General features: G+C 40.1%; 4 protein-coding genes across 5 annotated transcripts; 3 read left to right on the top strand and 1 right to left on the bottom strand.

Moving 5' to 3' along the window:
* The first annotated feature begins 63,541 nt into the window (after window positions 1-63,541).
* LOC115788094 (uncharacterized) lies at window positions 63,542-76,274 on the top strand. Of its 2 annotated transcripts, none has more exons than XM_030740997.1 (6): window positions 63,542-63,660; window positions 63,958-65,121; window positions 65,843-66,157; window positions 66,887-67,004; window positions 67,720-67,830; window positions 75,575-76,274. In XM_030740997.1, the coding sequence occupies exons 1-6, from the start codon at window positions 63,612-63,614 to the stop codon at window positions 75,747-75,749; spliced, it is 1,932 nt and encodes a 643-aa protein (XP_030596857.1). In that variant the 5' UTR covers window positions 63,542-63,611; the 3' UTR covers window positions 75,750-76,274. The 2 variants fall into 2 exon arrangements, with proteins under 2 accessions (XP_030596857.1, XP_030596865.1); XM_030741005.1 differs by lacking the exon at window positions 75,575-76,274 and adding an exon at window positions 72,945-73,000.
* Window positions 76,275-77,926: 1,652 nt separating this feature from the next.
* On the top strand, window positions 77,927-83,788 carry LOC115781514 (5,6-dihydroxyindole-2-carboxylic acid oxidase). The gene is given in 10 exon segments (XM_075074374.1): window positions 77,927-77,947; window positions 77,950-77,990; window positions 78,875-79,230; window positions 79,495-79,603; window positions 80,409-80,622; window positions 81,009-81,213; window positions 82,478-82,645; window positions 82,967-83,146; window positions 83,227-83,373; window positions 83,457-83,788. Coding segments are annotated over 10 exon segments (1,647 nt in total). The 3' UTR covers window positions 83,663-83,788.
* A 3,093-nt stretch (window positions 83,789-86,881) lies between these two features.
* LOC115781011 (multiple PDZ domain protein) lies at window positions 86,882-142,681 on the bottom strand. The gene is made up of 44 exons (XM_030730502.1): window positions 142,415-142,681; window positions 141,607-141,691; window positions 140,776-140,942; window positions 139,354-139,569; window positions 138,998-139,066; window positions 138,692-138,814; window positions 138,368-138,451; window positions 138,080-138,187; window positions 137,266-137,368; window positions 137,054-137,145; window positions 136,722-136,935; window positions 134,806-134,880; window positions 134,147-134,226; window positions 133,780-133,926; window positions 130,854-131,039; window positions 130,518-130,679; window positions 129,827-130,036; window positions 127,711-127,872; window positions 124,041-124,164; window positions 121,906-122,104; window positions 108,912-109,202; window positions 106,803-106,985; window positions 106,173-106,350; window positions 104,834-104,944; window positions 104,420-104,485; window positions 103,866-103,937; window positions 103,221-103,320; window positions 101,997-102,205; window positions 101,483-101,574; window positions 101,271-101,400; window positions 100,290-100,382; window positions 99,722-99,796; window positions 99,283-99,630; window positions 98,964-99,047; window positions 97,634-97,827; window positions 96,624-96,771; window positions 96,459-96,530; window positions 96,153-96,249; window positions 95,966-96,006; window positions 95,496-95,618; window positions 94,679-94,783; window positions 92,568-92,671; window positions 92,281-92,404; window positions 86,882-88,499 (listed from the first exon to the last, which is right to left on the bottom strand). Exons 2-44 carry the CDS (start codon window positions 141,617-141,619, stop codon window positions 88,353-88,355), a joined length of 5,721 nt encoding a protein of 1,906 aa, XP_030586362.1. The 5' UTR covers window positions 141,620-141,691; window positions 142,415-142,681; the 3' UTR covers window positions 86,882-88,352.
* A 1,442-nt stretch (window positions 142,682-144,123) lies between these two features.
* Window positions 144,124-263,826, top strand: adgrl3.1 (adhesion G protein-coupled receptor L3.1). Its single transcript, XM_030727286.1, has 25 exons — window positions 144,124-144,735; window positions 177,866-178,035; window positions 182,859-183,072; window positions 199,660-199,769; window positions 206,347-206,361; window positions 207,469-208,257; window positions 221,022-221,435; window positions 221,781-221,884; window positions 222,710-222,895; window positions 224,466-224,504; window positions 231,397-231,580; window positions 235,486-235,608; window positions 235,782-235,987; window positions 237,994-238,170; window positions 239,122-239,331; window positions 242,891-243,111; window positions 245,736-245,802; window positions 246,918-247,009; window positions 251,251-251,419; window positions 252,831-253,010; window positions 254,213-254,306; window positions 257,712-257,840; window positions 258,510-258,527; window positions 260,618-260,920; window positions 261,448-263,826. Exons 1-25 carry the CDS (start codon window positions 144,686-144,688, stop codon window positions 262,089-262,091), a joined length of 4,908 nt encoding a protein of 1,635 aa, XP_030583146.1. The 5' UTR covers window positions 144,124-144,685; the 3' UTR covers window positions 262,092-263,826.
* Window positions 263,827-288,358: the final 24,532 nt, after the last annotated feature.

The following is a 288,358-nucleotide window of genomic DNA, read 5'->3' as shown; positions in this document are numbered from 1 at the left end:
ACAGGATCTTTTCTCACTAAAACTACTGAAAATAAAGTGCTCTGCTACTGGAAAGAGGTACGAATGCTTAACTGTAAAAGAGTTGCAGTACACCCACCTTTACCTGATATGTTTTACTTTACCAAATAAAAGCAGGTGCAGCAGATTCATATAACACAACAAATGTCAGGTACTCAGATTATTTATAAGTATATTTATAAATTCACCAGATAACAGGAAATTGACCCTTTTTTCTTTTGACTCATCTACATAATTTTACTCCTAACTGCTTTGTTTGTTTGCTCACACCAAGCCTGCTGGCTGTGGCTGGCTCTGAGCGCTAAATTAGCTTTAGCCACTTTGCCTTTGTTGCTTCTTTAAAATGTTCATGTTCAGCTGGGCGATGGGTGATTTTGCTGCCTGATTAGGCTTGTTGTTGCCAACGATTTCGTGGTGGTCCCTCCATGTATTACTTTGGTGAACTTTGTGTCTTCACTGAGCGAGGAGCTTCCACACTAACTACATGTCAGCGTATGGCTGTGAGTGTGTGCGTGACTATTTGCCTTATGTGAGGCTGACCTTCCAGGGTCAGGGCAGAGAGCGCTAGAAATTGGCTGATCCTGGTCCCAGGCCAGTCGATTGGTGCATCTCTAGTATTCTGACTACTTTACTTTTTTCTTTTTATCAACATTGTCTGGCCCTTACAGGTCTGCATTCCAGCCAGTTTTTGTTGCTATCACTTGTTAATTATACTTACTTTTCCTATTCATCCTACCTGAGGTTGGTGTCCTTTTACCAGCACTCCACATAACAGTGACATTGCAGATATTACACCTTTTATACCCAAACACAAGGTCAAACCCAGCTGTATGGCACTGTAGCACATTTAATTTTCTTTTGAAAGTATTGTGAGTCTGCTGATATTATTACAGAACATTGCACCCTGAAAGTAATAAGTTTGAGATTTACTAAAGCTGAAACCTGTAGTCTACAAATAAACAACAATATTGGCATTGCCTTTTAAAAACTGTAAGACATTTTATTTCGTTTTTGTTGTTTTGTTTTTTGCGCTTGTTGATTTGCAGACAGATTCAGATTCAGTTGTAAGACACCGCAGAAGAGGATTTACCGTGTTTTATTATACTTTGTATACAGCATTGCCAAACAGCATTCATTATATGTTGATTTAAAACTATTTATTGGCTAATAGAAGGGTGCAAATATATCACACGTGCTATAAAATCCCTATGGAACATGTAATACTGGCTGCTGATTCTGTTCTGTACATTTACAGAGCATGGCTATACCAGATGAGTGCAGTGGGAGTGCTACCCAGAGTGTCTCTTTGTTATCTTAACACAATTTCATTGTGTTTCAGTGAGCAGAATACTGAGCCAAATAAATTTTGAGGACGCAGACTGTTCCGTGATACACACTGTGCCAAGTGCTGATGGCACGCTGTGTTTTATGGGTAGAAAATCAGACGAAGAAAAGTACTGAACAAGAAAAGGAAAACATGAAATGAGACACTCTTACCTTAAGAAGCACTTCAGCACTTCAAACTGCAAAGAAAAAGGAGTGAAACAGGGGAGAGACAGAGGGGAGAGGGAGGGACAAGAGGGTACGAGAGAAAAAAGACAAAATTAGATTACCATAGGGTGCAACAACTTTCCACTTTACAAGAGAACATCTGAGATAAAACTACAGACAATTTGAAGAGGTGATTTCATTTCCCAAGCGGTGCTGTTGTGCATTTGTCTGCAATTTCATTCCCTTGTCTTCGACAACACATTCAAGTATTTATATTGAAAAATCATTCTTCTAATGGGCACTTAAAGGGGGATTTCAACAATTCCCAAGGTTCAAATACCTACAAGTCCAGTGCCATTCATTTGGAAATTTAAACTTCTCAAAGATATTTGTGGATGAACAAACACAATTACCTCTTGAGTTCAGTTTAGAGTGTTTTTCTTTTTTTTTAATGATGTCACTTAATCAATCTGTTACATTAATTGATTGTGTCTGATTAAAAAAACAATAAAATCACTGTGATCTTAATGGGGAAAAAAAATGCTTTAAATCGTGAGCAGATGTGCTTTGACAGCTTTGACTAAAAAATGTGGAGAAGATTTAAAAGAGGAAACAAAGTGAAACCATTTCTGCTGCTCCAAATGCCACTCCTAAAAAGTAAGAGTAAAAGAGGCTGTTCTTAAATATGCTTTTGATGGGAACTGTTTGAATTTGAACAGAATTTAAACAAAGAAATAGAAAGATATTCTAGAAATTGTGAGGCATTCTAAATGTAAAAAAATATTCTTCTGCTCCTTCTTCTGCAACTCTAAACAATATCAAACCTGAGTATAAAGCACAAAGTACTACTTTGCTGTGTATTCTTCTTCTCTGTTATCCCTTGCCAACTACTGACTTTCCGTACTTCACACTGTCATATTCTCCTGGCTGCAATACATGCAGCTTTGGAAAGAGATAGCACACACATTTGCACTGCTAAAACATGGTGACATGCCTTAAAAAAATAAGAAATAAACAAAGAGTGACCAAGAAAATTGCTTCCTAATTAAAAAAAACTGTAACAAGCAACTGCTAAAGTTAGAAATGCTGACATAGATATTATAAAGGTTTGCCAAACTTGATAAATCACATGTTCTTGCATTTTACCTGAGCTCTCCAGACTGGTTCTGTAACAGTTACTAAAATAGAATCCAGGTACAATTTTATTCAGTTTAATATGAAGAAAACTTGTAGAATGAATAGTTGGAACAACCATACAACGAAGTACAACTCCAAGAAGTCACTGAAGTCCAGATGGAGATTGAAAAGACAAGGTAAAATAAAGTTTCCAATACCTTTATTATATTGTTAAGACTTATATGCACACATGGTCACTTTGTTAGGTACACCTGTTCACCTGCTTGTTAATATAATTACCTAATCACCCAATCACATGGCAACACCTCAGTGCATTTAGATATGCAGATGACCAAGACGACCTGGTGAAGTACAAACTGAGCATCAGAATTGGTAAGAAAGGTGATTTAAGAAACCTTGCATGCGGCATGGTTATTGGTGCCAGATCAGCTGGTCTGAATATTTCAGAAACTGCTGATCTACTGGGATTTTCCCACACAATCATCTCTAGGCTTTACAGAGAATGGTCAGAAAAAGAGAAAATATCCAGCAGCTTCTCTGTGAAAATGTCTTGCTGTTGCCAGAGATCAGAGGAAAATAACCAGATTGTGTCAAACTTGTAGGAATGCAACACTAACGCAAATAACCACAACCAAGGTATGCAGAAGAGCATCTCTGATGCATAACACATTCTAAGCAGCCACTCCTGTCAGCTAAGAACAGGAACTTGAGACTTCAATTCACACAAACTCACCAAAATTGGACAATAGAATACTGGAAAAATGCTGCCTGGACTGATGAGTCTTGATTTCTGTTGCAATATTTAGATAGTAGTATCAGAAACCAACAACATGAAAGCACGGCTCCATCCTGTCCTGTATCAATGGTTCAGGCTGCTGCTGCTGATGTAATGGTGTTGGGGATATTTTCTTTCCACACTTTGTGCTCCTTAGTACCAGCTGGGCACCTTTTAAATGCCACAGCCTACCTGATTACCTGATCTCTTTATGACCAGCGTGTACCCAGCTTCTGATGGCATGACAATGCCACACTGTACTCATATGGCCATAATGCTATCATGTCAATGTGAGCCAAAATCTTTTCCAACACCTTTCTGAGTCTATGCCACAAAAAAGTTCTGAAGGCAAAAGGGGATCTTAAATGGTGTACCTAAAACAACATAAAACCCAATTATGGCTGAAACATAAACCATAACAAATTGTTCTTATAGTTACATACTGCAAATTTCATTTTTGTTTTGGAAATCTGATTTTATCTTGAATGCTCACCAATGAAACAAAGTTAGCAAATCAAAAGCACCGGTACTAAGAACACTGACAAACTACACATATACATGTGTGACTTGCATGCAATGGTGCAGCCTGTAATTAACCTAAGACTTAGCTACATGACTCTATATCCATATAATTTAAAATCAATCTTACCAATGAGTGCTTGCAGACATTTAAACCTACACACGCACACACACACACACACACTTACGATCAGAGTGTTTCATTAGTGAGGAGCAGATAGATAACTCTCCCTAAGGAGACATTGACCAAGGGGCGATTGATCTACTGAGCTAAGCCATTCTGTGTGTGTGTGTGTGTGTGTGTGTGTGTGTGTGTGTGTGTGTGTGTGTGTGTGAGAGCGTGAGCGGAAAGTGGCCTACTGATGGAGTCTTTAAGCTGTTAGAGTAAGCACAGTAAATCTAATCCAGTTGTGTTTAATGGAAAGAGAAAGAAACAGTCTGTTGACATGTTCATTAGGACCAATTACTCTGTCCAATCACTGCCATATCACTCACTCAGCAGAGAGAGTAGAGACACAAAGAGAGAGAGCATCAGCAATATTTATGTCTTGGCAGACTACCATGATAAAGATTGATAGTACTTGAATGATAAATAAAAAAAATATTTATTCCACTTACTGAGTAACAACATGGTGCATTTTGAGGCATCTAATTTAATTTGATCCCATTCAAGTCTGGCAGGGTCCTGAAGTGTAAATCAATCTGGCTAAAACTGGAATCACTAAATTATACAGCCTTATTGATGATTCAATAAAACTAGTTGGGCTCAGAGGTTGTATCATGACTTATGCTAATGATACAGTGTCACAACCATATTTCCCATAACAAGTTCATCGTGAACACTAACAACCACAGATGAAAACAAGAAAATGCTGTTGCTGGTCACACATCATGGGCTTGAGTGTGTGTGTTTATGTGCATGTGTGCGTGAAAGAGCTTGAATGGTTTCCATCTACATGTGGGGGACTTGTAATTAGCTTTCCAGCTTGTTCTCTTACATTGGATGTGAAGGTAATTGGCGCTTTTGGACACTCACTCTCAATCTCTGTCAATGCAAGTGTGCGCGTGTGAATGTGTGTGTCAGTGTACGCGCACGCTGTAGTGTCTAAATGCTGGAGGATGGCCAAACCATTACTGTGTGCTCAGCCTGCTCTAAAGCAGCTTGTGATTCATTAGTAATGAGTCCATTTGCAAACTAAATGAGTGTCTGAGTGTCCAAACGGCGACGTGTGCAATGATTGTGTCCACTTCATCTAGTCAACACCGCGCTACTATTTTGTAGTAAAACACACTACTGTACATTCAGAAGTATGTTGCAGTGTTTCTGTCTCTGAGTGTGTGTGTGTGTTTATTCAGCCAGGATAAGAAGCTCATGTGGAGATAATGAAGTCAGTCAGTTGTGCCATTAATTACTGTTTTACACCTGCATGTCTCAGCTAATTAGACATGCTGACATACACACATGCTGTATACACATACGTTCTCTTGTTTTCATAAACACACACACACACACACACACACACACACACACACACACACACACACACACACACACACACACACACACACACAATAGAATTACACATGTCTGAGTGCTCACAAAACACATATCTTGTAACACTCAGACTCCAGCACAAACTTCTAGACAAGTTTTTTTTTTCTTCTTTTTTTCGCCGACAAGTCAAAAATACATTCTCATTTTCACTTTCTGGAAGGTGAGATGGCACTGCTAAACACAGCATGGTTTGGGGATCTCTCCCCCCCTCCCTCCCTCCTTTAGTCTCACATACAAACACATCTCTGTACACCTCCGTCTCCCTTTCTCACTCTGTCATTCTCTCGTCCTCACACTCTTCCTTCCTGCAAGCATCCAGTTCCCACTGTCTCTCGGTACACTGTATAGTCTGTTCTCTTCTTCGCTTACATGAGACACACAATCTTCCAGTCTTTAAACTTCATTTCAGTGTGTGTGTGTGTGTGAGACATAGTGTGTGTCTGTGTGTCTCTCGCCTCCTAGCCCATTTCCTCAACAAAGGCCACAGCTGCTGCCGGTTTGCTGAATAAAAGATGACAGAGCCATAATATCAGGAGATTACCAGCTAACGAAACAATGATTTTGTCCAATTTAAATAGTGACATCAGTTGCATCACAACCACTTTGCATGTCAACTGTGATATGATAATGTTTGCTACCAAATGAAAACAGCTTCATCTGCACACAGAGACTCCCTGATTCCATCTCCTCCTTTTGTTCTCTCACTTCCAATCTCACTCTCTCTCTCTCTCCCCACACATTTACTCTGGCTCTCTGGCACACACACGTACACACACACACACACACACACACACCCTCTCAGCGCGAAGAGCATATGGCTATTTCTCTCCTCTTTGAAGGGTTGCTTTGAAGCTATGGCACCCGTATCGATTGGCGCTCAGATGAGCTCGCTTCACCAGAGCCCTGCGATTATCTGTCGCTTTATTTCAAACAGAACGCAAGAGAGGGAGGCTTACACACCCATCACTCACTCACACTCTCACAGTCAGTTATACACTCATACATGTAGCGCACACACACACCCACAAACACATGCACACACACAAACGGGGATAATGAGATGAGCTTACAAGCTGAACCCCGATACTTAAGGCAAGCTATGCTTCAGAACTGACGAGTGGAGAATGTTAAGACAGTGAGGACATAGTGAGAGAAAAAGACTATAAAGTCTGGCAAAGTGATGAAACTTAAGGGAAAAAAATTTCCTCCTACGGCTCTGATTAAAAAAAAACAAAAAAAACCCTCTTTTTTCCATAGGCATTATGTAAATCAGTTTGTCAAAATGAGCATTTACTAGAGCGCGGACAATGTGAAAAGATTGCGCTCAGCGTCAATATTTAAAGCTGATTGTCAACTTTTACTTTTTTTAAAACAATAACTGGACAAAACAGAACAAAAGAAAAAAACACACACACAACTGAGGTCCCCGTGGTCTGCTTTTAAAGTCTGTGGGGATTATACAAAGAGGGAATTTCTGCTACATCCCTATGGGAGTAAGACAGGGAGTGAGCCAGGGTGATATGAAATGTTAATGGTCTGCCCAGGGCAGCAGAACTTCATAAAAGACTTGATTTAGAAACTTCAGTGGCTTTCAGGAACAATGAAAATTGTTGCAGCACACAGACAGAAATACCCACACACAACTGTGGCTCAGGACATAGAGCCGGTTGTTGACCAGCTGGAAGGTTGGTGGTCCAATACCTTGCTCCTCTAGTTTGCTGCTGAAGATACTGAATCCCGAGTTTCCATTGGATGCATCCACTGGAGCGTTAAAAGTGCTTAGGTATAGAAAAAATGTGTGAATGGGCGAATGAGGCTTGTGACTGCTCAAATAGAGCTGAAAAGTATCATTCTATACATCTATACACTTATACGTACCAATAATAATTTGATTATAACATGGGACTACACTATGTAGTTGTTAATAAATATTTGAGTGTGAAGTTAAAGTAAAAATCCTCACACCAATCCTCACACTCACACAGACAGCATCCAGCCGAGTCCTTTCATACCAGCTCACTCTGACATCCCACTTGATATCATGGATTTTCTGTAAAAATATTCTTGAATTCTATCATATTCAAGGGACCATCCAAAATCCCATATTTTATGCATGATTTTGCAAACAGTTTAACAAACCATAAGACGTAAGAATATCCTTTAAGCACACCAACCAACTTTACACAGCAAGCCTGCGTCATTTCATTTTGTTCACATTCTTCATAGCAAATGTCTTTTTCTTTCTTTCTTTTTTTTAATGTCTTTTTTGCACCCATCAGATTCTCTCAGATTAAATTTTTCATTTCAAACATTTCACCCATTACCAGCAGATGGTTAACTGTCACAGCATATCTGCCCAGGCACACTTAACAGAGTGGACATCACATGCAGCTGTTTTGTACCAAACACAGTTTTCTGTCTGCGACACTTTATGTCAAACTGGGGCAGAGTATGGATACTGTATTTGGAAAAATGGCAAAAATAATGAAGTGACTGATTAGGCCACAAAACACTTTCTACCTGTCTGGATATGCAGAGCATGATGTGCATGTTTAAATTTCTAAGCATCTGAATGTTTGTGTGTGTGTGTGTGTGTGTTTGCGCGTGTGTGCAAAAACAAAGGAGTTCTCGAGAGGGGGATGTCTGGGTGAGTACGTTTATTAGCTGAGGTGGAAGGTTTATGTGCATAAGTGCACCTCCGAGAAGCTGAAAAAATGAAAATGTGTGTGTGTTTGTGAGTGTGTGTATGTATGCGAGCCAGAGACAGAGGGAGGGAACTTGTGTGTGTGTGTGTTTGTGTGTGTGTGTGTGTGCGCGCGTGTGCGTGTGTGTATTTGTATACTCGTTAGGTTGGTATCCAACCATTGCTATCAGCAGTAATCTTGACTCAGCATCAATAATGACCCCATTAGTCACAAACCCCTACTGGTGCACACTCGTACACACAAACTTAAACACACACATATACAGACTGCCAGATGGACACCTCCTTCATTACTGTTTGTGCGTACAGTATGTGCATGTAAATCATATGTGGCATTTTCTAAAAGGACACGAAGGCTCTACAGACAGAAAATGCAATGTATAACACTTGGTTCATCTCAATTTTATCCATTAACCAAAACTGCTTGAGCAAATCAGTCGTGTTCGCACCATCGACAATGCCACTGCACAGATTAAAAAAACGTGTTATGTCATTTCAGTAGAGTTATGTCAGTGAATTTCGACGAGGTTGGAAGTTTGTGGTAAAACTTATGCAAGATTAGGTTTTAAGTCATCACTTCTCATTTAAATTCACCTTGAATCTGTTTTGATTGTGTTTGTTGAAATCTATAGCTGTGTGCATTTCACATTAAATATGCATACATTTTTCCTTTGTTTTGATAATATCTTTTGATATGTTTTTAATTATATGCGCACACAAAAAAGAAGTTTCCATTTGACTTTCACACTGTAAGAAAGGACTTACTCAAGAAAAGGACAAAAAAGAAAAACAACCTCAGTGTGCTTAGAAGGACACACAGAATCATATTCAAATGTACAGCAGTTTCACCTTGTTTGACACCTTGTTATCTTCCCCGTATTAGAAGACATGACAGTGTGTGCATGCGTCTGTGTGAGCAGCTAAAGTGCAATTTCATGCACATTAATAGAATTTCCGTTTTATGACATTGTGTGTGGTTTTGCGTAGATAGAACGAGAGGATGATAATGTGAGCGGGAGCGAGGCAGAAAAAATGGAAGGGAAGAGTGGGAAGCTGTAAAATGATCTTAAATATTAAAACACAAATAGAGCATGCCTAAATACACACACGCATTCTTATGTGAAAGATCTAGTGAAAAGCAGCATTGCTGACAGTGTAAAGGTCAGGGGTCATATGTCAAAAGTTAAGGCCCAGTCAGCAAGACTGAACCTCGCAGGAGACCTCACCTCTGCCAGACCTCCGACTGCATGCATAAGTGTGTGCACACTGTAAGTGTATGTGTGCAAGTCATTGTCATACATATGCACATTTACATCATATTTTCCACCAGGAACAGATGTGTGCGCCAATCACAAAGCTCACAGTAGGTACGTAATCCTTCCTTTATATGTCGTGTGTGCGCATGACCCCATGCCCTACATCCTGACAGGAAGAGCCAGCAGGCTACGTGGGGAATGTTGGACCCTGAGGTGTCAATCACAGATTTAGATTGACAGACGAGTTAGCTAGCGCCGCTCTCACATTCACCCACACAATCTCCCTCTCAGGACTGCACTCTGTCACTCTCTCAGGCTGTCTTTCACTCCCTCTTCCTGTCTCTGTCTCCTCTCCGTCTCTTCGACTCTCCTTGTCTCTCTTTTTTTTTTTGTCTGTCTCACAGTCCTTGTCTGTACACTCACATGCTGTTTTTCAGTTTGTGACCCCCCCCCCCCCCCCCCCCCCCCCCCCGCGCCCTTACACCACCACCACCACCATTCGCAGTCACTGTCTGTCTCTCAGCTTGCCTCTCCTCTTTTTCCTCTGACAGATGGGTGCCTCAAAGCATTTCTGCTTCTGTTTTCTCTCTATTGCAATGCATGTCCCCTCTTTGGTTTTCTAGTTTTCTCCAAAGCACATGATGGTGGTCATTCATGCGTGCACATATTTGTGATGAATGTGTGTCAAACATCTGTCTCTTTAAATGTGGCTTCATGACTGTTATTGTTTGGCTGTCTCTGGGAAAAAAAAAAAAGGCATTTTAGACTTCTTATTGTGAAATACATGCATGCCACTTATGGTAATAGCTAAACAATGGAAGAAAATAACATGCATGTTATCATTTTAGAAAGTAAAAATAAATGTTCAACTGAATTTTACATGTTACAATTTAGAAAATAAGATGTTAAAATGCAACCCCAAATATAATCATTGCTTAATAAGTAATGCTATTTGTTCAGGTATCCAAATTGGTGCTGGATTAAACCTCCTCATATGTGGATGCCAAGCTTGGTTTGAGGTTCTTTTGGGTAATGTGTTTATAAGTGGAGTCAAATATAACATCTAGTGCATCTGTAACTATTATTCCACAGTTTTAAAGAAAGTTATCTGGATCTACACCAAAATTTAATGGATTCCCTGTTTGGCTTATCCTCCACCTCTCTAAGCCATTTTTATGAAATACAGAGTGATAGTTTTTGCATAAACAGATAAACAGTAACAATCATACCAGTGCCTCTGCACAGGAATTAAAATAACAACAAGGGCACTCAGAGAGAGATCCAAGGCCAATGTCCTGCTTCCCAATGTTCAAGTAAATGATTTGGAGATGCCCCAAACGTTAATGAGTTCTTCAGTGCCCGTGTTCCACCTCTCCACCAAGACTGTGAAATTTGGCCCTGTAGTTTTTGCTTATCCTGCTGACAGACAGGCAAACAGAACTGAACACTCTCTTGCATTGGAGAAGGAATAAAAGAGCAAGCAAGTCATAATCTTAAGGCATTGTGCTTTCAACCACTTCTCAGAAAGCAGTGCTGAGCTAACGCAGCTCTTGAGAGGACATCAAAAAAGTACAAGTCCTTGAGTTCCACGGACTATTAGAGAACTATATTACCCAAGATAGAAATATGGATAACTATACAATATTGTATAACTCAGTACTGTCTAGTCTTTATATACAACTGAGATCTGAAGAATTAGTGTACATTCTACCAAATCAAATCTGCCACAGAACAAAATAAGTTAATTATTACTGACTGCTCTCATTCCTGGAAAAATAGCTCTCAGTGGAAGCTGAAGCATTCTAAAGATGACATAGAGGTTCAAGACTGTGCAGAAACTGTACTCACTGACAGACTAAATTAGTGCAAACCTCACTCAAAGTCAGTGAACACACTTTACAATAAATGCATCCAGGTGTGATCGCAGATTAAGCCACCTGAAAACACAACTGGTAGCACTGATGCTCAAATAATCATGTGTTTCTAATGTACTGAAGATTCAGACCTACAGAGTGCTGTACTGTATGATCTGTAAAACTGTTGCATTGAGCTTTATAATAATTTTACTGCTTATCTCCATAAGCATCTAGAAAGAGCATTTTTTTTTTTTTTTTACCTTTGCAGAGTTGTAAAATCCTTCCTCAAAGGAGAATAAATTGCCTGCATTGTTGTATAATCAAGTGTCAGTGTTGACTCCCTTGTTTGCATCTCATTTTCTCACCAGTATCTGTAACCACTCACCCATTCCAATGCAGCCCATTGTGTTGTTATGCTGTAGGGTTATTTTTGGACTTGCAGGATAAGTTGCATTATCTGAGCAATTTCTTAACACACCTATTATACATTTATAAATCCCAAAAATATAATTACAGTATGTTTAACAGAACTGATGTGGCATCCCTTGTGTTTCAGCTCAGGTGAGTAAAATGCCAGTATTTATGTTACTTAACGCCGATTAGCAGGCATCTGTGACTGTGTGATGAACCTGTACAGCCTCCGGATGAAACATACTAACCAAGCTGGCTAGTGTAATGTTATGACTAAGCACTGTAGCTTTTAACACATATGATCACTGCTGGCTTCAAAAAAAAAAAAAAAGAAAATGTGAAAATGCTCAAACTGAGAACACAAAAACCTGTAGGTGATGTCATCTTTAAAATAAAATGTATGATGCAATGTAGGAAGGCTGAGGCTGGTTCATCTTGTTACTCCTGATCTTCTTAAATCAAGTTATAATGCTAGAATTACAGGCTATCTACTGATAGCATCAGTAGATAGTCCTCATACGTACAGTAGGAGTATTGCATGTTTATGTGCATGTTTCTGTTTTTCATTTAAAGATGTATGTGTTTCCTCTTGGGGGCTATTAGAGCATGTGAATATTCTATTAGTGGGTTAAACACACTCACAGTGACCCTTTAGCCTCTGCTTTTGCCGCTCACAAGGCCAACAGGGCTTGACTGTTGAGAGAGTTGATTTTAAATACAAATGAGAGTTGGGGAAATCTTTATATTTATCAAGGAACACAAATTGGTTTCTGGTCAGCGAGTGAATGCATGTTTCACCTCAAACTGACTGAATGAAAATCCTTTGTACCTCTGTGTCTGCATGTGCTAATGTTTAGGTGGCAAAGTCAGAAAAGGAGGGAAAGTAAGAGAGAAATGGCGTTCCGTTATATCTGAGCACAGAGCCGATCTGTCAAACTATATTCAGAGACTCTTTTAAAAAACATAGTGTAGCCTCTCTTTCTATTCTATACTCTGTTCACATTTTTCTTATTCTATCTCATTCTATGCTCCCCTGCATAATCTTCTCTGTCTCATCCTTTTCTTTGCCGTCATCCTCTGATTCCATTTCCCTCCCCTCTCGGCCTTCTTCATCTCCCTGTGTACTGCTCTATCTTCCATCTGCTCCCCCCACCCCCCCCACGACCCCCCCCCCCCCACCCCATCACCACCACCACACCCCACTCCCCCCCCCCCCCCCCCCCCCCCGTCATCGCTTTCCTTTCGTCTCGACACCTGACAGAGAGAGGATCCAGCAGTAAATCTCCTAAAGCACAGTCATCCACCATTGTTCACACCACAAAGCTGTAGAGGTAGAGAGAGAGTGAAGAAAGACAGTGAGATGGGCGAGGGAGACATTGAACGCTAGTTTGTTGAGAAGGAGAACAAAAGATACAAGATAACAAAAAGACAAACAGACACAAAATGGCCTGAGACGCAGGCGGTGGTGAGGGGGAAACAGACACTGATGGAAGTGCTAAAAGAGTGATGGAAGGGAAGAGACAGTGCGGGAGGGAGATAGAGACGTAAGCTTTCACATACTGTAACTCACACAGAGCAGACAGTAGTCCATCCACACACACACACACACACACACACACACACACACACACACACACACACACACACACACACACACAGTGTGGCAGTTAGCAGTATGATTAAAATTCCCTTTGGGTCAAAAGACATTCTTCCTGCCCTAGCAGAGAGGAATGTCTTGGGCTAAGCTCATTGGGTGAAAAGCTCAAACTTATGGAGGACCACCACTCAGCTCTTGATGATTCACTTGAAGCTGTGTGCCTGTGCATGTATGTGTCAGCATGTACAGATTTGTGTACATGCATCTTTTGCGTGTGTGCTTTAATTTGTGTTTACGCACACAAATCTGTCCTTGTGCATGAGTCTACACTTGCGTTCATTGTTGTGTACTTGAGACTGTCTGTGTGTGTGTGTGTGTGTGTGTGAGAGAGAGAGAGAGAGAGAGAGACAGAGAGAGACAGCGGGCTGGGCAGAGTGTCCATAGCCGGTGGTTTATGGCTGCTGAGGTCTGATTACATTGGTGTGACTGGAGGGGTGAGCAGACTGGTAGTTCTATCTGTCTTCTGTGTGGCTGACTGAACAGACATACAGCGAATGGAGGCGACTCAGCCAGAGACACTTGGCCTGCCTCCCAGAGAGCTCGCAGAGTTACAGCCACATAATGGATTCACACAAGAAAACACATCTGATTCATACTAGATTTGCAGGTTCTGTGTCTGCCGTTGAATTAATTATTATAATATAATAATTTAATTTAATATAATTATTTAAGTTGAAAGTGTAGAACCATAATGAATGCGGAGTTTGTCAAAGTTTTTCTTTCACACATGTGAATTCATATATTCCTGCATTCAAATAATTGCCTTTTCTCTAATGCTTTTCACTTGAATGTGTCCAGTAGTCTCCAAAAATCAAGATTGGGGTCAAGGGAGAGAAAATGTTTTTATATCATAATAATTCATCATTCTGCACTTACCTGAGTGTGTTAGCAGGCAGCCAGCATTACCAGAAGCAGATAACCCCTGATTTATGACACTGAATCGTACGAACAAGACCTGAATATGTTTACTGGTGAATAAAATTTCATAAGTCAGTTCTATGGACAAGCACACGATATAAATCTAACAAGCAAATGAAATCTTTGCTCTTCTGCACAGTATTAAGCCCCCAAAACATCTATTCTATTCTATATAATACTGGCCTGTCATGGATATATGACCATTAATGCAACAAAAATCTTTGTATGTTTAGTCTAATGATCATTTTACCTAACAATCTGCAAGCTATTTACTTAAACAGTTTAAATGCATAAAACCAGCAAATAATTCCTTTGAAGAAGATAGAGCTAGGACACACAGACAAATGTGTCACTAACTCACTAAAAGTCCAAAATTCTGCCAAACAAATTCACCCCTACTTTTCTTACTTACTTATACTTTTTTTTTTTTTTTTTTTACATTTTTTTCCACAGAAATTTCCTTTTTTGCTCTCACTACGTTCAGTATATCATTTTTAATTAACAGCCAAATTCTTGTGCCAGCAACTGCTTAAGTAAGCACTTCTGTAGCAACCTGTATTACTGAGTCAACGCTCTGAGCCTCCGCTCTTCTTTTAAGTCTTGTGTTAGATTTCGGACTGAGTTTGGTTCACTTTCCTTTGGAGCAGGCTGAATGTTAAATTCAGTGCAGTTAAATTTTAGCTAGGAAAAAAAAAAAAGAAAAAGGCTGAAAAATTTTCAGGATTGCAGTGAGCCAAGTTAAGCTGTATTAAGGACTACTGAAACAAAATGTTGGCAAGGCTGTACAGGTACCTGGAACATTCTGACTTTGATTTTAATTATGCTTTAGAGTACTGATGTGAGAGCGGTTAGTTGGGTATGTGGTCTGTTTTAACTTCACTTGAAATAAAGGCAAGAAGTTGAAATTCACTGCTATTGGCTTCTTTTAAATCTTTAACACATTAGTCTGACCATCATTGCATCCCAGTTGTCGTAAATCTATTCCTCCTTATTAAATAAACAAGATTTAAAAATGTATCACTTGTTTCACACAAACTCTCTAATTGGTGTTATTCTTAAAAAAACAACCTTCTATTCTATTCTATTCTATTCTATTCTATTCTATTCTATTCTATTCTATTCTAAAGTCAATTCAAATCAATTTGGTCCAAAGAGTCTGATCTTTATATAGAATGAGGTAGAGTTTTGAGGTGGCCTTGCTTAATGATACCCATGGTGGATTTATGTAATACACAGAGGGATAAGGCAGAGGTAGCATGCTTTATCTTGTGACTCTAAGTGTGCACTAGTAGGGAGACTGCTGAGAGAGGTAGAAGTGACAGAAAGAGGAGAGAGGAGTTGGTAGAGATTGCACGGGGGGTGGGGGGGGGTGGGAGCAGAAGGCTAGATGTTGTTACATTCATTGAAAAGCAGCTAAAACCTTCTGTGCTCTGGAACTTTGAAGAAGAGCGAGGAGAAAGGACAGAGATTGGGCCAATAGATGGGGTGAGAAGGTGAGAAATGAGAAGGGAAAAGAAAGAAAATAAACAGACACGAAACCAAGAGCAATTGAGAGGGGGGGTGAAAGGTGGAAAGATGGACAGTGATGTATAGGTGTGCCGGGAGCTGGAACGCAGCGCGGGTTTACTCCCAAGCGTGCGCGATGTATGGAATTAGAAAGAACAATGTGACGTAAAGTGATGAGGGAGACTCGGATGCCTGATGTTGTTTCTGTTCACTTCCACTGCATTGGAAGGGAACACCTTCTACTAGTGTGTTTGTGTTTGACAGAGCGAGAGAAAAAAAAGACAAGTAGGCAGCAAAGGAGAGTAATAAAAGGAAGATAATGAGAAGGGAAATTTGTGTGTGTGTGTGTGTGCATGCGTTTGCGCGTGCTAATGTGCAATTGCATGTGCACGTGTGTATAACTGATTGTGTATATTTGATTTTATGTGAATTCTAAATGTGGATGAAAACCAAGGCTTTAGGATTTTAATCAGCCCCATCTGAACGCTTTATGGCGAGTCTGAAAAGCTTTCATGTAGAGTTTCTCTCATGCGCACACACACACATACACGTAGGCACACACAAACACACATAGCATTCCCTCATGCCTTCTGTTCTAAATTTACACCTAACGCGAGCAGGAGAATGGGGGAAGAGGAGAAGCAAGGTAAGGGAGTGAAGAAAGAGAGCGGAGGAAGAGTGGTGGACAAAAAGAAGTATGGGGGAGGGAAAAGGCCATGAGTGAAGAGAAAGTGCACAGGAGAGGCAAAAGAAGTGCAGACAGAAATAAGGAAGAAGCAAATCTAAAAGGAGAGCAGGAGAAAAAAAAAAGGAAAGGAGAGGAGAGGAGCCAAATTTGATTTAGACAGCGGCCAGGAGACACGGAGAAAGGGAGGGATGGAGAAGTTCGATAGACTGGGGGAGAGAGAGGAAGGGAGAAGGACAGCGGTATATTAGTCAAGGTGTCCAGTCTATGTATTGCCTGCTGTGCAATACCACCCCTCTGATTTACTCTGCCGGGTGACTGATGAGAGGGAGGAAGAGAAGGAGGGATACAGAGATGAAGGGATGAGAGTGGAGGGAGGTCTCGCAACGAGCGTTTAGGCCAAATTAACGGCACCTCATAAATTAGACTAACAGCCAAATCGGAGGGGCTGGATGGGAGGGGCTGGGTGTGTGCGTGTATGTGTGTGTGTGTGTGTGTGTGTGTGCGCGCGCAAGTGTGTTTCTGTATACACAACTAAGTATGCTTTGTGCATGTATAGTATGTGAATGATGACATGTCAAGAGGGAACAATTTGAACCAGTGCAAACAGATTACTCTGATAAAGCAGTGATATCCAGCCGCTTACTCATGCAAACACAATCTTCCCTTGATTACTGCACACACTGAAGCCTTTTCTCCTGCACGGTGCACTCATAAACTGAAACACTGTTACACATTGAGGATGCTGCATTTAAGTTGCCCACCTTTTCCACTAATGCTATACTTTCATCATAAAGCAGAATTAATGCGAGACAAATTTGACTATATCTAAACCAAATTAGTTGGAAAACATGAATTAAGTTTTAATATTAATATAGCAAGAAAAGGTTAAACATAAACTAAACTCAGTGCCCATGCAAAATGTTCACAGATGAATAAATCTGTCAAATGTTCCCCTTTTCATTTCATCTAACACCCTCTAACACCTTTGCTCCTGGCAGCTATGGAATAAGTAATGTTTTCAAAGGCTTGTTTAGGCACTTGGTTAAAATCAGAGAAAAGTCGTGGCCTGGGTTAGATGTTGAAATAGCAAATGGAAAACTAGAAGATTTCTTTTTTCAGTTATTTTTTAACCAAAATCACAATCATCATTAACCAAGTAGCCTAGCAGCTTAAATATTATATAATACATAGCCTTAAAAACTCCAGTTCTATGTCCTGTCATCTCAAGAATGTTACACTCCAACATTGTTATGAATCCAGTGACTCAAATAAAGACAATAGATACATTTGGTCATTTTCAAAGCAGTCAGAAGTATATTTTGTTTTGGGTGACAGGGATTAAAGTATGGGGATGTTCAGCTTATACAAGGCTTGGTACAATTTTTACCCCCTATTAGATAACATATTTTTTTCTGTTGCCTTTCAAACTACACGCAGCATAAATCCTACCTCATATACGTTATTTATGTCACACCCTTTACATTCTAAAGAAATGTTAACTCTGTCAGAAGTGCACGCACTTGCCGATCGTTGTGTGATTACAGCAGTGCTGGACAGAGTGAGATACTAATACAAAAACACACACAAACACACACTTATGTGCACACACTAACCCACCCACACACCAATCTTTGCAGTGTAGAGTTGATGTTCAGAGTGATTAAAGTGGCATGCTTCTGAGTGTGTCACCTGGGTGCTGCTGTATCTTAAATCAGGACAGTGGGGCTCAGATTGGGTATTGACTGGCCCACAGAAGTCTCCATCCATCACGCTGAGAAACGATAGCACCGAGGCCGCCCTGATGTAGCCATATACCACTGATGTTGCTCACTGGCTGGCTAAGGTGACGTAAGGTTAGGGTTATGGCACAGATCTTTATTTATACTGCGTGGTGGGCAGGCAGAGAAGCGAAGCTCACGGCCAGATGCGGACTGACAGGCAACACGTCCGCCGTCAGGATATGGATAAACACACATTCACAAGCTAACACGAAGGCAAGCGTACCTGTGACAAGCGCAGCCTGACAAACACATGCTTAGACATGCAGCAGTTATACGAGATAAGGCTTCCTATTCCGTCTCTGTCCTGTTGTCTCTCACTCTCAGCGATACAAACAGGCGCGCACAGGCGAGCGCGCGCGCACACACACGCTCAGACGTACCTCTCTGTCTTGAGGGTCTGAGCAGCATCTTTTGACTGTGTGCCTAATGATAATAAATGAGCCATCATGGGTGGGGAGGGAGGCACTAAGTCATCCCCTTCATCGACAGGAGGAAGACTGGGAGCCCCAAGGTCACCCCACTGTCAGCATCACTCTCCCTAATGACTTCTCTCACTCCAGCACACACACACATCCATGTGCACATCCATGTGCACATACATCTGCACGCGCAAAGTGTCACAAAGTGCACCCTACCATGTTCACAGTTATAGGCCGCACACATACACATGTGCATACATAGAGACATCCACACACCAGAGACCACTTGGAAAGGCCTGGTTCCCGTTTCTCTTTAGCCTAAGACAGACCGTATTTTTCTTAAAGCACCTCTGTCTCCTAAAAACGACATTCCCATGCAACTTCACAGCACCATCATTTACACTTTGAGGAAACACTATCTCTTAGATAGATACAAGTCTTGGATACCGTTTTAAGTAGTGTTATAGTAGTATAAGTAGCCATTTAGCTGGGTTAAATATTGCACTATCACCGAGGAGATGAAGGCTATATGAGGCTTTTATTTTGAAAATCTTGTTTTCAGCTTCTTGCTTTCAGTTGGGTCTAAATCTGGTTTTACTTAAACACGTTTAATGTTTTGATACTAGGCTTACCTGTGGCCTTGTGTCACAGGTGGGTGAATCACTTCAGCCAGCGAATATATGTTTAAGAAGAGTCCCACGAGTTTTTAAAGGCGTGAAAGTTCATATAGTCACAAAAAAAAGTTAGATTAGAACATTTCTGAGAAGTCAGAAAAGGTCAGCTGAATTTGTAATGTCAAAATATGTATTAGTTTTGTTTTTTTACTATTTGGTTAATCACCTTACCACCCCCCCCCCCACCCCCCCACCCCCCACCCCGTCCCCCGAGATTTATATTCTGACCTTTCAGATTGTGAAGCCCCAGGCTGCAAAACACTCCTCTAATTTCTACAATTTCTTAATAATGTACAAGTTTCCTAATGGTGGAAAAAAAACTCACTATAAACCATTAATATTTAACTTTCTTTTCCTACTCAAAAATGATTTTAACAATCTATCAGTCCACTACCATGTTAAGTGAACCATACTGTACCACTGCCCTCATCGTGCAATGTGTACAGAATATCACCAACTAGCTTCCCCCTTTAGCAAAACAGCGCCCGATCAGATCAGGAAAGAGGAAGACAAGCACTGGATAACTGAAACATGTCTTTATAACCTTCCTGACCCTCCTGACTTCCATCCCTCTCCCTAATGAGCTGCCATGCACTGTCATCTCTCACAGGCACAGATCAGAATTCAAATCCATAGAGGGTGGCCAAGTGAATTCTTCCAGCCAAAAGAGACAAACTAAAGCATTCCAAAACAGTGAATGTTATTAGTACTGAACTAAAAATGTAAGTTTGTGGGAGAGATGAGACATCAATAGACACAATGAAGAAATGAATAGGTAGGTATAACGCCTTTACTTTTAACCGTGGGAATTTTTTTCTCACACACACACACACACACACACACATGCACGCACGCACGCACGCATGTGTACACGTACATGCATGGGCACACGCTTACATACGATGCAAGTTTAGACTGGAGCTGTAGAAAGCTAATTTGCACCACACTGAAATGCATCTCAATTAAAGAGAAACACATCGAGGTGCCAGGGGAGGAGAGAGATGTGAGAGAACGGGAGGGAGGATTGGGGTGTGAAACAGATAGTGTGCGAGAGTATGAGAGTAATAGAAGGCTGGGTGGGGGTGGGGGGGGTGGGTGCTCAACTGGCAAGGGAAGAAGAGAGGGAGAGAAAAACAGAGGGAGAGAGAGTATTTTCATCTCCCTCTCTTGGAAAAACATCTCATTTTGGGATGAATCAGATTTAGAAAGGGTGTTAGGAGGTTCAGGCGCAGCTAAAATCCTAACTAACTTCAGCCTCGTTATCACCACCTCTTTGGTTTGGTGCCAGCACGCCAGGGCTGTCCCTGCAAAAACTGTGTGTGTCCGTGTGAGCATGACTGTGTTTGTACTCAGATATTTTTAAGCCCAAGGCCACGTTCTGTTTGACAGAATGGGTGGAGGATAAGTAAAAGACACAATGAGGTTTTACCTAAGTATGTAGGCAAATGTGACTGCAGGCCTGCATCAGTGAGTTCTTGGTGTTAAACTCTTCAGTCCTCATTGTCATATTTGTCCATGCTGAAAATTAGATAAGTACATTTGAGTGTGCATGTGCTGTTATGTGTGATTTAGTAAGTGTGCATCTGAGAGAACAAACAACATCCGGAGGAAAGAAAAAAAAACATACCCAATCTGTCACATGGAAAAATCAGAATTTGCTTTGTATGCCTCTACCATTTTTCATGGGATGTCATGTTCTTAAAACTGTGGCAGTGCTCTCAACCCACCATCTTAATAACAATGCCAAATACAAGCAGAGACGTTTTTTCCTGCTGTCAAGATACTTAACTTGACTATTCCTTTAACCTGGCGTTTGTCTCTGCTCAAAGACACTGCAAATTGCACATATCTCAAAATGAAAAGCATTAAGGGAAATGAGGGCCTCTTAATCGTCTTCTTTTTAAAGAAGTAGCGCCTGACTCCTGACTGCATTACCGTAACACCATGATTTAATATACCTGCCTTCTTCAGCATTAGTGATAATCAGATGGCCATCATCATAGCTGTCATTAAGAGGAACCACAACAGGACTGTCATCATCATCATCATCATCATCATCTTGACTGCCATCAGCGGCAGCATATCAGAACATCATCTGAGAGTACATCTCATTTTCACCCGACGAAAAAAAAAAACTGATGGGGGTTATAAAGGCTAAATGTTTGGCTCGTTGCATGATTGCCTGTCCACGTCTACAGTGAGGTTCAAAATCTCTGCTGAAACATCTGTGTGAATCCCAGAACTGAAACTCATCTAAACAGAGTGCAGGAGGCAAATTGAGAAGGTATGACAGAGGACACTTTCCTACTGAAATGAAATTTCTTTGATACATTATTACTGTTATCATAAATGTAGCTAGACAACATGAAACAAATTCTGATTATTAAATATCCTGAGCCCACCGACTGGCGGAAAAACATCCCTTCCTGCGTTTCCACCTCGGCTTTTTGGCCAGTGCAGCATAAGTGCAGCGAACCCCAACACTTTCCACTCATGTCACCTGAGTTATAAGTTGCCTTCATATGTGTTTAAATCTATGCTCCTGCTTGGTCAATCCTCTTAGCCTCTCCTTGTTTATGCTTGCAGGTTGTATAGCTAAAATAAGCAGTGGCCTTCTTTCGTATAAACCTCATGCTGGTGACAAGCATGTCAAAGCCAAAGGAACCAACTGTGTTTCAGTTAAGACTCTGACAGCTAAATATATAAATATATTAGCAAAAAGGAAAAACTGCTTACATGGGTTTTCCTTTTTCCTTCAATACTTTGAGTTAGCATAATCTCCCTCTCTCCCCCTTCCCTCTGTCCCTCTTTTCTTTATGCTCACTTATTCTTTCCTTGCACACACATGACTGAGCAGATCCGGAGCACACAAACAGCCACTAAGACACACACACACGCACATACACACATACCAGGACACACACATTCTAGGGTGTATGCTTCACAATGACAGACCCATACTGTACTTGGACAATAAAACACATCAGACAGACTCAGACAACCTCTGAAGGCACTTTGTCTTGTCTTCCTGTGTCTTTATGGCCTCTCAATCTGGCCTCGATGACACCGCTTATGAGCCTTTAAGCAGCCCTCTGTTGTGCATGGCCTGACAGATAGAGTTGTCATTACATTAAGTAGGGACTCTCTATTAGTGCAAATGGTGGCACATAACCAGATAATCGGCTGTGGACAGCAAGTGTGGCTATGTGGGAGGTGAGATGCTAACGGATGGTGTGTGGGAGAGTAATGTTTTATGTTGGAGGAAGTGTGATATTTCCATTATAGACAAGCTTAATTGATAAACAGGACAATAAAAGCAGAAAATGGCCCCATAGATTTGTGCCTACAGCACAGGCAGTTGTACTGTAGGATGTCACTATATATAATGGGTAGTAATGGCACTGACAATAATAGCATATTAAGTAGAGGCTTTAGAACACTATCAGATAATGTCATCATTGTAGAGAAATAAAAGACTAATAAAATCCCCCTCATAAAAGGAGGGGAGCAGCGCTTTCCCTGAGGGATCCCTGTATTTCTTTCTTCTCACACTCCTCACTCATCTCACCTAATCTCTCCCCCACTCCCTCACCCCGGCCGGCTGTATTATACTCTCACCACCCTCCGTGAGTGGAATACTGACACTACTTCTAATTGTCACAAATAGCCACGTTTAATTCCCATGCATAATAAGCGAGAAGTTAAAATGTAAAAGAGAGCAGCGGAGGAGCTGCGCTGCACACGCTCGTTTTCTGCTTTTGGCACATAGACAATTCATAAAAGACTTCTTGAAGTATCTGATGGTGATTATTATTATTTTTTTTTTTTTAAGTACACACTCCCGATTTGGATCATTACAGCAAATCAGAAAGAGCACTTTGGGATGTTTTCCGTACAAACGAAAAAAAAAAAAAAAAAAATCAAACAACTATTTCGCCCAAAGTGTACTCACCACAATATCCAGATCAGCGCACGGTGTACGGAGAATCCCGAGGAGTTTCCTCTGTCTTTCTTCACCCCAAGTTGAAGACAGCGATCAGATGCGGTCCCACAGTCCCGACTGAACTGCAAAGAGAAAAGGTAAGATCACATTGACAAAAAAGCACGTCAGCCAGATTCTCACATCCCGGGCGGCAATCGAGGTCAATCCCCCCCGTACCCACCCGAAAAGTACATCAATAATTACACACGTATAGCTTTGTAATCCGGTGCTGTACCTCTTAAATGAGGCGGGATGACCACCAGAGAGTAAAAGAGACCGTTAAAGGACCGGGAAAGGCAGCGGCTGTCAGATTTGACTTCAAACTGATGCTGACGATGCGCACAGAGATAAGCTCCGGAGGGGAGAGAGAGCGAGAGAGAGAGCGAGAGAGAGAGAGAGAGAGAGAGAGAGCGAGAGAGAGAGAGAGAGAGCGAGAGAGAGAGAGAGAGAGAGAGCGACAGAGCGAGAGAGAGAGAGAGAGACAGAGCGAGAGAGAGAGAGAGAGAGAGAGAGAGAGAGAGAGAGAGCGACAGAGCGAGAGAGAGAGAGAGCGACAGAGCGAGAGAGAGAGAGAGAGAGAGAGAGAGAGAGAGAGAGACGAGCCCACGGAAGTGAATTAAAAAATTCACCACTTGAAAGTTTCTCTGGTAGGTCGAGATATGAACACAGATCATCTTTACTCTAGAAAATATATCACAGGAGCTGATTGAAGGTCTTAAAACATTATTCCCAATTCCGCTCAGGCATGTTTAGGATTGCAATAAAATGCTACAAGAATAAAATAGTAATAATAATAGTCAATATGCACGCTCTAACCACATGGGGCTGTTGGTCTTGCCAAACACACAGACACGCGCGCACGCACGCACGCACGCACGCACGCACGCACACACACACACACACACACACACACACACACACACACACACACACACACACACACACACACACACAGATTAGCAATAATTATGCAGCTTGCCAGTTATTTCCCTTACACAGAAAGTCTGACTTGAGAAAAAAAGAGAGAGGTAACAAGTAACATGTTCTACAAGGAACAAATGTTTCTTTAGAGAAATCTGTGACTTTCTGTCTAAAGGCTAAACCCATTGTACCTCAGGTGATGAAAGCCTCAATGTCAACTGCAGCACCTGCAGTGTTTATCAGCCACATAACAGTTGTGAAAACACAAATCTAAGTCTTCTCACCTGTTATGGATAAATGTGTCCAATCATTAAAAAAAAAAAAAAAGTAAAAAAACAAAACAAAAACAAAGCACAAATGGACTGTTTCAGATATTTACATATGTGAAAAAGAAAATACACCCGCTTTCATTTCTAAGGTTTTACCTATCAGGATACAATAGGGAAAAATCATCTGGACCTTACCAGGTTATTACACATTGCCATTATTTATTCAACAAGAACTGAGCCAAAATGCAGAAGCAGTGTCTGAACAAACAAAGTGCACTCTGTGATTTAGTAGCTTGCAGAACCACCTTTAGCAGCAATAACTTGAAGCAAATGCTCTTCTTTACAACGTTGCCTCCATTCACTGAGGTTTGTGGGCATTTGTTGCACAGCTCCCTCAAGGTCCTGCCGCAGCATTTCAATTGGGCTGAGGTTTGGACTTTGACTGGCCCATCCCTACACCTTGATTCTTTTTCAGCTATTCTGTCATCAATTTGCTGCTGTTCTTGGTCTCATTATCCTGTTATATGAAACATTTTTGGACAGATTTTTGCTGTCGAGAGTTTGTGGTCAACTCAGTGGCTGCACAGTGTCCAGGTCCTGTGGCTGCAAAATAAGGCCAAATCATCAACCTTCCACCACTGTGTCCTCATAGCTCGAGAGTTGGGATGAGGTGTTTGTGCTGATATGCTGTGTTTGGTTTTAGTAGTCTTGTGGTTTGTTCAGATGCAGGTTTGCAGTCCTAAGCCATACTGCCAAGTTCTTTTTAGAGAGAAGAGGCTTTCAAACAGGCTATACTTGTTCAACCTTTTTCTTATTGTACTGTCATGAACATTTAGCTGAGGCCTGTAGAGTCTGAGATGTAACTCTTCGGTTTTCGCAGTTTCTCTGAGCATTTCACGGTCTGACCTCGGGGGTGAATTTGCTGGGATGTCCATCCCTGAGAAGATTGGCAGCTGTCTTGAATGTTTTCAATTTGTGGCTAATCTTTCTCACAGTAGAATGGTGGACTTTGGAAACTGTTTGGAAATGGCCTTCCCAGATTGATGAGCGGCAACACTTTCTAAGATCATTGCTGATGTCGTTCCTCAGCACTGTGTTAACACACTTTCATGTTCCAGAGCAGCAAACTGCCCAAACTTTTATAGAAGCAGTCACACTTGCTGATGATTGGTTCAGACGATCTGCTATTTACCCTCTTAATTCCAACAGAATCAGTAAAGGATGGACTAAGTGTTTCACACACCGCTCCTGCATTTTGGCTTAATTTTCATTAAATAAATAATGACACAGTGTAATATGTCATGAGCTGTTGTTCATTTGAGGTTGTATTTACCCACTTCTAAGATCTGCTGAGGACCTGATGACTTTTAATCATGCTCGGACATGTAAAAACTTAGAATTGAAAGAGGGTGTACTTTCTTCCTCACGTGAATGAGACAAAAATTGTCTCCACATTTGCCACGGAGGAAATCCTATGTGTACATTACAAAGACACAAACCCAAACACATGGTACCACATCCACAATGTATATCAAACGCCAAATCAACACCTGAAAGCTTTCACACAAGCTTAAGTGGTTACTTCTAAAAAATGCCCCGTGTGAAAACATCTGATAGTCTCCACTTTCATGCCATGATAAACATTCTTGAAGCTCTGAAAAGCTAAACCATCAGAACAGAATGGGTTTCATTTATCTGATGGTCATCTCCACCACACAGGTGACACTTTATATCCCCCTTCAGGCTTGACAGTTGTTCCACAGCCAAAGGCAGGATCCCAAGAGAACAAAAAGATCTTTGTACTGTAGTCAGAAAGTGCAGAACTATTACAGGGGTATAACAATGATAGCAGGATGTAAAAGCTACAAAAAATATGTGTAGGTGTATTATTTCATTTTCAAACTGATTCTTTTTTGGTGTGAGACAACAGTACCAACCACTGCTATATATTTTATTGGACTAGCAGTATTTTTTATTTGACTTTTGTATTACACTTTCATATAAAACTGTGCCTGCAGATGATTTGTCTCCTGAATATTCTTTTTCTTTCTTTTTTTTTAAGCACAGTGTTGAATGCACTGTGACAGCTGCTACTCACAGTAGTAGAGTGGTAATGTAAATAAGGAACCAGATGAAAAAAAAAAAAAAAAAAAAAAACAGAAGTAGGAGAGGGAGAGGAAGGAGAGAAAATGGATGGAACAAGAAAAAGAAAAAGAGTTGAGTTCAAGATGAGATCCATGACCCTCTCATGCTACTTTTCCTGTCTAAAGAAAGAATGGGAGAGGAGAAACGAGGAGGAGGAGAATTATTCCAAGTGCTGATTCTTGTTCTTTTCATATCTCATTCCTGACTCACCACTTCATCTGTCCACCTACCCCAGCTCTCGTTTCCTGTTTCTCTCTCTCTGTTGATTCTGTGTGCCTCTCTACCACTCTCTCTCTCTCTCTCTTGCGCTCTCTCATCTGTCCTTCCTTCCTTGCGTTCTTACTCTCTTACAAGGAGCATCACTTGTTTGTTCATGCACCCAAATGTCTGCAACATCCTGTTCTCTATTTACAGAGCATGTGGGATGAAATTTGTGTGTGTGTGTGTGTGTGTGTGTGTGTGTGCGTGCACATGTGTGTTTGAGTATGTGCGAGTCAGCTTTGCACTTGTGTAACTCTCTGTATTCTTGTGTTTATGTTCAGTATGTGGATTCATTGTCCTTTTTTTCTTTTTGTGTGATATGTTCAAAATTGTTTAATATTGATGAATATAATATTAATATTTGGCTTAACAGTATGATCCATCCATCCATAGATACATCCATCCATCCATAGATACATACATACATACATCCATAGATACATAGATCCAGAGGCAATATCACCAACACTAATAATACAGTATTTAATCCAATTAATTTCAATTTGCTTCCATTATTCCAGCTTGGTTCAGTTCATTTCAATTCAGTGGTGCTTTATGGGTCATTCGACATTCCCCAGGTTCTGGCATGTTGATACATACATACATACAAGAAGATAAGGATCCCTGGAAGTATTTAGAATTTTGAGATGCCGTTAAGCTCTTTGAAATCTGAAGTTACAGTTGAACTTGTTAAAGAAAATGTTCTTTGGGCAGGAACTGTATCTGTGTCTCCACTTTACCTGTCTGACATTGACATATTTCTATTGGTTGTCATGATGTTTTGTGTCATGGCTTTGCTATTGCCAAATTGTGCTCACCGAGCCTACACTTGTTCAGGAGCTGTCTCTGCTCCTGTCTTTGCCTTTTTTTCATCTTGGGCAGCAGAGAGATGTTCTTCCAATTTATAATGTCTCATAGGGCCAGATAACATTCGAATGTGCTTTGACTCTCAGTTTCTTCTTCCCAATATTCCAGTTACAGTATTTTTTCTTTTTTATATTACATTGTAATTTGGTTTCATTCTGATTGGTGTTTGGAAAGCAGTGTTGTTGAGATGAGTCAGAATGTGTATGAGAGGAGGAGAAAGAGCCGAGATAAGGGACTCTTCTGGGCTCAGCTCTTGGGTTTGGAGGGCTTTTGAATGAGATGTGTGTATAAGGTGATTAAAATATTTGAGTGCTCTCTGTTGAATGAAAATTGTCACTGTATATCGGCATAGTTCTGCTTCTTTATGTTTTTTGCATTGTAACGTACTATAAGCAGGAGTGTAAAAATTATGAAGTCCTCTGTTAACTGTAATTAGAGCTCTTTGGGCTCTAATTACATGAAATGTTAATTACATGAAACTTTACAAAGTTAAAAGTATTTACTTCTATCTTTGTAGTATTAAAATAGTAATGAGCGTTAAGATAGCATTGAGATATACTTACTATAGATGGATCAAAGAGTCAGCTGATTGATTTCATACTTGGTCAATCATCTTCATTTCTCCTTGAAAAGACTCACAGCTGAAGTCACATAGAAGGGCAGAAGTGCACATTAAAAGCTTTTACTTTCTGGATTTAGAGTTTAAGACTCCTTCTTTTCCTTGATAAAGCTGTGCTGGATTCAGAGCGGTTTATTTAAGACACTCTGGGACTCAACACTTCAGTAGATTTAGGTCTAAACCTGGATTTCAAGGTGAAGACTCTTATTGCTATGCACCTACTGTTACACCACTATCCATCTGTCCATCTCCATTCTCTTTCATGAAATACCAAAATAATAAGTGGTAATTCTTTGCCCATGTTTCAGGCTGAGTTGGGTATGCATTGAGTTTGTATGTGCAATATTTTCTGTATAAAATAGGACAAGGGAGATTTCATCTTTTAGGTTACATAAATCGGAATGTACATTTTGTACATTCAGAACCCTCTTAAAACTATTTAATCTGCTTAATGAAGAATATTCTGTTATAGATTGTTTTTTTGTCTTATAAAGTAGCACAAATAGGGTCAAAATATCAATTTTCTCTACAATACCTTTGAATAGGACTCATTGGAAGACTATTAAAGCTGTATAGAGGCAAACTCCCCATCCCTCTGCCTTAATTATCCATCCCCTGGGCTGTCATCATTAAGGCAGCCAGACACTGGGACATATTTGGCATTATATTTTTAATGCTACAACAACCGGCTCAGCAAAAACCCACCACAGATTATTCACAGTGTGTGTCTTGGCTCGGCTCCATATACTGTGACACATTATTATACTTTATTCCCCTTCTCTTCCTTCTTCTTTTTCTTCCCTCCTCATCTCCTCCCCGTTCTCTAAATTCACCTCCTCCCTTCCTCCTTCCTCCTTCCTCCATCTTCCCTTTCCCTCTTCAGATGCTTTTCTTGTCCTCTATGGAATCGAAAAGGAAAGAACAAAGCCTCGTCATACATGTTCTGTCGATTCGCTTACAACGTCTGTATTGCTGTGTGCGTGTATCTGTGCTGCACGAGTGGGGCTGACGGTGCATTGTATGTGTGCCAGTTGTTTGTGTACCTCTCTGTGTGCAGCAGGAAATTCAAAAACTAGGCCATATCGACCACCCAGGGGTTTGAAAGCTCAGGGGGTACCAAAGCAACATGGTTTAAGTAAGAAAAAAATGTTTCAAACGCCATAAAAGGGGAAAAGAGACAACACGTGCACATTCTCACGCACGCAAGCAAATATACATACACACACAGAGACGGGCACCCCTCCCATCTGATAAACCTCTGGCTTATGTTGCATTCACAGTAACATCAAGCATATAGTCGCACACATATATGGAAAAAAATCCCCTTCATCCAGAAAAGCACCCGTATACATTTATACGTTACTCTTTCAGCTTACACTGGTGGCCGACCATTTTTTTGTATAGATTAGGGTTTCTCCTGTTGACAGCCTTTGAAGAATAAGCAGCAGATCCTGTCACTATTGATCCAATTCAGAGTGTAATGGATATGAATGGGCCCGAGCCTTTTGTGGCTGGATGGGTTAAAGTACAAAGTTTTAGTTGTGTGTTTTGCAAAAGTTTTCTAGGTATAAAATTCTTTTTTTTTTTTTTTTTTTTTTTTTTGGCATTTATTATTTTTCAGATATGAAACATTTGCTGGCAGGAAATTTTGCTTTGCCAAACATTTAACCTCTCAGACAGCTAGTCCAAACCTGTATCCGCAGAGGTTGTTAATGTGTAAGAAGGTGAAGTGGGGGTGAGTTTTAAGAATATCTCTAGATGAATCTGAAAATCAATAATGCCATTAATATAAACCCGCATCCTGCTCTGCCACTACAGTTCATCACCTCCCAACTGCAACTCCATTTAGATATTGATTATGTCATTTCATCGTTGACCTTAAGACCTTAGTTACTGAGTCAGCAGAAAAATAGAAGCTTATTGTGACCTCAAATTGTAAGGTCAAATCAATCTGTTGGATGTAGAGGATTAAAGTAAATATTTATGATACCTTCTTTCAACAGACGATGTGGAGGTAGCAGCTTAACATCATAAGAAATCTTGAAGATTATAGACTATACATCCTTTTCATGGAAATAATTGATGCTGCTTCAAAGGCAGAGGTGGCTAAACCAAAAATTAATCAGATTTATAGTATTTTGTTTTCTGTGTACTGAAATTTACTGCAAAGAAATTGATTAACGAATACAAAAACACTCAGTTTTCCTGTTTTTTATTTTAACCTTACAGACTGTTTGGGCCAAATTTGACCCATTTTGACATTTGACAGCAGTAAAAAACATACCTTTATCCTTTTAGCCTGAAGTTTGGTGACGTTTCCTAAAGTCTTGAAACTGAAACTGTAGATGTCACGTCTGTGTGTATTTTTTATGGGACAGTGGTGCCAGAGTTCATAGGGGGACCTTGACACTATCACGAGAGTTGCCTGCGTTCCCACTGTATTTGCCCAAGTTTCCGCAAAGACAGGCACCTGCTAGTCTCTGAAACAGAGAAATAGTAAAACAGCATATGAGTGATCATATGTGGCGTATATAGGGAACAGATGTCATACAGAGGTCAGAGGGTGCCTGAAAGCACCTGAAATGTAACAAAAAAAAATTCTAAAAATAAACACATCAGAATTAATTCATTCTAAGATAACTGATATTAGAACAGTAATAAAAAGAGGCATTGGGGAGGGTCATAAGCTTATAATTTCACCTGAGCTGCCATTTCAGTGTGTGTGGAAAACATGTGCAAGCCCCATACATGCAAGGTTCACCTTTGCTTTGAATGCACAGACTAGATTGAAAGAATTTTTTTTTAATGTTTTGTATTTTAAGTGTAAATTCATGCTGAAATAATATTGATAATTATAGATGGTAGTTATGAGGATTTCTTAATGATACAGAAGTGAGGAGCGTGATTAATCCTTGTAGTGGTTATACGCAGCATATCACAACTCCCAACAGTTCCCGAATTTTCTTGGCATTTTTACTTTCAATAAAATATATTTAAATCACTGTGGCTGTTATGTTTACATGCCTTCAGTAAAACAGGACATGATATTGTGTTATATTAGATGCTTTTCCTTCAAAAACCAGTGTTGTAAACCCCAGAAAAATATACTTGCCCTACACTCTGAAACATTAATTACAGATTATTCAGAGTGGAGGTTTCAGCTGGCCTTTTATCCAGAGGAGTGTTGACTAAATGGGAAGCAGGTGCGCAGGTTAAAGTAGGACAGCCCCGCCCAAGGGTGGAACATCAGGCCAGGGCCCTGGCCTGATGTTCCACCTGAGAGCAAAAGGGAGAGCGAGAGAGAAAAAAAAAAATTGGCATGAGGGAGGAAAAAGAGCAGGGCCTGCTGGAACCATGACAGTCAGTGGTGTCCCACAAAACAGACACCCAGGCAGAGATTTTATGTGTTATAGTAAGAAGATGACCAATTAGTTCAAAACAAAAAGATGCAGCTTTAGCAATGACAGGATGATGTTGTGTATACAAATTATGCCTCCCTCTTGCTAGTAGTTTTTATTTATCTTTTATTCTAATTGGTAAACAGATCATCAAATATATCACTATAAAATGTTAATTTATTACAGGCCATGTAATACAGGTGCAATCTTCAACAAATATGCAATTGGTTAAAGCTATTCATCCCCTCGATGAACATCCGGGAGATCTTCCCAAAATTAGGCAGGTGGTTTTAATGTTGTGGGTGGCATCTGTTTGAGTTCCAGAGATAAAACTCAGAGCAGTATAATAACGAGAGTAAAGTTTTAGCTAATCCTGTGCTATTTGGCTTCAAGATTAGTTGGTAGCTAGCTAGTTGATGCTAACAATGTGACGCAGTGCTTTCTTGAAAATTAGAAGTCCACCTCAGCGCTGAGGCATTTTTCCACTGCTTTGTTGTGTGTGTGTCTTGACTTGAGGTCACAACACAAATGAAACTGACAGACATGTCACAAGTCATGACTGACAGGTGTAAATAATACATTTCATCAGCTGCTTCAGTTCCATGGTCCTAGTACAGAGATTTATCACAGCAGACATTTTGACTTGTCACAGCAGGAAAAGCGCGGGTGGAATTAATAACACTACTGCTGACTCAGTTCCATTAAGTATTGCAGTAAGGCATGGCAGTAAACCAGCATGCATGAATGCAGGATCTTCCTTAAGTAAACTGCTGTAAAATACACCTGCACCTCTTCTGCTATGACATGTTAACATGTCTTCAGTGGGGGAAAAAGCTGGCACAGTGTCACATTGTCCTGACTTCCTGGGAGTCATCCAAAGAATGTTTTTAATGTAACTGTTTCCACCTGCTTCTCTCATCATAATATCCTGTGGTACTAAATGTAAGCTTTCATGGTGTTTTTGAGTGCCTGATGATTTATTTATTTAGTTAGTTTTTTACTTTTCCAGCTCGTGCATAGTAGACAAAATGTGATGTATATGTACTGTAGTGAAAGGTTATGGTGTGAAGGTCAGATTCTTCTTTGTACCAGTGGACAGGGTATGTGGCGGCTTTCAGACCAATAAGAGTTTTGCTGCCACAGTTTCTCCATACCTTGACCCTCCTACCTTCATAGGAATCATTAATTAGAATTTGTGGGCAATAAATATAAAAAATTTGGAATTGTGTAGGCTTTAAAAATGCTCTCTTTGTTGAGCGTTGAGTGTCCTGGTTTTGAGTGCCAACAACAGGCCTCTCTAACATCCTTTCTAACTTCTAAAACTGTTCAGCAACAGTTGACCCACTATCAGTATTACGAATATAATGAATTTGTTCTCTCCATTGATGTGAACACGTTTTCTGAGCGTTAACCAATTGCATATTTGTAGAAGATTGCACCTGTACAGGACATGGCGTGGAATAAAGCATTTAATCGAGATATTTTTATCTTTGTGGTAATTAAAAAAAAAAAAAACACACACACACACAAATACAACTACTTGATGAAGCACAAACTTATTCTGTCACCTTTTACTTAAAATTGCATTCTCATGGCCCATTCATCACATACTATCCTCTTCAGGAACCTTCTCTCACCATTTTAAATCAAGGCCCTTAGAGTCATTTTCTGATGCACCAAGACACCACTTTAGCATAATTTTCTGACATGAGGAAGAATATCAACCTAAAAAACTTTTTCTATTGCTGTAGTTTAAGCACTAAAACTAAGTGGTTAAAGACTGACTAGGCTCTCGGCCTGTGTGACTGAAGCCTAAGCTATTTTATGCAAATCAGGAACATTTTTCCCATGTATGTTTACAGCCATATGGGTAAATGGTTTGACTGAAAAAGAAAAAAAATCATAAATACTGTATTTTATTTACTGTTAGTTGAAAATTGTAACTACTACTACTACTACTACTACTCAGAATAAAGTGAAAATAGTCACAATGCCATTTAAGTAATTTCATATTTGAAGAGTTAAAAGTATTTCTACCAGCACTGCGCTCATGCATTCTAGGCCATTACCCGAGATCAATTTCCACACCTGCCATGGTGTTGAAACCAAGTGTATGTTTTGCAACATATTGAGATAGGTGTTCCATCTGGCTCACTGACCCATGCCAAATTATGAAAATGTGACATGAAACTGTATAAACAAGTCCAGAAAGAGTGTTCAATTTTTGTTTTGTTTTGTTTTGTTTTTGGTGTTTTTTTTTTTTTACAGAAGCAAACCATCATATAAAAATGGAAAGGAGGAAAAAATATGTGCAGTAGAGGGAGCGCTTTAGAGCCTGTCTCTGTGGTTTAAGATGTTATGCATTAATTCTCTAAGGGGCCTTGAGGTCCCAGTTTCCAATGTTAATTGATATCCCCATTAAAGAGATAAGTAGGCTTGGGGAAAAGAAGAGAGCCAGAGAGCAGAGAAGTTACTGCAAGGTGTAGTAGAAAAGAGAAGGGAGAGGAAGAGGAAGATGAGAAAGAAGATGACAGGATGTTTAGGGGAAAAAGAGAGGGCAGGGAAAACAATGCACCAGTCAGCTGCTGGGAGATGACCCCGGACAATTAGTTCTGGCAATGGCTGTGCAAGTGTCCAATAAATGAATAATACTTTGCATTGTGAGCTTAAGCGTCTCTGTATGTGAGAAAGTGAGAGTGACATAAAGAAGAGACCGGAAAAAAGAATGCGCTTATTGGCTGACAGAGCTGCTCTCACCTAGTTCGGGATGAGTCACAGTTCGCAGAGCTGTTAATTACGCCAACGGCTGAATCAAAACTCGGGGAATGAGAGCAGCTGTCTGCGCATTTACATATCACAGCCTACAAGGAGTGGAAAGGAAGGAGGGATGAAAGATAGAGAACAGAGGAAGGTAGAGAGAGACAGTGGAAGATGGAAGGGGAATTGATTCAGAGATAGAAAAGGAGGACTAAAAAGACTCAAAAAGAAAATGAAAGGTAAAGAATCAGGACAGGGAGGAAGGTAGCTGAAGGAAGTGTGAGATGGAAAGAAAGAGTGACAGAACTGACTTGATTAGAGAAAAATGCAGCGACGATCGCTTCATCTGCATTACCCGTCGTGGGATCTTGTTATTATTTTTGTCTTTGAGTCTTACCCTCTAAATTTCTTGTTTTTGCATGATGAACTCACACTGGACTTGTTTTTTTTTTTTTTTTTTAAAGAACCTAAACATTGTTTTTGACTAGAACTGCTGTAACTGAATAAGAACAAGCTTTTAGCATACACCTGGCATATAGTTTCCAGAGTGTTGCCAAAGATCTCCATTTCGTTAGTAACTACATTTGTTTTATTCATTTTGCTTCTTTTTCCACTACATTCGTAAAACTGACAGCCTTAAGGCCAGCGCTGACCAGAATAAGACTTGCTTTGATTTCAAAGTCACAAACAAGGCAAGCCATTAGCATACAGCTGCCAACAGGCCAGCCTGCAGCTGCACTTAAAGCCTTTAGTTTCCTTCCAAAAATAAAGCAACAAAACAACGCAAGAAACACAAAACCAAGTGACTGCTTTGCATTGCTTTACCTCTTGAATACCAAATACATAGCCTAATACAAATGAACTGGGCATGTGGTATTAATACGTACATCTACATGCCTACAAGCAATGTACTGCGACCGTCACATATGAATTACTAACACTAGCAAAAAATAGGATTTAAACAAAATGTATAACCATGAAAATATGTTTTATTTCTATTATTTATTAGTAATAAAGGTTGAAAATGTTTAGCATATAGAGAGTAATATTTATTGTCAATTAAATCAAATGAACTGGTTCCTTTATTCCTACACAATACAGACATGATGATAAACAATATGAAAATCCTACTGATGGTTTTGTTTATATTGGTTTGAAGCTACAGCTCACACTCCATAAAAATGTGGCATGATACTTTCTGGCTCATGGTGCATAGCGTGACATATGGCTTATTGGTATGCTTGAAATTCTGTATGTTGCTTACAAGAGTAAAATACACTGTGTTGCCACATACAGAACTGGAGCTTTCATGGAAGGATGAAAGGAAATAAAGACCAAAATGAAATGATGAAGAAGGGGAAAGGCAAGTAGATGACATTGTGGTATTTCCCGTCTTTTCAAGGAGAACTGTGAGTCAATGACAGCAGTTGTAATTTGGCGCCGGGAACACAGATTTAATTGACATGATTTCCAGCTCAAATTTAAAATGCCATCCCTGGAAACACTTCACTATCAAGTTTATCATCTGCTTTCATCAAAGAGACTAGGTCACTGCTTTTTGGCCACGGTGTTTACTGGACGTGAGGGGAAGGCAGATGAGGGAGTTGTGTCAATCACAAAGACTTCGTTCATGACAAGCAGGTGGCTGTGGTGGTGGTGGTGGTGGAGGGGTGTGAGCAGGGTCTGGAGTGAACAGTCTCTCTCAGTCTTAGTCATCAGAACCTGCACTCAGCTGAGTTGCAGAGAAAGAACGGGGCAGCGCTCCATATTAGCAGACCAGTGGCTTTGAAACTTGATATTTTCTTCATGTGACAACAGATTTGGAGTAGCATCTTTTCCTGAGCTTGTAACAACATAATCAAACACTATCATAACTGTCATTATGGACCTATGTCTAAACATCTATAAACCTTTAGCACAGAGACAGAAGTGAATTTGCATCAGCCTTTTATAAGAAGCAAAGCTCATATGTAATACGCATTATAAAAACATGTCATCATACATAAATGGCAGAATTGGCTGATTGCTAATGACTCTTCAAATGACATTCATGGTTATTTACAGAAACAACACCTCTAGTGAGGTAGAGGGTATGGTGGCATTATTCTATATGCAATAAATTTCTTAAATTGATATATGGTTTAAGATTTAAGTGTTTGCATAATCAAATGATCAGGTGTGAACTAATTGCTCATAGAGCTAACACAACACAAACATGATTCACCCAGTTTTAAAACCCATAGATACTGCTCCCTGTCCTTGAGTGAAAAACCAAACAAGGCTCAAGTTGTAGAAACATTCAAATGCAAAATGAGCAAATAAGACAGTCAAAAAAAGAATCTTAACCACTGAAGCAGAGACACAGAGGTGCAGCAGTATTTGGAGTACATAACAGATAATGGGTAAATGTCATTACAAACATTAACATGCATGTGATTTACATTTATGTTACAATCAGCTATAGAGCAAATATTACGATATACACACAAAAAAATCAGACCATAGTCGAAATAACCAGGAGTTAAAGTGGGCCCCTTTTTCCATCCCTGTCACGTGTTCATTGATGCAGTAAAGCTGCAGTCACTGTACTTTTTAAAAAAAAAAAGAAGTGGCATATAATTTCAAATGCTCAGTATCAAATATCAGCAAACACAAACTGTGCATTGTGCGGCTTGGAACACAATATCTCTAGCTAGCTACTGTAAATGTTGAGTAACTGTATTTTCCAGAATAAGATTAATAAGATAATGCTTCAAAATAACTCCCCAAATAAGGACTTGATTCTGGAAGGACATAATTTTGCATTCAAGCTAATTACAGTAGTTTTATACTAGCTAAAGGCTGGAAAGCAGCCCATGTAGCATCTGCTTATGTAGAATGTAGCTAACTAAATCCACAGAGAGCAGTAAACCTGAGAACCAGCAGCTGCACAGGTCATCTTATCACAGCCTGTCCACAAAGAAACCAAATCTACTAAAGCTCATGATGAAAATAATTGTGTGACTTATTTCTAATTACATAATTTCCTCCAACTGCACTGCTACACCAGAATCTTGGGTTCTCCCACCTGCCAAATCCCTCTTTAACCCCTGAAAACATAATAAGCATAATATGTAACACACATAATGAGCTTGAATTACACTCTTCAGTCAAGTTGCTGGTAGATATTTAAACATTTTCTAAATCAGTCTGTGTGGTTTTAGAGTGATAATGTCTGTAATAGTTGAGTAAGAAAAAGAAAGAGCAGCGTCGGTCAGACATAATAGGAATACCCCCAAAATACACTGTCTAAATCACAAATATGTAACCTTATACCCACTAGTCAAGCTAAAAATCTGTTTAAGGAAGTCACTGCAGTTTTGCATGTATGTACAGAGACAGCATGCAAATCTTTAAGTCTGATGTGTTACTGGCACAGAGAGTCACAAGTTTTCATAATGACATATTCAAATTTTTCACAATTCATCATGCAGTTGGCGATTAGCATTAATGTGATGTGCTATGCATGAAACTCCACTAGCATCAATTTGACACACAAACTTGCATGTTACAACCAGTTTACCATGGCAGTTTACCAGACCTTTGTAGGAACAGAATAGCATGGGTAATGCCTGCAAGGAACGTGAAGCTGTAGCACACATTCAGAACAGCAGTAAAAATTTGGAAATTCATGAAATCTTTTAAAATTATGGCAATTATCAATGAGCCATAAGTAATAATGATTGAGATTGTTACTATCAAGATTATCTGAAAAGCCTTCCGTTTCATGTTGTTCATCCCCTTTTCCTGCCTGATCCCTTCTCCTGGACCAGGCTGCTTGAGAACCACAAGAGTACAAACACAACAGTAAAGCTGGATCACATAGCACATTGCCATCTGCACTATGACAATGTAGTAAAACCCCAAAGACACAAATACACTGCTCAAGCAAGAAACCAATGTCAAAACGCAGATTATCCCAGACAAGAACACTTTGTACCTCAGTGGCTTAAACCGTAAGTAAACCACAGGTTTAACTGTTGCTAGATAGCACTCCACACAAATCAGCGTCAGGAGATACGGACGGCCAGTGAGTGCAAATCCCGTTAAAAGTTTTTTAGCGATTGTCAAATATATGTCTGGAAAAATGTAGTCAAATATTACTAAAGTATCATGAAGGCAGGTGATAAGTTCAAAAACAGTTTTTTTGAATGTGTAAAACTCCGATGTGATCCAGCCTTTTGATATTATCAGGTGCAGAATGTAGATAATGACAGGGAGTCGGATGATCATGCTGGCTATGTTGAATATTACTGTTGGATCGTTTTTAGGAGCAGTGAAAAGCTGTTTCCAAGAGCAGTGTTGTTCATCCTGAAGGTCTGTGGCCAAAAACGTCAAAGATATAGTTACATGTGCTTTTGTTGGATGTTTTTGTACAGTTGTAGATATTAATCACTTTGCTCTTTCACAAATTCTAAATGCATCTTAATTTTTTCTATGTACTCATTTTAATGACTGTTTTGCATTGATGTCTAACTGAAACTGCATAGGCTATGCTTGTACACAAGTTGATATTGAAGCCTGAAGACTTAAAAAAATGATTTTTTAATTTGAGTTACATAAAGAATTGATATTCAGATATTTTCACTACTAAGTAGCATGCATTTTCCCTGTTAAATGCAGTACGATAACAACAAATTTAAAACTATTTATTCGATTTTTTGAAAATTGAAATGCCAAACCTGTAGCGATGATACCTTATTCTTCTTGAGCATATGCACTTGTGCTTTCTGTGCTCAAAATTTCCACAATAAATGCAGTTTACACAGCTAATGTTATGCAAATATATTGCATGGTGCACAGACCAACACCGAGATAATATTCTTGTCACTCTGTGGCTAAAGTCATGGTACCAAGCTACGGCTGCCATACTCTTACTCTCTTTTGTCTCATTCTAAACAAAGCTACCCAGATAAAAATTACTCTCATTCAACAAGCTGGAACAAAATCAAACTAGATGTCCGCTGGGTTATACAAGTCACCGAAAAGTTATTCCTGTGCTTAAAATGAAATAATCAGAACCAAACAGCCAGTTTGGTTCATGCTATTTTCCTTGTCATTGCTCTTCACAGTTAGTTACTGGACACCAGCTCATAGGGACCAAAAACCAACACCCTGTGATTACAGCTATTTCCAGTTGCTCTCTGATTGAATTTTTAAAGAGGACTTCTTTGACTCCATGTCCTGCATCTGTCCAGACATGTAGAAAATATATGTGAAATGCTTGGTGGTAAGAGAAGAAAATCCTTCTGATCAACCAGGATTACTCACCATATTTTCATCATACTGTATGTTTGGGTCTACCAGTCCTACCCATCTCTGACTTCAGCCAGCCTATGGCTACCAAGGACTTCCAAGATATTATTCTATAGTTGAATCATATCAGGGCTGGAAGAAACACATTTGTCATAAAAAGTAAATAAAACACTGTTCCACAAAAAGCTTCAGAAAATTGCTATGGGAGAGTGTTTCCTACAGCTGTTCTATCCTGAAATCGTATTTTTTTGTGGCTGGCATAAAGGAGAAACCTGTGAGAGCAGTGAAGTCTTCACTGCTTGCAACTGAAAAGAGGGGATACTCAGGTTTAATGCACAGCAGAAATGATGAGACAGACGCAGCTGTAGTAAATGGGCTGACAGGAGGTGCGCTTCAGTAGCCAACGCTGCATAGACTAGCTGTCAAATATCACACATCTGACACCAAATCCACACAATAATTCTATGTAGATATACAAAACCAACACATATACCTTGCTTATTCTTAATAAATGATCAACACCATGCACATATTGAAATCAGTAATTCTACATTATAAGTGTTCCAACTCACAGTTGCTATAGATGTGGTGCAAAATCTGTAAGAATTAGTCTGTGACAGTTTAGATTAACATGAGGATCTATCTATCTATCTATCTATCTATCTATCTATCTATCTATCTATCTATCTATCTATCTATCTATCTATCTATCTATCTATCTATCTATCTATCTATCTATCTATCTATCTATCTATCTATCTATCTATCTATCTATCTATCTATCTATCTATCTATCTATCTATCTATCTATCTATCTATCTATCTATGTCTGTCTGTCTGTCATGCAGATTCCTGAAGAACCTTTGTAATGCAAGTAATGACATAACTGTAATGTGATTACTGAATTTAGTTACACTTAGTTCATGTTACATTACTGCATTACTGAGAAATGTAATGTCATTACAGTAATGTGTTACTTTGGAACGTGTTACACCCAACACTGCACCTGTGTATATGAATTTCATCCATGAAAATTCAAGCGTAAATTGTCCAATAAAAATTTGCAATAACAATGACCTGCACAGTAGTGCCCGTGGTCTTTAAAGCGAGCACAAAACAAACACACAGTTGTGGTTGGAATTTTACATACACTCATCATGGTCATGTATGTCATGTTGTCATTGTTGAGTTTTTAATGATTTCTTTCAACTGCTCTTTTCCCAGGAGGAACAATGGTACAGCATACATTACATTTTTTTTTTTTTTTTTTGGGAGGGGAAAGAATAGAGAAAGATAGACAGAGAATGGGGAAAGGATAGATAAATTAAAAAAAAAAAAAAGGGACAGAACCAAAAATATATATATATATATATATATATATATGCATATACACACACACACACACACACACATATATATATATATATATATATATATATATATATATATATATATACATACATACATATACATACATACACACACACACACACATACATATTATATACTGTATTAAGAGGAGTAGATACATGTGCACACACACACACACACAGTCATGCTGTAGTTTGTAGCAATGTGTATGTGCCTCTCTCATCGAACATACTCACCAATGAGGGCAAGAAGCCGCAACCACCCTTCCCAGAATCCAGAGGCAAGCAGGGAAAGACCCAGGGGACCCAGGGGACCCGGGCCATCAACGGCCCTCTAGGAACTCAGAAAGTCCAAGGCTACACATCCCGATGGCATCCACGCACAGACCCCAGAGGAGGAAGGAGGAATACCCAGATGAAGCCGCCACAGTCAATGGGCAAGAGCCCAGAAAGCCAAAGGCAATGAGTAGCCCACCCTTCCGGCAGGCCAGCCCCCCCAGCATGAGCCGAGAATACGGCCCCGAGGCCCCAGGTACCCGAGAACCACCCGACACCCAGCAGAGCCCCCAACGCCAAAGAGGCCCAAGTCACCCGCAGGCCACAACCGCTAAGGAAGCGGGCCAAGAGCCACGCCATGACATCCAGCCATGCACCCAGCAGACATCTTCAATGACTTTACAAACAAGAACCGGGTACACAATTTTTAAATTATTTTGGATTTTGTCTAATCCACGCAGAGTCAAAAGTATACATACAGTGTCAAATATAATACATTCAAATATATACATTCACCTCCACTAATATTTGTCCCTTCACAAGTTGCACCTCAACCAGATGCTTTTGGTAGCCATTAACAGGCTTCTGGCTTAATTCTGGCTGGATATACGACCACTTTTCTGGGCAGAATTGGTAGAACTTGTTTGAACTGGTTGGTTTGCGGGCACAGACCTGCCTTCAAAGCATAGTCTACAAATGTTCAGTATGGTTGAGGTCAGGGCTTTGGGAAGGCCATACCAAGCTTAATGTTAGCCTGCTTTATCCATTCCAAAAACAGTTTTGATGTGTGTTTGAGTTCATTATCCTGTTGGAACACCCAATTGTGTCCAAGTTTCAAATGTCTAGGTGTTGATTTGAGGTGAAGTTGAAGAATTTGGAGGTAGTCCTTCTTCTTCATTATTCTATCCACTTTGTGCAATGGCAGCAAACTAACCCGAGAGAATGATGCTACCACCATCGTGCTTGACAGCTGGTACAGTGATGTTAGGTTTGAAAGCCTCACCTTTACTCCTCCAAATATAACACTTTTCATTGTGGCCAAATAGCTTAATTTTAGTCTAATCTGACCATAATCCTGTATTTATACTTTTGAACCTGTGCGGATTAGAGAAAATATAAAATAAATTCAAACTTGTTCACCTAATTCTTGTTTTTTAAAGTAATTAAAAATGTATGCTGTACCATCATTCTACCCTGGAGAAAGAACAGATAAAAGAAAAAATTAAAAGCCCAAAATTATCATGACTGTCATGCCCACAATGAGTTCTGACCACAACTGTAGCTTCACATTAGCATGTATACATAACTGCTAGAAAGTTCAAGTAAGTGGAGGTGGATGGGAAACACAACTTTAAATGAGTAGCACAACATTTCACTAACATTTACAAAGCACACACTTGTTTGGCTTAATGGATGAACAAAACCTTTGGGACTTTGAAGAAGAAGGCTTACTCTTCGTAGGGCTCACTGATCACAGTGATAGAGAGCATTTTTCGAGCCATTTTGAGGCAGAGGAGAAAATGCACAGTGTAACAAATGTGGGGAGTAAGTCTCTTGAGATTAATGCCCCCATAAGAGAATGAGTGATCACAATGTATGGAATGTAATTAATGTGCAACAACGGTTATTGAAAGAGCCTGCATTCGAGCCTGTAGCCATTTTTTTTTGATTAGTGTGCATTCACAGAAATTTCTCCACCAGGGTCAACCCATCAACATGGGATTCAACTGCAACCTGCTGGGGTATCAGTGACATTAATTTATGCAGTGGAGTAGATCCAGGACACACTGAAAGTACCCAGCTGCAAGTGGTACAAACAGGACTTCAGCAAGTAACCTAAAAATAGCAGGAGCACTCCAGAGGTGCACGAGGAGACAACCTTTAAGGGGAGCTAGACATTTAAGCAGGTAAGGAAACCAGCTTAGCTCATTTAATATAAGGGAAAATGAGCTTGATTAAATGGTCCAAACAGAAGTTGATGTCAGTGGAGAAAGGCATAAAGCTGCTCTGTTTTGGGTTCTGCCAGTAAAGGGAAAAAAAAAAAAAAGAAATATGTTATTACCTGTTACTACAGTATTCCATGGTAATCACATTGCAACTGATTCATGCGTATCCCTGCTGATGTGTAGAAAGCATGTTCCTAATAGCTCCAGTTTTGGTGTACTGTGGTGGTATTACTTTGGAAGGATTACAAGCTTTTCTTAGCTTTTAACAGTTTGGAAAGGTTGATTAATGCTACTGTCACTGTCCTATGTCCACAATATAGCTAAATTCATTACTGAATATGCCGAACACGGATTAGCTGAGCAGTCCTGCTGCACAGCTGCCATTAAATCTTCGATTAGTTAAATGGTCTTTGCCAACAGCAAAGTAGTAATAAAATTATAATTCCATTGCACTGAAAAGGAAAAAGATAATAAGAGCACTAATACGCTTGTGAAAAATATGGTTAGCAGTATAAGGGATAACATAATTCCTGCTTTGTTCAGAAAACCCAAAAAGATTTACAATAATACAACACTATGCAACAGTTTTAATAGTCTGCTGAAGTGGTTTAATGTTGTTTAGCTTTGTTTTCAGGCTTCCATTTTTGTGCTAGCAGGAATGCCAAGAGGGATTTTTTTTTTTTTTTTTCCAGATCTGGCACAAAATTTCATCACAACAATAATTCGCACAATATAGTTTGGCAGTAAAAAGTCAAGATGACTGTGAACTCATGCTTCACACATTTCTGTCAAAGAATATGGTCAAATAAGTTCTTTATACTGCAAGTGTTGCTGAAGCTGTAATCTCTTCAGACTTCAGTTCTCCTCTGCGCATCTTGGAAGTGGGTGAAACTGTGTCAGAAACATCTACTTTCTTTCTAAAGCTCTGACTGTGGAATGAATGTCAAAGAAACATAGAACAGTTTAAATATTACGTAACCAAAAGCATGCAACACAGGCCAAACATCGGGAGTTTGTTAACAAATAATAAATGATACATTTAAAATAAGCAAATATAGGTTAGAAACTTGCAAATGTGTTGTGTGATTGCCATGTTGAAGAAACAGTTCAACACACACACACACACACACACACACACACACACACACACACACACACACACACACACACACACACACACACACACACGCGCGCGCTGAGTGGGAAGAATGAGAAAGGCTTTCTCTTGAGGACACTGAGTTTCACTATGTTCATGATTATTATTATCTTGTCAGGATTATTTACACCCTCATCTTTTTTTCAGAAGTCACCAGTGATTTATTGCTATGATGAGCCACGTTTTAGTTTAACAATGCTATTATTAAAGTTCTATTTGATATTTTGTCATTAGATTTGTGCAAAACCTTCAATGTAATAATATGACATGAGGATTGTAGCGATTTAGTTAATGCCCAGAAAGCAGTAATTAAGAATGGCAAAAGGTGCCTGGCCATTGCACCACAATTGTAGACTTGAAATTATCTTCTGAAGGGGCTGTAATAGGGGGGCAGGGGATTTCAGCAATTCAATAGCAACTTTGTTGGTTCACACTCACGCAACCAGTTTAACTTCAGGCGAGTCGGTGACATCCTTTGTCACTTCACAACAGTCATCTCAGTGGTCTATATGTTTTTAAGCTAAAGATGGCACAATATTAAAGACAAGCAACACAAAAGGGAAAGCATATCCAAAAGTTAAAGAGATGAATGGGTTGGTGCGGGGAGTGAAAAGAGGCGAGTACAGTTGAGGTGCTCAGTGCATCACAGCAGGTCTAAAACTAAAAGCTTAAAGGACCGTTTTAGTGTAATGTTAAAACTAGAGAAGGAGAGAATGTCTTTTACAAACTCAAACTGAGAGTTTTACAGGATAGGAGCCTGATAGCTGAAGGCTTTTCCTGCACCGTACCTCTGGATACAGCACAATTAAGCCTGCACTCTTAGAGCCAAAAGCTCTGTGGGGAGCATGAAGGCTTTAAAATAAGATTGTGAAATAGTCACAACCGCTAATCTATTGATTTGTGTTTCTGGGCAAAAATGTGACAGTTTATTCATGTTCCTGAACATGAATTTCCCAACGTCATTTTCATTTCGGTCCAGTCTTATATGTACCGATTCATGTCCGTGTACACAAAATCAATATTTTCCACTTTTAAAATGTGAAAAAGTCCACATTTGGAGGATGGAGGGGTTGGTGGTGGAGCAAAAGAGATGTAAGTTTGAGCCATAAATGATACAGATATTCACACATAATGTGTTTTATCCTATTTTTAGGCATTAAAAGGGGATTTGGTTAGGTTTAGGCATTTTGGATGCCATGGTGACACATATCCACTTTGTCTGGGCAACATATGTGCTGCAAATTCATGTCATAAAAAAAGCAGTCCTCTAATGGTGAAAATTTTACTCATGAAGTCAATACTACTGAGTTGAAGGAATACATGGCTGAAAGGGGCCAGTAAAGAAGCCTGGGGTTATTCTTGTTTACTTTTATCAATAATTGCATATATTTGGACATAACAACAACAAAAATAATAATAATGACAACAAAGTATGTAGTCCTAGCCTTACAGATTTTTTTATGTAAATAATTTCAGGAGGCCATGTGGAAATTCTTCTATCTAACAGAAAACCATTTCCTTTCCTAGTGTCATCTTTAAGGCATCATTTGTGAATTGCATCAAGGGGTCAAACTTCTCTGAATATTGCCTTCATTTTCAGACAAGACAATCAGCCTGTGTGGGATTAATGTTTACTGTGGGTATCTGCTCTGCTCTGCTCTGCGCTGCGTTGGCACATGACACTGATGGAAGTAATAGTGGAATCACTTCCTTAAATGTGGTTACAGCACCTTCAGACTGATATCTGCTGTAATGATTTTTTTCTACCAGTGATGAGTAGTCAATTATTGTAAATTCGAATCTTATTTAAAAAAAAAAAAAATTCAAACACTGAGGGTTTTCAGGAAATATTACCAAAGGGGAACAAGACCAAGGGTGTGATTTTTTTCTTTACATTTTGACATAAGCCAGTTTTGTCTAATAACTAAAAGTCTGTGTTGAGGCTGCCATTGAATGTTAAAGTCAGCCGCTATAATCATTTTATCCAAACTGAGCACTAAATGATATTTTTTTTAAAAATCAGATAAAAACTCTTTCAATTCAAATATGACGATTAGATAACAACAAATGTTGATGAAACACAAAGTTCTTTATGAAGCTGTGGCAAGTATTACAGAGGTTACAGATATTCATCTGAGCCTGATTTTATGAATGTCTATTGCAGTTCATTTATTTAAGGGAGACATTTTATGCAAAATCAACTTTATTTATTGTTTTAGTAGGTAACGATGTGTGTCTTTTCTCCATAAATCAGGAAGGCTGTCTCTAAGCAAACCTCTCTGGTTAGAATCCTGTGTATAGCACCTGCTCCGGCTGCTGAACTGATCTTACCTCTTAAGTTCAGAATGAGCAGGTGCCAAAGTGTGCCATTGTTATTTACTTGACAGAGATGTCTTTTCTGACTAAATTATATCAGCCAAAAGCATGTCACACCAAATGTTATGGCGGTGGCTGCAAGACTCTTTATGCACTCCTTGCATCAGAAGAGCATTATTTTTGATGTCCCCACAACTAAAGGAAAATCCCATTATATTTAGTGTTGACAGATATGGCCAAAGTTGTTAACATCAGCACATTTACATATTAGAGTATGGACTGAAACACAACCAAGTAAAACTACTGTATGTACATGTTCTTTTCACAGCTCTATAATGGTTAAAATCCAATAAATTTACCATGTGTTGCAGAAATAGCTACTGTAGTTAGCAGCATGGCCCTGTACCCTGTTTGTAGCTCAAGATGAGATACAGTGTGTGAAGGGAGTGTCTGCCCTCAGTCTTTGATTTTGATCTCTTGTTAATCTTTTTGAAGGACAGGCAATTAATGAATGAAACAGGACAACAGGATTAGCAGAGCCAACAAGCTAGAGGGCTTATTTTTTAGCATGCATACGCTCTTTCGCACTGGCTAAAGGCATTAAACAGTGTGGAATGTTTCAGCTCTCCAGTAGATCATAATGCAAGTTTGTTGTTGTTTAATTGGTTCTGTGCTGTTGCAGAGTCTAATTTTGATGCACAGCAAATATCAGTGAAAGCAGGACTAAAAAGCAAAAGCAGCTCTTAGGATCTGGAGTGGCTGATCTGTGCTATCCCTCTTTAAGAGGAAATGATGCTATATTTTGCATATTTACCAGTTTCTTCAATTTTGCTTTGACTGGACTTGAGAATACCTTCATTTCCAGCACATCAGAAAATAAAACTAAAAAGTGCCAACCGAGACTAAGTTAGCAGCTGTGCTTTGGCAGATATCACATGGAATAAGCCACATGCACAGTGAGCAGTAGGGGTGCCTCTGTAACAGACACCATTAAGAGGCCATAAGTGTCCAGCTGAAAATAAAAAAGGTATGTGAGTGGATTAGTTGAAATGACTGAGGAAATGGGAAACTCCTTTGGAGAGCAACAACCTTCTGAAGCTGGGGGAGGACAACTGCTGCGCAGCAAATGTGATTTTAACAGTAAAAGTACGACTGTATGTGACAGCTCATCTATCAGTGTAAAAACGAACACTATTGTTAGAACCTGACCAATCTTGTCCTCCATGCTAAGAATCATTAAAAGCTATGAATAATTAAGTTGCCACTGTTGTTTCTTATCTTTAAATGTGCACAAAGAATGCGACTGTGCACCTCCAGCAGCTTAAATGTGGAAGCTGTGTGTGTTGTGGCCAGTTTAATGTTGTTTGTTTGTGAAATAGAGAAAAAGTCGTGATATTTTTTGGGTGGTGTGCATAGTGCTTGTGCCACCGTGCATTTGTTATGTTACTGTAGAACACATCAGGATAGCAGATAATAATTATTTCATCATGTTGTCAACTTGTGACTGATCATTGGGCACACTATGTGTGGTATGATGTAGTTACTAGTGTTTTTGTTGATAATATTTGTAGTTTAACAATGACTTTTAAAAAAAATCTGGGAAATCCTAGTCGCGCTATGTGTCACTTATGCCATGTGCCTGCTCTGCTGCTAAGCTAAAGTTACATATTGAAGTATGTATAGCTATTTACTAAAGGGTGTCTAAAACTACTCTTATATGTCCAACTCATCAAGGCAATTAAATGCAGTAGAATAGTTTGCATTAATAGCCCAAATGTGTGTGGAATTTCTGATTTATAAATGTATGCTGAGGTTTGTTAGTGTCTGTAAATGTGCATTAAGAACCCCTGGTTTTGAACTTGATTTTTCTTATATTTCTCCCATGCCAAATCTACAGTTGTGTTTGGCAAACTGCAAATTTGTGAGGAGATTTGTCTCTAATTTCATTATTTTGTTTGCCCCGACCTCTGGATCACAGGCCTTAAGCTTTAAAATGTCTTAGATTTATTGTACCACCTTTGTCTCTTTTGGTATGCACAGGGCTATACAGTACTACAGTTACTGAAAGGTGGCAATTCATGTGGACGTACTGCTCACACGTACTACCCTGTGCATTTCATAATTTTAACAATTTTGGTTAATAAACTAAAAGATACAGAATTACTATAAAATATAGTATGAAATTACAACTATGGTTGCTTTTAATGATAAAAAAGACAGTTTATTAATGATTGTAGATGTTCTACACTTGTTAAAAATGCTTTTTAACATTTTTGTGGTGAAAACGTCCATAATTAAACAACATACCTGTTAACTAACAAACAAATCTATGTAAAATTACAGAACCTATACTTCTTTTGCTGTTAACTTTCACTCGCTGCATTAGATATATATTTACACTTAGTCCTGATTGAACATCAGTGGCAGACACCACAGGTATCCCCAGAAAGATGACATATATATATATGATATTAGAATAAGGTTTTTAAATTGAGGATGAAGGTGTATATCCAAATGGGTCCTCATCTCAAATGGTACCAATCTCTCTGACATTAGCTGGAAGCTTTAGTATAGTTGCTCACCTTTGACTCCACTCAGACACTATAAAGCTATGCTACACCACACAATGACAAGCTGTTGGCATTATTTATCTGTTCATGCTTGATTATACAGAGGCTTCTGCATTACTTTCATGTTTATACTTTTGAAAAAGGGCACTCTCTAACAATATTTTTTCAGGCTAGTTACTAAGGTGTATGCTTAGTAACTAGCCAGAACGCTGCATATTGCCAATACACTGAAGGGTCTATGAAGTATAAAACACCGTAAAACCCTAAAGACAATTAAGCAGCAGATGGTCTTTGAGGTAGTTCAAGTGAGAAGAACTCTCAGCTCTTCTCCACATACTATTAAAGACAGGATGTGGGCATTGGTGGGAGGACCATGCAAGAAACAAAGAGAGTAAGCAGCAGTAAAGAAGTACTTGGTGGGTTGGAGGTATTGCTCCAGGAAAGTTTCTGAGTGGGAGAAAGTTGAGCTGTTCCCTAAAGAAATGCTCATTTCGCACCCATTAAAATGTTCCTCAGGTTCTGTGATCTTTAAGTCTACAGAGCTCCTCGAGGGGAGATAGAGCGAGAGAACTTAACAGATAGGGAGCCCTGAGGCAAGGCAGCAACCAGAAAACAGTGTAATTAAATTAATCCCATTACATGAGGATGTGTTACACTCAATGGCCGGAAAATCATTATTAATTATTGTAACTGTTAGTATATTGCAGAGATCATCTTTCCATCTTGGATTTTTGCATTTGTGTTGGAAGGGGTCCAGTCAAACTTTGGGAAACCGATAATAATATTGGGCAAATTAGTGCAAATGCAAGTTAAAGAAATTTTATCTATGAATAATACAATCAAGAATGTGATGCTTTTTTTTCTGTCACTTTGACATAAGGACACTGATAACTAGTTAAAAATGCAGGTTAACCCTTTCCAAACATATCTCAAGTACCACTGACAAGCTTCAAAGCTACTGTAAAGAAAGCCTTCATATTCAGTGAATGCACTTGGTTTTGCATTTAATCATTCAGAGTTTTAATGGCCATGTAAAATAATAGGTATAAAATAACTCTTTTTATTAAGTAACTCTAGATTACCCTTTAGATTCCCCAATGCTTTGACACCTGTGACAGTAGGTAGAGGATGGAGTAGGGCACAAATGTGGACAAACCCAGTAGGGAGGAACTTTACAGACATTACCTGACAGGCTAGAAAGTTAAGAAGCAAGCAAAACCACTGGAAGTGAAGAACAGTATATAAACAGCAGAGGTAATTGGGGAATTGGGTTCCCCAGGTGAAGTGGCTATGGCAGGTAAGTGGAGACAAGTGAGGTGAGGACATATAGTGGGTAGGTTGAAGGGATGATATATGGAAAACCACATGAGAACTCAGAGCTTAACTATAACACCTACCACATTTTATGAAGCACTGGGCGCAAGGATTTTTGTTACAGGCTACTTTTGGGTTGGATTCATGGATGTGATTGTATCTGTGACCCTTCAGTTTCAAAATATACACTAATGTATATTGCCAAAAGAATTTGCTCATCTGCATCACATGCATATGAACTTGAGTCATATCCCATTCTTAATCCATAGGCTTTAATATGATGTTGGCCCACCCTTTGCAGCTATAACAGCTTCAACTCTTCTGGGAAGGCTTTCCACTAAGTTTAGGAGTGTTTATGGGAATTTTTGACCATTCTTCCAGAGGCGTATTTGTGAGGTCAGACACTGATGTTGGACGAGAAGTCCTGGCTCACAGGCTCCACTCTAATTCATCCCAATTCTTTCGGGTTGAGGTCAGGGCTCTGCAGGTCAGTCAAGTTCTTCCACACCAAACTCACTCATCCATGTCTTTATGGTCCTTGCTTTATGCAGTGGTGCGCAGTGATGTTGGAACAGGAAGGGGCCATCCCCAAACTGTTCTCACAAAGTTGGGAGCATGAAATTGTCCAAAATGTCTTGGTATGCTGAAGCATTAAGAGTTCCTTTCATTGGAACTAAGGGGCAGAGCCCAACTCCTGAAAAACAACCCCACACCATAACCCCCCCCCCTCCTCCAAACTTTACACTTGGCACAATGCAGTCAGACAAATATTATTCTCCTGGCAACCACCACACCCATACTCGCCCATCATATTGCCAGATGGAGAAGCATGATTTGTCACTCCAGAGAACACGTCTCCACTGCTCTAGAGTCCAGTGACGGCGTGCTTTACACCACTGACGCTTTGCATTGCAAGTAGTGATGTAAGGCTTGGATGCAGCTGCTCGGCCATGGAAACCCATTCTATACACAGTTCTTGAGCTAATCTGAAGGCCACATGAAGTTTGGAGGTCTTTAGTGACTGACTCTGCAGAAAGCTGGTGACCTCTGTTTACTATGTGCCTCAGCATCCGCTGACCCCACTCTTTGATTTTATGTGGCCTACCACTTTGTAGCATTCCCAGTAACTTTCACTTCGTTATAATACCACTAACAGTTGATTTGTGGAATATTTAGTAGCCAGAAAACTTCACTAATGGATTTGTTTTGAAAAGATACAGTGTAACTGGTAAAACCTTTAACCAACATAATTTCTTCTGTAATTCAGAAAACAAACACTGCGATATAAGATGCTGAGTATTAAAAAAAAACAAAACAATAATATGAACAATGTTAAACTATTTGTTTGATTCTCACATGATTTATGAGGTGTCTTATTATCTAATTCAGGGCAGAACACTGCAGAAAATGTCTGCCACCTGTCAGGCAATATATTTCTGTCCTTTTTGCTCACTTCTCTGCTTCCTTTGAGCTTCTGTGTTTCCCCACCCTTCTTAGCATAACAGCAGAATTGCTACTTTTATCCTCCTCACACCTAGAGTCTCAGAAAGCGCTCATTTTGTTAGCCAATATTATTCTAACGATACTTTATTTGAAACGTAATGTCAAACACGTATTTGTGTATTTCACAAAGTTACACGTGTGATCTGCCTTTGATATGCCGAAGTTGTCATCCAAGTAGAACACACACAGACAGACACACATTTACAAGCGCAGATACAACGCACGCACTGACACACACGTCGTGCCAACCCCACACAACAGCGGATGCTGCTGTGATGAGAGAAAGTGACTGATTACTTTTTTTTTTTTTTTTTTTTATCAGAGGAATTTTAGAGAGAAAGAAAGCAGCCGAAGAGAGAGCTGTCATCTTTCCTCTGCTCGTGACGGGATATAAATAGTAAGTAGGTTCTCTTAAAAGTCGAGATGAAAACATTTGCTTTGTTTCCAGTGCATAGCTGTAACACGGCTTTGAAACCTGAAGCAGGGAGAAGATGCTCCTTCATGTCTCCCTCAGTAAACTGGAGAATAAGGAACAACAAGAAGGCTCCTCTGAAATGCCTCACCTAATATTTGACAGATAGTCAAGAGATATGTATCCAGGGACCAAAAACAGATTTACGGGAAAGATGAGCTCATATTGTATTTTATTGTACAATTTTATTAGGTTGCTGTGACTGAGCCACCAGTTCAGAAAGGAAACTACTTCCTTTCTTCTCCTCCTATGAGAGGAAATTTCAGTAAGCAATTATAATGCTTTGTGATTTTGATTGCGTGAAACCTTCTTTTGATTAAAAAAAATACAATTAGGAAGGCAGGAAGATGCTTTATCTACAATGTTGTCATTCACATTGTCAACACTGTCATATTACTATGCTGTTAATTGCCCCCAGAGGCAACGTTGTTAATTGTGATGTTGGACTATATAAATAAAGCATGACTTGACACTTACAGTACTACCCAAAGACAGACCGTACTGTGTAAAAGCATGGGGATCCCTCTGAAAAGAAAAAGCTCGTAGAGGAAATAATGAGGCATTACATTCATGAGATCCACCAGAGTTTTCTTATCATACTCCCTGTTGTGTAATTGACTAATCAACATCACCCAAAGTATACAGTCTTTGTTCTCTGGTTAATGCATTCTGATGGGTTCAAAGGCATGGAAAACAGAACGAGCAAGAAAGACCAAGCATATGTGTGTTTGTGTGCAATTGCATGTGTCGGGAGACCAATTACATTTCCAAGTTGTACTTCAAATGAGGCACATCGAAACACTGCCCTTCCCTGATTTGGCTCTTGCGGAAATGAGAGCAAACCTTGGCGAAATGCATGTATGTGAGCACATGCATATACAAACACACACACACACACACACACACATGCAAACACAAATATGTTTTTGTCTACAGTAACTCATCTGTTCATTCTGGCGGACTCCATGAGTAGTTACATAAGGTCTTTTCCCGGTGATGGCAGCTGCTTTGCTTAGCAGGTGAGGATGTAACAAAAATATTGATTCTGGACAAACAAATAGCCACCGACTCACTGACTGGGCAGAACTTACAAGTAAACAGAATAAAAAATAGCAGTATTGATTCTAACAAACAAATAGCCACAAACTGACTGACATGGGCACAACCTGTGAGTAAACAAAATAGCACAACTCAAATAAGAAACGGAGGAGCGATATCGCAACAGTTTGTCATGTGTCGATTTAGATTTGCTGACTAATCCTCCTCTCATTGGTTTCCATGCTCGAAAGGCTCTAAGTACCCCCCAGTGCAAGTAACATGGAGGGAAAAGGCCCTTGCTTCAAGAGTATATAAATGCATAACGCAAAACATGCATGCATCCATTAATCCTTGGTAGTGAGTAATCCCAGCGTGTTTGTGTGCTGGGCTAATCTCTTTCTCTTCTGCTGTGGGACTGAGCACTAGGCTCCCACTTGCAGGTAAGCCTCATTCCCATACCTCACCCAGAAGTGCTAATCCCAGTTCCAGATAGAGAGAATAGAGAAAGGGAGAGGGATTTGGGCCGTTTCTGTGTGTTTGTGTCAGTTTGCTTGCGTGCCGGGCCAGTAGACACCACATTAAAACCATGATATAACTGTTGTTGACTAATGTCGCTGTCTTCTATCAACAGGTCAGGATGTGGGCGTTACAAAAGTTCATGTGTAAACAGAATATTGCTGGTTATTTTTAAATTAAAATGAAGCTAATCTTGGTGATCATTACACAGGACATTATGCAGTTTTTTCCTATAATGAAGTTTTTTTTTTTTTTTTAAATGCAGTAGTAATTTGATTATATCACAGAGTAAATTTCAAAAATTCCTGTTCTTAATTATCATTTTAAAATGCCACAAAAACACAAATTCTTGACTTAAAATGAAAAGTGTATTTTAGGATTAAATAAGGACTGAAGAGCGTGGCACTGTGGTTAGCACTCCTGCCAAACAGCAATAAGGTTCCTGGTTTGAACATTATGGTCAGCTGAGGCCTTTCTGTGTGGAGTTTGCATGTTCTCTCTGTGCCTGCATGGATGTCCTCTCAGTTCTCTGGTTTCCTCCCACAGTCCAAAGGCTAATGTGGGTACAGAGTGCTTAACACATTGTCCTAGATATTTACATTGCTCCACAATTACCTCTAGCTTTTGTTTGCATTGCTTTTGTTCTTTGTTCTCTGTTTTAACTGTTTTATTTCCATTCAGCCATTCGATAGGCTATCAGGTTTAAACTGTAGTTCCAAAGTCATGGATACTGGGTGGTTTGTGCTTGTCCCACTGTGAATTTGCATGTATGGTATGGTTAGTTTCTGTTCACTCATATACTTGCATGCAAATTGTATACTTGGTGGTGGCAGTGCTTTATATAACCACATTCTTTAATGCAAATATTTTGAAGTTAAGCTGGTCTCCTGGTGTGACAGTTTAATAATATCAGCATATTTTTATGTTTTTTTTTTTTTTTTTTAAATTCCAATTTCAGCTAAAGCCTGTAATTAAGCACAACAAATCCTTTTCCCACTGGAATATTAATAAGTAATAATATTATGGGTGCAATGGTAATAGGTACTTATATGTATTGTATAGCAGGTTATAATATAGTCTTGTGATGAACTTGTCTCAATATTGTTTATGATTATATGTCTGTGTGTGTCTGAAGGCATGTGCTTTGTGTATACTCTCTGTCAAGGCTTATTTGTACATAAATCTTTCTTCTAGATCTGACAGGTGGCAAGCAAAAAAAAAAAAAAAAAACAAGTAGTAAATTCACATTAATATACTCATGGATGTGTACATGTTGATTTTTGCGTATGCGACTGCAGAGGCAAAGCGATTGAGACAGCATGTGTGCAGTTATGGATGTTGCATCCAAATGAGGGAGCAAGTTCATATCGTATATTTGTAAGCTGACTAGAATTTACACTTTCTGCATCACAAGTTTATGTGTGTGAGTGTGTATGATGTGGACAGAGCTGCAGAAAGGGCATGCTTTTCTTACTCTAGAGGCCTTGAGGCTGTCTGACCTATTTTTGCCTGGGAGTAGCTGGTTCATCACAAGCAGACACCCGCCACTGCACCTGGACTGTGACTGTATGTGTGTGCATGTGTGCCTGTGGAATGATGCACCATATGTAAGTCAAGTATTACTGCACAGCTCTGTTGGCTTCTCACTGGTGACTGCACTCTCATTCCCTTCCCCTATCTTCTCTCCTTACCCTTCATCTTTCCATAAAGCAGCCCTTTCCAACCACACACACACACACACACACACGAGCACACGCACACACTTTCTCACTCTCTCTCAGGTGCTGCCTGCTGTGATGTCCAGTGCTGAGTCCTGCTGTACTTGCGTTCACAGCAGGACGCTCACACACATGCACACTCACTCAAAGCCACACACACACACACACACACACAAGGAGAGATCCTGTTACACTAAATGTGTTCACAGCAGGGTAAACCTGATTCAAACTGCTAGTGAGAAAGTCTAATGATTGATGATAAGACTGGAATATCCGCAGCCACAGCAAAATCACACAAACAGGTTATCTGGGACCTCCAGGCACTAAGCTCCTTTCACATGGCAAAGGAAGAGTGTTTGGGATCATTAGCTCACACATATGGGGCTGTATCGCTCCCCAAACCACATTCACATGTATGTGTCACACCTGTGCTCGTAATATGCCTATACATGCCATCACATTCCCCTTTGCATACCAACTCGCACTCATGCACTCTGGCGCTGCCTCTTTTTTCTCTCCCTTACTCTCTGGTACTTTGAGACAAGTTTTTGCTGAACTGCTGAGGAGGCAAGCAGGTAAGCAGGCACATCAGCAGTGGGGCAGAGGTGCTGTTAGTCTGATGAGCAGTAAAGCTGTCAACACCAGAATAGCTATGAGGAGCTGCATTTGCTCTTATGTTTATCAAGCCCGCTTAATGCAATACTTTAAGCTACACTATCCTTAACATCTTTATGGATTTTGGATGTCAAAGCATGAAATCTCACAAGCATAGAAGGTGTGCCGTACATCTCCTCCAGTGTTAGGTTTGTGGTTTCGGCAGTCTAGGACTGTATTTGTGGCATGATGAAGGTGTTGCTCCTGTACCAGAAGTGTGATTGGAGTCTTTCCCACTGACGTAAGCTAGAGAGGAGTATTCTCATAGAGAACAGTGATGTAATGGACTGTGAAGGTACTAGTCAGTCTCCTTTTTGCTTCCTCTCCCTCTCTGTCTCACTGTTTCTCCCTCCCTCCCCTCTCTGTTCCCATCTCTGTTTTTTTTTTTCTTTTCCTTTTTGTCTTGGCAGGCTAGTCCTTCTATTCCTTTGGGATATCTGAAATCAAACCCAACAGCTCCCTCGCTTGGTCACAAAGAGGAATTACATCTAGATATGACTGCTGTTACTTGCATAGTCTCCATGTGCATATGTTTAATCTACCCATAAGACTGTTGCTTCTCCCTCCTCCTCTTTCTTCTGATATTTCATTCAGTTGCCAGCCACCGCTCAGTGTTATGCTGTACTTAGATCAGTCCTTAAATGGTTTGTCAGATACTTTCCAAACACAGATAGTTCTTTTGTCACATTAACTGTCAAAACTGTGAAACATTAATTAGACTCAAGTTCCCACTAAGGAGTCCCATGCTAGTGCGTCCCCTCCTCTTCTCCTCCCCTTTCTTTTCTTCTGTCCTTGTTCTCTGTCTTCATCAAAGAAGAACAGCCAGCTTTCTCTGCCCCTGGGAGACATCACGACGAGACAGACAAACCTCCCAGCCCTCTCCTCTACTTGACCATCTCAATGTGAGCAGAAAAAAAAAGGTGTACACATGTGAAATCAGTAATAGCTGCAGTGTTGTATCCATACACAGAGAAAGACACACTCTCTTGCAGGCTTGACTTTGTCTTGCCGGGTGGCCTCCTTGACTTTCCCTATCTAACATTACAAAGGGTTCAAAGTGCCATAAAAAAAGACACACACAAGCATGTGTACATGCACACACTCTGTAGTTCTTTTCAATTAATTCACCGCTAAGTCAACCTTCTTTCCAAGAAAACCGCAAAAGCAAAAGAAGGAAATAACATACACCCACACACACACACACACAACAACAACAAATATATGCATGCTGGTGCATGTTGGCATGCACACGCGTGCATTATGCATGAAAACAAACACACACCTATACAGTGCAGCTAGACATGTATTATACATACACACACGTGCACAAATACCAAAGTGCAATGGGGATTTTGAGAGAGGAAGCCCACAACATAAATATCCAATTACTAAACACATCAAACGCACAGAGGATGAAATATTGATAACTTTGAGATATTTATGTAATCCACAATGGTGCCTTATATAAGTGTTCCATTTGCAAGGAGAAGCAGAAGTGTGCAGGGAGGTATTGTTTTTCTTTTTTTAACATCACAGAAAGAGAAAGAAACTCTGTTGTATGTTGGCAGACAATGGTGTGAGCATATGAGAGCACTGGCTGAAAGCAGTTGAAAATGCACTCCCTCTCTCGCCCTCCAGTTCTCTCTCTCTCTCTCTCTCTCTCTCTCTCTCACCTAAAGTGCTCACACTGAAGATACATGTGTGAGCACTTTGGGTGAGATGTTTCAAACACAACTGGAAACCACATTTGAGAGTGAACTGCATTCAGAGATCCCTCTCGGAGAAATAAGACAACGAGTGAAAATGAAAGCAAAATGACTGATGACTTAATCACTAGTGGAGCTCTACTCTGCTGTTGGATGTACATTTATGAGGGGGAGTGACTGGGATGTTTTATTTGGCAGTTCACGTTTGGTTGTCAATCGTTCGGTGATAAAGCACGTTCCAAGCATATGGAGCTGACGGGGGAAGGTTTCGGGCTTCTGTCTTCACTGCTCTGCTTTGAGCTGCAGATCACAGAGTGTTTGCAAAAGCATAAACAAGCAGGAAAATATGGATTCTCTAATTAATTGTAAATTGTCACCGCTTGAAGTGGGGATGCTGAGTGATGTGTGCATGTAGAGTATGTGTTTGTGTTTTCATGTGTGAGAGAAAAAGAGAGGGGAAAAACAGAGGGGAAGGCTGAATAATTTGACTTAACTTTCGTGTCTTATCAACAAGCCACTCTTCATGGTTTTCCTTTGAAACTGCTGTTCCCCACTAAGGCCGAATAAATTAGAACTCTAAATAGGAATAATAATGAGAGCATACATTATTTCTGTTGTTGGTACTGGTTGATGTTGTTGTTGTTTGTGTCGGCAGGAAGGCTCAGATCTCCATATATGCAAAAAAAAAAAAAAAAAGGTAACTTCCCCACATGTTTTATAAGTTTGGAGGATAATTTTAATGGTGACCCAAAAAGATGTCCTAGATATTTGGTGAACATCCTTTTGAAAAATTCCTGAAACTACAGACAGAGAAACAGAGGGTAGGGAAGAGAGACGGAGAGAGAGAGAGAGAGAGAGAGAGAGAGAGAGAGAATGGAGTAAAGACAGAGAAAACAGAGTAGAGGAAAAAGATCAGATGAAACGGAGCATCTCCCTGTGTCGTGAATGACTTATAAATTCAAACAATTCCCTGCAATGCCAGTCAAAAACATTGTTCTCGTTAGACTACAAAACATTTGTTTATCTCCAAATCTATACTCAGTATGTTAGGTACATCTAGACAGAAGGGAAAATCATATTGAGGATTATGGACATGCAAAAATTGTCAATTTAAACCTACAATTCGAGCATGGTGCCCTGCTCCGAATGAGTGTATTAGCCTGGGTGGGGTCCTACTGCCACTGCCCTTTAGGGAATTCCCTGATGGAGTATAAAAATATATAAAGACAATAAAACTAGACAGTTGTCTGTTGTGTAATTGACATTTTAGTGTCTAATGTAAGGCCTGGAGGCAAATCTTACCCTGCAATGTACTACTTAGTGTAAGATCAAATGAAATAATGATAAAGTTAAAGAAACACACCGATTGACCCAACCTGATTATTTCTGTTGCTAATGTAGAATAAGTATATCTTTCATGGGCTGGCATGTGTAATGCAGGAGTCATCTATTTGCCTGAACTGTGTAGCTTAATGGAGCAATAGATAGAGCCCCCCCCCCCCCCCCCCCTTTTTTTTATTTCATTCCATTGTTTTCAATTATTCTGTCTGCTTAAAGGCAAGTGCATTTCATTTTTTTTTTAAATCTCTTCACTTCTTTGACCCTGACCCCATATTTTGAAGAAGGGTAACTAAGTGCATCACCACAGGAAATAAGGGAGGGCAAATCCTTTCTCATGATGAAATGAAACATGCAAACACACACCGCCAGTAGACATAAAAAGGAAAAACAAGGGGGAAAAAATGCATTTGATCATGGATTGCTTACAGGTGGCAAATGTCTCAAAACTGGAAAATTCATTGCTTTCCTTGTGGGTAGATGACACTCATTAGCAAGTAGCAAGTACTGCTGTTTTTTTCTGCATAAACGTGATACAGACAAGAGTGAAGCTACATACCTAAAAATGGAGGCCTGACAATAATAAAAACCTTGGTTTCTTGATGAAAAAGCTCTTTGAGCGCTTTTTGACCCATGCAAAATTACAAAATCTGTGAATGACCAAATCATATTATGTACATCTGCAAGCATATACACATATAACGCCATTTTTGTTCAAATCACCAATACTGAGTCGCCTTAAATTGTGTGCTGTGTGTTTAAAGTGATTGCTATTCAGTATTTCTGGGGCTGATAAATAGGTAATGTTAGTGTGTACAGTCAGGGTAGAGGTTAATGTTGGTTCCTCACCTCCACTGCCCTTTCTTCATGGAGAGCACCTCTGAAATTCCAACACTGACATGTGAAATACGGACAGCAGCTCCTATGGTCTCACAGCACCACACAAGGTGCTGCTACTCCCAACCCTAAATATAGAGCAGCTTCAGAGGCTGCACACTTTATAGAATTTCCCTCTGGTTAGATTATGAGTATAAGATAAAATAATAGAATAGGGGTTATTTTAGTCACCTGTGGGGAAATCCATTACATACTCTATGAACTCTTTATGAACATTTGCATTCATAAAGAGATGATTTTTAAGTTTGTAATGGTTCCAGGTTTTTACATTCTGTTTGTTGTGTTTTGGTATTTTTGATTGGGTGCTTCAAGTTTCTCCTGGCTCCTGTGTCCTCCTGTCCATCTCACTGTGATTAGCGTTAGCTTTCATGTGCGTGTTAGCGTTTGCTTATTTCCTTTTTTTACATAGTCAATAGTTTTGATTTTACTCTCTGCCCTGTCATTATTGTCTTAACCATTTTCTGACTGCTCTTGTCTGTGTCTTGTTCCCGTTTATTTGTCTCATTTCAGGCTATCAACAGGTCTCATAACGATGTCTGTTTGAACCTATAACTGAGTTTTCTGGTGTTTCTCATGGAAACGGTGATCAAGTCTAACTGTGACTATATGTTCATGTTCGTGTGTGTGTGTGTGTGTGTGTGTGTGTGTTAGGGTAGTATACATGGATACAGTATGCATCTTTGTAATAATCCCCCTCTCCTAGACTCAGTCACAAGCCAAGTATGAGGTGCTACTGCCTGGTAGCACAAAGCACAATGTGAAGCTCATGTGACTGTATTAACCTTTCAGGCCAAATCTCCTGGAGTCACGAATGAGAGAGAGAGAGAGAGCGAGAGAGTGAGAGAGATCAGAAAGTAAAAGTTGAAGAGGCTTTAAAAGCATGAAACAAAGCAAGCAGAGAACAAAACAACTGAGTTATGTCTTGTTGCTCCTCTGAAGCAACCAAGTCTCAGTTTCTATCTATGGTTTGTTTTGACACAGAGTCTCTTAATATGCAGAAGTGCAGATTTGGCAGTGAATTGTCAAGTAAATCAAAATGAAGCAGGGAGCACTGTGCAGCACCACATGTGGCTTCAAAGCAACACAAAAAACCACAGAGAATAACACCAACATGTTCTTATACTAACACTGATGGTTACAAAAGAAGAAGAAAAAAAAAGCCACGATTATTTCCATATCTGGTTTTGTAGCTTGGAGCAGACCAATAAACTGATGAGTCTGAAAGATAATCAACTGGTGGACGATGGAATGTCGATGATTTGATGACAAGGATTTATAGTATTGCCATGCTGGACTTGCAGTGAGAGAATCAATGGAGCCTTTGGTCAGGATCAGATGATTTCATTGAAAACCAAGCTACTTTAAAGCTTCCCAGAGGGGCGCCTATTATTAGGCAGATCACAATGCAGCTAGGGTATGATCTATCAAAAGCATTACTTTTTCTTACAGGAGGGGGAGGGGTTGGGAGGAGAAGGGGGGAAGTGGGGGGAGGGTTGAAGGTGGCAGAAAGATGGTAGACGAATTTCCAAGGAATAAAACAATGTCAATTTCATATTTTAAAATTGGGATTCTTAACACTTCTTCAAACTGATTTTAGACCATAACAGCCTCAAATTTCATTTCACACAGATGCGGCAATGAATGAATAAAGGTATTTATGATTTGTATAAATGGCTCATGTCGTGCTACCAAAGTTGATGACAGCGAGTGTTTAGCATGACGATAAATAGTTCCAAGAATTAAGCAGCTGCTTTTGAAGTTTGACGGCTATAACCAAAGAAATAACATGTCTGTCTAAACTTTACATGCAACCATAAAATTTTATGGAGAACTATCCAATGAGTCCTCAGATATCCCCGTCTGTAATGTATAGGCGGACAGCCTGAGCAGCACTAGCGATATGGAGGTAGCATGTGGTAAGGTAGGTCTAGCAGTAGCATAATGTTTGTTTAGTTACTTGATTCTGTTGTTGTACTCTTACAATATGGATATGCATGCTTACTTCAATGACTGCGTCCACAGAGAAAAAAAATAATCTGTCCAAGTGGGTGTTTAGTGCTCTTGGAATGCCTCTGTGATGCTAACCTAGACGTGAATATAAATAAACTGCTGCACAAAAACCCACCTAGGGATTTTTCATTGCCTCTAGCCATACACTATGTACATTCACAGAAAGATTCCAATTAATGTAACACCTGCTTCCAATTTCCTTGGATTTCTACACTAATCATGCAATCAAGAGACTGAATAGAAACACCCTAGATGCAACAATCTGAAACCATGAGGCATCACTGTGCTGTTTTAATCTTTGCTTTACACACAAGACTGGTAACAGAGAAGTGTGTATCTTGGTAGAAGGAAATGCTTTCTATAATAAACAACCTGATAATAACATGGGAGCCAGTTTGATTCTTTTTACAGTGTGAACTAACTCAGAAAATATTTTTAAAATATTATGAACTTTTGCTTCTGCTTTCTTTAGCACTGTTTCAGGCCCAAATGGTTGCATCACTCATGCCCCAGACTCACACCTTCCTTATAATTGCTCCTCCAGAGTTCACTGTGTGTGTGTGACATGCTGTCCATGCTTCACCACAACCCCTGTAAGAGTCTCAAAAGCATTTAGCACTATAGTGCTACTTTATGTAACGACACCATAGAGACACCTGGTGGAACGGAGAAACCTTGAGATGACGATATTTAACGTAGTGATGTTTGTTTTTCACCCTCCCTCATTTCTTCGTCACGTACTAGCATCACACTCCTTTGGGCAGGCCGCATTTACCATCCGACCATCTGGAGGCTACGCAATCAGTGTATGTCTTGTGGTGGTGTGCACACTCACACTTGGCATTTGAGCAAGGTTTTTAGGAACAAAAGAAGTTAAAAGAATCTTCCTGGAAGTTCTGTGATTGTTCTGTGAGTACACATTTGGAGTACACATGGAGTACTGCACTTTGAATGGATTCCTGGTGGTTTTGATGATAAAAGGTAGGGAAGTAATATGTAGTTGTGATTATGTATATAGTATTGTGATATTGTGATGAAAAGAGCCACATTTGCTTGCTGACTCCAAGCCACCAGTTTATTTAACAATAATGTCCAAAATGACTGAATAATGGCATGACTGAGTGACGGAACAAGTAGAAATAGACATGTCTTTAGATTTGATGTATTGACAATCCTTAGGCACGTTAAATCATCAACATTCATCATCCCTGTCAATATAAAATAAAAATCATTAGCCATACTATACTCCAGATTGTTTGGTGTTTACTATGTCCTTAGGTCTGTCTAGCTCGATCCAGTCCTCGACTGAGGGAACTCACCACTATGGACAGACCTCACCACAGGAACCAGAGCTACCCCTTGCAAAGATGGTGCCAGCAGTAGTGTCCCCTCCTAGCCTGAAGGAGGTGCAGCAGGCTGTGCATGAAGTCTCAGAGCAGGTGGAGGGTCGTGAGGCAGAGGAAGTGCTGAAAGAGCTGCTGGACAGGGTGGTAGAGGCCGCTCTCGGACAAGTGGATGGAGGGAGTGATGCAAAAGTGGATCCGGGCACAGTCCAGAAAGCACCTGGGGAAGAAGTCGACTCTCAGGCAGATGAAAATATGGGTGTTGGTGAAGATGCTAGTGTCGAAGAGAAGCAGGATGAAGCAGAGGTGGATGCATCTAAAGATATATCTAGAGGAGTTGTCATGGAGGAGGATAAAATAGAAGCTGGATCTGTGAAGAAAACCACAGAAGGTGATGAAACTGGAGTCAGAGAAGCAGACAGTGTGAAGGTCATTGACGAGACCTTAGGAACTGAATATTATGATGAGGTTGTAGAGAGAGTTGTAGCTGAAACAAGGGGGGATTTAACTGGAATGGGGAGAGTTCAGGAGAACAACAGAGATATAGCTATACTGTCAGAAGAAAAAAGTGCAATTGGAACAGAAATACAGGAAATAAAGGAAACTCCACCTATTGAGGTGGCTGTACACAGAGAGCCAGAGCAGCAGACTGTTGGAGAGTCTGAACTTAATCTGGGAGTGGCTGATGTGGAGCAGATAGGACATGATTGGATAAAAGAAGAATCTCTCGAGGAGGAAACTCAGGTAGACAAAATTGAAGGTGAGACAATAGTATGGCCTTCGGACAATTATGACATAGAAGCCACACAAACTATAGTCAAAGAGCCAATAGTAGAGGAGGAAGAGGTAAACATAGCAAAAGAGCCAAATGGACCAGAAGAAGAACAAGAACAAGGTAATTTAGTGGAGGGAGGAGCTGGAGTAGAGGTAGAATTAGGAGGTACAAATGTGGGGGAAGCAAAAGGAGATGACAGTGATGGAGAGAGTGTGATCGAGGAGGACTCAGTGGTGCTGGTGAATAAAAGTGGCGACCAAAAAGAAGCAGAAGAGGAGCAAGTCGCTTTGGAGACTTCAATTGAAAGTGCAAAAGTGGATCAAGGTGAGGTGGAGTTGCAAAAATATAGAAAATGTGCTGCAACTGAAGTGTAACCTACACCAAGAAATGAGGTTTCAGTCTATAATCCTTTATCTTTTAGACAGAAAAAGTTTTAGCTGCCATATTAACTTTACACAGTACATCTGTATCTGTTAACTGTCTGAAATGTAGACTATCTAAAACCAGCTTATAATTTGGGTCATAAAAACTTAAAGCTGCAACAGTCTTTGCATTTGCATTAGACTCAACAGATTTGGTTAAGTATTGCATTGTTTGCATCTTAACATGCTCTGAAAAAGGTAAGACCTTGAATTAGGCCTTTCAGTGCACTTCACAAAAATACTGGTTACTAGACTGTGTCCAACAAACTAAATAATATGAATAAGAACATTTAACACTAGCTGGTTCTGTTTTGTTTACTCAGACAAATCTTTTGGTAGCAAACAGAAGTTTCTACTCTGAGTACACTGATGTAAACATGAATAATTTATCAGTCTAAACTTCCAGTTCTCCATGTCCAATTGTTATTGTGGCGCATACAAAAATGGACTTGTGAAACACATTTTCCACTACAAATGCACACAAATCATGACCCATCACTGCTTCTTAGCTACACCATATTTGTACATTAGTCTACATTACACTGGTCCACTTGACAAACCCTTAGTCTAAACTGCTTGGCTTTTTTTTCATGTGTGTGTCACATACCAAACCTCACTTCTAGATGTGGCGGGGATCTCTGGCCCAGAACCTGATGATGGTGCTGGCATCACCATAGAGCAGAGCCCTGAGAACCAGGCTTCCACTGCTGACTTATTCCTCATTGATGTGGAGACTGAAGAAAAAAATCTTAGTGATGAGAAATTTAATGGCAATGAGATCATCACCCCAACCAATGACCTTTTCCCATATTACCCAGTTGATGCTCAACCTACACTGGATAATTTTATGAATGACGTTCTAGCTGAAGACCCCAGGACCAAAGGAGAGGCACTGGGGGAAACCAATGAGCTAGTTAAAGATCCAGCTATAACAACAGGTAAAATTATATAAAAAGCAAAACAACACATGCATTACAGTTGACTATTCATATAGCACAAATGCAAGCATGGTAGGTACAGCAGTCTTGCTGTAGCAGCTGTAACTGAAAGTCATATATTATATTTGCTCTAGTTCTCAAACCCTTTTAGAAACACATCCTAAGCTATAAATAGTTTGGGGACTATTCAACAGGAGATTTTTTTCTTTTCAGATTAAAAACTTGGGCAGAATAAAGAAGAAGAAAACACATCATTATCATGATTCTGCCAGCAAAATATGCAGATGGCCAACTTGAAGTTGTTCCATTTCAGTAAGCAATGGAGCAGGCTAACTATACTCTAACTGGTGGGGGAAGACCAGAAAGTTGGGACCATCCTGTCACACATGCTACAACATGCTATTTTCTGCCTCTTGTATTTGCTTCACACTTCTTTTTTTTTTTTTCTTAGAATCCAGCGCCATTATTCACATGCCAGTTTGAGCTGGCACAATTTTACTGGCAGACTGTTTAAAATGATATAGCACTAGCACAGAAAGGTCTTCTTTCATGAAAAAACCCCCTGACGTGTAATTAAACTGCACACATTTCATAGAAGAGCTTCCCGTTTGTGCATTCGATGGGCAGTTTGACACACTCGTGGCTGCCCATCAGAATTAAATCCAATGCCTTCCACCTGCTCTGCCCTACAGTTTTTTTTCCTCTCTCTACCTTATTGAATCTGTTTAGAATCAACTGAACTAGGCCTGGAAACATGGAAGATTGGAGCTGTTACTGCTGCAGTTTTCCTGGTTTTGGAGACCGTTGTCATCATTATCTATATCATCAAATGTCGTCACAGAAACAAGTAAGAAGCACCAGCTTCCATTCACTTGATCTACAGGAACACTCATTCAAAACTTACAGCCCCCGAGACACTGAAATTACAGCCCTATTCAACAATGCCTACCTTGTTAATCTCTCACCAACAGTATTCCTTTAAAGCCTGCCTTCCATTGTTATACACTGATTAGGTTTGACTACAAACAGCCTAGTTTTTATGCACATTTCTTTTGCAACACAAATTTGTACAATACCATTGCATGAATTTGTGTCTGACTCAGTAATTGTAAAGCATTTTTTTTTCCTTTTAATTATTTTCATGAAGAAGAATGTAAATAATATTTGTTGCATTTACGCTGGTGTCGGCCGCCTTCCACTGCTTCTTCTCTGATATCTGAAACAAATAGTTTGATTGCTAGTTGTAGCAACAAAAGTGCTACAATCACAGATGGGACTCACAGCAGAACTGGCACATGATTGCTTTCCATGTTGCCTGAGCTCAAGGTAACATTTCAGCACGGATACATGATGAAATCAGAAGACCGTATCCAGTGTTGGGTCAGTATTTCCTCCTCTGTTCACAAAGGAGAACGGTCTTTCTTCAGTTATATATTCGGGTACTTTTTATTTCTCCACATGACTCATTGCAACGTGTAGTTAATTTGTAGAAGGTCAAGAGTAAGCAACAAGAGTAATAATAGTGATAAAGGGATATTGTTTATGTGTTTGTGTCATTGCAGCACCCTGGCCCTACAGCGTGCATGTGAGGAAGGGTGTGTTGAACCAGAGGCAACTACCGGAGATGACTACAGTGATGACACACTGCCTGCAGGCAGTGGTGACCCTCAACAGTATGTTCTCACTAATATCTCTTGTAGTGTTATAGATACATACAGTGGAGATAAGAGGAGCTGCAAAAATAAAGGAAAAGCACAACATTAAGAGTCATCAAAAGCTGCCAGAATTTTTCCCAAGTGATTTTAGCTCTGGTGCTTGGAGTGTAATCTAACACACATAACCCGTGCTTCTGAAATCTTCCATAGGTGTTCACTTGAGTTGAGATCTGCTGACTGCAAAGTCACATTCGAGGCATATAATGTACAGTGTTCAAATTTTTCTTAAAGCCTAGCATTCTTTTACTCCATTTCACCAATTTTTTCTTATTCTGTTACCCATCCATATAGGTGTGCAATATAAAATATTACTAAACTAAAATTTTTTCTTAAAAAATGAGGGAACACTTATCAGCTTATTGGTCGTCACAATATAATACAGAATCAGTTAAACTTCAGGGAAATCAATCTGTCCTGTTAGGAACCATAAACCACTGCAAATCCATTTCACTGGCTCAAATTCATTTCAAAAACAAAAAAAAAAAAAAAAACAAAAACAAAAAAGAATGACTTTGCTTTCTTCTTATCCCTCCTGACAGATTTTTCTCTAATTTTGCTTTTTGTTAGTTTCATTACCACTGGTAACATGAGACAGTACTTGCAGCCAGTTCAGGGCACATCCATACATGCCATCTCAAGAGTGTGGAAGAGATACTCCAGCTTATTAATTAATCAAAGACCCAGACAAAGTTTTCATTCTTTTGAAAGCCTGACTCTTAGTCTTGTCCATCCTAATTGGGAAAATCAAAAACCTGTTTTATTTGTTATTATCTATCGTCCACCTGGTCCCTACTCAGAGTTTCTGTCTGATTTCTCAGACTTTTTATCTGATTTAGTGCTCAGTTCAGATAAAATAATTATAGTGGGTGATTTTAACATCCATGTAGATGCTGAGAATGACAGCCTCAACACTGCATTTAACCTATTGTTAGATTCATTTGGCTTCTCTCAAAATGTAAAGGAGCCCACCCACCACTTTAATCATACTCTGGATCTTGTCCTAACATATGGCATAGAAACTGAAGACTTAACAGTATTCCCTGAAAGCCCCCTCCTGTCTGATCATTTCTTAGTAACATTTACATTTACTTTAATGGATTACACAGCAGTGGGGAATAAGTTTTATTACAGTAGAAGTCTTTCTGAAAGTGCTGTAACTAAGTTTAAGGATCTAATTCCTTCATTGTTATGCTCTTCAGTGCCATGTGCCAACACAGTGCAGAGCAGCTACCTAAACTCTGCTCCCAGTGAGGTCGATTATCTCGTCAATAGTTTTACATCCTCACTGCGTATAACTTTGGATACTGTGGCTCCTCTGAAAAGGAAAGCTTCAAATCAGAAGTGCCTGACTCCGTGGTATAATTCACAAACGCACAGCTTAAAGCAGATAACCCGAAAGCTGGAGAGGGAATGGCGTCTCACTAAATTAGAAGATGCTCATTTAGCCTGGAAAAAGAGTTTGTTGCTCTATAAAAAAGCCCTCCGTAAAGCTAGGACATCTTACTATTCATCATTAATTGAAGAAAATAAGAACAACCCCAGGTTTCTTTTCAGCACTGTAGCCAGGCTGACAAAGAGTCAGAGCTCTGTAGAGCCGAGTATTCCTTTTACATTAACTAGTAGTGACTTCATGGATTTCTTTACTAATAAAATTTTAGACATTCGAGAAAAAATTATTCATAACCATCTCAAAGATTATTCTTCATGTTCGGCTGCTTTCAGCACTGCTGGTATTTGCAGAGGTGGCAAAAGTACTGACATTCTGTACTTAAGTAGAAGTACAAGTACTTGTGTTAAAAAATACTTTAGTAAAAGTCGAAGTACTGGTTCAACTTCTTTACTTAAGTAAAAGTAAAAAAGTACAGGCTCTGAAATGTACTCAAAGTAAGAAAGTAAAAGTAGTTCTTTGGAGGATGTTTCTACCTGCTATTTTTGTGTAAAACAAACCGAAACTCATTATATATTATTGTAATAATATAAAATAGTACATGAGAATACAAATGTTATTCCAATCTAAATTTTAATTCTAATGAATGCACTCAGCTTGAATCTGTTATGTAGGCCACAAACTGTGAAAGGGAATTTAAACACAGCTCTGTTCTCTGTGTCCTCCATAGTAGAGGGTGACTGTGCCTCCACCTAAACACCAACATGAGGATACTCAGGGGTTACAGTGGGATTCAGAAGGTGGAGGAACCCTAAGATCAGCTGTAGTGGCTCTGCATGGGGAGAAGAATCACAGCTTTCTATTGTGAGCTGCAGTAAATGATGTTGGTGTGCAGGCTGTGATCAGCTGACCTGCTGCTGCTCTGAGGTTTACTGCTCTGTGTGGATGAACTGAACTCACAAAGATGTAACCCAGTATTTCACAGCTACCTGAGCTGATCTCCATCCCCTACACTGACAGCATACAGGCTGTAGAAATGTTGGATTCAGTGAATGAATCTCAGCATCAGCAGCTTTGATTCAAACTCATCTCTGCTGCACTGATGTAACCTGTAACTCTGACCATGAGCACAAACACTGTGCTCCAGTCCAACACAGAGCTTTACTGTAAATACAGTACAACAAACTAACCTATTTATTAAACACTAAACTGCAGTATTTTCATAGAATCTTTGAATTACACAAAGTCAGCATACTTCAGTTTGTTTTCCAGTCCTTACCTTTAATTCTAACCTCTTCTTTCTCTCCTGTCCTCTTTCTCCATCTCTGAGTGAACTTCTCTCTCTTTGCTCTCCCTGAAATACAGCAGCTCTTCTTTTAGCTAGCAGACACACTGTGTGACAAACTGCACACACTTTGTGTGTTTGCTGATATTTGTTGAGCATTTAGAAACGTTGCATTTACCTGCCACACGTTACTCCCTTCATGCTCACTCCTCTTCAGTAGCGCTAGCTAAGCTGTTTATGTGCCGCAGCGCAACTTACGGACTCGGTCCGGCCCGATTATAGCGCTATAAATGATACATTAATTATATGGGTTTTTTTAATTTATTTAATTATTTAATCCCTTTGTACGAGATAAGCCCCGGTGATGGAGGATACGCAGTACGATTGTCTCTTATATGTTATTATTCCTCCATTTAGTCTCAGATGTTTGAAGGCGCACTGACCGGAAATGCAAACTTCTCTCTGACGTTAAAAAGTAACGAGTCTGTTTGAAAATGTAAGAAGTAGAAAGTACAGATACTTGCGTAAAAATGTAGGGAGTAAAAGTAAAAAGTAGTCAGAAAAATAAATACTTAAGTAAAGTACAGATACCTGAAAAATCTACTTAAGTACAGTAACGAAGTATTTGTACTTCGTTACTTCCCACCTCTGGGTATTTGTTTAGACTCTTTTGCTCCAGTTGATCTTTCAGAGTTAACTTCAATAGTTACTTCCTCCAAACCAGCAACATGTTTGTTAGATCCCATTCCTACTAGACTGTTCAAAGAAGTCTTTCCAATTATTGATGCTTCAATCTAAAAATGATCAATCAGTCTTTATTAGTTGGCTATGTACCACAGACCTTCAAGGTGGCTGTAATTAAACCTCTACTTAAAAAGCCATCACTTGACCCAGCTGTCTTAGCTAATTATAGGCCAATCTCCAACCTTCCTTTTCTCTCAAAGATTCTTGAAAGAGTAGTTGTAAAACAGCTAACTGATCATCTGCAGAGGAACGGTTTATCTGAAGAGTTTCAGTCAGGTTTCAGAATTCATCACAGTACAGAAACAGCATTAGTGAAGGTTACAAATGATCTTCTTAGAGCCTCTGACAGTGGACTCATCTCTGTTCTTGTCCTGTTGGACCTCAGTGCAGCTTTTGATACTGTTGACCATAACATTCTATTACAGAGATTAGAGCTTGCTATAGGTATTAAAGGTACTGCACTGCAGTGGTTTGAATCATATTTATCTAATAGACTCCAATTTGTTCATGTAAATGGGGAGTCTTCTTCACACACTAAGGTTAATTATGGAGTTCCACAGGGTTCTGTGCTAGGACCAATTTTATTTACATTATACATGCTTCCCTTAGGCAGTATTATTAGAAAGCACTGCATCAATTTTCATTGTTATGCAGATGATACTCAGCTTTACCTATCAATGAAGCCAGATGACACACATCAATTAGTTAAACTGCAGGAATGTCTTAAAGATATTAAGGCCTGGATGACCTCTAATTTCCTGCTTCTAAATTCAGATAAAACTGAAATTCTTGTTCTCGGCCCCACAAATCTTAGAAACATGGTGTCTAACCAGATACTTACTCTGGATGGCATTACTTTGGCCTCCAGTAACACTGTGAGAAATCTTGGAGTCATTTTTGACCAGGATATGTCCTTCAATGCACATATTAAACAAATATGTAGGACCGCTTTTTTGCATTTGCGCAATATTTCTAAAATTAGAAACATCCTTTCTCAGAGTGATGCTGAAAAGCTCATTCATGCATTTATTACTTCTAGGCTGGATTATTGTAATTCATTATTATCAGGCTGTCCTAAAAGCTTCCTGAAAAGCCTTCAGCTGATCCAAAATGCTGCAGCTAGAGTACTGACAGGGACTAGAAAGAGAGAGCAGATTTCTCCCATATTGGCTTCTCTTCATTGGCTCCCTGTTAAATCTAGAATAGAATTTAAAATTCTTCTCCTCACATACAAGGTCTTGAGTAATCAGGCACCATCTTATCTCAAAGACCTCATAGTACCATATCACCCCAACAGAGCACTTCGCTCTCAGACTGCTGGCTTACTTGTGGTTCCTAGGATACTTAAGAGTAGAATGGGAGGCAGAGCCTTCAGCTTTCAGGCGCCTCTTCTGTGGAACCAGCTTCCAACTTGGATTCGGGAGACAGACACCCTCTCTATTTTTAAGATTAGGCTTAAAACTTTCCTTTATGATAAAGCTTATAGTTAGGGCTGGATCAGGTGACCCTGAACCATCCCTTAGTTATGCTGCTATAGGCCTAGTCTGCTGGGGGGTTCACATAATGCACTGTTTCTCATTCACCTTATTTACTTTGTTTATACTCCACTCTGCATTTAATCATTAATTGATATTAATCTCTGGCTCTCTTCCACAGCATGTCTTTCTCTCCCCTCAGCCCAACCGGTCGCGGCAGATGACTGCCCCTCCCTGAGCCTGGTTCTGCTGGAGGTTTCTTCCTGTTAAAAGGGAGTTTTTCCTTTCCGCTGTCGCCAAGTGCTGCTCATAGGGGGTCGTTTTGACTGTTGGGTTTTCTCTGTATTATTGTAGGGTCTTTACCCACAATACAAAGCGCCTTGAGGTGACAGTTTGTTGTGATTTGGCGCTATATAAATAAAATTGAATTGAATTGAATTGAATTGAATTGAATACTAGGAGACTGACCATTATACAAGGAGAGCTTTACAGGTCTTCGACCCATCTCAAGACCAGTATCTGCTCCTTTGCATGAGGAGGAACAGGAGGAGCACTGCCAAAACCCTACAAAATGACCACCAGTGGGCTCTGGACCATTAAGGGTTCCCTTAACTTTTTTGAACACTGTGTTTTTTTTTAGGACAAGCAAGCACAAACAACCTTCACAGATGTTGAAATAAAACTGAAGCGGAATAAGCTGTTTGGCATTGGCAGAGAAGATTTGTTAAGTTTTGTCATAGGCGCAACCCACATACTCAATTCTGCTGCTCAAGCCGCAAATGCATTTTCCTTACAAATGTGGCACCATTTGAGGGGAAATAAAGAGGCTTTCCAACAGTATAAGATTTATTGCCAAGAAGCATTGTTACAACAACCAAACACAAATTTCCTTACTTTTTCTGTTAAGTTTAGTATACATGTCTCAGTGTACAAAGAGTACTTATCTTGTTCATCTGTTGCAGTCACGTTGATACTGTTTCAGTCTCTTTGCCACTTACACTAACCAGATTCTTCCATTGTGACCTGACTAAACATCACGTACTGAGCTACAGTACAAACTTGTGGCTCTCAGGAACCACCAGCTGTGTGCTTCTCAGCTGATTCCCTCTTGGCTGGTTAACAGTGTGCTAGCTCCAGGATTCTGCTCAAAATGTCACATGGGAATGTGAGTCCCATGAACCCAGAGCATTACTGTGTAATACCACTGCTTTTGCTAATCAGACTAGCAGGCTTGGATCAATAATAAGCCAGAGTTGTGTGCGCACAGCTACTGACCATGTGAAAATATGCATGTTTCATTTTTCATTTATTCCTGTAAGCTCCCGGTGCAGCAACGGGCCGCAACCACACTCCTCCAGCAGATTCGAAAAGATGCATGTGGTGACAATGAATTGTAAGCAAAAAAAAAAGAAGAAAAAGCTGAGACTGAGAGTCTGTATATAACATCACATATGAGCTGACTGTTTGTTGCTTGAGTGAGTGAATGTGTGCAAGCCCCAAGTAGAAATGTGATGCCTGCCTAGCACAGACAATAACAAATCAGCACTGAATTATTAAAGTCGACACAGTAATTTTGAAATGTGTCTTTGTAGCAGCGGTGACAATCGAATTGTCATCGGGAGAACTAAAATTCCTGTTTGAAACAAAATTCACTTTTAGAATACTTTAAAAAATGTTACTAAAATGTTCTTAGTTAGCATTACCCACCCCCCCACCCCAATAAATACAAATTTTAAATGTATTTCAGGAGTCAAGGGTACTGTAATTCAAACAAATGCAACTGAACAGAACATGCTGTGATTTACAGACACTTCTGTCTTGCATTGAAGGACTTTGAAGCACAATTCAGAGGGAGCTTAGCTGAACTCATAGCTGCAGAAAAAAATCTTACTTAATTTCTCTTTGGAACTTGAAATAAATAAACAAACAAACAACAACAACAACAAAACTTTAAAGTGCTCTGGGATTATTTCTCAGTGGGTTTTAAACTTGAAGCCACGCCCAGCTCACACTTCCATCTTTGAGACCCAACCTGAGTGAATTATCTGGCAGCGCTCTGTCTCATTCAGTCCTCCCATCCATACTGAATGTCTACCTGCCACACTTGAATGCGTGATGCAGATGACCTTGAAAGTCAGAGATGGGAGGATAGAAATGCCTTAATATCCATTTGTAATCAACCAACCTAAACCTCACCTGAGCTTCCAGCTGTGTGGACATTACGCTCATTAAGGAATCTGGGTAACATGCAAAAAATCAGCACACAGGCAACATAATGGAAGTGCACTTAGGACGGCAGCATTGTTGCCCTTGAGGTGTAGTCTACCAGGACATAATAAAAATGCATTCAGGACTTTTTCAAACATTCAGCCAGGAAAGTATCCCCTGCAATTATTCAATAATGTCAAGCGATCAGTTTATATCGAGGTGTGTCATTACCTCCCAGGTATCTCATTCCAGCACAGTTTGTAAGCTTCTCCATCTGGTGTGGAAATCATTAAATAAACAGACCTTCCAGTGAGAATATTAGCATTTAAAGCAGCATATTTAACAGCAGTTTGACAGCTATTATGAACATGCCATTTGAAAGTGTGTTTGAATTTCATTCTTGAAAGGTGCCTGTCTTTGTTCTCGTGTGACGCAAAACAGATTTTATCCTCGTTTGTATGAAATTGATCCTATTTTCCTACTGGTAATTTATACTATTGCACTTGTGTTGTTGTTCCTGCTATCAAACAGCCTTATTTTCTCTCCTTTTATTCATTTCAACGGTTTAATATCTGCCAACTGCCCTACTGTCCTTTCTACCAGGATAGCTGCATTTGACCCATCTAATGTGGCTTCAACCTTGGCCAAAAAAAATATCCAGCGAGGAAATGAGCATGCAATAGCGATGTCAGACCTCCTGCCCAGCTCTACAGATGAGTGGGCCAATGCTGGATCAGGACCAAATTCCTCACAAGACCTCAGGACTTCTATTCTCTAGGGGGTCCAACTGTTTGTTCATTCCTAGTATATCTAAATTAAGCCCAGTGAGCCACCTTCCTCCTCTGTACCCAATCCCACTGAGACAGCCAATGAATGACCTTAAAATTTCAAACCCTAACCAAACCCAGCACACACTGCCTCAGATTCCCAAGTGTAATAACTACTGTACATTCATCTTATACTTAGCACATATGACATTTGTGTTTCTGCATGTGTAAATAAAAAAAAAATGTGTGGATGAGTGAACAGAGGGAAGTGTGCTTTAAAACATTGTGTGCATGTGCAAGTCTGCAAATGTGATAAAACTTTTATGTTTCTACTGCTGTGTGATGGTTTGATGTTTGTAAACTCTTTAGCCACTGGAACTGTTAGTGGCCATATCACTCCTGCTGTACACAACTGCTGAACTGCCACGAGCAATCATTCCAGCTTATCAGCAAGTCTGACAGTTACACAGACTGCCTTATTGAAGTGTCAAACAAACAAACAAACAAAAAAGATTTGATTTTTATTCTTCATAAGTCCTGACTTGTGTATCCTAATTTGTGCTTTGAGTGATATCAAATTAAAATGATAATTGAGGAACGTGTTTGTGATTTTTTATTTTTTTTTCTGTAGTCGCCCTGTACTGTGTGGTTTAGTATATTTGACAGTTTGACCTCAGAAATTAAACAGCTGTCTGTGTCCTTCATTTGTTGGACAAAGGAACATTTTTTGTAGTTTTGCCTCTGTACACTGCCACAGTGGATTGGAGTGCATTAACTGTTTAGGAATTGAAATCAATTTTATACAAAGTACTTTATTTTTAAATACTCAAAAGTATTTGGGCAAACTAACACAATTTTACGTAGGGTGAAAATTCCTGCAGTCAATCACTGCCTGAAGTCTATAACCCGTGGACATCACCATGAGCATCTGCAGCTGTCTTCAGCTGCTTGTGGCTCTTTGTACATTCAGCTTTGGCTTCAGTAAATATAAAGCATGCACTATTGGGATGAGATCAGGTGACTGACTTGGCCACTGAAGAATACGCCGTTTCTTTGCCTTGAGAAACTTTTGAGTCGCTTTTGCAGAATTCTTTGCGTCATCATCCATTTGCATTGTGAAGCACTCTCAGATCAGTTTTGCAGCATTTGGCTGAATCTGAGCAGAGCGTATAGTCCTGTACACTTCACAGTTCATCCTGCTGCTTCTATCTGCAGTCACATCATCAATAAATGCTAGTGATCTGGTCTTGATTATAGACCTTAACAATGATATTCCTACCTCCTCGACAGTGTTCTTGACTTTATTAGCTGGTGTGAAACTATTTTCACACCATGGAAATGCACCTTTGCTGCCTTCTGTGGTCTTGGTGTTGCTGAGCTGGCCAGTGAATATAGCAGAATGTTGATTTGGCCACTCCTAAAGTTTTTGTTTTCTCTCTGATAGGAATATTTAGATTTTTTTTTTTTCAACCTAATCTGGGCCTCCCTCATTTGCATTGACATCTATTTAACATTTCAGTGTAAAGCTATACAGTTTGAGACAGTCTGAATTAACCTCAGATATTATGGCTGCTTCATTCATGAAATTACAAGGGAACCTGGCCATGAAACTGCTCATCAGTCAATTTTTGAGCCTCTGAAAATAGGGGACTTTTTACAAAAATGGCTGCAGTTCCTAAACTTCAAATTTATTGTAAAACCATTTGAATTAAAGCTGAAAGTCTGCACTTCAATCACATCTTGATTGCCTAATTTACAATCTACTTTGGCAATGTGCAGAGGCAAAACTACTTTTTCCAGCAAAAAAACACAACTATGGACCTAACTATAAGTTACTATAAGTTAGGTCCATGATTCACACCATCACTATGGTATAACTTAGCTAAAACTACTAAAATTTTCTTATGTAAGACTTAAGCATGAATGTTATCTTACAGTATAGTGCTTCCTTTTTGTGTGTCTGTGTGAGTACCCATACAGTTTGGCATCATTTGCTCTATGATCACAAGGTACATGAATGAGTTTTTGAGATCACTCAAGTACCCACAAGTGTGCACGTGTGTACAGTGTGTGTGTACTATGTGTATTGATTTTGTGTATGTGTGTGTGTGTGTGTGTGTGCGTGCTAGCACAAGCTCCACAAAGGTCTGGTCATGTGCTTGATAGCTATTTAAGACAGAGGAGGGAAATGGGCCGATTCTTAGGGGGAGACTCCAGTTCTGCAAACACAGGAGCAGCATGCACAGACAGAGGTAGGGGGACAAATAATACTGATTCTTTTTTTACATAATGAACTACTGAATCCCAAAAGTCATACAACTCATACACAGTATGATCATCTGCTTTAGTGCCTTTGACAAATGGAAAGTGTATATTGGACTAATGCACTACTAATGTAGATGAAGTTCAGTTTTGTTTCAGATGATGATACGAAACAGAACCCAGCAGGTGATGCACTGACTTGTTGAGTAGTGCAATTATTTTTAATATGCTGAAACAAGTCGAGCATTTCCCCTTTTTACATTGGTAGCATTTTTTTTAGGTGGTGTTTTGTTGTTAAATAATTGTTCTTGCAAATTATTAGTCACGCCTTCATTCATTTCTAATCAACAAACTTCAGAAGGCACAAAAGGCACGCAAATCTAACTACAAAAAAAAAGGTTGAAGCAAATCATTGCTTGCTGTCTATTGTTGAAAGCATTTCTGAACTTGTAAGAGTTGAAAGCTAATGGCTTTGTGAATTATAAATAATGACTCGTGCTGCCTGCAGGGATGTGCAAGAAGTGAAGTTTTGGAATAATGTTAAGACAGTTGGCTTTAACAAGAGAACACATACTGAGTAAGTTGTTCTGGAGCTTATTTCAGTGACTATGGCGTGTACGTGCTCCATTTTTTTCATCTTCATCTTACCAAATGTGCTCTGGGATGGTCTGTGGCCCTACACAACCATGAACACGATAAGTGCTTCAGAAAAAGAAGGAAGGATGTGTAACAATAATTCTCAACATTTAAAAGATGCCTGCTCGCTTTGTCTTTCTATAAAATATCCAACCTACTTTATTCGTACCTTGTTCTCACATCTAACTCACCTCATGTCCTCAAAATATCCTTATTCACCTCATTCTCTATTTGGTAGCATGACGAGTGTGGTTTTGGTGGTGACCTTGTGTGCCACCCTCACCCTGGCCCAGTTCCCTCGGGAGTGTGTCACTCCTGAGGGGCTCCGGAGCGGACAGTGCTGCCCATCCCCAACAGGCGTGGCAGGAGACGAGTGTGGCTCCAGCACAGGAAGAGGGCAGTGTGTGACCATTGACGCTGACAGTCGGCGCCATGGCCCTCAGTATCCTTACGCAGGGCGCGATGACAGGGAGAGGTGGCCGCTGAGATTCTTCAACCGCACTTGCAGGTGTAACGGGAATTTCACTGGCTACAACTGTGGGCGATGCAGACACGGGCTAACTGGACCAAACTGTGATCAGAGGGTCTCTGTGGGTAAGAGAGCGGATGCTTCTTTTTGACCTAAAAATTCAAGACAATTTAAAATTTCTATCTTCTATTGTGCCCTTCAAGATTTCACAGGTCTACATCAGCCAGGGGAATGAAGGCAGCATTTATTGCTAGGAAAAAAAAAAGTGTTAATTTTTAATAACATTTTCTCTCCTCTCCTCTCCTCTTCCTTCATTCCTCCCACTCTTTAACAACGCTCCACTCTCTCTCTTCTTTGCTTCCTGTCTTCCTCCACCCCATTAACCTCAGTAAGGAGAAATATCATGCAGATGAGCACAGCTGAAAAGCAGGCATTTGTGAATGCTCTGGATCAAGCTAAGAAGACTGTCCACCCCGACCTGGTCATCTGTACTAGACGGTACATTAAAAAAAACAAAAAAAAACACAACACTCATCTTGAATATAATTAGCTGCTTTTAAAGGGTTGATTTCAACCTTTGAATCTCTGATCAGCACATGTAAAAGACACTAAGATTTGCCCAATAAGCCCAGTGTAGCTGAGTCTGGCAGTTTGAGAGCTCTGCAGTATCTGTGGGTGAACCCATGCTGTGTCTTTGAAATTATGAGTAAACTCAGAAAGTATCTCGTGGCAGCTGTCTGTAAAAGCTGTAGGCTGAAGAGCAAATGATCAGTTTTGGCATGAGTCAAGGGAATTATGACCCTCGAAGTAACAGCACATAAATCTGTGAGTAACCTCCTTCTAAATCAGCTGAGGATTGCAGCAGATTCATTTTTGAAGCCACTCTTACCTGCAGGTTGGAAAAAAAAATCACTTACCCTCCAGATCAGAAAATTAAATTTCTCCTATTATTAATGGTCACGCCCAAGATTTTTAGTTACAGGCCACACACTGAAATCCAAGTACTACTGACCAGCCACACCAGGGACTAAAATGTGTATCAAATACCTGCATATACCGGTGTTATCTACTGATAGCATTCCCAGGCTCTGAAGCGGTGTGTGAATGGAACAATGAGCAAAATCTGTAGGATTGCAAAGCATCATGAAAGTGCAGACCATTTAACACATGCATAGTTCATCTAAGGCCATGCATTCACTTACTTCAAATCAATCAAGATGAGTTTGGAGGATTCAGGCTATCTTGGAGCAGTGTGGAGGAAAAAATGCAAAGTGACAAAGTGACATTCACCCTTTATCTTTAGGTACCAGGAGTTGTTCGGGCCTGATGGCAACACCCCACAGTTTGAGAACATCACCATTTATAATTACTTTGTTTGGAGTCACTACTACTCTGTCAGTAAGACGTACCTGGGGCCAGGCCAGACCAGCTTTGGAGGTGTAGACTTCTCCCACGAGGGTCCAGGTTTTGTCACCTGGCATCGTTTTCATCTCCTGCAACTGGAGAGAGACATGCAGGTGAGCAGAGATGGGGAGGGAGGGAGAAAGAGGGGGATAGTGGAAAAGAGGAAAGACAGGAGCTTTTGGGCTGATAAGGAAATGGAAGAGGAAGTTAGGATAGGAGGAGTGGCGATGATGTGAGGGGGACAAAAAAAGAAAATAAATGCTATGAGTGAAATGCTATCCTCAGGGAGAAAGGGTGAAACAGGTGGGAAATAGAAAAGACAAAACAAAAGCAGAAATATACTGAATAGGGAAGTAGGGGAAGACAAAAAAGGATCTAAAGGACATAGATGAAAAAGACCAGCCTGCATATTTTTCAAATAAACAATTCAAGAACGCAGTTCTTTTACAAACAATCCTTCCCTGAACATTTGCCTTCTTCACTTGTTCAATTTTCGCAGGACATGCTGGGCAACCCTGCCTTTGCCCTGCCCTACTGGAACTTTGCCATTGGAGGCCGTGACTGTGACATCTGCACAGATGAGCTGCTGGGAGCCAGGAGCACATTTGACATGAACTCCATCAGCGCCAACTCTGTGTTCTCACAGTGGAGGGTCATCTGCGAGAGTGTGGACGACTACGACGCTATGGGCACCATCTGCAACAGTAAAGACAGTCACAGAAACACACCTCACCGTGCAGCGGAACAGTGCTGATATACAGCATCGTCTCAGCTGCATTAGAAAAGAGGGCAAAGAGCTCATAAAGAGAGCATGTAGAACATAGGCTGCTATAAATAATAGCTCACAGCTGTTGTGCTAAATTCGATATTGCTCGCTGTTACTTCAGTTTGTTTGAAACTGCTCTAGTTGTTAAACATTGCCTTCTCGGTTGCTGTGTGTAACTGAAGTGCTGCACACTGAATCTCGAAAATACTGCTTTCTGAAAGGCTTTTTTGATTCAGTGAGCCCAGTTTCGCAGTGTTAATTCCTAATAGGTCACCAGATTTAACCTAGAATAAGGGAATTCTTATTCAGTAATAAGATAAAACTATGTAAGCTAGCATTTAAGTGATCAGATTTGCAGGGATTGGCTCTCATTCCACACTGGCACCAGATTACAAGCCTAATTCACTACCTTTCTTCCGCATTCAAATACACCTTATTTATAAAGGATTTGTTTTTCATCTGAATAGGCAGTTAATTAGGAATGTCAGTCATCTTTCCCTGTGGAGCCTCAACAACAAACTTGAAAAAAAGAGGCCATAAGAAGAAAAAAAATTCTTGGTAACAGGTTGAACACGTGAACGGACAACATGTGAGTGATCTGTCTCGTTATTCCCTTTAGAGAGCCATGACAGGCTCGGTATTTCCTGCATCAACAAGCAACATCTCCTTAAATGGGTTAAGGGGGTTGCCTCATTTGTGCATGTGCTTGTTGGAGACAGGAATCTAACAGTCTACTGGTTCCTTTGATCTGAGGGAATAATCTTCAAACAGACAGACAACTCAGTTATGTAGCCTTCTGTTTATGTACTTGTGCTTGTGTGTAGGAGAAAAAGCCTGAAAAAAAAGAGAAAGAGATCATGCATGCAAGAGAGACAAAAAAGAAAAAAAAAACTTGTGTTCAGTCACAAAGCTCCCACTCACTACTGTTGACTTTTATTGAATAATTAAAAAAGAAAACTGCCATCCTGTCATGTTAAAGCCTGATGAAACTAGTAGAGTCTCCTGCACAGAGTTATAAAGTGGTTAAATAATGCATAACATTTTCAATCATATTTCTCACCATATCTATTGGGACCTCTGGCCTGTGTCTGAACTTCCATCTTAGTGTTCCACTAACCAAAAGTTATCTTTATTATTATTTTAATTAACATAATTATATTTCACTTGACTTAGTTATCTTGGGTGCTGTCTTCATCTCCAAGGTACAGAGAGCAGTCCCATCAGGAGGAACCCAGCAGGCAACGTCGCGCGGCCCATGGTGCAGAGGCTGCCAGAGCCCCAGGATGTCCTGGACTGTCTGGAGCTCAACACCTTCGATACCCCTCCTTACTACTCCACCTCTTCAGAGAGCTTCAGGAACACCATTGAAGGTGATCCAGATCCAGTATGACTCATAGGTCAGAACCAAAGCAGTAGCTGAGCTATAGCATCCTGCCATCAAATCCATCCAAGGAAATATTCAGTTTCATTTGGGCTCAGCTCAGGAAATAAAGCTGCTGAATACTGTGTGAGTGTATATGAAAGCACAGAGCCAGAAAAACGCACTCACTCAATCCTCCACCCACATGCACATATGGTTAGCTCCAACACACCATTTGTTGTTCCTAATTTTGGTAAATCAGAGCCTTCATTAAATGTTTTCTTTCTTTTTTTTTTTTTTTGGTTTCTTTTTTTTTTTCCTTAATTTCTAGGCTACAGCGCCCCCCAGGGGATGTATGACCCTGTGATCCGCAGTCTTCACAATCTGGCCCACCTCTTCCTCAATGGGACAGGTGGACAGACTCATCTGTCACCCAATGATCCCATCTTTGTTTTGCTTCACACCTTTACCGACGCAGTCTTTGATGAGTGGCTCCGCAGGCATCAACCCGGTACACTTTAGTTACTATTCACATGCAGTAACAAAAATCATTTGGGAGGATGAATATAACATATTCTTCCTTCATTCCAGGTGACACTGTGTACCCTGATGAGAATGCTCCTATTGGACACAACCGCAGATTCAACATGGTTCCTTTCTGGCCTCCTGTTACCAATGCTGAGATGTTTGTGTCTGCCCCAGAAAACCTGGGCTACTCATATGAGGTCCAGTGGCCGGGTGAGAATCAGAAGACATATAAACATGTCCACATCCACAAAACCCAGGGATTCTTGATAACCTTCCCCTCCTTTCCTTTATAGCTCGTGCCTTCACCCTGTCTGAAATCATCACTGTAGCTGTTATTGCAGCAGTGCTGGTTGTGGCAGCGGTGGGTGGTGTCATAGCTTGCGCCATGAGAGTTCGCTCCTACCACTCTGCTGAGGCCTTGGAGCCGCTGTTGGGAGAAACTTTCCGACGCTACTCAGAGGACGACCGCAGGCTGGACAAATCACAGTCTGTTGTCTAAAATCCACGCTTACCTGGAGAGGACTCAGTCTTTACATACATTTGTTTTGTGTTCTTTTCTTTTTTCTTTTCTTTTTTTTTTTTTATTTCTTCAATTCTTCTAATAAAAGTGAACAGGTTTGAACCCAGGGATGATTGTGAGTGTGTTTTTATGAACTAAAAGGCAGTCAGAGTCTGGCGGATCTTTTGTTGAGCACATCCAGCAGATTTTCAGACTGCAGCCAAGCTTATAATAACTGAAGGAGTTTATATCCAACGCTCAAATAACTACTGGTAAACACTTGAAGACTACAAGAGCTGGCACTGAACCCTTTTCTCCATAACTACATCTCTGCTGCACAATTTAATGACTCCACCTCACTGCTCATTTTCAGATGACAAATTATGTTTATGCATGCAGACTAAATAATCCGTTTCAAAGATAACTATTCAGCCAAGATCGATGTTTTTGCTTCTTTTCCTTTTATTTCCTTCTTTTTTGAACTAGGTCTATATCTGTGTGAACAAGCAGTACTTTTTTTGCCGCAGGCACAAATTTGCTTGTCTCAAGCCTCAGGCCAACGGGCAAATCATACCATTTAGATGTAATGGTACTTCTAACCACTGACTCAGATCAAGTCCTTGCAAATTTCCATGTGTTCAAAGCAGCAGATGTACCGCCCTCAAGTGGATCTAAGGAATTACTGCGAAAGGAGGAAATCGATATTTTTTCCCCTTCATTTCGGAAGATGTTCTAAATTTGGATCGATTCTTTTAATTGCATGTAGGGAATATCAAAGACATAATTTAATATGACTTTAAAGTCATTGTGGAATTTTAAATCATCATAGCATCATAAAGCTGCTAGACAGTCCACACCTACAAGGTTGTAGGATCAGTTTCCCCTTTTGACACATTTTTATTAAATTAACTTTAACTGTGGCCAAAATTTTTGTTGATACTTTTACATATATAACGTCGTGAGACGGCGCGCGGACGGGGCGCTAACTGGTCCAAATGCGCACAGCACGCACAATTTATAATCCCACGTTGCAGCTTTGGAGGCTTTCAGCAAGACTTCAGGCCCGTACCCAGGGAGAACACGTCACGGAGGTGGAGGTGTCTCATCTTTTTAATGTGAGCAGCAGTAATAATAAACTTATTCAAACCCCGTGGCCTTAAATTTTGATGATTTTTAAGCCAGGGCTATTAAACATAAAAAACGAGCATAATTTTAATCAAAGTAAAAAAAAAATAAATAAAATAATTTGAGAAAGAAGCTCATTTACACCGTGAGAAATCAGGGTTTTTGAATCAATAAAAATGAAAAAAAAAACATAGTTAACTTTCATCACTTGAATTTTTTTTCTTCCGGGACCAATTTGGTTCTAAAATTCCTGATGAAATAGTGGAAATCCTTTTAACAACCATTTGTTGAAAAAAACAAAAACAAAAAATCATTATTTGAACCTTCACATACCGCTTTTAATGAGACAGATTGGCTTTCAAACCCATAATTAGATGACGTCACGCAGTCCTTGTCTGCTATTTCATGATTCGGGTCTAATTATTTCTTGCTCCGGGCTATGCCACTGAATACAACTGAGCGACACTGGCGTGCATGCTTTTCTTTTCTGTGCCAAATTTCCACTTCACTTGCTCATTTGTGGCAATGACGTGGAAGTAGTGGCACCTAAATCTTCCGGTTGGGATATTTTTATCTTGCTTTATGGGAATCAAGATTTTAACACCGAGCACTGGACTGCGTTACTGAGGATCGGTATTTTTGCAGCGCAGGCTAATATCTTGGAAAAGCACCTCATGGGAACGGATGGAGAAGAAGGTTTTTTTTGGATCCGTCATAAGTTGGCTGTACTTTCTCTATCACCAGGTTGCACTGACAGCAAAAAGACACAGCCCTCTATGTTTATGAATATGGATAGATGTGACAGTCACACACAGAACAATCATTTGGCCACCACTACCCTCCAGAGAGAGGCTCATTAGTGCTTTTCAAGCATGCTCTCATGAAAGTCATCTTATTTCCACTGCAGAAAAAAATGCATTAGAGTTTCTGCAGCCAAAGAAGTCACTGTGCTGCCTACATGGTGTATGACCAGGGGTAGAAAAAAGTCCTGTTGCCTGTGACCGGCTGTCATTTTCCTCAAAATGTTTGACATGGAATTTGAGGCTTCTTTCGAAAAACATCAGTTTTCTTGCCTTTTCTTTATTAAAAAGAAGAAAAAGAGGTGTAATTGTATCTGCTCAGTTAGTTGTATGGAAATCCACTGAGGTCAAATGTGTTTGGATGAAAAATACCAAATATACAAAGCGCCATTATATGACAGGAAACATCCAAGTCAAATGCAAAAAAAAAAGCATTATACCGTTTCTCCATCTTAAAATCCTCCCCATGCCAACAGGCAAGCAATTGTTCATCTGGAGAAGGATAAAGCAGACTGCGATGGCTGGGTTTCAGTAAAGCTTGCAATGTGAACAGATGGCTTTGATTAATGCCGAGGCTCCAGACAGGATCTCCCTAGATGCCTCCTATTTCCTAAATGAGACATTTGTGTGCAAATGTATTGTTTGTCAAGTTGTCACCAGTAACTCCGGTAATTAAAGTGAAAGTACTGAAGATTAACCACAAAAAAATGTCACAGGTTTCCTCCGCCTTGGTGTTTGTAAGCCTCAGGTTGAAAATGTCTGTCCAAACCTTACACTCATTTTTTTCAGCCTTCTCTATAAAGTTGCCTTTCCTCTAATCTAACTGATCCCCCCCCTCTCCTCACGACTCTTCTGTAATTCGGAGCTGCCTGTCATTCCAAGCACGACACACACTTCATCATGTCACCTTGACTAAACGTGAGTGACGCTGAATGTGTAGTCATGTCTTACAAAAGACAGAGAGAAAGTGTGAGAGAGGGATAAAGACAAAGAGCATAACCGCTACACGAAAACACCTCCAAGGCAAAATTCAGTTCACTGGTTTGGAAACAGATGCAAAAATATGCAAAAAGAAAAAAAAAAAAAGACTCCTGCTTCTTCTATCCATTAAAATATGACTTTCAGCTCAGATGTACTTGTTTAACAGTTCGGGAATTTTCTCAGATACTTGACATATTTAAGGCACTGTTTCACTGATATGTTGTTAAATCTGCAATTAAGAAAAACAGAAACATCCTGAACTTTAAAAGGTTTTGGATAAAAAAAAAATGAACATTTAATAAGATCACTTACAGTAGATTTGGTTACACAATGATATACAATGCCAGTGTGTGTGTGTGTGTGTGTGTAAGACGTGGCTACGAGGACTACTCACTTTAATGAAATAAATTACAGTGATGAAAACATAAGTATCTCAGTCATGTGAAGTCATGTAAATAAATTCAGATGAAACCGTTTCTAATTTCACACTGAACTATTAACAGCAACAAATTAAGTCCTAAAAAAAAGCAGCTGCTAAAGTTAAAGACTATGAAAACACTGATTAATATTACACTGGCAAATAACAGCCGATACTCAGCAGCTGCTTCTAACAGATGCAGCAAAATGCTTTCTTTTTTTTCTATTTTCTATCCTGTTTAACATAAGGTGGTTAACATTGCTAATTATCAACATGTCACTTAAGACATTTTTATTCCTGAAATCATGACACATTTTGATTCAAACACAACAATGAAAAGTACAACAGTCTTTCAAAGCAGACATCCTAAACCCTAAGTGCCATACAAAAGATTGGCAGAAGAAATTGGCATGTTTTGAGTTTGTTTGTTTTTTTTTAACAGCGGCAGGCTGCTGTCAATACATGTTACAATGTTTTTTGAGGTTTCAATTTCATATATTTGGATGATCAACACATTCAGAAGGTCTGAGTAATGTATTCATGAAAAATAATGCACAACAATGCTAAACTATCCATCCACTCATTTTCATGGTCAGGGTCACGGGGGTTCCCCAGCTACCTCCTCCAGCTCTTCTGTGGGGATACAGGCTGTCCTAAGCCGGCTGAGACATATAATCTCTCTAGTGTGCCCACCCTGGGGTCTCGTGCTAGGGGGCAGCCCTAAAACCCCTCATCTAGAAGGCATCCTAGAAGCATCTTAGCCTGAGAACCTCAACTGACTCATTTCAATGTGGAGGAGTAGCAGCTCCGAGTCCCTCACAAATGACTGAGCTTAGTGGTCATTCTGGAGGGACTCAGACTGGACTCAGACTGGACTCAGCCATCATCATCATCATCATCACCACCACCACCATGGCGATCCTATACCCAGCTGCCTAACTGGCTTTAAAGGCATGCTCTACTATATTTTTAAATAATTAACTAGACCAACAAAAACAGTTTGTTTCCACAGTCAGACTGTGGCATTGACTTATTGATTACCTGTTTCTGGTACTTTGGGTTTTATGAGCATCTCTTCTGTGGTCATTTTGCTAAAAATAATGTTTTTATTTAGTTGAAGTAACACATTTACTGGAAATACTGATTGTAAATATAGCTGTGTTTGCAGTTGGAGGTAGCTTCCACAAATTAAATACAGATAAATTTAGACTTACAATAACTGCTCTTCTTATAATTATATGTATTGTTTCAACTGTCCATATTTGCCTCCTGGGGTCTGTGTGAAGCAGCTCTACAAGAAACAACTACACCCCTCCGGGACTCTTTTAGTAAGATGTCATGCAATTGAGATCCAGTGGTCTGTGTCTCATGAGAGTACAGTGAGGACAACAGTTCCTTTGGTCTTTTTCAGAATTTCAACAGCTTCAGCGTGTGTCACACCCTCCAGGCAGTGTCCATTAACAGCAATTATCTGATCTCCTCGTTTCAGCCTGCCATCCTCAATGGCTGCTCCCTGAAGTACAAAGTCATCATTATATATAAATAAGAGGTTTTTAGCACTAATATGACAACACATATGTTAGGAGAAATGAATAAATATGCACGTAAATGAAAAGGAATTAAGAAACAAAACAAATGAAAGCAATCTTGTAATAATGTAATAGAATTCCTTACTAAAGTATATGGCACTAAGAGTTTACCACCTGTTACAAATTATAATTCTGTCCTCCTTCCTTTGTGTCTTACACTTAGCATAACAGTTAGTGTTAAATTGATGGATTGTTTGCATTGAATGCAAAAAGATGACACTATAACAAAAAACAGTCTTATGTGGCTAACACAGGTATTCTCAGGATAACAGCATAAACTTAGCACAAGAAGTAAGGAAATTTGTGTTTGATTATTTATTTGTTGCAAAAATGCTTCTTTGCAATGAACCTTATACTGTTGGAAAACCTGTTTATTTGCAGTTACATGGTGCCACATTTGTAAGGAAAATGCATTTGTGTGTTGAGCAGCAGAGTTGAGTATGTGGGTTGCACCCATAAAAAACTTGCCAAATCAATCCATCCATCTGTCCATTTTCTTCCACTTATCCGGGGCTGGGTCGCGGGGGCAGAAGCCTAAGATGTAAGGCTGGAGACATATAATCTCTCCAGTATGTTTCAGGTCTGCCCTGGGGCCTCCTCCCAGTAGGACATGCCTGGAACACCCCCCAAGAGGTGCCCAAGAGGCACCTAAACTGGCTCCTTTCAGTGTGGAGGGGTAATGTCTCAATTCTGAGCGTCTCTCAGATAAATGCACTCTTCACCCTATCTCTAAGAGAGAGTCCAGCCTCCCTTTGGAGGAGGCTCATTTCCACCGCATGTATCTGTAATTTCATTCTTTTGGTCACTTCCCAAAGCTCATGACCACAGACTTAGACTGATTAGTAAGTCTCTACTCTCACCTATGGTCATGAGCTTTGGTGAGGGTAGAGACTTAGTAAGTCAACAGCTTCACTTTTATGCTCAGCTCTCTCTTCACCACAACGGACCAGTAAGCGTCTGCATCACTGCAGCCGCAGCCTCAGTCGTCTGTCAATCTCCTGCTTCTTCCCCGGGGAAGAGGGGAGTGGGAGATTGTGCTTGGTGGAAAGCATGTTTATTTCCTCTTGAGTGGTGTAAGGAAAATGCATTTGTGTGTTGAGCAGCAGAGTTGAGTATGTGGCAGGGTTATAATAGTTTTGGATTTTACATTATAGTTTAGTTTTAGTTAGTTTTTACTTTTTTTTCTCTAATTCAGTTAGTTTTAATTAGTTTTCAGAGTGGTTTTGCTCGTTTTTATTAGTTTTTATTTTTGGTTTTATGCTTAGTTTTAGTTAGTTTCAGTATTAGTTTTAGTATTTTCATACTTAATCAGGTACCCTTTAAAGATACCCTTTAAAGAAATATATTCAGCAACCAACTGTTCACAGACAGCAGAACTACATGCTAAATGTGTGTAATATTAAGGACACACATGAACATCAACAGGGAGAAACTGCTAACAATATGAACTCCAAAACTCGATAAATTCTACAATAAACTCCCAATAAAGTTCAGCCTCAGTGCAGCAGATTAACAACAGCTACATGTGGTGTTTGACAAAAACAAACTCCTTGAAGGAGTCAAAGCTCAAATCCAGCTGCATCCTGATGTTCTCTCCACCTGATGCTGCTTCTGTTTTGGAGCTAGCTTGGTTAGATGCTCGCTGATTAGACTTGCAGGGTCTTTGCGGCCTATGTAGCCTACGGAAGTGTCCGACCTCATGTCCGCATTTATGCATGTATAGCTGGATTGCGTGTGTTAATTACCTTGTGGTTGTGTGCTGGGGGTTTTTTGGTCCTCGCTCTTTGTGCTCAGTTTTTAGGGTGCAAACATATTTGTCCCTGTTTTTTCACTTTCTTCATTCCTTCACGTCCATTCCCATAGTTTCAGCAGCTCCCTCCAGGAATTTGCTGACATTTGTGAGTCCTTATATTGATGCTTTGATTATTAGTCCTGATTGTTATTATCTGACTGATAAAGTAGCCGGAAACGCACAAGGACTAAACACAACGTTGTGGCTGCGTTGACCCGACGAGTAGTCACGTTTCTCTGGAGGTGGAGGCCGGGTTGCCTTGTAGGATGAGAGCGGTTTCCGTAGCTGCCTTGTGTGCGCTTCTCAGGTCTACTTTGATGTTGGTGTTTTTTTTCCTGACTAAGAAGTGTTCCGTACATCATCCACAACATCATCCACAACAAGACACTCGCTGCTATCTGTGCTATCATAGTAAAAAAAAAAAAAAAAAAAAACACTCCACATGGGACTCTCTGAGGAGCAGCGCGGTGTGCGCACGCACGCACATGCGCACCCATTTGCCTGACGGCGTTCCGAGCTTAAACTCGGAGAGAGGAAAAAAATGATTTCATATCAATCCACAAGACTTTTGAAAAAATAACAATATCTATAATTTCAGTTAGTTTTAGTTAGTTTTGTAAACTCACAATTCAGTTTTAGTTAGTTGTCGTTTCTTCCTTTTAATTTTAGTTTTTATTTATTTCAGTTAACGACAATGTTTTTTCAATTTCAGTTTTCGTTATTTCGTTCGTTTTCGTTAACTATAATAACCCTGGTATGTGGGTTGCCCCCATGAAAAACTTGCCAAATCTTCTCTGCCAACGGCAAACAGCTTATTCTGTTATTGACTCATATTTGGTGCCATTTATTGGATTGAATGATTGAAGTCTGAAGAAACCAGACATATTGACAATTTATTCATTAACAAACAGGGGCCTCAGTAGCATGTGGAAGAACCGCACACAGCCACAACAGCCTGGCCCCTCCTCCTCATGCTGGTCACCAGCTTGGTCACACACACACTGCTGTGGGATGGCATCCCATTCTTCAATCAGCATTTACTGCAAGTCAGCCAGTGTGGTTGTGTTGGTCACTCTAGCACAAACAGCACACCAAAACTGATCCCACAAGTGCTCATTGGGGTTGAGGTCAGGACTGCAGGTAGGCCCATCCTCTCCACTCCTAAACTCTGATAAACCCGCTCTGTGGGGGTGAGTGTTGTCATCTTGGAGGACAGAGTTCAGTTCCAGACTGTGGAGATATGGGATTGCTGCTGGTTGCAGAATCTCATCTCCACATCTCTCTCCACTGAGATTGCCTCCAGTGAGGACAAGCCTGGCTGTCAGATGCTGGGGTACCAGAAGCTCAAAACAAGAGCCAACAGCAGAATAAGCTGTTTGGCACTAGCAGAGATTTTTTAATGGGCGCAACCAATATACTCAACTCTGCTGCTCAACCCACAAATGCATTTTCCTTACAAATGTGGCAACATTTAAGGGGAAATAAATGGGCTTTCCAACAGTATAAAATTTATTGCCAAGAAGCACTGTTACAGCAAATAAATAATTTCCTTACTTTTTGTGCTAAATTGTGATGGTAGTATTATTGTAGAGTCTTTAACTTACAATATCAAGGGCCTTGAGGTGACTATTGTTGTGATTTGGTGCTATATATATATATATATATATATATATATAAACATTTAATTGAATATAGCAAAACCACACACAGTGCTTATTATTTTACCTGAATTGCTGATGATCAGAAAAAAGTTTTGATGTGTTTTTGACAGAGAAAAAGCTATAACAAGATGTGATGTTGAAAGTAAGGAGCGACTCAGTGAGTGACACACAGATTGCTGCTAAACTGTGTTTCCTAACATTAAAACTCCTACGTTTTCCCTACAAAAGGAGACCTGGCTGATGCTTTCTCACCTTGTCAAAGACAGTTTTGATGTAGATAGGCAGATCTCCATGAGGGCTGCCAAACCCTCCTACAATGCTGAAACCAAGACCCGAGGTGCCTCTCTCCAGAGTGATAGTCTTATACATGCGAGCACTATGAAGAATACAATGCAAAACAATGGCTGTTGAGCATGCCAGTGTGCATGCAATTGAAAACAAGTGTCACACCAGCTTTGTAGTAAAGTTTGAGGTCTGCTTTTGTCTTCATTCAGTAATTAAACTGGAGAGAAAAGCAATAGCAGGACACCAATTCTTACCAGAGACTGTTGTGAAAGCAGGGCAGGCTGCTAGGCTGGCCTAATGACCATGCATGCACATCGCTGTGACCCTGTGTGCTGCATTCCTGAGAAGCTGCTGCCACCTAGACACACACACAAAGATCCACACAAAGAGTATGTTATGAATACAAAGTGCAAAAGCTTTAGCCATTTTAATTATGTATATTTCTTTATATCTGGGAAGTATCTAACTGGTTTATTCATGCTGTAGCACATGAATATAGTCATCATGTCACCGAATCAATCTGGGACTGTATAAAGAGACCAAAGTAACCAAGACTGCCTGAATTCAAGCAATCAGGCAAAAGCATAATGTCTACCGAGATGAGTCCAACTCATACAGGATCATATCTCATTATTCTTGATATGAATGAAATTACTCTGGAGAACAGTGCGTTACTCCTGACTGAGATCAGGAAGACAGGGGTGCTTTTCTTCACAGCTCTATTTTAGGAACATGCAGGGCAACACTTTGAAAACACCTATTTGTGCCGAATAGGCATTCTAGCAAACCACCCTACACATGGGGCCACAGCTTCACAACCAGAGGAACTGAAAAGCAGACATAGAATAATGAAACAAACAGAAAAGGCCATCCTAGCACAACATGCCTAACATTTTAGCTAATGCCTATTAGCTGTCTACCAAAAAACAAAGCTTCTCAAACAAACCTGCTGCACAAACAAACAGGTGTGTGTATTGTGTATTTATCTAGTAGAAGTTGTGCTAATAACAGGTTGATTCAGGATTCGGCAAAAGTTAATATTTCTATAGTTGGACAATGATCTGATATCTTGATGCAAAGACACTGTTATGCCTATCCAAATCTTACTAGAGCAGGAGTAATACAAGTCTAAAACCTTTTGATGTTTATTTTAAACACAACATACACTTTATTGCCAAAACTATTCACTCACTCATCCAAATCAGTGAATTCAGGTGTTCCAATCACTTCCATGGCCACAGGTGTATAAAACTAAGCACCTAGGCATGCAGGCTGCTTCTACAAACATTTGTGAAAGAACGGGTCGCTCTCAGGAGCTCAGTGAATTCCAGTGTGGTACTGTGATAGGATGCCACCTGTGCAACAACTCTAGAGCAGCGGAGATGTGTTCTCTGGAGCGACCAATCATGTTTCTCCATCTGGCCATTTCAGAAAGGGAAACCAGCGTTTGTGGTTGTCAGGAGTGGTTAAAGTTTTTCAGGAGCTGGTTTCTGCCCCTTAGTTCCAGTGAAAGGAGCTCTTAATGCTTCAACATACCAAGACAATTTGGACAATTTCATGCTCCCAACTTTGTGGGAACAGTTTGGGGATGGCCCCTTCCTGACTGCGCACCACTGCACAAAGCAAGGACCATAAAAACATGGATGAGTGAGTTTGATGTGGAAGAACTTGACTGGCCTGCGCCAGTCCTGACCTCAACCCAATAGAACAACCTTTGGGATGAATTAGAGCGGAGACTGTGAGCCAGGCCTTCTCATCCAACATCAGTGTCTGACCTCACAAATGCGCTTCTGGAAGAATGGTCAAAAATTCCCATAAATACACTCCTAAACCTTGTGGAAAGCCTTCCTAGAAGCGTTGAAGCTGTTATAGCTGCAAAGGGTGGGCCGATATCATATTAAACCCTCTAGATTAAGAATGGGATGTCACTCAAGTTCATATGCGTGTGAAGGCAGACAAGTGAATACTTTCGGCTATGTAGCGTACTTGCCAAGAACAACTGACACACAGTTCCATAGAAATACTTTGTTTTTTTTCCCCTTGCAGCAGAAATCTTTCCAGAGGAGATGGTGTGAAATTGGTGTCACAAACACTGTTGTCTTGAAATTAACGTACAATGTGCAAAACCCTGATAATGAAGGGCCTCCTTTTAGTTAAAGCCTTATTTTTAGTTGTCTGAATGTAAAATGATGTCTTGGGGAATTATGGAAGAAGAAAAAAAAGAAGCCCTACAGGAAGCTGGCTGTGAACCATTGCAGTCTTTCTCTGACAAAACAGAACAAAAACTTGCTGACGTTATCGCACATAAACTTACTGCCTTACAGGCATTACATATCAGTTACTGGATGCCTCACTGTGACAGCACCTGCAAAATGATGGTTCCGCTTGTGTTCTTGAGCAGGGCTTCAGCATGGACATGAGTCATTCCCTCGGTGGAAACATCATTGATGCTGAGGATCCTGTCTCCCATCTAGATGATGCACACACAAACACAAACATACACTTATTCCAAACCTAACAAATTTTCCACCTTTTCTTTTCTGTCTGTATTTTCTTCTTTAGGATGTTATTGGTAAATAAAGGTTTACTTTTGGTGTGTCTCTTTATTTTCTATATTTATGTATGTATAAAGCACTTTTTAATGTTATGCGTTTCTGTAATTTGATCAAGGAGAAATATTTATGTTCTCTGTTCCTTGCATTCTGATCTACTGCAACCATTTTATTAATTTTATGAGACGCATTTAAAGAAATCATTTTTATTAAGACCGTGCTGTCAAAATATTGGTCTCTATTCCAATAAACATGTAACACACCTAAGACAGGCCATATATTTGCCTCAGTGTTTGAAAATGTAAATTTTTTTTAACCTTTAGTTAACCAGGAAAATAGGCCCACTGAGATTCAAAATGTCTTCTGCAATACTGTGATTACAGAACAACACACAGCAAAACAGCAGTCGCCTCTTAAGAAAAAGGTAGTGCATGCCTCCTTCACCTCTTTTTTTTATGATGCCTTTCAATTTATCAGTGCACACAAGTGAGTCTAAGTTTAGCAAATGATTCTGTGTCCACACAGTAAGAAAATACGCTTTTCCTCATTTAAGGGTCAGCCCAAATGTGAAGAATACATAAGACACACATGCATACACGCACGGGTGTATATTACACGGTCACTCCCCACCTGTAATTTCTGTGTTTTGGCAGCCAGTCCATTGGTATCCATGGTAGCAATAAAAAGAGGAATGTTGCCATGGGGACTGCCCACTCCTCCAGCTACACTGATGCCCAAGGAGTCGTATGGACCCTGTAGTGATAGTGTGCATGCGTGCACACACACACACACACACACACACACACACACACACACACACACACACACACACACACACACACACACACACACACACACACACACACACACACACGCACACGTACACGTACAGAACCTTTTCAGATAGCAGATTCTACACATAGCATAAACAGCTAATATTAAGTGAGCATCAGATCCAGTTAGGTAAGTAGGTTGTGTTCAGTGTGTAACTAATTTCTACCAAATTGTAACTTCCAAAAATAAATGTCACTAACTCAGTTTCTCCAATACTGTATGGGTCTGAAAAAAACCGTTGCTTCATTCCTATAAGACTGGCTTACCTTTTGGATTATCACTTTTCTGATGTCAGAGTTTTGAAATGCTGTGAAGGACAGTGACATATAACTTTAGATATAAAGATTTAACAGGATACTTTCTACTCAAAGCAAATTATTGGACTTAACTTTGTAACTTAATGTGGCTTCATATTGTTTTCAGACAATACTCATGAACTTGGGTACCACTCACTGTTGCTTCCTATTTTGTTATCTGTCTCCCTCTGATGGCCAAAAGAAGCATCACATCCACTTGAGGGTGTAAGCGTGGAGCAGTCAGAGTCTTCGCTCTGGATAAAACACAACTTAAGGTACTCCTAGGTTCACAGAGTACTACTGTTAAAATACTGTATAAAAGCAATAGTTGGCCTACAAACTACATTGAAATTAGTTCCCTACAGAAGTCTGAACTACAATTTCACTAGGAATCATATCGCTAAAGTAAGATGTGGTCAAGGCAGGGATCAACAGACACAAACAGGCAAGAGAAGCAGTATACCTGACTCCGCAGTGAGTACTGCACCCCAGCTTTAAAACGAGCCACCTCCAGGTGGACTGCTCCACTGCAACTCTGAGAGCAAAGTGACACATCACACATAATGATGAGGCCATAAAAATGTCTACCTATCTGTGCATTAGTTTATAACCTGTGAACATGCCAGACCTGCAGGAGTTTCTGTGCATGCTCCTGTGATGCTGCACGCACATCCTCCCCATTGATTGACAGAATCTGGTCACCTAGCAACAACCTGCCATCTGAATCTGCTACGCCTCCTCTGATGATATCTGACACAAAGATGCCAGTGTCATTACTGTTGGAAGAAAACGGAGGTCAAAAGCGGTGCCTGCCTCAGGCTTATAAATAATGTGACCTGTGCACCGGCTGTTTTGCATAATGTCACACCTGATTGTGCAAATACATAAAGCTGTGAGAAAATTGGCACCCGAACTCCTTGGAAATGATGAGTCTTGTGACTTCTTTGCAGCAAGACCCGATCTAACCTTTATGGTAATTACTGAAGGCTGCTAATGTCCGTTACAAAACATGTAAAAGGGAGTTTGCCTTTAAAATAAGACAGTTTATTACTATACAGTCTTCATTAAAAAAAACAAAAAAAAAACAAAAACAAGTTAGAGGTTAAGAACTGTTTGTCTATCAAAAAGGGTCTATCAATAAAGGACTAAAATAACTTTTTACAATATAAATTATTGAATTATACTGGAAAAACAGGAATTCTGCAATTTAAACTAACCAATCAACTATAATTTACAAAGAAAAGTTGATTCTGAATAAAACTGTGTTAAAAAACAGGCAACAAGCCTCGGCACTTGCTTTTAATATAGTAGCATCTATTTATTTCTCATCAGTTTCTCATCTTTAAAAGTTGGGAGGTGGAGTGTTCCCACTTGCCATATGTTAAATTTGAAACCTACATGTTAACTCCTTCATTAGCCTCCTCCATCACTTTGCCTTACAGTGATGTAATCTAGCCTGCCCCCGAGATGCTTCTGAACATCTAACAATCATGTCTTCATTCACATGTGTCCATAATCATATTTTGTCATTGTTGGACTAAGGATTTGAAGCTAGCTAACACACGCTCAAACCTGCACATGGGCTGCGAACGTATCAAGTTGGAGGTTTCTCATTTGTTACGAGCATCATGACTGTACCTCTTCCCCACAGTAGTGAAGCCCAGTCCTTCTCCAGAACGAGGCCTCAGCTCCAGACTGAAGACATCCCACAGGTCCTCCTCCCTGTAGGATTCCTGGTGCCTGAAGACACACAGGCGGACATGCTGGGTGGTGAGCCGCAGCACAGCAATAGCTTCATCATGAGTGGCCTGTCGCAGGTCTATGCCATTTACCTAGAAGACAGTGAGAGTGAGAGAGATAGGGAAAAAATGTATGAAGTTATATTTTATATTTTCAGGGAGCACAGGAACAAGTCTTTCACTGGACAATAATAATAAAAAATAGTTTATTGTCAGGCAGCATGGGGGTGCAGTAGTTCCCTCTGTCACCTGACAGAAAGAAGGTTCTGGGTCCCATCTGTGTGGGATTTGCATGTTCTCCCTGTGCCTGAGTGGGTTTCTCTCTCACAGTCTAAATATACACTATATTGCCAAAAGTACTCACTCACTCATCCAAATCACTGAATTCAGGTGTTCCAATCACTTCCATGGCCACAGGTGGATAAACCAAGCACCTAGACATGCAGGCTGCTTCTACAAACATTTGTGAAAGAATGAGTCGCTCTCAGGAGCTCAGTGAATTCCAGCGTGGTACCGTGATAGGATGCCACCTGTGCAACAAGTCCAATTGTGAAATTTCCTCACTACTAATTATTCCACAGTCAACTGTTAGTGGTATCATAACAAAGTGGAAGTGATTGGAAATGACAGCACATCATCCACGAAGTGGAGGGCCATGTAAAATCACAGAGTGGAGTCAGCGGATGCTAAGGTGCATAGTGGACAGAGGTCACCAACTTCCTGCAGAGTCAGTCACTACAGACCTCCAAACTTCATGTGGCCTTCAGATTAGCTCAAGAACAGTGTGTACAGAGCTTCATGGAATGGGTTTCCATGGCTGAGCAGCTGCATCCAAGCCTCACATCACCAAGCAGTTTTTATTTGAAAAGGGTTTAAGCAGCTGTAAATAATAAAACCTGTTTTCAAAGTCATACTTTTATGCTTCTTTAAATTCTGCCAGTCACTTTCTGTGGCAGAAGCTCTCTCACTATAGACCAAAGCTTGATTCTGCTATGTATGGCAAAGCATCTCAAGCTTTTAGTGAACTTTAGGGAGCCTTAGTTTATGAAAAAAAACTGTTTCCTAATTAAAAACAAATATTGCATGAATAAAAAACAATAAAGAAGTATTGCCGCTGTGTCACAAAAAAAAAAACAATAGAAATAAAAAAATGTTGTATGGTTAAGAATAATTTAGTCACGTGCACTTGTATTTGTTTTGGTGTTTTGGTACACGTGTGACTGTTATACCTCTAATATCTGATCTCCAGCCTGCAGTCTCCCATCTCTCTGTGCTGCTCCTCCATCATTAACTTCATGGATTATTACTGCCCCCTGGTGTCAAAATCAGAAACGACTGTCATAATTACACAGCCCAACAATTGAATACTGGAAAACAAAACAAAACAAAAACACAACTTTTGCCTAATTTGAGTCCATTTAAACTTTCCAGGGGTGGATTTTTTCTTTTTTGCTTTGCATTTTATAAGCAAATGAAATAAATTCATGTTATAATGATAAATAATGAATAATGAAATGTTTGTGTCAAATATCAATTGGCTGTGCTCACCAGCAGAGTGTCACATCCACCTACGATGCTGAGACCCAGGCCTACATTTCCCTTATAAATCTCTACAGTAGTTTCCTTTCCTGCAACAATTGGGCAGCCGAGGGGGTCGGAAGTTGTGGGCGCTGATCCTGGCCAATCAGACCGTTCCATTGGAGTGGTCTGCATGGTATTGAGAGATGAAGAGGAGGAGGAGGAGGCGACAGGAAGGCTCAGAGAGGAAGCTGGAGTGAGAAAGCGGGGACTGGAAAGTGATGCGGGGAGAGGGAGTGAAGAAGAGGAGGAGAGACTCTTGGAATGCCTGATGGAGAGCTTGACAGTGACTCGGTGTTTGAGAATCAAACTGGACACCTGAATACAAAGAAGACAGCTGAGTCATAAATCATTAAATCAACTTGACCTTGAAGAGCATATATTTCACAGCACGAGGATGTGTTTGCACCTTCTTTACTGACAGTCCAGCCACAGGTTCATCACCCACTGCTACGATTCTGTCTCCAACCTTTATCCTGCCATTCTGCATAAAGAGGCATGAATAAAATATGTAAGATAAGCAAAATGTATGAAAGTGAGTGTGTAAAAGAAAGATGGTGGGGGTGAAATAGAAAATCAAACACACCCTTAGGAGAAATATCTGAATAACTGTTCCCTTAGGCTGGACATGAAAATTTATTAGTACATGATGACATCTCTTAAACATGGCAACCATCATCTGTTTTACACGCTATTCGAAATGCCAATACATTAGAACCATCACATCAGACTTGCACAACCTGATATCATTCAAGTACATTATGAGATGGATGAGTTCTGCTCTGATGATGGCCAAAATTGCATAAGATTATACGCTCTATGGGTAAAAAAAGGGTGAAAAATACACATTTAATAATAACATTTTTATTCATTTAAAATTTCATGAGTAAATTTACCCAAAGAGAAACAAAAAAACTGAAAAGTGATTAAATGATTTATAGATGATATATAAGCATATGAACCTGCTGATGATATACCTTACTGGCAGTGCCATGCTGGATCAGGGATGTGACCACCAGTCCTCTGCTGGAGTTGTCCTCTTCCAAGCAGAGTCCAAGACCTACGTAATCCTGCAGTGAGAAGCAGCAATGAAAGAATACAAACTTTGACACTTACTGCTTATCAAGAAATAATAATAATTATAATAACAATACATTTTATTTTAGGTGCCTTTCAAAGCACTCAAGGTCACCTTACCCAGAAGAGTTTAAAAACATTAAGAATAAATCAATAAATATCAGTCAAATCAATAAATCAAGTTTACAATATATAAAATAATTAAGAACAGAGGATCCATATGACAGTAGGAAGACCATCAACGTGAACATGCCAGTTTAAAGAGGTGTATTTTGAAAGTGGTGAGAGATTCAGTATTACAGATGTCTGGTGGGAGGGAATTCCAGAGTTGTAGAGTGGAGCAACTGAAGGCTTTAGACCCCATTGTAGCCAAAAGGGCAGAAGGGACAGAGAGAAGAAGAAGACCTGAGAGTGTGAATGGGTGTGTGTTGACATGCAGAAGTTCAGAGAGGTACTCCAGAGCGAGGTTATGGATTGAAATTTTTGGATGGACTTTGATAGGAAGACCAAAGAGAAGGGAGTTACAGTAATCAATACAGGTCATAACCAAGGTATGAACAAGGATGGCAGGAGTGTTGGGTATGAGAGACAGATGGAGGTGATTCATGGTACGAAGATGGAAGCATGAGAACTGGTAAAGCCAACAGCAGTATGTATGTAAAACATGTATTTCCATTTAAAGTTACATGTTAGATTAGATTAGAATTAAACTTTATTGTTGTTGGATGTTCATTGTTGTTCATTTACTCCTGCATCAGCACAGTTTTTGATACAGAAAGTGCCTGCTGTCACTCTACAGGTTGCTTCTGTTACACAGAAATGTGCAACCACAGTATAGAGAACTGACAGTGGTTAGCCAAAGCCTACTAGATGTATTGTACCTGAGGTAGAATAATGTGCTCAGTGTCACTGAAGATTTGTCCACACACTCCAGTGCCTGCCTGGGAGTCGACTGCGTCCTCACACTCTTTCCTGAATCCCTGGACCATTTCACCTGGAGCTGCTTTATTTCTGGTAAAACAACACCAATTATTCCACGAGCGGATTGCAAAAATCTTTGGAGTGTGTAAAACCAAAAAAGCAATCATGTTACCTGATGAGAATGATCTTGACTTTAGACGGAGCATTACTGATGATGGCGGAGGCATTTTGGTGACTCCGGCCGTACAAGATCTGACCGTTAATCTAGAAGAAACACAGCGTCACGTAGTTTCTACTCAACAACGCTTTCTTTTTTCCCCCCTTCACCTCCACATTAATCTTCCTTTCTGTCATCTCCTTCTAACCTCTCCTCCCCCACTGATTCATCAGCTGCTCCTCTCCCACTACTCTCCTCCTCGTCTCTATTACACGGTTGTTCATTACAAAAATCCGGCCTAGCACCAACCATCATTCAAAGGGTAATTTGCATGATAAATCTACTGTGCAGGTACTCAATGCTCTCATCCATGTCTCCAACTCCCTTCCATTCTTGTGCTGCTTTAATTTTTGACTTCAGTATTTTGTCTCTCTCCATGTGTCAAGCCATTCTTGGATTCTTCAATCCCGCACCATTAATCCCTACTCACTCACTCTCCATTATTGTTCCCATTTAGTGTCTTCCTTACCTCCAGAAGCTCATCCCCAATTTGTATCCTCCCATCTAAACCGGCGGGGCCTAGAGGGTCTATATCTGCCACATAGACACCCATACGGGCCCTTGAGCCGTCCTTGTTGCCTACGAGGCCGATTCCCAGGCCGTGAGCTGCAGGATCCTTCTCTAGCTCAATCATTTGGAGCTTTCCAGACAGACTGCCATAACGCTGAAGCATCTTTTCTAGGACACAGTTAGCAAACAGAAAATTGTTAGGAGAATGATATGATTGCTAAGCCAAAAAAGTGTGGCAAACAACATGTAATGACTGACACATGGAGACATGTGGAGAAGCACCCTGGAGGAGAATGTGTGTGGGCTGCTGCTTTTTGCCTGGAAGGGACTTGCTGAGGGTGTTCTTGTATAATGCCAATATACAGTATGATAGTATGCGCGTTGTGTGTGCGTGACTGTGCCAGGAAAGAGGAACGCTTGTGTACACAGACATGTCCTGTCCGATTCAAACACAACAGACTACAATATGTGTCCAAGTGTTGGTTTGTGAATGTTTGACAATTTATCTACGTGTCTATCTATCTGTAGCATCATGGATCAATGTTTTTATGAGTGGATCCATAGTTTGCTTGGTTGTGCATATGCATCATATCACTACTCAACAGTATAAAGGAGTATAAAAAGGAAGGCTGAGGAGTATGATCACCCTGAAGCTGGAACACACTAGACCCGGCTCCAGAATGAAGCCCTGATGACCCTGATCTGGGCGAGGTAACGCGGCTCACAGTTACGAGCTTAGCAAATAAAACAATAGATTCAATTTGAATACAGTTTTTTTTATGTTAAAGAAGAGACAGAAAAAAAAAAGTTATTTGGAAACTAAAATCTATTCATACAGATTAAAGTTGCTTGTTCAAATGATGCTTCACATGAATAATATTAATACAAAGCTTTTTAGGCATATTATTTGTGGAAATTGGCTTCAAATGTAGGTGGTATAACTATGATAAACTGATTTGGCTTAAAAAATGCCTCAAAATTTGCCAATTCAATGTCCGTGAGTGTCATGTCATGTTTATCACTATTAAAATTTACAATGGGACGTGTATTATGGTGGAAAGTCTCCTGTTCCATGGGGCTTCAGAGGATTGTTCTGTAAGTGTGTGTGTGTGTGTGTGTGTGTGTGTGTGTGTGTGTGTGTGTGTGTGTGTGTGTGTGTGTGTGCGAGACAATGAAAACTTACTTCTGCCAGAGCTGTCTGCATCTTCAGCTGTTCCTGTGACTGGTGTTGTGAAATTCGTAGGGCTTCTCTGATCCATTCTATCGGATGTGGGTGAAGGTACCTTGGGATAAATTTTGCATTATTGAACAAGCAGAGTTTGAGATGCCTCGGGGGGTCCTTCAGGCATAAGTTGGACTACCCCTGAGGCTTATTCAGTGTGCTTGATAAAGCATTGGGAAATAACTGATGAAGAGGATGAATTAATGAACACTGTTTTAATGTCAGCTAAAAATAACATGAAAGATGACCAGAATCATGCATTATTTTGCAACTAACTTACGAGTGGATGGAAAAATAACTTCAAAAGAATGCACTATCTATTTAGAGTCATGCATCTCCATCAAAGGGAAAAAAACAAAGGGTTTAAACAAACAAGGTAGCTGCGAGGGACTACAAGGGTTCTATGTACAAAAATGCATGTTAATTACGTTTTTGGAAGTTGGTTTGATGCAAATGCAAGAATGCTTTTAAGATGTGGCAAAGCCATGGTAACACACACACACACACACACACACACACACACACACACACACACACACACACACACACACACACACACACACACACACACACGCATGCATGCACGCACGCACACAATGCACCAACCTTAAATGGGGTGGGAACGAAGGGGTTTGCAGGAGAAACACTAAGGAACAGACCACCAAGGCTCTCTGCTTCCTAGTGGCGTGTGGGGAAACACAGACATGGCTCTATATCTACCAAATCAGAAATCCCCCTCTCAAAAAACTCTTTAAAGCGTCCCCGTTCTTTTTTGGATTGCTGTGTAGGTGTTAATGACTCATCTATCTAAATATAATATAGTGTGCACATAACATTTTCTATACACTACAGCCACACACAGCCAAATACCAGTAACTGTGTAGGAACAAAAAGTGAGAACTTCACAGCTTGTATTCTGTCCCAGTGAAATCTAAAGATGTGGTCACAACCTTTAAAAAAAAAACATGAAAAGTAGCTGCTGCTCTTTAGCTCTGATGAGCAGTACTTCATATTTTAATGGACATGATTGTCTATACTAGAAAAGTAGTGGAAAGTACTATTATATCAAGGCTGGTGTAAATTTGAAATCAAAATTGTGTATGCCGTTGAAACAGAAAGCCTTAACATGAAGCTTAAAATATGAAGTGCAGCAGTGTTACCCTGATGCTGTGTGAGTTGGACAGCAGTGTTGGAGTTAGTCTTTCATGGTTGATGGGAGTAGGAGACTGTGGGCGAAACACAAGATGCAGAGTAGGCATATGATTTCCTATAAAACAGTGAAACCTACACATAATGATGAACACTTAATGTTACTTAGACTGTCAGTCAAAGGCATTTTTATTGAATATGCATTGTGTCCACAAGCCATACTAATGCAACGCCCATGCACAAGACTTCTGGTGGAGGTTTTGTAATATATGCGCTGCACCTTGTGCAGTGTTGAGATTCAACGCGATAGAATCTGAAGCCTCAGGAGACTCCGATTCTACAGACTATAATGCATGCATGCCAGAATATACAGAGTATGCAGAATGCATACAGCAACCAAAATGTGCTATTTTTGTTTGCTGTACCTGAGGTCTGTCTTGTCCAGACTGGACCAAGAAGGTCACAGTGTCTCCAGCTCTGCGGATGGCCTCCACTGCTTGCTCATGGCTGGCATCTCTTAGGTCCACATCACACACCTTGGCAACAAGAACAGATATTGCAACATATCAGTTGCAAATGTGCATAAATGCAATTTTTATATCAGATTGTTGTCGAAGAATACACTGATCCTCTAAATCCAAATCGCCTTAAAATAGCCACGCTCATTTATTTGCAACGCTGTCAGCTGTCTTTTTTGAAGAGACACCTAGTGAAAAATTATACAGCAAAATTTCTGACAGTTGACAATTTCTTTTATCTCGCAGTGTTGTACACACGGCTCAAACCTAATACAGCAGAATGGCATGTTTTTCCAGTCTTCACTTCACTTTGTTGAATGTGTGTGCCCGCCGCTGCAGCTTCAAATTTCTGTTCTTGGCTGACAGGAGTGGAACCTGACATTAGTCTTCTGCTGCTGCAGCCCATCTGCCTCAACATGACATGTTGTGCATTCCGATGCTATTGTGCTTGCAATGGTTTTAAAATGTTTTTCTTTTTTTTATTTAAGCTACTGTTGTCTCCGTTGCCTGCAATCAGTCTGGTCACTCTCTCCTGACCTCTCACATCAACAAAGCCTTTCTGTCCACAGAAGCGCTGCCCGTGCTTCTTGTTTTTCACACCGTTCAAGATGAACTCTAAAAACTGTCAGCACAGAAATCCCAGGAGATCAGCAGCTTCAGAAATATTCAAACCGGCCCATCTGGCACCATCAATCAAGCCACAGTCAAAGTCAATTTGATTGCATTTTCCCATCTGATGTGTGATGTGAACATTAACTGAAGCTCCTGACCTCTATTTGCATGATTTTATGCATTGTACTGCTGCTACGTGATTACCTGATTGGATAACTGCATGAATAACCAAGTATGTTATTGAGGGGAGATATAACTGCATTTTATTGTGCAGTCCTGTATAATGACAGTGGAGCTAAACCTTCAGTGGGTTGACATGGATGACATTTTATGGGTATTTAAACAATACGCCGGTCATTAGTGTATTATATTCCTATCAAATTTGTACCGTTTAATACAACAGAGACCAGAAACAATACTGAATTCCAGTTGCACATAGATAGTATGTAACATATGTACTGTATACATGCTTATGTAACATACACAATATCTTTCTCTTCACCTCTCACAGACACCACTGGGAACCCAAACACACACACACACACCCACACACAGACAGACAGACCTATTTCCTACAATTTCTAATAACTCTGCTACACACCAACACACACGTCAGGTCCAGGCACACACGCACCTCCAGTATCCTGTCTCCAGCCCGTAGGGTGCCATTATGTGCTGCTGGGCTGTCTGGGCTGATGTTCTTGATGAAGACTCCCCTCATCATCTCGCCACTGCTCAGTCTTCGGCCCATGCCTCTACCTCCCATTATGCTGATACCCAGGGACTGACCCGGTGCTCGCGTGAGTCGCACTCTGAAACACAGAGCACAATGTAAGAAACATTCCTACACACTGCAGAGCTGAAGGTTGTTTGAGCATTATTTTACTGAATTTTAAAATAATGCTGCATAAAATGCACAAAAAGGAAAATTAATCCAAGGTGCACACTTTTTTTTTTTTCTTTCAGTCTCACATAATCTGCTGCCTAGTGTTGCAGATGGAGATTCTAGGATTAAGTCAAATAATAAAATATAGCTGCCAAGGAGGCACACAACTGATGCAACTCATACATCCAAGTGGGATGCATTCTTTAGTACAGGCTGGAAACATAGTCACTTTCTGTACCCAAGTAATAAGAGCATGTAGAGTCTTCTGTGTAACTTTACCACTGAGTACTTTGCCTTCACCAGAGTTTGGAAAAACAGCCAAAAATGGAAAATCTGAATATTATCTAATGACAATTATTACATCACAGATTCACTAACCTTTTAGGATGATCCCAAGACACTGCAGCAGAATGAAGCTCTTCTTTTCCGTCTTCTGAACCATCCACTTTTATTTCCACTTCTGGCTTTGATGCTGTCCCACCTTTATTAATAATGTCCTTTTCCTCTTCTGTAATGTCTCCATCTTTATTCTTCTGAGGTAGAGATTTTGGAATCTGCCAGCTGATGATGAAAATAAAATTTATTTAATAGGTTTTAATGTGTAGTGTTGAATTTATTATTTTGTGTGTGTGTGTGTGTGTGTGTTCCATGGTCTAAAATCATCTAAATTTACAGGCAACTTTCTGAATATAAAAACAAATGAAGAAAAAAAAACATAAATTACATATTTATATTTAGCCAAGAATCCAAATCTGCATTACATTGCCAGACGTTTTGGGACTATTATCCTGGCAGATGCACTGTTCTTCTACTACACATTGTGAACGTTTGTACATTCCATAATTCAATTTTGCATAAATGTGCCCTGTGAACAACTTCTATGTACATGCATTTTACATAATATTGCAAATGTTTTATTTATGTTAACTGTGACTGTATGCACAAAAACCCAGAGAACCAAATGATGTAACTTTGCCTGCCAGTATAAACAGTCTTTAATTGAATTCTGAGCCATAGAGCTGATAGTCAGTTTATATATTGCTATAACATTTGACAGAAAATTAACATTTAATTTGTTAATTAATGAATTGTTAAAGTTATTTACCCAGGAAAATGACAACTATTAGTGTGTTTCAACTTTCAGGTGTGAGAATCAGCATTTTTGTTTTGTGTCATGTAAATGTCCTTTGGTTTTAGTATGTTTGGAAAAAAATAAAATAAATAATAGCAGGCACAAATTTGGGGATAATTCCTCATCCACCAATTTCAAATGAGTAATAGATACTTTATTGATCCTGCAAGGGCACAGTATCAACAGAACTGTGTGAATACTGGGGAACTTTGCTTTTTCAAGTAATGACACACTGTGGCATTTGGCCAATTGTCACTTATATTGGTCTGCTTTGAAAAGATACACCCATTTAGACAAAAACAGCTCTGAAAAAACACATTTTCTGCCAATGAGGTCACAGCAAGGTAGTGTCTCTGTGTTTGTGTGTATGTGTGTGTGTTAACACATATACTACAGTAGCCCTGTATATATATAGATACACACACTGCAAGTGTGGAAGAAAAAGGTAGAGAAAGAGAGAATTTTTCATGAATATGTTTAACGGCGGAGGGCTGTAATAAGCCCATGGATGTGAGTGATAGCGGTGCTATCTGCACAGCAGGAGCCTATAGCCAGTTAAGTTACAGAAGAGGGCAGAACAAATGGTTCCACCAGGGCTGAAAGAGGAGAGAGGAGAGGGGGATAGGAGCCAGGCAGGGAGGAGAGGGAAAATGAGGTGAAGAGAAAAACACCAGCGTAAGATGACTGAGAGTGTGAAAGCAATGAAAGACAGATGTAAGCACACACAGAGAAAGAAACAAAGACAACGTATTGAAAGATAAGAGTGAAGAAAAGGCTGCAGAGAAAAATGGGAGTGAGGGAGAGAGGAGAAAGGCAGAGATACGAAGACAGAGTGAAAGCAGGGACAGACAGAAGCGAAACAATTCATTTTCGCTGACAGTCAGCACTGAGATCCATAAGCGAACAGCTAAATATAACTCAGAGATTCAACATTGAGAGAAGCTTTTGCCTTTACAACACAGAAGAATGGAGAAGAGAAAAAAATGCAGGCTGGAGGAGCCTCACACTGAGCCGGCTGCATTCTCAAAACAATTGTTTCCTCATGGATACGGTTAATTAAAGTGTCAGATCATAATTCAGATCATTAGCATGACTTAAGCAGCTGGGTAACTGAATGATGTGTTACAGTAATAAAACCATCGCTGGTGGAAAAATCAAAAGCCTATGGCTAACACGTTAAAGAATGTATAGCTATTTCTTAGTCTGAATTCCCTGCAGCAAATGTATCAACTTGTAATAAAGCTGGAGACTTGAAGTCTAATAAACCTTCAGACAGGTTTATCTTGCACTCTGGGACCTGTGAAGGGATTAGGTGACCGTAAATAATAGGCTGAGACCTCTGGCTCTTATATTACCTTGAGTCTGAGGCTGGGGTGATGGTCGGAACTGTGACCGGGCCTTTAAAAGGAGCTTTGAAAGATGCCGAAACTCTGACTGAGGCTGGATCCGGAGTTGCAGCGTTAAATGTGACTGAGGAAGACGGCTTGAGCGTTGACAAAGCCGGGTGACTCGAGGACCTGGCCGGGTCTGATGCAGTCACTAGAGTGGGTGAAGAAGAGGGGCTGTCTGTAGCAACTGATGCTAGAGGGGGCAAACACAGCCGAGTACGGTGTTCATCCACCTGGTGGGCTGGGACATAGGTTATACTGGGGGTAGGGGGGTGTGGGAAAAGAAATGCGGGGGTGGGGTGAAAACATAATGAATATTATTTCCTTAAGTTCTGCCAATACTCTGTTTCCCAGCTGCACATTCACTTTTACTTTCACCACCAATGAAGGAGCAATGGATTGTCAAGGAATGGAAAAAGTAAATATCATAAATATCAACTGACTAGGACAATAATAGCATGTTATGCTCTAAAGGAATGTTAATTTTTTAAAATTACTTTTAGCCTCCATCTTATCAAGATAAGAGGTCAATAGCACTTTATTCTCTGTACAATGTTTTTTAAAGCAAACACCGGCTTAGCTAAGCATAAAGATTGTGCAGATTGGGAAACAGTTTGTCCAAAAACACAAAAGATAACACCTCATGTCTCCTCTATTAAGTTGGGATAAGAAAACAATTAAGAATCTCAAGCTGTGATTTTACAGATTTTTTTCAGGCTTTTACTTTATATGGAAGGTGAATGTAGTGACTTCCAGACGTTTTTAGTCACAGTGGCAGATTATTTTAAAGTTTTAAGTATTATGTGATTATTAAGTGGACCTCAAAGCAGGATATGCAATCCATAGCCAACGGATCTGCAAAATAATGTGCTATAAATTACGCTGTATCAATATATGGAGACGATTCATGACAATAAAACGAGCATAGTACGCCAGTTACTCCCTCCCATTTTATCTTCTGCCCGACAGAAACTGATATAATTATGACAAATCATGGCAGTCTGACATGAAATCACTCACTTCTCTCTGGATGCAAAAAAACTGTTTCTACTGCTAAGCAGCTTGGCTATTAGCCAGCTAGCTTGGCAAACAAGGAGACATATCTGAGTCAACTGAGGCTACGCAAAACAAGCTAAATCAGTGTTAAGAAAATGAGGAAGTACTTTGAAAATTTTCTTCCCTGTAAGCTGTCCCTTTCTTCCAAAACTACTGTTAGTTCAAATCTATAATTATGACATACTGCAGGCAATTTTACTTGGTGACACTTTAACATTTAACCAAAGACAAATTAAGCCAATCATTAGTAATTATTTTGCAGCTAACCATATACTCTTTTTGTACATCATAAATAAAAATATATATTTTTACAAACAACCTCTAATTGACAACAAAAGCTGAAGCTGTCAGTCAAATGAGCTCTGAAAATATGAATGTGCCCCTTTCCATATGAAAAATGAAAAAATCTTCTCAGTTTTTGTCTTACATAATCCCAGATCTGCCTAAGCTATAGTGTAAAGGATGTCAAGGACATTCAGCCCCCCCCTCCCCTTTTAGTCTTCTCCTTTTTACATGGTGCGACGCTACTAGCAGACATGCTTTTTGAATCTGCTGAAAAACCCAGTTTCCATGTTTCATTCAGGGTGGTAGATTGAATGCGGTAGTCTACACTAAGCTGTTGTGACTGAGCCATGTGGACAGCCTGCCTTGTCTGAAAAGAAGCAGTTTGATGGTGACAAGCCCTCGCCCGTCTATGTGTCTTATTCTGAGGCTGCCAAAGCAACTCATCTGCCTCCTCTTAGTTTATCTGAAGTGCTGTTTAGGAGGAGGCAGTGTGAGCATATGTGTATACTGATGAGTGTTTTTCTGTGTATACGATAGAGAAAGGCAAAACGCATGTGCATATTCGTCTGTGTGTGTATTGTGTGCGCATCTATGAGAGGCTCTTTAAAACGTTCTTTTATTCAGAAGCGCACTGTTCAAGGTGAGATGAGTGATGAATTATTCAGAGATATTTCCCATAGCAGGAAAAGGTGTTTTTTGGAGGTTAGACCATTGAAAGGCTGGTATGTGTGTTAATGTTTGTATGTGTGTGCCCATAAATGCAACACGGAGCGGGAGAGAGAGAGAGAGAGAGAGGGTGAGAGAGGCTCGCCAGAGTGTGTGGGTGTTCTGCAGGGCAGTGGGGTGGTGGGGGTGGAGCACATCTCCAATCAGCCAAACAAGCATTGCCAATGTGAAGCCATAACTGCTGATGTTAGAACAAGTAATAATTTATCCAATTTCCCCTTAGGCAATCTTTAAAATTTCATCACCTAATCTAATCTAACATGAGTGTACTGCCTCAGTCAGCTATGACTGCAGTGTCAAAAAAAAAACAAGGTGGTAATGGAGATCCAAAGTGAGACGAGATCATTTAGAGGTGATGATGCGGTCAAAGTCATGTTTGGGACTGCGGAGATGATGATGTTTATATTGATGGCGTGCGTGTACACATTGCAGACGCAGACTGTCACGTTTTGCATGAGGAGAGCTAACAAATATGAGCGGTATTCTTTTTTTTTTTTTTTTTTCCAGCAGTCGGTTGTTCTCAGCATTCCCAAAAGACCATTCCACATTCCCTCTAAACTAATAACTCTGGCTTTCTTGTTTTTCAAACAAAGACATCTTTAAACTATGACAGCACAGAAGGTGCACATGAATGCAATAGAAATAATTGTGCTAAATAACTGTTTTAACCTGCTAGGGTCTCTTCAGTTGGGAAAAAGCACTCACTTGATAGTTTTGGTAATTGCCTGAGGCCTTGAGCCACAAGTTTTAAATAAACAAACAGTTTTATTTATTAATTTTTTTCAGTGCTGACTGAAAAACTTTGAAAAACTTACACCTTAAAACATGTGTATCCATTGCTTAACAAACTTATTAGGCTACCTGTCATAAAAAAAAAAAAAATGAGAAAACACAAGTATTGTACAAATCTGTCAAAAACGTGTTTAAATCTCAAAGTTATATTGTTATTTATAAGGCAAATAACAAACTCTATTCACATTTTTAACCAAATAGGAGCTGGCAAACTTGGACTTCTTTGAGAAGTCAGACATTAATCAAGCATAATAATGTGCTTTACCATTTATTTCTGCTTTATTTTTGGTCTAATAAATTTATTAAGCACTGTGTATATACTTTTTACATGTATTTTGGCAATTGTTTTGCACTCCCTAACCCAGAATAAGATTAAAAAAACATATTTTAGACATTTTTGCAAAAGGAAAATCTGAAACTAAAACTTCTCACAAACGTTTTCTGATCTTTCATTTAAAACTATGAAGGAATCCCTTTGGCAGCAGTTACAGCCTCAAGTGTTTCTGGGTAAGTCTTTAGTAAGCCAGATTGCTACACAGCCAGATCTGGGCAGTTATCCCATTTTTCCTGGCAGATTTCTCAAGCTCCTTCAGTCATCTCCAACTTTTCCCACAGATGTTTATGTGATTTTAGCCTGAACTTTGGTTCAACCACTCAAAGACTTGACCTGAACTTACACTAATGCTGTCTTGACTGTGTGCTTCAGATCGTTGTTGTGCAGAAAGGTGAGTTATTTCCCCAAACTCAGGTCACCTGCACTTGGGATCTTTCTGTATTTAGCTGAGAAGCACGCACATTTACCGTGTTGCTTCGTCACTGGTTTTAGCCAGGTGATTAGTGTCTGGTGGTCCACAGAGATGGTGCTTAGAGATGTGCAAGAGAATCACACTAGAGAATCTTGCTCCTTTAGTCCTCTAAATGCCCCTCGCAGGAGGTTATATGCTTTTTAATCAAGAGTGGCTTCAGTCTTGTTGCTCTATTATCAAAGCCTGTTTTCCACAACGGACTTCTGAAGCATTATTAGACTGACTTTGGTATTCCTTTTATCTCTATGACACTGACACAACTCTGGGAAAAAGCAAAAATAATGTACTGCACCTAACCACAATTTTGAGTTTCATAGTAGCGATTTTGTAAATGTTCTTTTGGAAGCATTTAAGCTTTTGAGCTCTAAAACCATATTCTTTGGTCATTATACATTACTAGTCATAGAATTATGGCATTTTTAAAATGTAAGTAAAATCTACCACTACAATAAAGTGTGACACAAATGAACACTTTCTGATCCACTGTGCAAAAATATTAAAATGAGAAAATATGCAATTCACGAGATTGCTTAAAATAAAAAGTCATGTGAAAAAGCAGTACCTCGTCTGTATAGTTTCTATGCTCCAGCTTAGTGAGATCATTGTAGAAATGCTGCAGTTATTGTATTCTGTTAAATACAGAGAAATAATAAGACATAAAATCCATCATGAAATCAAGGAAAGGTAGCTAGGCAGCCTTAGCCTTAAAACTAAAGCTAGTATGGCTATTGATTTTTCCCTTTTTTTTTTCTAGCCAGAAATTTTTTTCAGCCCGGCCCCAATATTGACCAAGGTGAATGTGTAATCTACTGCAGGAGCTGTTTTTTTTGCTAACATATTTTATAGCAGGTGCCAAATGCTGCTCAAATCATAGGAATTTAACATGAAACTCTCACACGCACATGGTGTGGCTGCCAGTGTAGGATGCAACATTAATCTCCCCACTCCAGAAACCTCTGTCACCATTAAACAATCTGATTTTACCAAACAAAGAATCCTCATCCACAGAGCACACCACATGGGTCTGAGTCCCCTGCACACAGACACAAAAGCATAGCACTTGAGGTAACTAAACACATAATATAAACGCAACTTTAGCTAAGGCATATTCAAGGTAAGACAAATTTCATAAGTGTCAGCATCTTTCACACAATCATTCAGTCCTCGTGGTGTTGCAGCATCCTCTTCAGGCGGCGAAGGTTGAATCTCACTGACTTGCTTCCCGATTGTGACTATGGCTGAAACCAACTTATGGGTGTTTATCCTGTTACGTCAGTAGACCAAAAACCAGCCAGCAACCAGATGACACCAGAATCTAATTCTTGTACCAAACACTGGGCCAGCACCCTCTCCTGTGTTTCCATGGTTTTACTGTAGTACAGGTGCTGGTCATAAAATTAAAATATCATGAAAAAGTTGATTTATTTCAGTAATTTCATTAAAAAAATTAAACTTGTATATTATATTCATTCATTACACACAGACTGATATATTTTAAATGTTTATTTATTTTCATTTTGATGTTTTCTGGCCAATTAAGAACAGGGAGACCATGGTCCTTAAACCAGGTACTGGTAGCTTTGGCACTGTGTGCAGGTGCCAAGTCCTGTTGGAAAATGAAATCTGCATCTCCATAAAGTTGGTCAGCAGCAGGAAGCATGAAGTGCTCTAAAACTTCCTGGTAGACGGCTGCGTCAACCTCGGACCTCAGAAAACACAGTGGACCAACACCAGCAGATGACATGGCACCCCAAACCATCACTGACTGTGGAAACTTTACACTGGACCTCAAGCAACGTGGATTCTGTGCCTCTCCTCTCTTCTTCCAAACTCTGGGACCTTGATTTCCAAAGGAAATGCAAAATTTGCTTTCATCAGAGAACATAACTTTGGAGCACTCAGCAGCAGTCCAGTCCTTTTTGTCTTTTAGCCCAGGCGAGACACTTCTGACGCTGTCTCTTTTTCAAGAGTGGCTTGACACAAGGACTGCGACAGCTGAAACTCTCATGTCTTGCATACGTCTGTGCGTGGTGGTTCTTGAAGCACTGACTCCAGCTGCAGTCCCCTCTTTGTGAATCTCCCCCACATTTTTGAATGGGTTTTGTTTCACAATCCTCTCCAGGGTGCGGTTATCCCCATTGCTTGTACACTTTTTTCTACCACATCTTTTCCTTCCCTTTGCCTCTCTATTAATGTGCTTGGACACAGAGCTCTGTGAACAGCTGGTCTCTTTAGCAATGACCTTTTGTGTCGCCCTTCTTGTGCAAGATGTCAAAGGTCATCTTTTGGACAACTGTCAAGTCAGCAGTCTTCCCCATGATTGTGTAGCCTACAGAACTAGACTGAGAGACCATTTAAAGGTTTTTGAGTTAATTCGCTGATTAGAGTGTGGTACCAGGTGTCTTCAATATTGAACCTTTTCACAAAATTCTAATTTTCTGAAATACTGAATTTGGGGTTTTCATTAGTTGTCAATTATAATGATCAAATTTAAAAGAAACAAACATTTGAAATATATCAGTATGTATGTATGATATTGCTTATCTGCTACCTGTATGGTAGTAGCAGATAAGCAATATCAATAATAGTGAGGGAGCTTTCAATGAGTGTCTTTTCTCAAAAATAGGGGTCACTGCTTATATAGAGTTTAATCTGTCCCTCAATTAGATTTTTTTTTTTAATGCAAAGAAAATAATTATTTTGGCTTCTACAGGTTTGTAATTTTAATCCAGTCTGAGTCTTGTTGAAGTTGTATTTTGAAACTAGTCAATGTAAAACCTGGAAGGATGGCAAAGATCCTTTGTTTCTTTTAACTGATACGGGGTCAAGGATGTAACATGCTTGCTTACATGTGTCTCTGTGACTACATTTGATCTTTGAGTGCTGCTGGTAACTCTTAAATGAGCATCCGATTACGTGGGCTTTCAGTATTCGCTCACACACTGTGTATTATTGACACTGAACATCTGGTCTTGGCCTCAGTGCCACCCAGATGCCACTTGGGTGGGTGGGGGAGATCACAGGTCTATGCTATAACATACAGTCAGTGGATTTTAAACCCACAGTTTGTTTTCCAATTGAAGCAGCTGTTATTTAAAAGAAAAAAGCTGCCATGGTAACAACAATGTTTAGAATACCTGTCACAGTGCTCTGGAATGTTACCACAATTCAAACCTAAACAGTGATATCATCTGAGAAGTCAAACATTATTAAGATCAAAGGATTCCATCATTAAAAAGGCCTTTTTTGATGTTGGGTTCCTTTGATCTTAAATCCTTTAAGTAGGCCGGAATCTTGAAAACACATACAGAAAATCTCTCCTGGTTTACACAGTGCAGTCTTGTAAAGCCTAACCAACGAATTCGATTGCAGATTTAGTGTAATATCATCTGGTTTTGCTTGATACACAAAGATGCCACTCAAGGCTTTTAGAAAAGCTGCACAGTTCATCAGATCACGCCTGGGACAATCTCAGTCACCAGATCCTACAAAAGGTTTGGAGTCCCAGACTGAAATTCAGCAGAACACAGCTGAACAACCCACCTCTGGGACTAGGAGAAATGCCTCTGAGTTATCGTCGATAAAATCTGATCGAACTCAAGCCAAGTCACTGAGTTTCACTCAGTTGTTCAGTTGTTGTTTTAGAGGCTCAGAACAACTGGATGAAACTGAGGACATAGAAGACCAACCCACCTCTGCGACTGAGGGAGATGTCTCTGAGTTATCGGCACTAGAATCTGATCCACCTCAAGGTGAATTAGATGATGATCATCCTGAGCCCAGAGGCTTGGAAGAACTGGGAGAAACTCAGAACATGGCAGAGCAACCCACCTCTGCGACTGAGGGAAATGTCTCTGAGTTATCGGCACCAGAATCTGATCCACCTCAAGGTGAATTAGATGATGATCATCCTGAGCCCAGCGCCTTGGAAGAACTGGGAGAAACTCAGAACATGGCAGACCAACCCACCTCTGCGACTGAGGGAGATGTCTCTGAGTTCTCGGCACTAGAATCTGATCCACCTCAAGGTGAATTAGATGATGATCATCCTGAGCCCAGAGGCTTGGAAGAACTGGGAGAAACTCAGAACATGGCAGACCAACCCACCTCTGCGACTGAGGGAAATGTCTCTGAGTTATCGGCGGTAGAATCTGATCCACCTCAAGGTGAATTAGATGATGATCATCCTGAGCCCAGAGCCTTGGAAGAACTGGGAGAAACTCAGAACATGGCAGAAAAACCTACCTCTGTGGCTGAGAGAAATTCCTGTGAGACACAGGAGCTCACTGGGAGTACATCCTTGGCCTCTCGAAAAGTTGAAATTCAGAAAAGGAAAGAAGCCCAGAGGCTCGAAACTACTGAAAAAACAAAAAGAAAAAACAGAAAGAAGAAGGAAAGTAGAATGCCAGAAAAAACTAACCATGAGGTCTTTGGATCACAACAGGGAAATTCTCAGGCAGCATATCCTATGCAAGATCTGGAAAAGTCCCTGATTAAAATTCAGCAGAAGAGGGCAGACCAACCCACCTCTGCGACTGAGGGAAATGTCTCTGAATTATCGGCACTAGAATCTGATCCACCTCAAGCTGAGTTAGATGATGCTCATCCTGAGCCCAGAGCCTTGGAAGAACTGGGAGAAACTCAGAACATGGCAGAAAAACCTACCTCTGTGGCTGAGAGAAATTCCTGTGAGACACAGGAGCTCACTGGGAGTACATCCTTGGCCTCTCAAAAAGTTGAAATTCAGAAAAGGAAAGAAGCCCAGAGGCTCGAAACTACTGAAAAAACAAAAAGAAAAAACAGAAAGAAGAAGGAAAGTAGAATGCCAGAAAAAACTAACCATGAGGTCTTCGGATCACAACGGGGAAATTCTCAGGCAGCATTTACTATGCAAGATCTGGAAAAGTCCCTGATTAAAATTCAGCAGAAGAGGGCAGACCAACCCACCTCTGCGACTGAGGGAAATGCCTGCGAGACACAGGAGCTCTCTAGAAGTACACCTTCTCTGACAGATAAAATTCAGAAGAGGAAAGAAGAAAAAAGAAAGAAGAAGCAAAGAAGACTAGAGGAAGAAAATCCTGGCCTCAGGTTTGTTCCCAGACATTTTAGAGGAGATATTACAATCTACAGTTTTCTAACTGAAACAGAAGCTCCTTAAAAAGTTTATTCTGGAGCCAGAGCTGTTGTCCTGTCTGTTGTCTGAGGAACAATTTTTATCCTGAGGCCATGGATCAGCTGCAATTCTACAAAAATCTTCCATGGTCTGGCAAAGAAGTGCAGCTCTCATACAGAGATTGTTGGCTCCAGAAGACCTCAGAATAGCTGCTAAAGTTTGCATTTAAATTATTGGTAGTAGAAGACCTATTTCAATTGGTTTGTATTCAAAATTTTAAGATGTAGCAATTGCCCCAAGTACATTAATCCAACCAGTCACGACAGATGGCCGCCCCTCCCTGAGCTTGCTCATAGGGGATCATTAGATTGTTGGGCTCCTCTATAATACTGCTGGGACTCCGCAGTATTATAGAGGCTTGGGGAAATTGCTGTTTTAAACTGTATTTACATAAATAAACTTAAAAAAAAAAACATATGCAAGAGAGAACAGTTTTTTTTTTGTCTCACTCCTCCTGGAGATTGGCCACATGTATTGAAATCTAAGGAAATGGGAAATTTCTTTATACGTACACATTTATGGTGCAGAAGAACAAATGAAAGTGCATAGGGAACATGTTTTTGAAGTCAAAAAGGAGACGGGGAAAAAAAAAAACCCTAGTTTTGCCATGGTAACCAGAAAAAACAGAGGATGGAGCATGGAGCGCTGCTGCTTCTGCTTCTTCAGGATGGATCTTCAGACTACTAAAACATCCTCAGACTTTTAAATATTCCCCCAAACATGTTTCACTGTTTTCTCATTCTCTCTCTCCTGTTGGTCTCCTTACCTACAGTACATTCATTGTGTTTCATCAAAGAACCAGCCACTGTGAAATGCTGGTTAAACTCCACTTTTGGAGCCCGCTTGTCATGAAACTTCTTAAAATACAACATGAGGTTACAAAGTGATGTGACCCAAAGATGTTCCTGCATCCAACCACCAAGGTCTCAAGCATATATGAGCATTGGCTATAACAGGCCTTACCTTTACCCCAGTAACCTTAACGTATTCAGTGTTCATTAATTCAGTGTGTGTGTGTGTGTGTGTGTGTGTGTGTGTGTGTGTGCGTGAGACTCAGGGTTCTAGCCAGAAATTTTTTTCAGCCCAGCGCAGGGGTGTTGCTAATGCTAATTATCAAGCTAATGCTAACCCCTAAAAGCTGCTCCAACTTGTTAATTGAGTGACAGGGCCTACATATGTAACCAGAAAGCACCTCTGAAACCTAGGCAGTAATCACAGTTTTTGTGGATGTGTAGTTACATTTCTCAAGGTGTATGTTAAGTTAGGTTCAGAGAGGATTTTCAGTTATGTAGGTAGGACCAACACAGAATGCTAAACCAGGCCTTATAAGATCGAGAGTGATAATTTTTGCATATAATCCAGAAGAGTTACACTTATATATCATGCATTTATTGTGTCCAAGAGTGCTGTTTACTTTCACTAATGGGTTTGCAGAAACCACAAAAAGCATACCCAATAAAAACATAATCCAGATGTTTTAAGGATCAGCTGCTAAAAGCATTTTCTGTGTTCAAATATCAGTCACTATGTTGCAAACAATCGCTAGTGCTAATCTGGTCTTTAAGTCTGACGCCATTTCCGGGTCCAAATGCTCCTAAATAAACAGCAATGGCATAACCAATGACTGTTCACTATTAAGGATGATTGTAACATACCTTGTCAACTGCAGTCGTTTCCACTTCTTTTTCTTTCTTGAAATTTTCATTTGATCTTCATTTTTCCTCTTACTTCTCCTCGCGTTCATGCCGGTGTTACTTCAATTTGCGTTTCCCCATCAGATACTGTTTCCCCAGCGTCTCCGCGCCGCCCACGCGGCAAAAAACGCGCGTGCTTGCGCCCCAAGAGAACCACGAACGTCGTGAAAGCTGAAACAGCGTGTTTCGGCGAAGCTGTCCCACTTTTTTCCAACTGCGCTCTCATCAGATACAGGATGGTTCCCCCAGATACAGGGGGAACTCATTGTGATGGCCCAATAAGTGCCATCAGATACCGTTCCCCCCGGTGTTAAACTGAGGGAATGGTATCTAATGCACTCATTCGATACCGTTTTCCCTGTGTTAAACTGTCTTTAACTTTTCACGGTGTCCGAAGTTCTTTTGCAGCGCAAGTAAGCACTGAACAAGCACGCGCGTTCTTTGCCGCGTGGGCGGCCCCGGGAGCCGCTAGGGAAACAGAATCTGATGGGGAAACGCGAATCGACCTAACACCGGTAGTCATTTAGATTTCCCTTGAAATCAAGCGTGCGCACAACCGTAGAGAGATCAAACGTGCACATTGTGAACTTTCCATGCTCTGTGGTAGACTGCAAATTGCAGTAAAATTATACAGGTGCAAGCAGCGATAAAAGCAGCGATCTAGCCAAGGCGGAGTCCCCGGGGTGGGCTCCTGTTTGCTAAATGCAGTGACAGCAGAACTTCAAAAGTGAAGCAGTGAAATCCTCAGCCCGGCGTGAGGGCATCTCAGCTCCAGCGCCTGGCGATCAACCGCTAGCTAGAACACTGTAGACACTGTAAAGCAAGAATGTAGCTTCTGAGCCTGAAAAATGAAACCAGTGTGTGGAAGGGTCTTAACCCTGCAATCTATCTGAAGGCCACTAGATGACGATAGCTGTGGTTGACTTCCTGGACTGGAAGTCAACCACAGCTATCGTCATCGTCTATCGTCTATGGGAAAACTAAGATCATTTCCATCACTGATTTTTTTTTTTTTTCTAGCTTCGGTACCTCAAAATTTTGAGATCTAATCTGAACTTTCGACTTAGCTTGGCAAGTTTTTTTTTTTTTTCTTTCAGTGCTGTAAACAAGCGTCCATCGCACGTTCTGTACTGAAATCTATAAACCCTTTCCTGCTGAGTCTACAGGTTCAGTCACTCACTTTGGGATATATTGAATAAAAAATGAAGTCTGTTTTTTAAATCTTGATCATATAATGCTTTTTTTTTTTTTTTTTTTAATTTCCAACCAAGATAGCAAAGGTGAAAATGCAAATCTCGAGGCTTAAAAATGGGAATTCAGAAACCAATGGACGATGTCATGATAGCTACATCCATCTTTTATACTCTCTTTGGTTTTCATTAATTAAAAAAAGGAAATGATTGGATGGATGGATGGAAACATAAATTAAGGTGAAAGTTCCAGATAAAGAACAAAAGAAACAGCAGAATAGCGTTGTCTACAATTCTTAGGTTTTGTGTGGATTTTAGGTCAGTGGTTTTTAATAGTCATAAAATAATCAGTTCTTAGACATAAAGCAATTTGCAACATTGCTGGATGTAAAAATCTTCTACCACTTTTTTATTACATCAGAGACTTTACTTCTCTCTGCCTTAATGTTTTTAGTTCTCGTGGATAGCCTGTACTGAGGACTGTGTGTGCATGTGTACTACAGCTTGTGCTTGACTGATATCACGCTAATCTGACAGTTTTGCAGCATTAAGGTTGAAAATCTACATCTTCCTCAGAGACTCTTTTGTTGGTGACTCAGCCCACCTTCAACCTGTACAGAGCTCTAATTAGCCATAATGAAAACTTTTTTGTGAGTGTGCAGGGTCTTTAAGCCATCAATATCACAGGTCTTAATTTCAAAGCAGACAATTTGGCTCCTCACATCAACAATGGCTCTTTCTTTTCTTTTTTTTCTTTTTTTTTTTTTAATAAAATATCCCAGTAAGTCACTGGACCACCGAACAATACACCCCACCTGAGACCACTTGATGCAAATAGTTAATTTTATAATTTGCACCTGTGAGTTTTTTCGTTTCTGCAGTGATTTTTTTTTTTTTTTGTGTTCAGCAACCTCCAGAAATGTAATCATTTTCTTAATATCTGCTTAATGTCTTCCAGTCAAAATCCTCAAAATAATTTTGCAAGCGTACTCACTAAATATATGTCATCCTCTCCAACAATTAAGAAAGGTTCAAGCAGCACTTGAAACACTGTAGAGGATGTAAATAGTACTGCACACCCAGTATGTTTGGATAGGGATTAAGGATTACTGAGGAAAAAAAGGGCTCTGTTATGTACCGTGGAAAAAAAAAAAAAAAAAAAGCCCTAGAGTGTTTTTGTGCTTTTGTTGAGCGTGACCATGTTTTGGGGGGACTGTGGGGAAGTGACTGTCTCCTTACCTCATTTCTGGGCCTATGACAGAGTGCCTTCGTAGCATGGCCCTGGCCTTGGCGCTGGTCAGGTAGGAAGTCGATTCTCCATTGATGGCCAAGATGGCGTCCCCCACCCCGAGCCTGCCATCCTGGCTAACAGCCCCCCCCTGGACCACACCGCGCACCAGCATGCCTGAACCATCCTTGATAGCACTTACTGTCATCCCTGCCAACATGCACACAGAAACACATTAACACACACAAGCACACAAAAGCACAGGTGAGTGGAGGGCTGGCTAAGGCTGCTTTGAATGCATGCCAAACAGAGACACAGTCACCCAAACAAACACCTGACAGTGGTATAATCAGCATAATCAAGACAGACACTAGGCAGATTAGCACACAAACATGGCTACAAATGCTTGACACAGCATCATCCCTCACAGTCACACCCACATAAGGTGCACAAACACCGTCATCCACAGAGGGCAGAGGGCACAGGTGACTGAGGAGCAACACATGCCTGTCACACAAACACCCGACTTTGGCATTATCAATTTGGACACTAGGAGGATTACACAAACACTTCATTAATGCAAACAGGCAGAAGCAGGTAAATCAGGCATCCGCATACGCGCGTCTCATGCACGTACATACACACCACAGAAAGGGAAGCCAGCCTGCAACAAATTAGACAGTCTGGTCTATAGCTGCTGGCGTACTACATCGCTATCTAATTACAATCCACATCCACAACACTATGGTCGTACATAATTTGAAATTCGTCAAAGAAATGACTTTCTGCTTATTTTTGATCATATAAATAGTTTATTGTCTTTTTTGTATTACATTCAAATTACAATACAATCATAGTGCATGGAATACAGTCAACAGAAGATATAGCTACATTTCAAAGACATTAGAAGAAATTGTTTCAAATGCGCTCAATACTATGACACTCCAGCCAAACAAATTTTAGCATTACAAACTCTGCCAAGAGAAGATTTAAAAATTCTTTATGGTAAATTCCTAAAGGACAAATTCTACATGAAAACCTAAACCTCTTCACGGAGTAAGTGAAACAAATAAACACCAATTGGTTTACGCCATTCAAGAATAAGCATTGACTAAATTGGCTGTTCTTAGTCATGTTTTAGAAGAGCAAGGCAAAAAAACCCAAAATAGACCCCTTTTCACTCCATCAAACCTTTTTCTTTAACAACCTGCTCTAAAGATTATCCAAACTCTAGCACAAACCAACATATACTGTATGTGCATGTCTCACTTGGGCAAAAGGTCATACTCATGGATTGTATTGTACATGGCACCTGCTGGAAGATGGTAAAGTAGCACAATTAATACTGTGCTACATTACCATTGCACAGAAAAATAAGCCCATAGTCAAGCCTTATGGATAAACACTGTAACCCTGCCTGTGCTGAAGCTTTTGCCTCACATCAAACATATGTAAATTCACAAAACCAGAAACAAAGAAAATATGTAAACCCTCCATATTTGGATATCCAGAAGACCACACTTCAATAAATATCTCAGCAAGAGGATCTGCAATATTTTTAAACAGATAAAAACCAAAGAATACAGTGGTGCAACACACAGACAAAGACTGTAGGTTATGACCTTGATATTCTCTACCTGTGAATATTTGCATAATTTCAAACTTTCACACACACACACACACACACACAAACACACACACACACAAAGTAGTGTGGTACCTTATTAGAGCACGTTTGGAGATTACAAATAACTTATACTTTGCATAGTGCTCTTAGATCAAAATGCAGAATTGCCTTGCACTCTCTAGTCCCCTGTCATGTTTGAAGAGCCAAACATCAAACTTTCTCTTGGGGCAGTTAAGACAATGCAGTCTTAATACTGGAGTATAAAAAATATAAACATATATTAAGATCAACACTCAAATTAATACATCATCTTTTTTTTTTTTATTAATGTTATCTAAAACACAGACACACATGAAATACACACACAGATATCATTTGTCTCAGGAATGAGGACCACATTACTTCACCACTCCTCTTCAGGGCAGTCGTCATCACCACCTCTTATTAGTGTCATTATCGCCATGCCTGCGATGTACACACACCAAGATACCACCACCATGACAAAGACGGAGAACATACCAAGGCTACGGTTGCCCCGCACAACAGTGATTGTCCTCTCAAAGCTGGTGCGGGGGGGCAGAGGTGGCGGTTGCTGCATATTGTCATCATCCATGGTGCTGAAGCGATGATGCAGCTGGTTTTCCTACAACGGAGAAACAGAGAAAGAAACCAGGGGGCACGGGTGAATAAGAGCATAAAAGTATGTTTTCATGCTAGTGGATAACAATGCAGCGCAGTGCTGCTGTGAGTTCCAAGCTAACAATGACAGTGTTAACAGATTTATATTGATCAACTTCACCATATTCAAGTCTAGCACGTTAGCATTCTAAGATCTTTTAAAAGCATTAAACAAAATGAAATGTTTGGAGATTAATGTTATTACAAGTTTTGTAAAAAAAAAAACAAAACCCAAAAAAAACAAAACACAATTTTCTGGTGAGTCACAATCATCAGAATCATTAGAATTTATCATCTCTGGACTTTGAATATATAGTCAGCAGATACTTTATCAGGGACACCTGTACAACTGTTAGTGCAAATATCTAAACAGCCAATCATATGACAACAATCTAATGCATTTCAATTCAATTCAATTCAATTTTATTTATACAGAGCCAAATCACAGCAGTTGCCTCAAGGTGCTTTATATTGTAAGATAAAGATCCTACAGTAATAAAGAGAAAATCCTAACAATCAGATGACCCCCTATGAGCAAGCACTTGGTGACAGCGAGAAGGAAAAACTCCCTTTTAACAGGAAGAAACCTCGGGCATAACCAGGCTCAGGGAGGGGCAGTCATCTGCTGTGACCGGTTGGGGGTGAGGGGAGGGAGACAGGACAAAAGCCATGCTGTGGAAGAGAGCCAGAGATGAGTAATAACTAACTATTAAATGCAGAGGGGTGTATAAACACATAGAGAGTCAAAATATGTGAGTGAAAAAGCGCATCACGGGAACCCCCCAGCAGCCTAGGCTAGTCAGAGTTCAGATCACGTGATCCAGCTCTAGCTATAAGCTTTATCAAAAAGGAAATTTTTAAGCTCAATCTTAAAAACAGAGAGGCTGTCTGTCTCCTGAATCCAAGCTGGGAGCTGGTTCCAAAGAAGAGGGGCCTGAAAACTGAAGGCTCTGCCTCCCATTCTACTTTTAAATACCCTAGGAACCACAAGCAAGCCAGCAAAGGATATACGATACTACGAGGTCTTTAAACGAGATGGGGCCTGATTATTCAAGACCTTGTATGTGAAGAGAATGATTTTAAATTTGATTCTGGGTTTAATAGAGGGCCAGTGAAGATAAGCCAATGTGGGAGAAATATGCTCTCTTTTTCTCCTCCCTGTCAATGGAGTTTTTAGGACAAGCTGATGTAATGAATTACAATAGTCCAGCCTAAAAGTAATAAATGCATGAACTAGATTTTCAGCCAGGATGTTTCTAATTTTACAGAGTAAGTATCTGGTTAGACACAATGTTTCTAAGATTTTTAGAGCCGAGTAAATAACCTCAGTTTTATCTGAATTTAGAAGCAGGAAATTAGAGGTCGTCCAGGTCTTTATGTCTTTAAGACATTACTAATTGGTGTGTATCATTTGGCTTTATGAATAGATAAAGCTGGGTATCATCTGCATAGCTATGCCTTCTTGTAATACTGCCTAAGGAGGCATGTATAGTGTAAATAAAATTGATCCTACCTTAGTGTGTGAAGAAAACTGCCCATTTACAAACTACTGCAAGGCAGTACCATTAATACCTACATCATGCTCTAATCTCTGTAATAAAATGATCAACAGTATGCACTGTGGTCTAGCAGGGCTAGGACTGTCAGAGGCCATAAGAAGATCATTTGTAACCTCCACTAATGCTGTTTATTTACTGTGATGAATTCTGAATCTTGATTGAAACTCTTCAAATAAACCATTCCTCGGCAGATGATCAGTTAGCTGTTTTACAGCTATGCTTTCAAGAATTTTTGAGATAAAAGTAAGGTTGGAAAAGTAAGACAGCTGCTGAGACATTCTGATGGTAGGGTCAGAATTTGGTGTAAACATCATGAAAGTATGGATTCATCCTGCTTTGATTCAATGATTCAGGCTTCTGCTGGTGGTGTAATTGTGTCGGGGATATTTTCTTGGGACAGTTTAGGCCCCTTAGTATTGTTTAAAAGCCATAGCCTGCCTGAGTTTTAGTGCTGATCATGTCCATCCCTTTATGACCACAGTGTAACCATCTTTTGATTGCTCCTTCTCCACAGTCACCAGTTCTCAATCCAACAGAGCACCTCTGAGATTTGGTAGAATGGGAGAAATCTGCAGCAATTGCATGATATCATCATGTCAATATGGACCAAAGTCTATGTTTCCAGCACCTTGATGGATCTATGCCATGAAGAATTCTGTGAACATATGTAGCACATTTAATGGGACTCAATTCAATAGTTGTCAAAACACTTTCTATCACTACGAACTGATGTCAGCCTGATGGTGGCGCTAGAGAAGAAATGAAATGGGCCAAAATGGCTGGCTTCAAAGCCAACACTAACAACAGTGCAATAACGAATTAATCAGGAGACTTGTATTGCAAAGATAACCTGGCAACGAAATATGAAATTATTACTACAGCTACTAGCATTCTTGTGTGACAGTAATAATTTCATACAGCTATTACTGTAACTCTCAGGGGTGCAGGCTTTTGGAGTTATTCTAAATTGTGAAAACGTGCAGAAAGAGTTTTATTGTCCTCCCAGGGCACTTCACAAAGTAAAAGGGCAACAAAGAGATCTTCTTTGATTCTTCATAGAAAGTAAAAGCAGCGCTGAATTTCTGAGGCTACCTTTTGCAACAAGCCTGTCTTTGATGAGAACACTGACACTTGCTCTGAGTCTCTTTGTGTGTGTATGCATGAGACTGAGACAAAACTGTATGTCCTTGTGTTTGACCATGTGCCAAAGCTGAGCAAGCAGTAAGCACTTTTCATTGAGAGGCAATTGTTGGTAATTAAGCAAAAGTGAATACAAAAGGCCGGCTCAATAGAACTGAGCTGAGGCCACAATGCAGGAACAACTCTTTGACACTGAGTACTTTCTCTATCCCCAAGCCAGTAATACAGAGACAACCAGCTCTAATCGCCCCACTATAGAATGTGAATGAAGAGAACACACACTGACATGGTAATCTCCTTTAGCGCAGCTAAAATGGCTACCCACAGAATCTGAGGTTTGCATGGTAATGAGCAATGTTTCCTCTGTAGCAGACTACGAGATCCACGCTACCGCACTTTCACTGTACGTGTCACTGCAAACATGCACATACTATCCAAATACTGCAAATGTGCAAATACTCATTTACAAGTATCCTCAAAGGTTTTTGTTTATATTATACAAAAAAAAATATATACAAATAGAGGATATTATTAAGATGAAGAAACAAAATGCATTTTAAATTTGTGAATTTTGAAAAATGCTGACAATTTTATTAAGTTCATTCAATCCAATCCATATTCTGTACACAGAATACACAGAAAACAAAGTTTTCTGCTGCAAGAAATAAATAAATATGCAAACTACCCAAATATAGACAAACCCTGCCCATCTATTATTTTTCTAAAACTGAGCAAAAAGTATTTACCAAGAACTGTCCAACAGCATAAATAGCATTTTATGACTGATGACAATTTTGTTTTGCAGAACATACCGTGTAACACGGCTGGCTGGTGCTATTGTCCTCTGAGTTGCAAGTGGTGGTGTTGATGTTAGCCTCGGCTACCAGACTGACCTGAGTGTGGCTGTCATTGTCGTCGCAGGAAGCCTGTGTGCTCCTCTCTGAGATCGGTGTTAAGCCACCACACAGTTCCAGCTGAGAACACAATATTCAAAAAGTGAAATTTAGGACTTTGAAAACAATAAATGTAAAAGTAGCTATGTTGCTTTGAAAGTAAATTTGCATTGAAGCAAACAGGCTAAAGGGGGTGACTATAAATTAGACACCCTATACTCCTCTCCCCTTCTCCCCATCTGTAGAGTGGTCCGGCATTGTGTTTATCTCTCAGCTGCATTAAAAATTCAGAAGGCCTGTAACTAGATTCTCTGTTCCTTGTTACTAAGCCACAGTCCACAACAAAAAAAGAAGAAACACAGTACTTAACAGAAAGCACACATGTGAGTAATTATCTTGCATATCTCTGCAAATTATAATATGTTTTATTATGGAATACCAAACTGATAAAGATTTAATGAAGTCATAACAGAATCAAATTAAAGGTCCTTTGAATAGAAAGTTCAGTCTGAATGTGCAATGTCTGTCTATGATAATGAATATGATTCAGAATACAAGCACCTAGCCATGCAGTCTGCCTGGGTCATTGTAAAGAGCTCACTGAATGTGAGCATTGTGCTGTAATAGGATGCGACTGTCAGTTTGTGATATTTGTTCTCTCCTAGATATTACACAATCAACTGTAAGTGGTTTTATTACAAAGTGGAAGCATTTAAGAACCACAGCAGCTTGCGGCTGACCATGTAAAGTTGCAAGAACTGAGGCTCACAGCTGACTGAATAACTGCAGACTTCCAAGCCTCCTCTGGCATTAACATCAACACAAAAACTGCGTGCTGGAAGCTTAATGGCAGGGGTTTCCATGGTGGAGCAGCTGCTGCAGGTGTGATACTTTTGTGTTTAGGCTATGCTATGTGTTTAAGCTAAATGCTGACAACTGCATCAGCCACTTGGGTAGGTTACGTCGTAGGCTCTACAAAGATTCACTGCTGAAGTATAAATCAGCCATAATGTGTAGGTGGCCCAGTACTTTTATCCATATAGTGTATGTGCCATGTAAGATGTTGCCTTTCAATTTATTGTGTGGTAAATGTCCGTGTAGTTGCACCATTTTGATAAAGCACCTTGTCTTGTCAAACACTAGAGATACTGTTAGTACTTGTAGGATTAGCTGTAGCTGACATTATGATAAACCATTTATCCTTTAACAGTGTTTCTATCACTTTTATATTAAGTTCAGAATCAGAATCAGAATCAGAAGGTTTTATTGCCATATGGGTGAACAGGTTCACAGCATTAGGAAATTGCTGCGGTACTTCGTGCTTACAGAAAAAAAACAAATAAGTATAAAAACTTATTTGTTAAAGGGTTAAAGGGTTAAAGGGTATCTAATATTATGTACATTATGTTTAAACATATAGACTATTTTGAGGACCCAAAAGTAAACCCTTAATGATACAAAAGTGATTATGCCTCTCAGTTAGATGTATTCATTTTACTTTTCTGTATTCTGTATATCATCCCGGGCATGATTATAAGAAGTCTTGCACAAATCTGAAGCACCCCTGGAAAAAGACTCAAATGGATTCATTCAGTACTCGGCCATGGGCCTAGCTTTCATTTTTCAGTTATTTTTTTATTTTATTATTATTTTTTTGTCTTTAAAAAACTTCAGGTAATTGCTCACCATGATGAGCCAATTAGAATGAATTAGACATTATAAGCCAGCATTAAACTGTGAAAGTTTTGTGTTTGCAGGTAGTGTTTAACCTTGTTCCTGTGTTTAGCTTTAAACTGAAATCATAACCTTTGTCAAAATGGTCACACTTTTCTTTCACTGAGTTTGTAGTTTGAGGGCCTCTATTTCCCTGTAGTCTTTTTAACTGTTATCTTTTTAAATATACTTAAGATTAAATACTCTATATTTCATTAATCCTTTACCATTTTAGCGATACGGCACATGGGGTGCACTTGAATTTTTATGTATACTGGACATTAATAAAAATTATAAATACTCATGATTTATCTGCACATACCGGCAGGGGTTTGGCAACGCCGATGCGGACAGGGCCATAACCTGTGGACTTTAGGACATGCACAGCATAATCCAGGCTGGAGCCTTCAAGGTCAGTTTCATTGACAAACATGAGCCGGTCCCCAGGAAGCAGGCGACCATCTTGATCTGCTACACCGCCAGGTACCAAGGATCGGATTACCAGAACTGTTTTGGAGGCATCTTCTGGATCCTAGAGTTAAACATATCCATCACATTTATGAATTATGGAGGGAAAGATTTGCTTAAATATAAAAGGCAAATTAAAGTTAGCAAAATGAGAATGAGAAAATGAGGCATGAATGCAGGTAAACAAAGCGATACAAGGGATTAATTATCACATGAAAAGCAAATGCATTGGTTAGTTTTGCAGAAGGGAAACCAGCTACAGCTTCTTTTTCTTTATGGCTTGAAAGCTTTTGAAAGCACTGATTTTTGGTGTGTAAAAATGTTTCATTATTTAAAATTTTAATCAGAAACTGGCAGGGCACTTCACTGTGTCAGTGATTTAGAGTACAAAAAACACAGAATACAAGAATTTTCCCTACAGAATACAGAAGTCAACTTCTCCATTTTCTTTGTACTCACTAAGAAACCCGAACACTGATATTCTTAGACTGCAGCCCATTACAGTTGGTTCTATTTGTAGAAAAGCCCAGAGGCATGTCTCTGACCTGGTAGTCCAAGATACTGAAGCCCAGTCCCGACTCGCCTTTCTCCAGCTCGACCACCTGAGCCTCTCTCTCCCACATGGCCAAAGGAGGTGACATGGGGGGCACGCCACGCTTGGTGATGTCCTCAGCTGTAGGACAGGGAATGACACAGCCCTGGTCCAACTGGAACAAACAGAGAAAAGAGAGGGCACAGAAAGTAGAATGATCTACAACCGTAGAGCATGTCAGTGGTATTTCATAATGTCCTTTTACATGCTATTTTTAAGGTAAAGGATTTCAATATAAAATCTACCCCTCCCAGCTTGCTCCCTCTTGAGCCTGTCACTTCCTTCCTACCTTATCGTTGAACCCAGCCAGCAGCTCTTTCAGGGTGAGACAGGCATCATCATCATCTTCCTCATCACTGTCAGGAACTGAAGGAGGTATAATGCGAGCGCACACAAGGCATACATGCACTGGAAGCTCCTTCAGAATATTGACCACCTCCTTGTGTGTCTCTCCGATAAGAGGAATTCCATTCACCTGCCAGGAAGATACATAAAAATTACACATTATTTCTAAAATACATGTTCCTGTGGTCAGTGATTGGTTGAGTCATGTTTGTAGCTTTTAAAAACTGTGCGGTTTACTGTGCTGTGTACCCAAGGTTAAAGATGCTGCGTGTGAAAATGTTTTCCCATAAAGCACTGGCTGCAAATCATCTTGTGCTTGTGTATATCTCTAACTCTGTTTCTCTCTCTCTGTGTGTGTGTGTGTGTGTGTGTGTGTGTGTGTGTGTGTGTGTGTGTGTGTGTGTGTGTGTGTGTGTGTGTGTACAAGCGTGCTTGGCTAAAATTTCAGTTTTGTGGATCAAGGAGAAATTACTGGCCCCAGTACATCAAGTCACAGCAGAAACAATTAAAGCTGGAAACGATAACCGAACCGGGTGAAGCTCATTTAAAAACAGAGATGAACAATGGCTTTGGCAACACTTAAGCCATCTGAAGGAGATCAAAGGGTTGAGCTGCGTCACAGATGTCGGCTTGTGCCCACAAAGACACAAAAGACGATCTGCAGTGTGTCTATAAAGCAAGTTAAGTAGCTAAAATTTGTCCAAGAGTTCATCAGACTGCTCATCAAAATGAGTGATACATGTGAGTGAACTTGTCGGCTGAAAAGTGTTAATGTCATGGTTAGGTTCATATTTTAATTTTAGTTCATGGATTCATTTTATAAGATCACCTCTCTAATGTTTTTTTTTTGTTGTTTTTACATGTTTGCCTTTTCCCCAATTTGTTCCAGATTGCAGGTTTCACCAAGTTTAAGTCTAGCCATTAACTCTGAGTTAATTAACCCTGAGTTCCAGGGCAGCTGATCAATCATCTCTGGCTATTTTCATCTGAATTTATGTAGGTGTATGGATGAAATCCTGCTTGAATCCTACTGTATATTACACCGGTTACATTTTGTTTTTAATTTATCTATTAAGCTGTAACCTGATGAGGACAAAATGCAGGTGGCAGCAGCTGACAGTGACAACCACTGTGGCCCTGTGATACCAGTGCCAATCACTCGGTTTCCTGGCTGCACTCGCTGATGATTGGACAGGAGCCTGCCAGTCCAACCCTGCAATCAGCAGATCCACCTGTTTGTTGTGGCATTTGCCATAGATGTGGGCTGCAATTTTATGTGAGCAGTTGGCCTTCTGTGCCTCTTGATTTAGTTTATGTATGCTACAAGCAGAAACTAGGAAGATACAGTGTAAGGTTGTATGCTGATACAAGGTAGAGTTAATTGTGTTCAAGATACTTATTACTGCCTGGGGCTGAGCCAGGTTTAGATACATATTCACACACAGTCCACTCACACAGAGAGTAGTTGTCCTTTTGTTTAGAGACATTAGAGACAAAGGTGTTGCTGACCTGTATTTTTTTTTGGAAATCTTGGGCATACTGTGTTTCAAAATGGAAGATCATCTGTGATATGAAACCGCTAATAATGAGACTGACAAGTCATTAGTTTCACAGTCAGACCTGCCCCCTCTTGTCACATCTGTTTTTTGTTTTTTTTTTGCAACAAAGATGGCAACGGTGGAAATGCGCATCTCGAAGCTTCAAAATGGAACTTCAGAAACCAGTGGGTGATGTCACGGTAGCTATGACCATCTTTCAGCCTGTCCTCCTTGGAAAAAAAAAACGTAGATATTGGTCATTTCTGCAGGCACGATTTACAACCAATATCTACGTTTTAAAATTAAATAAAGTGACCTCTAGTAGTCGTAGACTAAAATGCGTGTGAATAATGCGTTCGGTTTTCTACTAAATGGCATTAGATGCAACCAAAAAAGTTCAAACAATAAATAAATAAACTATTCTTTATTTTGTTTATATAACACTTTTCTTGTGCAAAATTCCCTAATCACACAAGCACTTCAGTATTTTGACCTCGGATACAACTGGAATAGCAGGGGATGAGCTACGGCGACATTACCCAGGGATATGTGAAGCCACAGGTAGGAGTGCTCATTTTGGAAACATATATATAGGTTGTATTTTGTATTTCAGGGCCTGCAGAAACGACGGATACTTATGTTTGGATTGGAGGACATGTTGCCATCTTTTACACTTTCTGTGTTTAAGAGCAAAGGATCAAAGCAGTGATGATGAAAATTATAGAGATGTGTGACAAAGAGAGGACAAATGAGTTTTGTCTGGTGAAGTTATAAACAAACACTGGTAAATTATAAGCACCTGACATTAGTTTTGTTATATAAATCTGTTGCGCCTGCTTTGTTTAGTAAGGTAAAATATGTGTGGTACAGGTGGGTGTCATTTTCAGTTAATTATTTATAGCTCTTTCCAACAGCGGAACACTTTTATTTTTAGGTGTGTAACTGAAAGTACATCCTGTAGCTTATTGCAGTTTGGGGGAAATTATAATGATTAGTAATTAATTTTATTATGAAATATTTTGATCTGTAGATGCTGTCAGTTATAGTTTTTAGAAGGAAAACGGGAATTGTAAAAAAAAACTGTATCAGCAGGGCACACTTCGAAAAAACTGGAATCGGCCAAGAAATTGCAATTAGCAAATCTATGTGAAATAAAAAGAATCCCAGAGGGACCCTTTTTTTTTTAGTAGTAATCCAAAAATAACTCAAAACTAGATCAGTTCCACACAGATCATGCTCTAATCTGATTTACATAATCTCATATTTTTATCAGTCGAGAAAATGATGAGTTCCACAAATGGAGGCTGAAGGGACTTTAAGTATCAGAGTTACCTCTAACATCTGGTCTCCAGTGAAGATCTTTCCACTCTGGCCAACGGGCCCCTCAGGTAAGATGGAACACAGATAGTGATGTCCCGCCCGAGCCTCCAGACTGATGCCCAGACCACTTGTCTCACTGAATCGCTCCAGCTGGCACACCTAAAACAAGTGGAGATGTGGAAAATAAACGGCAAGAAACAAAGAAAGTAAAGTTCAGAGAGGAAGTTTGATATCAAAGAACTGGGTTTTTCAGTGGTTCATTATGTATATTGCTGTACAGGTAAAAATAAAATGATAAAATATTCATAAACATACAATACACATTTTTTAAGTTATATTTATTCACATGAGAATGATTCGACATTAGAATGAACCTTACAATCACTTCATATCGGGGTCCTACTGCTTGCTGCCACCTCTTTCTCAGGGTTTCCTCCTCAGCTGGAGTCAGTTTCACATCTGTAAAACGTGCACACACACAGAAAATCCCCCTCACACCACATATATAGAATGATATGAACCCTGGCTCGCACACCAATTCAAATCATTTCAAGCCCCAGATGACCCAATCAATAAATAATGGGATCCTATATGAAAGAATCCACTTGGCTATATTATAGAGAGATGACAGCGTCATTCTCCTTGTGGGAAAGCAGGATGTCAACATACACCCACAGCACAGGCACATAGGATATACATATTCACATCCACCATCTTGTGATTTCTTGGCAAGCCAATGTTTTCTCATTCATCTAATAAAGCCTCACAGCAATCAGCGCTTATTTAACTGTGCTCTCTAATCAAGCCCAAAAATTCTTGTCTAAATAAAGCCATATATGCAGGCTGGGTGAGAGACAAATCATCTGGAATTAGCTGAATGAGTTGGATAAACACATGATTGCACAATACTATAAATAGACTCCCATCAAAGAGCATGCTTCACTGGCACATTGCTGTTCCCTGAGTCCAATCAGCATATCACACCAAGTCCCATGATCTAGTTCCAGACTGCAGTGCAGTATGGGAAGTGGAGCTTACCGTTTTTGGAATCATGTTGGGGTCGTCTGCTGGCATATGCTGCTCTCCTGGAGATTTCACGCAGAGAGCAAATGCCTGGGAGACGTTTGAACACACATGCGGGGATTCAAACAGACATAACACACAAACACACAAAAGAAATAATTTTTTTATCAAGCGAGCAAGTTCATCATCAGCACAGACATCAAATATCATATTGTGATCCAATATCAAAAAGTTAGTTATGCCACAGTTGAACTCAACTATGAAGGTAGCACCAGTGGATCAATGATTCCTTGCATTATACACCACTAAAAAAAAATGAAGTACTTTTTAATCCGCATATAGTCACAAGTCAGTTAAATTTCTGGTATATTGATCCGGTCAGTGAAGTAGCAGAGGGGTTTGCGTTTCATCTGCTTTGATGTTAATGAAATTAACAACAGGTGCACTAGAGAGGCAACAATGACAACCCAAAAACCAGGAATTGTTTTACAGGTGGGGGCCACTAACATTTTTTCCCTCCTCATCTTTTCTGACTGTTTTTTCACTAGGTTTGCATTTGGCTAGGGTCAGTGTCACTACTGTTAGCATAAGGCGATACCTGGACCTCACAGAGGTTGCACAGGTAGTCCAACTCCTCCAAGATGGCACATCAATATGTGTCCTTGCCAAAAGGTTTGCTGTGTCTCACAGCACAGTCTCAAGAGCATGGAGGAGATTCCATCAGCAGGACCGGTATCTGCTCTTTGGTGCAAGGAGGAACAAGCTGAGTACTGCCAGAGCCCTACAAAATTACCTCCAGCAGGCCACTGGTGTGAATGTCTCTGATCAAACAATCAAACTTCATGAAGGTGGCCTGAGGGCCCCATATCCTCTAGCGGGCATTGTGCTCACTGCCCAGCACCACAGAGTTCAATTAGCTTTGGCCATAAAATACCAGAATTGCCAGGTCCACCATTGGCACCCTGTGCTTCTCACAGACAAGAGCAGATTCACCTGAGAACATGTGACAGACATGAAAGGATCTGGAGAAGTCATGTAGAATGTTATGCTGCCAGTAATATTGTTTGGTGGTGGGTAAGTGATGGTCTGGGGAGGCATATCCATGGAGGGATGCACAGACCTCTACAGGCTAGGCAACAGCACCCTGACTGCCATTAGGTATCAGTATGAAAGCACTGGACCCGTTGTCAGACCCTACACTGCTGCAGTGGGTCCTGGGTTTAGCTTGATGCACGGCAATGCTTGGCCTTATGTGGCAAGAGTGCAAGAGGCTGTTCCTGGAAGATGAAGGAATTGATACCATTGACTGCCCCCATGCTCGCCTGACCTAAATCCAATAGAACACCTCTGGGACATTATGTTTCAGTCCATCCGACTCTGCCAGGTGGCCCCTCTGACTGTGCAGGAGCTCAGTGATGCCCTGGTCCAGATCAGAATCAGAATCTTTTATTTTTTGTAGTATATAGTGATCTGGGAGGAGACCCCCAGGACACCATTGTCTCATTAGAAGCATGCCCCTGCATTGTCAGGCATGCATACAAGCATGTGGGGGCCATACAGACTACGGAGTACCATTTTGAATTGCTGCAATGCAATTTCAGCAAAATGGACTAGTCTGCTGCATCATTTTTTCATCTTAATTTTTGAGGTTTCTTTGAATTCAGGCCTTTATCGGTTGATAATTTTTATTTCCATGAAAACAATGTGGCATCCTGTCATTCCTAACACATTACCCAGTCCATATCAGTATAGTTATCCAGCATGAATGTTTTTCCCATTGAGATCAGATGCGTTTTCAAAACGTTCCTTTTTTCTGAGCAGTGTGGATTCATTATAGTGCAAACATCAGTGTGCTCTTGATTTTCTCAGTTCTTACAATGATGGTTCTTCATGATGCCACTGAGAAAATGTGTTTTCCTGTCACAAATCACCTGTCTCTTGAATTTTGTTGAGGCCCCATTTATAGAGACTGCCTTCATGGAAGCTGTGAGAATGTCGGAGGTGCTGCAGAGGAGGAACCGGAGGTAGGATGTGACTGAAATGGACGGCCTTCCTCAGCAACTTAAGTCTGACCAATGGACCTGTTCTCCTCAGCACTTCCATAGCTCGCTGTTCACTGCAGCCCTGTAAGCTCACCCCATCAACCTGAGGCAGGGGACAAAAGATGTGGATGGTTTAGAGGTACAGCAGCCACACGCAGATTAAATGTAAATGTAAGAAAGAGTGCACAGAAAATATATAGTTGTGTTTTAGAAAAACTCACAGACAAGATAATGTCTCCAATGCGTATGCGTCCATCTTGATCAACAGTGCTGCCTTTTACTATGCTCTTTACCATCACACCAGCACTGTATACTGAGGAAAAACAATACATGAAAAGAAACTAGGAACTGTAAATGTGGCACCATATACTGTATATATATATATATATATATATTATTATTATTATAAAGATGAAACTCGGTTGCAACGTACCTGAGTTTAGGTCACCTACATAGCTAGAGATGGTGAATCCCAAGCCCCGACTGTTTTTAGTGAACTGCACTCTGAACTCATAATCATCATTCAAATCACTGACCTGGAAAGAAGTACAGAAAGAACTATAATTACCACCTTGCATGCCTTTGCTAAACAGTCGAGTTGACATTTGCATCCACGTCGTTCCAGACTTATACAGCCTAATATATGGTGTGATCTTTAAAAGAGTTTAATAGGTGGGCACCAAAGATTACTGTTGGAATTTGGTCACAACCTCGTCTACTGTTCCTAAGTTACAGCACTGACGGCTAGAAAAGCGTTTTCACACAAAATTTTGATATAACTTTTTGACCCTTTGGAAATAAATTGTAATCTCTTCATCATTTTACCTTGTTGTACCCTGTGGGTGATATTTTGCCACAATTAATGTGAAATTTTGAGCTATGACCAAATCGCCTATTTTAACTCAGTTCATACTTGAGTAATAATAAGTAATAATTTGTGCAAGAAGAAATACGACAGACTGCAATCACCAATTTGGGATGGACATGAGAAAATGGAAAAATTGGCCTTTGACCATGATATCTATTATCTATCTATTCAGTTCTTCCTTGCATCCACATACTGAAGGAACTGAAAACACTGCCATCGCTGGCATAGAAAAAATATTTGGGTTTAAAGAATTTTTGACTATATTTTATAGCACTCAATAATCAGTTCTTTTACTCAAAGGAAGATTTGCATTTGAATTGAATTATATGGCAATATTTATATACATGCACACACAATGCATGTACACACACACACACACCTTGCCATCCAGGTTTTCCTGGTTGAGGATAGGGGAGGAACAGTGGTTGTCTTTGGGAATATCCCTGGCGATGAGCAGTTTCACCCTGATACCAGCATTTCGCAGCACCTGGGCCAGGTGGTTATTTGTGACAAAATACATAGTGTGAAATTTGTTGAAAAAATCTGTTAAAAGCCAACTTTTCTCATGCAGTGAAAACAGAGTGAAACTGCAAAGATTTAATCATCAGTTTCATAAAGCATTATATTTTCAAAAAAATGATCTCATCACCTACAAATGACACCTCACCTGTGCCACCTGCTCACTGCTCAAGCCCGCTAAATCCGTGTCGCCGATACGCAGGATCTGATCTCCACTGCGCAGACGCTTATCCTGGTGAGCAAAAGAAACTTGCTTTGATAACAGCGCTTATCTAAAAAAAAAAAAAAAAACATCCATCCCAAAACTTGACTCTGCATTTGATCAGTCTTCTGATCTAACTCTTGGTGAGAATAAAAGATTACTTCCACAAAAAAAAAAAAAAAACACACACATTTTTTTTTTTTTTTTGGTTTGTTTGTTTAGGTGGCTATGTAAGCTTTAACTATGTGATTCAGTCACAGGCAGACTTACCCTTCCAGCAGCTCCTCCAGGGAGGATGGTCTTGACCATGACTCCTGTGCTCCGTCCTCCTATGATGCCAAAACCAAGTCCTTTCCCATCGTTGGTCAGCTCTATCATCTCCACATGACGCCTCTAACAGGGCAGAGGTTACGACAAGTGGGAGGCAGACAGAAAAGAGGGAGCGAATAAATAATTTCTCCTTAAATGCTCAGAAAAGGTGAACAGTATTAGGTGTTTAATTCCATTTTTTTTTTAATCTACAGACACACATTTATCACATTTACAGCAATATTTCACGTGCAAGACTTTCTGTACCTCATGTGCAATAGCAGAAAGGTTTCTCCCCATCGACATGGTACGGGTAATTCGAGGTGGAGTGCAGTACTAAAAGAAATGCCATGTGTTAAATAAGAGCCCATCTGAATTATATTAAGTGAACTGAGAAGTCTTCTTATTATCAGCTGAAATTCTCATTTGACGATAGCCTACTGGGCTTGACTTACAAAATGCAAAGCTACTCTCTAATGTAAAATGCGACATTTCAAATGGTAATGTTCCCCATTTTACAACTGAATGAAGAAATAATCTGGCTGATTTGTCTGTTTAAAAATAAAAGACTCCCTAATACTACACCTGAATGACTGCTCTTTTATCATTGCAATTTTATATACCTGAAATTCAGTTTGAACATAGTTGTCTGGATAGTTGTCTGAGAAGGACAGATCCTGTGAGCTGTGAGACGAGATACTGCCATCCCTGCCAATGCTGGGCCTTCTGTTCTCCACGGCCCATGTGTATGAGTCACTGTGGCTCAGCGTCTTCAGGCCCAGTTCTGCACCCTGGCACGGGCCACAGTTCATGGACACAGACTTGGAAATGCCCTTCCCCTGGTTAGATTTACAGAGCAGGAAGGCAGGAATAAATTGAATGCATGAACCAACAGAAGAGAATGCAAGCAAAAGAGATGGATTGGGTGGGGTAAATAGAGAGATGATATGTGAGAGAAGGATACAAGGGAAATAAGGAAAAAAGGCTGAGAGGGAAATGGGTGACAAAGAGATGGGAAACGGGGTTGACATGAAGTGAAGAATGGAGACATGCAGTCAGAGACGAACAGGATGATGGTAAGAGAGCAATGGAGAGAAATAAAAAAAAGCATAATGCAATTGAGAAAGGATGGCACTGTGAGACAATGGAGAAATGTGAGAAGGAGTAGAGGGAGCGAAATGAACGGGTTGGGTGGGGTGGGGTTAATATGTGTTAACTGAAAGGAAAAAATACAGAAAAGATGTAAAACGGAGCAGAGTGGGAAAAGAATGCAGAGTGGAAACATAAGCATCTGCGATAAAGGCTTCTTTTCAATACTGCATAACTGCAAAAGTGTTCTCTTTTGTCTGCAAGGTTTCCTGTTTCAGAGTTTAAAAGGAAGTTTCAGCGGGTGCCTATTTGTATTCTATCCCAACAATTTTTACACCTGTTGAAGTGGCAGAAGGAGCGTCAACGAGAGAAAATACGAAGAAACTTTTACACTTACATTCTTAATGCTATGCATAAAAGAAAAAGAAATGTGCAAAGAATTTTAACTAATAAAAACCACTGTCGACGTCTGTCCCGTTAAAAATCTAGAGATCTTTGACACAATCCAGTGCTGTGCTTCCCGTATGCAAAGACGCCAAAACGCTACAAGCCCATGCACCATGCTATTCTAATACTGTATTGCCTGTGTGTTTAAACTTTGTGTACTGGCAGATACCAAATGATGCTGCAAAGTACACAGATACACAAACTGTGGAGGTACGGGATTGTGTGCATAAAAAATTGTCTCTTTCTCAAGCATGTGCACAGAGACATGCACATCAGCTCAAAACTTATGACAATGTTATAGATGACTTCTGTAAACTCTTCAACATGATATATCCACTTCTTCCCTCCTCCACCCCTCTCCCTCTTTCTCAGGGCTTTAGTGGTAAGCTTAGGTAAGCTGATTACTCATCCAGTCTGGTTCCTGCATTCAGTATTTTGGGAATGATTCCGGGCTCCTTCCTCACCATTCAAATATACCAAACGCCCACACACACTGCCTTTTGCTATACCTTCGCTGCAGGCTTCTGTTGAGCTTGCTGTAAGCTCAGTATATGAAGAAACAGGGGGCTCTGCAGGACAGTCTTTAGTAGGGAGAGTTTCTCCTGAGTGGGAGCCTCTCCTCTTTCCTTCAATTTGGCTTGCAGTCTCTCCACTGCTGCCAAGGCACACTGGGTATCTGCAGAGAAATTGTAGATTATTTGTGTCATTCAGAAACAGGATTTATCCCATTTGGCTTTGCATTAGTTTTCACATGCTGTGGCAGCTGCTGAGACCGTGACACAAAGCCAGGTATTTGATATTAAGCTATTAAATGTCAACACTTACTAGTACCGGTGGGAAAGTAAAAGAGTAAACAATAAAAACAACTGTACTTTCGAGGTTTGAGTGCTCGTCTGAAAAAAATATCCATGAACCAAGGGTGCCACAGTGTGAGTTATTTTGATTTAAAAAAGTGGAGCTTGATATGGGGCAGCAACTGAAGCAAAGCGGTTACACAATAACCATGCTTAATCATACTAAAGGAGCCATTCTGCGGCCATACAGAGTAAAAGCAAAGCGATGGAACGATTCAGCAGGTCATATTGCCCTTGTTTATTTAGCTGAGTAGCAGCTGATGACCACAAACCACAAATGCAGTAATTGTGTTTGGCAGAAGGTTAAAACCCTGTAGCTCTTCGCCACATAGTTTTGACTACCGACCAGATTGTGAGCTCTTGTGCCACCTGCACGTGTAACTCTTTTCAGACGTGTCTGACACCTTAATTGTAAGACCTTGACGATGGCAGTGGTGTGCAGTCTGAGGTAACTGGAAGCCTTCTCAGCTCTTTGAATGCACTTACCTATGATTTCCATTGTTGCCAGTTTGAGTGAAAATTTCCTCTTCCTTCTTCTCTCAGTTAAATGTCATACTTGTCTGTTTGACAACTGCAACATGAATAACAACAAAGGTGATTGTACAGATTTTGCTCATTTAAAAAAAATGTTAAACTTTTTTTCATGAAATTTTAAAGGATGAAAATACATAAAATGTCTCAATAAAGTTTACGTTAGAATATTAGGAATATTATTTTTAAAAAGTATAGCACTTCATGTTTTCTTGTCTGTTTAACAGCATGTATAATTTTTACCCCTATATCTTCTGTGGGGCCCGTGCCATGCTTGCTTGCTAGCGCCTTGCTTGTCACCTAATGCTCTTTAGCAGGATTTAAATCTTTTCCAAAAGCCTTTATCAGCCAGTGATAGTAATTAACAGCGACACATAGCCTCCCGATCACTCTGACTTAAGGGGAGGTCTGTACCGCTTCGAAGCATGATACCAGTGACATGATTTGATTTGCAAAACGATCGACTAGAAATGACAACGACTCATCTTAAATCTAATTAGAGGCAATTGATAGGCAAGAGAGGTATACGCAGTGATATATACCTTTCACGGCAGAGTAATTAAATCTTTATCTCGTCTCTGCTGATATTAAAGCAGTACTGACATCTTCCAAATATTACTAAACATATATTAGAGCCTAACGATTTACAGTAGAATTACACGTGCCAATTAGCAGTTCATCTGATATTTAATCGAGACGACTGGTAATTTCTAATCTTTAATTCACAGTACAGAAGCGTCATGTGCAGAAAGCTTCACCTCACCTCCATTGCAGCGCCTCTGGACGATCAACAGGTCTCCACTGAGCTCCGGGCACAGTACACCCACCAATTTACGAGAGTACACGGGGCAAATCTGTCTTTACCGAATAGAAAAAATGAGTTTTTCCTAAAGGAAAAAATTTATAACACCTTATTAAGAGACGGCAAAATGTCAAGAAGCAAGATGTGGGCTTTATTTTCCTGCATTGTGTCCGCAGCTTGTGAGCGCTCCGTGCAGTGCGCATGTCACACCCTCTGATCTTCGGGCACAGAGGGCTCATCCCTGCTGATAAAGAACTAGCCTCCAGTAATCCTGCAGCCACTGGTGGAAAGTAATTAAGTTATGCATTTAAATACAGTTTTGAGTGTTTACGTGTACATTTTATGCTACTTTCTACGCCGTTAACTTTATTTGACTTTGACAGCTTTCTTTAAGATGAAGATTTTACACAGTCTAACAGTGTTTCATTTTTTTAAAAATAAATAATTATTGTTATATAAATAACGCGATTTTCAAATGCAGAACAATGTGGTTTCCAACCTTTCTGGCATCGCAGGAAAAAACAAACTGTGGCCTCGGTCACATTTTGGATGTATGTGAGATTGATTTTCTAAAGTTTTACGTTTTTTAAATGTTCAAAGATACAATAGACTATCTCGACTAAAATAGCCGGAGTGACTGGAAACAGACTTTGTATTAGAACGTTTCCCTTCCTTTTCACTCCCACTAATCACCTCCAGTATCTGTCTGCTGTCCCTGTAGGCTATATAAACACACACGCTTCTTACGCCGGTGCTCTAGTATTAATAATTTCATGATGTTGTATAATAAGACATTTGTTAGAAGGACCAAACCACAGTCCTTCGACCCAAAGCATTTACTTTAATACCTTAAATATAATTTTCAGGTAGTAGCTGTTTTTGTACCATGCTTTTCAATCATACAGAAGTTTTATATTAATGGAGTTTATTGCGTATTTATTTACATTACTGGTTCTTTATCTTATGTAAATAATCTAATATACTTCTTTTGTCCTTGCTTTTAGCACATTTCAGTAGGGCACATGCTTAAAGGGAAAAAAGAGATTAACTGTCTCACGTCCGTGTCTAAAGCTGAGTCCATCTTTTGAGGAAATGATGGTAAACTGCGAAATATTTAAATACGGACATTGGTTTACATCGTCAAAGTTTTTATGTGGCCTTATGATGAAGTAGGCCGTGAGCATTTACCACTTTAATAGAGATTTACTTAATAAATTCACAAGTTTATTTAGAGTTAATTTTGACTGATTGTTGCTGTGCCTTTTTTTTTTTCCGCTGCAGGGTAAACACCTTTAGACTGATTCGTTAAACAATGCCCACTCACAGCCTGACTTTCTATACGCCTACACATAAGTGATATAGGTCACCGTGACAAAATAATTTAATAGGTTCCAGGGTGCCGAAACGAGCCCCGTGGTTTCCCCCATGTCCCTCTTGATTAGCTAACAATGTGGAAAATACGGGAACCCTTGCGTGTTCTCGCACGGCAGGTGGAGCTCTAGGTCCAGAGATTTGGGAGTCAGATCCAGTTCCTTGTTTTCCACCGCACACCGTAGTTCATATCTCCCCATTTCTCTCCCTGCATCCCCAAGGCAAGAATCATCACCCTCTCCCCAGCCCTCCACCCATCCTCTGCTCCCCGCCCGCCTGCAACGCAACGCTCTTCTCGCCGGGCTGCGCTCTGATCAACCGAGCATTCACCGCGCCTCCAAATTGGTTTGTCATTTCTGACCCCTCTCTCTGTGTCGACCACGGTCCTCTGCTCCGCTGCGCTCTGCGCCTGTGGACTTCAGCAGAAGTCAGTAAGAACGCAAAGACAGCCGAGAAAGATAAAAAGAGAGAGGGAGGGAGGGAGGGAGGAAGGGATACGGACAGACGGATAGAGAGAGGGAGAGACAGAGATACGCCTCTGTCCTCCTCCAGCACTCCACTGGACTTAGTGCGTTTGGACGGACGGACGTGATAACTCCTACTGTGTGAGCACTGATCGGGATACTGAGCACGCAGCTATTGGTTTGTTACACCCTCAGCTTCTTTATTTCCATCCCCTCTTTCGGGAAGACTTGCCAATGTCGTTTTGCAGCAGCAGCGAGAATTAACTAGAGCCGGAGTCGAGGCATAAACCAGCTACTGAAATTTGTCGACTGGGACGATACATGTCTATCCAAGAACTGCGTTCTGGTGACTGTATAGAGCGAATAAAAGGTTATTCCCGACTCTTCTCTGCGTTGGATGTGTAAGCTATACATACATGCGCCTATAGTGCTGCGACTGGTGATACGGTAAGAACCGCTCTATATACCGTCACAAATTATGGGAATTTTTCAGACATCACTGGTAAACCTCGTTAAACCTCATGGCTATGTGTCAACCTGTGTCACTGAAATGCTCTGAAAGCGCTGACTTTGGGCGCTACTGATGCCCATGGGAATGTGGCCTGCCATTATTGCACTTACGGGGCACGGAAACTGGCCTTAATGGACGATTGGGTAAAATGTAATGTAGTGCCAGTATTTGTACAGATGACGGTCCAGAGGCTTGTGGCTGCATGGGCGTCGCTAGGATGTGAGATGTCGCTAGGGCGAAGTAATAAGCAATGATACCCGTAACCGCTCCGGAATATAATCAATGCAATCACATTATCCCATGACGGCTTCTCGGCCAGGGTGTACACATAATTATTATTCTGTAGCCGCAAGTACCTGCCTCACTGCAGGGCGCAGTGACAAATCACATGCTTTGGCATGATAGATGACAGACAGACCAAGTGTTCACCTCATCAGTGTTTCTTTTCCTTTTTTTTTTTTTTATGTGGCTGTCATTTCAGTAGCTATAGCTTATTTGGGGCTGTGCTGGTTTGATCAGCCGCAGTCTGAAATCCAGAGTAAATCCAACGGCTTTGTAAGAAAAGGTATATCCAGCAGGCCAGTGCACCTCAGGGTACGTCAATCATGCGGATACATGAGTGAAATCCTTGGCTCTTATTTACAGAAGAGGCGTCCGGGGTTGCAGATGACCTTGATGTGAAACTGTGAAGGCGGCACAATCCTTCACACTGAAAAAAATATATAAATCATAACTTGTGTCAGATGCGTGTGACCGCAGATGTGTACTTTTTGTAATAAGTAGAAAAATGAAGTACTCACATAGCCTAACCTTTTTTTTTTTTTTTTTTTTAAATCCACACTGATAATAAACAACATGGTTCATCATAAGTTGTGTGCCTCGCAAACATTTGCAGGTGTCTGACAGTTAAAAGAGCCCTTAACAGTCATTTGCTTTCTGTGTCTGCTTGGGTAGCTGTAGGCTCGCCCTTTTGACTTTCAGCACGCAAATGGCTATCCTTGTGCAGATCTCAGTGTTCAGAGTGATATTAACAAGGGCTGGAAAAAGTGTAGGTTGCTGGTTGACAATGTGTTGACTCAGTGCTGCAGCTAAGATAGGTGTCTCCAAAGAATCCACCAAGCAGGTGGGCAATAGTCAGTGTTGGATGATATCTGTCGTCACTGAAGGGATTTTTACATAGATGTGGTTGACTGTCATCTGGGCAGCATATGTCAAAAGGCAGTCCGGTGTCCAGGATAATTATTACAGATGTGAACAATATGGATATTATTAAATATTTTGCCATCAACATATCTGTTTGTGTCTTAAGTGTTACCACAGTCCTTTGTTTTTGCATTTATATACTGAAGAGATTATTCGTTTTGCAGTAAATATTAAATTGTTGTCAAAATACATTTTTCTTTTCAAATATTGCAGTTTATTGTAGATGTTAAGGTTTTTTTTTTTTCCCTTTTGTTTTTTTCTGTTTCAAATTAGTTGTAAACAGTGAAGAAGGCTGTAGCCTCGGTAGTGTTTACCTGTCCAAAAATCACACCTGCTACAGGGAATGTTTTTGGTTTACTTTTCTGACAGTATCAGACTGCCTCTCCGGAGAGAGAGCCACGTCACGCTGTGAATGCAAGATGTGTCAAAGAGCATCTTAGGTCACGTTCAGTAATGGCGCTCACGCAGCACTGATGTTGTGAAGCACCTGAGGCTGTTCAATGTGCAACCGCAGCAATCAAGCATTCTGCTGACTGTAGGTCTATCTGTCTTCTTTTAATTAGGTCACAGATTCCTTTCTGTTTAGATGCACAAGAGATACAAAGCTCCTTGCTGGGGAAAACATGGTAGGAATTAGGAGGGTTGTGCTAATTTGGTTTGTTCTGCTTGAATGACCAAGGCCTCACTTTCTTTGTTTGGCGCTGTTACTGTAACACAATATTTGATTTAGATTTGGAAGGCTCCAATAACAGTGTCTAACCCTGTAATGGAAGCAGTCTGTAATTTAAATAAGCGATCATATGTTAAACATCTTGTGCTCATATGGAAACCTCGAGAAATGAAAACAAAACTTGGCAGACAGTATAATCTGTTGCAGACACACAACAAGACATGCAAATACACATGTGATTATTAAGACAAGCAGGCATATAATCAGTTTTGTAATAAGTGTTAGCATGCTTGCGTACTAAAGTCTCTATTTATATTGTCAAGGGCTAACAGAGAGTCTAACTTAAGCACTTGTGTGATTAATTCCATTTAGTGGGCACACAGACTCAAATACTGATTTCTCCAGAAGCATTTTAACAAGTGATTCTGGAAAAAAAGAATCAGTTTCTTGGCTCCGGCTCTCTATTGCATTAATTTATGTGTGGCAAGGTAAAGGTTTGTGTTAGAGAGCCTTGTAGATAGAAGGTAATGTTTATTATGCTCATTGAGGTTGACAGCCAGCCTTCCTGCAGAAATAAACCGTCGCTTTCCTGGCTTAAGCTGTAAAAAAATAACAACAAATCCTAATGCTGCAATAAGAAAACATTATTTTCAATGATAACAGAACTGTAGACTTTCGGTGCTCAGTTTCATAATGTGATGATGATTCACATTCCTGGTTTCAGCCTCACTTTGTGTGCCGAGCTTAACCTAATTCAAAAGCCCTTTTCAGCACTATACGTCTCTCCCATATTAAAACAATGAGCCTAGATTCTCCCTTGTCTTCCTCTTCCACCTAAACCACTGCCCATGTGTTATCGCATCCTTCCTCCTATCCTTTCTTTCCCTCACAGAATAACCCTGGCTCTCTGCATTTTAAACCAATAACTGGAACTACCAGCTCTCTTAATGTGCGAAACTCACCTCATATATCATTGAACCCTAACAGAGGTTCACCACGAGAGAGGCCCACACAGTTACTTTGAGCTCTGATTAGATATGTGCTCGGGAAAGGGGAAAACTAATAGTAGACGACTGACTGTCAGATCTCAGAGCATTCACTGAATCGTTGCTCCTATGATCTCGCCTGGAATAGTCCCACATATATAGATGTCTTATTTTACCAAAAAAAAAAAAACCTGGAATACATTCTGTTTGAACCATAACAGCCTATTATCTATTATCTTTCTGTACTTTTAAGCTGAGAAAATGTACACTGTTGGCCTGCTTGCTAATGCCATTTGTTATGGGGCTGTTAGTATGGTGCTGAAAGTGACACATTTTGTCATCCTGCTCAGTTTTTGCATTGTGGTTTTTGTCTTGTTGAGCGGTATATTGTAATCATACCATTAAACAGCATCAGCACTGTGACACAAAATCATCTAGTCACTCTAAAGCGCAGGCCAAAAACAGATGATGCGCATGGTTCTCTGTAACTCACTGGGTAGAGAATACATTGATAATTCAGATGTAAAGGATATATTTGATAAATCAGAGTAGAAACCAGTAGGTGATTATCAGAGTCATGGAATATTAATAAGGATTCTTTTTGACTGGCTTATTATATAAGAGATTTTTGCAGAAAAAAAAAATATTACTTTGCTTTTGAATTCCAGACATTTTGTTTCCTTTTTGCTGATATGATAGTGAATTGGTTAATTTGGACTTTTATTAAATTCTGAACAGTTGAAATAGGGTCAATGAATACTTGGAAATAATACATGAAATATGAATTATTGATGGAATTATTAGTCAGGAATCTTGCAAGTTACATATAACCTGAACCAGAACATGTTGACAAGGAGCAAAAAATTCACCGTATGTGTTTGCTTTTATTTTCCCTATTTTTTTTTTTAAGTTTTCAAAACATTTATAAACATATTTCTTTATTTCATTAGGAACTTTCAAAGACAAAGGAGGGTCAACAGTAGAATAGAAAATATGCTCTTTGAAGCACCCCTGAACCATCTTAAAGGTTTGGTTGCTTACTGTTTTCAATCAAAGTTTTTTATTTTTATTTATTTATTTTTACGGAAACATCAAACAAACCCAAGGACCTTAGGATGCGAAATGTCTCCCATGATATAAAAGTAATTGAGAAATCAGTCGGTGTAAATCAATTTTAAGAATGATTGCCCCTCAGTAAAGGGAAATTAATAAGCATTATTCATGAGAAAAATTTCACCTTATGTTATTGTTTATGTTATGGCAGTTGCATCTAAAGCGAGACCAGGACATGTTGAAAAGGAACAAGTGTGATCTGTGCTCAGGAGAAAAACTTTCACCAGTGTTAATGCTTTTATTTTCTAATTAAAAAAACACAAACAACTTTTTCAAAACAACGATATTCATACTGCCTTAGGAGCTTTCAGAAACACACGAAGGTTAGTAGTAGACACCTGGATAGAAAATGACATGTTCTTTGAAGCACCCCTGAACCATCTTAAAGGTTTGATTGCATTTTGATTTTAATCAAAGTGTTTTTCTTTTTTTAAACAGACAAATCAAACAAGCCCAAGGACCTTAGATTGTGAAACGTCTCACATGGGATGAAAGTAATTGGGAAATCAATCAGTGTAAATCAATTGTGAGAATGATTACCCCTCAGTAAAGGAAAATTAATAAGCATTATTTTGATTGACTTATTATGTAAGAGATTTTTTAAAAAATGCCAAACGTTACTTATTTCTAGCTTTTAAATTCAGGACCTTGTGGTTTCTTTTTTCTAACATGATGTTGAATTGATGCATTTTGGATTTTAAGGAAGTGTCAGTCAGTTGAATTCAGGTCAGTGAATATTTGGAAACCAGAATGGGCATTTCTGACAGTTTCCAATAGCTATTTTCATACATAAAATATGTAACATTGGTGGAATCATTAGCGAGGAATGTTTATGGAACTTGCATAATACCAGAACATGTTGAAAAAGAGCCAGTATGAGTCATATTCAGGAGAAAGAAAAAAAAATCGGCTGATGTTGTTGCTTTTATTTTAATTTTCCATTTTAATTGAGTTAGCAGCTTTCAGAGACACAGAAGCGTCAGTAGTAGACACATGGATCAAAAATAATGTGTTCATTGATGCACCCCTGAACCATCTTAAAGGTATGATTGCATTTTGTTTTTAATCAAAGTTTATTTATTTATTTTTTCTAACAGACAAACAAGTGGAAGGACCTAAGGTCATAAAATGTCTCACATGGGGAAAAGTAACTGAGAAATCAATCAGTGTAAATCAGTTTTGAAAATGATTTCCTCTCAGTAAAGGAAAATTAATAAACATTACTTTGACTTATTATGTAAGATTTTGCAAGTAAAATGCTAAAACATTACTTAGTTGTAGCTTATAAATTCACTTATAAGTGTGGGTTTCTTATTGCTAATATGATACTGAATGGATGCATTTGGGTTTTTAGTAAGGTGAAATCAGGTCAGTGAATATTTGGAAAGCAGGAGATTTGATTGCACTTTGTTTTTAATCAACATTTTTTTTAAACCAACAAATAAGCCCAAGGACCATAGGATGTGAAACGTCTCGTATGAGATAAAAATAATTGAGAAATCAATCAGTGTAAATCAGTTTTGAGAATGATTACCCCCTCAGCCATTTATTATGATAATAAAAATGTGTGGTGAGGTGATGTTTTCTGGCTCTTCCCTACCTTTTATTTCTTCCTGCCTTCCAAACATAAAACCACCTAGAGATTGAATATTGAATATAATAGCCTACGTTTTCCATCATCTTTAAAATAATCTAAACAGGCTGATGGCTTGTACTTCACCATCTTTTCTTTAAGCAATCAGTTTCGGGAGCTTAAGTGGGTAAAATCAATGTCAGATTTTACAGTTATGTTTTTGCAAAGCCAGATGTTTATACATTTTTTTCTGACCAGTTAACTATATGGTGTTGTTTATTGAGTGGAGAATTTATTTCATGTCCAATTTTTATGTTGTCATAATTGAGTTTTATTTAACCTGGCTTTGTTGGTTGCACCCTGTAGTGCTGTCTTGAAGAGCAGGGAGGAGGCTTTGCATGGTACATTTATTCAGTTTGTGCACAATTATTATGGGTAACAGTCTGAAAAGTATGTTTACAATAACTCTGGAAATTTAGCAACTCAAAGACTAAGAGAATAAAGAGACTTAATGTTTGTGTTTATGTCTGTGTTTATGTCTGCTTTGCTCTACAAATCTGATAGAAGCACACAAACTATAGTTCTTTGAAAAGATAAGTACATCCCTTGTAAGTTGACTTCTTCAACATATTTAGACAAGTATACACTTGAAACTGTCATGATGCTGGGCTGTTGGCCCAGCACTTTGTGTTTGTGTTTGATATTCTGTTATGATGTTTTCCTTATGTTGGGCCCCTGGTTTTGTATTTTTTTGTTGTGGATATTTGTGTGTTTATTGTTTATTCCCTTGTGTCAAGTTCATATGTCCTAGTCCTGGTGTTTATTTACTTCCTGTTTTATTTTGGTGTGTCTTTGGTCCTTGTGCTTCCTGTGTCTCTCTCCCAGGTGTTCCCTATTGCCTCGTTACCTGTGTGTATATTTCGTCTCAGCCCCCCCTTTGTTCCTTGTCAGGTGCTTTTTTTTTTTCCATTGATAGTAGCGGGCAAACTGGCGATGGGCACTCGAACCCGTGCCACCCGCATCGCAACACAGCATGTGTATGTGGTCGCCTGTTCCACCACTGAGCTACCCGGGCGCCCGTCAGGTCGTTGTTTGATGTCCTCTGTTCCTGCTGTGCGCTTCATGTTTCACGTCCATGCTTTTGTTCATGTCAAGTAGTCAAGTCACGTTTAGTTTTGAGCTGTAGTTTGTGCTGCTGGCTCCTGTCCAGCCCGTCCTTTGCTGGTATGCCTGTAAATAAAGTTTAAATCTTAAGCTAAGCTTTTCGCCTTGGGTGCCCTGCTTTGGGGTCCTCTGCCATGCCTGCCACAGCAGAAAAGGTGTCAATATATAAAACAATATGAAAATGCTATTTTCAGACAAATGAAACTTGACATTTTTAAGTTATTTTTAAAATGTTTATAAAAACTAGGACATAGACTTATCTGGATTTATCACACCTTCAGATCCATAGAATTAGAATTGAGATTTCAGGTTAGATCTCCAACTTACCTTTAACAGGTTGAACACATCTTATTTAAACCTCTAACATGTAGGGTCTGGTGTTATCTTTGTTGATGTGTCATGTCAAAATCTGTAGAGCGCTTAAGTTTCTGGAAGAAAGAATCATTTAAACACACCTCCAAATTTAAATATTTAAACTAGCCCATTTTGCCCAACCTTTGCAGCTGTAACAGTTTCAACTCTTCTGAGAAGGCTTTCCACAAGGTTTATGGGAATTTTTGACCATTAATCCAGAAGTGCATTTGTGAGGTCAGACACTGATGTCGGACAAGAAGGCAAAGGTGTTCTATCAGGTTGAGGTCAGGACTCTGTGCAGGCCAGTCAAGTTCTTCCACACCAAACTCACTCATCCATGTCTTTATGGACCTTGCTTTATGCACTGGTGCACAGTCATGTTGGAACAGGAAGGGGACATTCCTAAACTGTTCCCACAAAGTTGGGAGCATGAAATTGTCCAAATTGTTTTGTTATGCTGAAGTCCCTTTCACTGGAACTAAGGGGCTGAGCCCAACTGCTGAAAAACAACCCCACAGCATAAAGAAGAACCGTGGTTCTACACTCCAGAGAACACGTCTCCACTGCTCTAGCGTCCAGTGGCGGTGTGCTTTACACCACTGCATTGTGCTTGGTGATATAAGGCTTGAATGCAGCTGCTCAGTCATTGAAACCATTCCATTAAGCTCTCAACACACTATTTTTGACCTAATCTGAAGGCCACATGAACTTTGGAGGTCTGTAGTGATTAACTGGAGAAAGTTGGTGACCTCTGTGCACTATGCTCCTAAGTATCCGCTGACCCTGCTTTGTGATTTTACATGGACCGCCACTTTGTGGCTGAGTTGCTGGCATTCTCAGTCATTTACACTTTGTTATAATACCAGTAACAGTTGGCTGTGGAATATTTAGCAGTGAGGAAATTTCATGACTCGACTTGTTGCACAGGTGTTATCATATCACGGTACCACGCTGGAATTCACTGAGCTCCTGAGAGCGACCCTTCTTTCACAAATGTTTGTAGAAGCAGCCTGCATGCCTAGGTGCTTGATTTTATACACCTGTGGCCATGTAAGTGACAGGAACACCTGAATTCAATGATCTGGATGGGTGAGTGAGTACTTTTGGCAATATAATATATCTAAAAGACAGAGCTGATTGACCCCAGTAGCTTACAGTCATTAATTCAACTATGAATTCTGTTTCAAAGAGACGATAAGTCTGAAAGTTGAATTTGGATAATAGAAAATTCAGCATTGAATGTCTTGCAAAGATGAAATATAGGTTTATTAGCAGATTTATGGTCTAATCAAACCCTTAAACATCTTTTCAGCTCATATTACATCTAATGATATCTTTTGTGTAACAAATTATTGAAAAAAAAATAGTATATCACTGTTATTTTTAATGACTGTGTGTGAAAGATGCTCAAACCTTTGGTTATGTCAAAAACATCAACATCTTCACCTGGACGTACTATAAATGTAAATGATTAAGCTGCTGCTTTGTGGGGTTGGCTCCATGGCCCACAGATTTTTGAAACTGTGAATTCACTTTGCAGTTGTTATTATTATTCTGCAAAGAAAGAACTTGTCCTTCCGAATCTTTGTAACTTCACACATTTCCTCCCTGTGCACCACTCAGAGCTGTCACCACTCAACAGAAATGTGCACATACGCATTCTGCAGATACTCTGAACACACATTAATACACATTGTACACATCAGCTACAACCACTCTCCCTCGCTCTCAGACAGACATATATACATTTGCATTTGTACGCAAACACACAAGCATAAGCTCACGCACTTAGACAGAGACGTCCATAGACATTGCCTACAGCTGTATATTTAGTGACACACACACAGTGCCATTAGGGAGCTGAATGGAGAATCAGTGTACAAGTCCAGCATGATTGTAAGAAGCCCACTCAAAGGTCTGCCGATTATTTTGGTCTCTGCAGGAAATCATTTACAATAGCTCCCACCCCCACCCCTCCTCCCAGTTCAGTTCATTTAAACATTGCGGTGTTGTGTCTGTGTTAAGTGTTAAGCCAGTAGCCACAGTATTGATGGGAAATTCTTTGCTCTGTTCTTTGTGCGGTTGACTGTAGCGTGCTGAGGAGGCCATGGTTGTTTAGAGAATATGTTGCATGGAAATGAGTCATACACAATGTGATGCAACACAGTGAATAGATTTGAATTATGGGGCAATGAACAATGAGGTCATCACAATGCTGGGGGCATAAATCTCTCATCTCCATCATATAACACAGCATTTCTTATCAATGGAGGAAGCTACAGCAGGCTTTGAAATGCCGGATTGTTTAAAGACTGATTCAGTGTTGCAAATAAAGGACTGGATTGGGGCCCTTCAGTGACTCAGGTGCTAAGACAATTGAAGGGGATTTCTGGTTTCATTGTGTTTTGAGTACTGTTCACGTCAAGTAACAGTAATACTTTGTTGTGCATTTAAATGGTTGTATAATGTGTTTATTTATGCTGTAAAATCACTACAGTTCATCCTTTTCCTCCAGCTTTTCAAGAGTTGCCTGCCTCTTATATCTACAATACTGCATGCAGTGATATTTTCCATATCTTTTCCTTCTTCAGCAGATTGTCCACAATCAGTGTCTGCTGTAATACCATCATCCCCAGGCCCCTCTTAAATTTCCTGCTTACTGAGCTTTTACTTTAACTGCATTATATACATCTTCCACTCCCTGTTCATCTGGTTCCTTTCAGCGTAAACCAGGCTGAAAGATTTGACTTGAAGCACTTTGATGGGACTGGTCATCTGATGGTAAATTAAAAAAAAAAAACTCAATACTGTCATTTCTTGTGCTTGTTCAGTTGCACAGCTCTGATCATGATTGATAACGAATAGCATATTCATTCCAAGTCTTTGAGAGTGCGAATGAATGCCAGGGAGTATTGATCTGGAGCTTAGCTGGTGGTGTAGTATGATAGGCTGAAGAAGGGCAAGGATGACTAGATAGTCATTCTTGATGGAACAAAGATATTAGCAGATATAGCAATGATCAATGTCTTGATAATGTATGTTTACATTATTTGTGGCATTTTGGCTCTGGCTCAGTGTTATTGAGCTGACTAGCCTCGTTCAGAATGTGAATATAGACCTTTTCTCTGTCTACAGTTGAATCATTTTTTTAACTGGCTGATAAAAAATTTTAAAGAACTGTGCTCAAATCTACTATATCACTTATACGGACAGTAGATAACCCTAAAATAATCTGTCTAGTTCATTCCTACTCATATGAGATATAACTACCATGCCTCTTTGGGATATCTTAGACCCCTTGTCACTTCTTCCCTAATGTAATAAAATTATTTTACCACCTCTCGGTTTTGCAAGGAAACATGATCGTGTAGCATAAAGACAGACGACTACCACTACGACCTGCTGGCCTGCAGCAATAACTTACATGCACCAAATGTCTATTTTCTAACCATGTGAAACATTGTATACTCAGTCTCTTTCATTGTGCTTACATGCATTTTGAACCATCTGATTGGCTCTCGCTCAGATGTTATATATGTGATAGATGAGATGGCATCCAGTACATGGACCTAGAAGGGTGCGAGAGGGTATTTTTAGAGTAAGGCAAGTGTTTGATAAATTATATTTGGTCTTTTAAAACCAATCTTTGTGTGAAAACATATGTCTGGCAATTACTCTAAGCTATTTTTAATGGTTAGAATAATATATGTGATGCACGTGTGTGTGTTGAAATATCTGAATGCTTGTGTGCAGCCATGTATTGAAATATCTCATTGTCCAGAGTTAAGCAAAGTTGATTACAGTTCAGCGGTTCACAGGATCTGGACAGATCAACCAGTTTTTTGTTTTATCATGCATACCTACATTCCTGATTCCCTCCCTCGCTCAAAGATTTATGTGGGGCACATAGAGAAGAGTCTTTAATTTTACGCCTGGGTAAACCATATACACTATTGCTCCACATTCCCCATGCTTATATAGAGTCTGCTGAAGGACAGGAAGTGAATTGCGGTTTTAAAATGAATATATAGGGGACTCCGCCCTTTAAAGAAAGGCCTTGGATGGTTTGGATTTGCAATAAATCTCCACTAACAGGCATCAACATCATTTCCATTGTGTTATGAGGCAATCAGTTGCTTAAAGCATAATTACAGAGAGTAATACATGAAAAAACCATCATGAAAGCATACTGTAGCATCATCCTAATTACATACAGCGAGCTGATGAATAATGGGGATGACACTGGACATCAATACAGCCGCTGCCTCTCATAATAGAAAACACAATTGTTTTACTGTGGGAAAATGGGGATCATCTATCATGTACAATCTACTCTGTTTTTTTCAGAAAGACATTGAGCCTTGAGACCTTAAAAAAACTCATCCATCCATTGTTCATTCACCTACTCCCCAGAGCCTTTGTGATCAGTTCCCCTCCTTAGCCTGAAGCAATTGTTCTCTGTCTGTAGCCCCTCTTACATTCATTTGATCAAAGTCTTGCATTTGACCTCATGTGTACTCAAGAGTGTTTTAAATCTTTCCCCTGTTTTTGAAATGGTCACCAGCAACTAAAGAGAGAAAACAGAAATTCTGCAATTGGCCCACACTGGCCTAGTAATGTCACTCAGAGGTATAAATGTTAGTTACATAATGTTAGTTTAAACATTTAAGGTTAGCTAACATTTTAGCCCGTGAAACATATTTGACTTTACCAGAGCAATGCCAGCTGTCTCTTTCTCGATCAAAAAAAAGAAGCTATTTCAGGATCACATGAAAAGGATGTTTAGGATGTTGTTAATATGACCTGAAACCTACTCAGATTCGGTTCTGTGACTAGATCTAGATCTAGATACTTTCCTAATTTTGAATTTAGGTGCTTCGCTCAATTGGAATTATTTCCTCCCTTGTTTCTGAAAAGCACCATAGCATCATTTGTATGGTGCTTTTTGCATATCAATTAGCCTATTGGTCATCCACCTTGAACGCAAAGGACTTCCATACCCGACTCTTGGCAGAGCTGTCACGACAGCTGCATAAGTGTCCATCTTCCATGTGCTGTTTTTGCTCTGCTATCTGCAGTTTTTCCTGTCCTTGTGGGTGTCCTTCCCTTTCTTCAGGATCTAAGGACAGAGTACAACACTTGTAGCTAACGGAGCCATTAGTTCCATTAATTGCGGTCTTGGTTCGTATGCTGCCTACAGTACCAACTAAAAAACAAGTACTGTTGCATTTTCAGAATTTTGGTATAGAACGGTAAAGTATTGATTATGGTAACATTCCTATTATCAGCCACTACATACCACACATGCCTACTTTCCAACCTGAAACAGGGAAGACTGCTTCTTATATTGGCACTGGAAATAGGAAGTAAATTATATTCAGAATGAATGTAATTCCAGTGTTTACTGGGTTGACGTGATTGCAAGCAAAACATATCAGAAAATTTGCTTTATCTGTAGTTTTTCCTGTGTGTTTCATGGAAACGTAAATGAAAATTTAGTGACGATTTCCTCTTCATGGGTGGAACAAACTGGTGGTGCATAAGTGTTGTGTACGCTGACTAGTACACTGGCCATATCTTTAATTTTCTTTTTCCTCTTTTGCACTTGCTGCTATAAATGAGTCCTAATGAAAAAAAAAATCCCTACTTATACAAACATGGTCTTTCACCAGTTCACATTTACATTCAATCCCATTTCTTTTCCACATCTCTTCCTCCACTCCTTATTCACTGATTCCACCATTGTTGACCAGCTCTGTGTGAATAACTGTGTTCAGAGAGAAATGGTCAAGACACGAATGAGGATGCTGGATACCAAACTTAATCTCACCAGTTCTCTGTTGTCTTCTGCACTGTAGTCCAAGCACATTACATTTTGGGGGTGTATGCAGTCATTTGCATGCATACATATGAATGAATAGAGACACATGCAACAACATTAATAGAGAACAGTGAATCCATCTTTTGTTGTCTTTGCCCACCCAACCATAGAGACATTGCTCATGGCCTGCTTTACTGCCTGATAGACCCAGTTCCTGCACAGCTCTGCCTGAGAGCTCCACAGAGGTCTCACATTTTGTATGGATGTGTGTGTGTTAATGCAGCTTCCAAATGTCTTGCACGACAGCGAAAATGCACAGAGATAAAGACTCTCTAAAAGAAAATTCAAGTCAAAGGAGTATATACTCTTTTGCCTTTGCTTTATCAGCCCTCCCATGCATAAACCATGTGTGATGTCAGGCATTGTACACACACTGATAATACACACACACTCACTGAGGTTGGTTATATTGCTGCAATGTTTATCTCAAAAGAAGTTGGGGTGAAGGGTGGAGATAAAGAGGGAGCACGAGAGAAAGAGAAATGGGAAACAGAAAGGGGTCATTCTAATAATAATAAAACAAAATAACATAGATATTTTTAAAAGTCCAGCGTAATGAAAACAAAGACACGATGCAAAGAGAAATACAAAAGGGAACAAAAGACAAAAAAAAAAAAAAGATATGAGACCATGAATAACTGCCACTCTGCATTCTAGAAACAGAACTAACAATTTCCCTTTCTGAAAAGTGTCTCTGGCATTTGGCAGTGAAATGCCACCCATATAAACCAGTTATCATGGCATGAGAGAGCTTTTTAGCTGTAAACTGCCAGCGAGCGCATAGACAGACCATTATAGACTTTGATACCCTGACACTTAAGAGGTCATTATGAGGCAGAGCACACACATGTGCATGTGTATGCGCACACAAAGGACACACAAATACTAAACAAGCAATCGCAAGTAAAAGTGGCTTGTGAACTGTCTGGTTCTCGTGTTTGAGTGGGCTATGGCTATTCACACAATCTGGAGGGGGGCCATTATTCACATTGCACCCCACATTCACCACATATTATAGCTATCTGTCTCTATTGTAAAAAAAAAATGACAGGGAATTTAGTTCACAGAGCTCGAATAACCCCCACCATTCTCTCTCTCTCTCTCTCTCCCTCTTTCTTTCTTTGTGTCCCACCCATGTCTGCAGAAGTAGAACGTGCGTCTGGCACTGAGATGTGATTCTCACCAGTTCCCACTTTGACAAAGCAAAGTACACCAATAACAGGTAAGAATATGATATGTGTGTCTGTATTTGTGCATCAAAACTGAATACATAATAATTAAAAAAAAAAAACAAAAAACCTGTTTAATCAGGGATGTTGACTCAGAATGCATTCTTATTTACAGCAGGCTTTTTTTAAGCCACGGGTATAGTCACGCAAGTATATACACACACCTGGTGCGTTGTTTTTGCCAACTCTACAGTATGCATTATACTTTTTTTAGAACCCAAATGTGACCCAGTGTTCTCCCAGGAGATCTCGTGGTTCCATCTGTGCCAGGAAGTGCTCTAATTGGCCCAACAAATATGTCCTCTGAAACTGCTAATCCAATCAGATTTAACTAAGCTTCAGAAAGAATACAGAACAACATGCAATATGCTTTGAATGCAACAGGATGTGAAAAATGAAAAAAAAATTTAAAAATAAAAACTAAAAAACTAAAGCAGAATAGAATTAGAGGTGGGTTCTGTTAAAACAGACTAAGAATTTGAGTTGATTTCAGTCAGCCTGTTGTTCATTGAAGGCATCAGCTGGAGTTTATTACAAACCCAGACCTTCATCTGCCCATGAAGCCACTCAGCACAGGTTATTTACAGTGTATTTACAAGCTGAGCAGGACCTGTAAAATGTCGAATTTACGAGCTTCCTTTTAATTAGAAATACTGTCTCCTAGAGTTGGGCTGATGAATTGCACATTCTGTTTATTGGTAATAGAGGGTGCAGTTCCTGGGTACTGACAGCTTGTCAGAGCATCTCGGTTGACATCAGTTTTTTACTAAGTGGAAAAATATACTGCATCTTTGCTGTAAAAAAAGCCCTGAGGTCATGTTTACGTGTGGGATCCTATCTGTTATTGATTGAATTGGCTGAGAGTAATGAGAATGAGGATACTCTCTCTCGCTCTCTTGCCTTCTCCTCCATATTTAGTCTTTAGGTTCTCTGTGTCACATTGTTAGGTTTAATCTATTGAATAGACAAGGTCATTTCACTTAAGTTTCCCACTGCATGGACAAGAAATAAATAGACAAAGACGTGTGACAAGCCAAGATAATATTTGCATCCAGCACAAAGCCAGTTTAGAAATTGTGAGTGTCATTTAGCGTAAAAACGTTTCTATCCGTTTTAATATATTTTAGTCTTCCATTTATGGAATCATTAATCTTACTGTGTGCCCATGTGAGTTTGATTGTGTAGGCAGTGTATGTGAGTGTGTCTCAATGCCTTTCCTGTCCGGTCTGTCTGTCTCTGCGTGCTTTCCTTCCTTGACTCTCATATGACTGTGAATGCTAGGCTTTGCAATCTATTTCTGTGATAGCAAGGCCGCATTTTGTCTTTATTTCATTGAGACAATGAATGAAAAGAAAGAACAGGAAATGGGATATATCATTCTTCGTATGGGGGATGTGCTTTATTCTCTGTGTGAAACAGGATGGATGGATGGAAACAGGTGTTTCCTGGTCCACATGAGCAAACACACAACCTTCATTCACCACATGTCTAATGAGAGTGCAGATTAAAGTGAAATCCATGAAGTGTCATTGGTTAAACAATCATTACATATATACTGAGTAACACATCAGCACAGTACACAAACAGTATGCTTGGATAAACAAGCAGATGAACACAAGATATGGAGCAGTCATGCACAATATACTCACTCATTACAAAGTTAACAAATATTAAATATCAGGGATGAAACTGAATTTAACAGTCTGTGGACCTGTAAGCCTAACATCCAAAATATATATTTTGAAATATTTACTCTTGAAGTAAAAAATAATTGGACCAAAATATGAAGATAATTAAAATTCCAGCTGTATCACCACTTACACAAATTGGTCTCTGTTCTCTGTCTCCTACACACACACACACACACACACACACACACACACACACACACACACACACACACACACACACACACACACACACACACACACTCCCTTGCTGCCACCCCAATGAATGCAGGCTTATTGTCTTATAATGTGACCTTTGCCTTGTGTTGAGAGGCCTTTATTCAAAGACAATAGGGTCCATATTGTAAACAATGCCAGTCAATGCCGTCCACACAGCTGCCATAAAATGGGTACAGATTATCCAGGGTCCAAGTTGAGGCATTGAGACGGGCACTTGTGGCGTACGTGTGTGTTGTGTGTTGTCTGTGCTTGTGTATTTTTATCTGTATTGTTTTGTGTCTGTAAGATAGAAGCCAGGTTTCCAGAATCTGCAGATGGACCTGCGCAATTAGACTCAGCCTTCTTCTATGTACACATGCACACAGACACATGCAAGCCCACACATCCCATGCATACACGCACAAAACACACACACAGGGCTGGGTGTGACACAGATGTCTCTGAAGCATTAGACCTGATAGATGAGAATAGAGTTCTTTCTCTCTAATGGGGCTAGGTGGTAAATCTGTAATAAATATTATTGAATTTTAACAAGATGATGTAAACAGATTGTTATTTTTGTTGAATTATTAAAAATGCTTAACAAAGCAAAAAGAAATGCAAAATTAAATGTAATTAATTATTGTTAAATTAATAAATTCAGGAAATAATTTAATAATTAGGGACATTTTTGGGTTAATTTTGTACATATGAAGAGTTTTGATTGAATGATGATGATGATGATGATGATGATGATGATACTTTATTGATCCCACAATGGGGAAATTACAGTTAACAGAACACCCATCCAAGAGGACAGGATACTGTGGGGCTGACTCAAACTCCCTCCTCAGCGAACAGTTCTGATAAGATGTAGAGTTCATCAGCAGCTAGGTCAGGGAGATCAGTCCAACAGAGGTCAGAAGAAGACAGGACAGCGGGGGGGGGGGGGGGGGTGTAGAGCATCTATTTTCAAAACATCCAGGAGACAATTTGATAAGCGGCAGTCCAAGGCCGCCAGGGAGCCAAATTTCTGCCTTCAGTCTTTCTGGCCCCTCTCTGTGGCAAAAAAAATCCAATTCATCCGAATCTTCTTGGTTTGTTATTTCGGCATGCAGAAACAGACATACAGATATACAGAGTCTGAGTTTGAGTCTGTACCTTCCTGCATTCCCGTCATAAGCAGCCTTACCAAGGCCAGACAGCTGCCTAGACTTCCTTAATTGCAACGACAAGCCAGGTATCTCCAGGTCCAATTCGGAGAAATCCCAGTGTCAATAAGCCAAATGTGTGTGTATTCCATTGACAACACGGCCAGGCACGTCATCTTCCACACCACCCAGGAACCATAATGTAGCCACCTGGAATGTCAATTAATAAGAGGGAATAGGGTTCTCCTTCCCCCAATCTCCTCATGGTGAAAATTTGATCAAAACAATGGCGTTGAGAGACCAGCTGACCAGATCCATAATTATAAATTCCAGTTTGGAAGTTGTGTGAAGAGAGGCTCTAAAGCAGCAAAGCATGGCAAAAAGGAAGGGCTGGGGAGAGAAAAGTGCGACCATCTCCGCTGAGAGCTGAAGAGAAAAAAAAAATGTAATGCAATGAACTACAGTTATATGCTCTGAACATACAGTATACATGGGACTATTTTTGTGTTGTTTGACAGCTTTCTGCTGGAGATGTTTAAGGATTTTAAATAATGAAAGTTAAGTTAGCTTTTGTTCCATAAAGTGGAAGTTTAATTTGCAAATGTAAAATACAGTTCATAGCATAGAATGGTTGATGTAACGTGATTCAGGACATATGTGATTTTGTCAGTTTAATATCTATTATAGGAAAGAGCTGTTAATGGCATTAAAGAGACCTTTTCAGCATGTATTTTCATATTGTGGGAAATTACAATGTCTACTTTTCATTAACAGAAAACATTTTGCAGATTAATTGTTAATGAATCATGCAGTCCCTTTCATCTATCAACAAATAAAGCCACAAAACTAAGATAGAAGACTGCCTGACCATCTTGATACACCATCTCTGCGTTTATTCTTACCAGTCATGTATTGACCCGCAGTAACAGATAGGCTCAGAGGAAATGAGCTTGTGACTGAAAGGTCATGGTTTAAAATCTGTATGGGTACAGTAGCTGTAAAAATCCCAGCAGTTTAAATCCCTCAACAACTACCATCAGGGCTGTGACCTCTGGGCATTAACCTTTAACTGTTTCAGTGGAGCAGCTCTGACTGCAGTAGTGTGAGACTAGTGTGGCTGTGCTGCACAAGCTCCCAGGTGTGACTGTGTTAATGTGTGAATGTGGTCCGCCCTTCTTTCCTCTCAGCCTCTCCCACTTAGCCATTCATGCAAACATGAATGTGTTCTTTCTCAGTCAACTAGCCAGGCTAAATGAAGCTCATGACTTGATAGCTTACAAAGGTGATGCATTTCCATCTATTATTTCAGCTTTGAGTGCTTACAGTTTGTTTGCTGATTTGGTTGATTCACATCTGAGATTCCGGTGAAATTCTCTTGGTCTTAACTCTTGCTGTCTGATATTTACACCCATCTTCTGCCTAGTGGCTCCGTATCCTGTTTACTGTGTTTAAAGTATCATTCTTTCCTTTATGCACTTTTTCATTCCTCCCAAGATCAAGCTAGTGGACCAGGGGAGCAAACACGCACGCACGCACACACACACACACACACACACACACACACACACACACACACACACACTACACAACTGATCAAGCACACATGCAATCTGACGTAAATGCACAAAAACCCACATGTATACTGCGTACAAGCACAAATACATTGCCACCTGAGTGTATTAGTACAACCCCAAGCACACCCTGTGCAACACAGAAGCACACACCGACACACACACACACACACACACACACACACACACACACACACACACACACACACACACACACACACACACACAGACATTTGACGACTGGGAATAGCCCACAGAGATGCTCTCTGTCAACAACTTGGAAAAAAAGCAGCTATTTAAGGCCACTGTATTCCAGGAAGGATAAGCCGTCTTATTTGTGTGCCTGTATGAAACAAAACAAGTTATGGCAGTTACTATCACTGCTTCTTCCCTACTGTGTCTTCTCCTATTTGGGGTGTTTTGCTTATGAGTCAGTGCTAATTGTGTAAAGTAGACTATATTGAGAATATAGATTTCCAACAGGCTTGGTATGATGATGAGCAGATGCACTCACAGATGTTTTCCTTCCATGTGTGTGTTTACCAGTTCAATTATCCCTATCGTATACTGTAGAGATTTGTTGTTCTATTTGGATGCTTCAGCGTGGAGTCCAACAAAAACACGAGTTATCACAAGTGTGTGTTCACTCTATTCCTGCATGCAGAGTCAGACTTGTTTGATACCTTTTGGGGGCATGACAGCGTTAAAACACACACAAATAGCTAAACCTTGAAATACATTTTATTTCACTCTAATGCATTACAGTATGCAACATCTGAAAAAGATACCTTGGTCAAAGATTAAAATCTTACTGTTCCGGTTAATACTTTAAAAGCAGACGTGTTGCTGTGCCAGTGTTTCATATTTCAAATCTACAGATATCATATCCATTATCACAGAGGATTAAATGTGCTCTGTGTGTGTGTGTGTGTGTGTGTTCAGTTATTGTAAAGAAAGATGCAGACCCCACAAGCATGCGCATGTAATCCTCACATTCAGTTCATGTTTTAGGAACGTGGATCTATCCAGAATTACTACAGTTATGAAAAGGAATCAATACTGAAGACTTCAAGCTACAACCAGAATATAAGATCTGAGCAGCAGAAGATGAAATTTTGATCAAATATTTCTTACTGGCACAATTAAGCATTGATGAAACAAGTGAACATAGTTTTGCACACCCTGGATTTCTTTTATTTGAACTTTGTAACTCTATAAAAAATAACTATTCTCTCACCTTTTACTTACTGATGTGTAATTTTTAAAAACTTAAAGGGGCATCACATTGTGTCCTGACAATGTAATTACACATACACAAATGTGTCTAGCACTAAAAACCTAATGAAACAATAACACATAAAGTATATGTACATGTAGATTTGCATATTACATGCATCTCAACATCGCATACAGAAAATAATAAACATTTATTTCAAACATTGTGAACCACCCACTAGCCTCATTGAATTATTCTACTTTAAATGCATCTGCTTGCTCTGGTTTGTTGATTGGAATATATCAGCACACCAGGGATATGAAACTGCAATAAGATCCAGACCTCTACCCTGCGTGATTTGAATATGAAATGATTAGATTATTGATTTTGGTTATTTGGGTCTCCCGCTCGAGGTGATATTGTGGCAGCGCAATCACCATAGCTGACATTTAGCACTGTGTTTACCTTTGCTGTCCCCATTGATTGCTTCAAAATCACCACCCATACATCCTGCTGGAGCTCATTGTATCATCAGGTTTATGCTATTTCAGAAAAGTGATGGATGCAGCTTATCAAAAATGCAGCAGTTGTGGTTTGTGCCAGTGGAAAAAAAAAATAACCACATTGCCCTGCAATCATGGAACACTGGTTCTTACAGGCTTGCATTTCAGATACTATTGGATCTCATTATAAAGATGGCAGATGCAATTCACACGGGTGTTGAATTACTCCAAAATAGGTCTTTAACATATGTTTGATAACATGAAGGATATTTATAGCGTCCTCCGTGAGACTGATGAGGTTTAGAGCTCAAATCGAATGCAGTGGCAAACCATTTTGCCCTGCAAACTGAAAACTAAAGCTCAGGCTCAGCCCTGCAGAGAACAGCAATGACTCTTGATTTTTATATATTAATGTTCCAGGTAATGTTCTAGCACTGAATAACCGCTGTGCTTCTTTAATCCCAGTAAACTTTGAAGAGAAGAGAATCTCTTCTTCACTTTAGATTTTTTTTTTTTGTGTGTTTCCAGGGAGAAGTGAAAATGTAATATCTAACAAAAGTGTTTGCTGACAAATACTCCCATATCACTGTGGACATCTGTCATGAGATATTTTACACGCATCACGGCTCTGAGCAGCACTGCAGTCAAAGTGACTCAAAAAGACTGTAATGTTTAATGTGTTCCATGATATGTGAAGGGAGAAATTTCTTTCGGTGTCCACCAGCACATTTTCCTACGCGTAAGTCAAGGTGACAGTGTGCGAACGGATGTACTTTTCTCTTAGGTAGATCTTTCTGTGCTTCCGATGCCATTTTCTCAGCAGTTAGACAATCCAACATTAAGTGCCTCCTTTTATATTTATATACCAGTGTTGGTGCTTATGCATTATTAAATTATGAACAGCACTGTAAGCACCCCAGAAAGGCCTTTTTGAATAAATATTTCAAGACTCTGATATACACAGTTCATATCTGCTCCATAATGCAAGAGCAAAGGTTTGGCCCTAATGTCTTATGCAAAAATCACTTTTTTTTTTTTCTCTTCCAACCAATCAGTGGAAACTACAGAGTTTTGAAGTTTGCTGATTCTGAACAAATCTTTAAAAGTTTGAATGCACATGTTTCTGAAAGAATATCGGGATCTAAAATTAGAGTAGCAGGACTCTCATTATTTTGATCCTACCCGTTTCTTTCATGCGAGCTTACAGTAGTTTAAAATGGAAAACAGTGGGTGTAGAGCACCTGAGGATGGTAAGCATGTTAAAGTTTCTTTATAGAGCTACAAAGGGAAGTGGATCGGTATGGCAGATGATAGAAAGGACAGAGGAAGCATGAGAGAATAAAAAAAAAAACCCACTGAGAAACAGCACAAGTAAAGCAGTAAACAAGACTGGATGGAGAATAGCAGTGGGGCATGAAAATAAATGGAGGAAGAGAACAGAACTGAACAAAAGTAATTGAAAAATGGACAATAAAGCTCAAATGCAGTATAAGGATTTGAGTGTAGTCTCTTTCTAACCAAGCCCGGCCCGTTCATAAGGGTTTAAATCTAGGTCATGAGAGTCGTTTGCTGCCTGTTTGTCTGCCTCCGCTTTAATGCAGCATCATTCACTGCTGAGGTGGCTGTTCTCTGTACTGTACAGGACAACTTTCTCCCTTCGCCTCTCTCTCTTCTTCACCAGCAAACACAATCACACGCATACACAAACTCTGCCTCTCGCTGCCTCTGGCTTTAAGGCATGCCTTTGATGGATCCATTGTGACAGTACTGGGTTTAGAGCAGTGACAGAGAGTAGGAGAGGGAGATGGCAATGGGGGAGCAAAGAGGTAGTATGAAGGAGAAGACAGATGAATCAAAGGGAGGAAAACAACATCAGATGGTGCTGGAATCAGCATCACCGTCACTGTAGTTGACATAATTGATTGTATCAGAGGCAGTTTTGTAAACTATTAACTCCATTCTTATGGGGGAGCTCAGCTGTAATGTCATGCAGAATTAAATGGCTCCGTGTGCATGTGTGCACATGACTGTGTACTGATTATTTGTATATTTGCGTGTGGCGCAGTTAGTTTTTGGGCATCTATTTATTCATTTGTTTTTGTTTTTCTTTCTCTGCTTTTTCATTAGCTAAGAATAAGTCTGAAAGTAGGTCAAGCATTTACTAAGTCTGGAGCTCTGCTCTATGTATTGAGTACTTTCACATATTTTGAGTATTTTGAGTATTTCAGTGAACTAACCTAATTTACTGCTATGAAGAGAAAGTCACATAGTATTCGTCATTGTCCCACATTAATCTGTGGGATATATAAAGCAGATAAGTTACGAAATCAAGCAGTGTTTTTACTGATAATTGTGTTGATTCTGTACGTTCTTAGCACTGGCTCAGCTAAACTCTACCAACTCATCTGAAAACTAAATTATTAGCAGCGACAATCAGTGAAATAACAGTGAAAGGATAAAAAATCTTTACATTTTATTAATTTTTTAAATCAGAACTAACACGCAGTAAAAGCTGTCGAGAACTGAGTAAACTGGCTCTTCCCAAGACACTGCGTGTCCAACTTATCACAATATAGTAACAAGCTAGAGCAAACCCTGGATCTGTTTCACTCTGTTTTTCTTACAGGCAAGCTGATTTTGTAGGTAGAACACTCGTATTCTGCTAATTCTTGTAGATTGGCTCGTTATAGCTTTACAATAGGACACACTCCCACAATGGCATCTGTTTAATGAGACGTTAGAAGTGTAGTTAAACCATAACAGAAACTTACATGTTTGTATGGGAAGCAACTAGTTGTGGTGGTCCACATTGGGAGGCTGCTGCTTTCTGCGTTGCTGCTGGTTTTACGCCTGAAATTTTTTTGCGGACACTGTACACTGTTTCATGGTGCTTTAATGTCCTTTACTGAGGTTTGTGTAGACATGGGACCACTAACCACGTGACATTGTCTGCCATTTTGGATATGTGACAATCATGGTGACAGTGTAGGGCCAAGTGAATAAGACCCCAGTCATATAGAACTAGAGACTTGTTCGTGACCATCGGGAACCATCGATCGTGAGGGAAAAAAACGAGCATTCCCCAACTGCCTGTCAGTGGTTGCTAGAGGTTGATGGCAGTTGCTGGGAAAAAAAAAAAAAAGCCCTAGTCATGCAGGCCTACACACTGGTCAGTGAACCCCCTCGCAATCACTTGTTGCTAGGGAAAAGCATGCACTCCCCAAACCATTGGCAAAAACCTCCTTGTGATTGCTTTGGTTGCTAGCATATTGTTGTGGTCGTAGTTTGAATGGAAGTGACAGACTTGTCTGCAAACACCATCCAGTTACTCTCTGAGCTGTAGTAAAACAGTGTGACAGAAACCAGAAATGGAGACCACTTGCCTTAAAAGTAAAAGTTGTGCCTTATGTCACATGTTGGCTACAGCGCGGAGACACAACGTTTACTTTTCCATTTCCAGTTAGTTTCACACTTTTTTTACTACCACTTATTAGCAAGTATTTGCAAACAACCATGAAAAACTACAGACAGCTGTGGCAATCTGCTAGCAACCAAAGCAACCACTAGAAGGTTTTTGGTGCAGCACCGTCTTTGCATCCGATTTCACCCAGCAAGGGCCAACAACCGGTGGTTATGTCACCTCACATATAATGGACAGTTTTTGAGTAATGTGCACATTATGTCATGTGGGAAACATCAAAACACACAAAGAACGATATTTTACTATAATGGAAATCTAGGAAAAATTTAAGAATTGTTCTATAGCTGTTATCTCTATCAAAACACATGGAACATTTCCAGAACAACAATGTTAAACCAATGAAATATACTTTTTTGGGGATATAACTCCAAGTATGCACCCCCTATGAAATCAGAAGTACAGAGAGGGGGAGTTCTTGATTATATTATAAGGCCTTTGTTATAGCCATCTTTTACATACAGTCTATGGGTTGCATTTTAGCTCACTGGACTGTAGCAGGTCCTACTACTATATAGTTGTTACTCAGCCCAGTCACTTCAATATTGAAGCTTTAAATAGCTTTTGTAATAAAAGAAAACACTTAATGTATAGTCTGTAAAGTTATGTTTGCCAGAGGCACAAGAGAGTCATATTTCCAGACTCTGCCTTAGCTAGGATAGCTAGTTACTAGTTTACTTTTCTTTTAAAATATGTTGCAACTTCAATATCTGTCATATAATGGATGTTAATATTGAGCCTTGAAATGTTTAAAAGTGATTAAGGATGTCAAAAAAGTCTCACAGCTGTGACTTCATCCTAGCTAGCCTTAACTAGCTAGAGTGTTACTGATTAGCCTCATTTTGTTTTGTTTAATTTTTGTTTTGTTTGTAGATGTGGTGTAAAAAGAAGAAAGTCAGATTCTTCTCTTACATTTTGTCCCATAGTTATTGTGTTTTTGTTAATTGGTGCTATTTGAATTTTATGTCTTCTTTTACATTAGACAGCTGAACTTTTTATGTCACTATTTAGTGTCAGAAAGCTTTGTTTTATGAAACCCCAAATATTTTAGGACAGAGCGTGAGGAGAAAAAAGATAAATGCCTTAGGTTATTAACTTGCTTTAAGATTCTGCTCAAATTGCTATGATTGGTTTGGCGCTCCCTCTCTTTCACTGCCTCCTACCATCCTCCGTGTCTCCATCCCTATGTCACTCCTGCTTTATCCCATCTTTCCATCTTTATTTTTCTTAGCCTTTTTCCTTCCTGACCTCCTTCATGAATCTCCTCCTCCATCTTCTTCCCTCCTCTTTAATCCTACATCTTTTCCTCTCTCCCCACCCCTCCCCGCTACTCCACTTCTCCTCCTATCTCAATTCTTCCTTGCACGTCTCCACCTTAGCCCGTCTTGTCTCATGAGGGAGGGAGGGCATATAGAGTTGATTAGATTGGAGCATTAGAAAGTTCAGAGCAAAGCAGAGCAGAACAGAGTGTGGTATCTAGCTGCTAGGCAGACAGAATCAAAACGCCTGTGCCTTACAGACGAGGTCATTGGTGCTGGATTTTCAGACTGGTTTTGGTGCATCAGATTTCTGTGAGCGTTCTCAGAGCAGCCAGAGGCAGCCATGCGGAAACTGCAGTGGTCTGGTCAAAGCCAGAGCCTCCCTAGACGCAATTTTCTGACGGGCATAGCGTGTCTAACATAGATGGAGAGGATGAAGTGCTTAGCCCAAAGCTTTGAACTCTTATGAGTGAAAATTATTTTAAAGGAACATGTAGCTTTTAAAAAATAAAGATGTACACGTGGGAAAAATATTAATCTTTTTTGAACAGCAGCAGCGGAAGCTGGTCTGTCATGGCAGTCCAATCTTCTTTGCATTTTTTTTTTTTTCGCATGCAAAATACAAAGTTGGCTGGAACTGGCCACGATCTGCTCTGCCACAGGCCGTTACCCACATGTTAAAATAGAATAAATGTTGTGCTTAAATTAATAGATAAATAAGCTGCTGTAAAAACCAGCAGAGAATTAAAAAAATAGTACAGAACAGCTGCTCTTCAGTTTCACTGAAGACATCAAACTGAGACTACAATGACCCGAACATCATATTGATGTAGGGGTGACCTATACCTTTAAGGCTACGCTGGAGCACTCTGCAGCTCTTTGCTACTGACATACAAAGGATTTACAACCAGCACTGTATAAATTGCTAGCCAGGCCACTTGTCTTCAGGGCACTGATGACAGTTGTGCACATGCCTACAGTAAAGCAGCCCCTCATCCGACGCGTGCACTCGCCTGCATGTATGTACTGTACTGTACATGTGAAAAAATAGCCAGTGGTAGCAACCATACTGCATCTGGCTGCCATGGCCAAATGTATAGATTTAAAATGAGAGACACGAGAGGACATGACGGTTTGTCACATGTTTGTGCTGGCCAAATCTAAACTCAATGAGACACTGACTTAATTTTAATTGTGATTTTAATGTGGTCCGAGGGGGCTTGTATGTGAACTCCCCCTTTCTCTAAACACCCAGACACATGCAACAGTAGGAATACATGTTGTGGTTATGATGTCAGGACATTCACATTACTGGGAGTTGACAGTATGTTTTTCCTGAGCCTCTGGTCATACTGAGAGGCCACTCGCTGCTAATCAGTATCTTAGGCTTCATCAGCACCAGGCAATTATGAGGGAGGACCTTCTATTCACATTCACTCATGCTGGTTTGTGTTTGAATACGTGCATGCCTGCTGTATGTGAATGTCTTTTGTCTGTTTGCACAGTACATAATTGGTATGAGTGTGTGTATGCATGCTTGTTGCGTGAATGTGTGTGCTTGTTTCTTATGTCTCTCATTATAGGCCACAGGCCAGACTCCCACCAGGTTCTATCCTGATTAGTCATCTCTTCAGCTCCACACTGCCAAATTAGCTACCTAAATGTGTGTGTGTGTGTGTGTGTGTGTGTGCATGGTCACTCTAATCAAAATTCTCCCAGCCTGTCTACCTGTGCTGATGATAATTTTGCAACACTACCTATACCCACTCATACTCTGTCACCCACACAACCGTATTCCAACCCTCTCCATAACACACACACGTTGAAATGGTCCATGGTGGTTACCCTAGCAAGCCAACTGGAGGTAATTTACCGTAGCTTGGCGGACACATGCCATTTTACTGAACATGGTGCATAGCCCCCTGAGCTTTGTTCCGCTCAGACTTCTCTCCAACAGAGCAAAGAATGAACAAGTGAAGAGGCTAAAGAGAGGGAAGACAAGAACAGGTGAGGAAAAAGTGAATAAAGAAGGAGAAAAAAGCACAAGTTTTCTTCCTATTCATTATCCATTATATCCCTCTCTTTTATAAGATAAAATAAGATAAAACTTTAATGATCCCACGACGGGGAAATTTGCGCATTACAGCAGCTCAGTATAGAGAAAAATGAAAAGAATGAGTAAAAAACAAATGAACTAAAATAGAATAGAATAAAATAAAATAGAATAGAAAAAACTATACATATATATATATATATATATATATATATATATATATATATATATATATATATATATATATATATATATATATATATATATATATATATATATATATATATATATATATATATATATATATAAAATCAAGGCAATGGCCGGTATGGCTTCAATCATATATCTCACTCATAGTCTGACGTAGACTTGGGTAGCATTGGGGGGGGAGGCAGAGGCATGCCCTGGCCAGGATTTGAATCCTCATTTCAATTGTTCCAAAGACATTAATGTTTACACGACACTATCTAGCTGCCAGTCATCAGATTACCTGCTGGGATGGTAAGCTGGCCAAAGAAATAGATTGAAGCTACTGATATCAAGACAAGAAAGCTCTTTACCATGCATGGAGGGTTTCAGCACAAATCCGGCACCCTAAAACTATACACTAAGCAGAAGGAAGGAGGCTGAGGAGTAGTGAGTGTCAGAACCACTATCCTGAATGGCCACAAAGGATCATGTGCTTAGTGAGTACCTTAGGCAGCAGAAACCTGAGAAAGAAGAGGAGAAAGAATAGGAACCATCATGGAAGGACAGGCCTCTGCACGGCATGTACCACCGGCAGATAGAAGAATATTGAAAAATCCTACCAATTGCTGGACAAAGCTGGGCTGAACGACAGCACAACAGCACTAATCATGACAGCTCAGGAACAAGTTCTAAGATCTAAGATTGCTGGAGGCTGGGTCTACCACACAAGGGAAGACCCCAGGTGCAGCCTGCGCAGAGATGCCCCTGAGACAATCCAGCACATAACAGCAGGGTGCAAGATGCTAGCAGGCAGGGCATACATGGAACACCATAACCAAGTGGCTGGTGTAGTATGCCGGAACATCTGTATCGAGTATCACCTGGATGTCCTGAGGTTAAAATGGGATATGCTCTCACAGATGGTGGAGAATGATAGCTAAGATCCTGTGGGAGTTCCAGATACAGACAGACAAACTGGTAATGACTAACCAACAGGGCATAGTAGTGGTGGACAAGCAGAGGAAGAAGGTCGTAGTGATAGACGTTGCAATACCAAGCAATGGCAACATCAAGAAGAAGGAAAACGAGAAGCTCGAGAAATACCAAAAGCTGAAAGAAGAGCTAGAGAGGACGCGGAAGGTGAAGGTAACAGTGGGGCAGTGACCCCCCCAAACTGGGATAGTGGCTTCAGTAGATTCCAGGAAGGACATCCAAGATCTCTGTCCATAAGAGCGCAGTCCTAGGAACAGCTAAGATACTGCGCAGGACCCTCAAGCTCGCAGGCCTCTGATAGAGGACCTAAGCTTGGAGGGTAAAGACCACCCACAGGGCTATAAAATTTTTTATAATGCAATATAATGACACAGGAAGAAAAACTCAGTAATATGGTTTTTCCCCCTTTCTTTCTTCATGTTGTTTTTCTTCACACACACGCGCACACACACACACACACACACACACACACACACACACACACACACACACACGTATATATGTATATATATATATATATATATATATATATATATATATATATATATATATATATATATATATATATATATATATATATATATATATATAGTGTTCTTTTGGATAATGCATGATGCATGAAATGTTTGTCATATTTCTTCAATAATAATGATCATGATGTTTTCTTTCAAAACTGTCACTACTGAACCAGTTCTGAACCATTTTTTTAATTAAATCGCAGATTACGATAGATTACAAAATGCAGAGATTTGTACAGTATCTGTATTGATATTTTTTTTTTTGCTCATTCTGCTTTGTTCTTTAGAACTACTGTAATCTACTATGTTGACAGCTTTCCTAATATGATGCACATTCACTTCAGCATGATATTTTTTTAAAGCATACTCAAAGGGGAGACTCCAAGTGCAGCATGGACACATTTGAGACTCTGCCTGGAGGCTGAGGGAGTTGGGCATCTGGTCTCCTAGTGATAAGCATGTGTGTGAAAATGTGTGCGTATGAAGTTGTGTGCACGTGCATGTGAGGCGTGTTGACAAGGTAGCCCAGTCCAGTCAGCATTCATTAGTGATAGAGAGAATCCCCGAATGAGGAGTGCTGTGACAGGCAGGACTCTCGTTAGGGGACTCAAGACACACACACTCACACGAGCACACACACGAGCCCACACACACATGTATACTCATTAGGGTCAGGCTGCCTTGTGCACAGAATCAGCCCAACATCAATTAGTTCATGGATGCATGCAATATAGACCGTGAGTGTAGTGGCCTTGGCGACAGCTATGTTAATGGCGACCCTGTAGGAAATGAAGATTCGGGGCAGAAAAATATGGGACATAGAAGTCATGTCACTTATGCATGCAAGACTAGTGTGGAGCAGATTGTCTTATTGATACGTTAAATAATACAGTGCTGTTGAGACTGTTAACTGCTTTGACTGCGCTAATATGACATAAATGATAAATCTTCTTTTACTTAAAGATGTTGGGAAATTTAAATAAACCTTGGTGGCAAAATAGTTAAGGCTGAAAAAATGTAATGTGTGTTTTTATTTGTAGTATAATTAGCAGGTGTCTACTGAGCGGGTATGACTAAGCAGAGATGGAGAGAAATGGCAGGTACATCCAAAGACTTGGATCCAGTCTGATCTCACTTCTTTGTTGATGTTTTGCTCAATTTTATGCAGATGCTGCTTATCTTCTAGGGAGCGTCTCCAGCGAGATGTAGCTAGTTCAGGATAGGAAATATTGAGCTCATTTAAAAAAAAAAAAAAAAAATCTGATTTGATTATTTCATCATTTCAGCAGTGAGTGGGTTCAGGTGGGGCCTATGATGTGTGCTAAACCTTATGTGCACTGATGAGTACAGAGTGTAAATGCACCACATATGTTCTGATAATTAGCACCATTACTGTCTGTTTACTCATAATATATTAACCAATCAACGCATTAAGATAATTAAAGGAAACAGGTTAGGAAAGCAGGGCAATGCTTTGGGCTATCACTGTTGTCTATGTATTACAGACTTTGTGGATGGGACACGTTTTTTTGCTCATTATCTGAACATATGGGAGTATGCAGCCCCGTTGAATTATGAACACAACTTGACTGATTTAAGTTTGGATTTGTGCTGGACTGCTCCGGGCTATCGTGCAACTATTGTCTGTGTAGCCACCGTGCGCATGGAGGAAATGAGAGGGTTAATTAACTGATGGGTGAGATGCTGGTGGAGCATACGGGGTGATGGAATAGCTTTTGAATTATGAAACAGTGGAATGCTGTGGCTGGTGGCGTATGGCCATATGTCAGCGTATGCCTTCTCTGTCTAGCTGGGGACAGCTGGTCAGATTGCTCATGTTCAACTGAGTTAGGGGCCAATCAATCAAAATGGGGCAGCTTGTTCAGTCGTTTAAGTGGAGGAAAGAATAACACACAGGAGTCTATTGTGAGTCTATCACTTTAGTGCCATTAGGGATTTGTCAAGAACTGTTAGCAGATATGCAATCAGCCAGTGAAATCAGTTGCACCACTTGATATTTAGAAAGCTGAATATGTTTGTAGATGAAGAATTTAAGTTGTTTTTTTTTTTAATATAGAATATTTAACAGCCTGAGGTGATCAAAACAGGCAGTTTTGAGAAAGAAAATACTGATACTTAACTTTTCTTGCATAAGTTGGCTATGTTTTGGAGGTATTGTCATTTTGTTTATTTTTAAAATTATTTTTATATCACAAAACTAGTCTGATTGAATAGAAATCAAATAAAAACCCAAACAAACAAACAAACAAACAAAATACTACAGCTTATGTAACTGTGAAGCATCTCCAGGTCATTCCTTAATGTTAAAGATGAGTTTCTTCTAAATGCAAGAAAACAATTTGTAGTTAACTGCAAGTATTTACAGACTTATCAAAGGCAAACTTAAAGTCTCTGCCATTATCCAGAGCTAAAGAATTATACTCCATAAAAGTAATCTGATCGGATAAAATGCTTGACTACGTTATGCTGGAATGCAAATTGAATTTTCTACAACTTTTCAGACTTTGCTAAATTATGTTTATCCTGTGTTTTTATCATTAGTTTTAGTGAATTTCCAATTTAAACGATTTATTGTGACAGGCAAAAAAGAACAGAGCCAATAAAATGCCAGATGACTACACAGGCCTTATCGTATATTTCTGCTCTGTTCTCAGAGATTCAGTTTCTGCAGTGTACATGTGCCTCTGGGTATCTGTCTGTCCTGTTTGCAGTGTGAGGCTTTTTGTCATTGCAGATGCTCAGAAGATACATCATACATATATTGTTTGAGTCTGGTAGTTATTAAAAAAAAAAAAAAGGGCCTCTGTCATTCTGGCATTTTCTATAAATAAAAAGGCTTTTGATAACATTAGTTGTAGCTATAACAAATCTAAGGCAGAGGATTGTGCCAAAGCAGATATTTGCCTTCATAGTATGGCACAGTGGAAGTAGCCGGCTATTGCCTTAGTCTCTGCTGGGCCAAAATGATATGGTCACACTGATCAATAGTCTCTGTTACACATGATGTATTTCCCATGGCTGTGGCTGTCTGCTTTGCTCCATCTGTCCCTGACTGTTGCAAATTTCTGCAGCCCCTCTCTCACTCCATCCTAGACACACAAAAACCTGACATGCTTTTTTTTTTTTTTTTAATTTCTGGCGCTGGGGATGACTTCCCTTGAGAACAGTGAACATTTAGGCACAAAGATGGCTTCTGCTACCTTCAAACTGCTCCCTTGAAAAATTGTGTTTACTTGAACTATGTCTCATCCTTTGCCTCGTGCACACTTTAAATAAACACATAGTTCTGCAAATGAAATGCAAATGTTTTAGTTTTTCATATTTAACAAGTGAATTTGGTAATGGAAAAAATGAGCTGAGATTAGGGTGAGTGGGCGGGTGAGCAAGTGATTGAACAATGCTGGTCTTTTAATCTGTTCAGAAAAAAAGACGGAGAAACGATGCTTACCAGTCTGTCACTGCTATAACTTATCTCAGAGACCATCCCCTTATTAATTGTTTGTTGCTGATGGACCATGAAATGAACAATTAGGTTGGGACATCAATACATTTCACACTTTGATGCTGATGTGTAATACCAAGTGAAGTGAATCCTAATAAAAGCATCATTATGCAAATATTAAGCACCATTTTATTATTGTACTATTTTTTAAGACAAGGTCAGCGTATAACAATAATCTTGCATTTCCCAAACAGATTTGTTGTGTTTGGATTAATTGGCATATGGTTTGTTCTTGTTGTTTTACAGTCAGTATCATCACTTTTTTTTAAATTGGAGCTTTAAGGGCTAAAAAGAGATTCTGAATACTTTTGAAATGTTTAAAGCATACTGTGAAATAATTTGAGAACTCAAAGAAACATTTAGAATAACCTAATGAAGGATAAATTACTAGCTGAGATATAGAATTAATGTCATGAAAGTGTTTGCATACATTGACGATTAAGTGATCATCAAAATAAATAAGTTAAATGCTTTCAGGAAAATCTTCTTATATGTAATGTGTTTACATATGACAGACCAAGTGAGTCAATCCTCTCTGTGTGTCAATTTTCAGGTCTTTATGGTGGAGGAAGACTGAGGTCTGTGACATACGAAACAGCTTGCCACAAGACCGTCTGGGCTCAGCAGGAAGTAACTCCATATCTACTTCCAGGTCATCCTCAGACGTCATGTGGACCAGATGCCTGCTCTTGATCTCAACTTTCTTTTCCCCCATTGCCATTGGTAAGGATATAGTCACATTACTCAGTGCACTGCCCTGACCAAAAAAAAAAAGAAAAAAGTCACGCTTAATTTGCTAACAGAAATTTGTTGCATTGCTCAATTATTATGCTTTCTTCTTTTACTGAGTTTAGCTATATTAAAGATTTTCTTAAAACAATCAAAAGCCCCAGTCACATATCTGTCTGACAAAGGCCCATGTAGGAAAATCAAGAACAAATGAGAAACTTCTGGTATTTACTGACAGTTAGCTTATTGTTAGGTCTCATTTCATTAGTTTTGGTCATGTTGCAGTACGATGCTGATACTGCCATGGCTTACTTATTACAGGCTATAATTTATGTTTTAATAGTTATTTTGATTTAAAGTTATGTCAGTTAATGTTATAACAGCCCCAAATGTCTGCTAAAATAAAGGCCTATTGCTGGATTTCTTACAAAAAGAGAAATTTTTTGCAAAGAACCATTATTCAGCAGGCACAAAAAAGCAAGGCTACAAATGAGTCCTGAGACAACCCAAATGGGATACAAGAGGCAGGCACACAGTGGATAAACAGACAAGCCAGCAAAGGGAGACATAAGACTACATACAGCATGGGCTAATCACAGAGCAAGGTGGGAACTATTCAATTCATTTTTTTTATAAATAGCGCCAAATCAAAGAGCAATATACTGTAAGGTAAAGACCCTACAGTATTCAACAGACCCACTATAAGCAAGAACTTTGCGATTGTGGGAACTCCCTTTTAACAGGAAGAAGCCTCCAGCAGAACCAGACTCAGGGTGGGGCAGCCACCTGCTGTGACCAGTTGGGGGCGAGGGGAGGGATAGGAGGAAAAGGAGAGCATAGAGAGATAGGACAAAACACAGATGAAGGGAGAGAGGGGACAAAATTTAATGACATACTGCAGTGGTATATAAACATCTGGGGAGTGAAAAGAGGTGATCGGAGAAGAACTGCTGAGTGCACCGCAGTGTATCAGAGGTTTGAGCCTATAACAGACTAACTAAGGGATGGTTTAGGGTCACCTGAGCCAGCCCTGTCTGTCTTCCAAATCCAAACTGAGAGCTGGTTCCGCAAGAGAGGGGCCTTAAGGCTGAAGGCTCTGCCTCCCATTCTACTTTTAGAAACTTGAGGAACCACAAGTAAGCCTGTGGTCTGAGACTGAAGCATTCTATTGGGATAATGTGATGCTATGAGGTCTTTAAGATATGATGGGGCCTGATTATTCAAGATGTTGTATGTGAGGAGAAAGATTTAAAATTCAATTCTGGATTTAATAGGGAACCAATGAAGAGAACACACACACACACACACACACACACACACACATGCACGCATTTATGCACACACACTCACACATAAATTTGTATGCTTGTTTGCAACCAAATTGCCTCAGATCTCAACAAAAAAAACTCACCTATGCAATGAACAGGCACACATGGAGTGCTTATAGCCAGCAATTTAGACACAGAGACACCAAGGGCTGTGTTTCACACTGAGAGATGAGTTTCAGTCAAATATATTTGCATCAATGTCTAAAGAATGAGTCAACATATGCAAAGCATGCTGTTTATGCTCAGTGAGGATTACCTGAAACAAAGACACTTTACCTTGAGGGCACATAGCAGCAACCACTCCATCTTCTCCACAGAGAAATATCTACTTTAGGTTTATAAGTTCAAACAAAAAGCAATAAGAAATCATGAATTTCTATATATAAATTTCTATATATATATCTATAAATATCTAAATTTATTTCTATAAATTCCATATATATATATATATATATATTTTTTTTTTCCCTCATACACTGCATACACTGTTGTTGCACAGACAATAGTATGACGATCATATTTGTTTTTGCTTGTTTTCTGGGATTTATTGTATCGATAAAATAATGAGGATATAGCTAGCCTTAACCTTTCAAATATCTTCTCAACTTAAAATGAGTTGTTTTCCCTCTAACTCAAACACCCCACATTTAAGACACCAGCATTGGCCAAATGCTTTGGCAGTTCGAGTGAGAGATCACCTTTTAAATCTCTCTCCTCTTTCCTCTCACCCTTTCATTCTTTCCATCTATCCACCTCTTTTGCCACTCTCTTGTTCTTGGCCCAAATGTAAAAATCAATATCCTTTTGTTTCAGCCCCCTGAGGCAATGAGACTGTCTGAATAAGATTGTCTGTACTGTCTGTCGCTGCCAAGTTTCTGTCACCACTTACACAACTAATGACAGACACATTAACATGCACTTGGCCAGCTCACACATTATTACATGTAGTCAACGACAGACAGCTAAATATACGCACATACTGTGTGTGCATCACTGAATGCATGAGTATCAGGTGACAGAAATATGTGTAGAGTGAGCCCTTTGGAGGCAGGTTAAACACAGGAGCTTTATAGGTGAGGCAGCTGATATAATAATGTAAATTAAAATGTGACAGATGAGATGGGATGGCATGTACGAGTCGGTGCATTTACTGCTGCTTATGAAGGCAGAGTGGCTTTTAATGGGAATACACATAGACCCCTCATTTGAATAATGTGTGAGTATGTGTGTTTGTGTCATAATACTTGCTTTATGCCCAAAGGGGACCCCGTAAGGCAACACTGTAAGACATCTGATCCAAAGCTAGTCTAGACAGCTGCCTTACAATGCTGTTTATTGATCCCCGCATGCTCCAATTAACCCTCACTTCAGAATTTATATTCATGCTCACAGAGTCATGATGCAGCCATTGAAAAACTAATAAACTGACACTTAGATTCACACAATGATGACCCACTACACTAAGACCCCCTGCTTACACTGACAAAATTGCATGATGTCCCCTTAAATCCTCAGCTACTTTGGAGACACACATCCTGTCTGAATGTGTGCTTAAGGTCTAATCATAGCCTGCAGTGGTGTACGTACGTGTGTGTGCATGTGTCTGTTCATTAGAGAAGACATTTTCAGTAAATGCCACTTATATATCAGTCTTATCTCTAAGCTAGTTCCTGCCATTATCAATGTTTTGCCCTCAGGTACCAACACCACACAGATATTGGCTGGCTGTGAATTTCCACCCCTACATTCCATCACTCCAAGCATTTGTATGCATGAGTGTGTGTGTGTGTGTGTGTGTGTGTGTGTGTGTGTGTGTGTGTGTGTGTGTGTGTGTGTGTGTCTGTGATGTGGTGAAGGGCAGTATTAAGTTGAGCCCGGGCGCAGTGTCATTGAGCTCATTCAGATTCTTTGCTGCATTTGTGTAACCATGACGCTTCCCTAACCAATGAGGGAGCCAAGGGAGGGAGGACAGGGTTGCTATGGTTACCATGACAAGGAGCGCTGGGAGGATGGTCCATGCCTCGCTTTACACAGATGTTTTAAGTCTGTGTCCTTTAAATTACTTTTGTGTCCGTACATACATGTGTGTACACTTGTTTGTTTGGCTGGATGTGTTCTTTCAAAAAGAGTGAAGTAGCAATGGGTCTGGCTACATTCTGCACTAGTTTTGTGTACGTTATTAGTTTGTTCAAGAGGGAAATGCATATGTCTGTTGCACCAGACAGAGCAAACATTCTCAGATGGTGTAGATGAGCAATAGTAGCCGTTGATGCACAATATAATTTATATATGTAATAAAAATCTGCATTATTATTATGGAAGGGTTAGGTCAATTCAGACCTGAACAACACAATCTCAAGAACCGAGAATAATCCAAGCAACACTAACAGCCAGAACCACACCATTAATATCACTGCAGTCGATGTGCTTCTATGTCACAGCTTTAATCACAAGGAAGTATATATATATATATATATATATATATATATATATATATATATATATATATATAGCTTTAATCACAAGGAAGTATATATATGTATATATATATATATATATATATATATATATATATATATATATATATAGATATATATATATATATATATATATATATATATATATATATATACGGTGTTTTAATAGAACATGAAAATAAAGAATGAGAGAAAGGAGAGGCAAAAAGTCCAAATACAGGAGAAAACTCATACATTGGGAATACAAACTTTTGGCCTACTTGAATGCTTATGTGTAAGGAGTAAACTTTTGTTTTGTTTTGGTTTGTGAATATGTGTCGGGGGGGTGGGGTGGGGGAATAACTGGAATCCACAAGAAGCAAGGATTAAAATAAAAGAAGAAGTAATGGGAGAGTGATAACAAGAAGAATCCAGAATCATGACACTGTTAAGAATACTTTTGGTCTAATTTGCTTTTCTTCTTATTTTTCTTTCTGCTCATTTTGTTTTTAGATGAAAGGGAGTTGTATGGCACAGAAGCATACAACAGTCAAGTCAAAAAGATCCAGAGAGTTCAGCAGCTTCAGTCTCATTGGAATTAATGACATGTTCCCTATTTCAGTGTAGTACAAGTGGATGTTTGCATCAAATTCGCAAGTTCTGAGAATAATTAGGCATTCCCATCTTTGAATAATATCTGGAGCTCTAAATATCTGTTGAAATTGCCAGGCAATTACTCCCTATCTAGAATGATGTCCAAAACTGCTAACTACAAAGCACTAATTACCAAGTCAGTTCACTTGCGACAGTGGTCGTGCCCTTATAAAAAGTCTTTTGTTATGCTATTGTTTTCATATAGTGTGGATAATTAGGTCTATACGACAAGGGTACAAATGCAGTTTTAGTTGAACACAGTCTATTCTTGCACAACTTAGACCTTCAGTCCAAGTAAATTAAAGACGGCTCTACAAATATGTCCGGAGTATTTCAGCAAATAACGTGTCAATATCAATGAATGTGTCTGTCTGTCCAGTTTATGGCCGAGCCCCCATCCCCATGGCAGTGGTCCGCAGGGAGCTGTCCTGTGAGTCCTACCCCATTGAGCTACGCTGCCCAGGCACAGATGTCATCATGATTGAAAGTGCCAACTATGGCCGCACTGATGACAAGATCTGCGACTCAGACCCCGTCCAGATGGAAAACACACGGTGCTACCTGCCTGATGCATACAAGATCATGTCACTCAGGTCAGTTTGCATGTACGTGTTTGAGTGAATGGGTGATGTGGAAGGTAGTAATGTGTGTGAGAATGTGTGATGTGTCTGAGCAGAACATTTTCCAAGGGCTGTAAAACCAAAATTGACAACCACAGTGAACATAATTAATTCTCCGTGTTGCTTTGTTAATTACGTTTGTCCCATGGTATCCTTTGGTGCAATGTTCAAGGCTGACTCATGGCATGAAAGCAGAGCCAAGGCAAGTTCGAATTGCTTTACTGCTCTAAGCCCCAGAGATCCCATCTTTAGTAGGTGAATTGATCCTCATCAAATATATATCAAGTTCTGAATTAACTACGCATTAACCTGCTTTCAAAAAGTTTACAGCAAACAACAGCAGCATAAAATGCCACAACTGCTAAACTTTGCCATAAAAATGCAATGGGGGGGGAGAGGACAATTGTGATGGAATATTTATAGAAACCAGTGTAGCCTTATCAGACAGTGGAAGTGACTCAGGTGGCACTTCTCCTACACAGCTCTGTAGTGTGACTGCCTGCACCTCTGACAGGGCTGAAAGGAGCACAGCAATTGAAGCTTCTGTATATGAAGAGTTTTTTTTAATTTAGTTTAATAGTGCACTAATACCAAATTTGCACAAAAGATGGTCAGTAAGATTGCCATCATTTGGATCAAGGTCAAGGTAAAAAAAAAAGAAGCACATCACTATTGTCAATGGACATGTGACATTTGATCGGAATACGATCTGAATATGCAAATATATGACACAACTTTTGACTCTATACTGTATATCAATCAAATCACTCTAGATAAACACCAGAAAAATCCCGTGTTTTCTCGTTATAAGAGATAAAACTTTTACAAAAATAAAAAAATTGAAAATGACCATAAAATGAGTTATTTTAATTATTTTAGTTATTATTATTATTTTAGCTATTTTAATTCAACTTTTTAAACCTTGGAAAATTATGGCCACGGACAGTCTGACATATGTGTTATCTCAGTGATTCAGTGTTTAAAGCAGCTAAAACGTCTGCCGGGGCGGGGCTTGTTGTGTCAGAAACCGCTTGTTTTTCTTTGTGAAAAATGCAATATTTAATGTTTGAGCTGCAAGATAGTACCAGACTTTCATATCTCTTTTCCTCACTTGAGACTCTGCTTTTATTAACAGGAGAAAGTGCTGGTTTAGCTAACATCTTTTATTTAACATGTTCACTGAGCTAACATGGTCAGCTGCTTTGCTCAGAATATGCTGGCAACACTTACTTGGTGAGTAACATTTTTACTGGTAATAGCGTATATAGAATAGAATAGGGAATTCAGCCTGTGGTTTAGGGTTATTGGAAATAGTTTTTAATGCTATTGTGGTCTCTGCACTCTACATATGTTTTACATTTGGCAGGTATGATGGTTAAAGCTAGCTGGGAAAAGATAGCATGACAGAATTGCAATGAGGGGAAAGCACTGTGCTCTGTAATGAGAATATCTAGCTATAAATAATTCATTAATGTCACCATTAGTATCTTGATTTTTCAGGTCTTGTGTTAATCTGACTTTGAGTGCTCTTTCTCGCTGTCCTATTATTTTCTCTCATCTTTTTTGAGTCACAATATTGCTGTCATCTTTCCCCGTCCTGCTCGTTGCTTTGTTTGTCTATCAAACCACCTGTCAGTGTCATGTGGTGGTGCTCTGATTGTGACTGCTTTGGCCTAGCTTGGTCTCTCCTCTCGCTCTGGCAGCTGCAGTTTGTGTGGCCACTCTCCTGCAGCCCTTTCCATCCATAATTTATACGGAGGCACACACACACACACACACACACACACACACACACACACACACACACACACACACATGGCTTGTACCACACACAGCATACACTGCCCAGGGGCTACACCAGACTTTAAGCTCCAATTAGCAGAGCCAGAGGCCATACTTAATCTTGAGGGATCCTCTGTGGAGGTGACTCAGACTGGAAACAACTGTTTATCACATATATTTGTGGTGAGTGAGCCTTTGTGTCTACTTGCACAATGCTCTATGTGCACGGGCACAAATAAAGCTCAGATATGCTCATGCATACACTGAGTGTGTCTGTGTGTGACATAAATGCTCACAGTGAATCTTTCAGTGTGTGCTCGTGCACATGTTCATTGCATGTGTTTTGGCACATGTAATGGGCATTGAAGGCTTCAGTGAAGGTTTGCACACATTGTAGGGAGTTTGTGTGTGTGTGTGTGTGTATATATATATATATATATATATATATATATATATATATATATATATATATATATATATATATATATATATACTTTGAACTCTTTCCCATGCTCCCACGTCCATTTTCTTCAGTCTGTTTCAACCTGTCTTGTTTCCACCCTCTCATTCCCTCTATGTCTGTATCGTCTCTGGCTTTCAAGCTCCGCTCAACTGGCTGATAAAATCAGAGCATGTTCCGCCTGCCCAGTGTTTCCTCAGTATCACATTCTCTCTTTGTTTTCCTCTCTACCACTCTCCAAGGCCAATGAGTGTGTATGCGTTTGTGAACGTGTGCATGCGTGTGCACTAATGTTTGTGTGTGTGTGTGTGTGTACATGTGTGCGCCTATACCACATAATTGGTCTTGATATCAAAGCCTCATATCTCCAGAGGGTCTCACAAGGCTTCTCAGGCAACCTAGAAAGGACCTGATACCGCTGCATTTCCCAGATTATCTTCCCATTGGGATACACTGGGTTGAAGGGGAAACGAAGCCGTGGCCATGAAAGTTACGCTTAATCTGTTTTAGTGATACACTGGCCTCAGTTCAATGACTCACTCTGTTTTATCAGGTTTTGAACAGAAGCACCTTTATTTGAAAATGACTACTGAAAATCCTTTGTTTTAAGGTCTTTGCAGCTTAATTTTTTTTTTTCAGGTTTTACCTTTGATATTAAATTAAGGCATTGTGAATATAATTCAATTTTTCATTCTTTGTTAGACTCACCCCACTGGCACTGCACTTTATACTTGTTTTCCTAAATGTCAGGATGAATTTCACAGTATATTTCAAAGCTGCAAATGCTGGTTACTACTGGGGTGTGGCTGGGCTGCATGCATATGTGTCACTTAGTGACTTATATGAGGAGACACGTGAAGGTTGACTGTACAGTTCTACACAGGGAGAGAGCTGCGAGCCAAAATGTTGAAATGCCTCTAGGGATACTGATTTATTCACATAAAAATGACTTGATGACTTCTCTGGAGATGCTTCAGAATTGGACCAAGTACCTTTCAGCACATTCTCTCAGATTTTCCCTCTTAATCTCACACACATGAATTTGCGCTCTTGAGGCTGCAAGTGTTGATAGTGTGAAGAATGTGTGGACATTACACACAGGCACACAAACTCTGTTTTGTTGCCTCTGCCACAGCTATCGTGATAGAAAATTACTTCTGGACTTCAAACAGACTTTCCCTAGATGCCTCTATACCACCTTTCCCACCTTGTCACCTTGTTGGCCCTACTCCCTTTTTTCCTTCTCACCTCTCTTTTTCTCTGTTGCTCTTGTTTTCTCTCTTTTTCCATCCCTATTGAAGAAGTCTCTCAACACAAAGGGAAACCACTTTGACAAGAGAGACAAGGGTGGGGAGTTGTTCTTCTTTCTCCTCTGTTCCCCATCTCTTTTGGATGTGTTAAATAACAACATGCTTCATTTATTATTCTCCCATCTGTCACCCTCTTGATATCTCAATTTTTGTCACTCCATTCTTAGTTTTTTTTCCCTATTCTCTCCTCATTCCTCAAATTGCTTCTCACCCCCTATTTCCCACCCTTACTGTCACTTTTCCTTTCTAACTCACCATCTGTTTTAGCTTTCACTGCCTTTCCTGTTTTTACATTTGCTTTTTTTTTTCTTTCCTCAGCTCTGGGGAGAGATGGGGTTGAGGCTAAGATGCAGGGGCTTATGGGTTGCAATATGTTTCCTCTATTTTATAGTGAATTCTATATTTTGTCCCTATTTTGACCCAGCACGCTTGGGTTGATGTCCAGAGAGACAACCCAAACCTAGGTGCAATATTGCTGCAAATACACAAATTTACACCAAGCCCTGTGTACTAAGACACAGAGGAATGTGCACACATGCATGCGTGAATGCACGTGCTAGCTCCTAAATGCATGCTCACACTCTCTCTTGCCCACACACAGACTGCACTCAGAAGGAAATAGAGAGTTTCTTGTTAGTTCTTAAGCCTGCTCAACTTCTTCTTTTCTTTAGAACTGTGTCTAAGCCTTCAAAGCTCCAGGCTAGTGTTGCAGCATGTGAATGCATTTGTGTACGTGTGTGCACATGTAAGAATATGTTCATCTATAGTTTTATGCATTTGCATATAAGTGCTTTTTTTTTTTTTTTATTGAGCGTGCACTAGCAAGCTTGAGCTACTCACGCGGGAGACTGTAAAGAAGCCTCTGAAGTTCTTTTCCTTTGACTCTTTGAATTATAGAAAACCACTTGAATCTCAGACTGCAGTCTAGTGTTAGCTGTATGCTGCAGTCTCAGAGTGTGTAACCAGCAAACTATACTATGCAGGCTGGCACTTTTTTCCAGGCATACCTGCACTTCATCCGTCTTCTCCATTTGAAAATAATCCATCTCTGTATAAGCTGATGGATAAGAAGAAAAATGCAAAACGCAGAGTGACAGACGCAGATAAATAAATGCTCCAAACCTCACATAAATCTTACATTTTTGATGGTTATTCCAGCCCAGTGACTTTAACAATATGTTAAATGAAAGTTTTTCACTACAGCAACTGAGGCTGTGACTGTGTATTTTTTTCCTCTCTGTGTGAGATATCTTGCAGAGGTGGACTCACCAGGATATTAACAATTATATCTTGTTATTATATCTATCTCTGACTTACTCTGTCTCAATGTCTTTGCTCTTCTTCTCTCCTCCCTCCATTAACTATACCCTGCTTCCCACTGAATGAGGTCATATTTGGAAATGTCCTACTTAATGTGTGTGTGTGTGCATGTTGGTTTATGCAAGTGTCTGTGCTTGTGCTACCACCCTAATGTAGTCACCACAGTTACAGGAGATGCCCTGCGGCACCCTGGGAGCCCAACTGTCACCCTTGCTCAGTGTGGTAATTAGGACCCACACACATACGTATGCACACGCACACGCAAACATAGACGGACAGAAAAAGTCATACTTGAAGACTGATAGATGGTGCACTGAAACACATACAGAAACTTTTCTTCAGATATGTGACAGCAATGAATACACAGGTTCCTTTGTAATGTCATCAATGATCTTACATTTTCCTCTCCATCTACCCACTCAGGCACAAATATACTTTCACCCAAACTGACAACTGTTCTGTTTTCCCAAAACCTCTGTATTTCCGCATGTCAAAGGCCCCACCATCTGACCCTGTTCTCCTTTCACCATGGCTCTGCTAACCTTCGTTATCATGCTTCACTGAGCACCAAAGCTGCTTGGCTGCCCGAGAATAGTTTGAGACACCACACGCTTTCTCTTTTTCTCTCTTCCACACGCACACAAAGTCTGACACATCCAGAGAGTAGCATGGCACGTGAATCAGTGCCTGAGACATGCTGGCATGCTGTAGACAGTGACTGACTACCTGACTGACTTGATACTTTGACGCTGACAGTGAAGCACAAATTGAAACCAGGACACAAGGAACAGCCCTCGTCTCCCCGCACAAGCACAGCATCCCATATTTTTTATGGGGTGAGGCTGGCTAAATCCTACAAGTCAGTGTCTTGATGTAGCGTTGCTCTGTGGTCTTGATGGTGATGGTGTCTTGCACGCTCCTTTGGTTCTCACCAATCGGATGAGACAGCGCAGCTGTCTGAAATGCGCTCGTCTTTTAGCTTTTAGGAGGATTTGGAGTTTGTGTAAGCAGGTGGTTTGGATTAGACTGTGAAGATGGAGGTGTCACATAGAGAAATTTACACAGATTTAAGGTAGGGAGAGACACAGGGATATCAGCAAAGGAATGTTACTAGGTGGAATCAGGAGGAAGACTCCCCGAGTGTGTCTTGGAATCGGACGACGTGGAGGTTGCCATGGCTACCGGTGGAAGAGGAAAGGAGAGACGGTGGAGCTCAAAAACTATACTTGGCAGTCAGCCTGCCAGGAATATACTGTAGAGGCATGAATGTGTTTATGTGCCTCTGTTTATGATAAGACATACATTACTGTTATTGCTCTTATTATTAAGCAGTTTTCTTGTTGTAAAAATCATTCATTACCTCAACACTTAATAAATATGATATACTGACAAACTTGGCCAAACAGGCTATTTTAAACAATGAATTAATGTTTAATACACTTTCAGTTTCATTCCAATTAGAATTTTACTCTTTTTTTCTAATATAAATAGAAATGGAAATATCTAATATGTGACATTTCTACCTGCTATACTGAAATCTGATAGCGTTGTCAACATTTCTTAAATCATATATTATCTTAACAATATCACAGGCATTATGCAGACTTTGGAAATGTATGAGCTATTTGTCATTTGCATATAAATGGTCCTCTGTATAAGAGTAAGCTTGCAACTGCTATAGCTGATTTTTAAAGAATGTTTTATCTGTTCACAGAAGTGTGTCAGCGGTTGATTTCGGTGGCTTGAATGCAGGTTGCTGGATCGCACTGAGAATCTAAATTGTATTTAATGTTCAAGTGCACTTTACGTCCAGAATTAAAACAGCATATTGAACAGAAGGTTCACTCTCCTGCACCTCTTACTGAATCTATGACTCAACCTTTAAGGTTTTCTCCTTTCAGCGTAACAGAGGTGTGTGTAGAGCCTTAAAGGAGATATGTTGTAATAAAACTGCAAGTCCAAAAAATTGGATCCAGATTTTCTCAAGTTCGTTAGGTGTGCTAGAACCTTTCTCAGATATCATAAGGCAAGATGTGGGGTGGGGGTGGGGGTACACCCTAGACAGAATGCCAGTGTATTGCAGGGTTATAGCAAAGACCACTGACAATATTAACTACTAACTACTATTAATATTAAATACAATACAATACAATATATAAATTCTGTGGTTAAACAAAAGTTCTTGAAAAGTTTATTAGTGAACATCTAATAATGAACAATTCTTTAGACAAAAAATTATTCTGTACTAACATCAGTTTGGTTTTTAGAAAACAACAATAAGCACTACTATTCAAGTGTTAAATTACATTATCAAGGCAATGGACTGCAAAACACACAGCACGTCTGCTTTTCTTTATTTATTGAAGGCTTTTGACACAGTTAACCATGCCACTTTGGTGACTACACAACATAATATCTAGCAGTGCTGTCAGTTGTTTTTAAAATTACTTCTCAGATAGAACACAGTATGTCCACTAAGCTGGATCGTTTTCCATTTTTCTTCCTGTATCAAAAGGCATGCCCCAGGGTTCAATATTAGGACTACTCCTCGTCTTGATTTGTGTGATACTTTATCAAATATTGCATTCAATTTTTATGTAGACAACACAGTTATCTGTTGTTCTTCCCCTTAAGTGGCACAAAACCCTCAAATGTGCAAATCCAAGTGCATGCTGTTTTCAAATGGCAGAGTTAATATTTAATCTTCCTAAGATCAAAACTGCTCAAGAGGCTGAAATTAAAATGGTAACAAGCGAACTCAGACTTAAATTAGGTTTAATTTTTAGGAATAGAACCGATTTCGAAGATAATAAGAGGTCTACCTAGTAAAAGCATGTAATAATATGGATAAATAAAGTATATAATTATAGTAATAATGGTAATATTAAGTAACTGAAATGAGAGGTTTTCAGGTATTTTCTGTCAGGATGCACTTTGTATTATATCCTATTGTACATGCACGAGGCTGGCAAGTAAACAAGGAAGTCCTTTGTATTTACAGAAGCTACATACTGAAGATACAGCATACAGTAATGATAGTATCCCATATTATTCTGGGTATCTCACATTGTAAGTTAAAAATATCACATGACACTCACAGATATGGGAGAAAATGGGAGAGACTGGCATCCTCCAACCAAATATTAATAATGTAGCACATTTCAAAGTTTTTTCCCAGTAGGGAAAACAACGTTATTTTACCTGTGGCTTGTTTGACAGGCTGTTCGAGAGCTGACAGAAACACATTCGAGGACTGCCGAGAAATGTTTGTGTCTATGTGTGTGGGAGAAAGACAAAGAGAGAGACAGATCTGTCATTTCTTCATAAGTGTGGTGTGGTGGGGCTGGCAGAGGCTGTGCTGCATCTGCTTCACGATACCCCATGGAAGACATATGCAGACTTGCACAAACACATATAGGCGCCGTCTTTTGCTCCCTTACCTCTGTCATTCACAACACTGGCATCATTCCTCAATTACTTATACAACCCATTTCCTGTGCATCCTTCCACAGTTTCTGCCCTTTCTGTTTGTCCTTTTAGCCACCCTATTCCATCACTCCATTTGTCCATCTCCAAACAGGCCTGCTGTATATGTGTGTATAACCACATCAGGGAGCTAATAAAGTAGAAATGAGGCCAGTAGAAGAGGAATCTCATATGTGATGTGTGAGGGGTGGGGGGTGGGGGTAGGGTGAGTGGTCAGCCTAACAGGTTTTTATCCTGTTGTGAGATATAGTGAATGGGCTCTGTCTGCTGTCAAATGGGTTTTCCTGAACTCGCACAGGAGATGAAGAGCCCTCTGAAATCATCTTTGCTGCTTTTTTTTTTGGTTACTTTCACGAACACAAAACTGCTCAACTCACACTGCTTAATTTTCCCACTTTGTAGATTCCAGCTGAATTTCTTTAGAGGACATTTTAAAAGCTTACAAAAGTTTATGAAATTTTTCAGATTCATGCAAGTGTATTCATTTTTATAAGCGGATGGATGGATGGATTTTTGATAGTTACACCAGCCGTATTATTTCGAAATAGCATTTAATTGTTTTATGAAACTTTTTTTTTGTTCTTGTTGTATTCCAGTATAATAAATCACAGCAATGGACAAACTAGATTTGATATTTCAGAACAAAATGTCGCTATATTTTGCACCAGAAATTGGATCAATCTTGATACAGTTTTATATATTTTTTATGTTGAGCCATATTGGACTTCTCTCTCATTGTGTCCACTAACTGCCTAATTCTGGGTGTATGGGCTATGAAAAACAAATCATATTTTTTTTTTCAGTTTTTCTGCAAGTTACATCATTGTGTGGGTGAACAATCTGAGAAAAATAAGACAGTGACATTATGCACACACCATGAGTCCATATTGCATGCTCCAAGCATTGCACAGCTCTCTTAGGCAGCTCTACCCAGAGATGTCTCAGTATTCTGAGCCATCACTCCTTCTGCAGGTGTGAAAAGAGATGAAGATGCTCAATAATGCAGTTATGAAACAAGTTGCAAAAATCCTCCAGGAATTATTTGCTCCAGAATGTAAAAGAGTGTATAAATATAAAATGTTAGAAATTAACACACCTTTGTATTACTCTTTATTTAATAATTCTATATTACTTACAGTGATGGCATAGTTACCTTGAAAAAGTATTTGCCAAAAAATGATTGCCTGTATTTAAACTGTTGTAAACGACTTGTTGACCTACAATCTGTGAAACATGTGTCAAACATATCTCTCATGAATGGTATCAGGTCATTTTGAGCGAGAAACAGCATTTCTATCACAAGGTAGAACCTGCAATCAGTTTTTGGCAAAGTCACTTTTATATATTTGTTTTTTTTATCAAGGTAAAACCTGTCATTGACATTAAAAATGTCTTTTTAAACAGAAATCTGGCAAAGAAGGCTGCAGAAATTGCAACAAATATAACACCATAGTTCTATAAAGATATTTTAAGCGACCAAAGAGCACTGGATTGATTATAATGCAGGTACAATAACACAGACTGCTAAAGATTCTTGCAAAACAAGTTATTTCTTCATTTTATATGTACGCCCTTCATAAATCATGTTGACTGCACTCTATTTACCAATATAAGCAAAGACATTACACATAAAAGCACATAGAAACATCGGAATCACTTTATGGCAGACGTTCACTTTTTGGCACAACACCCCCCCGCCACCTCAACATAAAAGTGACAACCACGAAAAGAGGGCGAGTCAACCGTGTTTAAGGGCAGCATTTCCTCTACTGCATACTGTCCGACCAACTTCTTCAACTCTCCCCCACTTACTGGTTTTGCAACGAAGTCCAGCTTTTGTTGTTTGGGTGCTGGGGGGGCCTCCTGCATTAGGTCTCTGCTTTGCACCACCTGGTGGGACTGGCTCTGTAAGTTTAACTGTGCTGTGACTCCAAATGTTTCTTCAAATTTGACGTAGTGTTTTGAAACTAGATAGCACTTTGTCATCAGCACAGAGTGCACAATGAATCATCTTTAGCTGACAAAACTCAAAATAGTGCCTGTATTTCCAACTAGAAAACATGCATCTCTCTCCTCCCTCCATTGTTTAGATTTCTGTCGCTGTGTGCTAATAAATTAAACTAAATTATTGTCCTCATGCTGAAAACGGGACTTAATTGTTGCATCTGCCAGACGTCACTCCCCGAGATGCAAGAAGAAAGCAAACATATATCTTTGTACTAAGGAAAATGATGAAGAATAGTAACGTGCAGTGACTTGGATAAGTAACTTTAATCTGATTACTGGATTGCAAATAGTAACTTGTTTGATTACTCGTTATCAAAAAAATTGGTCAGATTAGAGTAATGCGTAACGCCCTCTATATGCTCTCAAAAAAGAACAGCCAAAGAATTTCTTTCCATTATTCTCTGGCCTGGCAATGTCACTGACAAATTCTTGCCTCACAAAGTGGTTTGAGCAGTAGTCCTCCAGGCTTTCTGAAGGTCTCTGAAAGCTTTTCTTTGGACATTGGCTGCTTTTTCACTCATTTTCAGTCCAGTCTTTGTACCTGATCATTTTCAGAGGAGTGGGTTTAAAGTGACCTATGACTCATTCAAGCATAAAAAAGGCACCCAACTCAAGGGATGAACTAGTATTGAACACATAACAGACAACTTGGCAAAGAAGCCAGCACTCATTACTACTTACTGTTACTGTCACAATAATACATAATTTGTTCCCATTTCTTTAGTTGAGTCTATAAAAAATGATAACATAGTTTGACAGGCATAAAATAGTTTGTTTGCACCAATGAGGTGATTTCCAAAGAGCTATTAGCTGCAAACTTGGCATATCTCAGCATGATATGCAGTGTGTCCTTAAAAAATTGGAGAAATCTGGACAAGTGTAGGACAAAAGAAGAAGTGGCAGGCATAAAATACTGTCTACAGCAGATGAACAGTATCTGACAGTCATGTCCTTAAGAAATAGAGAAAAATCCATCAAAAATCTGACACAAGATCTTTAGTTGATCCATCTACTGTTTACTGAAGCCTGATCAGAATGGGTCTCACTGGAAGGGTGGCTATCAAAAAGCCATTCTCAGTGAAGGAATACACAGAAAAAAGACTAAGGCTTGCCAAATTACACAAGAACTGGACTGAAAATCTGTATCAACAGGTCTTATGAAGTGATGAATCCAAATTTGAGATTTTTGGTTCAGATTATCATCAGTATGTATGGAGGAGGTCAGGATAGAGGTACAACAGTGTGTCTTCCACCATCTGTAAGATACAGTGGAAGTTCTGTCATGGTCTGGGGCTGCATTTCAGCTAGTGGTGTTTGGGATCTTGTCAAAACTGATTGAATTATGAACACAGAAAAGTTCCATTAGATTTTGATCCACCATGCAATATCATCTGGAAAGTGTCTGATTGGCAGCAGCTTCATTTTTCAGCATGACAATAGTCCCGGCTACATTGCCAATGCAGTAAAAGCATACAGTACCTAGATAAAAAAAAAAACACACACACACCCACAATGGAACACTATCAGTCATGGACTGACCTGCCTAAAGCCTGGACCTCAACATTATTGAAGCAGCGGGGGATCATATTGTCGAAGAAGAGCTTTGGCATGTCCTTCAAGAAGCCTGGAGAACTATTCCTAAAGACTACTTGAAGAAATGACAAGGAAGCTGCCTCAGAGAGTTCAGGTTGTGTTGAAGAATAAAGGTGGTCATACCAAAAATTGACTCTCAAGCTTGTTAGAACTGTCCAAACTCTGTCTTTGCCTTATATCCTGTATTTCCATGTTTGCACATTTTAATATATCTTTTCCCCTATTTCCCATTTTCCTAGCAAACATAAAGAAATGAGGAGTGGCTTAAGACTTTTGCACAGCACTATACATGTATGTGTATATTGGTCCACATCAAGTATGTTCAGGTTCAAATTTGTGTTTGTTTGTTTTTTTCATATAGACGCAGCTGACTGCGTATATATGAGATTCTTTTTGTATTAATTCACAAAATCTTCCAGAAAGTTTGCATGTGTTGAGCATGTTCACAAACTGTTGTAGATGACTCAGAGAGTGCTCTGGAGTGGTTTCACTGTATTTGAATGCTGATTCCAGAGGACTTTGCAGAAGCTTTATGCGTCACTCACTCTCAGACACTTCTTTCAACTCATGAGGATTAGTTCCCAGCTCTCACTTGTTCTGTAATTATATAGTTCTTCAACACATCTGTATTCTAGCACATGCACACATGAAGGCACACACACACTCAAATATTTATTCCATTTTGCATCTGCTCACAGACATGCATGTGCCACACACATGCGCCAACAGCCAGCGTCAGCCTCATCAAATCATCAGTCGGTTATATGAGGGATAGAGACAGAGATGGAGTGAAGGGAGGTCTGCCAAACAAAGTGAAAAACATCAGAGGCAAGAACAACAGCAGCACCCACTGCAGCATAGCAGCTTTCTCTTTCCCTGCTTGCCACAGCTCGGCTTTGTTAGTGAATAGTTTGTTTGTGTGCATGTGTGTGTTGCACGTTGCAAGGAAGAAAGCCAGCGGGCCAGGCGGTATCCAGGCCACTGCCTTGTTTTGATGTGGTCATGCTAATTAAAAAAAAAAGAGCTTTTCTGCCAACTCCAAGGAAAACACAGAGGGAAAAAATATATAGAGCCATTTTGGTGTTTGAAAAAAAAAAAAATAGATTGCAAAAGGTGCGCGGGGGTGTGTGTGCATGTTCTGCATCTCCATTAATCATGGGTCACAATGCAGAGAGGACGCGAAATGTAAATTTTTGCTGATGTTCTTATGTTTTGTTAGGCTTCTGGATAAACATGTTGGCAGCGAGGAAATGAGAGTAACATTGACAAATAAAGAAGGAGATGGAGGTACTGGGGACATAAGGGAGTCTTTTTTGGACCTGACTCAGACTACTGGCTCAGACAGAACGGTGACGTCAGCAGAGGCTTTACTAAGGATGGAGGGATCGAGGGAGAAACAGGGGGAGGCTGGAGATGACGCCCTGAGGGAGGCAGGGATGAGAAAGGTATTAAGCAGGGAGAGAGGAGAGAAAAAGAGAGAACGGCAGCAGCAATAAGCGGCCTACCACATATATCTGGGTGTGACTTAGGAAACTGCAGCTAAGTGGGTTTAAGACAGATAAACAGTCAGAAAAAAACAGGCAGTTGGAATGAGAGACAAAGAAGGAGGAACAGTGAGGAATAATTCCTAGGCGGGAAGGATGAGGACAAAGGCTGAAAAAGAAATTGGTTTATTATCTTGGCTTAGAGAGTGTGGGGAGAAAAAAAAGGTAGTGCAGACAAAAATAGACAGAGAAAGAAGGAGTGATAGCAGGGAGATATAGCTCACAAGGGAAGATTATGCCAAATGTTTGCTCTATAGCCTTTACTTAAAATAGTCATCAATAACCTTCAGTCCTCATGATTCAGCCATGAGGGTCCTGAACCATTTTTTGCATGAAGCAAAAATAGACTGACAATTGCATATTTCTACATATACCTAATGTATAGCTACTGCAAAGCTTACATTTTCTCTTCCTTTCTCCCTCAAACTCACCTGTTCTTTCCTTTAGCCTGCCTGTTATCTGTATTAGACATACATGTTTTAATGTATTGTAGTTCACTTATTTATACCTATTGCTGGGATAGTCAGTTTTATTTTATTTTATTTTATTTTATTTTATTTTATTTTATTTTATTTTATTTTATTTTATTTTATTTTATTTTATTTTATTTTATATTTAGTTTTTGTTGTTTAAATGCAAAGTTCACTTGACTATTTTTGGAACAATTTTATAAGTAAAGCCCCTGGGTTTTATTTTAGTGCTACCAGTGTTCAGGTTTCTTCTCCTTTGAGAAAAAAATAATAATCCTGCACTTGCATCTGTGGTGGTACTTTGAGCATATTGCTTTCAGTACAGCTTTAACCATAAGGAAAGGTGTAGTTAATGTTTATGTTCTGTGTATTGTATGTCTCATGTTATTGTGTCCTCCTGAAAGTGACGTAACATAATTTATAAGAATAAGCAAATGTTATGTGAAAGGTGTCACTTCCATGAATAAGTCATACTGTAGCATGAGATACATAAAGCTTACAAAGACATAGACATGAAACATAAACATTTTTTTACTCCTCCTTTTCAAATGGGTTGTCGCTTCAGTGGCTGGGAGAGTTTAAAGCACTGCAGGCCAAGATACCACATGCAAACACTCAAAACATAACATAATTAAGAAAACATCTTCATCAATTTGACATCCCTAGCACTGCAAACATTTGCAGACATGAGCTCTAAGTAGCCCGCACCATAACGGAAATGTTTTCAGGAGACACGGTTTTGTGCTTTGTGAGTTTTTTTAAGCTATTAAAGTCGGCTACTCATTTGCTGTTAGCAAATAAGCTTAAATGCAAGCAATCACAGCTGGGTCCAGCGCTTTTCTTCCACTGAGTTTTCTCAGCCACTGCATCTCTTCAATGTGACGACATCATAACTAGGGGCAAGTTTTTCTTTTAACTTTAGAAAGTATTTGAGGTCATTAAAGGGTTTTTTTTTTTTTTTTTTGCTCTGATTCACCAGTGAGTGCCAGCCATTCGTGACCTTTGGTGGGTGCTGTGAGCAAAGTTGTGGCACTGTGTCACTTTTGTGTCCCCCTTAGCCCACAGCTTGCATTGATGACAGGTGACCGATGATGAAGGTACCAGGGCAAGAAATTAAAAAGCACAGAGGCGAGAAAAAAGAGAGGAGGGAGAGAAGATGGGTGGGTATTGTTAGAATATGACAGACTTCACAACACAAAGAGTTTCAAGCCTTGCAAACTCCAATAAACCTTCACTTGATCAGAGACAAGCTGGTCAGCAAGCGACGCCAAAAGAAAAAAAAATTAAAGCAGTTAGTTCTTTTTAGCCTACATTAGTTCTCTGTGTTATACAGTATGTGAATATTGAACTAATAATTAAATTAGCTCTTATGAATATTTCATTATGCAAATTGTTGAATGATACTGTAGAAAAAGAGACTTGAGGGGTTCTGTATGCTCATTAAAAATATCTCAATGGGAGAATCTGAATGTTTTGAATGTAAATGTCTTCTGTATGACAGGTGTGCACAGAGGGAAAGAACAGCTTCACTAATTAAAACGAAAGAGATGGTCATCGGCATTTTTAAAATAGCTCTTTCTCATTTGTCTGTTGTCACTGTTCTTGTATATGAAATATGCTTCATTCGTGTGATTTTTTATAACTAATTTAAACTGGGAAGTACAACCAAGATAAAGTGCTCATTTTATGTTATTACAAACATGCATCATCGTAACGTATGAGCTTCAGTCATCCACCAACAAATCTTCTGTGGTTGTGAGGAGCGGCCGTCGTATGTTTAATGATACTTGCGCATAAATGTCATGTGTGCATTTTTACAGCCGCTCATATACGCGTCTGTAAGTGGAAACCCTAAAAGACACATACTGTATGGTGTATGCTACATTGTGTGCTGCCTTACATAACCTGTGTTAATAAGAGTGAGTAATACTCACTTTTTGTGTGTCAGAGGAGAGAGCCCCCCTGGTAATTAGAATTAATTATCTAAAGTCTGGGGCAAAATAATCTTAAAGGCATAGGTTATTGTCATCGGCGCTTCACACACAGGTACGCACAGACACCTACACACATTCACTCCAGAAGTGTCCTTGTGTCAAGGCTCTTCTGTATCCATTGTGGGCCACCTTGTGTACAAGTGAACTCAGTGAATGCATTACTGTTACAGTATGTTCACTTCAGGTACCAGTAAGGCCATAGAGTCTGCTCCTACTGTCAATATGAAGGGTCCTTAAGCACAGAAGACTCTTGAGTGTCAGATTGACTCAGCAGATAAAATAGATCTCACTCACTACGTTATATCACATGATATCAGGATATGTGCTTTGTGGTATAGAGTGCTTGGGCTCCAGCTAAAAACTGATGCAGCCCCAGTACAACAGCCCGGCAATAAATCCCGGCTCCTCGATGGCTGTGGTGTTCCGTTTTTGTTTGAAACCTTTTAGAGAAGGCTGATTCAGCTGCACGATCATTTTGGAAAATGTAGTTTGTGGCGCTGCTGAATTGGATCGTGTTACGGGTCTTTCAATTGATTTGTGGATGTTTTCAACTGACATTACCCATCTATCCCATCTATCTACCTATCTATATAGATGCAACAACCGGACACAGTGTGCAGTGGTGGCTGGCCCCGACGTCTTTCCTGATCCCTGTCCTGGCACGTACAAATACCTAGAAGTCCAGTATGAGTGCGTTCCTTACAGTAAGTACTCTTCTTTTTTACTATTCCACTTTTTTTTTTTTTAATCTCTTAGGTGTATAGTGTCACAACCACTACTCTTCGGTATATGAATACATTGTGTTATTTTACATTTTTGGTCAATATAGACTATGAGGTCAGGTAAATGAAAATGCTGCAGGTTTTGTTATTACCACAGAACATTCACAGCAAAAACTTCAGCAACTTGATGCCAGAGTAACTTTATATGGAACTTATAATATTATGTCTCTCCCCCCTGGGAAAGTCAGAGGGAGAGAGGATGAGAAAGAAGGGCAGTCTCAAATGATCACAGATGGCGATATGACCTTTGACCAGGTGGTAGCAGACTGAGAGGTAAAATTCACTAGAGTGAAACATTCATGTGGCATGTTAACAAAATATTCTAACAACTGTGATGGGTTTTTTCCACTAAAATGTGGGTTACAGCTCACTGCACAACAAATGCAGAAGGGATCAGCATGATGACTTAGTGCATTAGATAGCTTTTTTTGTCCTTGATGTTTATTTTTTACATTCCAGCAAAGGTAGAATGCAGCTGGTTGTGTCTGCTGTGTTCAATCGCTATTCCATCACAACAGGCATTAACAGGTACTTTGTTCAGGTCGCAGTTGCACTCGATTTTTGAGACGTGTCAAGGCCAAAAGCCAGGCGTTTGGTAAAGAGGTGAAAACTGATGAATAAAAGTTAAAATGGGAATATGCCAAAATTATACTGCAGTTCAAATACAAGTAAAAAGTAATGTAATGTCTGGCTTGTAAATCCATAAATGTGACTGTGGTGGAGCAGTTGTAAGTAATATAGTTAAGAAGACGTGCAAAGTTGGGATTGGAAAGTTTATTTCTGGATTATTTATAGCAAAAAGTTCATTTCCAAAGAGATGTTAAGAAGTTTACCTGTGCTCAAAGTCCCACACACATTATGCAAAATCCCTCCGAAAGTAAGAAATAACAGATGCACTTTAGATTTGTCTACGTCTTTGGCACTGCAGACCATACAGACGGCCAAGGTGATCTCCCACACTGAAGCATTCAATTATGTCTGGCTAAACGGCTCTTGCCTGGCGTCTAGAATGACCAGCAGATTAAATAATAGGACTATCAGAGCCCTCTCTGGAGCAGATGGAAACACAACCTGATACCTGCTTAATGCCCCACCACGCACGCAGACTCGCACAGCACACACATGCAGGAAATAAAAAAAAAAAAGACTCTGTAGCAGTATGTGTTTTCACTCACCTCTCATTCATTCAAGACTTGTATATAATCACATACCTGCTTGAAAATAAAGCACTCCAGAAGCGACCGAGTGCAGAGGAAGATGAGTTGTGCTTGGATCTGATAAACAATGGGTCAGTCAGGGTAACACTGTCCCCGCAAAAATACACAGTATCTGAAATCAAAGTCATTAGTGAGCTCAGCTAACGGAGGGAGGGACAGAGCGAGGGAGGTGATGCATTGAAGAAAAAGACAGTGAAGGAGAGAGAGAAAGAAGAGAGAGTGCTTTTGACAGTATATTAGCATCTTCCATGTACTAAGTGAAGTGTTCAGGCTGGATCAGGTAGCCCTGAGATACACTACCTCCCTTGTATGTGTGTTTATCCATGAGGAAGGTCTCAAAGGGGAAAATGTGTTGTATATAGGGGAAATAAGTCGTTTGATTCCGTGACACATTGCATTTTGTTCTGTCTGAGGCCAGCTCAAGCTTTAAGTGAAACCTTTCACAGAGCCTTCATACTGAATTGATCAAATATTTATAAAATCAATTTTCTTTGAAAGTCGTAATAATGTCTGTAACATAGCAGAAGGCACTCCAGACATTTGGGCTGGAATTTCAGTCGTCAACATTCACACTGCCGTGTTTGACACCGCAAATCAATGCTGCCGGCGGCACTGTTGTGAAAGATGCATTTTGTTAGACAATAAGTGATGAAATATCTCCAAAGTGTTGTAAATCAGGATGGATCAATAAAGGAGGGTTTTTTTTTTGGTTTTTTTTAAATGTAAGAGTAATGAAATTGTTTCTGAAATGCATACCAGTTGCATTTTTAATAAGTCATCATTTATAAGCAGGGCTGGCTTTTGTGAGCGCAGACAACTGCAATGCCAAGGGACAGCTCACGTAGATCTCCCCTGGCGTTAAGCGCACTGGTGATTCTGTCTGTTGAGTGTAAACACCTGCACTCTGGCAGTCACCTGTAAGGCCAGGTGTTGCTTATCACAAACCGACTGCACGGGAAGGAAATGAGACGATCAACTTTAAAGCGCAGGCATACTTTTCTGCCAATCGGGCAGAGTGGGTATGTTTCCCGCTACATAGATATTGTAAACAATTCTCAAAGTGGGTTGTAAAACAGGTAATTAAATTATGTACGGTTCAGTTTTCAGGGAAATTTTGCTCCTCCATCTCTCCTCCTTTTATTTAATTTTTTCCTGAAGATTTTTTGGCTTGCACTACCATCGCAACTCCTCATCTCTCCTCACTGCACTGTAGGTTTTTGGCTGTTTTCCAAAGCTACAATCAAGTGCTGTCTCTTTCTCTCTCTGACTCTCTGTGGTATGAGTGTGTGGCAGTCGTGTGCCAAACTAGCCGGCTAGCTTTGGCAGTAATTAGCCACCTGTGTATACTTGCTCATCACACTGCAGGCAGACTATAAATATCCATACATTAGCACACTGCTGCACAAAGTGCTTCTCCAAGGCAACTGTCATACATGGATAGATTCAATCTCAACCAATGTATGCTACAGAGGAAAAGATACATGATACGTATTGCTTCATTCATAGTCGACTGCTAAAAAAGCCAGGAACTCTTAGGATTATGTCTATCTGTTTCCTCATCTTTATGTGGTATACCCTGGCTCTCCCGGCTGCTGTTATGAAGCAATTAGCCTACTCCCACATTTAGTGTATTAATCAGAAAAGCCAGTGATATGTTATGCAATACCCATGCAGTCTATTTTAGACAATAGAACTTGGCTCAATAAGAAAGCTAATTAAAAGATAAAATCACCTTCTTGTCTGTCCAATTAAAGACTTCTGTCAGATTGGACCCTTGGAATAACTTCATCACAATGACATGAGAAGCCCTGTTTGTGTGCGTGTGTGCAAATGTATGTGTGCATCTGCGTGTGGGTGTGTGGGTGTACATGCATGTTGTGGGAAAAAATTAAGTGCTTGCTGCTAGGATTTCTGTCTGTGTGTGTGCGTTTGTGTCTCTTTCTGTACATGCATGTACAGTATATGCATGTGTGTTTGTGTGGGCACATATGCAGGCATTTTTTTGTTTCCCAGTGAGAGCAAGGGAAGATGGGAAAGGAACCAATGAGACAGAAGGAGAGACGGCGGAGCGACAGCTGAAACGGAGATACAGAGAGAAATAGGTTAGACGAGGCCAGCAGACAGGGAACAGAAAGAATGAATTAACTGATAAAAGACACAGGGTGAGAGGTGGACAGGGTTTGGTTTGGGGGAAGTAGGAGAGATACAGAGGAGGTGCTGCAGAGAATGAACAAGGGGGGGGGGGGGGAGAACAGGATGAAATAATGCAATAGAACAGCAGGTGAGGATGAGGGGACAGGAAAAAAAGAATAGAATAATGACAAAAAGAAAGTAGAAAACGTCTGCGTCCATAAATGACCTTGGGCTTTAGCCGGCTGAGCTGATTGGAGATCAGAGATAATAGTGGTAAGGCTGCCGTCGCCACTCGTTGTCTGCAGAAACACGCACACGAGCATGTCCGCGCCCCGTCGCATACACACATATTTAACACACTTGCGAGCACACACTGTCTTTCCTCCTAGACGAATACCTACTTAATAAACCATACATTTTCAATAAAAATGCTAATTATCTTTACACAGCAGCACAGTCAGGTTAACACAGCTTCGGTATGTGTGTGTGTGTGTGTGTGTGTGTGTGTGTGTGTGTGTGTGTGTGTGTGTGTGTGTGTGTGTGTGTGTGGGTGCATGAGAAATAAAAAATAGAAAACAGAGAAATGAGCTAAAACGGAAGGCAACCAAGGGACGGTGTAAAAGCTGTTCATTAGCTCGCAGATTTAGATTTTACTAAAGGTATTAATGAATAATTACATGATTTTTATTAAATCAAACTATTCAGGCAATGCAGCCTCACAACACACCTTTGCAGTTTGTAGTATTACTAATATTCATTCAAAGCCTTGCTAGGAATAAATGAGAAGATTTTTTTTCCCAGTAGCTGCATAGCTAAATATTCAATAGTGCAGTCCTAGTGGTTTTTGCAAATGATCAGTCAAAGATACTGGATAGATAAAAACATGCCGCTACCTCTGCAGAATTCAATTATGAATAACACTCTGAGAGAAGATGCTTTCTTGTTGACGTTTTCTTGGAAACAAGGACAAATTTCTGGCAAGTTGTCATGAGTCCATACTTTTTTCTCTTCTGTCTCTTTTGGCTACACTCAGTAGTTTAATTAGGAGTCACACAAAAGACTTCTCATCTCTTGCATTATCTTGCATGCTAGAGCTGCCCTTGAGAAAACCTTGAGGTTTCAATAAATATCTTACCAACCTATATTCACTCTGTCAGACCGTCTGCAATGGGGGGAAAAAAAGAAAATCAATGACTGCTATGACAAACTTTCATTTCTTACCCTTGTCCTCAAGATTAAAACAAAGATACCTCAGAACAACCCCGGCAATGAGCTCAGCAACCGAGATATCCATTAATCTGGTGAAACAACGAGCAGCGGTACAAATTGAATGACATTTGTTTGACATTTTGTGTGCCATTTGGTTTACTTGTTGCTGCCACACTTTTTCATTTGAAATCTATTAGTTGCTGGCAAACTTGAACTCTGTGTGTTTTCCTCTGTGTCTGCGGGGCTCCTTAAGAGCCCGAGGTAATGTGAAGGCCTTATTGTTTGGTGTCATTAATCCTCGTCTTCTCCACGGCGATGCCTTTCTTTGTGTTATTTATATGTATGGATGCAGGTGTGTGTGTGTGTGTGTGTGTGTGTGATATCTGTTGTTCTATCGCACAAACCCCTCTGCCTAGATAGACTATCCGCTTTCTTTCCAAGATTTCCTAACAAGGGAACTGTTTTCTTGTGACAAACCTTTTTTATGTCTTACCTCATGAGGACACACACACACACACACACACACTCACAGACACACACACACAAACACACTCAAACACACACACACACACACACACTTGTTTTAGGTTTAACACGATCTTCTTTTGGAGATTGCTTATTTATCGGGAGTTGTGCTAAGCCGCACCAGTTACCATGCATTTTTCATGAGCTTAGGATTTAATGGTTGCCTGTGTATGAAGGTGTGTGTGTGTGTGTGTGTGTGTGTGTCTGTGTCTCTGTATGTCACATGTGTTTGTGTATGCCTTGTGGTTGGCGATAAGTTTGGGGTTTAACGCATTAAAGAATTCATGCACGTAACATGCAATATATAGTGCATCTGTGCTATATATAAACATGGGAGGTCTGGAAGTTCTTCCAAATGTTTTTCCTTTGAAGACTCTGCCTTACTCTCCTCTTCTCAACCCCCCCCCCACCCCCACCCCCGCACACACACACACACACACACACACACAGACACACCTTTCTCATGGGACTAGTTCCATTCAGCAGGTCTCTAAGTCTTGAAAGACACAAGGGCACTGCCTGCAGGATTAAGTTTCTGCCGTGTTCACATTCCACTCTGTCCCTCTGGGACTGAGGTGGAATGGAATTCATATGTTTAAGAGGTTCCAGGCAATTGTGCACATTTCGTTCCAGGACAACATGAACAATCCTTGCAGATTTCTAAGGATAGCTCTCTCAATGTAATAGACTCGGAACTGGTGTTGGGATTGAAGCAAGCCAGTGCTTTTAGTATGCTCCTGCTTGCCCAAGAGATGCCTTCACTCTCATTTTCAAAGTCACACAGATTACATGACACACACAAAGTATTAGCTCACCCACTGTGCCTCAGAAAGCATTTTAGTGTGGCAGTTTTAGCTGGTCCACTAAAAAGCAATCCCAGTAATCAAATACATTTTCTGGTTTTCATTGCTTTGCTGCTATTAGCATACATTAAAGAGCTCATTATCTCTTTTTTGTATTGCTCTATTTTGTCCTGCACTGGGTTGAGGACCACCTTGGACAGTATAAATGTGTGTTTGCACATGTTGTGCCATGCTCTTGTGCGTTTGCTCTCAGTTTTTTTTTTTTTTTTGCTCCCTCTTTTTGTGCCTGCTTAACATGTGCATCTCTGTCTGCCCACATGCGCGTGTGCAACATATGCGAGTTGAACGCTGTCAAATAGCTTCCTCATTGCAGTGCAGTCTTCTCAGACGCTTATGTAATGTTATTACCAATCACACATGGAGAGCATCCTGGCACTCTCACAAGGTTAGGATGAAATATGAGGCCGATTATGGAGATCTGAGATTGTATTATCATGATTTCCTTATTATTGCATCATTAATCTATTTTTGTCTCTTGTCTCTATCTCTTTCTTTCTTTCTCTCTCTTGTGCTTTCGTTTTTCTTCAAATCTTTCGCCTATGGCTGATGCAGAGGTAGAACAAAAAGGTAAGTCTGTAAAGCAAGCATGCTCAGATACACACATGCTCAAAATCCAGGATTGGGCGTCACTTTTTGATGCCAGTGCTTGAAGCGTTTTGTACCTTGTGGCAGTATGACATCTCTTTCATTGTCCCTGCTGCTATATTAAGACAGCTTGATCTCAGCATATAGAAGCAATTTAGAACTACTGGTTCTCATTAGACACACTCTGAACACATTATTCCATGGTATGTGTAGCATGCTACTCAACAAACTCTCCATGGGCTGAACACATTTTATGATGAGCCAGTGATCAGAGAATTGTGTAGACATTTAATATTCAAAATGCTTCCCTCATGATATGAAAGCAGATAGCCAGTGAAAATTCAATCAATATTCCCAGCCTTATGCGTGGGATCTGGAATCGTGTTATTGAGAAAATGGGAAAACCACAGTGCACATCTGGCCCCTCTGTGTGGATCTGCTGTGTAGATATATGTGCGCATGTGACAACATTCCAACTGAATTACAAAGGTTCCGATGACTTTGGTCGCACTGGCTTCCCAGAATTTACTAGTTCTCCCACATCCCTCATAAAGCACGACCCCAGTATTCCAAGAGGAGAATAGTGAGCGTGGAGTGGGAAAAGAATTATTGTAACAACTGCAAAAACAGAAGACGATAAAAGATGTGTTTGGTTCTACAGTTGGTTGTTCCTGACAGAAATAGAAAGGGAGAGAAAGGAAGAAAGAGCTGTGAGACTAATGAGGAGCTGAGGAGGGAGGGAGAAATGGGAATAGAGGGAAAGGGTGGAAGTAGAACAAAATGTGCCATTTTCTCTTCATCTTTTCGTTGTGAGAACAGTGTATTATCTGTTGAATAGAAGGCATACTGTTGCTGTGCTTAACAATGACAGTGACTATACAACATCCAAATCACAACACAGTAAGCCTATCATGTCATCATCACTCACCGGTGGTTAAGTTAAAATACGCTGTTGTGTTTTTTTAGAAAACACGTATGAATTTCATTTCAAAAGCTCTGTCAGGAACTCTACTGAGAACAGTTGACATTTTACATCAGTGGTGCAATTTAAACTTATCTAATGTGAAAATGTCTTCTTTTGTTCCTCAGTGTTTCTATGCCCTGGCATTCTTCGGGGAGTTTACCAAAGTGAGCATCTCTTTGAATCAGACCATCAGTCTGGTGCGTGGTGCAAAGACCCGCTGCAGGCCTCTGACAAGATCTACTACATGCCCTGGACACCATACCGTACAGACACACTGACTGAGTATTCCTCAAAGGAGGACTTCATTGCAGGCCGTCCCACCACCACATACAAACTGCCACATCGTGTGGATGGGACTGGTTTTGTCGTCTATGACGGCGCGCTGTTCTTCAACAAAGAGCGCACCCGCAACATCGTAAAGTTTGACCTGCGCACACGCATCAAGAGTGGTGAGGCAATTATCGCCAATGCCAACTACCACGACACTTCCCCGTACCGCTGGGGGGGCAAGTCTGACATTGACCTAGCAGTGGATGAGAATGGACTGTGGGTGATCTATGCAACAGAGCAGAACAATGGGCGCATCGTGGTGAGCCAGCTCAATCCCTACACTCTACGCATTGAAGGCTCCTGGGACACCAGCTATGACAAACGCTCCGCCTCCAATGCATTCATGATCTGCGGAGTCCTTTACGTTGTCAAAACCGTCTATGAAGATGATGACAACGAAGGGACGGGGAACAAGATTGACTACATGTACAACACTGATAAAGGAAAGGAAATGACGGTTAACATACCGTTCCCTAATTCCTACCAGTACATAGCTGCCGTGGATTACAACCCTAGAGACAACCTACTGTATGTGTGGAATAACTACCATGTGGTCAAGTACTCTCTCGACTTCGGCAACAATGGTAGGTCCAACCCAAACCCTAATACTTCCTTCTCTACCTCTTTCTCATCTCTCCACTTCCTTTTATCATTTTCTCTTTATTCTTTCCAATTTCACATCACTGTATGATGAGTAAGAAGAAAATTGTGGTGGTTAGAGAACGTCTCCCCCCAGCTGAAAGTAACGGCCAGCCTGTGATGTGATTTTTATTAAATCTTCACATGAAATACCTTGGCTTTTTAATATTAACGCTAAAGAAAAAAATACTTTTTTTTTTTTTTTGTTGTTGTGACATAAGGAATACTTATAGGCACTAATCTGCCTCCAATAATTAATTCTTCAAAATAACTTGAAGAGGAAGAAAAAGAAAAGCACCATCTGTGCTGTCATGATTCTCAATTATGACTGTTCCCCCACCACCCCACTCGTGATATCTGCATGTTTTCAGAACTCATGAAAAAAAAAAAAAAACTTTTACAGCTGGTCCCGCATATACCAGTGCCACTGAACATGTTGATGTCAGATGGTTACAGTTGCTATATGTGGAAATGAGAAAGATATCATCAGACTACCTTGATCTCTACCTTCAGAAGAATACTATCTCTAGTGATGTAATGCCGCAAATGCCTCTTGGCTTTTAATGTACCACTTGCCAGCTTTTTCTTTAGTTTCCCCAGCTGCTTAACAAATCATAATGCATTCCTCTTGAGTGGTGCCAGGAGCATCTGGAGGGAGGGGGAACTGATGGTGCTTTCACGTCCATATAGGACGACAATTTGAACACGCTTTAAGCTGTTACATGCAGTTTTTTTGTTTTTGTTTTTATTTTTGCTTTTTACCCATTCATATGAGTCTGCTCTTAAAGGTTATCACCATTCAAAGTGACTCAAATCTGAAAATGTATTTCCGTGTATCAGTGCTAAAGCACAACACAGACTGTTACTTTAAGACTTTTTTTTTTTTAGTCTTGAGAGACAGGCTACTTCTATTGAAGCAACAGATGATTCTATCAGATATAAATCAAAATTATTTATGTGATTAAGCGCTGGGGTTAAGTAGGGAAAAAAAGAGTTTGATGGTGTCATACATGAATCAGGAAATCAGGTTGAATAAAGGTTAAAGTATAAAAGCTAAAAACCCATTTCAAGATAGGGTCATAAATCCAGTTGATAAGGTGACTCCTTAGGATTAACAAGCAGCACGTGTTTTAAATGGAATTGCTGTATCTGTTTAAAAGAGCTAGCAATACTGTCTATCTAACCAAGAGTGACTCATATAACACTGGTGTGAGGTTAGAGTCCTCCCTCCCCTCTTTCTTCCCTCTGGATGGAAGGGCTTAGGCCCCTGGAGCCTGAAGGGCTATTTGCCCAGCGTAATTGCCTTTCAGCACCTTTCTATGGAGTGGTCAAGGCAGTCTGGCTGCGTGTCTTATTAAATGATGTCTGAATTAACGCATGCTCTTACAAGCAGTTAGGAGGCACAGTACAAGAAATTATAGAGAGAGGCAGCATTAAACTTAGTTTCTACCGATCAGTGTGTTGTATGTGGAGGGAGGTCGTGGTGTAAAAATATGCTTATGTGTATGTTTAGAAATGCATAATAATATCCATAGCCATGTGCTAATGTAGTTACAGTATGGGTTTATTTCTCTATTCAGGAGCGTGCAGATGCATTTATTGGTGAGTGTGAACACTCTCATAATAGAGCTCGGGGTGTCTCAGGAGGCTCTAAAGAGGAGATCAATGGGGATTCAATGTGAAGAATGACCTCCAGTGCACAGCAACAAGCCAGACTGCTGACCAGCGGGGGATAAATACATACAATCAATGCTGCTCCGCACTTTTGCTCTACTCCTCGCTTCACTTCATCACTCAATGAAGACAAGAAATAATTTAACTGCCTTAACTGCATGAGTTTCTCAAGCTTCTTAAAATGAGGCAGCGGCTCATTAAAGTTTTATTTTGTTGCGTTTTGCCACAGTGTTTTGCTCTTCATGCCTTCTAAAATTAGAGAAGGTATTCGACCATTTCATTCACTATAAATGGATTAGGCATATCTTGTTGTGACTGCGATCACATGTTCCTTAGTCAGTCCAGCACACCGGCCAAGGAAAAGGGCCGTTCTGAGAGTTTCCACTCATTACTGATGTGGCTTAATGTGAGCCTTGTTTTTGTTTCAGCTCATATGGACTTCTTAAGATATAAAATGAGGCAGGAAATGGGCCATGCTCTGAGAGAAGGATGAGGTGGGCCACTGAGAGCTGAGTGTAATTGGGGTACAACGCAGAGAGAACCAATTACTTTGTTGTGTCTGGATGACAAAAGGCAAATGGTTTAAAAGAATTCAGTCTGAAGCGCTTGCACTGCTTAGTTTTAGAATACACATTTCAATGTGTGTGTAACGGTCAGGGACAGCGTGCTGAAAAACTGAACTCGTGTAAAAGACAGCAATGTTTCCAGGCAGCGGTTTGTTGGCATTCTCCTCCAGGGAGTGATATTTGTTGTATTCACCTGTGTGGACAAAGCAACAGCAAAGACACCTATTCAGCCTGCCCACAAGATCATTTTCCTTTCAGCCTCACCGTTCACTACACCCCTCAAAGTTCTCAAAGAAAACCCCTCAAAGATAAAAGATGCTTGCAGCCACAACTGTCACAAATATAACAGGTCACAAGGCACAGAAGTGTGGTCCCTCGTTAAATGCTGGAGTCAACATCAACCACTTTAAATGTGCTAGCCAGACCAACATGCTTTTGTTGACTATGCAACAGCTTGTGTGTTTGCTTTGAGTCACCAAGAAAGATCACGAGGTGCATGAGAGAGAGCCATCTTTTCTTATACTTATACTGTACCAAGATATTGCTAATTATTATTTTTTTTGTGTGCATTTTTAAAGATTGCTGTTCAGCACAGACCCAGTCCAACTGCGACTGCACCACGTGACAGCTTCCTTCCTCAGGGAATGACCACATTGAACACATGACATTCTGCCTTTCATCACCCGCGTACACAATAGCACTGACTTCCCTGATGCAGCTGTTCATTTGACTAATCCAAAAGCATTTATTAATTAATTAATTTTTTCATGTGAATTGATTTTATTATGTATTTGATCCCATTTGCTGATACACACTCACTGTAGATATAAACATATAAACATTTTTGAGTAGCCAAATGAACAATTTCTTTAATGGATACTATGTCTTAATTCAAGTCACATGTTAGAAAAGTAGAAACTAATGCAAAAGTCTGAAATTAATCTACAGATACAAAGTTCAAGGCATTTAAAGGTCACGTTTCTTTACAATGTTGGGCCCAGTTTTCTATATCACACGAGGTCTGCTTTGAAGGATTTAAAGAGGGATCACAAGGGAGAAAGAAATAAAGCAGGTTTAGTTCAGCTTGGGCTAACATATAATGTACAGGTTTTCTCCCAGCATATTCTGCCGCACTGTTGATGTAACATGGAGCAGAAAATGATCCTTTTGAAATGCATATTATTTTTCTCCCTTGGTACTTAACAAGGAAGTGAGCTGCCCCTCTGCATTTATTGTCCTGTTTGGATTTATTTCCGTTAAATCTGCATTCTTTCTCTTCCTGCTGCTTACACAAACACATACACTCACAATGGCAGGAATCTTAATACTTCTTCCTTCCTTCTCATGCATCTTTCTCTTTAACTCAGTGTTTTTTCCCCTGTTTTTCACTCTGTCTTCCTTATCTAGCGCCTAATCTGTCCTCCTTTTCTGCTCCCAACCGGTTCCCACATCACACAGAGCTATTTCATTGAGAGTCCTTTAGATCTATATATTATGGAGTCCTACTGAATGCCTATGTAAAGTCAAAGTCACTTGTCTCCGCATCACCCCTTTCTCCTCCCTCACAATCCCCAAACGTTCTCTCATTCTCTACTGTTTATGGAGTTGTTTCATCATGTCTTCTTACATGCATATTATAGAGACTTGCCCTACGCAAGCGGCATGGCTCCGATGAAGCATTTGAATAATTTATCACCTCCAGTCTGCCTTGCCACACTTTAAAAAGTTTTCCCAACAAAGTCACAAAATTATTCATGTTATCTGCATCTACAGAGTAGGAGGGGAAAACATGGCTAAAACTAAGAAGGACTGCCTCTTCTATCTTTGTTTTACTTGTCTTCACTCTCCTCTCATTTTGTCCTGTGCTGTTTTTGCTATTTTTTTCACCTTACTGCAAATTCTCACATGCTCAGAATCTTACAAGTGCGATATATGCTCTTTCCAGCGCTGATTCACTGCTCTTTAAGATTACGAACTACCTGAGGTCCTAATGTCAGGTCTGACAGTCTGATTGCACGTTCTGTGGGAGAGATGCGCCACGCTGAAATTCAGATACCAAGAAGCATATGCATGAAATTTTCAGGAGCAATCCTGGTGGATTTTTGTTTTTTTTTGTCCTGGCAACTGGAGAGCAGTGTTCAAAAAAAAAGTTAATTAGGAGACCAAAATACAGCATATTGTTTGACAGTTACTTCCAAGCATTTTAGTTATAAAAATACAAATCTCAAACTTGGCACGTTGCTTTGTAGCAAGTGGAAATGAAAGTAAAATGGACTTCTTTTAACGTGTCTTTCGGCCATTAAGCACTTATGAAAAATACGCTTGAATATCTGGAGAGTGAAAATTATCTCATAAGTCTTAGAGAGTAATTAAACACTGGAAAACTGAAATCTAAGTGTACCATTATATAGAGATCTTTAGTTTCCACATGGTCGGGTTAAAAAAATGTAAAAGTTCACCTTTGAACTCTTAATGCCTGAAATCACATAGTTCAATTTCCTAAGGAAGTCAAGCATTAAGCATCTACTGTTTTAACCCCTTTCCAACCTTTCTGCTCTGCTCTGCTCTGCTCTCCTCTCCTCTCCTCTCCTCTCCTCTCCTCTCCTCTCCTCTCCTCTCCTCTCCTCTCCTCTCCTCTCCTCTCCTCTCCTCTCCTCTCCTCTCCTCTCCTCTCCTCTCCTCTCCTCTCCTCTCCTCTCCTCTCCTCCTTGACACCAGATTGCAATCAAAACAGCAGTGCTTAGCAGTGCAGGAAATGTTGGAAACAAGCTTAAGGGGAGGGAAAAAAAATACTTAGTGGTTGAAGTGGAGGCCGTCTTCCACCAGGTCACTGATTAGACTAACCCTCAGAGCATTTTTGGCCAGCCAAAGCAAGTTGTTTGTGTGAGTGAGAGACAGTGTGCAAACTCCCTTTGTGTTAAGTTATTCACATCACACGATAACATGGCTCTGTCGAAGTGAAGGGAGGTCACAACCTTCAATTCAATATCATTTAACCCCATATTTAAAAATAGCACTGCACAAGTCCGAGCATCAAAGCATGTATATGCTGAATATAATTTTTACTTATCTTTACATAGTTTTACATAGTGCATAGTGAAATTATCTTTTTTTACCCTGTCTTAATACCGATCATGTACACCCATATAAAATGCAACATAATTATATTGTAGCTTTCACGCATTAGTCTGCTCTGACAGCTTTGTCCTTTTTTTTCTTTGCCTTCTTTAACTGGCATCTTTCACCTGCTCTTCGGGCTTCTCAATCGCTGCCTATCTCCCTCACTCCCAAAAAGATTACAGCACAGCCATCTCAGTAGAGACTGAGCTCTGCTTCAGAGAGTCTGCTGCACCTGTTCCTTGCCTGGAGTGTGTCCTTATCGATTGGATAGCCTCTGCCAGGCCCTCTGCGTGCATTTGGCCTCAGCACTGCTTCTCTTCTGCCAAAGAGCAGATGCCAAATTAAGCAGGCATAGCTTGGACAATAGAGTGGAAGGGAAACCCACAACCCAGCAGAAAGTAAAGAGAAACAATAGCAGTTAGCGGAGTGTGTCCCTATACATGTATTAGGATTTTACTTTAGACATTTTGATATTAAATGTGCAGGTCAAAAAACAGGGTACAATCTTAGGGTGTACTCAGACTAGGCACAGTTGCTTTGTACCATGCCTGAGCATGACTGATCTCCCTCCCAACCCCTCTGCTCCTGTGCTCACACTGGCTTTGAAGATCTAGGCCCAAATCTGCATCAGCTTGGCTCAGCATCTGAACTCCTCTCTTGTGCTTGTTTTCTCTCTCTTTCACACACACAAATGCATAGCTGAAAAGTACTCATTCAGAATACAATTTTTATGAGTTTATGTATTTTGTGGCTCATAATTGTCATTTCTTAACAAGACGGCTGTCTCGTGTGAGTGTTGTAGATCCATGCTTGGGCTTGGAGAGCGATCACACCTCATGCATATCGTGGCCGAGTCCAACTAAACTGTGCTTGGGTCCACCTATTCAAGTCAGCCAGGGCTGCCCTTAATTTAAAAAATGTGGGGAAAGGAAATAAATAATGTAGCAAGCACTTCCAGGACACTACAACTCTCATTCTAATACATTACTAGGATTTTACTAGATGTCTTAATGATACACTATATTGTCAAAAGTATTCGCTCATCTGTCTTATGAACTCGAGTGACATCCGGTTCTTAATCTAGAGGGTTTAATATGCAAAGGGTGCTGGCTCTCCCTTTGCAGCTATAAGAGCTTCAATTCTTCTGGTAAGGCTTTCCATAAGGTTTAGGAGTGTGTTTATGGGAATTTTTGACCATTCTTCCTGGAGCGCATTTGTGAGGTCAGACACTGATATTGAACAAGAAGGCCTGGCTCACAGTCTCCAGTCTAATCCATCCCAATGGTGTTCTGTCAAGTTGAGGTCAGGACTCTGTGCAGGCCAGTTAAGTTCTTCCACACCAAACTCACTCATACATGTCTTTAGGGACCTTGTTTTACACTGGTGCACAGTCATGTTGGAACAGGAAAAGGCCATCCCCAAACTGTTTCCACAAAGTTGGGAGCATGAAATTATCCAAAATGTCTTGGGGGTGAGCCCAGCTTTTGAAAAACAACCCCACACCATAATCCCCCCTCCACCAAACTTTACACTTGGCACAATCCAGCCAGACAAGTACCATTCTCCTGCCACCCACCAAACCCAGACTCATCCATCAGATTGCCAGAGGGAGAAGAGTGATTTGTCACTCCAGAGAACACGTCTCCACTGCTCTAGAGTCCAGTGACAGCGTTCTTTACACCACTACATTCGACGCTTTGCATTGCGCTTGGTGATGTAAGGCTTGGATGCAGCTGCTCAGTCATGGAAACCCATTCCATGAAGCTCTCTATGCACTGTTCTTGAGCTAATGTGAGGGCTGCGTGAAGTTTGGAGGTCTGTAATGATTGATTCTGCAAAAGGTTGGTGACCTCTGCGCACTATCCACTGACCCTGCTCTGTGATTTTATGTGGCCTACCACTTTGTGGCTGAGTTGCTGTCATTCCAAATCACTTCCACTTTGTTATAATACCACTAATAGTTGACTGTGGAATATTATTAGCAAATACATTTTACAACTGGACTTGAACAGGTGTCATCCTATCATGGTACTGCACTGAAATTCACTGAGCTCCTGAGAGCAACCATTTCTTTCATGAATACTTGTAGAAGCAGTTGGCATGCCTAGGTGGAAGTGATTGGAACATCTGAATTCAATGATTGGGATGGGTGAGTGAATACTTCTGGCAATATAATGTAAATATTTATTGCAGTTGTCCTCATACAATTGACATAAGTTGATAGCATGCCTGGAAAATGGGCAATCCAGGCTTTAAAGGAATGTGCTAATGATTTTTTATATTTTAAAACTAAACAAAAAAAAAAAAGGTTTAAAAAAAGACAATTTGGTCTGTCCCATTAGCTTTTTGCTTTGAACAAGGGAACTTCCTCTGATTAAGAAAGAAGCATGTAATTGGAAAACTTGCTGCAGGTGCCTTAGACCTCAGCAGAGGGATGACATGATTATGCAACTGGAAAGCTAACGGGGCTGAGCAGGGATGTGTCTGCATGTGAAACATTGACTGTGCTGGTCCCTGGCAGCCATTTTGAGGGAGGCTCTATTAGTTGGGGTTGTTTTTTATCTCGAAAGTATCACTGCTTTGAAGTAGTCTATTCTGTCTTATCAGCAGGCTTGAGCCACTCGCCACAAGCTCTGTGTGTGTGCGTGCGTGTGTGTTGCATAGCACAAAAGTGAGTGAAAAGTACATTTCTGTTCAACTGAGCAAAAATTAAGTGTGTGTGTATGTGTGTGTGTGTGTGTGTGTGTGCGCGCGCGCGCACGCTCTTGAGCCATAGGGGTAGCACGTTATCGCTGTATGCAGCTCCATTTGGTGTGTGTGCTACTATCCAGCCTAGAAAGCTTTTATACCCCAAGTCAGACTATAACTTTGCTTTGAGCCCTCTGGATTCAGCCCCCCCCCCCCCCCCCCACCCCCCCCCACCCCCACCCCCCCACTGTTCAGGATACTGCTTGCATGTGTGAGTGCACAGATGCAGTAAATTTTAGGTAAATCATCGTGCATTCTTGATAATATAATAGACACTTCATTTCAGTTCTGTGAAACTTCTCTCTTAATTCAAATCCCTCTTTGCTTCCATTTCAGTTTTTTTTTTTTTCTGACAGTGTGGGAATCTTGCCAGGGGAAGTTCATTTTCCCTCTCCTCTCTCCTCTCTGCCTTCTACCTTTTGTGTTGTGGATTTACGATCCCTCTGTTTACCAAGTGATAAGTCAACAAGAGCATTCTCGGCAACAGAGCTGAGGCAGAGACAGGCAGTCTTACCCACACAGAAAAACATTGCCGCACACACACACAGTGCCTGTCTGCATGTCAGATGATCATGTGCTAGCATCCCAGGCTGACTGACAGCATCTCTGTGGCCCCTCCAGTGTGGTGACAGATGACAACGTCAGGAACAAGTTTACTGCCACCCTGCCATTGTCTCTGTCTCACCTTCCCCTGGGCTTGCTACAGGTCAGGAAAACAAATAGAATAGAATAGAATAGAATAGAATAGAATATGAAATATTCTTCAGATTGAGTTTGACAGTTCACATGAAAGTGTAGATGCACTTCAGGCACTTTTCATTTCTGAGATTAAGTGTTTATTTTTGTCCGAGAAAACAACAGAGAGCACAGCTATGAGCCCGCAGGGTCCATTAGTAACTGATCTGTTGCTTTCAGTCATATTACAGAAGCCTCCTCATCAGATGAAGTTTGCACAGTAGAATTGAACGGGACTAGAGCTCTGCAATTATTTGATCTCGTTCATCGGCATAACTGTAATGGTGTTGTTGCACAAATGCATATTATTTGAATAAATGATTTAAAGAAAGTTAATTCGATTTTAAAAAGTAGTGATTGAGGATGGTGCATCATCAAATTGGTCAATTTAAGGCTCTAAAGAAAATCTAGTTTCTTTTGCACAATGTGGCTGTTTTTCATCTCCTGTTATGCAAAGGCAGGTAATGCAGTGACTGAGGTTTCTCCGAAAATACATTTGTTAAAATGTGTCACCCTCAAGCATGTGTAAGGCATAGATAAGTGCAAAATCCTTAAGTGATGAGCTTGTACTTAATTCGTCACCGTGTTTTTTGCTTGTTCTTATGGCACCGGTTTTGGCAAAGAGCATAGTGTTTAGGTTAGCTGACATCATGAAGTTGTCATAGCACATTTCCTCAAGGTTTCCTCGGTTTAAATGCGGGGAGATATGTCAGTACAACCTCTAGCCTTTTTCTTCATAAATGTTTCATGAACCTGTTATGTCATGCTCCTATGGTTCCCTACGGCCTCTTACACAGCATCCTGAGTGATGGCGGTGATGAATTCATCACATTAGAATGTTGTTTTTAGAACAAGGAAAAGGCAGACAAATAAAAGACATAGTGGAGTGCACGTGTAAGGTAGTGCTGAGAAATATGGAGGTTTAAATCAGAAGATTGTCGGAAAGTAAAAGAAAGTTATGAGGCAGAGATTAGATCGGGTGAAAAATGTCGTGAGAACAGCTGAAGAAGAAAGGACGGAAGGAAGGGAGATCGAGATGCATGAGCAGCAAAGTGCTGTGGCCTCCTGCCTACAATGCTTGCAGACTTTTGTGTTACCTCACCCCAAGCTGCCAGCCAGTGTATTTTCTGCCCTGTACTGGAATGACAGCAGACATCAACCTCAGCCACGCACACATACACACACACACCATTACTCTTCTATTGTTGTGGCAGAGCCCCTAATGGAGCTTCCCGTTTGAGTCCAGATAGGCACACACATACTCAGTCTCTGCTTCATAAGTACACACACTCATACAAACACACGCAGATTGACAGCTAGTCCCTAGGCCACTGCTGCCACGCATGATTGATGGCAATGTTCCGTGGAGAATGCATGAGGCAGGGCGGCAGTGATTCAGGAATGGGGAGCAGCACAGTTTAGGTACGGAAACACTCCATTGAGTTGTGAAGAAACAGAACAGAACGTACAGGAGGAGCGGGATGTAAGATGGCTGTCAGTCAAGCAGACAGACAGAAAGGGAGGAAGACAGAATGATGGAGAGAAGAACCGTGCAGTGTCTTTTAATTAAATAGAAAATCCACAGGAAGGGACAACTTTAGTTCACAGAAAAGAATATAAACACCCACTCCATTCAACCGCCCACACACTCACACTTCATTCTCCACTCACACCTTCCCATACCCCCCCCTCAAAAAACAAAAACAAAGAAACAAACAAAAAACAGGAACTAACATCAAAATAGACAACATTTAATAAAACAATACAGAAAGTAGAAGCTCGTTTTTGCACAATCCATCTTTTATGTAATGGTTTGCTTCACTTGTGACAGTTAAGTTAATCATGTAAGGTTGCTATGTATTTTTTTTTTTTTGTGTGTGTGTGTGTGCATGTTTACTTATATGTAATGATGCTCTCCTTTTCTCCTCCGAAAGGCTTTGCCCTTCCCAGGCCACAGTTGTAAATAAGAACATGTTCTTAATCTGTCTGCCTGGTTAAATAAAGGTTTAAGTAAGTAAGTAAATGTAAGGTTGCTATCTAATACAAATCAGTGGAAAATTAATGTGAAATTAAAACCAATAAAAGGTCAACATATGTTTCTGAGTACAGCAGAAATTGAAGATATGCACATGTGGAGTTATACTCAGGCTTATTTCAGACTTACACTCCTTTCTTCAGCGAAACATCTGTAACCCTTCAATGTCAATGACCACCGTGTAATACATATTATGGCCTAAGGCAAACCACGAGGAACACAAGTCTGTCTGGTTTTTGTGAAATCGAAAATCGTGAAATCAATCATTTTAACATGAAGGCAGCTTTTTGCTACCACGAGTTGCAGCCAATGATAGTTTCTTTTTTTTTTTTTTTTGGAAAATTCAAAGAGCCTTATTAAGTAGAAATCAGAAACATCAAATATTTTCAGGCAAGTGCAGCCAGGTTCAGTTTTCTCTAAACAGGTTTTGCTTATCACTGCTGTATGTGTTAAAAAATATGCCCAGGAGCTGACTCTACAGAGGACGATTACAAAATACATATTTGTGTTGTGAAAGAGTTGCATAATGTAAAATTGTAAGAATTTATATTAGAATCGCTTTGCGTGTGTGTGTGTGTGTGTGTGTGTGTGTGTGTGTGTGCTTGCTTTCACAAACTTTGCAATTTCAATAGCACATTTTTAGAAACCTGTATTGATTTTTTCACAGGGACACCAGGTGCCAAAGTACTATCATGAAATTATTATAGCATAGTTTGGAGGCAAAATAATTATGTGGAATAAGTAATATTTAATAAACAGATGTTTGTAATTAAAATTTTCTAAAAAAAAAAAAATGCTCTTGAGTATATTTTACATATCTGAATATACTCAGCTGTAAATTAAATGTGTGGCAGATAGACTAGAATAGTGTCCTCCAGTGCATGGTATTAAACTGAAACTGTAAATAAAATTTGAAATTCATTTATTTCTTCATACCATTTTTTTAATCTGCAAGACTGATTTGTGCCACGAGAGTGAGACACACTGGTACAACCTCTGCTTCCATGATGGCACTAACACTTCACTAACATACTGTATTCTTCCCATCATCCATTCATTCTTTATTTCTGTCCCCTAAACAGGGTCAGTGTGAATAATTGAACCTCTTTACAATTAAATATTGACAATAGAAGAATGTGTCATATGCATTTAAGTGGCCTTTCTACCTCTTGTGACGTCATAGTGTAATGAATCATGGATGACCTGAAAGAATGTTTCTTCTGCCAGGTTAAGCAGCAAGAACCATTATTTCTCCCATAGGAAAGACTGCTGCAGGGGAAAAACCCAATCACTGGTCTTGCTTGGAGCTGGAGATTTGCAGTGTAGTTTGTGCATGCCCCCACTTGTCACACACATTCAAGTTCTGTTATAATTATTGTTGTCTGAATTGTTTAGAAACATGTCCTGCAATTGATGGCAATACGTAGAGTTATTTATATTAATAAATAACCCCACAGAGATCTGGCATATGACCACGCTGTCAAGGATGAAACACTAACATTGGGAAGTCATCAGAAACATGAGCTACTCCCTGTCAAAGCTATTTGGCACTGTGTAAACAAATCACTACATTGTCTTTGTGTCTATATTATTTATGCTTGTTTGATTGTTTAAATCATTTGGTGCTGGGTTTTTTTTCTTACTTTTTTTCATCCTGAGGATGAACCTTGAATGCTTGTCCTAGCATCCAGGGCTCATAAAAATACCTGTAATCTAATACTGTTCAGCTCCACAAAAGTGCACAGCACATATTTTGGGTTCTGGCTTCTTGTTTAAGAACTCAGGCTTTGTGTTTTTGTGAATTTAACCAAAGTCTCTCCTCTCGTGTTAGACTTTCGTCCACCTCCCATAATCCCCCCTAATCGAGGGGTGGTTCCAATCGGTGGTGGAGGTTCCTCTTCATCTACAAGCCGCGCTGCCACCACAACACGTTCTCCCCCCTACTACACCACCCCAAGGCCTCTACTCACAACCTCCCCTGGCCAGCGGTATCGCACAACTACCACAGTCCGCCAGCCCATCCTGGCTCCTCCTGGAGGTTCATCGTCTGACAGCAATCAGATTCCTGACACCAATCAAAAAGCTGGTGGGCGGTCCCCTCCAGTGCAAGTCCCTCCAGCACCCCCGCAGCCCCCAGTCCTGCCTCCTCAAGACTTCTGTAGTCCAATGGTGACTGCCGACATATCGTGGCCTCGGACGCAGCAGGGCCAAACAGCCAAACAGCCATGCCCTGTAGGGACACTGGGTAAGAAGGATAGATAGTTTATATAGCTGGTATAAAGAGTTATACATGGTAACAGTATGTGTGAATACTTTGCTGTGTATGTTATTATTTTAAGTGTTTTCTTCTATCAGCTAACTATTGGAAAAATGCTATAACACATGCACACACACATACTCAACACTTTGTCAGGACAAATATTCTTGTTTGAATCTGTTAATACATGCATCAAAAATGATCCTCCATCATCACCATCCACACACAGCACAAACGCAAAATGCTTAGTGAACCCCAGGCAGCTCTAGAGTCTTCTTGTCTCCTGGTGAATGTCAGGGCTGTCTCATTATCTTCCCATTGTTTATCTTGCAGGCGTGGCTACATACGTGTGCGTAGCCCATTTGGGCCACTGGGATACTCAAGGCCCTGACCTCAGCAATTGCACGTCACCCTGGGTCAACCACATCATGCAGAAAGTAAGTCTGAAAGCTACCCCCAGACCTCGTGGCTCCTATCGAGCCCCAGTTTAAGCTTAGTGCATGATGAACATCGTTCTGGAGCAATTTTTCTCACGCATGAAGGGGCACAGGCCACAGGGAAAGATTTAGGCCATGTATCCATCCTCATTTGTTAACCCCAGCTCATGCTAGAGATTTGAGTGATATAATATAGCTGTAGGAAAGAGGAAATGTTCAATAGCATCCCTAATTCACAGAGAGCTATCATCTTGAAAGGCTAGCAGACATTATGATAGGCTTATTTGCATATAGTGCATCACTTTTTCATGGAAAATGTGTTTGATACTTAAAAATACTTTTGTTGTGCTGCCCCATTTGTCATTACTTATGCACTTGAAAACCACTGCTTTAAACATTAAGACTAGCTCACACAAGTTTTAAGGTTTTTCGAGTTTTTTTTAGGATAAAACAAAAAATTTGAGGTGCCAAAGTGGGAGTTCTGTCTATAATGTGCTGCAATGTCTATGTATATTAAACATATTTTACAATGTTCTTGGCTACATCATAATTATTTTTTCTATTCTTTGTCTCTTCTTTTCACCTCGCCTCTTTCACTCTTATACATCGCTCACCTTTCTGTCCTTCCCCTTCCATCCTTCTCCATCGATTACCCTTCCTCTTACTGTTGTACTCTTGATCCTCTGGCAAACTTTTTCTCCTTTCTCAAACTTTTCCTTCACTTCTCACCTTTTTGTTTTTGTTTTATTTTTTTTTCTTACTGCCATCCATCTCTTCTTGCACATTGTGACTTTCCCATACCCTGTCATCCACTCTGACTCGCAGCTTCGGTCGGGCGAGACGGCAGCAATTGTAGCCAGGGAACTGGCAGAGCAGACCAAAGGGCTTCTGCATCCTGGCGATGTGCCATCCACAGTGCGGGCCATGGTCCAACTAGTCGAACTGCTGGATGTCCAACTCAGAAATCTCACCCCTGGGGGCAAGGACAGTGCTGCCCGCAGCCTCACCAAGGTACTTTCTTAAGAAATATAAGAGGTAGATGTAGAGCGAGTGAGTAAAATCAGCAGTTTCTTTCAAGCATCAGGATAAAGGGGCTTTGCAGTTTAAATGCAAGTAAATTAAGAGGAAGAGAAATGAGAGAGAAAGGGAACAGATAGAGGGACTCTTTGAAGTTAACAGTAAGATGAAAAGCAGCAGTTGTTAGTATTTTTGCCTTACACTCATTCTCAGGGGTTAGAAAAGTCTCTGTGTGCAGAGTTTGATGAAGAACCATACATAAAACTGTAGATTTCAAGATGATAAATAGCTGCTTTTAGACAGTATTTTATCCTCTTCTGTGTGTGGCTCTTTGTAACAAGTTTTGCTCAACATTATGGCTGATAGATAACTGCTTTTAGTCTTTGGCATAGTTCCTGAACTCTTTTCAGAGCCGGAACCAAATTTAATAAAACTCTTGTCTTGGGCCATGAGGAGTTATTCTCATTAAAACATACAGACTTGGGACATGTTTTACGTCATAGCTCATTGTTCTAATGAACTTCAGCCTTTGAGCTACAACTCCGAATATGTTGTTGACAATTAGGCTTGAGCTCTTACTTCGGGATTACATTAATGGAAACTCGATTCTAAGTATGCAAAGGATCCGTTTTATTATGGCTGTAGATAAATTTAGTTCTGCGCCATAAAGGCATGTAGGCATTCAATTAAAGTGTGTTAAATCTCAGGGGAACGGTTGACTGGCTGGCTTGGCTGGCTAATTGACTGACTGAGTAGATGCTGGACTGTTTCTTGATCGTCTCTGCTGAGGTCAACAGTGATAGGCGGGGTTTAGCCACCAGACTGACAGCTGCTGCCACCACTTTGGCAGCCACTGCCTTTTATATTTAGCTTTAGCATCTGAGTCCCTCTGTCTGCGTTGTCTTCCCTTTTCCTGTTGACCTCTTTTTTTTGTCTCACTATCGCACACTTTAAATCTCCTCTGCTTCCTCTAAGTAATTCATTAACATGTGGGAAGTCGATACATACTGGAGCATGTGTAAGTGGAATCAATTAATCTGTGTTTTGCTGTTGACCAAATGGCCTGTTAAGTGTTAGATATGTAGGAAAAAAGCCCTCCAATGAAAAGGAAATGTGTTCCTCCTGATTTCAATAATGGGCCAATTATATATAAATCTAACTGAGTAATATGCTAGCATATTATGCAAATTTTTGTTTGGAAATCAAATATGACCAATGACGCACGAGTGGCACAGTAATTAATGCCATCAATTCACTTGACAGTAGATGCACCGAATGAGTAGCAAAAAAGAAATGGAGGCACAGAGGAAATTATTAAGGCAATCTGGAAGAAAAGGGGAAGAGAAAGAATAGGGGGAAAAAGTATGAAAGACAATTAGAGTGTAAGAAATGACAAAAGGAGGCGAATGAAAAGAATAACAATATATTTTAGCCATCAAAGCCCTTTCGTGTAGTGGTAATGAAGTGGGTTCAACTGTCTCTGTGTGTCTGTGTGTGTGTGTGTGTGTGTGCATATGATTAAGAGGTGTTACATCGCTAACAGCTGAATTGTTTGAATTTGCAGCTTCAGAAGAGAGAAAGGTCCTGCAGGTTTTTCACACAGGTATTTCCGTTTCCTGGTCTGGTTGATTACTTTGCCACGCCACAGTCCCACATGTTTTTTTTTTCTTTTTTGTTCCCCCACTCAGCATGTAATCTACCAAGAGATCTTTTGTGTGTGCGCATGTGATCACACATTACAAGGCTCTATGTAGAATTCTAATTCGATGCTGCAGCAGTTGTGTTATAATTTGCAATTTAACCCTTTGAGGAGGGCTGTCATGTAACAGGGGAGACTATCCGCTTGTTGTCTCGTAGTAAAGATTCAGTCTCCTCAAAGGGTTTGCTGACATTTTTTTGTTTTCGGCTTAAATTTTTTTTTTCTTGCATTCAGAATCAATAGTGCTGATAAGAGGCCATGATCAATATCAATAATAGCTCATCTGTTTTGCAGTTCTGTCTGCAGAATTGTAAACAAGCCTGCCTGAAACCAAACGACTCGCTATCCATCTCCATTCAATGAAATGCCCTCTGTGTTGCTCTATCAGAAAGAAAGGAATATGATGGATATGCTGTTGCATATTGCTTGATCACGGCCTTGGTGCCTTAGAAAATAATGCCAGCTTGTGTTTGTGGCTTGGTATTCATTTATGGTCCATCCTTGTTGGTCTGCTTGTATTGATGTTTGTATGTGTTGACGCCATGGGCTGACACCGCTAACAAAACAATCTAACATCATTTAGGCATATTTCTGGTCAGCTAAAATCACTTCTCAGAACATCAAAAGGACCCCACCTTCCTCATCCATGAGCTGTAGATAGACCGCAGTCTCTCGTGTTCTCTGTCGGCACCCCTGACACACGCACACACACACACACGCACACACGCACACACACACACACACACACACACACACACACTAGTGATGGGGTAGCTCTTTTTCTCCTGATGCAGGCTTTTTTTCCACTCTCCCCCTGAAAAGTCTTAACGTCAGCACCAGTCAGCAATGTCACATCATAGAACATGGTTTAGGACTATATGCAAGCTGACACACACAGCTCACACGCGCACATACACCACAAATATATGAATACACTTTCAACAATGATCTTTTGCTGTCACATCACAGCCGTCAGACACTTTGATGTGTCTCCTTAATCCAATAAATGCTGCATTTCAGGGAGTGGCGTCATTTAGACAACTTGTTACAGGTTAAAATCAAAACCACCACACACTTTGGGTTCTGCAGGGGGCTGGGAGTGATCGATTATATAATTAGCCTTAGTAATGTGAAACAAAATTATACCAACAGTCCCTTACTCTGCCAGATAGAAATGCACGTGATTAGGGATGTGGTGTGGTGCTGCCCTCTTCTCGTTAATTATCTACAGCACTAATTGCCAAGTGAGAAGAGTGGGCAGGAGGTTTGGGTTCTTAATAGAGACAAAAAATAATTGAATTCTCCCTCTCCTTTTCTCTCTCTCTTTCTCTTTCTCTCTGCCTCTCACACTTCATCTCCCCTCCTCTCTCACTTCGTTTGGGGAACTGGGGACTCGTTTCATGTATACTAAATTGGCAATTTATTCATGATGAAGTTGGTGGTGTGGAGAGGCTTTGATGCTTTAGGGTGGATTGATGGAGGGGGGCACAGTCTGTAAGGTAGAAGGGAAATGAGAAACAGGGAAGGAGGGACTAGAAATTAAACAGAAAAAGAGAAGCGAGTTACAGAAACAGAAATCCAGTGTGAGAGAAAGAAGAAAAAAAACAATAAAGGGGGCAGGGAGAAGACAGCGATGCTCAATGACAATGTCTAATTTGCCCTCTATTTACGGATGGCAGGTCAGAACATGGCATGCTGTGAATTTAAAGCCTGATTTAGCTGCAAACTCATCCTGTCAGGGAAGACAAACTCAAACAACAACTGACAGATAAGCCTGCTTCTCTGATGAAAACATTTTCAAAACATGCACCTTCTCAGAGCTCATCCAAGCAAGTAAAAGGAAGAAAATTCCATTCTTTTCTCAAGTCTCCCATCTTTCCGTGCTCCTGCGCGTCCTAACCCTTTCAGGTTACATGTTACCGTGCGTGAGTGTACACATACTGTACATCCACGCACTGGGCGTGCTCGAGCGTGTGCCCGCGTTCTCCTTCTGTAGCTTGGAGTAGTAGACCAACCCAGCTCTAGTCTGTCTTGCTGCTGCTGTTTATGCTGGATTACCCCAACGCTTCAAAGCATTTCACTTCTGCCCCATTTACTGGTGTGTGTATGTGAATATGTACATGCGTGCTGTGTATATGTGCACACATGCACTTGCCTACTCTGCAATACATAGCCTCACACACACTTTCACTCATACACACAAACGAATGACACTCTTATCTGTCTCTGCAGAGTCTCTCCCCTCTTTGAAGACCCCTAAAAAAAAAACCTGTCTCTATTTTAGCCCTCAAGTCCTCATACTTGTGCGGATAGAAATGTCACCAACGGCACCAGAGCTTACAGGCGCACCCACACACACACACACACACACACACACAGTCGCTCACCCCCACCCTCACACACAAACATATATTCCATCTCTGACTTTCTGATGCTGATATTTCTGGACCTCAAGGAAATCATACCCCTTCTTCTCCTTACCTATCTTTCTCCTCTTTAGATGTAATCTCGATTCCAGCGAATTAAATTTCATTGAAAAAAAAATTATGTGAAATTGAAAATGCACGATAATCAAAAGTTCAATAAAAAGTAATGGAACATTTAATGAGAGTAGAAAAATTGGGTTATCTGAAACACATCAAAGTGAGCATTTGGGAGCAGCACCAGTAGTGAGAATGAATGCAAAGCAGTGCCATTGCATTATCTGACATGTCTACAGAACATCCTCTTCTGTCTGTGCCTGTTCGGCTACTGTACAGCAAGTGGAGCAGAATGATGCACGACAAGTCTTCTCTTAGCCACTTGTGCACACACTCAGTTAAACACACAGACGTAAGAACACATACATGACATGTATCCCAGTCCCCTTCAGTATGTTGCAGACATGTACTCCCACATCATATATGTATGAGACATGCACATACTGATTCACACACTCAGTACAACATTAAGACAGGAGAAGACTCTTCTGAACCCTTTTTTCATGATGCACAGATTACATGAAATTCTGATTGTAAACAATCTTTATTGTCTAGTTTCAGCTGTCAGGGCAGCACAGTTGTGTGGTAGTTAGCATAGTCGCCTCACAGCAAGAAGGTAATGAATTTGAATCCAGGCTGGGGCCTTCCTTTGTGGACTTATATTTTTACCTGCGCCTGCATGAGTTCTCTCTATGTGCCCTGGCTTTCTTCCACAGTCCAAAGACATCCTAAGGTTAACCGCTGATTCTAAATTGGCTGTAGGTGTGAATGTGAGTGTGAGTTGTTGCCTGTCAGGGTGTACCACACCTCTCACCCGATGACAGATGTGATAGAAAATAATAGAAAATAAGTAAAAGTAAATAGCAAAGTACAAAATGAATTACAAAATTACCCAACAAAGCTAATAACTAAATAAATAGGGTGGGCTGATGGCTGAAATTTCAAATATCATTCCTATGTATGATAATTGTACTCAGTTAGTAGCTGATCACAGCAATATCCCTGAAAAAAAAGTCAGATAGAACAAAAAAGATGAGATTGGGGAGGAAAAATGAAACCAAACTAGCTCAGTGTTCTCCTGGTTTGGCTTGGATCACAATACTCAGCTCGAATCAACTCAAATCTACTCTACTCAGTTTTTCCATTACAATTGAGTACCGCCTCAGCCAGGCAGCCTGAAACTCCTGTGACATCATTAGCGTGCAACACAAACACACACAGTCACTCTGTCTTGCTCCCTCTGGATTCTTTCTTCAGCTACCACACACAAAAACGTCTGTCTACTTAGCCAGTTGGTTAGTGTGTTAGCGACTCACTAACCAACTGGCTAAGTAGGTACTAAAAAAGTACCTGGTACCAGGTACTACCACCTAATGGAAAACCCTTAAATACTGAGTTGAGTCGGGTCAAGCCAAGCTGAGTAGGTACTAGTGGAAAAGTGGCATTAGTATAAAGTATTTTTTTTTTTTTTTTTTGCAGGTTGCATATGCAGTTCAGAATTGTTGCCAGTGCTGGTTTAGATAGGCTCACTAACAATTTTTTGCAGCACTGAGCTGCATCTGTTGATATTTTATGCAACAAAATTAGAATTAATTGTTTAATTAATAAATATTTTATTACGTAATCATTTCAAAATGTTAGATAAGTGTACAAGTGTGAAATACTAAGTAGCTGAAACCAAATAATTTTTGCTTTAAAAATGGCTCAAATAATTAATTGATTACTGAAATAGTTGCTTCAAAAATCTGGGTGATATTTCAGCATTAACTTGTTTGATTTCATAACTACTGGTAATTATGGGCAAGTGAGGAAAACAAAAGCAAACAAAAACAAAAGCACACACAAAGTTGGCTCAAATCAGCATTCCTACATGTGGCTTCACGTGTTGTGTCAGTGGCTGTAGCTCAGGAGGCGGAGTAGGTCACCTGCTAATCGGAAGGTTACTGGTTCAATCCCTGGCTGCTCCGGTCTGCGTGCCAAAGTGTTGCTGGTTAAAATACTGAAGTGCTTGTGTGACTGTGTTGTGTTAAGTGCAGTAGAGAAGTGCTATATAAAAACCAGATTGTTTAAGCTTTTCTTGTGGCATCTAATGCCATTTAATCCCCACAGACTTTTCAGAAATCTGAGAAAATCCATATTTATGTATTTTTATTTGGAATTCACCAGGGAAAACCAAATGCACTATTTGTGACCGCTAGGGCTCTGAACATTTTTTTTCAAATTTTGATTTGTCTCACCACGAGGCATTTTTTTCACTTTTTATTTTTTGTAAAATGTATATCTGGATTCTTTGACTCTTGATATATCGCATGGCGTTCTCTGGGGTGATCTAATCGTGTTTCTCATAAACCTAATCCAAGATGTTTCACTAATAGTTCCAGTCTTTGGTTGCCCTTGTCCATATTTTTTTAAAACAAGTTGCTGACATTCAAAATGAGTATTTATTTAAAAAAAACAGAACATCATGAAACATTTTTCAGCTTCAGCATTTACCATGTTGTCTTTGTGTTATTTTAAATTAAATACAGGGTTTAAATGATCTCCAAATTATCACGTTCTGTTTTTATTTGCGTTTTACACGGCGAACCAAGTTTTTTGGAAACTGGTTTGTATGTTTTGCATGTGCGCTGCATATCCTCGCCTGCTTATTCTGGTTGTTTGCCGAAGCAGTGGATTAATTAGTTTTTGTTTACATGTAGCCCTCCCAAACTCATTCAATATGCATCCCAGCTAATTAACTGCTAGTGCTAAAAGAGGACATAATATTATCATATTAGTTTGTTGGCTAAGCACCAATTTTTCTTGTGTGTGATATATTGTAACTGCACGTGGATATCATCCCCCCAAAATAAACAGGTAGGATGCATATTTGGCAGCACATGGCATAAATACTAATATGAATCATCATCTATACTGTTCCTCTAGGCTTTACCTATCTACTGCACACACACACACACACACACACACACACACACACACACCATCGTTTTCTGCTTCTGTCTTCTCTCGTCCTTTCTGCTCTCACTTCTCCTTAACCCTGAGTGAAAGGGACAGAAATGAAGTCAAACGGTGGATGTGTGAATGCCAATAAACTGATGTCTCTCACTCTTCTTCCCTGCCCTTGCAATTCCCCACTGGAGCCCCCCCCTTAGCTCGTATAATCGCACCTGTGTTACTTTTCCCGCTTTCCCATCCACGCTTCTCAAGAGAGAGAAGCATTGAAAGAGTGAGGGCAGAGTGAGGGACTGGACTTTCTTTGCAGAAAGGCTGGTTTACAGAGCAAGTGAAAGAGAAAATAAAGAGACAGACCGGAGTGTGAGGTGTGTGTGTTTGATAGTACCTGTAGTCGCTTTTCCGCCTCTCTTGTTCCCAGTGGACGCCTGTCACCATGGACTCACTGGACTGTTTTATCACTCTCACATGGCCCTTCCCTTCCTATCCCCCTCTGCTCCAGCTCTCTTTTCTCTCTGTTTCTTTATCTCTCTCAGGGTCTTCTAAGGTGTGTGTGTGTGTGTGTGTGTGTGTGTGTGTGTAAGAGAGACAGAGAGAGGAATGGGTAAGTGAACCCTTAAAAGCGCCACAAAAATGTGAGATGGAGACAAAATAAGCATTGTTTTATAGAGAACATTTCATCTATGTGAGCCAACTCTTTTCTGTTAAATTTGTTAATATCTTTGGATTCAAACCCGTTCTGCACGGCTGGATATGACCCAGCAGACATTATCTGATAAAACTCTAATTTCTTCTCAGACCCTCAAGCACAAGTTTTCAAACTTAAAGATAAGACTTTGGCTTTAAAAAAAAAAAAAAAATAGAAAGGGAGAAAAAAACTCAACCAGGTTTGGGGGTGTCAACACATGGTGATTGCAATCAGCTAATTAGCTTAGCTTGATTTTCATAACATCTGTGATGGCTTTTCTACCACAGCGTCCTCATACAAAGAGAAGAAAAGGCTGTAGTAAACATTAAAAAGCGTGGAGTTCTACTTTGATGATATATTTTAGATTTAATAACTGTTGTGTTTTTGTCTCTGTTGTGTCTGCATGGGAATGCCATGTTTGCATTGCTAACATTTTTTTGGGGGGGGGGGGGCTTGGTTATCATGATTTATTAACATGATAATTGAAACGTAGCTGCATTCTCACTGATGTAACTGAATTTTTAACTGCATTCTTAACTGAGTGCTGTCTTTTGGTAGTTGGTGGGTAGCAATATTATTTGTGCTATGAGTGGATTTGCATTCATTTTCAGTGACTAAAAGTGGTAAACGTGTTTGTTTCCTCTTTGCGACCTCTGTGTCTCTGCTGCTGCCCCAGGCCATGGTGGAGACGGTGAATAATTTGCTGCATCCACGAGCTGAGAAAGCATGGAGAGAACTGCCCACTAGTGAGCAGCTTCACTCGGCTACCCTGCTCCTCGACACCGTGGAGACCGGGGCTTTTATGTTAGCTGACAACCTCCTGAAGACTGACACTGTGCAGGAGACCACTGACTACATCCGTGAGTACATTTTTAGGATTCTTCCTGTCCTCCAAACTCAGTTGGACCTTGTGACTCTTGACTGTTGAGATGGCCTTTAGCAAGGACTCCGTTTGCCGCAGCATAAGAGTTGAAGGAGCCAGTCATGTCCTGGGTGGTGGACTGGGCAAGTTCAGAGTAGGAGTTGATTGAAGCAAAAGCAATTTTTAGTCTCATCGTCTTTACCTAAATGTGAAGTAATGGAGGATGGAACTTTTTTTTTTAGAAAATACCCTTATTTTATTAGATTTCACAGTTTTCTTTCTTTTTTGTTTTTTCCTTTTACAGAACGTATAATAACATGAAACAGCAAAGTCTGCTGAAGATCTAAGAACATGATGTAATATCGGAGTAAGAGGCAACACTGACAACAGGCATTATCAAATCCAATGTCTGAAATCTATGTTTTATAATACAAATGAGAGGCAAAGCATACTATCTAGCTTCACAGCGTGTCAAAAGATAGCATCTTCCTTCATGTATGTGATAATATACATGCATGTAGACTGTACATGGGACCTCGGGGGTGTTCACAGCAGGTCCTTCGGGTTCTGTGGATTGCTGGCTTGTTGTGATGCTCAGTTGTATTGTGATTTGGGAAGTTTGAAGATGCCTTCAGCTCTGTGTCGAGGTCATCAGGCCATTGCTGAGCAGTTTTTTGTGGTACGTTGGGTTGCATCAAATTTTATATCAGAATTTTTGGACAATAAGTGTTGAGTTCTGTTGTGAGTCCACATGGATACTCAAAATAGTATCACTATAATATATATACATGCTGTGTGACTGAACTAAGCATAACAACCTGTCACCCTGATCTCGCTGTTATAGTACTTAATCCTCTTAATACTGTAAGTAGACTGTGTACAGATATTATTAATTCAAGCAAAGCAATTACAATTCTGAGCACAAAAGGGCACTAGAATCTTATACCTGTTGGACTGCTAAAGCTCTTAATATACATAGTGTGGTTACATTTTCAAGAGATGAAAATACTTTTGAATATGTTAATATTTTGGTAATGTTCTAATGGCAACACATACAACAGAATGCATGCAGCTTTGCATGCCTGCTTTAGGTCAAAGTGAAGACATTAAGGTTGTTCTGCAAGTTCTGCGATACCTAATGGCAGTCAGGGTGCTGGTGCCTAGCTTGTAAAGGTCTGTGTCCCTCTGTGGATATGCCTCCCCAGATCACCGCTGACCCACCACCAAACTGGTTATGCTGAATGATGTTACAGGCACCATAGCATTCTCCACGGCTTCTCCAGACCCTTTAACCTCTGTCACATGTGCTCAGGGTGAAGCTGATCTCATCTGTGAAAAGCACAGGGTGCCAATAGTGGACCTGCCAATTCTGGTATTCTATGGCAAATACTAATCGGGCTCCACAGTGCCGGGCAGTGAGCACAGGGCCCACTATAGAGGATGTCAGGCCCTCAGGCCACCCTCATGAAGTCTGTTTCTGATTGTTTGGCCAGAAATATTCACACCAGTGGCCTGCTGGAGGTCATTTCATAGGGCTCCGGAAATGCTCATACTGTCTCTCCTTGCACAATTAACAATTAACTGTTTACAATTAATTAACAATTAACTGGCATTGTGTCCACAACTTTCCTCCTATTTCCTGTCCTTTTCCGTTGTCTCTTCTCATATTTATTTTCACTTATCTCATTATTGGACTTTGGAATATGGGAGTTTTACTTGAGAGTAAAAAGTTTATTTGACTTTCATTTTGTTACATGGTATATATCTGTGAAAGATCATTTCATCTTCGCTCAGATCAGTAAATTGCACTCAGTTATGTTTCCCTTGGTTATCCTCTTGTTTATGCCCCCCCCCCCCAAGCTTTTGATTTGATTTTTTTTTTTAATTCCTCCACACCATTCCCCCATTACCAACATTCACTGGGCTTGTACGTTACTCAGAGATGAAAAGCAATGGAGGAGGAACAGGAGAGGAAAAAATAAAGATGATAATGAAATAAGAAGGACGACTGAATGAGCGCATGCTTGAGGGTGGTGGTGGTGGAGGAATGATGCTCTGAAGGGGTTTTTTTTGCTCACTTTCACATCAGCAGGCAATGAAATTACAGCTATTTCAGTCACAGATAATGGTGATAAAATTACTGCATTTCCAATCAAAGCTAGTTAAGATTCCTCAAAGTCAGTCCTTACAACATGACTTTATGTTCTCGCTTAAGTTTAAGTACAACAGTTCATTCCAACAACTGACATCCTACACAATTTCACCTTGCATAATTTCAGACTTGCATCTACTCCAAATTTTTTTTCTCCCTCCTCATCACACTAAATAAATGTGGTTACATAAACAGTCGTGGAGATGTAGGCTACTGCCTCTCTGAGGAACTTAAAAAAGGAAGTCATCTTTTTCCTGCAAAATTTTGTCTCCACATTCTTCTGCTTTTTGTGTTGTTAATCTTCCCTCGCAGCTAATCCAGTGGGCAGATCCACCATGATTATCTCTCCCCTTTATTCATAACCAGCCTGTCATTTCTTTCGTTCTCTTCCTTCATCCTCACTGCTCTCTCTCCTCTCTCTGATTCTTTTCTTCTCCACTCTCTTCCTTGCACTTTTTAAGCTTCCTCCTCCCTTTTCTTTTTTTCCTTTTTTTTTTTTTTTTGCAAGTCTTTGAGATGAGAGTGAGTGACAAGAATAAATTATTTGACGCATTTTAAAGGAGCCACAGCAGCTACTGTAAGTGATATTATTATGTTAGATTGTGTGTGTGACTATGAGGCACATTATTAAGCAGATGAATAAATAGTGTTATTATTAGAACCAAAACAGTGATTTGAAGGGATAACACAGCGGTAACAGCGTGCGCGTGTGATAACGATAATGAACAAGTGTGTTTCTTAGGAGGAGGATTGTCTTGACAAGGATGCTTTAATTAGATTAGACTCAGCGTGTTTTGATACCCCGCTGATGCGTGTGGGTGTGGATGTGTGTGTGTATGTGCATGCGTGCATGTGGGTGGGTGGATGTAGCTCATGCGCAAGTGGGGGACTCTCAACCAGTGGTGCTCTTTCTTTATGCGAGCATGCATACCAGTGTCTGTGTTTATGCCCATCTTCCTCACTCTTCCTCCATTTCCTCACTTCTATACTTTAGTATCTCTTGCCTGTAAGCCTTATCTATCGCCTGTGAAAGAACATAGGCTTCCTTCTATCTCTATTCCAGTCCTCTCCTTTAAGTGTATCTGCTTATCTCATCCATTCCACTCCTCTGAGTACCCTCTCAGTTTTTTTTTACCTCTCCAAACCACTCCTCCATGACCTCTTCATCTGTCTGTCTTTTCCACCTCTCGTCCCACTCTGCCTCCCGTTTTTACCCTCATTTCCATCAGAGATGTCCTTGCGTTGTTTATTTGATCAGGGAGGGTGTTTTCACCATGAAAGCAGCAGTCTAACTCACCGACTTGCTCAGAAACACAAGATAGCAATACACCAAAGGTATAATTAGTTCTTAATTAGAAACTTTATCTAACAGATTACACAGCTGTAATCAGGAATGTGCTAACGAACCTGGATGGTGAAATAATTCCTACAATACAGAGGAGGCTGAATAATCTACCTCAAAGTCTTGGAGCAGTTGCCTGGAGACATTGTTACCTTTTTTTAGCAGAAAAAAAAAATTTACATTATTTTACTTTGATATGTGTCAGCGTTTTCATTTTCTTTGTTTGGGAGAAGCTTGAAACTGTTTCAGGATTCATGCCAGGGCCATGCTGTGCAGCACTTAGTGAGAAAACATGGTTATTACAAGAGTCTGAAAAGCAAATCTGATGTAATGTGCTAAGCTATGACTTACCATTAGAGTGTGCGTGTGCGTGTGCGTGTGCGTTTGCGTTTGCGTGTCTGCGTTTCAGAACTGGAAGTAGCCAGGCTGAGCACGGATGGGAACCTTGCAGACCTGACATTTCCTCAGTCGGAACAACATGGAAACTCCATCCAGCTGTCAGCCAGCACTCTCAAACAGCATGGCAGAAATGGTAGAAGAGAAATCTCATATTTTCCTCCTACTCTTACTCTCACTGTGATACCCACAATCTTTCTTTCTCTCTGTCTCTCAAGCTTCCTTTCTCACCAGCTTGCAGTGTCAAATTTCTGGCACGATTGCTTTGCAACAATTATCGAGAGCACTATTCGTGTCCCTTTCCTGCAGGTGAGATCAGGATGGCGTTTGTCTTGTACAAGAACTTGGGTTCCTACCTGTCCACAGAGAATGCCAGTGTTAGGCTGAGCAGCGACACCGTCTATCCTAATTACTCTGTTATCGTCAACTCCCCGGTCATCACTGCATCCATTAACAAGGAGAGCAATAAGGTTTACCTGTCAGAGCCTGTGGTCTTCACTGTCAAACATCTACAGGTGAGTAAGGAGCAGGGTGATTACTTATAAATGAAAACAGTTTTTTTTGTTTTTTTTTTAATGAGATAACACGAAAGAAACACTGATGAAAGGAGTCTAGTAAATTTTTGCCAACAAATCTCATAAAATACCAAAACCAGCTAGAAACTGAACATATTAAAGTATTCTCTTTATAGCCAGGAGTTTAAATTGTTCATTCCTCCTTTATGGGAAAGAATATGAGAATTGTAGTTGACACAATTTAAATTTGACTTGTATAGTGTTCTGGTGCTGCCAATTCTCACCATGAAACCACAGCTGGAAACACTTACCAGAAAATTGACTACTTACTCATATTTTACTCAATGTTTGTTGCAATCTGCAGGCCTTAGCAAATTAAAAAATCATAACTTACATCATCTTAGAGAATTTTAAGGTGAAGACCTACAACATTTATAGAGAAACTCAGCAAATCTCCAATGTGGGAGAAAAAAATCTTTTTGTTTTAAGAGCAAGAAATCTGCGACAGAACCAGACAAAGGGTGGGCGGCTGTTTCCCTTTACCAGTTGGGGTAAGTGGAAAGTGAAGAGTGAAAAGATGAGCAATGAGGAACAACAACCACTCAGCAAGTTGGTGAGGTCAACAACATACTTGCTGAAAGGTACAGCTAACAAGAGTACAAAATGGAAAAGTGCAGTTTTATGCTTTTAAAGAGGATCCCATATACTCATGGCCACTTTATTAGGTATATGTGTTCAACTGCTTGTTAACACAAATCTCTAATCAGCCAGTCACATGGCAGCATTTATGCGTGGTCAAGATGATCTGTTGAAGTTCAAACTGAGCATTAGGATGGGGAGGAAAAGTGATTAAAAGTGATTTCAATGTGGCATGATTGTTGGTGCCAGTCGGACTAGTCTGAGTATTTCAGAAACTGGTGGTCTGCTGGGATTTTCCCACACAACCATCTCTAGGGTTTACAGAGAATGGTCCAAAGAAGAGAAAATATCCAGTGAGCTGCAGTTCTGAATTAACAATCCATTGAAACTTGAAGCAGATGGGCTACAGCTGCAGAAGACCACACCTGTCAGCTACGAATATGAAAATTGAGGCTACAGTTCACATGCATTCACCAAAATTGGGCAGTAGAAGATTGTTGAGATTTGTAGATAGCAGCAGTAATAGTAGTAGTAACCACAAATAAAGACATGTGGCATAAAGCTCAGACCCGATTCAGACAAGACAAAAATATGAAAATAAATCAGTTATTGGAACAGGCATGATATTAAAATGTAATGCCTGTGTGATTTAGGGTTGGTGTTTAAACATCTGAATGTCTTGCAGCCATGTTCGATCACTTGTGTAGTGACTTGGCTCAACTGACTTCAGCCACGATCATAACATTAGCAATAACTGCAGGCTGGATTCCACATTGCTTCATAAGCAGTAAAGTAGAAAAACGACATGGTCAGTACCACAGTTTTATTTTGTGTTGCTCATCCAACAAGCAAATACTTATCCAGTTGGTGATCCAGCTTGTTGGCAGTAAAAAAAAAAAAATCCTCACTGTTTCTCTTGCTCTTTTTGAGAGTAGCTTTACCAACCCAACGCACACAGCTTCATCAGTTTACACAACACAAACAGCTCCTACACTCCAGAATCTCACACAACAAGCATGGACGCAGCTCTGTCACCTCCTCTCATGCCTCTATGTTTATTTGTTGCTGCAATCTCACATTCTGTCCCTTCTGTTTGTTGTTTTGTTGCTGTGTGTATTTGACTCCGTCTCTGTGTTTCTTCCTCTACATCCTTTTTCCACCAATTCCTCCCACCATTTTCTCACTTTTTTTTGGCTCACCAACCACTCCATGCTTTCTGCCTCCCACCTCCCCATGACCAAGTATCTATTCTGTGTCCTCGTGTTCTCCCAACCCTCCTGCTTTTTTGTCTCTCAGTTTCTTCCTGTCTGGGTTTCTCTCCATCACACTCACTCACTCACTCTCTCTCTCTCTCTCTCTTCTTCCAGCATTCAGAAAAGAATTTCAATCCCAACTGTTCATTCTGGAGCTACTCCAAGCGCACCATGACGGGATTCTGGTCTACGCAGGACTGTCGTCTGCTGGCCACCAATCGTACACACACCAGCTGCTCCTGCACCCACCTTACCAGCTTTGCGGTGCTCATGGCCCACGTGGAGGTCAAGGTAAGCATTTTTTTCTCTGCTTGTGCATGCCAGAAGGGGGGTGGGCAATATCTGCGGGTCAGTTATTTATCATTTGATTAGCAGTGTCTGGTCAACATCCAGAAAATAGAAGGAGAGGAAGAAAGGAAGCAAAAAAAAAAAATCCCAACATCTGAAAAATAGATTATAAATCTTTGGAGTCTTGAATAATCATGCTTGGCAGGGAAAATCTTTACAATTGATTTGTCAAGCTGCATGATGACATCGATTTGAAAAAAAAAAAAAAATGCACAAATGTTAGTATCTCAGAGTTCTGGATTATCAAAGCAGATACAAAAATAAGCTTCACGTCTTATTTTCATTTTAAAAGTGATGTTTGAAAACTTTTTTTTTAAAGATATCCATAAGCCATAGTAGGTGGTTGATAAAAGGACTGTTGTCCCGCCATGTGTGGGATAAGTACTTTTTTGTCTCTCTCTTTTGTTACGTTAAGACCAAGTTTCTTTACACAAATCAGCCCTTGTAACTCTGGATATTGTGTGACACCTATTCCCTCCCTGTAGGCTAGAGGATGTGTGTTACTTCCAAAGGGGTCATGGTCAGAGCCAGCTTGGCTGCTCTGTGTGAACGCGGTGTGAGGGTTTGAGCAGTAGATCCATCACAACAGTGCTAGGTTGAACATTGCTCTACCTGCCAGCTTGCAGGACACTGATGGATAGAGCCAGCACACCTGTGCAACACAGCGTAACACTGTGGCCCTGAACGCTCAGCGACACACAGCCAGACTCACATAAGCCAGGGGTGGTGGGGTTTAACTGTCTGTCTGTTCCTACAGTATGTTTCATCTTGCAACATTATGACTCATGTATGATGTTAGTAAACCAAGGCTATGCATAGGTACAGTGGCTATAAGTGATATTATTATTGAATTATCCACTTAAGCTTGTCTCTCTTTGTTTGCACATTTCGCAGAAAGCAGACAGCATGCACGACGTGCTCCTGGATGTCATCACGTGGGTGGGCATCCTGTTGTCACTGGTTTGCCTGCTTATTTGCATCTTCACCTTTTGCTTCTTCAGAGGGCTTCAGAGTGATCGCAACACCATTCACAAAAACCTCTGCATCAGCCTCTTCATTGCTGAGTCACTGTTTCTAGTTGGGATCAACAAGGCCGATCAGCCGGTAAGAAGGGTGCAGCTCCTTTGTATGAATGTGTGAGTGTATGCTTGTATGTGAGTGTGTGCAAAATATGTGGTGTATGCAAGAATATTACTTTGACCAGAAGTTCAGCCAAGCCCATGGCACATGCTGGCATAACTGTCCACTGCCCAATACCGCAAATCATCAGAGTATAAAATGTTCATTAACTTTTTGTCAGTGGTTTACCACAGTGTAGCTACATGAATAAAACAGCAGATGCAGCACATGCGGTGATGTACTACAAATCAAATGGCTGTTAAACACACCGTATCTTTGTATTCAAACTAGGATTATGTAACCTGTTTTCAACATTAAAAGTAATTTTTTTTTTCTTCAACATGCTTTTTTTTTTTTTAATGTCATCATGGAAAAATCTAGCATGTATGTGCACACGTGTGTATGTGTGTGTCTGTGTGTGCGTGTGCATGTAAAAAGAACCTGATTTGCCTGTTTTGCAATCCCTTTGTAGTCATCACAGCAGTGATTTACAATGCAAAGATGCAAAGTGCACTCACAAAGACCTGCCATATAATGCGTTAAAGCTTATGCTGCTCATATGAAGCACATTTGTGAATATGTGTATTTGATTTGTACCTCAGTGCTGTTGTTGGACTTGAGCTGTGACCTCAGTCTGCATGCGTCAGTACCCAACAGTGGAATTGCCTTGTACAAATACGAGGTAAACTAAAGACCATCAAAGATAGCTATTGTGAAAATTTTACTCTTGACACTGAAAGTCCTGGTCAAGTGGTGTTTCATATTTTCTTTATTTTGCCTCCTTATAAATAGGTAATGCTATACAAACAATTTTTGTCAAATACCACTGAGACTGAGTCAAACAGAAAAACAGTAGGTAATAATAACATATAGCACATGGTCTAGAAGGCCTTTTTTTTTTAAATATCACCAATTAAGTAAACACAACCAGGGTCAGAGACAGACTAGTCCAAGAGCAATGCTGGGATTTATTTTGAACATTACATTGACTCAGGTAAACATTTATATAGAAACATTTCATGAATCTATACAGTATCTTTGTGGGCAAAGCTGTTAACTTATTTTTGGAAGGTTTCACATACTATTTTAAGAACGGTTCTACTCTCTGCAGGCATAATGGTAGTTCTAGCCTAATTGGTCGCAGTGGTACATTTGTCAAATGCAGTGTCATTTAGAACACTATTGTGTTTTGTGCATGTGGAATAGAAATGTGTTTTTTCAGAACAGCAAATGCATCATTAACTGCACCAGTCCTTGTGACACCCAAAACAAATAGCCCTTCCTCTGAGAGTGTCGAGGGTTTTTAAAATCATGAGCTACAATTTGTGAGGCTGTTTGTTTATTTATTTATTTTTTTAACATATCACTTAAGCAACCAGTCAAACTCTCTCCCCGATGGAGCACAGTGCAGCTTTGGCTCAACCATGAGGATCCACATGGTCTGCATTCCAGTCATAGCCCAAGATGTATAATCCATATGGTCCGCATTCAGTAAGCCATTCATGGATTAGAACTTTAAACCTCACTTGGGTGCAAGCATTTGTTCACAAATCTTATGGGACAGATTCTGAGAGAAGATAACCGCCTTTATTATCTCTGCGCAAGGACACCTTAATAATAACCAACACGCAGTAAAGGACAGCATGGTCTGTGTCAATACTATACTTTTTTTGTGTGTGTGTGTGTGTGTGTGTGTGTGAGCCTTTTCACTACTTCTCTTGAGAAGGCTCTATCCTTTTCCTCCCCCATAGTATAGAGTACAAGACGCCTCAGAACGCCTTCAAGCGTTTGCATCCTGCTGAGCTTTCAGTGAGGAAACATTCTCATTGTAAATGAAAAGACAGAGCAAATTTGATTGTGTGTTTTGATTGTGGCGCTTGTGTGTTTCTCTTTGTGTGTTTGTGTGGGAGGGATCATGGGGGGGTTGTTTTTGTTTTTTATTGGGTTTTTTTTTTTTTTTTGCATGTATGTGTGCTGCTGTATTTGTGCGTGCTGTTCTCCCGTTAATTACTGGTGACTATTCATGACCTCCATTAACATCTTCAGCGCCACTTAGCTCGCAGCCAGTTAAGCCAGTAATTCCAGCAGGAAAACGAAATGACTTTGCATAAGCAGCCGCTTTTTTTTTTTTTTTTTACCTGTGTGTGCACGCATGTGTGTGAAAGCTACACTGTGCGATCATTAGAAATGGAAATGAGTGACTCCCTCACCCCCTAAACTCATTGTCTCTCAGACATTAGGTAATTGTCTCTCGCTGCAAACCCCTCCATTATAGAAGTCTGTCTGTTAGCTCTTCCACTGAGTGATTTAGGAGTGACTCTTTAGATTAGAAAATTGCCATGATTGACCAAGTTTCAATGCTCATTCATTTTTCTCCTTTTTCTTAACCAACCCTGTTTTCTTTCCATCGTATTGCTGAAATCATTAATATCGTTTTAGACCCCCCCCCCCTTTTTTTCATTGTCCTACTTCACATTCTTTGCTGCTCTTTTTTTCTTCTTCTTCTCTTTTTTGCACTGAGGAGAGTCTCTCACAGGGTTTTCTAAGTATGTTATCGTCTCTCCCTCTGAGTCTTTTACATCTCTTTCATCTGTCACTATTCACTGGCATGTCATTTAAAATAGATTTACTCACGTTCGGCGCATAACCACAGTTGGCTCAGGTAGGTGCAAAATGTTCTAATTTGTATTTTTGTGTTTGATAATTACAATTCTCTAGAAACTAAGTTAACAAGTGGAGTATTTTGCTTGTGTAAAACATTTTGTTCTGCTTTAGTGAAACCATAAAAACCTGTATATTTTCACAACTGTTCAGCATCCAAACTGAAGTTAGTTGTGGCTTTTTTCCAAGCTCAGAAATCTGTCAGTTTTTATGTGTGTGTGTTTTTTTTGTTGTTGTTGTTGTTGTTTTGTCTCTTTCATACCAAGATGCTGAGTCATTTTTGCAGCAGTTCCACTTATTTTGTTCATCCTTGGCATTGACAAAAATCATATTGTATTTTCAACAGCGCTGGCAAGTAATTCGCCCTCCTCAACAACTCATTGTCAGCCCCCTTTGAAATTGCTTTGCTACATCTCTTTGAAATGTGGTCAATCGGCACAGGCTGCAGTACTAACATGTCACTTATATTTTCTCACTTATCTTCCTAGATGACTTGTAGATTGTAGACTGTGAGTGAAGTATGAGGGGGTCTCAAATAATATTGCTATTTTGAAGTGATTTTTTTTAGTCGTTCTGTCACCTGAAATTTCTGTCATAGTATACTATGATTGTGAGTTCCTTCTATTTCACTTTGCCTTATTTTCCCCCTCTCTCCTCTGTACTAGTATTGGCTGTCCAATATTTAATCACTCACATTTTCTTCCTTATGTGAATATCATAAATTATCACTTTCAAAATCTCACTCATGTCCTTATTGCCTGTACTATTTGCGTTTTTTTTTTTTTTCAAACTAATCAGTGCAAGTGTCCAGCAGATTAAATATTTCCTGAGTTTAGTGTTACTGTATTTTTAAACCCTCTCAATCCTTTATTTGCCTCACCAGATTGTCTGCGCAGTCTTTGCGGCCCTGCTCCATTTCTTCTTCTTGGCAGCGTTCACCTGGATGTTCCTGGAAGGGGTACAGCTCTACATCATGCTGGTAGAGGTGTTTGAGAGCGAACACTCCAGGACTAAGTACTTCTACCTGGCAGGATATGGAGTACCTGCTGTCATAGTGGCCGTCTCCGCTGCAGTGGACTACCGGAGTTACGGCACCGACCGAGTGTAAGGATGCTGTTGAAGAATGCGTGAAGGAAGGATGGATGACGGGGCAAGGGAGAAAAGGGAGGGAGGCTGGAGTGCCTGCTGTCATTTTGGCTGCGTCTGCCACAGTGGACTCAACAAGCTGTGGCACTTCTGAAGAGTCAATACAGAGAGAATGAGTGGAGAGAGAGGCAGAGAAGGATGGAGAGCAGTAGAGAAGTATTGGGGACACGTAGGGGAGGATGCACCACAGAGTGCAACAATGTGTGAATATGGAAGGATTTAACAGGCGGGATAGAAGGAGGGGGTGTACAGTAGAGTATGCCGAGGGAGGGAAGAAAAAAAAACTGCCTTAAGTGTGAGAAAGGAGGGATGGGAAAGGAAGAGATGGAGTTGTGTGTCAGGATGTTCACACATCCACACTGGCTTGCACTTGTGTATTAAAATAAAACTCGCTTCTCTGGAGGGGAGTAGTGAAAGATAAGCACATACATTAAAAGCACAAGGTAACGTATTCATGCACGTTGAACTTGCCTAACCCCAGCCACAGAGTGAATCCAAGAAATGACAGCCAGCTTCACATTATATTCATAATGGGCAAACTACAGATTCAAAGGAGTGAATGTTACAGTTTCACTCACCTACGCACTCATGCTTTGACTCAGAAAAGAGGCCAACATTTTAATTATTAAGTACATGTGCATATGGAATGTATAACACACATCTAATGTATATAAGGCACAGACAAGTTCTGTGACTGCATTAAACCATAAGACTAAACACTAACAATGTGGGCCTTGCATTCAAAGACTTTAGCTTTAGAAACGTTTCTTCCCTCGGCTGCTTATAAACGAGTGGCCCCATATAGAGGGTGAAAAATGACATGATGGTTATAGATATAAATGATTCACCTTCTAAAATGCTCCCATTCGCTGCTCATTCGGGGACCTTTTGTGGTTCTGACATTGCAGCTTTCCACCAGTTACACTCAACTCGACTAGGTCTGAAGGACGAGGGAAGGGTTGAATTTAGCAGTGTTTAACCATCAAGCCACACCAGTCCACATGCCACTTAGATCAATATTTCATAGCTGAATGATCATTAAAACATGAGACTCTCGATGCCAAGCTCTGGGTGAATAATCACACCGCATGCGATTGCCCAGCAGAGTATTGTAAAAGACCTGAGACGGCTGCTGTGGCTTTAAATGCAAAATGATGTGAGATGATTTGGGACAATGGAGCAGAGCCTCCCATACAGATAGATGTAAAAGATGCATATAAACTAAATAAATATGTCAATGTTTTCTTTTGTAATATTGCACCCAAGCCATTAATGTTCTTGCTCTTAATGTCCTTATGGCCTATGGCCCTTGTGGATTTGAAAAGTAATCGAAACAGCTATTTCCACTGCGAAGTACTTTTTTTTTTAGGTAGAAACTAACTTATGTGACTCATTTATCAACCCAGCCTTGAAAATGGCACTCCGTATCATTTTTGACATAACGCATTGAGACAAAACCTTTGAAAATATCATCTGCCGTTCCTGCTGTGTCACCTTGTCACATAACACAGACTGTTCTTCTTCATAGTAGCCAGTGGCACTGAGTCTCATTCATGTACCATAATGAAGGTGGCTATGAGTTAGCAAAGGAGCCCTAATGGAGGATACTGTGACACAGTCAGGGACCCATAATGGAGGGTTCTCTAATGTGGTGGAAATTGAAAGATTAATAATTCAAAAGCAGCTGGTCATGAATCAGTTGGCTATTTTGCTCCAGCAGTTTTTCTCTGGCACCTTTTTCGGCAACTAGTTGGGTCTGACCTCAGTGGAGGGCACACTTTTTTTTATTTTTTCTTCCCCTGCTTGCTGCAGTTGATGAGCAAAGGTGTTTTGGGGTTATATAATTTTGCATACAGCAGTATATCTTTTACAACCAATCCTAACCTTGTGGTCCAAAATTATTGCCTGTGTGTGTTTGTGGTTACGCGTTCATGCGTGTCCTCTGAAAGTGTAGACGTGCGTTTGTGTGCATATACACTGCATGTGCACGCACTTGTGTCCCTCCTTTCTCCTTTAACCTCACCACAGCCATTCCCAGACTCCATAAATAGCCTCATATGAGGTCTGCATCCATAACTCAGTATTCAAATGAACATAGCCATGTCATATTTTTGCGACCGCAGGATGTGGCCGTGTCATATATCTGTGCCCTTAGGGAGAAGTAAAGGTTTATTTATCACAGGTGCTTATCCCTTGCTGTCTCCGGCTCTGTGTGTGATGTATGTTTGAGGTGTGTGTAGGCTATTTTCCCGCATCCTGCAACACCTTTCTTCCTGTTCTTCATCTGTTTCACTTTTTTCCATCCACCTCAGTTCCTTTTGTCCTCACTCTGTCGTGATTCATTTGATATACTGTGTGTCATAATTTGCTGGGGTTTTTTTCTCCAGCTTGTCTCTTGTCTGTGGCTGTGTGTGTGTGTGTGTGTGTGTGTGTGTGTGTGTGTCAATGTGATGCATGAACTATCCTCTGATTGCTACCCTACATCCATCTGAAGAACATGTTTTTAACCCTTTTTTTCTTCCCATCGTTTCTCACCCATGATGTCTCTCTCTGTCTCTGTCTCTCCCTCTCCCCGTCTCTAGGTGCTGGCTGAGATTGGATACATACTTTATCTGGAGCTTCATAGGCCCTGCTACACTCATCATTATGGTGAGATGGACACGCGTGCATACTCACACACACTTGACATAGCACTACAGCTATAGAGTAGAATTGCTGGCACATGTTCATGCAGCAGTGATGGGTTATATTAAGGTGTCTGTTAATCTCCTACAAGGTTTGCCTGAGCTCCTCAGGAGTGGAAGTAAAAGTGGAAGCAACTTTATATGTCAACTTAATAACTCCCATTCGTGGATTAACTCTCAAGTGGGCATATATTCCTAGAACTTGGAAATCTTTGGCGGGGATATGGAGCACAAACTGCCGTGCGCCACACAGATTATGATGAAAACTCAGCAAGGTTATGTAGCTATTAGGCACTTATTTGTGTGCTGTTTTTCCTCCTGATCAAAGCTGTATTATTGCTATGCCACCAAGCTGAACATTAAACTGAAGAACAGGGTCTCCCAGGGAGTTTAAGCAATGCCAATGTGTGGCGTTTCATCAGTCATCAAACAGTTCTGAGGAGCAGTAACAGACATCCTATCTTGAACAAGTAAACTGAGACGGGAATAAAGTTTGTCAGCTAGGCAGACACACAGAAAACTGAAAATATATACGCATATATAGATTTACAAAGCAGTATTTGATACAAAGAGATTTAAAGCAATGAGACATATTCCCAGTAGCTTGTGAACCAATTCACTGGACTCATTTTTGAAATGTCAGGCAGGCTATCACAGATCTTACAGGAGCTGCAAGTGGGGAGCACTTCGGGTGGGACTGCACTGTTATGACACTCTACCTACTGGTAATGTATACAGAATCTGAGACCCAGTGTAACAGTTCAGACAGTCATTATTAAACCACCCTCTCTATGCATTAGTAGCCCAACACAAAAGAACGCATCTATGTGAATTGGGTTACTACTGTAACAGTGATCCTGAACTGCTGCAATTTTCCCTGATGTTAGAGCGGCTGTATTTTGAGAACATAAAGGGTTGTTGATTGAGGGCCGATATGATGTCCATAAGCCAATTATGGCTGAAGAGGCAAATAAAGAAATGTTCTTTGTGTGAGTGAAAGGCTGTGGTGACATTGTGTCTTTAATTAGTTTACTAGCTGCAGAATATTAACTTGTATGATTTCATATCTGTGTGTTTCAGCTGAATGTAATCTTCCTCGGAATCGCTCTTTATAAGATGTTCCATCACACAGCCATTCTCAAACCAGACTCTGGGTGTCTGGACAACATCAAGTAGGTTCTTCAACCCTGCCACGTACTTGTGCATCTGCTTTGTGATTATGCATGCCTGTGTAAATAAAGCAGAAGGAATAGTTTGACTTTTGGGAACTGTGCTTTTTTTTTTTTTTGCCAATGGGAGAGGACTGATAGCAGCCTGATGTCTGTATAGTTCACTCTATCAGTACATTTACATTTTGCTTCCAAGGAGCCAGATTTGTTTGTCATTGTTAAAGTGGTCTTGAACAGTAGTTCTCCAGGCTTTCTGAACATTCAGTGTTTTCACTGGACATTGACAGCTTTTCACTCATTTTCAGTCCAGTCCATAGATCTGACCATTTTCAATGAAATGTTTTTTGTTTGTTTGTTTGTTTGTTTGTTAAGACACTTAACCTGTGATCTATGACCCATGAATCATGCAAGCATAAAAAAGGCATCAAACCACTTTGAAATAGTATCTTTATCTCAGTCTGACAGGTATAAAATAGTATTTTTGCACAAAGCAACGTGGTATTAGCAGAAAACTTGGCATATCTCCCCATGGTGTGCAGTGTGTTCTTAAAAAAATTTAGGGAACTGGACAAAGAGAGGATAAAAGAAGAAGTGGCAGGCCTAAAAAATCTATCTGCAGCAGTTGAACAGTATCTGAAAGTCATGTCTTTAAGAAATAGGAAAAAAGTCCTGACACAGGACCTGGGAGATACACCTGGCCCTTCAGTTGGTCCATCTACTGTTCACTGAAGCCTCATCAGAAATGGTCTCAGTGGAAGGGTGGCTGTCAAGAAGAAGGAAAACCTCCAATCCAAACCACAGCATCAGTCGTTATTGCAGGCCCTGAAATACGACCTATATGAGCACTTTTACCTGTGGCTTCACGTGTCATGTGGTCATGTCAGTGGGTAATATTTCCGTAGCTCAGAGAGTAGAACCGTAATCTGTTAATCGGAAGGTTGATGGTTCAATTCCAGGCTGTTCCAGTCAAAGTATCCATGGGCAAAATACTAAAGTGCTTGTATGAATAAGAAATGATGTATAGCGCACTCAATAGTTAATTTTTTAATTGTTTTATTGTTGCAACTTATGCCTCATTTAGTCTGTGCAGACCTTTCAGAAATCTGAGGAAATCCATATTTGCGTATTTTTTCAGGACTTGTCGGAGAAAACTGAACATCTTATTCACACGCACTTTCGTCTAGGACCACTAGAATTAATTTCATTTTAAAAGGTAGCTAGTGGTCATAAAACATGCCTGCAGAAAGGACCAATGCGGTTGTTTTGTCAAGGGAAACAGGGAGAATAGGCTGATGTCTGTCAGATTACCCAAGAACTGGACTGAAAATCAGTGGCAACGGGTCTCATGGAGGGATGAATACAGATTTGAAAATTTTGATTCAAATCGTCATAAATATGTATGGCGCAAATCAGGAGAGAGGTACAACAGCGAGTGTGTACAGCCAACTGTAAAACACAAAGGAGACTCTGTCATGGTTTGGGGCTGAATTTCAGCCAGTGGTGTTGGGGATCTTGTCAAAACTGATGGAATTATGAACACAGAAACGTATCATCAGATTTTAATCAACCATTCAGCACTATCTGAAAAGCATCTGACTGACAGTGGCTTCATTTTTCAGCACGACACCTGTATCTGGGACCAGCAGAAGGTTAGCTTAGCTTAGCACAAGCCTGGCTGTGTCCAACAGTAAGAAAATATGTAAGCTGGCACCTTCATTTATATATAGCTTATTATTTTGTGATTTTTGGTTGTTTTATTTCTACATAAACTAAAGTGTAAACATGGAAACTTGTGGTTTTACTGGAGGTACGGTGCAATACTATTTCACAGCCAGCAGAGACACAATCTCTGAATTCATCCTCTCTAATTGTTGGTTTCACACTTTGTTTTGTTTATGATTGAACAAAAGGATATTACATTTTAATTAGTAAACATTATAATTTGTTACCTACTGTAATACCAGGAGTATTGTTTTTACACCAAACTAATTAGCTGCTGGCTCCAGCTTCCACTGTACAAACATAAGCGTGCCATCAATCCTCCCATTTAACTCTGCGAGAAAATGAGTGAGCACATTCCCCAAAAAAGTCGAACTATTCAATTAATTCTACATTCTTATGTCACCATGTTGCATGGAGCACATTTCACCTTTATCTTACATAATTTTATGACGCTACCCGCTAAATTCTTTAAATCATTATTCTCAGTCATGTCCCCATTATTCATGCAGCCCTTAGAGAATGTTACTGAAATATGACTTCATTTCCATTTAAAAAAACGGAAACTCTTTCTACCAAGCAAACTAATCGGGATTTTGTTATTTCTTGTTCCAGTCCAGCTCGAGACAAAAAGGCTCAGTCTAATTCAAACAATATGCCTTGGCTCAGAGTTCAACACCTAACTGAGCTCAGAATTTATAATGTAAATCCCAAAAAATGACTAGTTTCTCATACCATTCAAATATTACTGCCAATGTATCTTTCATGGCAGCAGTTTTAAATAGGACTTCAAGCAGGAAGGGTTTCAGAAGCAAAGCAGCTGATCTTTGCTTTAGTTCAGGGGGAAAAAAACCCTTAATGAAAAAAAAAAACACGACGAAAGATGAAAATCAAAGAATCATTTAAAATACGATGCTTTGGATCTTTTTTTCCCCTTCTTAATGACTTTCCTTAGTCTTTCTGAGAACATTGAAGGCTGCCTAGATTTTAATCTATTTCACTTCATTAGTCATGTCTTATTGTGGTTCATTTATTCGTTAATCACCATCATGCTCTTTTTGTCTTATTTTTTCTTCCTTTTGTTTTCTTTGTCTCTTTAACTCCAAGCCATCATAAGTTATCTTTGTTGTGGATTGGTTCTGGTAAGGCCACTCTCCAATCAGTGTTGTCTTCCTAGAGACATTTTGTTTGGTTTGCTTGTTATTCATGTGTCTGTGGAGTGTACCTGTAGTCCATGCATATACCTAAATTAACCACAAACCTCTTGTAAAATGGGTGCCTTGTTCATGTGTAATTTGTGAGGTCCTGTGACCTATAGACCTAATGTGCTATTGAAATATTATAAAGGTGATATGTGAATTCATGGAAACAGAGCTGAGAGAGAAACCATGACTCAAGGGAGCACTGGAGGGAGAGGTGAAATGGTGGGATGGAAAAGAGAGATGAGTATACCCTTTATTGAAGAGGGTCGTCAGACGAGCTTTATTGGAGGTTCTGTCTCGCCTGAATGGTGCCACAGAGGGAAACATCGAATCAATCACCTTAGTCTCACTCACTTACTCTCCTCCTCTGTCTGTCTTCCTTCCTCATGACTCTCCTAATATCTCTCCCGCTGTGTTTTTTTTCCTCTCTCTCCATCCCCTTTCTTCCTTTCCGGGCCCATTTTCTTTGTCTCTATCACTTGCATTAGAGGTGATCACTGCCCAGTCAGCCAATCAAATTAACAGCTATCATCTCAGCTCTGGCAGACCCAAAACCATGACCTTTAGTGGGAAATGTCATTTATAATGGCTGTAATGTCCCTGTGCTTACTGCCCAGTGAAGAGACTCACATGGACACTTACACACACACACACACACACACACACACACACAGGCGAGGACTTTCGATGCATACGCATGCCTCCACATGACCAAGTTTCTCTGACATTTGGCCTTTATGACTCACTTCTTCTTAGCCTTTATTTGAAATGAAGGTTTGCAGCCTTAAAAACTTTTATCAAATTTAATCCCATTAAACTGTTATAGGACTGTTTTCATGTGCGCTAACAGACTTCAGGACCTACTTCTGCCTGCGAAAATGATTTTTTTACCTCCTGCTCATATACTTTGACTGATAGAGTTTGGCTGCAGCTTGGGAAAAGTATGCTTGGTGAAGAATGCTTTCCTTTTTAATACTCATGACTGACGTCAGCTAGCTTATAACCTCTCCTCGCTCTCTTGAGATTGTATCTAAATGAAAAGATCCGCTCTCACTCTCTCCTCTAAACCCTTTTATAAGGGTTTAATTCTTTTAAGCAAAACTCCTGCTGTTTTCTCCATTGTACTCCTACAGTGTTGGGGCTCATAATGAACCCTTTCTAACCCCTCTACCGCCTCACGGTCCCACATGCATCAGCCTTGACTGATTAGCTTTTCCATTCCAGGGGAAAAGGCAAACTTCTCATGTTCTCATTTTATTTGATAACGACATACAGTAACAAGATGAGCATTTCTCACTTTCAGCTCTTTCTCTTCTCATGCAGGTCCTGGGTGATTGGGGCCATAGCCCTGCTATGTCTGCTTGGTCTGACCTGGGCTTTCGGGCTAATGTACATCAACGAGAGCACCGTGATCATGGCCTACCTTTTCACCATCTTCAACTCTCTGCAGGGCATGTTTATCTTCATCTTCCACTGCATACTGCAGAAAAAGGTGAGGCACAATGCTAGACAGAAACTGACAGTGTGACAGACAGACATACAAATACACACACACACACACACAACGATCAGCAGGGACACCAAAAATATCTGCAGAGCTGTCACAGGTTTGATTGGTCATTCAGTATCCCTACTGCTCAGTTCTCTCACTTTTTCATTCTTGCTACCTAACACTCTCTTTCTCTGTCACTGTCTGTCTTGCCTTGAGGCAGCAGGTAACAAACTGAGTTGCTTGTCTTACGATGTGACTTCTTCTAGCAGCAGAAAAGAAAGTTCATCATCAGGCGGGGTTATCGCACCTGAAATAGCATGTTACGTACTTTGATAATATTCAGCTGTAATTGTTTTAAATTATTTGACACATGAAGAGGATATGTATGACTGTTTCAAAGTCTAATTGGCTGAAGTTTCAGGTACATTCCTCCAGTGATTTCTATGATTTAGGAACCTTGCTCACATTAACACACACTTCCCCTTTCAAGGACCTCTATAATTTAAAAAAGACAAGCTCTTCGGTACGTTCTTTGGGTTCAGTTGGCCTAAAGGATTACTGGTATTTATGAGTACATGTGTGTACTTTTTTTATATTTGAGTTATGTGTGGCTTCCAGGAAGAGCCTACACATACTGGGATATTTTTACAGTCTCCCACACACTGTCAATGCCTGGGACTCCAGAAGAGGAGTAGGATATGGAAAGAAAATTCATCAAATGCTTAATACTCTCATCTGGCTGCCATCCCACAGAGAATTTTTAGTTTTAAGTGCATGACCAGTAAACAAGTGCTGTGTGTGTCTGTGTCTGTGTGCACAGTATACTTAGGTGTGGGTTAGGTCATAGGATCAGGTATCCGGAGAGATGTCCTCAGAACAGTGATGAGGTTTTCTTTGGCTGCAGCCCAACTTGGTTTCTCCCAAGATGCATGGAGCAACTCACCACGCAGCTGTTCAAACAGAGCATGTGGCAATATACTGTATGCCTGCCAGTCCAACAAGCTTGTTAAAAAGCAATTACAGTCGTATTTGTTTTAACTTGATTGGGATCTAAATGCAGATGTTGTGTGTGTACAAGTGCATCATATGTCCCCCTAAGGAATATGTCCATTTTAGATGAATATGTGGCAGCTTGGGGAGGATGTTCATGGGGGAAAGTTTATGAAGCTAATCTTCTAATGTCTAAATTTATGGGTTTAGTGTTTGCACAAGGAAGTGGAGTAGAAGAAGAGTTTGTCTGTTCTTTGCTGGCATGTCATCTTTAAGATATGCATCATAATGTGCAACGTGAAAATAAAACATCAGTCAGTTCCCCCTCCTTTGCGTGCGCTGACTGAGAGTACATGTACAGTTTCTGTTGTATACATATGTGTGCGTTTCTCTCTTTTCACCTCCCCCATCTCGGACCCAGGTGCGTAAAGAGTATGGCAAATGTCTGCGTACTCACTGCTGCAGCGGCAAGAGCGTGGAGACTTCCATTTCCTCCTCCAGTAAAACCACCACCTCACGGACCCCAGGCCGCTACTCCACAGGCTCACAGGTGAGCTTACCTGCCTGCACACCTGGACGCTACAGCACAGCAGACTCACAGGTGAGGCCAGAGAACGCCATGAGGGTTTTGGATCATCGCCGTTCACTTTCAACTCGTCTCATATTTTAGGCAAACGCATTTAGTCGGATTATAAGTTTGAATGCAGTTAATTTTATTTGGACACTTAAAATTAGAGATGCACTGATCAATCAGCCGGGGACCGGAATAAGAGAGGGTACATCCGATTTTGTGGTCATCCACCACAGTCTGATAGAAAAACAACCAAAACAACTGTAAGGCCCCCCTTTTTGTAGCATGTTGTGCAAAGATAGTTCTACTGTGAAGCAAATGTAATATGTTATAAGCTGTAAATGTATCTGGCTTCTTTATACTGCTAACTCAGTTGCCAGTGATCTATCAGCGTAGCCATCTGCCATTTCTTCTTTTTCTTAACTCTGCCAATCCATTAGTAATTTCAGAACTCTCTTTACTGCGATAACAGCAAAGTCAGAGTAACTTTTGTTTAACATTTATTAGCTCCAACTCTGACATGATCTGCTCAGCTCAGTTGGCATCACACACTGTTGTCGGCACTGTTTGCCAGTAAATGAAGGAGCTCAGCATTGTGTCCAGTAACCTAGAGCACTTCATTATGCATTTGTTGGAGTGGGAGGGATAGTAGGTCCAGTAACCTGATGGGGTATTGGACATATAAAATGTTTTAAACAGTTGGTGTTGTGTTATGAACAAAAACATAAATTTCTATGAATTTCTTTTTTTTTTCTTTGCTTTTTTTTTTTCACAGTTATATGTTATCAGCTAGGAAAAAAAAATGGTACGGTCCAGTAGAATTGCAGTCAGTGCATCTCTACTTAAAATATTGGATGTTTTGTTGAAAGTGTGATATCCAAAACCCCGACTGTGACAGAAAATGTTGCTTAAAAAAAAGTATATGGAATACAAAAGACACTGATGCATGATTATTTTTCCCTGCCTGTCTCCCTTTTGTCGGCTGTTCCGTTGCTTTTTTTATTTATTTATTTATTTATTTACTGCCTCTCCTGCACTAATTTGCAAATCACCTCCCATATATTACACTTTCTCACTATGTTTCTCTCCCGTCTTTGTTGTCATGTCCTTTCTCCCTTGATTTGTTCCTGGCTCTTCCTTTGATTTCTTTCATTTTTGGTACCTCTCTATGTATTTGCCCATACCTTCTCTACCCTTTTCTTTCTGTCTCGCTTCTTTTCTCGTGTGTATAGAGTCGTATCAGGCGGATGTGGAATGACACTGTGAGGAAACAGGAGTCCTCCTTCATCACTGGAGACATCAACAGCTCTGCTACGCTCAACAGAGGTAACCACGGGATACCTACAATTTGCATCCTCATCACTGTCACCATATCTACTTTATTAATAGCAGGAGGCACAGACGGCATACGCTGTCATTTAGCAAAGTAGCTGTGGTCCAAACTACTGATAATGGTATTTGGTTCTTGAAGATTGAAAGATTAGCAGGACAGAGTGTAAATATCGCTTATTATTTTTGCTGCTTCAAAGGCTGTTTTATGCGGGAAGGAGAGGTAGGGGCACGCTCCTGTGAAAACTGACACCAGTTTATTGTCACAGTCTAAAACGACAGAGTGAAGAGCTGTCTGTGCTGTAGCACCAATCTTCTTTTCCCAAGGACAGATGTTACTTTGACTGCTGTAGGTGAGAGTCCCGTAAATTAGTTTGTACGCATAATTACTTGAGATTTATGTTATATTTTTAGACTAATTTACACACCGCACGGTAGGATCCTATAGTGAAATAGAGCAAAACTTTGAAGGATTTTCATTTGAGGATCTGTATGCTACTGTAGTCTCAAACCTTTTAAATTAATAAGCTTAGTTCAGGGTATCCCCACTTTATTTAGCTGTCCATTGCTGTCCCTCCGGAGTAGGACAGTGTAATGAACTGTAGGAATGAACTCAATGGGTATGGCTATCTGAGGGCTAGGGTAATGAGGGCATAGATACCCAAATGGCCACACAGTTTGAAACACGCACACACACAATGGAACACATGCTGCCATTTGTTAGTCTTAAGCTGAGGTGTGGCCCTCACTTTCTTCAGGCCACTAATAAGCTGTTAGCATGACAGATTGATACTAAAGCAGACATGGTGCGTGTCAGTGCTTGAATTATCACACACTTAGTGAGGCAGGGCTTAAGACACCCACACCTCCTCCTTCCCTCACACTTTAAAGTATGCCGCACGGAGCTACTTAGCCAGTAGGTTTTGAAATAACTATATGCTTTGACTTATTGAATAAGGGTGAAATGGAATAAATTGGATTGTCAGATAAGAGAATGACTTCTTGTTATGCACAGGTCATTTAAGCTGTAATAAAAAAGGGAGAATGTTGAGAAAAAAAAAAGGTTCCTGTACAACAGCTTCATGAAATGAATGGTACATGGACTGGTTCTCATATAGTGCTTTTCCACTCAGGAACTCAAAGCACTTTACACATCATGTCTTCATTCACATAAGCACCTTTTGCTATGTCTAAGTGCTTTTTATCTAACACACATGTTCCCACTCTGATGAATTCATCGGAAGCAACTCAGGGTTCAGTATCGTTCCTAAGGATACTGGAGCAGTCAGGGATTGAACCTCCAACTTTCTGATTAGTAGATGACCTGTTCTACTGTACCACCTGAGCCACAGCCACCTGAATGAACTGTGGTATCCTTAAACACAGCAGTCAGTTATGTGGGTTTCCTTTTGGTGAAACACAGACAATCTCTGATATATTCAGTTACTTCCAATTTTTGTGCATAATGCAAAAAATAAATAAATAATGCAATTACAAAATCAAGGTATGCACTTCATCTGCAGCACTAACACTAATAGTTATCTATTAGCTAACATTGCTTTCACATGGGTATTTAAACCAATCAAAAGCACTAATGGCACCAGCTTACAACGACTAAAGAAAAGGGAGTTATATTACTTAGTTTATCTGGAAATGGTTTCATACAGTCTGCTGTAAAACAGACTCATTGCTGAGCTACAAACAACATTGATTGTTCTGAGGAAAGAGACTTGGCCAGAAGAAAAAAGAAAAGTGATTTTCTCCGTGGTTCATTTCTGTAGTAACAACATTAGGAGATGCTAGACGTACATTTTCAAGCAACCTAAATTTTTGTCAGGGGCAACTAAACACCTTACACAAGCTTCCAGAAACTAGGAATGTTAAACTGGGTTAAAAAACAAAAAATATGTAAAGGGCTGGAAATGGACAGACAGCATCCACTGTCTTAGCAACACTAAGACGAATGGTAGTTCCAGAGGCTTGGGACTAATGACGTCATGTCGGACAGTCATGACAGACACCAGCCTGCATTCCTATAGCGGTGAACGGTGGCTGACTTTTGGCACTAAGAAGTTGAGCGATCAGTCGACGTAATTAAAGATAACAGGTACTTTACATACAATACCTGTGATTTTTTTTAACATGTCAAATTTCCCTCTACATTTTACATTCCATTTGATTTTTAGCCAGCTTTTATTCATGCATTTGACAGGTTCCTTTTTTTTAATGTTATTACAATATGCGGTTCTTGTGTGTTGTGCTATAATGGTAAGGAAATCACAAGTTTATATTTTGCATTGTATGGAAATAAGAAAAAAATGCTTCAGGAAATGAGAAAGAATGCTCTGCCCATATGTTTTTAATAAATTTAATAGCCTTTAGACATTATTTTTACTGGGAAGGATGCATCCGTCTAATGTTAGATGCATCTAGTTTACATAACCACACGTTTAGATTCCACAGTCAGTGACAACTGTATAAAATTATTAGCAGGATCATATTTGAAGCTACTAGACAGAGCAGGAATACAACAAAGAAAAGCAAAAACAAAAACTGCATGATGCAGACACTCCACCGGGTCACCACATACACAGTGGTCGGTGATGTGCAATAACATCACTACGCCTCATTAGAGGTGTTTCTAGGGGAACAGGAAACTATGATAAAGATTATTATTTCTGATCACGTTTTGCATTGTTTATTTAGAAGCCTCGGAGATATTTTAATGTATCAGTTTTCCCCCCTTTCTGTTTTAAAGCCACACGATATACACAGACAGGAGTAGCAGAGGTTGCTTTATACAGCGTTGATTGCATCGTGAGGATGAGTCTATAAGAGCTGTTGTGCTCATTTGTTGTCCGTATTTTTGCATCATCTTAATGTGTATATGACCAGCCTCTCAGAAAATGCACTGAAAACACTTTCTGTGGCCCCTTTGTCCATTAACTGTCCTGTAGTCATGCTTCTCTGCTCAAGCGTATTGAACTGCAGCACAGTCTGCTCCGAGCTATGCTTCTCTCTCTTTGTCTCTCTCTCTCTGTCTCCTTCTCCCTTTCCCTCCCTCAGCCTGTATGCAATGGCTGCAAGAATGACTTGTCAAGCTTTTTCTTGGCTTTCTCCCTAAACTGTTAGCTTGTTTGATTTACTTGTCCTCTTCTCTCCCGCTTTCTTCCATACACTCACTCTCCATCTCACTCTCCCTCCTTCTTTTTCCTTCTTGCTTACTTCCACTCTGCAATGGCTACATGTTCTCTCCTTTAACCTCTATTTCCACTCTGCCTTTTTTTTCTCCTGAGTGCTTCTCTCTTTTTCTCTCTTGACTTGGCTGTTGCTTTTCCTCTCTCCTCCTCTCTCGACTTGGCTGTTGCTTTTCCTCTCTCTTTCTCTATCTGCCTGTACCAGGAGCCATGGCTAATCATCTTATAACTAATGCTCTCCTTCGTCCCCATGGTACTAACAATCCTTATAACACTCTCCTGGGGGACTCGGCAGTCTATAACAACCCAGCTGTGGGCATGTACAACACCCAAGGTGTGCCTGATGTTCCAATTATGAACATACAACATTTTAAAATGTAGCTTAGAGATACTTTATTTTATTCATTTCATTATTTTAGTTTGCATGGTTCTTTCTTTCAGTTTAAAAATGTTTTCTATTTTGATGCATCCACATTATGGCTCCCAAGTGAGATGATAAATGATGCTGGTGTGTGTGTCTGTATATATATATATATATATATATATATACAGACACACACACACACACATATGTACATTTTTATGTAATTTAGTAGTTGCCAATTGGCCATATCTTAAATAAGCTACTTTGGAGTCATGAAATATTCTTATATATTATATTTTGTGTTAGATTTTTTTAAGTACTATATATTTCATTTTGAATGTGATTTTGCATGTGTCAGTTGGGCTTTGTATTGCTCATGCAACAGCATGCATAATTTATATATATAGTATTTTAAATGTGATTTGATGGTGTGCTTTCATGTTTCTTTCTCTGTCTTTATGATAAAGCTGAATTAATTTGTTGTGTAATCATTATGTCAGGTTTTCTTTTTGAATGTGTTATCTTGCCTTCAGTTATTGGGCAAATGTTGATTTAACAGTAGCTGAAATGTGTTTCTCTGAATGTCTGAACTAACATCCGTGTCTCTCTTCTCCCTCTCTCCCTCACGCTGTCCATTAGCACCTTACCGAGACACAAGTATGGGCTAAATTAATACTCTAACCACTTCAACAACATAATTTTTCTGTTTTCTTGCCTTTAAAGCACTCTAAACTAAGCACAAAAAGTAAGGAAATTTGTTTGGTTTTCATTTCCTTCCAGTCCAAATTACTTAATTGTTTTATATCAACTGGCAAAATTTTTGAGTAGAAAAAATAGACTTTCACATAGGTTGGACTTAAAACATAATGTAAACTTTCTTGTAACAATGCTTCTTGGCAGTAAACCTTATACCATTGGGAAGCCTGTTTATTTCCCTTTAAATGGTGCCACATTTGTAAGGAAAATGCATTTGTGGGTTGAGCAGTGGAATTAAATATGTGGGTTGGGCCCATGAAAAACTTGCCAAATCTTCTCTACCAATGCCAAACAGCTTATTCTGCTATTGACTTTTGTTTTGAGCTTTTGGTACCCCAGGTGCTGCTAATCAGGTGGGCACCTGATTTGCAACACCTGTGAGCATGGACCCTGCTACAGCAGTCAGTTGGTGTCTGCTGCCCACAACAGACTGCACACAGCCAATCTCCAGGCTCATAGGGCTGCCAGGAGGCCTGTCATTACTGCCCTTCACTGTCAGGCCCATTTAAGCTGGTGTCGGCAGCATGTACACTGGAACCTGAACATGTGGGGGAACGTTACATCCACGGGTGAGTCCGGATTCTGCCTATGGCAGTTGGATTGTAGGGTCAAAATGAGGAGAATGATATGTTGATTGCTGCAAAAACAGGGCAACAGCGTTTGGTGGATCTGTGATGGGACAGGATGACATCTCCCTCACTGGAAAAACAAGGCTTGTCATCATTGGAGGCAATCTTAATGCGGATATTGAAATGAGATTCTGCAACTAGTGGCAATCCATGTCTCCACAGTCTGGGACCGAACTCTATCCTCCATGACGACAACACACATCCCGACAGACTATGTTTATCAGACCATACTTCCAAAATTTGGGAGTGGAGAGGATGGAATGGCCTGCCTGCAGTCCTGACCTCAGCTCAATAGAACACTTGTGGGATCAGCTTGGGAATGCTGTTTGTGCCAAAGTGACCAACACAACCACACTGGCTGACTGGTGACAAATGCTGGTTGAAGAATGGGATGCCATCCCACAGCAGTGTGTAACCAAGCTGGTGACCAGCATGAGGAGGTGGTGCCAGGCTGTTGTGGCTGTGTGTGGTTCTTCCACATGCTACCGAGGCCCCTGTTTGTTAAATGAATAAGTTGTAAAATGACCAATTTTCCAATTGTTTCTTCAGACTTTAATCATCCAATCCAATAAATGACACCAAACAAGAGTCAACAGCAGAATAAGCTGTTTGTTACTGGCAGAAAAGATTTTTCATAGGTGCAACCCACATACTCAACTCTGCTGGCCAACTCACAAATGCATTTTCCTTGCAAATGTGGCACCATTTAAGGGGAAATAAGTAGGCTTTCAAGTAGTATAAGTTATTGCCAAGAAGAATTGTTGCAACAAAGAAATGATCAACCAAACACAAATTTCCTTACTTTATGTTCTAATTTTACATTATGTTACAAGTCCAACCAATGCAAAAGCCTTTTTTTTTCCCCTCAAAAGTTTGCCAGTCGATATAATTATGTAATTTAGACTGGCATACAAGTTTACAGTTCCTTTTCTGGAAAGATTTTTCCTTGAAGCAATATACAGTATCTATAGTATTAGAAGACAAGCACTGCCATTTATTGTCATTTACTTAAAAGAGTAAGTTGACATGAATGAGATGTAATAATAATTCCAATATCATTACTTTAAGTGCCACTTAAAACATTTTTCAGTGAGGTTTTAACTTTTCTTTTTGTATTGCAGTAGTGCTAGCAGTAATTGAGAAAGAAGAGTACTTGTGAAGCTTCTCCTTAATGAATTATAAATGCTTAAAGCATTTTTCCTTCCAAGAAATTTATCATTGCTATTTTTTAATTCTCAATTCACAGCGCCCACTTTGATATGAAACAGTAATTAAAATCTTTCATTTAAGAAATCCACTTGGGAGATTTTTTTTTTTTAAATCCTAATAATTAGCACTTTTTCTAAATTATTTGTTTCTCAGAGGGCATCCTGAACAACGCAAGAGACTCCAGTGTTATGGATACACTCCCTCTTAACGGCAACCATGCCAACAACTACAGCATGGCGAGCAGCGAGTATTTGAGCGACTGCGTTCAGATCCTTGACCGTAGTGCAGGATACGGCACCCACAGCAACCACAAGGAGACAACACTGGAGAAGAAGATCCTCAAGGAGCTGACGTCCAACTATATCCCATCTTACCTTAACAATCATGAGAGAGCAACCACAGAGCGAAATCACAACCTGATGAACAAACTGGTCAACAGCAGCATGGCCAATGGAGGTGAATGCGGTTTCATTTACATAATTTAGGTTTTGACAGGCAAATGTAAAGCTTAGGGTTTATTAAGTGACACTTGTTATCTTTCTAATCATAATATACCAAACTTGTATGCATTAAATTCACCTAAAGTTCATGATTTTTTCAGGATTTTCTGTCTGATATCTGGTGCTGGGCAGGTGTATCGTGCAGTAGGCCTTTAAAGCTTTTGTTTTTAACCTGATAACAACCATGTGCTGCTGCTGAAAATGACACTATTGAGAGTGGTGAGCGCAAGTAAAACTGTCATTTTGCAAGTCAGAAAACCCAGAAAGTGGCATCAAAAAAGCTGACACCCTTCATATCACTATCATTAAAAAAAAAATCAAATACATTTTTTACTAGTAAATCTGAAGTTTCAGCCGTGGGTTGCTAAAATAACCATGCTACTACACTGGCAGTGGCACTGCTCTTTGTTCAAATGATTTAACATCAGTAGGCTAACATGTTCTGATGTGTCGTGTAATATGATTCCTACCTGGTTCTTCTAGGGAGCATGGCAGGGGGCAGCAGCAGCAGCAGCAGCAGCGGAGTTGGTGGATGTGTGGGAGGCAGTAAAGAGGACAATGGCCCCATGGTACTAGACAACCCTGCAAACTTCCCTCATGAGGAGAACCTGGGTTTGGAGATTATCAGAGAGGAGTCCAATGCACCTCTCTTGCCGCCACGGCCTCCTCCGCCAGACAGCCACCCCCCACCGCCACCCCCTCCTCACAGTTTCTCCCGGCCACGGCGCATTCCACAGGAGACCAGCGAGAGCTTTTTTCCCCTGCTGACAAACGAGCACACTGATGAGCACACACATTCACCAAACCACAGAGACTCACTCTACACCAGCATGCCAGTGCTGACGGACCTCCCAGATGGGCAGATGAATGGTTTAACAGATGGAGAGGAAGACAGCTCTGGGGAGCTACAGCCCTGTAAGAGTGCTACTGCTCCTGAACTGGATGACGTCTATTATAAGAGCATGCCAAACTTGGGCTCCAGGAATCACCTTCACGAGCTGCAGAGCTACTACCACATGGGCCGTGGTGGCAGTGATGGATATATGGTATCTGGGAGCAAGGACGAGTCCGATTCATCACCTGAGGAGCCGCCTGTAGACCCTTCTCACCTGGTTACCAGTCTATAGAGCCAATCAAGACTTCTGTCCCTCCCCAGCCCACCTTTACACTTTCAACCTTTCAGTGAAAACATTCTGTGTTGTTGACTGACAGACTGAGCTGGCCCGACCCTGCATTGAGGTACTGTGTGTAACATTAATTGTGGTCCATGACAATATGATTGAGATATCACTGGTCAGTTCAAAGCAGGGACTGAATGTACTGTCATAAATGGTGCAGACCAAGAGGGCAGCTCTAAACGACTTTTTGTGAACATCAAGCAGGAATGGAATGTTTAAACTCAAACAGGAACGGGGAGGGATTCTGTAATTTTACCGTACCTGTTAATTTTATTTGGAATCTTGGATTGACCGTAGCCCTACAAGTTTCCCAATATGGACCTCTAGCAGATTATAGCATATAGTCTCCACCACCACCACAACAGGGCCACGGCCCCCAGCCCTGGGTAAAGAGCTGCCTGTCTGTTTGTCTGTATGTCTGTCTATCTGTCTAACTCTTAAAGACACATACGTTGGATGATGTTTCCACCACAACAAAGGGTAGAGCAGGACGTCAGACTCTGGTGTTCACAGCATAAACTGGGCCCAAAGAAACACCACTACCTGCCAGTCAAGTGAAGGATGTATGATATATGCCCTCACTAACAATCATCCAAAAAAAAACAAAACAAAAAAAAAAATTCAATATTATTTGGGCAACTGAACTGTAACCATATCACACTGATGTTCAAAATTCTCTTCCTGTTCGTATCTGCTAAACTGGAGTTGTGTCTGGGCTGGTGTAACATTCCTGCAAGTCGTAGTGACAGCGGCTACTGTGTATTTCACTGAAAACAAAGAAGGAAGATCATATTACAAAGGACTGAATTTAAAAAAAAAAAAGAATAAGTTCTGTTTCTTCTCCTTTCTTCTGTAAAAGTTTTCAGTTATCAAAGGATTATGAAGAAATCACAAACTGTTTCTATGTATTGTACAGAATCCAGATACAGATACAAATGTTGCATATGACCAAGTCTTTTATTTTATAATCCTAAGTTGCAAACCTTTTGTCTGTGAAGACGTTCTGAAATGCCATGACATGTTCCAGTCACGAGAGGGCTGCAGAACGAGCAAGGAACAATCTTTCATGTCACTCTTTCATAAATGCAGAGGCAGTCAAGCACTCGTTGATACACCTATACCCTACGCACACTTCATTCTCGTCCTTTTATAGCAACACCACTGTCACATACATTTTGCAAATTAGTTATTACTATATACTTTGCCACTTTGTAGATTTAAAACAAAAAGGAAAATGAAGTGGTTAAGTGATGAAGGAAATTCATGCTATGGAAATGCTACGTTTTAGAATTTGCTGGAAGGAGGTCTCATCTCATTTTGACCCTGCAGGAGGAGCCTGGGTGTGAAAGATGACAAAGATTTCTGAAGTAGCACAAGAACGGATTTTAAATCACATCCTCTGCCAAATATTTTACCAATTGATCAAACCTTACAGTGCTGTTTGAGATCTTAGTGTACAGAAGAGTGCTCATAACGCCAACTGCCAGTCTCCAAACTGAAAAAAAAGAGAATCTGTTTTACAAAGGGTCAGTTTTTCCCATGAAATGTCATGGCTACACCATATATGTTTTACTGAAGATGTTAAAAATCTACACACAAAAGCACTATCCAATGTGAAAAGCCAATGTTTACTTATTTAGCAGGAAAAATGAATAAGTTTATGAAGTGTAGCTTGCACATGTAACCCCCCCCCCCCCCCCCCCCCCCCCCCCCCCCCCCGCCGCCATGTCCCCAAGAGAGAAATTATTTATTTATCTGTTTATTGGTTTAAAGGCAGCAAAACAAGCTTGGAGGAAAGAAAGCTGGCAGGAGTAAATAAAGTGGCACTGGGTTTGTTTGTTTTTTTTCTTTTTTTTTCTTTTTGTTTCTTTTTTAAATTATTACGATCATGATTATTATTACAATATTACTGCTAATTATTTATTCTTTTTGTATGGGTTCCACGTTGAATGATCTCATAACTAATATTTGTTGTAACAGTGAAAGTTGTTTGCCAACAAATAAATTACTGACATAGCTTTGCGGGTTTCTGCCTCTTGAGTGTTTTCGGTGATTATATTGAAATTAAATACAAACACAGTTAAAGTCGTCAGTGTTTTCACTTCAGATGTGTGTTTCTGACCAGTTGGTGAGACGATAAGTATGCAAACATCTTGGTACATTCATTTCGGTTTGGATCTGGAGTGAAATTCTGCCTTTTCCTATAAATCTGTCAAAACTGTTTCTGCCTGTGAAAGCTTTCTAGTGCCATAGCTGAGCGTGTGGGAAGTTTACAGAACCATATTAGGCAGTTTACTTGTTAAGAATTCTGACTTTTTGTCAGTGAATATATTAGTTCTCCATTGTTTGGAGACTAACTGTATTTCCTAACATAAATTTACATATTTTATAGGTATAAAGGACTGAACCTCAAGGGTAAGGTGATGAGAATAATTACTTTCAGACAAACTAAGTGCGATATGCACCTGTGCAACTAACCCCTGGTAGTCAGTTATGTTCACAGCAGTTTGGGACTCGGTACGGCTTCAGAAGAGACACTGAGGCTCATGGCTGCACTGTTTTTTTTTTCTCTGTCCACATGTCAAATCCCGACCAAAAGTGCAAGAGTCAACTGAGTTCTTAAATTGATCCAACTTTCCTCTGGATTTATTCTGTCCAAACACAATATGACCAAAAACACTGGACCTCCTACACGTTACACTGGCATTACATGGCCAAGCAGGAGATGCTTGGCCATGTAAACCCATGCCACAAAGCTCACAGCATACAGGTTTTGTACTGTTATTAATGCCAAAGTAGGTTTGGAACTCTGCAGTTACAGTGAAAAATATGTTGTTTTTTTTATTTTTTTATAAAAGGTGGTTCCACCCAACTGTGTTAAGTAAGAAAATGACTGCATTTTGCTCTAAAATGTTGAACTGACTCAATGAAAAGCCACTGAGATAACCTGCCAAAACACTCAAAATGAAGTCTTACTATTGTTGGTTAAAATAACATAAATGAGTCAAACTTGTAAATCCAATGGAGAAGGAGTCTTTAAGTAAGTAAAGTAAGTAATTTATATACCACCTCTCAAGACAAAAATCAAAGTGCTTCCCAACATAACAGCAGAGCATAACAGAAAAAAAAAAATTAACCATACCAAAATTAACCTTTAAAACCAATAATAATGAGTGTGCTTTTTTCCATGTGCTCTGTTCCCTCTACATTTACACAGTTCCACCCGCTTAATGTAGTGAAGTTGCTAACTTCTCCTTTGGGGCCAGTATGCTTAGTGTTGCCCAGCAATAGAAATTCTTAATGATTCCCTGGGTGGACTCTGGCAAACCCCACTGAGGAATGGCTAGTTACCTTTTCCAGCTAGTATAGTCTCTAGAGGGCGGGATTGAGAACTCTCAACATCCTCTAATTTGGCAACAGGCTTAAGGTTGTGTGTATAAGGTTAATTTGTGAACAACTTGTTAGCTATGCTCTGCAGTCCCACAAACATACTTATAGTCCTTTTCAAAGGAGAATAAACAAGTTGTATTTTTTTCACTCTTCTGTAAGTTCAAGCTCAGGTTCTCAGCTTAAATGGTAATCTTCATATGTAAATATTATTTCAACACATATTGATAATGTCTCCTAGTGTCACAACATGTCTCACACCCATAGTCACTGTACAGCCTAGGAATCCTTCATATACTGGCAAAGCTGTGCATCCTGAGAAGCTGAAAAGATGTCACAGGTGTCTACTGGGTGTTAAGAGAAAGCTGAGTCAAGTATATAACTAAAGTTTTCTTATTTCTTGCAAAGATTTGAAATTGTGTTATTTTTCAGTTGTGTATACTTAACATGACAAAGATTCAAATCACTGGAGGTGCTTCACTAACAATAAATTGGTATCTTCTAAATGGCTGCAGCTTAGGTGGTAGAACAGGTTGGGTACTAATCGGTTAGGGTGGGTGTTCACGGCTCAGTATTACTAAATAGATCCAGAAAAAAAATCCATGACAAACTACCACCATAACATGGATATAGCTTCAATGGTAAAAGAAAAACTAACAGTAATAAATGTAAAAACACTCCAACCTGCTGCCAATATATCATTTCTCTCATGTCAACTTTGTGGATTTTAAGAATATATGAAACTAATAAGAAGGAAATCCTCATTTTTGCTCATCATGTGTCAAACAGTTAATAACAGGGGTTGGTCTACAATAAATTTACATTATAGCTTTAATAAGAAAAAAATAAACAAACTGTACTTGGCCCATAACATGAAAAGCTTAATGAAATGGCCACATGCCCTTTTATTTGTGACAGTGCCCCCACAAATGTTTCTTGCTACTCAGTTGGGTGCAGTCTCTGCACAGCATCTCTGTATTATTGAGGACTTTTGCCATATTCGATCTACTTTGATCATAGATTCAATTTATGGGAAAAAATAAAATAAAATAAAATAATGCAAAATCAGCAGTTGAAAAATAATGAGAAAAGCAGGAAGCCCAGCAAGAAATGAGCAAAAATAAAGGAAAGTGTGAAGAAATGAGCAGCATGGTTTTTTATAAATTTATTTTAGTTTCCTTAAAACTAACTGAAGCCACCTAACACTCAAATTTCCCCTGTTTCTCCCTCCGATTCCCTCTTTCCTCTGCCAGTAGCAGGCTGATTAAACGAGTATTGGGCTATGTGGGTCATATCTCTGCTGGAGTGCTCTGATCGGTTAGTGCTGCCTGGCTGTGTTATCTTCCTGCTCTCTCTGTTTCCCTCCTTCAAGGGAAGGCATTCAGTATGTCTTACAAGGTGACATGTCTCTCAGACTCAGCGCACACACCAAAGGCATAAGACTGCAAGGATGAGCAGGAATATAAATTAAAGGGGAATCATTCTGTTTATTGTATTTGTTTATGATTAATTAATGTCTTTGGCAAGCCGGGAGAATCTAAACGTGGCAACTGCACTGAACAGACTACAGAAAAAAAGCAAGCAGAAGAAGACGTGTGGAACAATGAATCCTTCCTGGATACCTATAGCTCAAAATAGTTGTTGAAATAGAGTTTTTGAAAAATGTACATGTTTGGTTCTTTATTTGTAGACGCAGCAATATGAAAATTTAAATTAGGTAAGGTAGCAAGTCAAAAAAGAGAATTGGAAGTCATGCTTACAGGCTGTTACTGTGGTATAATTTTGGATAAAGTGTAACCATCCTGTAATGTGATCACACTAGTTGCATAGCAAATGGGTTCTCACACCACACCAACCATCAAAGGGGTTTTGGGGGGGGGGGGGGGTGTGAACACAAGATAAATAAATGTGTTGTTACAAATACATACAGAATAATAAGACTACATGCCCTCCATTTCTGTAATTTTTTGTTCGGAACACATATATCTAACCCATCTTTGAACTCAACCTTTAACTCAGCTACACAAATGTAAAGTTTTATGAGTTTATTTTTCAAGGTTATTGACAAAATTATATGATGTTTAAGGTTGAAACCATCATCGTTAATTTTATTTATGTAGAAGCAACAGTTTATCCACTGGCTTATTTTTCTGCCTTTGTTGGCTCTGCGTTTCAGTGGAATTTAGTCAATTATCAGTGCATGTGAATGAATGGCATGGTAACAAGCAACTCCCATTGTGAAGCTCGTATTACGTTGTGGTGTCTGTTAATTAAGGCAACTATGACATTTGAAGCTGAATATGAATTTGATTAAAGATGGAAAATCAGCCCATCCATATACAGTATGACATTTTAATGTTTCCATCCCATTTCCTTCTTCTGCATTGTTAAGCAGAAGTGGCACGTTTTCCATTTTAGGTTCTGATGAAATGAAGCACCTCGCATTCCAGAATTTAAGATGTCACTGGAATTGACTGTCTTAAATTACACATTTTTAATTGTGTCATCTGGAAATTCATCTGTCATTATGTAACCGTTCTGTAGTTTATTTGAGGCTTGCTGTGATAGAAAGCTAATTAGTCTTTCTCTAAGCCACACCATATTAACTTCTGAATCACTAGCCTTGCATTGACCTCTGGAAATAAATCAAAATGCAAAGGGATCCGTCCACTGACCTATGCTGGTGTGTGCATGCCCGTGCCAGCTCATCTGCTTCAGCTGCCCATCCTGTGTGCGGCAGCATACGCACTCTTGATCATCTTCTCCTCACCTCAATTTTCTGTGAGAGTGCTCATTGGAAGAAAAACACTTAACAGGTACACACGGGCTGCCCTGAATAATTCACTTTAATTGGTAAAAAGGGAAGACGACAAGTCATAGCTGAAGAGTGACAGAGGGTGAGCTCCAAAGTGGAAAGAATGGTGGAGAGAATGGCCATCTACTGGCTTTTTTGAGGTCACGTACACCCCCATACATGTTTAATTGGCTTTGGGATGGCATGGTGTTTCTGCTGTCTCTGCTGTGAGTCAGACTCACTATGCCTTTTCTGGAGCGTGCCTTTTCACAGAGGCTCAGCAATGGAGACACTATTTTAGGAATACATTAGGAGCACAGAAAACACTGACATTTAGACAGTCTCTGGGATGGCGGAGAAAGGGAGAGGGCTAGTCACTAGTGTATATGACAGACACTGGATTACTGCCAGCATGTTTTTGTGGAGAGCTACAGTAGTACAGTAGGCCAGACTCATGTCAAGTTACTTTCTATAAAAAGATTAATTTACGTCTTTAAACTAATTGCATTTCACTAAGAAAAGAACTGATCTGATTGTCCCAAATGTGCAGATCACAAGTTCTAACTGAAAAAAAAACTGTTTAAAAAAGGAAACACATTAAATTAATAATTCAGCATCATTCCAACAGGAGGAGAGCTGTGGAAATACAAATGTGTACCCTTAACCCTCATAACACCCATGAACATGTTCTTGTACTGTAGTGCATTTTAAAGCTAAAATAAGCACTTCTTGTAATGACATATGGCCTCACAGAAGTAAGATCTAATTGACTTGTTAAAACCTGCATTAGCAGTGACTCTCTGCAGGTTCCCTTGCACACATGTGCCTGTTTTTCTTGGTTAAGGGCTGCGTGGACGGTGCTACAGAAGTGCTGCTGGTGGCAGTCATCAGAGAATATAAATAAATAACTAAAAATCACAATTTCCTCTGGAAGCTAAATGGAGTTAGTGTGCCTGGTCATAAGGTGCCGTTTTCACCTTGCTCCTAATCTCTAATAATATCTGTCATGTGATCAAATTAAATTACAGATAATATGTATCATTTGAACCCCAATCCTCAGTAATTGCATGTGTTACTAAGTTACAAGCGTTAGATCTGGTCTAGAGATTAGTCATTAAAGATGTAATGAAATTTTCCACCGGACAGAAAAGTGGCTCTGGTTTTACTAGGAAAGGATAATTGAGCTATCTGTGCACAAACAAGTAATTATGAAAGGTTATTTATCTCGCAAAAGAATCACTAAAGGAAATATGTGTTTTCCTTCTATTCTCTATTGTATTGTAGAGATGCAGCACGCGCAGCAACCTCAAACTGATAACCTGAGCTTTCATGTTTATTTCCTAACCTTTTTTTTTTTCTTTCGCTGTCTTAATTTGGAAACAGTACTTCTTTGATTTCACTGTTTGATAGTCAGAGTACTTTTATGCAGAACTCCACCTTTAACTTTCTTTGTTGCTTACTTTTACTCGCTCACAGTTGTCCCTCTAGAGAACGGTACACTGATTTACATTGATTTCCTAGAAACTTACCTTAACCCCAACCGTAACTTCTACAGTACTTGCCTAACACCAACCCTTAAACCAAGTTCAAGGGTTTAAGGAAGGAACACACATTCACATTTACAGTATTCAGCCATTGCCGGTTATTTTGTTGAGATTCTTGCACCAAGTGTCACTGTCTATCTTTTAAAGCGCTCCTAAAAAGTAAAAATATTTAAACATAAATAAGCAAGAAAAGAAAAAACATTAAGCCATTAAAGGGATGTTAGAAGCATATGACAGAAGTAATTAGATGTGTACCATGAAGAAAAAAATTATAATATAATTAAATCCTGATGTACTGAGTATTGTCCAACTTGAGACAGTAGTTTCTGAAATAACCACCACATGCCTGCATGAGTACCCAAGGTTCTGTTCCCATCACATTCACCACTGATGTATAACATCAGGCATAAGCAGCAGCATGACTCTGTGACATATTAATGTCTTTTTTAAAATAATTGGGATGCAGGGCATATCTGCAATAGAGCAGACAGAAGTGGCGTTTGATATATTTTTCAGTTTACACTTTTCACAGTGGTAGGGGGTAAAAGAAAAAGAAAATTGTGGGTGGTTTTCACTCAACACAAATTGCAAAGTCCGTGGAAAGAAAGCTAGACACAAAGAAAGCTAACAATGTGATGAAACAAAGCTACCTAGCAACAGAGCAGTGAAAAAAAAAAAAAAGCAAGGTGTGAATGGCATGTAGACACAGATAACATGAGACAAACAGGAGCGAGGATAAGCATCCTCTGTGGTTTATCTACACACGGCACCACAGTCAAGACTGGTGTATCCCAGGGGCCCCTTCTCCCTTTTTCTTCTGATTGGTAATGAGGCACAGCTGCCTTATAGTGGGCCCAGCAGGCAGGGCCTTGATTGCTGCTGCTTACTTAAGCAGGGAAAATGTGGCAAAAGCTACTGGATAGCAATGCAAGTGCAAGAATGGGAGACTTTTGGTAATGAAGAGATCCAAATCTTGGTTATCGTGATTCAGAACAGTATTCTCAGCTCTGCTAAATATGGTTCACAAGCAGTTCTGGCTTGCTTATTATGTTTTCATTGGCAGCGTATGTGGTGGGCTTTTTTTTTTTTTTTTTTTTCTCTTTTTGTGAATAGTGTAAATGTGGCTGTGCTTTCTGGAAAATACTTTTTGGAGCAAAAATAGAAGAGTGGACTGAAAAAAAAAAGCGTAACAGCATCTAATATTTTCATGTACTTTGTTTGAAAGTATGAAACACTGGAGAAGCCTTTTGGTAACAAGGACTCTTCTGGGTGGGATACAGGCTGCACGACTATCGCTGACTGATACAAAGCTCATCATTATGTCCTTTTCGTTTATCCACTTTCTTGACTGGTGAATTTAAAAAAATCCTTTGGTATGTATCCACAGGAGCTGACTCACTAGCAAAGCTGCCAGTCTTACTTTGTTCCATCCTGCTGGCATGAAAAAGTTATTACTTTTTACCATCTTGCGATTTGTCAGTACAAGTCAACATGGCTGAGACCACAAGAGGCAAACAGAAAACAATGACCACGAGTTAGCGAACAGAGGATGACTGTGATTGTTTTTGTTTATTTGTTTTCTACTTGGCCCCTCCTCCTCACAGCTGTCAGCTTGACTGTCTGGGGGTGGCAGTTTACCTCAGTATATTTGGATTCTCAGGCTGTTGTTGTTTGGATATGAATCATGAATCCTTTTCTCATTCCCTTCAGGAGCTGCTGGGTGCCAGTTGCTATGGCTACAGTACATCGTGGTTCAGAAAGACACCTTGTGAGATAAATTTGACCAGTGAGACTTATTTATTTTGTCTGTCTTTCACTTTTTCCACAGATGCTGTCCAATTTAGCTTCTGTTGAATAAACCGCTTTTAACACATTTGTGGAGTTGTGGGCTCAAGTGAGTGATGAGTAGGTCCCACTTAGAAAAGAACATTTGCAGATTTGATTAAAATATTTGAAAATTCAGGTATGAGAGCATGTTAGCATGCTTTTTTTATTTTATTTTATTTTTTTTTTTACAATCAACTGGATGAGAACTCTTTTCATAGCACAGTGACTTAATAGAATTATTTTTAAGGAGATTTAAGAGAAGTTAACTCACTTAAGTCAAATGAATACAAACTGAGCACCTACACAAAACTCAAAGTGTTTGTCTCAGTAGTTTGGGTGCAGTGCTTATGAACTACGTGGGTTGAATCTTCTTCTTTCGGCTGGTCCCCTTAGGGGTCGCCACAGTGGATCATCTGCCTCCATCTCACCCTATTCCTAGCATCCTCCTCTGGCACACCAACCCTCTGCATGCCCTACTTTACTACATCCATTAACCTTCGCTTGTCTTCTGGTCTTTCTCTTTTCCTCCTGCCTGGCAGCTCCATCTTCAACATCCCTTGCCCAATATATCCAGTATCCCTTCTCTGCACATGCCTAAACTATCTCAAACTTGCCTCTCTAACGCTGTTTCCAAACTGCTCGATCTGAGCTGACCCTCTCATTTTTAATCGTGTCCATTTTGATCACTCCCAATGAAAATCTTTTGATCTCACTACCATTTCATAAACCTTCCCTTTCAATCTTTCTGCTAACTGTCTGTCATAAAAGCCCCCGACACTCTTCTCCACCCAGTCTCTTCTTCAAATCTCTTGTGCGCTATCCATTGATTTGAAGTGTTGATCCCGGGTATTTAAATTTGTCCACCTTCACTACCTCTGCTCCTTGCAGCTTCACTGTTGCACCTTCCTCCCTCTCATTCACACTTATACTTTCATTCCTCTTCTCTCCAGAGCATACCTCTCCAGACTCCCTACTCTCACCCCACATCACAATGTCATCTGCCAACATCATAGCCCATAGAGGCTCCCGCCTGACCTCATCTGTCAACCTGTCCATCACCACTGCAAACAAAAAGGGGCATAGAACTGATCCTTGATGCAATTCCTCCTTGAATCCATCTGTCACTCCAGCTGCACACCATACCACAGTCTTGCGGCCCTCATATGTGTCCTGCACCACTCTCACATACTTCTCTGCCGCTTCTGACTCTCACTTCCCACTCCACTTCATGCAGTTACACAGTTTCTCTCTTGGCACCCTATCATATGCATATCTAGATCCACAGACACTTCTGACTCTTTCCATACTTCTTCATCAACACTCTCAAAGCAAACACTGCATCTGTAGTTCTCTTTCTCAGCATGAATTTATACTGCTGTTCACCAATGTTCACCTCTCTCCTTTACCTGGTTTCAAAAACTCTTTCCTGTCACTTCATGATATGGCTCATTAACTGTAGTTACTATAGCTCTGCACATCACCCTTGTTCTTGAAAATCAGCACCAGTAACTTTCTCTCCTTCCTATTTAGCACTCTTTAAGATTGTGCTAAACAATTTGTTAAAAACAAAGTACCGCCCTCCCTCCTACCCATCGCCATACTTCTGCAGTTAGGTCATCTGGACCAACTGTCATTCCACTCTTGATCCTCTTCATTCTTGCCCTCACTTCCTCCTTACTAATCCTCTGCACTGCCTGATTCACTAACTGTCCTTCATCCATCCTCCTCTCTCTCTCTTATTCTCTTTATTCATCAGCTCCTCAAAGTACTCCTTACACCTTCTCAGTACACTCTCTCCACTCGTTAGCACATTTCCATCTCATCCTTAATGACTCTGCTGCATGTCCCCCTCCAGCTCGATCTCTCTGTCTAGCCAATCGATACAAGTCCTTTTCTCCTTCTTTAGTGTCCAGCCTTACATACCACTCACTATACGGCTTTTCCTTTGCCTTTGCCACCTCTCTTTTTGCCTAGCCTCCCAGTACTCCTGTCTACTTTCAGCTCCCTGCCTATCCCACTTCTTCTTTGTTAACACCTTCCTTTGAACACTTTCCTGTACTTCCTCATTCCACCACCACATCTTCTTGTCCACTTTCCTCTGTCCAGAGGATACACCTAACAACTTCTTGGCAGTTTCACCTCACCATTTCAGCTGTACTTATCCAGTCATCTGGTAACTCTTCCCTACCACCCAGAGCCTGTCTCAACTCCTCTCTGAACTCTATGCAACATTCTTCTTTCTTCAGCCTCCACCAGCTAAACCTTGCCTAGTTACATTCTCCCCTGACACCACCTTGTAGTCTCCGGTTTCTTTGAGATTGCTCCTCCTGCATAAAATACAGTCCACCTGTGTGTACTTTCCTCCACTCTTACAGTACCAGTCAAATGTTTGGACACACTTAACCATGGGGGTGTGTCCAAACTTTTGACTATATGTGTATATCTATTTTCCTCCTTCTTCTTGAAAAAGGAGGCACACAGTCATTTCCACAGTCTTTTCCACCCCTTTTCCAAAATCCACTACAGCGCGCCTGTCAGAATTTCCCTCCATACCTACAAAACACCTCCTCATTACCTCTGTTCCCTTTACCTACATGACATTGAAGTCTGCTACAATCATCACTCTCTCCCTCAGGGGGACACTTACTCCAGAATTACACTTTCTCTTCCAACTGACATCCAACCTGTGGGGTATACACATTGACAACATTCAATACGGCCACTTCATTTTCCAGCTTCAACCTCAGGAACCTGTGTTTACCTCCACAACACTATTCATATATTCTTCCTTTAAGATCTATTAAACATATATGTAGGTCCGCTTTTTTGCATTTGCGCAATATCTATAGAAACGTCCTTTCTCAGAGTGATGCTGAAAAGCTAATTCATGCATTTATTACTTCTAGGGTGGACTATTGTAATTTGTTATTATCAGGCTGTCCTAAAAGCTCCCTGAAAAGCCTTCAGCTGATCCAAAATGCTGCAGCTAGAGTACTGACAGGGACTAGAAAGAGAGAGCATATTTCTCCCATATTGGCTTCTCTTCATTGGCTCCCTGTTAAATCTAGAATAGAATTTAAAACCCTTCTTTTCACATGCAAGGTCTTGAATAATCAGGCCCCATCTTATCTCAAAGACCTTATAGTCCCATATCACCCCAACAGAGCACTTCGCTCTCAGACTGCTGGCTTACTTGTGGTTCCTAGGATACTTAAGAGTAGAATGGGAGGCAGAGCCTTCAGCTTTCAGGCCCCTCTTCTGTGGAACCAGCTCCCAGCTTGGAATCGGGAGACAGACACCCTCTCTATTTATAAGATTAGGCTTAAAACTTTCCTTTTTGATCAAGCTAATAGTTAGTGCTGGATCAGGTGACCCTGAACCATCTCTTAGTTATGCTGCTATAGGCCTAGGCTGCTGGGGGGGGGTCCCCACAATAGACTGTTTCTTTTCATTCACCTTATTTACTTTGTTTATACTCCACTCTGCATTTAATCATTAATTGTTATTAATCTCTGTCTCTCTTCCACAGCGTGTCTTTTTTTTCTCTCCCCTCAGCCCAACCGGTCGTGGCAGATGACTGCCCCTCCCAGAGCCTGGTTCTGCTGGAGGTTTCTTCCTGTTAAAAGGGAGTTTTTCCTTCCCATTGTCGCCAAGTGCTTGATCATAGGGGGTCGTTTTTGACTGTTGGGTTTTCTCTGTATTATTGTAGGGTCTTTACCCACAATACAAAGCGCCTTGAGGCGACTGTTTGTTGTGATTTGGTGCTATATAAATAAAATTGAATTGAATTGAATTGAAATTAAAATTACCCCTACTCCATTTCTCTTCCTGTCTACACCATGGTGGAACATTCTGAATCCAGCTCTGGTACTCCTGTCCTTGTTTCCCTTCTAGCTGGTCTCCTGCACACACAATATATCTACCTTCCTTCTCTCTATCATATCAGCCCGCTCTCTCCCTTTATCCTGCATTTAGAGTCCCTACTCTCACCTCCATTCTCCTGCCTTTCTTTCTCACTTGCTGCCTGCTAGCACATCTTACCCCTCTCCTCAGTCAACAGTAGCTCAGTTTCCACCAATATCCTGTTGGCCACAAGCAGCGGAGGCAGTCATTGTTAACCTGTGCCACGACCGATCTGGTATGGAAATCTCCTTCTTGATCCGTATGTTTGATTTGGCAAAGATTTTATGTCGAATGCCCTCTGTGATGCAACCCTCCCCATTTATCCGGGCTTGGGACTGGCACTTGGAGTACACTGGCTTGTTGACTATTGGGTGCAAACATTTACAGGCTCATACCTCCATGCAGAATGTACCTGTCTGTCATTATTTGCAGAGATTACAGATATTTGCATAGAGTCAGTGGGAGAGCCAAGTTGGTACAGTAGACTATTGACAATAACCAAGAGGTGTTTTGTGTGAGAAGGAGTTCTGTAAATGTTGGAGTTTACTTAAGAAATTGCAGGAGCATCATCAAACATTCAGTCTGATTAAATTTCTGCTAGCACAATTATCTGCTTTAATGGATGTGCTTGATTGAAAGACTAAAAACTTATAACATGAATACGATACATCTCTCAATGCTCTCAAAAGGGTGTGTGATTATCAAAACCTAGCGTGAGCGCGGGGCACAAAAATGAAGTGCAGTGCATTTTGATTGGCTGCTTGTTCCTTCCTGAACTGCCTCTGTTGGAACTAGATGCCCTGAGCCCTCCTTCAGCGAACAGGACAACACATTTGTCAGCTAACTGAAACAGCTCATCTAAATTTATAATGTAATTTAAGAACCATTCAAATGTATAAGCTGCAATGCACCTTCCAATATTAACAATTTACCAACATGCTCACAGCATGAATACAGGTCACCTGGGAAGATGTGTGAGTGTGTGAGTTATATTATGTACATCACTGTGTGTGTTTTGATGAACTGAAGCCTTTTTCTGCACTTGTTCAACATCCATTCTGAGATCTGGCCAAATTTAAACACCCTGACACTTCTATGTGTTGGTAGATATTCAAGCCTCACAGGCAGGAAAAGGATTAAAAAGCTGGCTGTTTGCTGTAGCATCCAAGGACTCTTCATTATGTATCTGCTGCCTCTTTTTAAATCACTGATGCAAAAAGTGTGCTCTCATATGACAGGGAGGGGGGGTGCGGGTGTGTGTATGTGTGTGTTGGGGGGGGGGGGGGGGGGGGGCATATATGTGTACTGTGTGGAGGAATGGAAGTCCTTGTGCTGTTACATTCAAACAAAGGTTTCCACAGCAACCACATGCACCATTAGTCCCCTTGTAAAAACTCAGGGATAAAGCACCTCAATTACCCCTCATTCTCATATACACACTGGCATGTGCACACACATGCCCTCTCACCCTTCAGATCTGCAATAGCATGCCAACCTTTGACTGTGGATAGCTTTGTATAAATGGTAGAGCTACTCGCTGAAGGACAATATGGGAACGGATGGAAGTGGCTGATTTATCAAAAAGCAATGCTGCAAGAAAAAAAAAGACTTTCTTGAAAGGGCAAGTGATTTGCCTTTTAAAACGATTATCAGCCTTATCGCATTAAAAAGATTCAATTCTTCTTCAGATTCCTAAAGAGTAGCGACTGCAGCTTGTCATAAATTCCCAGTGATCTTGACAAACTAATTGTGCTTTGCTTTACTTTTATTTGAAAATGTTAAGAACTCCCGCTTAGAAATGAAAAGTAACAAAGCTCTATTGGTACAGGATTGGGCAAAGAAACACAAGGGAACCCAGTTTATGAAGAGAACATTAGTGCTGGAATTTTTAAATTAACAGCAGCAATACTGAACATTGCTTCCAACAACTGGCCTTCAGGAATTAAGTTTACTGTCATGCCTACACCACGTAGCAAGATCCGTTAGTCTGTCTGTTATTGAATGACTTTCAGAAATTTACAGCCACAACATACAAAAAAAAAAAGAAGAAGAAGCATATTTATTTCAGAAAAAATGCTAAAGTTGCTCCTGTATGAACTGAGCAGTATCGCTACTGCTGTTATATAGATTGTCTAATGCCCATGCTGATTGCCCCACAGAGCTATTTTGCTGACATAGAGGGTTCTTTTATTAGCAGTGTAACAGGCCCTGACATCAGGAACATGTGCACAAGATCTCAGGCAACAAGATCCCAGGGTAGTTATAACTTTTTTAGTTGGTGAGGGCTTTGGTCATTGTGTTGTTTTTTTTTTTTTGTTGGTTTTTTTTTTTTGGTCTGCAGTTTAGGCTCATCGATAGATGGACAGAAATGCTTCTCCTGTGATTACTTTAAGTTCAGTTTCCTACTGTTGTCTGGCAGTGGATCGCACATGTATCTTTTTTTATTTTAGTTAAAATGTCTTCCATTTCTCACCCTGTGACAGTACAGTGCAAGTAAAAGTATTAGCATGTCAGCTCAGTTTTGCAAGAGTGTGGCCAATTTGCCAGCAAACACTAGACCTCTGTCCACCAAAATGCCGTAATTTGACTCTTTTTGTTGCGGTCTTAATGCCTCCACCACCAACTTTCCATCTTTCACAGCACTGCTGCTGTTACTGTTAGGATGCCCAAGTCACAACTTCTCTTCTAACATGGCACAAAGCTGAATGCATGGTGACATTAAGGGACAGACACAGACAAACATCAGGACTGCACACACATTTCTTCTATTGAGTTACTCTGTTTTACCATGCCCAAACTATTCTCACTAAAGCCTCAAAGCCACTCCATTATGAAAAAAAAAACTGTTATATGAATAGGCATTTTTATTGCACATAGGGCAAAGGCTGAACACAAGCGGTTTTCAATCTTTTCTGCATTGTAACTGGTACACAGAGACTCAGTTTGCATGCCAATATTTACTAGAGGTGCACATAAACCTCTGAAAATCCATCAAACACATTTTAGATTTCCCTCATCTTTTTTGGTTTTTTTGCTCCACAGTTACATATGTATTACAGATTGGCATGTTTTTTAAGTGCAACTTTACAGTTTAAGGACAGAGTGTATGACAGGTCAGATCAACAAAACTCAACAATAACTACACCTACTGGCCGCTTTATTATTATATGATGTGTTATCCTGCTGGAGCAGCCATCAGAAGATGGTTACATTGTAGTCATAAAAGGATGGACATGCTCAGCACTACTATTCAGGTGGGCTGTGGCATTTAAACAAGTCTCTGAGTCCAAAGTGTGCCAAGAAAATATTCCAGACACCATTACACCACCAGCAGCCTGAACCGCTTATATAAGGCATGATGGTTCCATGATTTCATATTGTTTACACCAAATTCTGACCCTGCCATCGAAATGTCACAGTAGAAACTGCGACTCAGTGTTTTTCCAGCCTTCTATTGTCCAGTTTTGGTGAGTCCATGCAGCTGCAGTTTCCTGTTCTTAGCTGACAGGAGTGGCACCCAGTGTGGTCTTCTGTTACTGCAGCTCATATACGGCAATGTTCTACATCTTGTGTGCTCAGAAATGCTCTTCTGCATATCTTTGTTGTTACAAGTAGTTATATCATTTACTGTTGCCTTCCTGTCAGCTCAAAGCAGTCTGGCCATTCTCCTCTGACCTCTGGCATCTGTAAAGAATTTTCATCCAGAGAACTGCCGCCCACTGGATATTTTACTGTTTCAGATCATGCTTTGACAACCCTAGAGATGGTTGTGTGGGAAAATCCCAGTAGGTCAGCAGTTTCTGAACTACTCAGACCAGCCCATCTGGCACCAGCAACTGTGTCACTTGAATCACACTTCTTCCCCATTCTGGTGCACAGTTTGAACTTCAGCACATCGTTTTGACCAGGTATACATGCCTTAATGTAGTGAGTGGCTGACATGTGATTGGCAAATTAGATATTTGCATTAACATGAATTTGAACAGGCATACTTTACAAAGTGTTTGTTGAGTGTATAACTTTAGTTTTGACAAAACTTTAACATTAGCTGAAATTGGATTGTCCTTTAAAATTCCAACTTTCAAAATTTGGCCAGAACTCCAAACAAATATGTTACACAATTTAATATATTGCCTAATCTCAGACATAGTAAATATTATCTCATTTGCACTCATTTTTGGTGTATTGCATCACTGTTGTGGGCATGTTCTAAGGAAACATTGAGTACCATTAATCTAAAAGAGACATATGTCTGAATGTCATCACAACAGAGTTATGAAACAGGAATTGACTTTTGTCATCCTGAATCTCAAAAGAATCTCCTTAGTTCACCCAACCCACTGTGAAAAAGAAGTGACTATATAATTCTTATTAACTCTGCTATGAATGTGTTTATATTTTCTAATTGCAAATTGTTGCATGATTGCAGCAGGAGATACCCTAAGTCTGTGTGCTCCTTCTTCATAACTTGTCTGGCAAAAAAGAAATAACCCGTGTCATAATTACTAAAATTTCAAGAGCTTTAAAAAGGCCTCCAAATTTCTGCTTTGTAAATTATTTATTTAATGGTTTAGTTTAGAGGCTTTTGGCAAAATTGTGTATGCCTCCAAAAAAAATGTCTCACAAGTGCAACATTCTGCAATCTGCAAACTGAAAAACAAACTAGAAGTAGAACTAGCCCTTCATGATCACTCCATTCACCACTCCTCCAGTTCTTAAATTTAAGGTTAGGTCATGGTCTCTCAGAAGTAGCTGTGGAGACATGCTGTCTGATGTTTCAGGAAATCAAAAAGGTTTAGTTGATTAAAATGGCCAAAAAAATAAAAAAAAAAAAACAAGTATGAAAAGTTGGCCGCATGGGAGGCAGATGTAATTAAAAAGGAGAATGAAGGTGTACATTTTCAGAATGCCCAGACTTCTATTGGGGTTTTTCATATGAAATGACCCCAAATATCTGCATAAATAATGAAAACAGAGAACTAGAAAGAGGAGTATGAACTGTGGCTTCTCTCTCACTCCCACACACCTGGAAAAGTGAATCTGAATATTGGAAAGCTGTTTTGATAAAGTTACAGATGAGTGATACATATACCTTCTACTTAGTGTCTGAAAATCTGTAGGGATGGGGGGGGTCTAAGCTATCTGACTGACAGATGGACACACATTCAGTCTAGCTTGAGCTACATAGCGCTAGAGCAACATTTAATTATAGATTTTTATTAGCTTTCCTTTGCTAAAATTGCAAAAATTATTATTATTATTGCCATTTACAATGACAAAACAGGCAGATCCATGTCTACATTAAAAAAAATCAGCAGTTCATGGAAGCAAGGCCAAAAGTATTATCAACGCCACCCTAAAGCTCTTTATGCTATAGCACAGTATGCTATAAAGTTCATCAGTGAGTTTCTTTCATCAATGAACTAAACAACTGCCTTATTTGGAAATGCATCATAAGATTTTTTGCTTTTTGTTTTTACAAAAGCATCTCATGTTCCAGGTAACAGGGTGAGACAGGGTGTTGTTTTGAATGCAGCCCTCAAGTGGTGGATGATTTTGGTTTCCACTGATCATTATTCCATCATTTTGTTCTCGTCAAATTACAAAATGTATCTGAGTAAAGATATTCAGCTTAAAATTTCTTTCATCAAGATCCAATGTGTGATTTAAGTGTTTCCTTATTTATTTATTTCATGGAGCAGTATAGATTCCTTGCAACAGGATACTAATATCTGGTTCCAAGGAAATTGCTAAATCTTTCTCAGTACTGTTGAATTCTCAGTCATACACAAATGGGATAGGCTTTCTACCAATGAAAAAGTACCAGCATGCTTGTTGCTTAAATACAAGGATGGCGGCTCACAATGACTCTTTTGTTTCCGGGGTTTTAATGGGCTCCTTGCTAATACTTAATACGCAGGAAGCAATAATTTTGTTTTGGGGGATTAGCCCACTCAGCAGAACTGTTGACGTTGATCGGATTCATTGAGAGCTCCCTCTAATAGCAGAGGCTTTCCTTCTTACTCTAACTGCATAACCATTTGCAATAAATAATTTGACATAAGTGTCTGAGTGAAGTAAAGCAAAGCGTAGTTTAAGCTGCGCACTGAAGCCTTCAGCTGATTGACATTAGTCGTCTCATATCATTGGCTTATTGTTGCAAGCATATGTTGGCCTGGATAAATGTGATTGGTTAAGGTTGCTGTAACCAATTATTTTAATTTAACAAGCATCATAGGCAACATTTTTAAATGCTTTTATTACTGTACTGATTCTCTAATGGGAGTGCAGGTTGCCACAAAACTCCCTCCAACACCCCGGCTCCTCCTCATATCATGAGCTTAGCGAGATAAGACTCTTGCATTATCTTGTTACACTCATGTGTGTATGTGTTGTGCTCTCTTCTAAGAGAGTGAGGACTTTGCTTTCTCATGCAAAATTTTTGTTGCTACTTTCTTTGAGATGTCCTTTGAACATGGTTTTTTGGACTTTTTTGCCAAAACTAACTCAATTACCATTTATGATCCTAGTGTCAATTATTGATACTTAGAGAAACACTGGATTTGAATGTTTTATACAATTTATGTATTTATTGTAGCCTAAAATAATAGATTTAAAAAATATGTCTAAAATTCTCACTCTGTTCCTTTTCTTTTTTTATATCAAAATTTTTATATATTCTTAAATTCTTATAAATTTAAAGGAAGAACATACAAGATGAAACTGCAGGAAAAATACAAGGGTCAAAGGCTTTATTTTCAAGTCTCTCTCTCTCTCTCTCTCTCTCACACACACACACACACACACACACACACGCCGACACACACACAGACACACACACACACACACACACACACACACACACACACACACGCCGACACACACACAGACACACACACACACACACACACACAGTCTTTCAACCATGCTTAGTTGTTCAATCTTAGGGCCTGGCAAAGGATGGCGATTTGGGGATTTCATAATCATCAAATCCAATTCAAAGGATCCCAGCTCTCATGTGGATAGACAGCCATCTCAGCTCATCAAGACAGGGCAGCAGACTACTGGGCTGAGTACTGATACTCTGATTTCAGACTGCTGTACTGAATACGAATACGCATCTGTTAGATCCCCTCTCAGTAGACTGGATTATAACTGACTTATCTTTGATCTATTTATGGGTTCAATACTTTGTGTCTCTTCGTGTGATTGATATGTGAACATAAAATGCAGCAGTAACACTACGACTAAGACTGTAATTACACATGTTTTACAGGGATGTACCCTGTAAGTACAGCTAAGTTCTGCATAATTTCCAGGACTAAGCCATAAGTACTGTGAGTAAGGCCGTAACTGCCCTGTACCTATGTGTAACTACTGTGACTAAGGCTGTAAGTACTGTGACTAAGGCCATAAGTATGAGGGGCCGTTAGGGACATTATTACTGAAACGCGCAAGTACCCCATACCTACTTGAAAGTACCATGACTACTGCCGTAGAGTACCCTGTAACTACATGTAAGTACCTTGACTAAGGCCATAAGTACTATGAATAAGGCTGTAAGTACCCCGTAACTATGTGCAAGTATCGTGATTGAGGCTGTAAGTACTCTGTACCTACATGTAAGTACTGTGACTAATGCCATAAGTACCCCATACCTATGTGTAAGTACCATGATTAAGGCCGTATACTCCATACCTACATGTAAATGTTGTGACTAAGGCCATAAGTACCGTGACTAACGTTGTAAGTACCCCATACATACATGTAAGTACTGTGACTAAGGTCGTAAGAACCATGACTAAGATATTTAATAAGTAAGTTACTTATTTGTACATTATATTTTTTTTATTTAAAAGTAAAAATTATATTCACTTTAATATGTATTGTTAAAGTGAATGCAATTATTGTGATGGTCACATTAATGTTAAAAATACATTGTGTACCCTGCCTCTTGCCCTATGACTGCTGGGATAGGCTCCAGCCCGACCCCCCTACGACCCTGAACAGGATAAGTGGAAGAGAATGGATGGATTCATATTTTTTATTATTTTTATGGGTCATTATTTTAATTGAGAGAAGAGACAACAAGGTGATATTAACAGGTGGGTAGGCTTGAACTGGTGAGGTAAGATTGAAATAACTGTTGAATAATCGAATAATTGAAAAAAGAATTGACACATTAGTTGATTACCAAAATAATCTTTAGTTCCAACCCTAGCTGTAAGTACCCCGTACTTATGTGTAAGTACCGTGACTAAGGCCGTAAGTAGGGCTGCAACGATTTATCTACATAATCGATGATGTTGACTACAAAAATTTGTTAATATCAACACGTCATATTCTTAAACCACGTACGTGTTTTTGTAACTGCAATACACTACAGGAAGATATGGGGGCAGTGTTGCCTCCATTGTTTGCCAATAACAAAAATATTAATGAAGAAGAAAGTATAGTAACTTGAAAAACATAGGTGTGGTGGAACAGAGAGGAGGATGGAGAAAATGAAAGAAAATGGAGAGAGACTGTCAAAGGTGTGGGAGCATTTGACAGAAAACAAAAATAAAGTGGAATGCAGACTGTGTAAAGCAGAGCTTTCCTTCCACGACAGCATCACTGCAGTGCTGAGCATCTGTGACGTCAGCGCTGGATGGGTACATTAGAGCGCCGCTGATACCTGTTAATGTTTGTACAGTAATGTTTCTGTTAGTTTACCTGTCGGAAACATGGATGATGTTTGCTAAGTGGCACCATTTCAGTGATGTTAGCTAACGAGTGAAGGACAATAGGAGCAGCATTAATATTAGCGTTAATTCTGAATAGTAACCTCTTTATGAACTGAATCGTCTGTAAACGTTTTGTTCTGGATGAAAAAAAATCTTTTTGATTTAATTCGAAGCCTTATTTGAACTTTTGGACAAAGGCCATTTTTATTTACTTATTTGCACATTATATTTTCATTTAAAAGTAAAAATTGCCTTCACTTTAATATGTATTGTTTATTTGGTATTTATTGTTGGTGTCTAGTTGGTGTCTTCCATACAAACTACAGGCGATCGCATCAGTCTAGTGACCAAAGCAATCGGAAGGTGGTTTTTGGTGCAGCTACAGTTTCATAGCAAGCAACCTCCTGCAACCAACTGCCAACCATTCTGGGATTACATATTTTTTCCCTATTGACCAGTGGTTACCATGGGATAGGGTTACTGGGCAGTCTTTAAATCTGTGTGACCGAGGTTTAGCAATTGATTTCATAATGACTTCCAGCAACCGCTCTGTAAATATTCATTTTTCCCTAGTGACTGGAGGTTGCCAACCAGTTGTCAAGCAGTCTCTGGGCAAGTGTGACTGGGGAATGTCTTCCATGTCTCCACCCTATGATAGCCAACTCTTCTTTATTCCTCCCAGTGTAGCTGTTCAGAATAGCTAGCATTTCTGATTGAGAGAGTCAGATAAAACACTGTACAAAGCTAGCTTGGGCCTTAAGTTGCTGGAATGTCAAATTTTACATATGGTATGCTAATTTAGCCATTTTACTCCCTGTTGTAGCTTTTTTCTCATGTATGATGCCTTATTTATGGAGAAGCCTTTTTTTTAGAGTGGGAAACCTTACAAGCATGTAAATGCAGTCCCTGTTGGGGTATGATTTTATGCTACACAAATCAACTTGGCCTTTCAGGTGGCAATAGATAATCGTAATAATTAAAAACAAACCGCACAGTAGCAGGGTGTATAGTGCAACCACTGTTCCACCCATGAATATGAATCACCTTTCTGTTTGTCTTTTTAATGAGCCTGTGTAGGTGGCCAATAGCCTTAAGGAAAGCGCCCACAAACACAGCCAATACATCACATCAATCAAGCTGTGTAACCTGTTGGCCTAATCACATTGTACTTGGAAGATCTGCAAGCTCCCTTTTTGGTATAAGGATCATTAAGGTAGTATAATAACACAAAGACATGTTCAGATGTATTTCTCTTCAGATCTTTAAAAAGGACTAAAAGAATGAAGAATATATATTACGTAAATTTGCCATCATGGCACACCACCAACTCTACACTTACAGTAGTGTGGCCTACAAAGATTTAGAAACATGCCTTTATAAACTGTGCCTGCATCTCATACACGCAAATTTTTTGATACACACAGCTGCATTTACTCACAACACACACAAAATTACAATCACAAACACAGTATAACCATGGAATCTACAGATTGATTGATGACTCACAGATCTGCTGCGCTAAGCTTCAAATATTTATCTTAAACTCTTGTGGTCTCTCATCTGCTGCCACGTGTTCATCGACTCAGTGCCCCTACTGACATGTGTGTATGTGAGTGCGCTTGTGTGTTTGTGTTGACTTTAGGTGCTATGTTCTTATAATGAACCTGATGATTTTCTATAGCAAAAGTCTTTAAAATCTTTTTTACAGATTCAAGGTTGATATCGTCTGTACATGTACAGAGGAGGGATAGTGACTATATCAGACAAAGGATGCTGAAGATGCAGCCGAAGTAGGAGGAAAAGAGGAAAACCACAGAGAAGGTTCGTGGTAGAGGAAGGCACGCAAATGGTTGGTGTAATAGAAGAGAATGCAAAGGATAAGGTTAGCGGGATGCGGGATAGACAAATGAATCCATTAACACAAGGAATCACAGCTCCATTTTGTCTTTAATGACTGAATTATATTTTGAAACATGCAAGTTTCTTTGTACAGGTTTTTCCTCTCTGGAAAGCTATATATATTTGATTGCAATATTGCCTCACTTTTTTTCTCTTTGTAAATAATGCAGAATGTCAGCAAAGAGTTTCTCGAAAACAAGTGCTTGTCTTTCTTGCAAGAGAGTTTATGTAGCGAGTGTTCATTTTCAGTCGCGCCTAAATAAGGGAATGAAAGAGATTACTGTTGACTATCTCATTATTTTTGGTTGTTTACAGGTTATAATTCTTTTAAAAACAGATCAAACTTGTCTCCAAAATAACTTCTGTTTGTTGATATGATAGTTTAATGAGGTTAGTCTGCTAAAGCTAGAGCAGTGTAGGCAAGCTGAGACCACCCAATGTGCTGTCAGGGTCTTCATGTATTTTATTCACGATGCTTATTTTTTGTGATGTAAGAAGTTATTAGAATGTGCTTGTTAGTAAGTACTGTTTGTATGTATGATTTAGACATATTTAGTCACTGCGAGTTTTGCTATTTTGTCTTGGGGATTTGTCTTTCAGCTGTATTTGTCAGTCTCAGTATATATTGTTGTATTTATAAAGCAGATTGATAAATATACTCCCTTTTCTTTTTATCTCTTATAAAATGACTGACATTGTCACCTCTGTTTTTTCAGATGAATTTTCTTAGTGAGGGATGCAGTCAAAGTGCATTCAGTATATATATTTTGATAGTTGGAAGGAAGGGAAGGAGACACTGATCATCATTGTTTTTCCCATAGTTTTTCTTTTGACTGAAAACCCAATTTGAAAAGAAGCCTCATAATTGAGGCTTGTTGAATTATGGGAACATTTAACTTAAGTATGCCACAGAACTGCTGTTGTAACACTAAATTATATAAGGTTAAGTTATGTAAATATGATGGACTATTGAAATGACCATTTTTGTCTTTTGCTTTTTTCTTTTAAAATTAAGCATTTTTAAATTATTCTCTTTTTTCATCTCTTTTTAGTATTCTTGCTTTTCCCTCATTTCAGAAGAACATATGTACACGTTCATAGGTCCATAATTTGTTGGACAAAGTCACTGAAATGCAGACTTTCAGCTTTAAGGAGTTTTACCAAAAAAAGAAAAACTGCATTAACTGCATAGGAATTGCAGCAGTTTTTATACATAGTACCACCTTTTCTGGGGTGCAAATTGACTGAACAAACTAACAGAGTTTTAAATAAAAGGATTGTTTTGATAAGAATACTTTGCAGTCAACGAGTGCTTGAAGTCTAGAACCCATGGACATCACAAAATGTTGTGCTTCCTCCCTTAGATCCTCTGCTAGGCCTTTACTGCAGCTGCCTTCAGTTGCTGCTTCTTTGCTGGTCTCTCTGCATTCAGTTTTGCAGCATTTGAATCTTAACATAGTTTGTGGCGTGTGCGCAGAAAAGGCTTCTTCTGCATTACTCTCCCATACAGCCTCTTCTTGTGCAAAGTGCGCTGAATAGTTGAACGATGCACAGTGACGCCATCTGCAGCAAGATGATGTTGTAGGTCTTTGGAGCTGCTCTGTGGGTTGACTATGACTGTTCTCACCATGCTTCACTTCTGCCTATCTGAGATTTTTCTTGACCTGCCACTTTGGGCCTGAACTAGAACTGTGCCTGTGGTCTTCCATTTCCTCACAATGTTCCTCAGAGTGGAAACTGACAGCTGAAATCTCTGAGATATCTTTGTGGATCCTTCCCCTAAACCATGATGTTGAACAATCTTTGTTTTCAGGTCATTTCACAGTTGTTTTGAGGCTCCCATGTTGCCACTCTTCGGAGAAGATGCAAAGAGGGGAAACACTTGCAATTGGCCACCTTAACCCTTTCTCATAATTGGATTCACCTGTATGTAGGTCAAGGGTCAATGAGCTTACAAAACAAATTTTGTCTTCTAGTAATTAGTTCTAAAGGTATTCAAATCAATAAAACGACAAGGGTGCCCCAACTTACTCACCTGCCTAATTTTGTTTAATAATTACTGCACACTTTCTGTAAATGCTATAAACTTCATTTCACTTCTCAAATATCACTGTGTTTGTCTGCTATTAGGGGTGG

Source organism: Archocentrus centrarchus, chromosome 1 (assembly GCF_007364275.1).
Source record: "Archocentrus centrarchus isolate MPI-CPG fArcCen1 chromosome 1, fArcCen1, whole genome shotgun sequence".
NCBI lineage: Eukaryota > Metazoa > Chordata > Actinopteri > Cichliformes > Cichlidae > Archocentrus > Archocentrus centrarchus.
This window is presented reverse-complemented; position numbering and strand designations above follow the sequence as displayed.

Bases quoted from the DNA above. Each gene is read 5' to 3' on its own strand.
- LOC115788094 (XM_030740997.1), top strand. From the start codon at position 63,612: ATGGAGTACTGCACTTTGAATGGATTCCTGGTGGTTTTGATGATAAAA. The intron at 66,158-66,886 runs GTAAAATTATAT...GAATCTGTTTAG, and splicing joins AGATCCAGCTATAACAACAG to AATCAACTGAACTAGGCCTG. The intron at 67,831-75,574 runs GTATGTTCTCAC...CCTTTCTACCAG, and splicing joins GGCAGTGGTGACCCTCAACA to GATAGCTGCATTTGACCCAT.
- LOC115781011 (XM_030730502.1), bottom strand. The intron at 139,570-140,775 runs GTATAGCAAAAG...AAATCTAACCAG, and splicing joins AACAGAAGCCTGCAGCGAAG to GGGAAGGGCATTTCCAAGTC. The intron at 96,531-96,623 runs GTCTGGCATGTT...CTTTGCTCTCAG, and splicing joins ATGCACAGAAACTCCTGCAG to AGTTGCAGTGGAGCAGTCCA.
- adgrl3.1 (XM_030727286.1), top strand. From the start codon at position 144,686: ATGTGTAAGCTATACATACATGCGCCTATAGTGCTGCGACTGGTGATA. The intron at 245,803-246,917 runs GTGAGATGGACA...TGTGTGTTTCAG, and splicing joins CTGCTACACTCATCATTATG to CTGAATGTAATCTTCCTCGG. The intron at 251,420-252,830 runs GTGAGGCACAAT...TCTCGGACCCAG, and splicing joins ACTGCATACTGCAGAAAAAG to GTGCGTAAAGAGTATGGCAA.